This window comes from Ruditapes philippinarum, unplaced genomic scaffold (genome assembly GCF_026571515.1).
Source record: "Ruditapes philippinarum isolate M1 unplaced genomic scaffold, ASM2657151v2 ctg680_1_1_1_1, whole genome shotgun sequence".
Lineage (NCBI taxonomy): Eukaryota > Metazoa > Mollusca > Bivalvia > Venerida > Veneridae > Ruditapes > Ruditapes philippinarum.
Window position 1 is genome coordinate 18,799 of NW_026859861.1, and position 288,358 is coordinate 307,156.

General features: G+C 32.1%; 9 protein-coding genes across 25 annotated transcripts; 7 read left to right on the forward strand and 2 right to left on the reverse strand.

Moving 5' to 3' along the window:
- Window positions 1–1,710: 1,710 nt before the first annotated feature.
- On the forward strand, window positions 1,711–3,805 carry LOC132758136 (veficolin-1-like). The gene is made up of 4 exons (XM_060749650.1): window positions 1,711–1,737; window positions 1,956–2,052; window positions 2,942–3,091; window positions 3,726–3,805. Exons 1-4 carry the CDS (start codon window positions 1,711–1,713, stop codon window positions 3,803–3,805), a joined length of 354 nt encoding a protein of 117 aa, XP_060605633.1.
- An 11,390-nt stretch (window positions 3,806–15,195) lies between these two features.
- On the reverse strand, window positions 15,196–15,975 carry LOC132758141 (delta-like protein 4). The gene has a single exon (XM_060749672.1). It carries the CDS (start codon window positions 15,973–15,975, stop codon window positions 15,196–15,198), a length of 780 nt encoding a protein of 259 aa, XP_060605655.1.
- A 23,383-nt stretch (window positions 15,976–39,358) lies between these two features.
- On the forward strand, window positions 39,359–171,628 carry LOC132758137 (polypyrimidine tract-binding protein 1-like). 15 transcript variants are annotated; one of them, XM_060749664.1, is made up of 19 exons: window positions 39,359–39,474; window positions 50,386–50,430; window positions 123,048–123,143; window positions 134,139–134,288; window positions 136,647–136,793; window positions 139,708–139,848; window positions 141,730–141,781; window positions 143,386–143,444; window positions 144,959–145,130; window positions 151,749–151,847; window positions 153,601–153,624; window positions 155,197–155,262; window positions 157,700–157,887; window positions 161,843–161,873; window positions 163,668–163,760; window positions 165,638–165,854; window positions 166,327–166,401; window positions 167,661–167,724; window positions 170,366–171,628. In XM_060749664.1, the coding sequence occupies exons 2-19, from the start codon at window positions 50,392–50,394 to the stop codon at window positions 170,432–170,434; spliced, it is 1,782 nt and encodes a 593-aa protein (XP_060605647.1). In that variant the 5' UTR covers window positions 39,359–39,474; window positions 50,386–50,391; the 3' UTR covers window positions 170,435–171,628. The 15 variants fall into 15 exon arrangements, with proteins under 15 accessions (XP_060605647.1, XP_060605648.1, XP_060605636.1 ...); XM_060749665.1 differs by lacking the exon at window positions 39,359–39,474 and adding an exon at window positions 39,537–39,555; XM_060749653.1 differs by lacking the exons at window positions 39,359–39,474; window positions 50,386–50,430; window positions 151,749–151,847 and adding exons at window positions 78,696–79,706; window positions 147,520–147,612.
- An 11,027-nt stretch (window positions 171,629–182,655) lies between these two features.
- LOC132758138 (N(6)-adenine-specific methyltransferase METTL4-like) lies at window positions 182,656–202,611 on the reverse strand. 2 transcript variants are annotated; one of them, XM_060749668.1, is made up of 11 exons: window positions 202,571–202,611; window positions 200,150–200,275; window positions 198,832–198,965; window positions 198,599–198,658; window positions 197,646–197,976; window positions 195,834–195,989; window positions 194,312–194,381; window positions 193,234–193,408; window positions 189,408–189,696; window positions 187,065–187,156; window positions 182,656–183,306 (listed from the first exon to the last, which is right to left on the reverse strand). In XM_060749668.1, the coding sequence occupies exons 2-11, from the start codon at window positions 200,241–200,243 to the stop codon at window positions 183,262–183,264; spliced, it is 1,446 nt and encodes a 481-aa protein (XP_060605651.1). In that variant the 5' UTR covers window positions 200,244–200,275; window positions 202,571–202,611; the 3' UTR covers window positions 182,656–183,261. The 2 variants fall into 2 exon arrangements, with proteins under 2 accessions (XP_060605651.1, XP_060605650.1); XM_060749667.1 differs by having other exon boundaries at window positions 202,506–202,609.
- A 12-nt stretch (window positions 202,612–202,623) lies between these two features.
- On the forward strand, window positions 202,624–208,235 carry LOC132758139 (tRNA 2-selenouridine synthase-like). The gene is made up of 3 exons (XM_060749670.1): window positions 202,624–202,696; window positions 204,659–205,231; window positions 206,830–208,235. The coding sequence occupies exons 2-3, from the start codon at window positions 204,703–204,705 to the stop codon at window positions 207,435–207,437; spliced, it is 1,137 nt and encodes a 378-aa protein (XP_060605653.1). The 5' UTR covers window positions 202,624–202,696; window positions 204,659–204,702; the 3' UTR covers window positions 207,438–208,235.
- A 13,897-nt stretch (window positions 208,236–222,132) lies between these two features.
- Window positions 222,133–230,330, forward strand: LOC132758142 (uncharacterized). Its single transcript, XM_060749673.1, has 4 exons — window positions 222,133–222,447; window positions 228,487–228,598; window positions 229,776–229,811; window positions 230,048–230,330. The coding sequence occupies exons 2-4, from the start codon at window positions 228,500–228,502 to the stop codon at window positions 230,324–230,326; spliced, it is 414 nt and encodes a 137-aa protein (XP_060605656.1). The 5' UTR covers window positions 222,133–222,447; window positions 228,487–228,499; the 3' UTR covers window positions 230,327–230,330.
- An 11,028-nt stretch (window positions 230,331–241,358) lies between these two features.
- Window positions 241,359–249,320, forward strand: LOC132758143 (uncharacterized). Its single transcript, XM_060749674.1, has 4 exons — window positions 241,359–241,538; window positions 244,795–244,900; window positions 245,262–245,327; window positions 247,369–249,320. The coding sequence occupies exons 2-4, from the start codon at window positions 244,802–244,804 to the stop codon at window positions 249,079–249,081; spliced, it is 1,878 nt and encodes a 625-aa protein (XP_060605657.1). The 5' UTR covers window positions 241,359–241,538; window positions 244,795–244,801; the 3' UTR covers window positions 249,082–249,320.
- Window positions 249,321–252,318: 2,998 nt separating this feature from the next.
- LOC132758144 (uncharacterized) lies at window positions 252,319–255,306 on the forward strand. Of its 2 annotated transcripts, none has more exons than XM_060749675.1 (2): window positions 252,319–252,475; window positions 253,551–255,305. In XM_060749675.1, the coding sequence occupies exon 2, from the start codon at window positions 253,557–253,559 to the stop codon at window positions 254,550–254,552; it is 996 nt and encodes a 331-aa protein (XP_060605658.1). In that variant the 5' UTR covers window positions 252,319–252,475; window positions 253,551–253,556; the 3' UTR covers window positions 254,553–255,305. The 2 variants fall into 2 exon arrangements, with proteins under 2 accessions (XP_060605658.1, XP_060605659.1); XM_060749676.1 differs by having other exon boundaries at window positions 252,330–252,391; window positions 253,551–255,306.
- A 4,639-nt stretch (window positions 255,307–259,945) lies between these two features.
- On the forward strand, window positions 259,946–285,510 carry LOC132758140 (ankyrin repeat domain-containing protein 29-like). The gene is made up of 9 exons (XM_060749671.1): window positions 259,946–260,097; window positions 270,569–270,679; window positions 271,746–271,844; window positions 273,438–273,536; window positions 274,454–274,651; window positions 274,952–275,050; window positions 275,551–275,646; window positions 282,930–283,028; window positions 283,667–285,510. The coding sequence occupies exons 1-9, from the start codon at window positions 260,086–260,088 to the stop codon at window positions 283,775–283,777; spliced, it is 924 nt and encodes a 307-aa protein (XP_060605654.1). The 5' UTR covers window positions 259,946–260,085; the 3' UTR covers window positions 283,778–285,510.
- Window positions 285,511–288,358: the final 2,848 nt, after the last annotated feature.

Consider the following 288,358-nt stretch of genomic DNA (forward strand, 5'->3'; position numbering starts at 1 on the left):
TGACAAACTGGCCTTTAGCACGTGTTCATTGAATTTTGAAAAAACATCCATGGCTTTGCAAGATTAATGCCAGGTGGATACCACATTTACTAACTGACGACCAAAAGAGGTCCGTGTTGAAAAGGCTAAACTTTTGTTGAAAATATACCCGAAATACAGCAAAAAGGCTTTTGGCAATTTGGTCACAGGTGACGAAACATGGGTGTATTTTTTCGAACCCAAACGAAAATGATCTAATCAAATCTGGGACACCAAAACGCATGGTGCCCTACCATTGATAAAAGAATACGAATCGTGAGAAAGGTTTTTTATGTAATATTCTTTGATAACAAGGGTCCAGTCGTGCAAATTCCTGTGCCGAAAGGTAGAACTGTCACAGGCAAGTGTACTTCTCAAACTTATAAAACACTATAAACGCCGCCGCCTACAAACAGGTTTGAAGTACCTCAGACCTACATTGCCCCAGCTCACAAAGCAGGAATTGCAACGGAGTATTTGAAGCGAAAAAGGTCAATGTCCTCCCCCACCCCGCTTTTTCACCAGACCTAGCCACTGTGACTATTTCTTGTTCCACCTGTCAATACCTGTCTGGAAAAAAATACAAATCAAGACATGCTCTTTGCTCTGCCATTTACTATTATCTTACTCATTGAAGAGTTTAAAAACTGTTTCAAGAAAGTGGATTGATCGGCTGAAAAACGTGCTATAGGATAGGGGGGGGGGTACTTTGAAGGGCAGGGCAAGTTAAAATGATCTTAACGACTTATATCTAAAAGAGAACACGAAAGTAACATTAATTTTAGAACACCCCTCGTATCTTTAAAATATCCTAGGCAATTCTAGATTGCGAACATAAAACATGTTCCTCCTGTGGGTTGAGTTTATGCCAGACAAACTAACAAGCCATCATGTTTTGTGAGACGCTACAAAATTAACCATGTACGGGGACAGGGTTTAGCTTCGTCAGAAGATATTTTAAAAAATGCTAGCTATTTCAATATAATCATACTTTGTTTCGTATAACATGCATCTAACTTTATATGTATTACATTGCAAATTTCAACAGTTGTTAACATAACTGGACTCCTTTCTGCATTAATCTAACAAGTTGAATGTATATTTATTTATGAATGTATGAATAAATTTCAAAATTCATGTTCAAAAATTAGTGATTTGAAGTTATAAAATTTATATAGGTTGCATTTTGAATCAAGTGATAAAAAGTTTTGAAAGCAAGTCGTTTAGAAAAATCCATAACAAACTCTCACGAGAGATTTATTCTCCTGATCACGTGACTGGTGCAAGGAGCTTGAGATAGTAATAATAATAAAATGTGAACATCATTACAAGATTTTGTAAATTCCGGTTAAAGAATGCTTGAAAGTCCAGAAGCGGGATCTTATTCATTAGATGAGTTTTATTAATGATAATATCTTGCAATTAAAATATGAAATTTACTATACTTTACTCCACTTCATACATCTTTAGTTATTGACTAATATTTTATTCATTTTCATATTGCATTTAATACGAAACAAATAATATAAATTATGTAGTGAATGATAATTGATGTTTTCTCTATTTTTTCCGCTTATACAAGACTATCACATTAGCTGTACGGAAGTATTGGAAGAAAACAAACAAGCAAAAAGTGGAGTTTATATAATTACTCCAAACTTTGCTAAGAGCTCGGTAGATGCGTTCTGTGATATGACAACAGATGGAGGTGGCTGGACGGTATGTTAATTGACCTTCAATAAAAGACTTACTTTAATGTCGAATAGCTATAGTTAAACGAATACGATAAGGTGTTTAAGGTGTTTCATTCACTTTTTGCTTATTATTAGACTCTTCTTTAAACACCTTTATTATGAGCAACAATATTTGCGACACCTATTAATGTAATCAAAGGACTTTGAAGTTTTTTATAATTGATTATGTTCTCAATACTGAAGGTATTTCAAAACCGGTTTGATGGTTCTGTTGATTTTGTAAGAAATCTTATAGACTATGAGAATGGCTTTGGCAACTTGGAAGGTGAATTTTGGCTCGGTAAGCAAAATTGATCACATAAATAATGTAAATAATAAAAAAATGAAATATAAATAATTCTTGTTACCTTTATTTAATATATTTTACTTTAAAACGTTTATAGAGCATCATCGTTATGATTTTTTTTATTTCAATCCAGTACAAAACTTTTATTATCAGGATAATTCACTTATCTACATTTTCTTCTGTTTCCTGAAATTATATAACTGTAAATCATGAACTATCACAGTTTTAACAAACTAGTTCTGTATTATAGGACTAAACATTATCAGCTTAGATTGTCGAGAACTGGTGTAATAATTAGGCTATGAAGTAAATCATACAACCCGATTGGAAAACGACCGCGACACGAAGTATACTAAACTTTATCTTGACAAACTATAACATTTCTAGTTTTGCAGGAAAAAAGTAATAAAGCGTAACTGTCGAAATACGGTATGTGTTTGTATAACGTTATTTTATAAAATTATCAATCGAACAGTACTACAATGTTTTCATGAAAATGTACCATGTTACCAAACACACTGACGCAACGTTTCAAATCACTGGCAATACTAACGCATATATTGAAAGCGTGAAACATACTACCAGAAACAAAATTACTGTCATAGATATAGGGATAAAAAGGGGTCCTGAAAGCAGAAGTACAATATTTCCCATTATAAATAAAGCAGCACCTTTTTCTTCAGAATAAAAACGGTAAAGTAATTGAACAGCAAAACAACAACAACGTCGTAACGTATAACTCGTCAAGGATCACATTTGAAAATACGTCCGCGGTCAACTCACTTCTCCCAAGCTGTGTAGTTTAGTTTGAAATTAGAGTAGATAATGAATCATATATAATTGGTAGTTGGACTTACCTGCATTTAAAATTTTGAAATTACAGATTTAGACGAGACAGCAAATGTTCATCTTCTCTCAATCAGCGGTGTCCCATTTTTGATATTCGACCAAGACACATTCGAGAATTGTTCTGGGATCTATGGAGGTGGCTGGTGGTATAAGGATAAAGCATGTGGGGACATCAACTTGAACGGTAAATACGGACCCGGGGGAGGATTCTACCACAGAGGTTTAAAGGGCAACAAAATTATTAAAATCTTCGAAAATGATGATAAGAGGTTTTCCGCTAAAATATTGCAATAAAGTTTCTGAATTCCGATGAAATAATGTATCATTGCACATTATATGAAGCTTAAGACATCTAATTCAGATAAATAGTATGTTCATTGACTTTATTTTCAGAATCAAATGTTGAAATTATTTATTGAATTCGATGAAATTACATAGTTATTATTAACTATGTTTCCTTTTACAAAATATTTCAATTATTTTGTGAATTCTGAAGGGACTCCGCTGAGGTTTTTTGACATGAATGGGACTGAAAATATTTTTTCCAGATAAATGTGCCATTTAATGTAGGTTTAGATCACTAATTTTTGTGCAAAATTTCAGATCATTCGCGTACTTGTTTTTTTCCAAAATAATTATTCAAATTGTAAACGAATGACCCAAAATGAAAGGCGTTTAAACGCTTTTCACTCAAATCGGGCTAAAATAAGCATTAACATACGATTTTCAAATTATAGTTCTTCACGATCTTTGCATATATTTTTGTTTTAAGTGCCCCAGCTTATTTATGTAAGAAATTCAAATATTATGTTTTTAAGACTCTTCAGCCTCAGTGGAGTCCCTTGAAGAAATTGTGTGCAATGAAAGACTAAAAGATTCAGATATAGTGTATGTTTGAATGAAAGGCTCTGAAACTGTGCATCGTCTATCATTTTAATGATATAAAGTGAGCATTTCTTAGTCTCAATCCAACTCGCGTGTTCTTTAAAAAACGTATCATGTACGTATGTTTTACTGTTTATGCTTTGACCGGATTCTGTATTATTTTGTTCTACAAATATTGTTGATTAATAATCCCGTATTTACGACGTATTTCTCAACTTTCACCTTATTTAGAAATTTTGTAAAAGATAGAAATATTACTGCTAAATTACTTTAAACACACCAATTAAATAAAACGGGAAAGTATAAACATATTGAATGAACTGAAATATAACTTGTGTGAAACAATCGTTATAGAAGATGATTAACATATAACGATATCATATATGTCATGTAAATAGAATTTTAGGAATGCAGTATATTCCTAGATATTGGTAATACATGCCCAAGTCTGGCATAATTTATAGAACTTTTAAAATTCGGTTGTTATATGTAATAATATAGACTATCAATTTTCTGTATTTAAGCTTTTAAGCAAGGCAATGTTATCTTTATAAGCATTGTACTATATTATATGCAAATAATTGTATACTTGTAATGCCGATGAAGCGACATGTTAAAGTTAATTTTGCTGAATAAACTTCTGTTCTGTTCTGATTTTATTAACTTTGTGCAATTTGTAATTTTTTATGACTTCAAGTGAAATAAGTTATTGAGATGATATTTAAAGGTTCAGTTTTTAATAGCTGTGTGAAAGAACAAAAGGTTGCAATACTTTTTCAGTTCAAACGAAATAACGTTGTAATTTTAATGATTTTTTTCTATTAATATGTGTATGTGCGCAATGTTGCAATTATTATTGGAATACAGATGAAATTACTTGATATTATTGATTATGTTTTTAATTAATATATGTAATATCTAACCATTGCAATTATTATAGGAATTCAGATGAAAATACTTTATTCATTTGTCTATTTCTATAAAATGTGTGTCAGATATTCCTTTTTCAAGATTTTCAGGACTTCAGTTGAAATTAAGTCGTAAAAAATAACTCTATTTTCAATGAATATGTGAATAAAATAAATGTTACAATAATTGTATGAATTCAGATATAAACGAGAATATTAATGATTATTTTCTATAGCAATATGTCAGCACTTAATGTTGCAATATTTTTTTGGAATTCAGATGTCGTTATATAGACTGTTTTCTATAAATGTGTGTCAGAACTAACTATTGTAATTATTTTAGGAATTCAGATGAATTTATTTCGTAATTTATAACACGTTTTTACTAAAATATGACATTTTTTTCTAAAGATTTGTATGAGAACTAAATGTTGCAATCATTTTTTGGGAATTCAGATGAAATCATGTGTTACTCTGTTTTCTAGAAATGTGTGAAAGAAATAAATGTTGCAATTGTTTTATGAATGCTGATGTAATAATCTGATACATGAATTATGTTGTAATTTATGACTCTCTTTCCTGTCCATGTGCACGTATGAACTCAATGTTACAATTTTTTAAATGATTCAGATGAAGATGAAGAATGACTTAGTTTGCTATAAATAAGTTCAAGAACGTAATGTTGCAATTATTTTAGGAATTCAGATGAAATTACGTTGTAATTAATGACTCTGTTTTCTATACATGTGAGTAAGAAATAGCTGTTGCATTATTTTGTATGAACGTTTGGATACATGACTCTTTTTCTATAAATGTGCGTCAAGCAATTTTTGCAATTATTTTAGCAATTTTGATTAAAGTAATGTCTGACACATGACGCCTTTCTCGCTTAACGTGTCTCAGAATTGAATGTTGTAATTATTCTAAAAATTCAAATGAAATTACGTCAGTATTATTGTCACTGTTTCAAAGCTATATTTTGTAATTATTTTAGAAATTTTGATGAAATGACCTTGTTTTTAATGAAACTGGTTTCTGGCAATGTGTGTAAAAGCTCAATGTTACAATTATTTAAAAATATTCAGATGAAGAATGACTTAGTTTGCTATAAATGCGTACATGAATTATTTTAGGAATTCAGATGAAATTACGTTGTGATTAATGACTCTGTTTTCTATACATGTGAGTAAAAAAACTGTTGCATTATTTGTTATTTAGATGAAAAAACGTTGGGATAAATGACTCTTTTTCTATAAATGTGCGTCAAGCAATTTTTGCAATTATTTTAGCAATTTTGATTAAAATAATGTCTGACACATGACGCCTTTCTCGCTTAACGTGTCTCAGAATTGAATGTTGTTATTATTCTAAAAATTCAAATGAAGTTACGTCACTATTGTTGTCTCTGTTTCAAAGCTATCTTTTGTAATTGTTTTAGAAATTTCTTGATGAAATGACTTTGTTATTAATGAAACTGTTTCCTGGCAATGTGTGAAAAAGCTCAATATTACAATTATTTAAAAATATTCATATGAAGAATGACTTAGTTTACTATAAATGTGTACATGAATTTAATGTTGCAATTATTTTAGGAATTTAGATGAAATAACGTTGTAATTAATGACTCTGTTTTCTTTACATGTGAGTAAGAAATAACTGTTGCATTATTTTGAATGTTAAGATGAAAAAAAGTTGGGATATATAACATTTTTAAAATTGTGCGTCAAATCTCACTATTACAATTATTTAGCAATTCAATGGTTTTTTTTTAAACCGGTTGTACCATGTAATTATTCTATAGATTCTAAGATGAAGAAACATGTTTGTCAATAACTTAGTTTTCTATTAATTTTTACAAGAAATGAACTGTTTTAGGAATTCAGATGAAATTACGTGATAATTAATGACTCTGTTTTCTGAATGGTTGTTTTGTGTAGAAATATGTTTCAATAAACTTTAATATGAAAATGAGATTTTGTTTAAATAAAAGAATTTTCTTCAACTGTATACAATAACATTATTAAATCTGGTGAAATTAAAACATACATTGATATACTTCATACGTTCTATCTAGTTTGTCGTCATTTTATTCGATCAGCGTGACATTCCGCATTCATAGTTGTTCCTTGTCGCAAGTTGATGGTGTGAACCACTCTTTTGCCGTCCTTAAGCGGGGTGGATTTTCGATCTCTTCTCAACCAACCGAAGAATATTGGTGCTGTTAAAAATGACGACTGCAAGGGAAAAGGTATTATGCTGCAAACACTGCTGAACACCATCGGTATGGCGAAGGCCGAAGAATGTTCTTGTTGGAATCTGCGGTGATAGATGCACTGATGTCCTCGTTGTTATTTACTGAGGTATGCCAGGCGTTATCGAGAATATGCGATACCGAAGAAAAGCTTTAACCGGTTAACAAGTTATAGTTTCTTTTTGATGACGATAATGCTATGAACTATTTTCTATGGAAAGCCTTGACTGTCTTATCATTATAAACCTAAACGTTGTTATGTCCATATAGCAATATATTGAGTCAACCTTTCCTTATACAATGTGCACTCATTAATATATTATGTGGATCCATCTTTATATGTAGTCAACTGAACAATATATGATGTCAACGTGTCTTTATATGATGTCAATCTATCATTATACGTTGTGCATTTTTGAATATATTATGTGGAGCCATCCTTATATAGAGTCAAAATAACAATATATGATGTCAATCTGCCCTTATATGATGTGAGACTGTCATTATATGATGTGAAGTTATGAATATATTATGTGGAATAATTCTTCTATAGAGTCAACATTATATGATGTCAACGCGTCCTTATATGATGTCATTCTATCATTATACGATGTGCATTTTTCAGTATATTATGTGAAACCATCCTTATATAGAGTGAACTTAACAATATATGATGTCAACACGTCCTTATATGATGTCAATCTTTCATTATACGATGTGCATTTTTCAATATATTATGTGAAACCATCCTTATATAGAGTCAACTTAACAATATATGATGTGAATATGTCCTTATATGATGTCAGTCTTTCATTATATGATGTACTATTACGAATATACTATGTGGAACCATTCTTATATAGAGTCAAAACAACATTATATTATGTAGAACCGTCTTTATATAGAGTCAACTTAACATTATATGATGTCAACACGTCCTTATATGATGCCAATCTTTCATTATACGATGTGCATTAATGAATATATGATGTGAAACCTTCTTTATATAGAGTCAACTTAACATTATATGATGTCCACGTGTCCTTATATGATGTCAGTCTTTCATTATGTGATGTGCAATTACGAGTATATCATGTGGAACCATTCTTATATAGAGTCAAAACAACACTATAGTATGCAGAATTGTCTTTATATAGAGTCAGCTTAACACTATATGATATAGTTTACTTCGAGTTTTCCCGCTGTTGACACGAACGGTGCATCGTGAGATATAACCCGGTAAATTTAACCCCATCAGTATAATGACAGAAGCACACCATATAATGATGTTTGCACTTCATATAAAGCAGCGGTCGTATAATAATAGATGCACATCGTATAATGAAAGATTGACATAATATATTGATAAGTTGACTGTATATAATGATGCAACCACATAATATATTCATAAATGCACATCGTATAATAATAGATGCACATCGTTTAATGAAAGATTGACATAATATATTGATGAGTTGACTGTATATAAAGATTCTACCACATCATATATTCATAAATGCACATCGTATAATGATTGGTCGGCATCATATCAAGACACATTGACATCATATATTGTTCAGTTGAATTCATATAAGGATACATCCACATAATATATTCATGAGTGCACATTGTATAAAGAAAGATTGACACAACAACGTTCATTTTTACAATCATAAGACAGTCAAGGCTTTCCATAATTTTCTATTGTCCAAATAAATCGAAATGAAATCTGAAACATCGTGCAATTTAATCATTATTTTATTCGACATACTTGTATGATGCTAAAATACGTTCAATTAAAACTGAAATATTATCGCAATTAAATCTTGATTTTTATTTGCTAGCAATTTTCTTCAAATAAATGAATATACAAAGGTCTGGAACGATTCTAGCAAAAGTAATTCTCAAGAAAAAAAAAACAGATATGTGCCAGCTTTAGCTTTAAAGTCATTTTGCGTGACAACAATGACCTTGAAAGCAAAAACTAAATCTCTCGCCCTGGCGTTATCAGAAAAAAACCAAATATCAAGACTGGCATTCATATTTTGTCATGAAAAAAAAAATAATAACGAAATATCATTAAATTTCCAAAAGTAAACTATCGACATATATAAGTCCTGTTTAATGTAAAGATTTTTGAGTAAAATGCGGTGAAAAGATTTAGATAGACCAGTGACCAAATCACAATGACAAACTGTTAATTGATACAAGGCTTCCTGTTTAAAAAAGCGTATTCATGTTTATATAATTAAAAATCGTTTAATTATGTTTTTTTTTCAAAATCTTGATACAACAACAACAACAACAACAACAACACATCGTTTATTCACTCAAACATGCATACAACATGTAATATGAGGAAAATGTCAAAATATTTAACGAGGCATTTATACAAATTGAGATCAGAATATAATTACTAAACAATATCAACATATCTATTACATATTATTAAATTATATGCATATTTTGCTTAGGAAACATTTTTTTTTTTTTTTTTTTTTATCTTATTAAGAAAATGCAAACCTGAATTTTACAACATTTAAATACTGCTTGAACAGAATGTAAGATATTTATTACTAGGAGAATGTAGCTACATGTACTAGCTTCACAATGTCACACATCTAATTCTTTCGTCATAATACCATTTACTAAATAAACATTTTTTTCTGTTGTTCAAAATTCTGGAAACAAAGTGATCCATCGGAAGCATTAATCACAACAAAATAACATAAGAATTGCAGACTCGGTTTGATTGAGTCTGTACATGAGGGATAATGAATAAGTGCAACATCCCTCACGAAAAGCATGAAACGTAAACCTTGCCAAGTCATTTATAATATTTTCAGCTTGACAGTTCATTAAGATATTAAATTTATGAATATTTTCTTGGTAAATATGTTATTGTTAAATTGTCATAAGCACAGTGTATACCCTCACAAAATGATACTTTGTTTTTATGTAACCTACCATAATTTACATTTACGCTTAAATCTCTCTTCATAATGTAATATTTCAAATGACAAACTATCGCATAGTTAAAAATAGGTAAAAATAGTATAATATTAAAGAATATAAATGACAATTGCCAAGTGAAGTGGGTAACAAAAGTTCGGTATTTGCATGACTCAGATGGTTTTGTGAAAATATTCATGGACAAAAACTATTGGTTAGAAGATATTTTATATGTTAAGAAAGGGATATGTCATTTTTTAGAGCCGTTGTATATTGTCTTAATTTAAAAACGGGTAGTAATAACAATATACATAGAATTAAACGTATATGTAAAATATGGAAAAATTAATGTTTTAGAAGATGATCTCCACTTTTTTGTTTATGTGCCTATGTTAATGGACTTTACAAAATGCAATAGTCATATAAAATTTTGGCGTACATCGAATATACACAGCGTTTTCTACTATTGTCATGTAAAATGGAAAATTATAAATACAATTTTTAGCTCGTTACCTATTTTTGCAGTAATATGAGAAAAAAATGTTGTCAATATAAATGTAACATATGTTGTACGTGTATAACATATCCGCACTGTTTAACTGTATGATATTTATGCATATATTTACCATATAATTCTTTCCCTTTGCGGGACTTAACCTGATGTATTCAAAATGCTTTCAAAGTCAAAAATATGACTTACCAGAATTCCCCTCAAGAAACCTGGACTGCTTTTCATGGAGAGTCCTAAGTCTTAAGTCGGCCCCTGTCTTCTCGTATTACGACCGTTTTATCCCTATATTTTTGGTGGTTAAATGTGTCCCTTACAAAGCTCGATCCCAGAACTTTGTTGGGAAGGATAAACAACCCTTCTAGGTGTGTATGCAGCTGAAATTGTTGTTATGACTCGGCTTTTTCTCGGCTGTTCATGGGTTTTTTTCACCATTAGACGATCTGCTAAGCCTTAAGTTACTTGCCTACGACAACATCGACCCCGCGGCATTGTTAGTTACATCAGTGTTGTACCGAGTTTGAATGATATTAGCGAAAAAGTGCACGTTTTTGTGTTTTTTATAACGATCAATCTACTGGCCAATCGATTTGATACTGGATTCGGACAATATCTTAACATTTATGAAAACAACCTAGATGAAATATTTCTCAAAAAGATAAATTTTAATTAATTATAAATATTTTAAAGTTAATATATTTTATGAGTTTTTTTTTTTGGCTTTTCATTTTTTTTTCAATGACAGGGGCACGGGAGAGAAACAATAAATCTGTGACACCTGGTATGTTATGAAAATGACTTATATTGTAATGTAAACTTCAGGGTTGCAGTAAACACAGTTTTAGTGTCCTACGGTAAGTGTTATGCGGACTGTTATTCATGAGGACTTTAAAAATAGATTGCAATGCCGCCACTGTTGGGGTGTTCTGGTTGGCAAGCATGTCGCAGTCACCTGTCCGTCGAGTAATGGTCCCGTGTACAAAAACTACAGGACCTTCTTTTTCATTCTTTCATGGCTTTTATTGACGCCGATCATAAATGTCTTTGGATTGATGTCGGCTCTTATAGCTCCAAAAAGAAGACCTGTTTTTCCAATGTATCAAAACCGAAGAAATCTCCGACAGTTTCAACAACATACCTGTGTTTAATTTTATTATTTAAGATAAGCCTTGACGCTCATGCTCAATATTACATAGCTGGAGACAACAATCTGACTAAAATAACGCTCCGCTTTAAAATCTGACCGAGACCAAATAGAAGTCATTGGTGGTGACCTTTCACACAGCCAATCATCGGCGAGCTTTCATACTTTTGAAAGCGATACGGTTTGTAATTTTAACCCTGGGAAAACCAATACTGAGTAGGTAATCTTCACGATTTCTAGAACAAGCATGGCGTTGTCCATATAGCTAATAAGTTAACTGGCAAAACAATCTTGCCCCTTACAAATTGACTCTATTATTTCAAGTTAATTTGTTAAAAATTACTTCAAACCATTTTCTTTCTCACAAAAATCAACAATTTGTTTAACCTCCACTGATAACGGTATTTTGATACTTCTTATCATGCCTATCTTACCGATTTAATTGCATGGCTAAAAATAACTTCTAAAAGAAGGCGACACATATACGGTCGTCATCAGATCTACAGGAAAGAAATAAATGGATCTGAATTTGAGTTAGATTGCTGGAGACAATAAACCAAATTTTCAAAATATTTTATAACATCTAGACCAGTGTTTCTGGGGTCAACCAGAGTTCGCTTAATCCGTTTCCAAGTTTTTAACTACAGAACTTCCAGTCAGACACATACATATACATAAGAAAATGAATTTTTCATTGGCAGTAGCTATTTTTGTAGGTAAGCAATGATACCTTAGAGGACTAGTGCTGCCATCGAATTGTGTTTTGGTGTCTGAGTAACATTATGGAGTCATCATAACTTCTTCGGTTGTTGATTTCCAGGCCTCTTAAATAATAAACACGAATTCTCTTGTTTTTGTAATACAATATATGATACGATCCTTATCCATTTAAAATGCAGAAAATATAGTATTGTGTACTGAACAATTGCGTACTTAAACGCCACTTCAAAATGAGAAAATAGACTAAAATAGATTAACATAGAAGTAGTTATATTTGTTTTTGTGCGTCAGCATTACGTCTGTTCTGACACTGACATTTAAGAAAAGTGATTTTTTTTCTTTGATGTTACAAAACCAGCATTTGGCAACTTTCTGGTCCTTCCCATCATATACAAAGGACCTGAAACACAAATGGAAGGATACACCTATTGGAAGAAAATAGAATAGCAGATAACAAACACTCCGCAAAATTATTAATGTAAACTAGCAAGGGACTATTGAAGCACTTAATGTTTTCATGTCGTGTTGAAGTCAGATAAAATGATGTTATTTCAAAGATATAAAATAAAAAAAGTGCATTAATTGCTTCTGTTTACTGATTGAAATGATCCTACAAACCAATTAAAGAGGCTGAGAGGAGAGTGCTACATTTTTGACATGTGTTTTATGATTTATTTTGACCATATGTCAATGGAAATGAAACTTGATTTTGACTGTCAAGTATCTTTATAATTCATAATATTACCGATACACATGTTAAATAATTAGAAATAAATATAAATTTTAAGCAAGAGGTTATGGTCGCTGATTTAGAGTGACATTCTCTCAGCGTACCGCAATGGAGTTTTAGGTTGTAAGGAAGCAATCAACCTCTAGCTAACAGAGGGTGTGTATGTATTATCTACTCAGGTGCTCATCCGAGCCTGAAACGATGCACCGAGGAGCTTTTAGGAGAGGAGTGAGGAATTTCATAAAGTTAAAGACAAAACACACAAAAAAGTAAATATCTGCCATAATTATTGTTTTCTTTTAGACTATGTTGTTTTTGAATCTGCTTGTTGGATCTTCTATCCAACTCTTTTGTCAACAGGCTCATGTTAATTATGAGTAATCGGCGGTGTATTCCGAATGACACAATGTGTGAGATTTTCTGAAATGTTGTTTAAGATAAAGTAGTCCGTCTCTAGCCTCTTATGGATAATGTTTCATTTTGGTAGTGGCGCACAGTTACCTAGTGGCCTATATCTTGTATATATAAATTACAGTGTTCGCAGCGTAACCTAATTTCGTATAGTAACTTATAAATATCATCTGTAATGTATATAACCTATTTAATTATTTAATTTCAGTTATTTGTGCATTTTTCGTGATGGATGTAAGTGTAAAAGTATGTGTCATTATCACTTACATTTGCACTTTACATTATAATTTGTGTAGGCTACCGTTTTGCATGTATATTTTAGTATTTGTTATACCTTTTGAAATTTGAAGACGAAATAGCAAATATTTTAAAATTGTTAAATGTGGACCTATTATTAAGATCGTGATGTAAGGCATAGTTTAATATAATCGTCCGAACAAAGACAGCAGCATTTTCATATTATTGTTATAGGAAACGTTCTGAAATTTGATTCAGTCAAAGCAGTCTGAGGAACAAATTTTTTCTCAATATAAAGAAAAGAATGGTTGTTTCCTAACCTGACCCACGTGGGTCAGGTTAGAGCATTAAGATTTCAAGATAGTTATAACACGTGAAAGTAACTGTCAAATAAGCGACTTGGACTTGTTTCAATCTTACAATATCCACAATATCTGTTTTTTAACTTCCAGGGTTTGTTATTGTCAAATGACTTCTTTTTTAAACTACTCGTTGATTCTGTCTGTGACTTCATTTCGTTCAACATATGGAGATTTATTTACGTTTCAAACTCACATGATATAGTATTTACACGGAAAATAAAACATGCTGGGGACTTTTAAAAACTTCATTCTAGCTTGATTTGAGTTAATATGAGTTAACATGATAGATTTGATATTTTGTTATTCATTTGCCTTGGTTTCCCTTTAACATGAAATTCTGTTGAAAAAAATTCAGCATTAATTTACAGATAAAGGAACAGAAGGACTTTTTTCATATTTTCTTTTTCGACAGACTGTTTAAAATGAGTTGAACCAAGTTCAGTTAGGACTGGAGATAACATTTTTTTCGTCCAACGTAAACATATCCGTGTTGGTAGATTAATAGTGTGGCGAATGACAAAAAAAATAAGTCAAGACTTGTTAGTGAGAACAAATGGTTTATCACATAAAATATGTCATAGTAAAATGTAATAAATATTCTTATGAGGAAATAAATACCCTTTCTGACATACATAAATCTTTATACATAGTTCGTGAAGAAACGGACAAAATCTTTACTAAAACAATTGCGGAAATAATATAATTAATGTATTTGTGAGGGAAAGACATAAAATCATCAAAACATATTGTAAAAAAGCAACGTTATAATAGTGTATCTTTAGTTTTGGCTAACATAAGTTTAAGTAATATGAATTCATTCATCATTTCAGCAAGTGCACTCATAACATAAATTATAAGAATCAATTATTCAAACAACTGTATTACATAAGAAAAAACATCATACTAATCTATTACAGTAATATGAACAATTGATCGTTTTGTAAAGTTCACGGAAATATTAAACGCCTTGTTATTTCATTGTTTAACAGAAAAAAAAACAAATTACAACATTATAAGAAAAGTCAACATTCGCATAAATTTATTTAGTTGCATATACAATGAAATCATTGATAATAGTAGAAAAAATATCGAGGTAACAAAATATTTTTCATTTATGAAGCAAAATTAAGGATTAGAAAAATAATTTGGATTTCATAAAAGAGCAAAATTTTGTATCTTCTTACGCTGCTTTTTCGCAATAATGTCCAGTAAAATTGAATGGACAAGAACATAACTGGTGTCCATCATTTAACACAATGCAACTGCCACCATTTTTGCATTTTAATGTACAACGTTTCTCACAGAAAAGGCCTGTGTAATTTGGCTTGCAAAGACACTGAAATAAGCCATACGCCATAGATTCTCGGTCACAATGTCCATGATAACACTGGAACCCTGGCACGCAGACGTCAGGCTTTACGCTTTTGTCGATCTCTGCGTGTGAGTGGAATTCGGAAAATTTTACATGTTTTGGTGAAGCGGTATTCGCAAACCAATTCTTCCTTGCTGTCTTTATGGCGTTTGGTGTTTCGTAAACATTTGCTGAGCCGAGTAAAACGCTTCCAATGGCTTTCAACATTGATGATGATCCTACTTTTGGGGACGGTTTAGATTGGTTTTGTGCAAGAGAGTCGCATCTTGCCCCAAAGTATCCTTCGTTGCATTTACAATAAAGTATAGATCCTTTTCTAGCACATGTCCCATGAGTTCCGCAGTCATACGGACATTTCAGTTTATCACATAAGGTTCCTTCATATCCTGTGAAACATTCACAAACTATTCTATATTTTTTCAGTTCGCTTTCTTTACAAAACCCATTAACGCAGCCAACCGCTTTGCACAGTTTAGTGTTATCAAAAACAACATGTCTCTTGGCTCGAAGTTTTCTTGTAGCGATATTCACATTGTAGCTTTTATCAAGTCTTTTAGTTCCTTGGACAAACATACAGGTCATCGCCATTATCAGAGCTATTTGCAGCTGTTTTAAAAACTCCATATTTCATTTATTTGTAGTTTCTAAGAGAAGTTAGCAAAAGTTTCTCCTACCAGCGTTTCTTTCCTTTTTCTGTATGTGCAGTTTCGCATCTATTTTAGCATCAATTATATTAACTATTCTTGTAGATCAATTGTAATTAATTAACTCATACAAGTTAATGTTATTTTCGACTTAATTCAATCACTATTTATTTCTTTATAACAATTGTCGTCTGCTTTGGATATTTATCCAATTTGCCTTGTATTTCCGCGATCTGATCTCAGATGCAGTTTAAAAGCTGATGAAGACACGAAACTTCATTCGACTTATTATATAGTCATACACCTGTCATAGTTATTGTCGACGAATTACTCTTGTTAATTATTATGACGTTATTACGGGAAAATACGATGTAAACATGAGTTATCATATGAACTACTCGAACCGCCTCGTAGCTTGTTAATGAGATGTATCTGTCAGTTGGCTGATACGCTATGTATCACCTCCCACAACACAATAGGGAAGTGAAGCTGTAGCAAAGATCATAATCGCTTAGTAAGTGACAAACGTTTACAGTTTGCAATATTTCTGATTTAAGATTTTGAGATAATTTTGTTTAATATTCTATTTACCGTTGTACTCAGATTTTCATTTCCTCACGTTTTTTGATGAATTACTGACTTCATATTGATAAATTGTTAAACGACCACAATAAAAATTATTTAACAAAAATATTTCACTTTTTATTGACGTGTGGCTTTTCTATATAATATCCTATTTATTTCATGAGTGATTCGTAATAAAGCACAATACAGAGACTTTTAAAAATGAAATATAAATCTATATGAGTAAACAAGGATTTTTAAAAAATGAATTGTCTTTTCTAAACAGGGAATTGATTTAATTAAGACTAATGAGGCGATTTTTGTCTATTGTCCGTTTTTATGTTCGCTAGGACTTGGCAAAAATATATAGTCAAATTTCCACATTCCTAAGACATTGTCTGATTGCTTTATTGCTTTAATTTTTCTTTTTCTTTTTTCCTTTTTGTCCTTTTTTATTGTTTAAAAGATGATGACGGTTAATGTAAAAAAATCAATAATAAAAGACAAATACACATAATATTTTTTCTTATTCCAGCTGTCTTGCAAGATCAACTTTATACCAAACAGTCATAAAATTGCTTGTATTATAAATATCCTCAGTATTAAAGTAAGCATTAAAACAGCAAAATTACATAAAAATTGCAGACTCGGTTTGATTGAGTCTGTACATGAGGGATAATGAAAAGGTGCAATATCCCTCACGCCCTGCGCAGCCTCAATGCTCACCACTTAAAAGTGCTGGACTAAATGATATCGAAGGACCAGAAAATATAACAGACATAGAACGGTCATAGAACGCAACTGCATAAACAAACATCAAGATATACAGGACTACTAGAATGGCACCAAGTGGACACATGACAGGCACGGGGTAAAAAGGGAGGAAGAGTGGAGTGGGAGAGTGAATACAAAACAACAGAATTGAGATAATTGACAATAAGAAATTTACAAGATATAATGCAAATGATCAGAAATATAAAAAAGGCAACGGGTGTGCAAGAAAAGAAGAGAAAGAAAGGCAATACCAAGACAAGGTATCCAGCGAAACATCTAAGGACGCCATAATACAAAGATATAGCATGTTTTAACATGACAAAACATGCGTAAAGTAATCCGGACGGTAGTATAGTATTTAACAATATTTTGGATCTCAGACAAGTTAAAGATGTACGAATGTTTACGAAATTCTTCTTTAAACCTTCTTTAAAACGAGACAGTGAAAATTGATCTTACCTTTAAAAAGTGAAGACCGGAAACTTAAAGCCTTCCAATAAAACAGTTGAACATTTTATAGGCTTGGCTTTACTAAAATAGAGAAAAACAGAATCCCTAAAGAAAGCCCAACACGGCAATATTGAAAATGTTGCAGGCTCGGTTTGAGTCTGTTCATGGATGGTACTGGAAAGTGCAAGTTACCGTCCACGCCCCCTAGCACCGGCTTAAGCAGAATTCAACATTTAAACACGAAATGGTGAAATTATTAATTTAGAAACATCCACAGACGTGTTAATACGGCGGTTATGATGGAACCTTCGCTGTGACACGCTAGTGCCACACCATTTAAAGCGGCGTATGGTCCCCAAGTAAAAGAATGCGTGTGTCCTAAACGAGAATACAATGGGTGGAACTAAATAAAATGAAATTTTGAAAGGAGATCTGAGGTTATAAAGCTCATGTTCGTGTTAGGCACTAGTTATGCAAGCTAAAACCAACTCCTGACTTAGCAGACTTCAGCATTTAAAATTTAGAATAAAGGAGAATCTGCGGCTGTAATTCGTTCTTGCCGTTAAAAGACGGGCATTGTCCCCAGTAAAAGAATGAGTATTCTATTAAAAAAAGGAACTGAATAAAATGGAGTTTTGAGAGGGATTCGTAGGTTTTGAAGCCCTCGTATCTTAGAAAATTTTAAAAATGTTATATGCAGGAATATTCAATATTATTCAAAAACATTTACATACATGTTTAAAAAAATAGTGAGTATTGGCAGTAAGAAAAAAGGCAGATATTCTCATATGGTGGCGACATTGTAAAAAGAAAATAAATTAAAATATGACGTAAATTAATAACCCATATGGACCCGAAAAGGCAAGAAGAAGAGGGAAATAAAACCAATGCAGTAACTTGCATTGATGTTTGCTCTAATTTGAAAGAATAAACATGTTCTTAGTTACTTTTCTTGATTTTATATTTAAAAAATGCACCCAAACTTGCAATTGGTCCATAATGCAGATAATGCAGGCAGGGCTAAATATATCCTTGTAAAAGTTTTAACTCTGATTCTCATACTATAAAAAAGTGTTTGACAAATTGCTTCATAACTTTCAGAACATTATGATAAAGCTATCTTCAACAAAAGCTATGACTAAGTATGTAGATCAACTTATGCTTCGTAAATTTGAACATTATGTAACTTCCAATATAGCGTCGACATCGATTTATATTTTATCATGTCTATGTTTACAGTCAAACTATTAATCAGTTATTTAATGAGTTAAACACCAGTGAAAGGCAATAAGACATAAAACTATTTTCAGCAACACTAATAAAAATAGCACGTACACTTAGGCGATGTCAATGTGCAATCTTTCGATTTGATGCGTTCCTATTGGCTCTGTATATTTTATCACTTCGTGAGTCAGTCAACATTTCAGAAGTGCTTAGCTATTTGATTGGACACACATAGGCAGACAAGAGGCGTACAGGCTTCACTTAAGCTGTCACCACTCAATAATAATTTCAAAATTTATGCGAACATATTTAAGCCTATACACGTGAGGACTGATCATAAGAAAATGGAAATAAGCTTCAATAAATGCAATATTACATGACAGTGATCGGTTGCGACACTAGATATATTCCAAAAATGTTTTGTTTTTGTTTTGTTCGTTGGGCTTTTTTAAAGAAGAGTGTTATTTTCAGCATCTTATTCAGAATTTGCTAATATACCTTTTACGATAGTGTAGTTGATTCAAGTGCACGAAGGCATTTCCTTCGGACCTGCAAAAATGTTTTAAGCACATTAAACTGCTGTTTCTTTATAAAGTGAAATGAAATTATTCGGTTGCAAGTCAATTATTGCTTTAGATAATGTCTTGAAACATTATTCATTTCACTCTTCTCGACCTGAATATCTTTAATAGATTTGTCCGTACTTTAATCCGAGCAAAGCCGTTTATTATTTTGAAGGGACATTTTCATAATAAGTACTGTATAAATGGCGAACAGTGCATCCATAATCACACGACACGGACAATAGGCTATGCGTTAACTAACTAAAACATGCAAAAAGGCAATTATTCTTATACTTTGCAAACTATTTTAAGTAAATATAAATAAGGTTTCGGTTCAGCAATAGGTTTTTTTAAGAATTATGATTGATTTAAATGTCTCCTTAATTTTTTTTACAAAAATATACAATAATTCTAAATTTATTTTGCTACATACAAAGTTAAAAAAACGTAATGAGAGTCCCAACGAAAATAAATATAAATACAAGAGACTCGGATCTTTCAGGTTTTCGTTTCTAACCTTACGAATTTTCAACATACTATACCCTCGTCTATACAAGGGCCATAACATTATCAGTAGAAAATAAAATGTTGATTTTTATTCTGTAAAGATATGCCAATAGTTATAATAACTGCTTAAGAATATGATTCATTTAAAAACGAACAAAAAAGAGATACCATCCATGTTGTACAAACCTAGGACAATAAATATATGTATGACTGTCCTTTAAGCGCAGGTTCTTGTTGACACTTGTCTTTTTACACCTGCCATATTCTTAATGTCTGACAGATTTATTTGGTATCTTTCAAAACAGGACACGAACAAAATCGATAAACTAACATTTTTACCTAGAAATATTTTGATTGTATTTGGGTTCTGAATACCACCCACGGAAAATATAAATGTCGCTTGAAGGAAAAACAGAAAGAAATGGACAAAAAAAAGCCTGAGCACGGAATCAAAATGTATGGGACAGAATTTATGCAAGAATTTGATATTTAGTTTGGATAACAATTTGAATAACAAATTTATTTTAATACAACCAGGTAATATCGGAAACTGCCGACAGCTTACAAGGCTTGCATAGACATTAATTCCACTTAAAAAAGAAGACTGCACTTCATATCGTTAACGAAAAGGGTAAAGAATCATAAAAACAATAAGAAATGTAGGAAATAGAAAATCCCAGTTAAGTCATAAATTACTGACTATTTTCCGTTGTAGAAAAACAACGAAACATACTATGAAATAGATATATCCTGATATCATTTATTACGAAATAATCATTATTTTTATGGCAATAAAAAGGTTTATCACTGCAACTGACACGGAATCCTTCTTTTGCAGGCTTATAAACGAAACCGAAGATGTTTCAACATCTTTCGTAATATAAAGTGTGATATACATTCCAATATAACTTTGTACCCACTAAAATGTCAGACAACCCAATATAGCTTTGTACCCATTAAGGTGACAGGCATTTCAACATAATTTGGTACCCATTTAGACGATCTAACATTCAAATAAAGCTCTGTGACCATTCGGATGAGAAACATTTTCAATATAGCTTTGTACAACTGAATATTGTGCAGATAAGCCGAATATTTTACTATTTCCATATTTTCACGCCGCATCGGGCGACATTTACTACTTGATGGAAGTGTTCTATGTTTTCTTTAAAAGATCATGTATCGAGTGAACCTATAAAACGCATAAAAACAAATTCCTTCTTTAATTTTAAATACCACAAGCTTAATCATGTATGATACAATGTTAATTAAATCAGTGTGTAGAGTGCAGGACTTTCGTTTAACCTTTGGCATATTCCCCCTAGTGATGACACTGTTACGTACGTTTCAATACTCCAACACTGTCATTTACACTTCCTCATTATATAGTGCAAATTAAAATGAATTTTACCATCTTGTTGTTATACATTGAAAGCACTTGACACTCGAAAAAGACCTATCAGCTCTGTAGTTAAAAGGAAAACAGTCAAATGGTTGATGGAATCGTTTTAAACAAGTATTCGTTTAGGCATATGCATGTTCAAAATCGCAGTTATAATTGAGCTTTTTATTCATCGTTTGCTTAATTCATCTGTGCAAATGGTCAGTTTTCTATTTTGTCTGTCCGAAGATATATATTTATTTTAATTGATGTGAATATGCCATTATTTACATGCACCGTTTAGCTTATAACAATACTTTATTGACCCTTTCCACCCCTAAATATCTCGGTATGTCCATCTTTAAGCCATTCATCATTCTGACAGACTGGATAACAAACTGAGCATCAAGCATTGGACAAATTGATAAATTGAGTTGCCGCCGTTAGGCTTTGAGCATATAAGTAAGTAGTACCCCCATTTAGTTAAAAAAAAACACATGTCCTCGCCAAAATATAATTATTATTTGAGAAAGGACTTAATATAAGCATGACTGGCATAAGGATTGACATGCAAGGTTAAATAACATTCATCTTTTTTGATACATATACCCCATAACCTGACGTTGTCAAATGATTAAATTTTGACATTATGATTGTAATTTGTAAAACGTATGTTTCTGGTTGTTCTGACTGTATACTGCAGCTTGAAACTGATAATAAATAATAACCTTGTCCATTCTTTTATTTTGCAATCATGTAATGGCATACTGATCTCCTTATATATACATAGCAATATGGAAAACTGAACTTCTACAAGACTGGAACGAAGAGCATTGTAAATGGCTTTATTAACAGGGCTCGCAATTCCCTACAGCATAGCTTTTTATTTGAGTACAACAGGAACATGAATAGTTCCCTACATAAAATAACAGCTATTTCTCTCAAATGTCAAAATATCGTAAATTTATTTATATCCATACCACTGAATTAATAAAACATTAATTTGAAATACCCATCATTTTGTGTTTCCTAATAAAATTTGCTATTTAGACGAAACATACATCTCTTCGTAAATGCGTGTTTTATCATGTACCAAAACATTCCATATAAATTTCAAAAAAATACTATTGACCTTTACGTTTTTTGTTGTTGTTGTTGTTGTTGTTGATTTGGAGTTGTTTGGGTTTTTTTTGTATTTTTGTTGTCGTTGTTTGTTGATGTTTTTCATATTAGTACGGTCGTTTCTCAAACGAATTTTAGAATAGTGCTTCCGCTATTGGATATTATCGACTAAAGGTCAATTATATCTCAGGAATGCTTATATTTTTATTTCTAAAAAGCTTTGTATTATTTATTTTTTTCTTCATTATAGTGTCCAAAATAGCTGCCTGTAACATCTTTTTCTTATGTTGCATTTTGATAAATAGCACCATAATAGTGATTTAGACAGTATTTTGTATGGAAGTAAAAAAAATACTACTTTGTTTACATTTTGCTACTTTTATGACATATAATTTCACATTCAGATCATTTTTTTTTTGGGGGGGGGGGGTGCATCTAACATGCTCGAAGACCATTATTCAAACGTTTAGCCACTGTCTGTCTATTTTAAAATGACAAATGTATTCGTTCCTGAGGCATAATGTGCCTTTCCTTTAACATAATAGAATACTCCCTTAATTATATGTTTATGTTCCATTGCTGCGTCTTAGCGTGGTACCAAGTACGTGCCACTCGCTTTCACAAAATTAACGAGCATACACTTTGGAAACTAGCTACGTTTGTATGTGTCTCAATATTGTATAAACAATTATTTGTCGATAACAGATAGTTCAATACAGCTATATGTCCTTTTAAAATTTATTGCGTCCATTCCTTATTTTGTCACAAAAGTGAAATGACTTCAACAACTACAAAGATAGCTACACTGTTTACTATTGCCCGAAATGTACTACTGTCCGAAATGTACCAGTGTTCATATGACGTTTTCTTATGAATGGAAGTACGCTATTTTGACATTTTGTGAGATTTTGTGTTTAACTATGCATGATAAAAACATTCATAATTATTTTGTATTCATATCGCATTATTTTGTATGAAAGGATGTATAAAACAATGTCCATACAAAACAGAAATCTTCATTGAATAAATTTCTCTTCAATTTTCTGAAAATAGCAAAATGACAATGTACGTGTTGAGAAGCCTACATATTTTATGCTTTTACGCGTTTTCTATGAATAAAATAACACTTATAATAATTGCGTCATTAATGTTGGAAAACATACCGATAAATAAAGAGTACTATCAGTGAGCCATAACAAATATCGTTCATATTTTGATAACACTAAACGATTTGACTAATAAAATATAACAGTACAACAGAACTTAATAAATTTCCCTTAGACTCTACGATAACCATGTATTTCCTTGATGAACTTGGCAATAAATATATCGGTTTGTAAATAACGTCTGAAACAATTATACCGCCAAATGTGATAAGGCAACTTTAAAAATAAATACAAAAATAAAAATGATAGATGAATGCAACGACTCGTTTTAGTTGTTATTTTACTTCTAGAGTTATGCATAGTGGAAATATTTTGATATGTATTATTTCCAGTTGACCTATTTCATTATGACTGGTAGAATGGTAGAAATTGGTTTGTTCCTTGATATTTATATCATTAACAAATCACTGACGATGTAAACATAGTATTTCCACATATGATGATTGAATAGATTATGCTCGTTAATTAAATCTAGTTTGTTTCTTCCTCTCCTTTATGTTCTGTCAACACGTCTTGGCCAACAAGGAAGGATGGGTTGTATGAAACAATATCCCTATAAGTGACAGATCTGATGAAACCACAAAAAATGTCGGTCAGTCCGAGGTAGTGTCAATAAGTTCACGTGTTTAATAGTCTCGATCAGTACCATGCCATAAAAAAACAAATATGTCGGTAATTGCTTTTATAGGTGTCCCCGCTCGCACCTGGGATAATGCAAGGTAGAGGTTTATCTGAGGTTCTCTTCAACCTCCTTCCATATGACAGTGACAGTGTTGATGTTAATGAAGACCCAACCTAAATACGTGTAAATCATTTTCTATCACGTGTTGTAAGTATAGACAATCCTTTGATGTTAGAAACATCAATATTGTAAAGGTTGTTTACAACATGTCAATTTTATCTTATAAAATAGCACGTATATAGCCTTCGTTGTTTCCTCCATGTTGATGCCCTGATGGTTGAAACGAAGAAACCTTTATGTTGGCACCTTTGCGTTTTAACATGAGAATCGATTGATTCTTTAAAGTCAGAAATGAATAAATATCTACTTCTTTAGAACGGTCAAACATGAGTTTTATAACGTTTAAATAATGGTTTTAGAGCAAGTTTGATGCTTATTACCTGAAGAAAATAGGGCTAAATGTAAAACAATATGTCATAAAAGTAACAAAATGTAACCAAAATAGTATTTTGACTTCCATTTGACTTCCATACAGAATACTAAAACACTATAAGTAAATGTATCAATTGCCAAAAAAAGAATACAGTTCAAATAAATAGACAACTAACCCTCTAAGGTAAAGTAGCATAAGGGGAAAATCATTTACATGTTTTATTTCAAAGATGTATTTATATATATATTAATATGAATTGAAGTTCACGTTTTAAACCAATATTAAAAGCTTATTTATTTTCGTCTACACGTGCTTATTGTTCTCAAATGCATTTTACAGTCATTAGCAATAGCAATATTTTTGTCATTATTGTTAACACACGTTGTCCTATACACTAAATAACTTGATATTACCGGTATTCCAATATATCTACAAATAAAACTTAAAATGCATTAATTTTAATCAAAAAAATAACTAATTCATGACCGAGTGTCTTTTCATCTTTTTCCCAAATTAATTTATCATTTCACGTTTTCACATTTAGATGTTCTAAAACGTTTTAAAACGTTTGTCAAAAGTAATTTTGAAGCATGATTTTTTAACATTCCTACCATATTTCACGCAAAACTTGTAATAATTTCAAAGTGTCACAAAAAAGGATTTTTACATTGCTCGAGGCGTCAAACCAAACACATAATTTTATATAATACTTCCAAATCATCACGAAAAGCCTTTTCTACAAGCCACATATTTCTCATGCATGTTCTTTCGTGACCATAACTGTTTCCGGCACACCCATTCTCTCACCGTTCTTCGTATACCGTTCTCATTAGTAAAAGAACATTTTACAAAATTCATTTCTGTTATACCATTTGCTCATTCTTTATATTTCTTTGCTTTATTACTGAAACATCAAACAGTTTTTAGTAATCACAGCTCGACAATATCCATGCATTTTAAATTAGCAATGGTACTTTCATTGCAATATTCATTTAAAATATAACACTCCTTGTCTTAATTTAAGTGAAAGAAGAATAGATATTCCGAATTGTTTTTTCCATTATCATAGTTTTTGTTTATTTCTGTGCTTCTTATTTTATATTTTATACGTCATTCATTAAGTACGCATGTCAGGTGCAGCTAAAACGACCGAATACTTAAAATACCTAAAAGTCAGCTATTTCGAGTTATTATTATCAAAACCACACATTCTTGTCCAAATGTGTTTTATATACACAGCTGTAGGAGTAATATATACGACATTTGCTCTAACTTTAGTAAGAAGTAACTAAATTGAAAAAGGTTAACATGCATGGCATTGTTTATTGTATTTAATACAAATTTACAAAGCTATTGTTGTATATACAAAGACAGGGAAAGGTATGAGTTTCGATTTTGTGCTTTAAAAAATGGCACGACACTCGATTCCTGCTAAGACGACATTATCGCAATTCGGTATAATTCGAGATCATTTCTGTAAGAAGTATGGAGTTATCCATTAATTAATACTGTACTCAGTTTGTTTGTTTGTTTTTGTTGATTTTTTTTTTCAATTTAAAAGTAAGATAGTATCTTATGATATGCAAAAGTGTAAAACACTGGTAACATAATTTATTACGTCCGAAACAGACAAAAGCAAAACCAACAAAAATCATATTCGAAATACTGCAATTTGTGACATACTTACCTTCTTTGAAGGATTGGAATAATATTTTTTTTATCTTTGTACGACGGGATATAGTGGGCACATTATTGGGATAATGTGAGCATATTGATGGGACGTTGTCGGGATATTGTGGTCTTATTGCTTGGATATTGATTGACCATTGTGGGCATATTTATGGGATATTATTGGGATATAACGGGCATATAGCAGGAATGTTGTCAAATCACTGGGATACTTTTAGGAAAATTTTGGTGATATTGTTAGGATTTCACGGGCAAATTGTTGGTATATTTAAGAGATTGCTCTCCCAAAAAAAATTAAAGTTGCCCTTCCTTTAGGTTATATCTATTTCATGGTTCTCGTGTTAATTTTCAATATGATAATTATACGATATAAAAATGTAATGATTTTTATATAATTTCAGCAATCGTCACTTTAAAAATTGCATTTAAAGCACATATATTTTGATGTTAATATCATTTTGAAAGTAATGATTATAAAATGCCAACCGACAAACGCATACTTATTTTAATAAGATGATGGTTTGGAAATTAAATTACATAAAATTTCGTTTATTTATTGCCAATACCTCCAAATAATGCAAATGAATTTGTTAAAAAAATCAAACTTTTACGAAAAATATTTTATGTTTTTTGAACAGTAAAGATATTCAAAATTTTCAATTAAATTTCAATCATTTAAACAGTTGAAATTATAGGCTTATGTACAAACACGAGTTTATTATATTTCATTAGGGTTTTACAGGGCTTTATTTGGGTAGTTAAACAAAATAAATACAAAAAACATATACAAATGTAAATGGCATATGAAAGATGAGCGTTCCTGTCTAATTTGGCAAAGATACATACAAGGTAATAAAAAAGTCAATAGTTTAATGAAGGGTGATTTGTGATCATGATTCAAGGCATATTTTGCCTAAGACGTGAAAAAATTCATTTTGTTGAAAGAGGAAACATGCGTTTTATAATGTTGAAAAAATGGATTTAGAACATGGGAGAAGCTCATCACCTGAAGAAAATAACAAAACGTAAACAAAATTGTATTTTTGTCTTCTATACGAAATACTAAATCACTATAAATATACTACAAAATTTGCCAAAATGCAAAAGATGGTTCAGGTATATGGCAAATGAGTATTTTTTGAAACCGTAATAGAACACTAAACAAAAAAAAGCATTGGGGAAGGAAAAATATGTTGAGGCTTATAGGTCATCTTAGTATTTTCATGCTATATAGTTTCTTCTCAATGATGGCCTTCAAAATAACTCGATACAATGTTGTTTTTTTTTGACAAGTTTTCTTTTTCAGCGAAATAGTAGTATTTCTTTCATGACATACGTTCTTTAAAGGCACATTAATTACAATATTTTTATAAATTCAATTAATTTTCAATTGCACCAGCAACAAATAAAGTAAAATTCATAATAATTCCCCTTAATTATAATTTTACTTCTAGTTAATATCCTTCTTCCATAATTTGTAATCGCATATTGATGAATTGTGGGAAAACAAATAATTATTCGTATCGAAAGCGCAAAAATAAAACAAAAGCATTTATTTACTGCTATATTCTCTTTGAAGGAGTAGACTTAAACATTAGTACATAATCCGACACAAACATTGACTGTTTAGGTCAAAAGTTATCTTTAACCGTTCTTTTAAAAAACAAATATGTTGTTGGTTTGTTTTTTTACTTTTTTGTTTTGTTGTTGTTGGTGTTGTTTTTGTTATTTAAAGACTCCAGTGACTTTTTTACATGATAGGACTTGAAGGAATGTTTTTCGATATTTATGTACCATTTGAATGTAAGTCCCTGCCGTCCCAAACCTTTGCGCAAATTTTCAGATCAAATCGTTTGTTCCCTTTTTTCACGGGGAATTATTTGAGTCGTGAAAATGACCTTATAGTAAATAGCGTTTAAACGCTTTTGCTAAGTATCGCACAAAATACGATTTTCAGATTAATTAGTATACTTCTTAATCTTTCCGTTTTAAGTGTCCTAGTTAATCTATTAAATAAATTCAAAATTTATGTTAAGGCATTTAGGAATAAAACGGAGTTTCTTTAACAACCAATGGAATGCAAGCATTTAAAAATTTAAAATGCTTCAACCCGATTAGAAAATTTTCATTCTATTTCCCGGGCCTTTCGGCCCAAAAAGGGTGGGGGGGGTCAAACCCATAAAAGAAAAGAAAGATGAAAAAGAGATAAACCCTTAAACCCTACACAAATTTCAATTTAAAACATTGAGATTACAACTCCGTGACATTTTTTAACGGGAATTTAAATTTGGGGAAAATTTTGGGTTTAAAAATAAAAAATTAAACGCCCATGCAAAAATGCCCAAATTAAAAAAATTAAAAAAAACAAAGAATTACTTAAATTTCTATGGCTATTTAAAAAACATACAAATTAAATCATGAAAAGAGTATTAAATATTAGAGATTTTGTTATGTTTTTAAAGGCTATTTTCCAAAATACGTACATCCAAAATTTGTTAAATTTTTGGGCTTCATTGATTGGTTGCGTTTTTGGACTTCCCATATGTTTTGGGCCTTAGTCAACTTTCATAATTATTGTTTCGGAAATAACGATGTTTTATTTAATGTAAATGTTCTGAAAGCTCTTAAGCAAAGCAAATCAGCATGTTTTTACATATTGTTTTGTTTTCTCTCGTAAGACTTACAACATTTAATAACTTATTGATTAAAATACCAAAGTTTACTACTTAATTATTGTTAAGAATCATTCATCTGATGGTATTTAAATGTTAATTGCTTTAATTATGATAAATCGCACCAGAAAAAAAAGTCCAGTTTACAAACAAGAAACATCATAATAGCAAATATATGATGTGCAGGTGAAGTGTAAAATATCACACTCTGCAGCAACCTTTCTGTATCAATAGCATTTAAACAATCAATCAAACAAGATTGTAGAAACGGTTTAACTAGCTAAAGGTCGCCTAGACATTCATTTCTACGAAGATGTAAAATAAACATTTATTACCTACATAAGACTTCATTCGTATGCTAAAAATGACAAATCATAAAACACTTCATTTCATATCTAAATCGCATTTATAAAAGGTCATGGCATTTCACTTGGCCAATGACGGGCGACCGGATTGACGTCTTTATTGGAGAATTGAAAAGGCTATGTTTCATAAGGAAGTTATCCGTATACACAAATATGTTGCAACACCTCGGCTGAGTACTTTGTTATAAATTTATAAACAATTCTGTGATTTATAATTATATTTAATGATTATTGAGACATGAAAAAAGAACGCCCGTTAGATACAATATTCAGACACGAAAATATAAGGAAATACCGACACAACAAAAAAAAATACATTTTTGTTTTGTAACATTTTGAAGTATTGATATAAACATATTATTATATACTCTAATCTGCCAATGAACTGTATGTGCATAAGTACAAATTACAAAAATCTGTAATGGTAATCACATAACGCACGTTTTGTTTTTTCAGTATAAATATCAGAAGTCAAACTGAAATCTTCAAGTATATGTTAAAAGTGAATCAATATATGCTTCATATGGAAATTCTAAATAAAATTACAATTAAATGATAAATTGATAACAGAAATTCACGATTCATATGCCAAACATAACGTCAATCGTCTAGACAAATAGATTTTCCATGATCTGAGTAAGACATTGATATCGAATGTGTTTTCTTACAGATGACTGTGATCTTTAAATTGTACCTTTGAGTAAATGTCGAAAGTTATATATTTTTATGTGGATTATTAGGATTAATGCATTTGGAACGTGTATGAGCATTAATTATGCCGATTATATTTATATGTTGCATGTAGTAAGTTGTTGAAGATTGATCATCAACTAAATGTATGATACATATAAATTTCAGATAAATTGCCATTTCAAAAAAGATGTATTGGCTGAAGAAGATTACAAAGTCATAGTTCATGTATTATATAGTTCATATGTAAGTTGTATATGGAAAACAATTAGAGAAAAAGGAATCCATAAAGAGCGTCAAAAAAAGCAAAATTGAAAATATTCCACGCTCGGTTTGATTGATTTTTTGGACGGTATTGAAAAATGCAAGCCCCTAGCACCGGCTTAAGCAGAATTCAACATTTAACACGAAATGGTAAAATTATAAATTAAGAAACATCTGCAGAAAATGATTAACGGCGGTAATCATGGACCCTTCAAAGTGACACGTTAGTGCCAGTGTACGTTTGATGTTATATATTAATCATTACGTCAAAATTTGGGATGCACAAGAAAATAGATCCCTTCACAATGGACATCAACTTTTTTGTGGTTTAGCTATGAATTTAGTATATTTACGTCAGCTCTAAATTAGCATTGTCATAAATAAAACGGCATAATTAGAGATTTTCAGTGCATTTAGTTTTTTAACTATTTCTCCAACAGAGAGACAGCATCGAGAAATTTGGATTTATTACCAAAAAAAGACATATACATACATGTAAAGACAGTTACAATACAATGACACAACACATTTGGCAAAAGAGTTGACCCACAATTTCTCTCAACATTAGCAACGGCAATAAGTTACAAATACATATAAAATGACTATCGAAGTAACAAAACTCACACATATATAGTACTTGGCTTTCAAAAAAATAAAAGATTTTAGGTAAGAAAGAACAATAAAAATAAGTTGGATAATTTTGGATAATTTTGGATAATTTTAGAAATTTGGATGTAATTTTATGAAAAAGTATTACGCGTGCACGACATATTTTACAAAAACTTGTTGCTCACTAAATGCACATTTTTACTGAAAAAAAAACAACAACAAAAAAAACAAACAAAAAAACAACAGTTTTATGAATTATTATTACCTTGAGTCAACTTGACAATTTCAAAATCGTTTTATATTTGTTCTCTTTAGAATAATTCAATAATGCAAGGAAATTATTTATCTTTGTCATGGACACAACAACTTTACAGGTAATTGCTTTTGAAAATGAAATTTACAAGCATGTACTTTTTATATTGAACCAATATAATAAGTAATGTGTCATATATGTATGTCTCTGATGAAATAATTTACTTTGAGAACTTGATAAAGGTCAATTAAAATGCTGTGTCATGGTATATTAGTACCCTGAACAACACGATTAGATAATAAAATGACAAAGTTCAAACACTTGCGAGATGGATTGGCGATATTTTTGTCTTGGTATGTTAAGTTTAATCTAGTAACTGTATTTTTTGTGAATTCAAATGTTAAACAAACAAAAACAATACATATGGAATAGGTTGTTCTTTTATAAATAAATCATGTGTGATTTTAATTATGAAAAAAAATGATATCGTTTAATAAATGATATTGGTCTGAAGGGTGTATCGGCAATTCAAAACCGTTTTGAAGTTTTCATGCATAGTTGTAAATAGTTCTTCACCAAAGAACAAATAGGTTTTCTTGCGTAGAATTATGCCATTTCCTTAATTGGTAATGAATGGTAAAAGATTCTTCAAATAAAATTAGTATTGAGGTTTATTTTAGCATGAAATGAAAATGAAACTTAATAGGCTATAAAGCTGAGAGCTAATGTTTAGTTTATCGGTTTTATTGTATATACGCCTTTTTTTCTTTCATTCTTTCTTTTTTGTTTTTGCATATAGTGACAGAACAATAAGTCATATCAGAATTAGGTTAAAACAAGAGCTGTTACTGAAAAGTGACGTATGCCCTCGAAACTAAACTCTGACATAAAATCCGAAATATATGCCACAATAACGGTAATATACCCCGACAGACAATGATTAATATTATTCCCAAAATTTAACTGAAATTCCATGAAAAGTGCAGGAGAAATAGTCTAAACAAATTAAAAAAAAGATTGTCATCAAGGGCCCATAACTTGAACAAAATCATAGCATAATGCAAACAATTTTGTAAATGTTCTTTACACAAATAAAAAAAATAAAAGAAAGTGATAATTGCATACATGTTTTATAACATCTCCCGGCTAAAGATGTATTTCACCCCAAAATTATGTGAATCGATCATCCAGCAGTTGACATATATTGTGGTCATAATGAAAAATTAAGGCGGGTGATGTCAATAGCAACAAATGAGTGAAAGTCGTTTTATATGAGCCTGCTCATGATATAAAGTGAAATGCACACGAGCTGCGCCATGACAAAACTAACATAGTGCGTTTGCGACCAGCATGGATCCAGACCAGCCTGCGCATCCGCGCAGTCTGATCAGGATCCACGCTGTTCGCTATCAGTTTCTCTAGTTGTAATAGGGTTGGTAAGCGAACAGCATGGATCCTGATCAGACTGCACGGATGCACAGGCTGGTCTGGATTCATGCTGGTCGCAAACGCACTATGTTGGTTTTGTCATGGCGCAGCTCATATTTTGTGTTTCTTTGCATTGCAGTTAACAGTATATAATCGTCCATGCTTGTGTAATGGGATCAATGACCTAGTTACAAATGAACAGAAAGAACATAATAATATCTATATATGAATTTATATGAAGCTGTAAACAATATATAAATAATTACACCCATATATATTCATTCTTTTTGAGTATGCCTTATTTCAAATAATTAAATATATTGCAGTTTAAAATTATATCAGTTATATTTAAACTCACCTTATAAACATTTCGTAACTCGTTTTATGTTTTGCTACTGGTTTTCGTTTTTCAGAATCGTATATTTTAATATTTATAGGCAACTGTCAGAGATTAGGGTATGCATATGCCCGTATAGGGGTGTTCTTTCAAAGATTGTCATTTGAATTGTTTCTAATAAAGAAAGTATCAATCTAATCCAGTTTTCAATTTTAACTTTTGAATTTACACAGTTAAGTTTTGAAGCAACGAACATATCACATATTTATATAAGAAACTGACTTCGTTTTTAGTGCGATCGTCTATATATATATAGATACTAATTTCCAAATATTCTGAATATAAGTTGCCGCGTTACGTCATCTAATCGTCAAACACTACTCAGTCAAAAGATCTAACTTAAAATTGACAGGTAATTTAATTGACGAATATTTCTCATCGTTTGAGAATACAATCTTCGGCAGTCAAACACTCGTAAAATACCGACAGATAAGTCAAAGTAAATTAATTAGAACAGCTAATTTGCATACAAGATTGTCTTTTAATTCTTAAATTTGAATTGATTAATTAAAACATGTAACCTAATGGTTGTAAACTGCTGCTGTATGGGTCCATTTCGTTTATCCTTTACAAAGATTTCTGATATCTTTCATTGCAGAACTGTCAAACAACAGAACATGTTTATGTTCCCTTCAAGTTATATTAGTCTCAAGTTTACAATCTTTCATGCAAGCGCCTTCCCGTTTTTGATATTTTGACAATGCTTGTTTGCATAGAGTGCTGATTGGGGAGCTAGGATGTTGCTTAATATATGTTGTCCACAGCTAGAGTCCTTACAGGTGATTAAGATTTCATGAATTTCTCGAAAGATATCTGTAATTCCGTCTTTGCTAAAACATTTTAATGCAATACAGGGGAACTGATTATAATTGATACAAATAAAATGACACTCTTACTGTTACATTGTATCAGTATTTTAACGTAACTATTTTCGTTGACGAATAATAATTGTTTTATTATAAAGGGAGTTTAGTGTTTTGATATTGACAGTGATACTGGATAATGAATTTTTAACATAAGGAAGGATTTAAATTGTTTGAATGTAATATTCAAATTTATTTTATGCTTTCAAATTCATTGCATTAATTGCGTACTTTAAACACATTTTGTCGCAAAATTTACGTCCATTATTGAATTTCTGTTAGTGAATACACGTGCCATATGTTATTATTAACATACAGTTGTAATATTTCTTCTGTTTACCATAAAAGTCTGCACGAAATTGTTGAAATCTAATTGTTTAACAACATTGACATTTCTATTTATTGCATTGTTAGGTAAACTGACATTTGTCATAAAGTTATTTTATCATTTCTCATATCTGCAATTCTACTGTGAAAGGTCATTTCCCATTAAAAATAAACCTTGGTATGTATACATAATAATATATAAATTTACCCCCCTTAAAAGACATATGAAACTATGAATCAGAGATCTCTTTTTAAAACTTAAACAAACAAAAAATAGTTCATTAAACTTTCTCTTGTCAGATTTTGAGGAAAGACACGTCTAAGAGGAAGTTACCTTTTAATTAAAGACCGTAAATTGTACGAATTCATGAGAATTTTGAAAGCGTATGCTATAAAAAAATTGAGGTATCAAATTAACGTTGGAAAAGATTACGTTACAAAAAGAAAATAAAGGGATTGCAAAAGATGGCGCAACAAAACAAACAGAATGCTTGACTGTCTTGAATTTATTCTTGAAGAAGAAGCAGTTGTTATGCATGAATTGCCTTCGCTGTTTTAATTGGTATAATTTGTGTATGTATGTATGTAAAAAATTGTATTACCGCCGGGCAATGGTCATTATACTGATTTTTTCCATTCTTTGTTTCATGTACATATGCATAATCGAACGATCATTCCTTTTGCAGTATTGTCGATCAGTTCTTTTGATGTCGGTTTTAAAATTGTGCAAACAAAAACGTATCATACTGATATTGTACCGGAAAATTTTCATGTATTTTATTATTATTGTTATTTATTTTTTTCTTCTGCCGAACGCTTCAGGTAAGAAATAGACAAAAACACAGAGTTTTTTATGGTAGGAATAACTTACTTGAAACGTCAAAACAAGTACCAATATGTGACGATGTTTGAAAGTTACAATGATATACTGTTTAAGAAAAGTCTTTGTAACCCATATAAAAGAAATGTAATATTTTTGCATGCGATCTATATTTTAAAGGCACTCTGTCGAGCTTTTTTTAAATGACGGGACTTGTATACCATTTCATGCAGATCTGGACCAATAACTTGTGCAAAGCGGATCATTTTCTAACTCTTTTTTCCAGAATAATTAGCATATTTGAGCCGAGCAATGACAAAACCAACATAATGCGTTTGCGACCAGAGTGGATCCAGACCAGCCTGGCATCCGCGCAGTCTGATCAGAATTCATGCTGTTCGCTTACAAACCCAAACTGACAGCGAACAGCGTGGATCCTGATCAGACTGCGCGGGTCTGGATCCATGCTGGTCGCAAACCCATTATGGTGGTTTTGTCATGGCGCGGCTCAATTTTCTTATTGTCTTTTGCAGATTTTTTTCAATCTAAGTGTGTCACTTGATCTATGTTACTATTCCAAATGTTATGTTTTTAGATTTTTTGGCCTGAGTAAAGCTCCTTTAATATCATAAAACAATGTGTTTCGTTTGTCCACTTATGCACAGGAACTTGAAATTCTATCAAATACTCAATATATACGAAAATATCCATATTGTATAAATAAACACAAGAAATGTTTTATTTATACTATATAGGGGTTATTGTTTTGGATATTATCGTTAGTATTGGTTTTTTGATAGAATTTCAAGTTCCTGTGACTTGTGCAATGAATGGTTGGTTATCCAGTGTAAGTTCTCTGAAACGAAAATTGGTTAGTATTTTAATTTTTCTTACCTTTCTTACCAGCTGAACATTTTTTTGCATAAAAAATGCATTGTCAGAAATGTTCAGTGCTCAGTAAAATGCAAAATTATAAAAAAATTCTGTATGCGTATATGTCCCTAAAATCGCCGACGCATCTTTAATATAACTTAAATAAAACCAAATGAAAACGCTTGAATTATATGGAATGTTTAAATATATGCAAAAAAAGTGAATGAAACATAAATATTGTTGGCTTTAATTCATATTAAAAAAACAAAAATGAAAACATTTACAAGGGATTTATGAATAATATGAACTTTTAATGTGAATTTGATTACGAAAATAGATCCCAGTGTGTAATGCCAAAGGTATATCTTGTTACAAACGTCGTCGAAATTGTTGACGTTAAGTGGACATATTTCATGCCTGTTTGAAATTGCAATAAACAATACGTGAATTTAAAAATATAAAAAAACACTATAGCATGACCAGCGGATACATGGCTTTGTCCAAAAACAAAAGGAAATATTAACTTACCCCATTTATTCATCTTCAACATAAAAAAACTTTACACGGGGATGGAGGGGATACTTAAATATTTGCGAGGTTTTTCTTTAAAATTTTGGGGCTTTGCTCTTAAATGCTTAAACAGTGTTGTAACAACGAAATAGGACAATGTAAATAAGCAAAGAACATTTGATAATTTTACGGAATGCTCAAATCACGTGCTCTGGTTTCACGATGGTCAATCCAATTAAAATTATATCTGAAAAGTACTACCTTTCAAGAAAAATCCTTCTTGCAAGTAAATATTTAATTATTTACCTGAAGAAAAGCTTAGAGCATTTTTTCCTCACCTCCCAAAGTTCTTTGTGACAGAAAGAAAACTTAAAAGTAAAATGCCATCCTCGTGATATGCGATATGTATATGGACTGGAAGCTTTCAACTTTAAAAGTTTGGTTTCGAGAATGATAGTTTTGCTCAGTATTTCAGCAACCCCTTTCAACACCGTCTTTGGTAGAAACCAACATTGATCGAAATGTACCTTCAACTAGAAATCTACAAAAGTTCAAGAAAATAGATTATACGACTTACGTTTATATTTCTTACCAGGCCTAAGGGACATTTGTGGCATTTGATGTGATTTGTTTTTAATTATTGTAACATATGCACATTCTTTGTAAACATTCTGTATTCTGAGCGATATTTACTTATACAAAATTGAACAATCAATTAATGCAGTACAACAATAGCAGATTCAAAAATGTAAATAAGTTTTTTTTTTGATAAGTCAGCAGCTGAAGATTTCATTCACTTAAACAAAATGAAAGTATCATACATGCGGTGCGTGTATATTGTTGTATAATAATTACATATGTTCCTAAAATATTGTTTTCAGTATGTTAGTTTTTATAACCATGAAAATAGCGTCTACGTCTTTTTGACAAGATTTAAGAAATTGAATATAGACTTGATACCGTTTAGTACATGTATATCGACAATAGGTTACTTACATTTAGGTTCTCATTCACCGCCGTACAGTGACCTACTTTCGGCTCAAAATTCTTATCTTTGGCTACTTAATACTCCGTGGAAATTGCATGTCACTTTGTGCTTCAAAATTAACTCTTTAAGGACATGACTGGTGACATGCCCGGGGTCCGTACTCGACAGCGAAAGATTTTTTTATTTCGGCAAACGAAAACCAGTTACATAACTAAGAATCACGGCAAAGATAGAAGTTTTTAAAAAAAATATTGGAAAGTTCTTCCTGCCGTAGTGTAACTGCAATATAGAAAAGAAAAATGAAATACCGCTGACATAAAAAAATAGAGACACTTTATACTGCCACCAACTGCTCTTACGATAGATCTAAAAAAGGAGATAACTTTTGGAGAGACAGTGTTCAGTGAAAGTTTAGCACAACACGATTGATTAAAATTGAGCCGCGTCATGACAAAACCAACATAGTGGGTTTGCGACCAGCATGAATCCAGACCAGCCTGCGCATCCGCGCAGTCTGGTCAGGATCCATATGCTGTTCGCTTACAAACCCTATAACAAGTAGAGAAACTGATAGCGAACAGAATGGATCCTGATCAGACTGCGCGGATGCGCAGGCTGGTCTGGATCCATGCTGGTCGCAAACGCACTATGTTGGTTTTGTCATGACGCGGCTCAAATGTAGAGTAAATATCAACAAGGGAGGTCAAGGTTCACAGAACTCAGAGTTGAAACAACTGAACCACGACATTTGACGTATTGGAAGATATGTTCATATCCTGCTTTATGTATAAGAATACATAAAAAAAACCCCTAAAATATCGATATCATGCCAATTTGATTAAAATCTCCTTTTATATATGACACAAAATGATTTTTTCGACTTTCATTTTAGCTAGTTACCAATTTAGTAAGTTTTCTTAAAATTGCCATGTCAACTGAAAAGCAATGCTGATCACTTTTGATCTTCACTTTCATATTTTTTCTATAAAATAATCTTTAAATTGAGCATTGTCTACATAAAAATACAAAATACCTAATTTTACACCATTTGTCCTGAGATATTGTTATCATTATAAAATTGAATTACCCTTTTTTTTAATTAATGATTACATGTATATCTGATGTATATGAAGAGGTTGAAAAAATAAAATGAAACAATATCAACTATAAAATCAAGTTAACTGTCTAATTAAGTAATATGCGCATTTTTGGTTTTGCATATCAGATTTGGGAAAGAGTATGTGTGTGTAGTAACTGCATGTCCATTGAAAAAGAAGAAGAAGAAGAAGAAGAAGAAGAAGAAGAAGAAGAAGAAGAAGAAGAAGAAGAAGAAAATGCATTAAAATGAAAGAGTTAGGGTATGTTAATAGTGGCCTAGTGAAAATGTAATTAAATTTGTGGGAACTCGGTTGTGCTCTTTGGTCATGGAACGAACACATTAACTAATTAATTTTAAACAGATTAAAAAGATAGTAAATAATTGTTAATTATCAGCGACACAGCTATGAGTTTACCCTTTAAACATAATTTATACATTTTAAAGAGTCTTTTAAATGCCAAGAGCTTTAGTTGTTATAAAATTGCTACATGTGATGTATCAAGTGAATACCACCCCAAACGTACAGTTGTACGCATATGTACTTTTCAGCTACGCCTCTGCAATTTAGCCTCTGAACGGGTTAAAGTTTGCGTTAATTGTGTCGTTTATCGTTTGTTAAAAATAGAGACACAGTCTAAATATACTCGTGTATTTTGCCGCCATTTTGAATGAATGAAAACGAAAGAAACGGGAAGAATATTATTTTTTCATTGTTTACAAAGATTATCATGTAAGTTAGACTTTGAACTAGTAGACAAAACGATTTTTGTCAAGATTTATAACGGGTTACTTCTAATAAAGAACAATAAAGGTGCGTGTCATTTTCAAGAACAATGTTTATCTTCCTGGTACAAAAATTCGGATATCCGAATATAGAGCAATTTTTCAAATTTTTGTGAATAGGGAAGGTCCTGAGATTCTTTTGATAATTTAATGGAAGAATAAAATGAATATTGGTTGGACAAGCATCTTAATAAAATAAGTTTTCGTCCATCTAATGCATATACAGTAGTACTTAAAATTGTTTTGCGACATTATCGAATTCTCTTAACTTAACTTGAATCATTTTGTCATAAGCTGCCTTGCATGTCTCAAACAAAATGACATATGTAATAAGAGTAGAGGACAATGCTAAATCAGACCTAATTTGTGGCAATATCCTGGTTTAGGCCCTGGAGGGGTTTGTGTTTTACTGTTTTAGACAGTCTCATTCATTTTTTGTTACAGACATGGGATAATCCTTATTTTACATTTGATGTTGCTTGCCATAGGACTGATATTTTACCAGTGTCTATTCTATGATTCTAAAAACGGGGGATTTTTTATCGAAAAGTGAGAATTACATTTGTTGACCTTTTTCCTTCTTTCTCTATGTAAAATGTCCCCCCCTGCCTCTGAAAAAATAGGGGGCAATTCTCAAAAATATGAGTGAATTCCCCCATCCCCGCTCAACAGTTTTACCAGCCAAAAAGTTCTAGTGGCAGAACCAGACTGCAGACCAAGCTCAGCCCATACATTTACTAGCTGGGGTGGAATATTTTCAAGTCTGTTTCATGCATTAATGGGGGTTGCCCTTATCAAATTATTTAGTTGCTGCATCAGGGTTCTTTTTTTAAACTCTTGTAATAGATCTTTACCAATCACATGCTTGAGTTTACCAATCACATGCTTGAGTATCTTGAATGTCAAAACTGTATATTTGACTTATTACTATCCAACCTTAATGAAAATAACAGTCACTAATAATGGTGAATAGGTATGTCATGCAAATATTTTTTTACCATATTTATATTCCATTTTCTCAGCCAAAGGCCTAATTGAAAATTGTGATCTAAAGCAATTAAAAGAGGCAGCGACTTTTATAAAGATGATGTTGAATCAGTTGCATTTTTTAAAATTTTCATTTAAGTTCCCTTAGTATTGATTTGTTAAGAATTCTCTGAACATTTTAAAATCATTTGTATTGATTGAAAGATGAAATGATTGGTCACTGGGTTTTTAAGGGGGTTGCATTAATTTTTTAAAACCTTAATAATTTAAAATTGGGAATGTCCTTTTTAAAATTTTTTTTCTAAAATGAATTTATTTTTTGGTTTGAAACAAAACTTGCCCAAAAATTTTTCCTTGGGTTTTAAAATTTGTAACATTTCGCTTTTTTTCCCCCTACTTTGGGAAAGGGTGCAGGGGACCCAAAAAAATTGGGGGTTATTGTTTGGTTTATACATAATTTTTTTTTTAGAAAAAGGGCCCAAAAGAGAATTAAACCAAAATTTTTGGGAAATTAGAAATTTAAGGTTTGGGGGCATGTCCCATACTTTTTTACAAAACTATTGCTTAATTTTTAAATTACAAAAGTCTATGGGTTTAAAAAAAGTAGTTTTTTGACTTCCATCAAAACAATAACTAAAACTCTCTGTATAAATTTCCCAAAAAAATGATTGTTAAGATATTTGGCAAAATGGTAACTTTTTAAAAAAAAAAAGGAGTAAACCCCAAATATTAAAAGCTATTGGGGACATTTCTAAGGCATAGTGGGCCTTTTAATTTCAATTCATGTATCATTTATCTAGTTTTTAACAGCCAAAAAGTTTTTTTAAAAAGAATCCGTTTGAATAAAACTTCAAAAGGACAGATCAGTAAAAATATCATCACATAAAAATATTGCATTTTATTTTTATAAGTGAACTTATTGAAGTTCAATCTTTAAATTCTAACTCTTGTAACACTTCTAAGATTTCACCAGTAGTGAAAATATTGTTTTTGTTGTATATACATGCAGGAATGTTTCTCGCTTAATTGGAAAGAGGTCTTAGCCTGTGATTTTGGGAAGAATTATTGTTAAAATTGCTAATTTGGGACTTAAAAAAGCTGGTGTAAATTAAGATTGTTTAAAAAATTGCACAAATTTATAGAAAATTTTTTATTGAGAAGAAGCCTGTTATAGGCCTTTGTTGTACGTTTTTATATAATAAGAAAAATCACTGACATGTAGGTATTGTATGTTATTACTTTGTACACATTTATGTAACACTTCATTAACACTTTACCTTGATATATGTTAGATCATATGATTTTATTACCAGAATAAGTGCTAACAGAATTTGGGAATATAAAATTACTTCCTTACTACAATTGGAAACTAATTATCTACTTGAGCACACATGCCAACATGTTCTTATATTACCATCAAATAAGCCAGTCACTTCCATAAAAAAACAACTCTATCCAATATACTAATTAATATTATGTAGTTATGAAGTAAGTGCTTTGTTTTTGAGAAAGTATAAAGTGATTGTTGTTTTTTCTCAATATATTTAAAATATTTTTTCTGTGATCTATATATATATATATAAAAAAAGAAGTTCGATTCCTTGTGTGGATCTCATGTATAAAAAAAGTATGTTTTGGGAAATGCAGAGTACAAAGTTCTTCAATTTTTTATATGTTTATTTCTGTTAGCGCTTTCAAATGTTTCTACATATCTTCAGACAGTAACGTATAATATAAACATAACAAATATAACAATGAAGTAACGTTATAAAAGTGCGGGAAACGTAAAAATACGATGTTGCGCTGGAAATGAGATATTCTTTTACCTTCTGTATAAGAAGTATGAAATTGCTACAAAAATACATAGGGTAAATATTCTATAAAGGGAGGTAATAAATAAGTATTAAAATTCAAAACATTGACTAATTATAGAAGTAGATACAACATTTGCATTACCTATAAATACTTTTTAATATTAGTGAGCTAAACGAGTAAAAATATGTCAGAAAATGTATTACTTGAAACCATGTGGAAATGGAAAAATATTTACTTATATAAATTTTAAGATCTTGCATGAACCGTTATATAGACTAAATAAAGGGAGGTAATAAATATGCTTTAAAATGAAAAGCATTGACTTATCATATAGAAGTAAATGCAAAATTTGTATTACTAATAAGTACTTTTTTATATGAATTAGCTAAACGAGTAAAAAAATATCAGACAGAAAGTAACTTAAAACCATGTGGAAATGTAAAATAATTGTTATATATAAATACCCAAGTTTATTGTAAAAGGTTAATGTGAGCTGTTTAATTGTGGCTTCAATATGCTTATAAGAAATAATTCTTTTTCATCTCTGAAATGATCATCAATCTTCAGTACTTTATATAGGGGAAATATATTAAACTTTCCCCCTGAACACTCATGTAGATGTTTATTCACCTTAAGAAAACGAAGTGACTCTGTATTAGTTTGTTGTCTATGTAAATTCATTCGTAAGTTTAATCCATTTCTAGTTTGCCCAATATAAAATTGTTGACAATTTGGACAAATGATACTATATATTACATTTTTAGTTATACAGGTCATACTTATATATATACATACTTATAGTTATACATACTTATATATATACATACTTTTAGTTATACAGGTCATTCTTATATATATACATACTTATATATATATATATACATTTTGTGATAGAATATTTTTTAATCCACTTCCACAAAGCAGAAAGGGGATTATAGGAATGGCCTCCATCTTCAGTCTGTCCTACTGTTCGTAACACTTTTGTGTCCACTCCATAACTTTTAAACCGCTAAAAAAATTTTGAAATAACTTGCCACAAATGATCATCATAATGAGACAATATGCAGAGCACAATAATTGGTTTTCCACCCCTAAGGCCAAGGTCACACTTAAAGATCAAGTGTTGAAAGGTCTACCGTCTACATTTCATGTCCACTTAATAACTTTTAAACCGCTGAAAATTTTTTGAAATAATTTGGCACAAGTGATCACCATTATGAGACGATGTGCAGGGCACAATAATTGAGTTGCTACCCCCAAGGTCAAGGTCACACTTTAAGGTCAAATGTGAAAAGTCTACATTTTGTGTCCGCTCCATAACTTTTAAACTGTTGAAAAGTTCTTTAGATAACTCGGCATAAGTGATCACCATTTTGAGACAATGTGAAGAGCGCAATAATTGAATTGCTACTCCGAAGATTAAGGTCACACTGTTAGAAAGTCTACATTTTTGTGTTTGTCCATAACATTTAAACCGCTGCAATGTTTTTAAGATAACTTGGCAGTGTTTCTGCCAGCTCTGATTTTCTGAGGGTCTTTTATGACCCCCTGTATGATATTTTAGGGGTCATTTCAAATTTATAAGGGTCATGCCAATAAATTTAACAAAAATGTAAAAAAAAAAACAGGTAACACTTTATAAGTTTTATTTACAATATTTTGTATATTTTTCGTGAAGAAATTGGTCAATCTCTGCTATTTTGGATTATTTGTCATCCAATAATAACGCTGTATTTCTTAAAAATTATGTGTGTTAATTTTCATAGAAGAAAGAAAGTCGATACTATATTGAAATTCGTTCATAGTCGCCTTCTATTTTTCATAGTACCGCCTAGTGACGTAATCAAGGGCCAAATAAAGCTTGACACTAAATATGTTAGTGTTCATCCTTAGCTGTTTTACAGAAATTAGAAACATTCTCCTGTCGCTATCGCTCCCTTCGAAGTTTCTTATTTCTGTAGAACAGCACAGATGAACACTAACATATACGCAGACTGAATTTTCCAGCAGACAGTTATTCGTTCGCAGAATATGACGACAACAAAATAAATAACTTTGTCTGGGCGCTTTCAATATATGCAGTAACGTATAAATGCAAGCGTTTATTAACTAGTTGAAATTGGCTAAATGCCGGACCACGGACCCGGTAAATTTCATTTCTCATTAAAATTATAGTGGAGCCCACGGTAAACATTCCGTACATTTTTATACTGAATTGACGGTTTATAGTCTGTATATCTGACTTGTGTTGAAATCAGCGACGGTGAAATTCTTGCGTCACAAAATACGCACTAACTAAATTTCATTGCGTCATGGCTGAAAATAGTGCGCCAAAAACGCAAAAACGCGCTCTGGCAGAAACACTGGACTTGGCAGAAGTGATCACCATTATGACACCATTGGCAGAGCTGAATAATCAAGTCACAGCCCTAAAGATCAGGGTCACACTCAAAGGTCCAATGTAACTTATTGACAATTCAAAGGTTTTAAAATTACTTGGCACAAATTATCCCCACCATGACACAATCTGCAGAGCTCAACATCCAGGTTGTTACCACCAAGGTCAAGGTTATATGTTCTCCATAACTTTTTGACTTTATGGAAGATTTTAAAGGCACAAATAATCACCATCGTGAGACTGTGCACACGATATGCATGGCACAGCATCAAGGTCATGGTTGGTAAAAGGTGAAGAAGTTCACATTCATGTTTAATGAGGAAGGGGATTTAGCTGTCCTTTAGACTGCCTTGTTTTTTAGCTCGACTATTCGAAGAATATGAGAGCTATTGTAGTCGCCCCGGCGTCAGCGTCGGCGTCTGCGTTGGTTAAAGTTTTTTGTAAAGTCAAATATCTCAATTATTGCTTGAGATATTCAATTGAAACTTACAATACTTATTTATAGTAACAAGGTACATCACATTGACAAGTTGGATAACTCTGCCTACAATATTGACAGAATTATGCCCCTTTTTAACTTATTTTTGGTTAAAGTTTTTTGTAAAGTCAAATATCTTATTCATTGTTTGAGATATTCAATTGAAACTTACAATACTTATTTATAGTGACAAGGTACATAAGATTGACAAGTTGGATAACTCTGCCTACAATATTGACAGAATTATTTGCCCCTTTTTAACTTAGAAATTTTGGTTAAAGTTTTTTATAAAGTCAAATATCTCAATAATTGCTTGAGATATTCAACTGAAACTTAAAATACTTATTTATAGTAACAAGGTACATAAGATTGACAAGTTGGATAACTCTGCCTACAATATTGACAGAATTATGCCTCTTTGGAACTTAGAAATTTTGGTTAAAGTTTTTTTATAAAGTCAAATATCTCGATTATTGCTTGAGATATTCAATTGAAATTTAAAATACTTTTTTATGCTCCCCGAAAAATTTCGGGGGGAGCATTTTCGGCGCCTTGTCCGTCCGTCCGTCTGTCCGTCCGTTGTCTTGTCCGGAGCATAACTTGAAAACCCTTGGAGATAATTTGTTGAAACTTCATACAGTGGTAGAGGGCATCGAGGGGGAGTGCAGTGTCAAAGAACCATAACTCTATTTTGCCCGGTTTTTGAATTATCTCCCCTTATAGAAAAATCTTGTCCGGGGCATAACTCTAAAACTATAACAGATATCAACATGAAACTTTGTAGGTGAATAGATCTCAATGCGTAGATGTGCAGTGCATAAGAACAATAACTCTTTTCATCCTAATTTTGGAGTTATTGCCCTTTGTTAATTTTAATACTTTGAACTTTGTCCGGAACATAACTTGAAAACCCTTGGAGATAATTTGTTGAAACTTCATACAGTGGTAGAGGGCATCGAGGGGGAGTGCAGTGTCAAAGAACCATAACTCTATTTTGCCCGGTTTTTGAATTATCTCCCCTTATAGAAAAATCTTGTGCGGGGCATAACTCTAAAAGTATAACAGATATCAACATGAAACTTTGTAGGTGAATAGATCTCAATGGGTAGATGTGCAGTGCATAAGAACAATAACTCTTTTCATCCTAATTTTGGAGTTATTGCCCTTTGTTAATTTTAATACTTTGAACTTTGTCCGGAACATAACTTGAAAACCCTTGGAGATAATTTGTTGAAACTTCATACAGTGGTAGAGGGCATCGAGGGGGAGTGCAGTGTCAAAGAACCATAACTCTATTTTGCCCGGTTTTTGAATTATCTCCCCTTATAGAAAAATCTTGTCCGGGGCATAACTCTAAAACTATAACAGATATCAACATGGAACTTTGTAGGTGAATAGATCTCAATGCATAGATGTGCAGTGCATAAGAACAATAACTCTTTTTGTCCTAATTTTGGAGTTATTGCCCTTTGTTTATTTTAATACTTTGAACTTGAACTTTGTCCGGAACATAACTTGAAAACCCTTGGAGATAATTTGTTCAAACTTCATACAGTGGTAGAGGGCATTGAGGGGGAGTGCAGTGTCAAAGAACCATAACTCTATTTTGCCTGGTTTTTGAATTATCTCCCCTTATAGAAAAATCTTGTCCGGGGCATAACTCTAAAACTATAAGAGATATCAACATGAAACATTGTAGGTAGATAGATCTCATTGAGTAGAGATGCAGTGCAAAAGAACCATAACTCTGTTAAGCCTAATTTTTGAATAATCTCCCCTTTTAGAAAAATCTTGTCCAGGACATAGCTGTAAAACTATAAGAGACATCAACATGAAACTTTGTAGGTAGATAAATCTCAATGGGTAGATGTGCAGTGCACAAGAATCATAACTCTACCTTGCCTAATTCTGGAGTTATTGCCCTTTGTTTATTTTTACTTTTTGAATTGTCCAGGACATAACTTGGAAATCATAAGAGATATCATCAAGAAACTTTGTAGGTTGATAGATCACATTGATTAGAAGTGCAGTGCAAAGAACTGTAACTCTGCCTTGCCTAATTTTGGAATTATTGCACTTTGAACTTTTTCCACGGACATAACTCTGAAACTACAAGAGGTGTACTTTCCTGTGTCCAAAACCTATTCGGGGAGCATCACCCGGCTCAAACCGGGCTCTTGTTTATAGTAACAATGTTCATCAGTTTGCAAAATTGCATAACTTTGCCTGCAATATTTGCAGAATTATTTGCCCCTTTGAAACTTAGAAATTTTGGTTAAAGGTTAATGGTCTTCAAAGATATTTACTTGAAACTTTACACATGTACTTAGGGTCATAATTTGATGGTCATAATTGTATGTCACTGACCAAGTTCCATAACTCTATCTTGCATTAAGGCTGATTCATATCCCCTTTTCTACTTAGTCTCTTGGTTAATGTTTACATGCAAGTTTTACATATCTCAATAACTATTAAAGATATTTATTTAAAACTTCACATATGCATTTTGGGTCATAATTGTAGGTCACTGACAAAGATCCATAATTCTATCTTGCATTTAGGCTGATTTTTCTCCCCTTTTTAGCTCGACTATTCGATAAGAATAAGTAGAGCTATTGCAGTCACCCGAGCGTCGGCGTCGGCGTAACCACTTATGTTAAAGTTTTTGTAATAGTAGTTCAAATATTTTCAAAGTCCATAGACATATGGCTTTGAAACTTTGCACACTTGTTCACCATCATGACCCCAACCTGTAGACAGGAGAAGGTAACTCTATCAAGCATTTTGACAGAATTATGCCCCTTTTTCGACTTAGAATTTACGTTAAAGTTTTTGTAATAGTTCAAATATTTTCAAAGTCCATTGACATATGGCTTTGAAACTTTGCACACTTGTTCACCATCATGACCCCAACCTGTAGACAAGAGGAGGTAACTCTATCAAGCATTTTGACAGAATTATGCCCCTTTTTCGACTTAGAATTTACGTTAAAGTTTTTGTAATAGTTCAAATATTTTCAAAGTCCATTGACATATGGCTTTGAAACTTTGCACACTTGTTCACCATCATGACCCCAACCTGTAGACAAGAGGAGGTAACTCTATCAAGCATTTTGACAGAATTATGCCCCTTTTTCGACTTAGAATTTTACGTTAAAGTTTTTGTAATAGTTCAAATATTTTCAAAAGTCCATTGACATATGGCTTTGAAACTTTGCACACTTGTTCAACATCATGACCCCAACCTGTAACAGGAGGAGGTAACTCTATCAAGCTTTTTGACAGAATTATGCCCCTTTTTCGACTTAGAATTTACGTTAAAAGTTTTTGTAATAGTTCAAATATTTTCAAAGTCCATTGACATATGGCTTTTAAACTTTGCACACTTGTTCAACATCATGACCCCAACCTGTAAACAGGAGGAGGTAACTCTATCAAGCATTTTGACAGAATTATGCCCTTTTTTTTCGACTTAGAATTTACGTTAAAGTTTTTGTAATAGTTCAAATATTTTCAAAGTCCATTGACATATGGCTTTGAAACTTTGCACACTTGTTCACCATCATGACCCCAACCTGTAAACAGGAGGAGGTAACTGTATCAAGCATTTTTTTTACTATCAAGCACTAAGAATAGTCGAGCGTTGCTGTCCTACCGACAGCTCTTGTTAAACTTAGAAATTCATGGTAAAGTTTTGCTTGTAAGCTGTTATCTCCATAACTACGGAAGGGTTTGTGCCTTTTTGGGACAATTTTATGCATTCATAATAATAAAGCAGTGATTTACTTGATAAAACATCTTAATAACAAGTCTTAATACCTTTTCTTTCAAATTTATGTATTCATAGGTAATTAGTATTATTATACTCAATAAAACACCCTTGTGACATTACCTTCCAAATAGTCAAGCCAATACTGTATAATTACTCTCTCTAAGGCCTATAACATGAATTTATAAAAAAAATTAGCCCTTTTGTGAACTTAAAAAATTTAACATTATCAAGGCTCTTTTACTGTCAAGCACTTAGAATAGTCGAGCGTGCTGTCTTATCGACAGCTCTTGTTTAGATATGTATTTCATTAAGACATCCACTGAATTTGTTGGGGTCATGCTCACCAGCAAAGCTGGGAAGTTGCTGTTTGACTTTTTGTTTTAGGGAGTTAGTATGTCAGACTTTAACAAAAAATTGCTGATGATTAGTTTATTTGATCTAAGATTGTATACTTGATGCTAACAAAGCATGAGTAATTCACAGGTGTTATACTGTTTACCAACCAGAACTTTGGTGATGGAGGAGAAAATATAGAAACAGAAAAATAACGTTACCATGGGAATAGGTCACTATCATTGCAAATTAAAAGAAAGCATTGCTAAAAAAGTACATGTTCCTTGCTATAAAAATTGTATCCCTTGCTAATAAAAAAAGTATCCCTCTCTAAAAAAGAAGTATCCCTTGCTAAAAGAAGTATCCCTCACTAAAAGAAGTATCCCTCGCTAAAAAAGAGAAGTATCCCTCACTAAAAGAAGTATCCATTGCTAAAAAAGAAGTATCCCTCACTTTTACTTTCCATAAGTCAATTATAGCATTACTGTTCAGATTTTTTGAACTCCTTGAAGGAAAATGTATTCTTAAATTAAGAGAAAAGTATTTAAAATTTTAGAAAGGGGGAATGGGGCTGAATTTTTGCACAAAATTAGCCCTAATAATGTACTGATGTTATTGGTGTGCAACTGAAACACATGAACTGTTGATACAATAATAAAATATCATTAAAAGTTGAGAGAGAATTAGAGTCATCAAAAGACATGAAACGAAACATATTTTCTTTATATTTTTTCGTCACTATGAACAGTGGTGGTATCATGAGCGCCCCTGGAGAATATTGTGTAATAACTTTATAACTGGTAAGAAACTCGGTCATATGAAATGTAAATAAAGATGTAATATTAACTGCCTTTTTCTTTTGCCTTACATCTGTCTTTTGGGACATATGGTTTACTTGGTGTGTTTAACTTGCTGACAACATCTGGTTTGTTAGGTTAAAACGTCATTTTTGAATTGAAGATTTTTGTTACATGTTAAAAACAGATGTTTATATGTGTTTATTTGATTGTCTTAAAAAAAGCCATAAAAAGTAATGTGCTTTGGTAAAACAGTTGTTTTTCATTCTTATATTATAGACACTGATGCATCAAAGTGAAAGATACTATAATCCGGGGATGAAGGTGAGTACAATATGAAATTATAATTTAAATATTTTTCAATGTTTAATATGCTGAGATATTTTTAATGGATTTACCCAGGTTTGAATTTGGAACAGTCCATTCAAAATAAAGGGTTTTCAGTATAAAATTACAAAAATTGAGCTACCAGTTGTTTAGAGAGCCTGGTCAGACTGGATGGATGTGTAGGCTGGCCTGGCTCTATACTTGTGGTTGCAAAGCCTAATTACTCAGAACTAGCAGGTAAATGGTTAAAAATAATGTATCAAGGGATTTCTTATTTTTTGTGCTTCAACCCTGTTTTGTATATGTATTCTTAAGCTAGATTTTTAGGTATGGATTGCAGATGCATGTATAAAGGATATCAAAAATTTGTTCTTAGTCATCATAGAAATTAGAATAACATGTACAAGGTTTAGAAATTAAGAATTTTTAAACTTTTTTCGTTAAAAATTAAAAAAATTTAACCATTTTATTAATAAAAAGAAAAAAAAAGAGAATGTTAAACTTTTTTCATTGAAATGAAGAATTTTAAACATTTAAGTCAGAGAATTTTTAAACAATTTTTCATTCAAATAAACTATTTTAAATTTTCTTCATGAAAATGAAGATTTTCAGGTGTAGCTCATTTCAAGTACTAAATCAAATTTATAATGAAATTTAATAGTGCTAATTACAGATATAAAGAATATAGGTGTCGAGCAACGAAAAACAGAAATTTAGAATTTTTAGGTTTTTAGCTCGACTATACGAAGTATATGGAGAGCTGTCCTACTCGCCCCGGCGTCGGCGTCCGCGTCCGCGTCCAGATTTTAGATTAAAGTTTTGGTGCAGTAAAATATTTTTCACTGTAACTTTTCATTTCTTATGGTATCAACTTCAGACTTCAAATATATGTACCTTTTATCAACCACATCTTATGTGATAAGGTTCATAACTCTAGCACCAATATTTTCATATTTATCTCCTCTTGAACTTAGAATTTTCCTTAAAAAGTACTATTTTTAGCTGTTACTTCTTTATTTCTTAAGGGATCAACTTCATACTTCAAATATATGTACCTTATCATCATCCCCATCTTATGTGACAAGGTTCATAACTTTAGCACCAATATTTTCAGATTTATATCCCCTTGAACTTAGAATTTTCCTCAAAAAATGCTATTTCTTACTGTTTCTTCTTTATTTCTTAAGGGATCAACCTCATACTTCAAATATATTTACGTTATCATCATCCCCATCTTATGTGACAAGGTTCATAACTCTAGCACGAATATTTTCAGATTTATCTCCCTTTGAACTAAGAATTTTCCATAAAAAATATTATTTTTTACTGTTACTTATTTATTTCTAAAGGGATCAACTTCATACTTCAAATATATTTACGTTATCATCATCCACATCTTATGTGACAAGGTTCATAACTCTAGCACCAACATTGGAAGAATTATCTCCCCATAAACTTAGATTTTTTTACTAGAAAAATGTTATTTTTGATTATAACTTTTTTTATTTTTAAAGGTATCTACCTCAAACTTCAAATACTTATTCCTTATCATCAATTACATTTTATGTGACAATGTTCATAACTCTTGAAGCAATATTTACAGATTTTTCTCTCTTTGAACTTAGGATTTTCTTTAAGAAAAATAATAACTTTTACTTTTTAAGGTATCTACTTCAAACTTCAAATATATATTTCTTATCATTACACAAATGTTGTGTGACAAGGTCATAACTCTAGCATGAACTATTTCAAGAATTATTCCCCTTGATCTTGGAATTTATGTTAACAAAATGTTATTTTTTTACTATAACTTAATACATAATTATACATAATTGATTTTTCTTCGTATTTTTACTGCGTCCAGAAATTTTATAATAACTGTATTAATTGTAGAATAAAATATTTTACGAGTCAAATTAGGACATTTTTAAAGAAAATTCATAGGGTTCTTGGGCATGTCGGTTTTTTGGGGGAAACTAAACAGATAATTGGGTTTTTCGGGAAGAAAGGGCCTATCTACAACGTCCTAAACTGAAAGGGGAACAGACCTTTTAAATATGCTAAGACTTTGCAATTTTTTCTTATTTACAAAAAATTTTCAAAATGGGTTTTTGGTATTATTTTTTATTTAAACCCTTTAAAATTTTTGGTTTATCAGTTGATTCTGAAAAAGCTTCCCCTGTAAAAAGCCTTGCCTTAAATTTTTTTGTCTTTAAAAAATATTTGATTTTTAAATTGTTCTAAGTATAAATTTGTTCCCCTTGAGAGGTGGTTTTTGATGGCCCCTTTCATTTTTACCCCTTGGGGGCAGCAAAGGGTTTAAAAGTATAGGGGCTGGAAATTAGTAAAAGGGATTAAACCCGGGAAAGGGGAAAAATTTGTAGAGGGACTTGCCCCCTCTTTATTTTTGGGAAAAATTTAAAACCTCTTTCCCCGCTGAAAATTTTCCAAAGCAGCCCAAAACAAAAGTTAAAAATATGTCAAATAAAATAATTTTAGCAAGCAAAAGGAAAAGGGGCCAGTGAAACTGACTTTTAAGGGAAAGTCAGGGTTGCCGGGGTGTAAACTTCAATTTTAAGGGGACCAAATTAAAAGGTTCCTGCAGTTTAAAAGGAAAAAGGGATATAGGTTTGGGGCAGACTATTTAAGCACTAAAAAAAAATTAAAATTTTATAATTGTTTGGAAAAGGGAATTTTTTAAAAAAAGACCCTTTAACCCGGAAAACCTATTTAATTATTGTTTTAAATTTTCCCCATTTTAAAAAAAAAGGGGGAAATTCTTTTCACTTGCGGTCCTCGGGCCGTCGGTCCGTAACCAAATGGTTTCCGAGTGATAACTAAAGAACCCTTAGGCCTAGGAACTTCAAACTTGCCTACTGGTGATTGGTCATGACCAGTAGATGACCCCTATTGATTTTGGGGTCAAGGGGTCAAAGGTCAAGGTCACATTGACCTTGAAAGCAAAAAACGGTTTCCGATCAATAACTAAAGGAACCTTAAGGCCTAGGAACTCAAATTGGTATGGTGATTGGTCAATGACCAGTATAGATGACCCCTATTGATTTTTTGGGTCAAGGGTTCAAAGTCAAGGTCACATTGACCTTGAAAACAAAAACGGTTTCCGATCAATAACTAAGAACCTAAGGCCTAGAACTTAAAACTTGGGTATGGTGATTGTCATGACCAGTAGATGACCCTATTGATTTTGGGTCAAGGGGTCAAAGGTCAAGGTCACATTGACCTTGAAAGCAAAAACGGTTTCCGATCAATAACTAAGAACCTTTAAGGCCTAGGGAAATTCAAAAATTGGTATGGTATTGGGGCATCGACCATAGGGTACCCCCCATTGATTTTTGGGGTTCCCAAAGGGGGCCCAAAAGGGCAAGGGCCCGGGCCTTTGGGAAAAACAGTTTTCCGGGGTCAAATAACAAAGACCTTAAGGGCCCAGGGAAATTTTAAAAAATTGGGATGGTAAAAGTCATAAACCCGTAAAAATTAATTTTTGGGGCAAGGGGGCAAAGGTTTAAGGGGGCACATTGGGCCTTAAAACAAAAAACGGGTTTTCCCCATAACTAAAAGGGAAACCTTTAACCTAAAACTTTTAAAAATTTGGGAGGGGAAAGGGGCCCTGGGTAAATACCCCCATTGATTTTTTTGGGGGCAAGGGGGCAAAAAGGTTTAAAATAAAAATTGACCTTGTAGGTAAAAACGGTTTCCGATCAATACCTAAAGAACCTTAAAGCTTAGGAACATTAAACTTGGTATGGTGATTGGTCATGATCAGTAGATGACCCTATTGATTTTGGGGTCAAGGGGTCAAAGGTCAAGGTCACATTGACCTTGTAGGTAAAAAACGGTTTCCGATCAATAACTAAAGAACCTTAAGGCCTAGGAACTTTAAACTTGGTATGGTGATTGGTCATGATCAGTAGATGACCCGTATAGATTTTGGGGTCAAGGGGTCAAAGGTCAAGGTCACATTGACCTTTTCATTAAAAACGGTTTCTGATCAATAACAAAAGAACCCTTAGGCCTAGGAACTTCAAACTTGGTATGGTGATTGGTTTTTGACCCAAAAAATACCCATTTTATTTTGGCTTTTTTGGGGTCAAAGGTCAAGGGACATTTAAACCTTTTAGGGAAAAAAGGTTTTCCGGGTAAAAATTTAAAAACCGTTAAAGGGCCAGGGGGCTTTAAAAAAGGAAAAAGGGGTCATGATCAAATAGATGACCCCTTTTTGATTTTTGGGGGCTAGGGGCAAAGGGCAAGGTCCATTGACCGGGAGGGAAAAAACTTTTGGAAAACAAAAAATTTAAAAACCCCTTTTCCTAGGGAAAACCAAAAAATTGGTTGGAAGGGCATGACCAGCAAAAAACCTAAAGGGTTTTGGGGTCAAGGGGGCCAAAAAGGGCAAGGGCAAAAGTTGACCTTTTTAGGGGAAAAAAGGTTTCCCACAATTAACTAAAAAAGCTTAGGCCAGGAATCAAATTTTTTTTTTAAATTGGGTCATGAAAAACCAAAAAACCCTAGATTTTAAGGGGAAGGGGTCCAAAAGGGCAAGGGGCAAATTGACCTTTTTAAATAAAAACGGGTTTTTTGAAAAAATAACCAAGAAAACCTTTGGCCAATATTTAAAAATTGGGATGGGGGTATTTTCAACCCCCCAGTTACCCCTAGATTTTACAAAGGGGCAAAAACAAAATCACAAAACCTTGTAATAAAAAAATTTTTGATCAATAACTAAAAAACGCTTTGGCCCCAGAAACTTCAAATTGCATGGGGAAATTTTTCAACCCCAAATACCCCCTTTTAATTTTTGGGGGCAAAAAGGGCAAAGGCCCCATTTGGGCCTTTTTAAAAATTTTAAAAATTAAACCCTTTGGGCCAGGAAATTCAAACCGGGAAGGGGATTTAAACCCCAATTACCCATTGATTTTGGGATCAAGGGGTCAAAGGGTCAAGGTCACAATGACCTTGTAAATAAAAACGGTTTCTGATCAATAACTAAAGAACCTTAAGGCCTAGAAACTTCAAACTTGGCATGGTGATTGGTCATGACCAGCAGATGACCCCTATTGATTTTGGGGTCAAAGTCAAGGTCACATTGACCTTGTATGTGTAAACGGTTTCCGATCAATAATAGAGAACCCTTAGGCCTAAGAACTTCAAAACTTGGCAATGGTGATTGGTCATGACCAGCAGATGACCCTATTGATTTTGGGGTCAAGGGTCAAAGGTCAAGGTCACATTGACCTTGTAGGTAAAACGGTTTCTGATCAATTTACTAAAAACGCCTAGGCCTAGGAACTTCAAACTTTGTATGATGATTGGTCGTGACCAGCAGATGACCCCTATTGAGTTTTTGGGTCAAGGGGTCAAAGGTCAAGGTCATGACCAGTAGATACTTTATAACCCTTATTAATTGTTTGATTTACTGGGGGTCAACCGTCATCCCTTTTTTACTATATTGGCTGCGGGATGGGGGATACTTTTTTTATGTGTATGTATGGATATTATTTAATTATTGTATAGGTATGGACATTGTTTAATTATTGTATAGGTATGGACATTATTTAATTATTGTATAGGTATGGACATTATTTAATTATTGTATGGATAAGGACATTGTTTAATTATTGTATAGGTATGGACATTATTTAATTATTGTATAGGTATGGACATTATTTAATTATTGTTTAGATATGGACATTATTTAATTATGCCCCCATTTCGAAGAAAAGGGGGTATATTGCTTTGCACTTGTCGGTCCGTCGGTCCGTAGACCAAATGGTTTCCAAGTGATAACTAAAGAACCCTTAGGCCTAGGAACTTCAAACTTGGTATGGTGATTGGTCATGACCAGTAGATGACCCCTATTGATTTTGGGGTCAAAGGTCAAGGTCACATTGACCTTGAAAGCAAAAACGGTTTCCGATCAATAACTAGAGAACCTTAAGGCCTAGGAACTTCAAACTTGGTATGGTGATTGGTCATGACCAGTAGATGAACCCTATTGATTTTGGGGTCAAGGGGTAAAAGGTCAAGGTCACATTGACCTTGAAAGCAAAAACGGTTTCCGATCAATAACTAAAGAACCTTAAGGCCTAGGAACTTCAAACTTGGTATGGTGATTGGTCATGATCAGTAGATGACCCCTATTGATTTTGGGGTCAAGGGGTCAAAGGTCAAGGTCACATTGACCTTGTAAGCAAAAACCGTTTCCAATCAATAACTAAAGAACCTTAAGGCCTAGGAACTTCAAACTTGGTATGGTGATTGGTCATGATCAGTAGATGACCCCTATTGATTTTGGGGTCAAGGGGTCAAAGGTCAAGGTCACATTGACCTTGAAAGCAAAAACGGTTTCCGATCAATAACTAAAGAACCTTAAGGCCTAGGAACTTCAAACTTGGTATGGTGATTGGTCATGATCAGTAGATGACCCCTATTGATTTTGGGGTCAAGGGTCAAAGGTCAAGGTCACATTGACCTTGTAGGTAAAAACGGTTTCCAATCAATAACTAAAGAACCTTAAGGCCTAGGAACTTCAAACTTGGTATGGTGATTGGTTATGACCAATCAGATGACCCCTATTGATTTTGGGGTTAAGGGGTCAAAGGTCAAGGTCACATTGACCTTGTAGGTAAAAACGGTTTCCGATCAATAATGAAAGAACCCTTAGGCCTAGGGACTTCAAACTTGAGATGGTGATTGGTCATGATCAGTAGATGACCCCTATTGATTTTGGGGTCAAGGGGTCAAAGGTCAAGGTCACATTGACCTCTTAGGTAAAAACGGTTTCCGATCAATAACTAAAGAACCCTTAGGCCTAGGAACTTCAAACTTGGTATGGTGATTGGTCATGACCAGCAGATGACCCCTATTGATTTTGGGGTTAAGGGGTTAAAGGGCAAGGTCACATTGACCTTGAAGGTAAAAATGCTTTCCGATCAATAACTTAAGAAACCTTATGCCTAGGAACTTCAAACTTGGTATGGTGATTGGTCATGACCAGCAGATGACCTATTGATTTTGGGGTCAAGGGGTCAAAGGTCAAGGACACATTGACCTTGTAGGTAAAAACGGTTTCCGATCAAATTAACTAAAAAACGCTTAGGCCTAGGAACTTCAACCTTTGTGTGATGATTGGTCATGACCAGCAGATGACCCCTATTGAGTTTTAGGTGAAGGGGTCAAAGGTCAAGGTCACATTGACCTTAAATTTTAAGTAAAAACGGTTTCTGATCAATAACTCAAGAACTCTTAGGCCTAGGAACTTCAAACTTGGTATGGTGATTTGTCATGACCAGCAGATTACTCCTATTGATTTTGGGATTAAGGGGTCAAAGGTCAAGGTCACAATGACCTTGTAAGTAAAAACGGTTTCTGATCAATAACTAAAGAACGCTTCGGCCTAGGAACTTCAAACTTGGCATGGTGATTGGTCATGACCAGCAGATGACCCCTATTGATTTTGGGGTCAAAGGTCAAGGTCACATTGACCTTGTATGTTAAAACGGTTCCCGATCAATAATAAGAGAACCCTTAGGCCTAGGAACTTCAACCTAGGCATGGTGATTGGTCATGACCAGCAGATGACCCCTATTGATTTTGGGGTCAAGGGGTCAAAGGTCAAGGTCACATTGACCTTGTAGGTAAAAACGGTTTCTGATCAATTTACTAAAAACGCCTAGGCCTAGGAACTTCAAACTTTGTATGATGATTGGTCGTGACCAGCAGATGACCCTATTGAGTTTTGGTCAAGAGGTCAAAGGTTAAGGTCATGACCAGTAGATACTTTATAACCTTATTAATTGTTTGATCACTGGGTCAGAAGTCATGCATAATAACCTTATCACATGACTAATTGGCTGCTGATAGGGGGCATACATGTTTTACAAACATATCTTGTTTATTTTTAGAATGATTTTATTTGTATTGCCATCTTGATTTTCAGCAATTCATGATTAGCGACAGACAAATATATGGTGCTAGAATACTTATAAAAAAAAAAATTGTGTTGTTATAAATTGATTTTTACATGTATGAAATGGTACAGATGGTCCAGGATTGAACTGACTGGATATTCCCTAGTTAATTGATTTCTGTTAAGTATTAAACATTTTACTATCACAGCTTATTAAAATTGAAAATAATGAACACATATGTTGTTAAAATTTTCAGGGTAACAGATGTTTTATTTTATATTAAGTTTGTTATGAATTTAATGTAAGTAAACCCATTTTCTTGACATTGTTGTTCTAACATAGGACTCTACATGTTTGATATTGTATCTATACAAAAAAAGCAGTTGGTGAGAAAGAGCAATTTTTGTAGTATTAATATTGTAAATATTTTTGAATGAGAAAAAATGCATCGCAGATGCGTGCAATTGCAGCCATATTTTAGGTAGGTGGTGTAATGTGGAAGGTTTGACTACCTTGGATCTTGCATGTATCAGGACTAATATTAATTGGCACATTGGGCTTTCTTGCCCATTGACAGCTGGAAAGTCAATTATTATGATCTTACTGTATAAACAATAAAAACAACAGCAACAACAGACTAGGGCATATCAAATTTTGACAAAATATTTATATTTTAGGCAATGGATGCTATGAATGTCTAGTATTAAAAGAATACAACATTGATTATTGTTGCATTACATTGAGGCGAAGCATAGGACCTTTCTCAAGTGACAAAACTGTTAAAAATTCCAAATCCCAATCTGTCTAAAAAATGTGAAGATTTACTTGAGCCAGCTGAACTTTTAGACATAAATCGCTATCTACAGAAAACACCATATTTTATATCAAATTTTGACAAAATATTTATATTTTATACAATGGATACTATAAATATGTCTACAGCATTTATTATTGTTGTGTTACATAGGGACAACACATAGGCACTGTCCCAACTGACAAAGCTTTTAAAATTCCAATTTCTGTCTTTCTAAAAAATGTGAAAATTTACTTGAGCCAGATGAACTTTAAGACATATTATGGCTTTCCACTGAAAACACCATTTTCCGGTGAATTTATCATAGCCTGAAAAAATTGTTGTGAAAAGATTGTTGAATTTATCCAGTTTTCTTATTAATTTCCGTTTTCAGTCATTTAACTGACATTCTGATCATTCAAGCGTATAATTATGGTCAGTGAACTGGTTAAATCAAATTAATCAAATAAATAACTAAATTACCTCAAGATGACATAAAAAAATTAGCATAATGTCACTTCAAAATAAAGAAAATTAAAAAAAAAAAACAACAGAAAACATTGAAACCATAATAATGTGCTGTCCTATTACATGATTAAAAATAAAGAACCCCAATATATAATTTATGTACCTATAAATATAGATATATACATGTAATTGTTAAAGAAAAATCAACAGGAGAAAAAAATCAAAGTGATAAACAAGCAGTTATGTTCTAAATCTAGCACCAATGTAATATATAACATTACACCAGCAGATTATCTTAGAACAGATTGATAGGAAAACATGTTTCAGGTCGTATTTTGTAATGAATGTCCATCATTTTATTGACAATAGAAGTTGTCAGATATTGCATGATGTGCTGCAGTTTGTCTGTAACAACACAAACATTTAAAGACCAGGTAAAAATCTATTGATCTCCATTACACTAACTGTCTGGCTTTCATCTGGATTGTAATTAGTACAGCCCTGACATCTCATTGATTGAGATCAACAGTGATTTATGGGAGGTTTAATTTTGTATTGAATAACAAAACTGAATTTGTATCAGAAAACCTCCGGGAAGAGAGAGAGAGATAGTGGAAGTGAAGTGGAATGTAAATGATTGAACACAGTCCAGATTTTCTATTCATATAGGATAGAACAATCTTTGGGACAATACAAATGTACCTTCAAAAAGTTCAAACTGAATTTGACCTGACTTAAAAATTACCTTGACCTTGAAAGTCGGATATTTGAATTTAACTAGAATTGGAATAATCATTGTAATTTTTTGGATGCATTGTCCTCATTACTCTACAAAACGAGCCTTTAGAAAATACTTTGAAGAAGGTTTAAGAAAATGTGACTTTGACATATTGACCTTGACATTTAAGGTCAGATAATTGGATTTTGCTGAAAGTGGCCATAACTTGGTTATCAATAAATGGTTTTGATTCATACTATGCCAATATAAGAAAACCAACATGGTGAATAACTAAAGTATGGCATTGATCTTTGATTGATCATGCCAGTTGATGAAATTGTAAAATTTTGCTAAAATTGATTTCACTAAAATTGACCGTAACTTATTGATTTGTAGATTTGATTCATACCTTGACCAAACAATACTTAGACTAAACCAAGATCATCACCTTGACCTTAAAATAAGATCATCAAGGTCAGATTATTGAACATTGCTTTGCCATCACTTTGTTTAAAAGACAAATTTGATTCATGTTTGGAAAAAACAACACTATAAAAAACACTTTCATGTTGAATGATTTAAGAATGACTTTGATTTATAAATGACCTTTTCCGTCAATATCAAATATGAAATTTATTAACTTCTGTAAGAAGGATTTTGAAAACCTTTGTCTTTTGAAATAGGAAATAGTTGAGCATATGACAAGCTTGCAATGGTTCTTGTTCTGAAATTGTAACAAATGGCTGGTTACAGCTTAAAGAATTTTGCTAGGACAAGTTTCGTTACATTAGGAATCTGTCAAACTGACTGTTGATGGGTATAACAGTTTTTAGCTCGACTTTTCTATGAAAAGGGGAGCTATCCTACTCGCCCCGGCGTCGGCGTTAGCGTTAGCGTTGGCGTCACACCTTGGTTAAGTTTTTCGTACCACCCCACTTTATTTCAGAAGTATTACAAGTATGGCTTTGAAACTTACCATACTTGTTCACCATCATAACCTCCATCTACAGACAAGAGTACATAACTCTGTCAAGGTTTTTGACAGAATTATGGCCCTTTTTTGACTTAGAAAGTGTATTGAGCTTGGTTAAGTTTTTTGTACCACCTCACTTTATTTCAAAACCATTGGAGGTATTGCTTTGAAACTGACCATACTTGTTTACCATCACGACCTTCATCAACAGACAAGAGACATAACTCTGTCAAGGTTTTTGACAGAATTATGCCCCTTTTTGACTTAGAAAATACATTGAATATGGGTAAAATCCACTTATTGCCTTAACCCTTTGAGATATTGCTTTGAAACTTTTAATGCTATTTCACATCATTACCCCCATCTGTACGCAAGAGAAGGTAACTCTGTCAAGGATTTGTTTTAAAAATTAAGGCCTTTTATCGACTTAGAATCTTGGTTAAGTTTTTAGTACCAGTCCACTTTTTGACTGAACTGTTTGAGATATTAATTTGAAAGTTGGAATACTTGTTTACAATCATGATTCCCAAACATGTCCAGGAGAAGGTAATTCTGTCAAAGATTTTATTTGAATTATGGCCCTTAACTGTCAATGTTTTGTATTATAGGCAAGCACTAAAAAAGTCGAGCGCGCTGTCTTACGGACAGCTCTTGTTTATGTTGATGTTCTATGAAAAACCTTTTAAGAAATGCTGCTGCTCTGTGAAAAACTTTAAGAAATGCTGCTTTCTACTGCACTTTAGTTTTCTTACATCACCATAGCAAAACCTTGGAATAAAATTAATGATATAACTAACAATGTAAAACATGAAGGGGATTACTGAACAAATTTAAGGCATATTTCATTACACTGATTTTATTTATTGTAAAGGGGGATAACCTCTGAGCAAATAAGTTAATCAGATGATGTTTTACTGGAAGAGTTGTCTCTCTTATGCAAGAAATTTTGATTGACTTTAAGAGAATGCAGATAGTACCTTAAACATTAATTTTATTAATACATTTTCAAGTTGTCATGCATTGCAACAAATTTTTCAAGTGTATATATATTTATACTTCTGAGATAAATGATTTATTGAGATTTTGTAAAAAGCAATACTAGTAAAGTGGTTGTTTTTCAGCTCACTAGCATTTGTACAGTGTGGAGGTTATAGTCATGTGTTTTTGCAGGCAGCTTGTGTTCTCCTAGCTGCAGCAGTCTAATCCAGAACTCTTAATATTTCCTGCATTTTTATTCAAAGAACCTTTTGCAAATATTACAAACATATTTTGTTTGTGGGTTTTGTTTTCACATTTTCAGCAAAGAATATAACCATTTGAAAACTTTTGCCTGCAGTGAAGTCTGAGCCAGGTGGTCTCATTGTACAGGGTGTATAATTATGAGAATAATGTTTGAGTATTGTCATACCTGAACCTTTACCTTGCTGGAACCAAAAGTCCACTTTGCCACCAGTATAGAGTAAGGCCAGCCTGCTTGTTTGTGCAGAGTGACCAGGTTTTTGTATTGTTGGTCGCTAAAGTATCTTTTTAACTTTTGAGATTGAAATTCCTTAAACTTAGAATGGACAGTTCTAATTTCAAAACTTGGTAAGTCCATAGCAGAAAAATCTGCAGGTTAAAGGGTTAAATTCAAAATTTTATTAAATAGTCTTTGTTCTATATGGTACATAAACTAGAACAGAGCCATAGCAACCAGAATAAACACAATGGACTTGAAAAACTTCATGTTGGCGTGTAGTGTATAGATTGACAACATGTCCGGTAATCCATACAGCATCAATACTTGTGTTTGTTTTATAATAATGGGCATTTCAGTCGCACTACTAGTCTTTTTCTAGGTGCTAACTTGCCTAATGGAATCCTGGCAGTGTGCTAAAAGCTTTTTTTCTACCACGCTAGCATTGTCAAACATAACGTTACAGAGTAGCATGTCACAAGTTAGGGCGATATTTTAAGCTTTGTTTTTATGTAAGATCACATGTGTGATTTAACAAGTTTGTTCCCTCATTAACGTGTTCATGTCAGAACGTTGGAAAGTGGTTGAGTTTTTTTTCTATGGAAGTGACAACGTTATTAATTTGTCATATAACTTTTACTTGCAATTTCAGTATCAAAATTTCATGTTCAGAATTGATTCCCATTTAAATGTTTTTATTATCATGCTCATGTTGTTGGAGGTGATGATCGACTGTATTCTGCGAGTGTGGCTCTCAGCACCAGGATGGCGAGCATTGGCATAACACTTAACGCAGGGCTCTCGGAAACGCTTATTTCAGCGTATTTTTATGCATACTTTTTGCAAAAGGACGCTTTAAATATCCAATCCTAAGTCCCTTGTACGCATAAAAATTCCAAATCCACGTGTCATTCCGTTAATAACGGTTACATCATATCTTTTCATCCATTTGTCTGTAGAATCATAATTATAATTTAGTCTTTATCCAAGACAGGTATCTCTGACATGAAAGTTACTACCATATGGTAATCTACCCCCTACATGAACTTGCCTGCATGATAAAGCACAGAGAACATATCTTGTAATATTAATTCCATTTATTTCCAATTACTTTTTTTAGAAATTCAAAAACTCTTTTGAATCTTTATGTTCATGCTTTGTTCAGTAGCTTTCTAGTAAATGTACTTGAGCTACTCAGTATGACATGCATTGGTACACATAACACATGCTGAACTCCTTTCCTCCATCCGTCACACACACCCCTGTTCCTCTAACATACATGTATAATATTAACTTGTTAAATCAGTGTGAAATTATTTGTAAACAATTATATTTACATCGAAAAGTGTTGAGATAAAAAAACCAAAAAAAAACCAAACAGATATGAGATGAAAAAGTAATGGGAAAAAACTGTAATTATTGACTGAAGGTTGATGGAGATCATATTAAAGTTAAATTAGTGCTTGTTACTAGACATGAGTTGTCTTGTACAACGGTATCACATATCACCTATGGAGAAATAAATCATTCAAAAATTCTGATAAATTTTATATAGTTATATAATGTTTTTGATATGATATAGAAATGATTATACAGAGAAGTTCATTGCAGTGCATTCGGGAAAAAAATATTTTAAAAATGACAGGAAAATAAAAACTTGTATATCACAAAGAATGCTGTCCCCACAGAAAGATGGAGGTGTGATTAATGCTGAGTAAATTGTATTACACCAATCAAGTTCATTGTTGTAGCCACACTATATCTTGCATCGGGAATCCCAGTAAACACTAAAGAATATCTCTAATGGGTGACTCTCAATTATTCATTACCGGGTCTCTCAGCTGATGCATTTGCGAAATTGAAAATGGTTTTGAAAAAGGCCACATGAATAATTTATCACTAATGGAAATGAGTGGTTTTGGCAGGTCACGATTGATACATGATTGGCGCGGTGATGCGATCTGATTCGACCAATATCGTGTTTCTACGCCGGTTAGTGATATGTCCGTCATGGCGTATAGATGTTTTCCTGTTAGTTATATGATTGAATCACTTTTATGTATTGTAATTTTTGACGGGTTTTTTCCAATTTACTAGGAAAATATAAAACGGTATTGAAGTAATTGGATTTCGGTAATTTTAACGGTGCCGATAGTTCTATCCACAATGATATTTTATATTGCATCAAGAAAAAATTGATATTGACAAGGGTATGTTTTTATGGATTGTTTTATATGGCATCTGGGGAAAAAAGTCGGCTTGCAGAGGACACAAAATTAGATTTGTTCAGAGCTCATTTATTAAGCCGTCATCCATTATATTGTGTATCTGGTTCAATGGTTCAGTAACTGATATATAAAGATTTTATTAACGAACTTATAAAACTGTGCTTAAGTAACTGTTAAATTCTGCCCTTTATTAATAGTTATTGCTTAAAGCAAGCAAGAGTTCTTTCCCTTGTAACAGTGATGAAATCTTACTTTATTTTGAAAGCCGTTCTTGACAATGAATTATTACTGTATTTATCATATATGTATATACTTGTGTTCTTTGTAATTTGAGTATTTTAACATTTTGTTAATTATTGATTAATTTGTATAAAATAGCTTTAAAAAATGCCTTAGTTTCTAGAAACCTCAAGTCTGTTACTATGGTAATATTAAAAGTTAAATGCTATATGATTTATAAGATTAATAAAGTAAATCTATGTTTCTGTCACTTGGGGACTTTGATTTTATTAGATTTAAACACTAATGATTTTTCTTGCCTGTCTTCATTAAGTGCTTATGTTTGACGGCTATTTTAAAAAAAATGGGTATTGTCTTACTTTGATAGTAAGAAATTTTGATTAATCAAAATTAGCTAATTTTATTTATCATTTCATGGTAAATCAGTCTTGGTTTTAAATGGCAGTAGCTTAACAAAGTGGCATTACTTGAGTCTATGCATCTCTTAGCTCCAGTAGGTGTGCTTATTTTGACCACTGGTGTTTCTTTAAGTTTGTTACACCTAAGGCTAACCAAAATCATCTGTGGATGTTTCTAAATTTTAAATTTCACCATTTTACATGTTAAGATGTTGAATTCTGCTTCAAGCTGGTACTAGAGGGTGTGGACCAGTAACTTGCACTTTCCAGTACCATACATGAACAGGCTCAATCAACCGAGCCTGCAACATTTTTAATTTGGATGTTTTGGGCGTTTTTTAGAGATTCCATTTTCTTTTTTTTATTTTCCTGTTTTGGCACAAGATTGCTAGATGGCTTGTTTTAATTTGTCATCTCAGTAACCCCAAAGTTAACAATGAACTGGTTCAAAAATATTAGCTGGATAACTCTATTTAAGAGGCTAAAGGTTAAATATATTTGGATTTATGAAATCAGCTAATGCTCACAATGACTTAATGTAAGTAATTGAGAAAATGGTAAAAAATGTTGACACATGAACAATGCTTCATTCTTTTCAGGAAAATAATTATTATCATACAATAATGAAGGAAATTAAACATTTTTTAATCAACAGGAAATAAAAAAAGACAGCCAGTTTGATGTGGTTTAAGAATGACTGCAGCAAAACTGAAAATGTTCTATTTTATTGAGTTTAGAAAATTAATTTTCATAGTTATAACTGTGATTGATTTGTGGCCTTGTATCTTTGTTTGTTTTTAAGCTGTTGTTTTTATTGCCGGACCCGTTGCGAAACCACTTGGCCATGAAGACCCTTCATATATAAATTTACAAATTAGCCAGTATTTTTGCGTGCCATCCAGTAAGCTCAGTAGGTAAGAGCATTGGACTGTGAATAGGGCGACCCTGGTTTGATTCCCGGACGGGGCAGGTCACTTTCATTCTGATTGATTATGAAATTCTTTCTACGTTCATTCGCACTGTACCTATGCTCTGGTATGTACAGCAGTTATGAGTCCCTTTGGAAAGTGAAGGCACCTTGTACTGGTCATCTGCTTATCAGCCTGCCCAGGAATGATGTGGTGGATGAATTGTACTCTGGTAAATTTAATGTAGCTTACTGCCGTGATCCGGAGTGAAAACCACCTATACCACCATCAATCCATCCATCCGTTCGTCTGTACTTTTGTACAGTACAGTACATCCATGTAATGAACAGTACATCCATTAGTTGCGATATAACCAGCTTCCATTCCAGTCATTGATTCTTTTATGAAATAATAATGATTTTTATACGAATTCTAAATTCAGTCTTTTTTTCATTATTTACATGAAGTAATATAAAACATCATTCACTTTGTTATGAAGTATTGGATTTCAGCACATTTTGTGTTTGTTTGAAGTGAGGTTACGCCTTTATGAGGATTTGATGCGAGGACGACAGTAGGTATTGTGTATACCTGACATAGAATTGTGAATCAAGAAACGCGAGCCCATTCAATAGTGAATAAAGGTTTTGTTAACCGTTTTAATGGAGTTTTTTTATAATCATAAAAGAAGCCTGCGAACAATGATTTTTCACTGACCATTATTTAGGTTTTGAATTTTGAACATGTAGGAGTCAACATGCTTGATTTTTCCTTCAGTTGCATTCTGGTTACGATTGAAATTATAGAAGGAATAAGATATTGTCGTGGCAACAGTTTGCACATATACTATTTCTTTGAAATGTATTGTTCAGGCTTTATTGATATCAATAATTCGCCATATGTTGGTATTATCTAATGCAAACAGAGTTATTGGCCATGTTAGGTTACAATATTTACATACTAATCAGAATTTTTTGGGGTCGATTAGGCTATTTTACGTAAGGTCAGGATGAAACAAATATTTCATTAAAATCAATCAATATATCTGTAGACTGACAGATTATATCTGTATTGCCCTCGGTACAATGCTGGAATTTGAGATAACATTTTGAGCTCCTGTCAACATGGAAGTTAAATGTTTATTACTGAAGTATTGGGGGAAATATGAAATTCACTGATAACAAAAACGGTTGTGCACATTGTTTTTGTCTTGATAACTTATCAACGCGTTTAATATTTCGTAACAAATATTCACACACTGTGAAATGTAATAAATTACGTTCATGTTATAAATTACGTAATAGATTAATCTTCAATATCTCCTGGTAGACCTTCAAGGCATCGCTGGAACAGGGAATGTTGTCAGTTCTAAGTGAAATCACAGAATTCTCTAGTTGACAATTATAGAACATTTTATAAAGCATCAAAGGCTGGCCATAAGTTTTCTATTAGCTCTCAGTAGGCTCTATATATCAGATAGATTGTTCCAACATAAAATGAATATATGATTTCTCATGCTATATGTTAAGCTCGGTATAATGTGTTACTTCGAAGTTTTCATGTTCTTTGATGTCAGTTATCTTTTATACTTCCGAAGTAAAGTATATTACTTGCTTCCAATTAAAATTTCTACTGGTCAGTCTGTCTGTCCGTCTGTTTACAGACTATATTGTATGTTTTCTTGGCTTTTTAATTCTCCCCTCAATGCTGTTGAGGAATTCAGATTCTTTCATGTTTCATATCCAGCTTGTATTCTACTCGGGAAACAGAATAATGCACAAAGGGGCACCTGAGGTCTACCTACACCAATTAAGCAGGAAAGTCACTATATAAAACAAACTTTAAATTTTTGATCAGAAGATACAAAAATCTTGAATGAGAACAACAAAAAAGTGATGTGGCATAGACACCTATAGACTTCAGTCACATTTAAATATACATGTATTCACATCAGACTGATATGTTCTTAAACTTACTGTACCCACTACCTGTTGCATGCAACAGTTTAGAGGTTAAAAACATATTTAAGCAGTTAGGAGATGAAATTTTGTCAGAGGCAAAGATGTGTTCAGGCATTGATATGTCTAGAGATGCAAGGCATGTTTATAGAAAATACAGAAAGAGGTAAACTGTAAAGAAGACAGGATGTGTTTTGAGATGCTAGACATACTTAGAGATGAAGTTGAGTCACAGACAAGATGAAAATGACCAGGATGTGTTTAGAGATGAAAATGACCTGGATGTGTTAAGAGATAAGGATGTGTTTAGAGATAAGGATGTGTTTACAGCACAAGAAATATATATATTAAGATGTAGGTAAGAGACATAGACATGGCTGTATATACAATGGTTCACAGACATTAATGTGGATGCTAGCTCCCCAACTCTAAAAATCTACCATTGGACATTATTTAAAGTTGGCATAATTTTTTTCAAAAGAGTAAAAATTGTATGATGTCTTATGCATTTTAGAGAATTTCTTAATCATTAATCCAGGCAAATTATGAAATATCCACCTTTACATTTCAGTTTTGGCCCAAATAATACATTCTTAGGCGTTTGGGTTGTGGGGGTGTGTGTTGGTGTGTGTTGGGGGCAAAATCCCTGATTTTTTATGCAAACGTATAGTGTTGAAACATCATAATATACTGAATCGTCACCTTTATTTCAAAGTGTTTAGTTTGCTACCATGGTAACAAATATCACCTGAATGCAAGTTTAAAAAAACAAGTACATACATTGTTATAATTACTTTGCTTTCAGACGTTTTGAATTTTATCGTTATAATAATATCTAAATTATTAGCATAATCATTATTATAAGTCTTGCAAAAATTATACAGTTGTGTCATATTTGTCTAAGGTATACAAAAAAATAAATTACGCACGCTCAACTTTAATTGTTCACTTACTTATTTAAGGGTTGATTATTTTGAAATCCTTGACTGTTATCAAATAATCTGAATGGCAGAAAAATTAAATTGTCGTTAAAATTTTTTTCAGGTTTTTGAAATTTATTTAAGTGCGTTTCATCTCGGGAATGATTAATTTTGATTTATTTGAACTTTAGATTGGTTAAGAAATTTGAAAAGAGTTTCATGCTATGCTTGTGCAGAAGATTATGGTTTGAAGGACATTTCTTTTATGAAATTAATGGCCACATTATCTTCTGAAACATTCTTATATAGGCTTGTTTGTAACGAGTAAAGAATTGAAATAATTATAGGCAAGTTTGAAATTTATATATCAGAAGCCAGCTATAATGTTATTTATACACCTTAACATATTTAGTCATGTTTTACAATTTGATTTCTCCAATTTATCTAAATGTATTTTAACTATTTCATAATCATTAATATTTACATTTTGAGACATGGTTATACTTGATATACAGTTCAACCCTGATTATTCTAAGTACCAGGGACTAAAAAAATCTTTGATTATCATAAATATATGAACCCTTTTAACCGTCTCATTATTGATACAAAATCACTTGCAAACAAGTACATTTCGGTAATCAAAGAGCACGTGAAGCATACTGTAATTATCACAATTGTCTAAAATACAGGCATGTCTGTAAGAAAAATTTCACAAGTTGGGATGGTTAGCATGTTGATCAACCCCAATTAATCTGGCTTGGGATAAAAGGTGTGAAATTTTTTCATAAATGTATAATCTGGACCAAAATTTTACTTAAAAAAATAGAAGGTATTTGGATAATGCATTTCGAATTATACATTCCTATCTATATTAATTTATATAGAATAATAAACGGGACAGCCAAACTACTTTGGATAATACCGGGTATTTGAATACAGGGTTTGACTGTATTTTGACCCAAATTAACCTTTTCCTACCTACCTTGCTATATATTTTAAATGGATTTGTCTATTCTTCAATCTGGACAAAACCATTCTTCATTTTTAGGGGAAAATTTATAAATATGTACTGATGGAACAGGGAACTGTGCAGACCTTGGATCAGGATGATCATGGCCAGCACTGGTCGAGGGATAGATAAATTATGTTGCCTCAAGCAGGCTAAGTGTTAAGAACCTAAACAAAAGAAATATTTTTGAAAATGATAATTCAATGTCCAACTCCTTAATAGGAAGATATGTTTGCAATTTCATGTGCCTCAACGTGCTGAAATTGTGTTAATTGTGTTTTAATTGGTGCCAAGATAAGTTACATCTTGAAATAAAAATAGGACATTAATTTAAGATTTGGACTTTCTTTTTACATGTGTCAAAATATTGATAGTATCTGAAAACCCATCAATAACCTGACGGTAACAATTTTGAGAATTGTTACAGGAATTCAAATATTGTTATACCCCCAAAAACGAAGTTTGGGGGGGTATATAGGAGTCACCCGGTGGTTGGTCGGTCGGTCGGGCGGTCGGTCGGTCGGTCGGTCCAGACGTCCGTTGCATTTTCCTTGTCCGGAGCATAACTTGAAAACTAATTGTTGGAATTCAATATAACTACATACAATGGTCAAGCACATTGAGAGGAAGTGCAGTGCACAAGAACCATAACTCTATCTTGACTAATTACAGAGTTATTGCCCTTTGTTACTTTTCCTTGTCCGGGGCATAACTTGAAAACTACTGGTTGGAATTCAAAACAACTTCATACAATTGTCAAACACAATAAGGGGAAGTGCAGTGCACAAGAAACATAACTCTATCTAAAGTAATTACAGAGTTATTGCCCTTTGTTGCTTTTCCATTGCTTTTTTTTTTGTCCGTTGCATTTTCCTTGTCCGGAGCATAACTTGAAGACTAATGGTTGGAATTCAATATAACTACATACAATGGTCAAGCACATTGAGAGGAAGTGCAGTGCGTAAGAAACATAACTCTATCTGACTAATTACAGAGTTATTGCCCTTTGTTACTTTTCCTTGTCCGTGGCATAACTTGAAAACTACTGGTTGGAATTCAAAACAACTTCATACAATTGTCAAACACAATAAGGGGAAGTGCAGTGCACAAGAACCATAACTCTATCTAAAGTAATTACAGAGTTATTGCCCTTTGTTGCTTTTCCATTGCCTTCTTTTTTTTGTCCGGACCATAACTTGAAGACTAATGGTTGGAATTCAATATAACTACATACAATGGTCAAGCACATTGAGAGGAAGTGCAGTGCATAAGAACCATAACTCTATCTAAAGTAATAACAGAGTTATTGCCCTTTGTTACTTTTCCATTGCTTTCTTTTGTCCGGACCATAACTTGAAGACTAATTGTTGCAATTCATTATAACTTCATACAATGGTCCAGCACATTGAGAGGAAGTGCAGTGCACAAGAACCATAACTCCATTTTGACTTATTACAGAGTTACTGCCCTTTGTTTCTTTTCCTTGTCCAGAGCATGACTTTAAAACTACTGGTTGGAATTCAATGGCCAAGCACAATAAGGGGAAGTGCAGTGCACAAGAACCATAACTCCATCTTGACTAATTACAGAGTTATTGCCCTTTGTTACTTTTCTATTGCTTTCTTTTGTCCGGACCATAACTTGAAGACTTATAATAACTCCATCTTGACTAATTACAGAGTTATTGCCCTTTGTTACTTTTCCTTGTCCAGAGCATAACTTGAAAACTACTGTTTGGAATTCAGTACAACTTCATACAGTTGTCAAGGACATTAAAAGAAAGTGCAGTGCACAAGAGCCATAACTCCATTTTGACAAAATACAGAGTTACTGCCCTTTGATACTTTTCCTTGTCCGGAGCATAACTTAAAACGTACTGGTTGGAATTCAAAACAACTTCATACAATGGTCAAGCACAATAAGAGGAAGTGCAGTGCACAAGAACTATAACTCTATCTTCAGTATTTATAGAGTTATTGCCCTTTGTTCTTTTTCTCTGTCTTTCTGGACTTATTACAGAGTAATTCAATTAAACTTCATCAATGGCCAACCACATTGAAAGGAAATGCAACATACATGAACCACAATTATCTTTAATTGCCCACAACCATAACTCTATGTTTCAATTCTATTACAAGGTATTCTGTTTAGGGCTGGGTATTGATCAGACATTTCCGATACAATACGTATTGCGATACAGACCAACGATACACGATACGTATTGACGATACAGTACAATAATGCTTCATTGATAGGATGTATTTATTAGTAGTATATATCATAAATAATCTGGCCAAATATTGTTTTTTTCTTATTTCTGAAGATTTTAACTTTGTTACTGATGCTGTATAATATGTTAATATATATATATTTAATAAAAAGAAATGAAAAAATCAGATAATTCTTTTGTTTTATTAACTTTTTAAGTGATCAAGGTAATGTTTCAAAGTTTGAAAAAATACAAGATTTAGGTTACAGTTATAGCAATAGACTTTTAGTGTTTTTTTAGTTTGCTCAGTTTGCAATTACAAATGCCATTTACTATGGCATGGTCATATTTTTCTTAAGAAAAACTAAACTGTCCACAAGATCAGGTTTCAAGCATGACCTTGTTGCTGACACAATGTCACCACTTGTGCTAAAAACACGCTCAGAGGCAACAGATGTTGCTTGCACGCAGAAGTAGGTCTGAGCAAGAAGGCTAAGATCAGGATATTCAGGGTGTACTTCCAAAATTCTAATGGGTTAGCATTCATAGGTAGTTGCTTAGCCTTTCTGTAAGTATCTATCTGTTTTAATACTCTTTGTTGAAGTGATAATGCAGGCTCCTCCTTGATCACTTGGACATCATCATCAAATAAACACTCTAAGGCAGTCTTCTTATGTATCTCTGTCTTATCATCCATAGAGTTGATTTTTGGCCCCTCCTCACAGGTTGTAGTATCATCAGAAGGCAATTCTGGCAAAGGAGGTAGATTACTATCAGCTACAGGTAGACCTGGCTCTTGCTTAACAGTTACTTGTTTACCCACAACAGTTGTCAACAAAATAGTTTTTTCTAAAACTCTGTTCCATGTGTCATCATTTACACAAGCCTTATTCTTGGTTCTTGGATCCAATGCACTGGCCTCCTCCAGAAACACAAGCAAATGTGGATCAGTATATCTTGTTGCTAGATCAGTGCCAACTGCTGCCTTCAGGGATTTGGTGAATGGTTCATCATCAGAATTTACTGTAAAATGTTTACGAAGTCTTTCTAATAATGGAAGAATAAGACCAACAGTTGGTGACTTTTCTTCAGACAAGGCTAAAGTAGCAGTAACCATAACCTCCATGATCTTTACAAAAACTTCACAAATATTGATTTCAGAGTCTGAAAGGTTAGTAACAATGTTTGCCTTAGCACTCACGTTTTTTAATCGTTCATCCAACAATGTAGCAAGAATAGCAGGTCGTTGTTCAAGAAATCGTTGAAGCATATTATATGTGGAATTCCACCGAGTCTTACAATCCATAATCAGTTTATGATTTGGTAAGCCAAGACCAGACTGCTTCTGCTTCAAAAATTCTGTTCCAATACAACTTTTGTGAAAAAAGGTAACCACAGACCTTATTTTGCCTAAAACCTTTCCTAAAGCTGTTACATTAAGGGCTTTGTTGGAAGCAAGGTTTAATGTATGGGCGAAACATCCCAGCTTAAGATCAACGCCAGAAACCCTGATTGCTGCCGTCATATTGGATGCATTATCAACAGTGACAACTTTAACCTTATCCATAATATGCCACTTTAATAGAGCTGTTTTGAGTTCAAGACCAACATTTTCTCCAGTGTGGCTTCCATGAAAATGTTCAGTTTGCAGGACTTTTGACTGCAAATTCCAATCTTTAAGGTAGTGACAAGTGATGGTTAAGTACGAATCAGCAGACCTTGATGTCCATGCATCCGATGTCAAACCAACTGCAAGGGCTTGATCAAGTTCACTTTGAAGTGCTGATTTCTCTTTCTCCAACAGATTAGGTATCAGCTTCTCTGCCAATGTGTGCCGATTTGAAGGTTGGTACCTGGGCTCCAAGACAAATAACATTTTTCTAAATGGTTGGCTTTCGATGGTACTGAAAGGGCGTAGGTCCTGAATGAGATAATATACTACAGAGTTTGTAATCTCATTTTACTTTGCAAATGGAAGTTTTGCTTGTTGAGATATTGTCCATGGATTCGCTGATACTGATGAGGATGAGCAGCTGCTGCTTGCACTTGCAGTAACTGTATCAGAGACCTTTCCTGAAAAAAATATGGAAAAATTCATTAAGTTCTGTCACAAAAAAATTAAAGAATTTTGATGAAATTTATTATAAAAATAATTCATATCCTTCTCGTTCAAACATCTTTTGAGTCTATTATAGCATGGCAAAGGAACCTTTATTACTTTAATTGTGCAACTTTTCTGAAATAAACATGATGGCCTTTTTTGACGATATGAAACAAAACAATTATTTAAAAAAGGATTAGATATCATTATACAAATAATTTTCATGCAAACATTTATGCAAAATATCTTTATTTATTATGGCAGGTGCCTATGACTGTTTTAAGTTTATAGATTTTAATTATAAAATCAATTTTGTTAAATTTGAGATATATGGTAATAGAACGGTGACAATTCTCTAAAACATCATATTTCATTCTTAAACGGTAAAATAAAAATAGAAATATCACGTTTTAATTTTGTAGACTTCATTTGATGTAATTTCCGAGAGCTAAATCCGTAACTTCCTGGGAAACGGTGTTTAGCTAGGTCACAAAAGGTCAATATCTCGGTCACATTTATTTAGCTACTTTCATATTGGAAAATCAATAAATTTGTAAGATATATGTGTATACTATATACAATTCGTGTGTTGGATTAAATTACAAGTTACTGTTTGGTCTAATAAAAATACCGCAAACCTGAAGGTAACTTTTTCTCCAATGCATTAGATTGAATGGCTGGATCAATTTTGTGATGCCTCCTCAGATGAGTTGACATATTAGTTGTGCCGCCGGAACTTGCCACTTCGGCCTTGCAAATATTACAGAGGGCCTTTTTATCGTTGACTTTGGAGAAAAATGCCCACACTTTTGACTTTCTCGCTGACATTTTACTTGTTAAACAGACGATAATTTTAATGTAGAGTCATCATGATCGTTAGTTACGCATTTATTAGGTTGTCTCCCTTTGTATCGGTATAGCTAAAACCCGGTAACCGTACCGTATTGAAAAACGGAAAATCGATAAATACCGATTTACCGGTATATTAATCCAGCCCTAATTCTGTTACTAGTAACATCCTCATTTCCGAAGCAGACTTGTGGGGGTATTAATCAGCTTTAATGATAGTTCTAGTTATATTTGAGTTTTATTTTCTGTATTGAATTCACTGGGTAGACATTGTATTGGATATAGTATGAATTTCATACTAATTGAAGTGTCAAACCCGCTTTGTGCTTCATGTACCACCTCTTCCACAGATCTATTAATTTGTCACTGAACTTAAATATATTGTGCAAACATACAGAAATATACAGTAAGTCGTGAATGTTTGCTTAAACTTGTCCAGATGTCCTAATTGATTGGGAAAATTTACCATTTTCATTTTTTGAAGACTACTTAACATAGATAAAAAATATTTATAGTCCCCCCCTTCTGAAAATAATGCCTGTTTTTACATGTGTGATTATAAATAATAACTAGTGAAATTTTTATTGATTAGAGCAGAAGTGTTTTGTACGGCCAGACAGCATAACATACACTATTTTATCATTTGTCTGTACATGAACTTACTTTCATACTGATGTTGTTTGATATATTGCTCTATGTTTTTCAAGCTATGGAAACTTCTGATATTTCATCAGGCAAACCTGGGCGCTCATTTCACAAATTTTAGAAAGGAAATTCCTAAATATAAAAGACCTTTTCCCAAAAAGTTTATGTTTTTCTTTATCTTATTTTTAAAAAGTTTGTAAATTTTTTGTTAGCCTCTACCTGGCAATATCCTCTTGAAATAAAATTTAATATGCTTTAAGAATAATAAAATACAGAACGTTATAAAAAGCAACTTCAGAAGTATTGTCTCTTACTGAATGTATGTGTAGCAAAAATTGCATGAATTTTCCACTTACGAGAGAAAAATTAAATAAAAATGTCCCCTTCCTTCGCTGGTACAGGTAAGCTGTTCTCTCAAAACAGAGAGAGAGAGGGAGGCAGAGAGCTCTGATGGTCTTGTAAATTTTAGTTGCCCAGTGGCTCTATACTTGTTGGTAAAGGCCACACAATTTAAGTCCAATCATGTTTATGGGTTAAAGTATTTCAGGTTTTATTCAGCTTTCAATCTTAAGTCACTAATATTTTGCAATTTCTGGTGAATTATTGACAGAAATACTAATTTTTGTTGTAATCAGCAAACTTTACCAAAACAACAACAACAACATCAGCAACAACAAAACAACAAGTTCAACCTATAGGCACCATTGAAAAAAGAATTTTCATTAATGTTGACAATATAATCTTTCACTATAATGAAATGAAATGAAAAATTACTTAAAGTTTTATTATTTATTCAAAGCAGCACGCCTCCAGATTCATGTTAATTTTATGAAAATTTGGGAAATGTTTTATTTTTTAAGTAAAATATTGTAAGGTAAACATTTAAATAAAGTAATTTACATATTGCAATCGGCACTCACAATCCACGAAAATTAACAAAAAATGGTCAAAATATGCAAAAACAGCCCTTACTGTGTTAGTTAAACGTAGTAGGAATATGGTGATAAAATACTGCAGAATCAGTCTTATACCACATATAACATGTAAAATCTGGAAGTGTGCAGCTTTAAAGATACACTGTTTTTAAAGTTGTATTCTCAAGGAAAATAACTGCTTAAGATTTATATGTCTCTTGAGTTACTTCCCTTGAACTTTTCTTAAAAGCAAAAAAAAAACTAAAAAAAAAAATATTTTTTTACAAAAACTAAAACACTTACATAAATTAAAACAGATTTTAAGATAGCTGATTTCAGTACAAAATTATTTATGCCTAGATTTGTTGATTATATACAAGTATAGGATCTGCAATCTAAATGATATTTTTTAATTGGAAAGGATAATGCCCTGGGGTTATAGTGAGAAAAAAAATCAAATTAAAATTTTTATAAAAGGTGATTTAATTTTCTTTTGTGATCAGTATTTGAATAGTTGAATATTATTATTATTATATGAAAGAACAGTGTCTCAAGCTTGAGCAAATTTTTACAACTTTTTTAAAATATTATCATGTTATATAAATTCATATTATATTTTCATTAATTCATTAATATTCAAATAAATTTTTAATTTAAGTTCATTTTGTTTTTAAAAGTGTAAAAATGTACAATATGGGCTTCTTTAATCTGTGTACATGAAGAAGGCAGTTATTTTTTAAAGATAAAAGAAAATATTTTTAGATATTTTTATGTCATAACTTTTTATTATTTTGAAAATTTCCTGTTCAGATAATTATGTTTTATTAATTATTTTACATATTCTTAGACACACACACACTACTGGTATAAATCTTCCTGCAAACATGTACATGTGGTTTTCTCAGGTTTCCCTTTAATTACTATATTAAATTAAAATAACTGTCAGGCACTAACATTTTTTTTCCTAATTAAATGTACAAAAGAAACTATAGTGCAAGGCGGAAATAATAACTAATGTTTATATAAAAGAGGAAAGACAAAAGAAAACGAGAGAAACTTTAAAGATCTGCCTATTGTTTTCTTGCATTTAAATTCGAATGTTTTGACTGTTGAAACGGAACATTAACTACAGTTATTTAGATTATGACTAGAAACTCATAAAACAAGAGCTATTGACTTTACTGCGGCAATATTTCTATTTTAATCAATAGTGTCATTAAAAAAAAATCCCGATAGGTTCGAAATTTTCTGTAAATATTTGCATAGGACTCTTCCTGATACAAAAGCTTCCCTAATTTGCTGTAAATACGCAAGGTAAAGCTAATACCTGTACATAACTAAAGTTTAAAAAATAAATTTCATGTTAATAATTATGGTTTCAGCCTTGTATGGGACATATTAAATGTAAAATAAAACCTTTCTCTATTGTCACTTGAATGGGGTGTAATTTAGCTCCGATTTTATATAATGGTCACATGATCTCGTCGAGTCTTTGTCGTAAATTTTCTCTGTCAAAGGCGGCCAGTAAGAGTCAATATTTATTCAATCGGTAAAAGCTTTAATATAGACATTGCAAAATTTTGTTCTATCATATTGTAGTGATGGTAGTGTGAACTGAGGGGTATTTGATTATAAAGTGAAAATATTCCAAAGATCTTACGGCTTGGGGCAAAAATTTATATCTCTTGTGTACACTTGAATAGTTATTGTTTTTCCTAGTATCAGTGAAACAGGACATGTTTTAAGGGGGAGACTTGACTTACTGATGTTCAACAGGACAATATTATTTACTTTCAAGACTTTTTCTACCTTATTTGGAGAGTTTTAAGTGGTTTATGCGGAGCTCAAGTTAATTACTCAGGAAATCTGGACAATAAGTGATAGCTGAATAATTATTTAGTTAGTACAAATCGAAAGTGCATTATGCATCAGTTTATACGCTGACAGGAACTGATTATCTGATAATATTTTCGATGTATTGATCGGAGAGTTTTATAAAACGAGGACACACTTCCCAGTGTGGTTGATCAACTAAGCTGATATCATTTACAGAGTGTACATACCTCGTGTCACATCATATTTGTTTCCGTATCGTCTTTATGTCATGTTATTTTTTTTCTGCGGATAGATAATCGGGAGTTTACTATTTAATCATAATTTAATGTCCTGCTGACGTTTGGGTTTATTCAGTCGAGCTCCGTGTGATCCATCGCCAACACTGACTTGGAATCGAGTCATCACATCAGTGCTATTTTTAGAAACTCTACGAGAGGAAGTGTGAATACCAATACTTATTGCTCACAATATAATATGCTCAGTGATCGCCGTGCAGGTGTATAATGTACGTAGCTTACAGTTACCCTCTCGGACAGCCAGCTATCCCAGCTTTAGGAGCTCACACACCGATCGCCACAGAATTACCACCACACCAGTTTTTGACCGCTGTCACATCGCCGTCCATTGCTGACCCCTACCTGGTACCAGTCACAGCAGCGCCACAACCGCTACAAGCCACCGCTGCTGCATATCAACCTCTTACTTTAGCTGTTTGCCGAAAGGTAAGGTATTCTTTTGCAACTTAAAATACTTGCTGTTAAAATGCATAAATACTTTGCATACAGTGCACAGGTGATATACAATACAATTATGAGAATTCGTGATGTTCGTAAATTCAGAGTATTGCTTTTTCTATTTTATACTCTGATATATTAAATGATATAAACAAGTGGATGGTATATCATTGTGGTTGTCACAGCTTGCGTGTATTACCTGCTTTAAGGTATTGATGTCAATCCAGTTGCTGATGTTAAAAACAGATAGATTTGTCCATCCGCCTTTCAGATGTACGAGGAAGTTTTAAATTTCAGGATATTTCTATTATTTGAGGTGGTTTTGAAAGCTGTTTACCAAATGTTTATTTTTGTTTCACTATTGTTACACAAGATATGTGTAAAAATGCTGTCAATGTACATTTATTACAGTAGTAACTGATTGTGAAACACCACTTGAATGTGATTTTTAACAATAGAACAGGAAGCCCCTCATACCTTAAGTCACATATCTCCTTATTTTTAAGTGAAAACTTTCATTTGTGTAAGTAAATGAACTAAGTTTATATGAAATACAAACTTTTCAGATGGCTTTTTCAGTTATTAGGTTGTTTTTTTTTCATTGCCAAATTTGGTCCATTACTATACTTGGACTTGTAAGTTTCAGTTTTTAGAATGAATTGCCCATGGTTAACCTATTGGTTTGAGTTTGGTCATTTAATGTATAATAGATCTCTTTCCTTAGTTTTTCTGAAACTGAAGGCACCAAGGGTTTTGTTTGGGATAATTTTGACTGATTATAAGGTCAAAACCATTAGTAGAAAACAGAGCATCTTCTTGCATGTGACTGCATTAATATTTTATATTATATTCATGTAGTTTTCCACTTTTGTATAAAGTGTAGAAGAAAGTAACGTGACGGTGGAAGTTAAAGTAACTTGACAGGCTCTCGAGTAGTTGTTTGTAATAACTTCCGGATTTTTGTGTACATTCTAAAGTGCTGGAAAATAATGACTGATGGGGCACGAACAAAGTTAGCACTGTAATACAGTCAAGATCCAATTGAAATATTTAGAATTCCCATAATCATGATGTGCAAAAAAAAAAAAATGACAAAAAAATAAGAATCTTATGCTCTTGATTAAAACAAAGTAATGATTGCGCAGTCATTTAGTTTTCCAGAATCCTTCAGCGTTTATTAATTAAATTGACAAAACAGAAGACTTTTGTGCACTTAATGCTTTGGTATAACTTGATTGATATTTTACAACCTTATAACAAGAGGTTAGATAAAAAAAGTTAACAATTAATATTAAGTTATTTGTTATTATGCTAGGTAATATTTGAAAAATGCATTTTAAAAAAAATCCAAATTTATTTTGCGGGAACTACAGAAATGAGTTAAATATATGTACTAAGACATGTAATACAATTTCATTGGGATAAAAATTTATAGACCAAATATATTCATTATAAGTAAGACATTTGATTTCAAGTTTTTTTTGCCCTTATATTTTTGCCCTCACTGCCCTTGAGAAGAACTTTTACTTCTCTGGAATGTTTTCTAAGTTTATTCAATTATCCGGGCTAAATGAAACATTGAAGTAGCAAATGTGAAGGGTATGTAATTAAATGGTTACTGGATTTAAGTCTGTTAACAATTTTATTTTTCTGTCACTTAAGATCGAGCCACTGTACTCTACATTGTTTTTGAAAAATAGGAAGAAAAAAGTGTATATATATATATTACAGTCATGGTTTCACCATGGGGGTGGGGGGGGGACATTTTGCATGATTAGTTCTTGATAGTCTAAAGTACTGATTAGTACAAATGTTCATTTTAAAACTAAGAATTCTGGTTATAACATAATTATGGATAAAAAATAAAAAAAACCCCCAAAAACAATGAATATCAAAAACATGAATAATAACACACATTGTGGGAAATCCTGAAGAAAAAGTTGAACTGAAAACAATGATACATCATGTATCATGTGCAGATGAGAAATTGTTATAATACTAGTCATTATTGTTAATGAAAAAAATAGACAATAACTTTACTGTTGTTTTCAGCACGAAATGCACTATTCATGTTCATGACTTACAAGTGTATCATTTGTTCTGTAAATCTTAACCTGTTGGTCAGACCAGAACAGAACAGAACAGTGACCATACGCACAGTGCAGACCAAGATCAGCTGGCAAATCTGTGCTGTCTGATAGTGGTCTGCACTGTTTGCTATTCAGTCAATACATTTTTTGAAAATTTCCCTTAAAAAATTATGAATGGTTTTATTAGAGATTGAAAGATGGACAAGTTCATTTAAGTTGGTTTAAGGGTTTATAACAATATTATACTTTTTCATGATGATATATAAATAAATATGGACAAAACATAACATTAAATGTTTTAAGGACTTTGTACTATGTCCTCATTAATTCAAGTATAAACATCATCTACAGTGATCATGAAATTACAGTAGTACTTTTCACAATAAAAATCAAAACATAAAAAAAAAACCCAAAACATAATGATTTAAAAAAAAATTTGCACCAGAAATTGTGATGGGATTTGCATGTTTTAGATTAATGTTATGAAAAGTTCAAGTTGAGAAGACATTGAAATGTCTTTTGTCTAACTTGTATTTTGCTTTAATGATATCCTGTCTGCGACAATGATGTCCTAATTGGGTGATAATTACTGGGCTCAATACAAGAGACTACCGTTAAAAAAAACCACGCTGATAACTTAATTGTACCTTAAGTGTAAGTCAATCTATTGCTGTCATACTATGTAATTACAGAAAGAATTTGTTTTGACAGGAAATAGTTTTAATCTGAGGCCCCTTTTTGTAATGCGCTTGCCTTAAGGATATTTGTATGTTGTTTTCACTGTGAACAGCTTTGTTTAAAGATTACTATCTTCATTACAATGGTTACATCATCTTTGCTTACATTTATATCACAAAGAAAAACATGTGCAGGTTTCTATTGAAACAGATTTCTTTTTGTGATTATAGAAAAATAATGTGCAAATATCCAGGTGCATTGTTATACATTTTATCTGGTTTTTAAGGTGGTAAAATTTTTTTAATGCCAAGGTTTGTACACAAGCTTAGAATTCAATTAAAAAGTAAGGGATGTGTTAATTCACCAATAGAATAGTGTGGGAAATGAATTCCTTGTTAACAGGTCATAAAATTGTGGTGTAAACCTTTTCAAATGATTCTGTTATTGGCATGCTCAAACATTAAATTGAAAAACGTCTTTATCTATCCGCCATTATATTGTCATGCTGTTTTTGATGATAAAATTAAAGCTTATAATGGGTGTAAAATTTCACTGTTATAACGGTTTGAAAGTTATTAAAAGTGAGCACAAAGAAAACCGTGTAACTCAAGAAAATGTTTTTCCTTATTGCTATGCAAATCCTTTAGGTAAGGTAGAAAATGATAATGTAATAAATTAAAACAGTGTATGAAATAGTGTTATTTTTGGGGAGGGTTTTGCTATTAAAATTGCTATAGTATTAGTATAAACAACTTCCTATTATATGTAGTCACTACATCATGTTGGAAATATGATATAAGGTAACTGACTGAGGCAGCAATGAGGTTTGAGCATTCTTACCATTGCAACGCTGCTCATAGAACAGCAGACACTCTTCTTTGCCAAGTAGGCAAGAAGTTTACATACATTTTGATTAAACTGCATGAAAATGTTGTTTATTCCATGAATAACCTGGCCATTACAGTCACCTACTTTTGTTATGTTGGGTGGATTTTTTTTATGTGCACTAAAAATAGCTTCAGATATATCCTAACCTTCATTCAAAGGGTTTGGTGTTTAGAATAAGAGGACTTTACTATCTGGTTATAGGCAAAGGACTGAAAGTTTTACATGGGACTTTCTAAGGTTTTGAATTAGCATGGGACTTTCTAAGGTTCTGAAGTTGCAGTCAAGTTGGCTACTTTCTAATGATGATAGATTTATCTTTTATGCTTCAGAACTAATAGCTATAATTTATTAGTCTTTGCCACTAGCATAGAAAATAAGCCTTACCTGAACCAGTACATTCTTGCAGTCAGACTTGACTGAAGAATGCTGGCTGCATGAGCATTATTTAAGCATGTTGATACTGCATCAAATTGTCCAGTAAATTAATAATGAGCAAAAACTCCAACTTCAAAGTATAATGACAAAATACATTTTCAAATTTATCTGACTGGGCAAATGTTAAAGCAATAACAAATTAATATTCAGTAGCTATTAATGTATGAAATATGTGCCTTTGTAAGATATAAGATATGTTCATGTTAGATCATGACTATGGATGTTTTTGGGGCACGTTGATCACCCAGTAAACATTGACATTTGGCTTATCTTTGGGAAGGCTTCACAAGGGACTTCTATTTTTATTGATCTCTCTGTTTAATGTACTAGTTTTATCCTTCCTAGTATCAAAGATAAGGTTTGCAATTATCAAATTAATTTAGGCTGTTTGAAATATTTTTTTTTTTACTTTGCTATAAAATTAACCTTTTTTGGCATTTTGGAACAGTGCTGTATTGTAGATGAAATGTTCCGTGCTTGTGTCATTGAAGTTTTTCAGGTTAAGGTCCTTAAATGGAAGCTAGTCAAGTCCATTTGGTTAAATAAGGTTTAAGAAGCATTTTAGTGGATTGTTGGTGGTTCTGTCAACATTAAGTATTTTCACCTGGGTATTTTGCAGCTTCCTTCGTAAAAGCATTTCTTTATATTATAATGTCTTCAAAATTCAGCCTGATACAAATTTACATATTCATTTTTCCGATGACAAATGATTTATTCACCTTTTCTTGGAATTTCAAATTATTTTCAGACTTTTTTTCCCCCCAACAGATTTTTAAAGATACTGGAAATGAAATTTACAAATGTTTTAGTGTGACATCAATGTGTTACAGATGGTGTCATATATCAAAAATCACTTGCTTCTTATACCAAGCTTTGTCTCTGGTTACTAAAACCACTTCAAACATAAAAGAAAGCTAAATTTTACATATTAATTATTTAAAATTTCCTATTAGGTTATTAGGCAGAAAGTCTTTTGTTTTGGTATTAATGGTTAGAAGTGTTTGCCTTAGCATTTTGATGTTTAAGATTAGGAACAGTCTTTTAAGAGATTTGATTGTTTTTGCAGTTATTGACATGATCAAGATTATAGGTTGCTATGGTAGCCAATATACTAGCCATTGATGAATATTATTAAATATGTATGTTTTCTTCGCAAAAGTGGTTGTAAAGAATATTAGATATGTAAAACCTTGGAATTCGAGCTTGAAATAACTTTGTATTAAGTTTGCATTATTGCATCGTTTGATCGTGTTGAAATTTATTTTCGTTGGAGTTTGTTTGTTATTTTAATACATATCATTCTGGTAAATCAATTAGTATTAATTTATTGTACAGACTTTCAATACATTTCATGTTCTCTTCACATACTGAGCTCTTGTATAGTAATGCAATAAAGTGCACAAAAAAATCATTTATAATACACTGTTGCATAAATAAATATCTGTGATACACTATGGCATACATCATAAATCTGTGATACAGTATGGATCCAACCATAGGCCTGTTACACATTGTGGCATAAATAAGTATATTATGGTACTTATATAATACACAGTGGGGGCTGATTTCTCACAAATTATGATGAAAGCAATGTAGCTCTTTCCAAGCATCCAAAAACTTAAAATTCGCAAGAATACTGTCCTGGCCTTCTGGTTGAATTACAGTATAGCGACAGTTTTACAGTCTCGCAGGGATTATTTGACATTGAAGTGAGATATTAAGTGTCTCATACTGTTGTGTCACCATGAAAGTATCAATTTTTAAACTTCCCTACCTTATTGTGAAACAAAGTAGAACAATTGGTACACGGAAAGAAGTATAACCACAAGTGCAACATGGACTTTATGTTTAAGTTGACAGTCATATTTTATCATGGAAGTCCCGCAATGCTCGCTGATAAATTTGCAATTATGACCATTGATTGGCACGTACCTTTGTTAGTTACCGAACTATTGATAGGTTGAAATAATGCCGATAATGTTTGCTTTAGATTTTTGGTAAACATTGTCCTAATTTTCATTACTGTTAATCAATACTGAAAAACAACTTTTTCGTCGTAAAAGCTTAATATTGACGTATGTTTAAAATGAATTTGCAAAACGTCGAAAATAACGCTTATGGAGAAACATTTTCAGACAATAGATCTTTATTCGAGACGGTTTTCCTATGTTAATAAATTGTCATGATCGAAAAATCTTAATTGTTATGCTGATGCCGTGAGCTTAAAGTAATTACGGGCATTATGGTTACTGTTGAATGGAAATCGTTAATTGCAATTAAGCTGATGATTTTCTGCCTGAGGAGAGTAACTTCTCTGTAAAAAAAAAACCGAAATGATTGCTTAATATAGAACCATCCAGTAAAAAGTTTTAACATACCAATGACAAAGGGTGAAGATTGGTAGTAAAGTGAGTGCATTGTCATTAAGCGACTGAGCCCTGGACAATGTATGACAACTTGGGCGATTTTTTTCTCTCTCTTGGAAATTTCAATGTAAATTCTTCATTTCAAGTTTTTGTTAAAAACAGTTTTTTTTAATAAGATTAGTATATAAATATTTGTTAATGACCATATCATATTATCTGACCACGTGACATATAAACTTGGCTAAAACAGAAGATTTTAAATTGTAATGCATGCATATATTTTAAGCTTAACAACAATGAAAGTGTTCTTGGAATATTTTTTTCAGTGATATTACAAGGAAATCTGATGTAAATAATTGTTTTGATACAATAGTTGTTATTTCTGTCAGAATTCTTGTTGAGTTATACACCCCCTGGGATGAGTGTGGGCAGGTTTTCATCCATCTGTCAGGGATTTGTGGTCTTGTCTGTAGCATGCTTCCTTGATTTCTTTATTATTTGTCAGCTATAATTCAAGGATAGGTGGTTCCAGTCAGTATTCACATTTCTATTGTCTTTATACTATATTATATTGAAAGTACCCTCTGGGGGAAATAATCAAACTGATTTTGGTTGGAGATACCATATTGTTGGTTTATTGTAAGCTTTTGTAGTCATGGCCTCAAGGTCATGTAGATTTATAGTTGTATTCAGACTTGAGGCCAATTTCTGAATTAATATGCATGCTTTCTGTATTTGTGTAGATGTGAAGATGTGATTGTAAAGTTTATGACATTGTACATGCATAAAACATCATCGGGACCTGTGAAAAGTCTTAAACGTCACTAAGTGTTTTATTGACACTACACATAGTTTGGAGATATCCACTGTAATATTTGAAGTACAAATGGTTTTGAAATGAGGTTTACAAAAGTATGTTTGAGAAGTATTTTATCGCCATGGAAACAAGATTGTTGAAAACCCAGGTGTGTTGACAGTCCATGGCTAAATATTGACAAAGGCTACAACCACTAGGGCTTTTAGGGCAAATGTTGTGCTGCATGCTTTATTGGCAGTTAAACAAACATTTGATCCATAGATAAATATCATATGGCTGTTATATTTGGACAGTTTGGTAATTAGTACCATTGTCCAAGGCTTTTACTGTAGGTCAATAATTTAAAGTCAACAATGCCAGCTAAAATGTTTTTAAAAGCGATTAGCTTTTAGTCCCGGCCTGTCTATGATATATAGCTTATAATTGAAGGGAGGAGAGTGGAAAATCTGTGCAATTAAAAAAAAGAAAAGCCCTAAATGTTTGTGAAATGGATTTCATAATTGTATTCTTGTATAGACCTGACTTACCTTTGTTGTTGTCATGTATTGACACAGAATTGGAAGCCTGTAAAATATTTCAAAATTTCCAATGTGTCAGTCAGATGTACTTTAATGAATCATCGATTTCTACTCGTTTCAGATACTTAGTATTCTTACTTTTCATTCTTGGTGGTTGAATTTTTTAATGCCTTGAAAATATTGAATTCCTGTTGACCTGCTTTTGTGCTCTTCCTTTTAAGGTAGCTTGGTTGATGAAAGAAATCCAAACTTGAAATTCCTTGCAGGTTATTTAATATAACAAGTTGTAGTAATTATATGTATCTTGTGTAATTTGTGAAGCTACCTTGTAAAAAATAACTCCATATTATGTTCACCTGGTTGATATTTTATCCACCCATGTAAAAACAATTTAAAATTGGCATTTCATGGAAATTATTTTGTTAAGCTAATGTTAAGTTTATATTTCATCCACTTATTTACTGAATCAGTTAAATATTACAAAAAATTAAGTAATTTCATTCATTTCATGATAATTTAAGTTTTTTTTATAGATTTTATCCGCTATATAAAAAATTTCAGGTTACTTTAAGTTCTGTTGCCATTTTCAGCCCCAACTTCTCATTTAAGAGAAATATTAAATGAAAGGAAGTATGGTGCATGGATATTTTTATAACACAAGATACAATATTTAATCTTGATCATAGTTTAAAAAAAATCTCAATTTCCTTCTTCTTTTTTCATCCCCTTTGTTCTTCAATATCATTCAATTTGAAGCACCCTGATTAAGTATTGGTCATTATTATTTATAATTGTAGTGACAAAAGAAAACACAGTGCACAATATTCTATATCCTTAACTATTGCATTTATTTATTGCATGAAAACTTTGGCTGAAAATATGACAAGCATTTTGAAAGTTTTGAAGGCAGATAGTCGTATCTCTTTAATGCTTAAAGGATAACTTATGACAGTATTGCGTATGATGTAAGCTTAAGAGTATATGACATAGTTATAAAAGCATTCTTCAAAATAACTGATGTATTCATATTAAGGTATATATGTTTAGAGTTTTATCAATTGACCCTTTGCTGAAGAAAGCAATAAATTTTTCTTGATCAGATAAGTAAATTAAATAAAATTTGTCTATGTACAGGTGATTTATATTTTTTGTTGGTATTTTATGTCTTGCCAGAAAAATTATATTTGATGTTAAATTAAGTTTACTGTTTACATTGAAAGAAAGGTGTGTCAATTTAAATACTATGTGTTTTGTTAGTAACCTTCAAAAGAGCTTTTACTATAATTAAAAAGATATAAGCTTTTGCTGATGATTCGGCCAATTATTTGTTGTTAGCTTGTGATACATGTTTGCAAGCTTTTGATTCATAATTTTGTAAGCTTTTGAATCATATTTGTAAGCTTTTGATCCATAATTTTGTAAGCTTTTGAATAATATTTGTAAGCTTTTGATCCATATTTGTAAGCTTTTGATTCATACTTGTAAGCTTTTGATATATATTTGTAAGCTTTTGATCCATGTTTGTATAAACTTGTAATCCATATTTGTAAGGGTAGGCTTGTGAATCATGCTTGTATAAGCTTTTGATTCATATTTGTAAGCTTTTGATTCATATTTGTAAGCTTTTGATTAATATTTGTAAGCTTTTGATTCATATTTGTAAGCTTTTGATTCATATTTGTAAGCTTTTGAATCATATTTGTAAGCTTTTGAATCATATTTGTAAGCTTTTGATCCATATTTGTAAGCTTTTGATTCATGTTTGTAAGCTTTTGATCCATATTTGTAAGCTTTTGATTCATATTTGTAAACTTGTAATCCATATTTGTAAGCTTTTGATTTTTATTTGTAAGCTTTTGATATATATTTGTAAGCTTTTGATCCATGTTTGTAAACTTGTAATCCATATTTGTAAGGGTAGGCTTGTGAATCATGTTTGTGTAAGCTTTTGATTCATTTCATAAGCTTTTGATTCATTTTGTAAGCTTTTGATTCTTATTTGTAATTTTTGAGCTTTTGATTCATATGTGTAAGCTTTTGATCCATGTTCCATATTTGTTATTCAAGCTTGTGTCAATCATGTTAGTATAAGCTTTTGATTTTTGACTCCTATTTGATTCATATTTGTAAGCTTTTGATTCATATTTGTAAGCTTTTAATTTATATTTGTATAAGTTTGTCACTGATAAGACCATATTTGTAAGCCTATGATTTGTATTTGTAAGCTTGCAGAGCCTTTTTTAGGCTGTTTTTAGGCTGTGATTCATAGTTATGGCCTTGTAATTTAGATTTGTTGGTTTGACATAACAATATAAGTTACAAAATTTAATAAATGTTGAAATTTCTGGTTAACAAAGAGATATTTTTTTATCAATATATCAATTACACATGGGGGGAAACACAATTTACAGTGTAACTGAAGTTGTAGCTTTTTATATGAACAGATTTTGTTACAGGGAAAGTGATGTAACTAAATATGCCTAGAAATTAATTAAAAGTCATTTACAGGTATCTAGGAATGATGTATAGCATTTAAAGTATTGCATGAAATGTCAATTAAAACAACCGCAGCCTCTAAATGAGTGTAATTTATTCCTGTGATAGCTAGCATCTGCCTAATATTTTCTACTATTTGCTGTTATTGAGAAATATGTCTCCTCATTATACAAAATGGTTTCTATAGCAACATCAGGTATTTTCATTCACAATGACAATCAGAAAATTAGAAAATCTATTATTAGTTTAGTCTTTTGGAGATTGCTTTTTTTTAACCTGCAGTAATTATTTAATCTACACTTAGCAATGCTTAAAATCCTGCAATCTTGCCAAGCAAAGCACTCGCGATTATACCTGAGGCTTAGCAGCTCCGGATCGGAGAGACTCGTGAACATGTTCATGTGACGTAAATTAAAGTTGTGTACAGTAACAAAAACCATTTAAGATGTTGGCTTAGGGCTTTTTAGAAAATCTATTTTATTTGTGACATATTAATATAATTCCATTGATAAGAAGAGAAAATGGGGGTCTTGAATGTGCAACCCTCAGAAGTCTGCAGTCACAGGCATTTGCAGGGGCACTAGAATACCAAATGTTGTCATTTGGGTTGAGAAAAGTGTAATTTATGAAAGTAAAGGCAATACTTTTTTACTTTGTCAGAAGTGGTAATTTGTCACAATGGTAGAAGAAATGAACGCATCCGCGCAGTCTGATCAGGATCCATGCTGTTTGCTATCAGTTTCTCTACTTGCTATAGGGTTTGTAAGCGAACAGCATGGATCATGATCAGACTGCGCAGATGCGCAGGCTGGTCTGAATCCATGCTGGTCGCAAACCCATTATGTTGGTTTTGTCGTGACACGCCTCAAATGAGGTTTTCTAGCATGTTAAAGGTACTGTAGCTACTGATTGAGCGACAAAAATTGCACAGAAGATTAATTTAATGTCAGTTTGATGAACGTGTACAATTTAATTATTTACAGTAGCAGACAATTGTGATTGTTTGTTTCTATTTTAAACCTATATGACAGTCTCGCATCCATCTGGAAATTACATCAGGGAGTCTTGGACATGCGTGATCATCTTTGGTCAATAAAATATGAGTGTAAAAATTTGATTTGATATTGTTGATATGATGACAACCTATGAAAAAGCAAATTTTTTGTCTGAATTCATCAAGAGTAATATTGCTTACAAATTTATTATATTTCACAAAAACCCTTCTGCCCAGTACTGCCTTGTCTATGTCGGCATTGTTGTGGCCAGGACCCATGCAGCGTTAAGAAGGCTCGATTAACTTAAATTTTCATCAGATGTCGCCAAAATTGGTAATACACAACAACAGATATGAAAATGAAAACTGGATGTGTTGAAGAGATTCTGCAAGTTAAGGGACTAAAAATAACTATATTAAATGCAATTATATAAACATTTGATTATTAAATTATGTTATGACTTGAATAAAATTTATGAAGTTGATTTGACATTGACTGTGATTATACATTCTTAAATTATTATATGTCTTAGCTTGCTATATAGTATAAAATTACGTTCCCTTTCATTCCAATATTTATGATGAATTGAACCAATTATCATGAAATTTTATGGACAAAAATTGAAAAATGAATGGAAAGATCAGATATAAAGTTTGAATTGAATTAAGACCTTTTCCATTGTCACAGTATTTCTATATACCCCTCAGATCGAAAGATTCTTCTATCAAGTTTTATTTGATCAAGGTCGAAGATAAATATTGAAATAGAAAAAGCTTTCATGCTAAAAGAAAATGATATTGGTGATTATCGAAGAAAGTACAGAAAACGTATATGTACTGGTGTACTGTTACAAACCTAATTAAAAGTGAGAAAATACTAAAAATTAAGAATTTTTAGCTCGACTTTTCTATGAAAAGGGGAGCTATCCTACTCGCGTCGGCGTCGGCGTTGGCGTCACACCTTGGTTAAGTTTTTCGTACCACCCCACTTTATTTCAGAAGTATTACAAGTATGGCTTTGAAACTTACCATACTTGTTCACCATCATAACCTCCATCTACAGACAAGAGTACATAACTCTGTCAAGGTTTTTGACAGAATTATGGCCCTTTTTTGACTTAGAAAGTGTATTGAGCTTGGTTAAGTTTTTTGTACCACCTCACTTTATTTCAAAACCATTGGAGGTATTGCTTTGAAACTGACCATACTTGTTTACCATCACGACCTTCATCAACAGACAAGAGGACATAACTCTGTCAAGGTTTTTGACAGAATTATGCCCCTTTTTGACTTAGAAAATACATTGAATATGGGTAAAATCCACTTATTGCCTTAACCCTCTGAGATATTGCTTTGAAACTTTAAATGCTATTTCACATCATTACCCCCATCTGTACGCAAGAGAAGGTAACTCTGTCAAGGATTTGTTTTAAAAATTAAGGCCTTTTATCGACTTAGAATCTTGGTTAAGTTTTTACCAAGGTGTTCTGAGTGACGTAAAAATACCTTATTCTCTCAAAGTGGGTTTAATACTATTAAATTTATTTAAGGCTCAACTCAGTTTTTTTTTCTTTCTTACCAGCCCTCTTTTGACTTAAACATTTCAAACTTTGCTGCAGTGTTCAAGGGTATCACACAATTCAGTAAAATAATTCTTCACTAAATATCTTAATGCTCATGGCCATTGTTCACTTTAAAAATACAGAGATTCTTGTATTGCCTTTTACTGCAAAAACTTTTTTTATTGGCAAGCAATAAAAAAGTCGAGCGCGCTGTCTTACGGACAGCTCTTGTTGTGAAATTTACTCACTGAGGGAAGAAATTGTATAATGATTTGAAAAAAGATTTGTCATTTGAAAAATTGAAAAAAAGTGGATGTGTTTATGACCTACTCGATATGTTCAGGAGGAAAAAAAGTTGGTATCGATTTAACAAAGTTTGTTGAAAGAGAGAAGATGGTCTCATTTGTTTTTCTTGTTCAAGCAAGGTTTATAGGTCAGTTTACCATGTATGAAAGTATTGCATGTAGTTTAAATGCCCGAGTTGAAATTAAATAGTCATTGGAAGTACATGTTGGAAGTCGTGGTGTCGTTTACCAGATTTCTGCCGATAAGTTGACACTGATACGATTACGGTGTAGTACGCTTCGATGATTTTCTATGAAAGTTCGACACAAATAATGTCACAAAATCTTTAATTTTACTCTTTGTGTTGAATAGGTAATCATAAATGGTTAACTATTACCCCACATTAATTCCCACCCTCTAAAATGGTCTGTTGGGTCAAGAATGTTAAGTGAATAATTTGTCAAAATTCCAAACGCTTTTCAGCTGAGATTGAGGCCAGTTGAATTTGCAGCAATTTATTTGTCCAAGAGTCACTAATGATTCCTGATGGTTAAGGCAGAACAGAAAACGTTAAATTATAGCCATGTAGTTGAAGTAATATCTACAACAATTCATAATATTAATTTTTCAATGGTTTATAATTATATAAAAATGATTAGCCTTAAGTTGTTTGCCGCCTTAAAATTAATGATTTTATCTGCTCTCAAACAATTTAAAACAATGTACATGACGGGATGTGTGAGAAGAAAGAGAGATGTGTCGACGACAGTATACAGCAGGATATAGACAGGATATCCTGATGAGTGTTACAATACAAGGAGGTGGTCAAGTGGTCCCCCCCTCTCATCTCTCCTCTCTTGTCCCTTTATTTACACAGCAATAAAGATAGGCATGGTCTAATATGAGCTTGTCAAGTGTGAGATAGTCTCAAACAATGCCATGTCCTCTTTCTTCAAATTCACTGCAAGACAGAGGTAACTGGATGAATTTTCTAGAATATTTTGTAACAATGTTACGCCCACCACTCAAATCATAGTCTTTATTGTCTCTGTTAACTAATTGTCACTATACAATTAAAATCTTGTATAATTGTAGGAAATGGATTGTGGTCTCATAGTTATGATCCAGATTATAATGTTTGAGAACCTTGGTTTTTTGTTTTGTTTCAGTGTTTATATCCTTAAGTCTGGTATTGGTTAAAGGAACTGAATTAAGGTACTTCTGTAGTTAACAATAAAGGAAGTACTTTGTTGGTTTGACCTCGTAAAACGTTTTTTTGAATGCCAAAGAGCTCGATTGAACCTCTTGATTACTTATCCAGTGCTCTCCCTATTGAACTAAACCAGCAGAATTACGTGTCGGATGCTCCCTATTTAGCTAAGCAGACAGACTCGTACTCGAAATGTTACCTAAGAAAGGGCACAGTCATATGCATGATCAAGCTATTTTATACCAGAGTTAACCTAGAAGGAAGCTAAATGCCATGTCCAGTGTCAGTGCGACCTGCTTGTACTCTGTGTTAGTGTTGTCTTGATTAAATTGGTTGCCATGAAATAATGACAAGAGCTACATTAATTTCCAGGAGTCTGGATATTTCATGGTGTTTTTACATTTGCTACTTAATTGACTGCACTTAACGTCTTTTAAAAGAAAAAACAAAACAAAAAACAACAACACATGTTTGGGCAAACTTTTATGAATCCATCAATTTTCTGAAAGTCAAGCTGTTTAAATATGTTTTGTATTTTGTTGTATTAACTGGAAACTATCTTTTATTGTAACTTTAAGATCATATAGTATTTGTTGGATCATTTGATAATATTCTTAGAAATGTAGTGAGGTTGCTATGGCATCAAAGTTATGTCTATTTTAGGAGTTTTTATGCCATGGTATTCATTAATAATTTATTACATTATGTATGGATAAACTGTATGCTCTCCTCAAAGTTGATATGAAATTACTTTACAATGTTTGACAGCTGACCCTATTAGGGGTGTTGTTCTCTTTCTCTTCTGTGATCTATACCCACCTAAATTTGTGAAATGGACTCATCCTGTTTTGAATTTAGAACAGTCCATTGTTAATTTATGGGTGTGTTCAATATCAAATTATCAAAATTATTTAAAAAAATATAATAAAAAATGTTGCTGTCCATTGTGAATTGATGGGATTTTAATACGAAACTATCAAAAAAATATCAAAATTGTTAAGCTCAAGAATAGTCAATAGAAATTTTTGTTAAAGGTATCCAACATAGTGTTTGTTTGTTTGTTTCATTTTACACCTTTTCCCAACAGTATTTCAGTCATATAGGCGGGTAGTTTCCTAACCATTGTTCCTGGAGAGTTACACCAGTACTAGACTACCTTCCTCGGTGCTAAACTACCAAAGCATCTCCCGGGGATCGAACCCACGCCAGAGAGGTAACTGGATTAGAAGTCATCAACTCTAACTGGGAGGCGGTCCCAACATAGTGTCTAAGACTGAGTTTGCTTGGGACTGTTCAGTCTCATTGATATAGTAGGGGAGTCCAATTGCCCCACTCTCCCAAAAAGTATGGCATGCCAAGCAGAATTAATATTTATATTTGAAAATGGGGATGTAAGAAACAACAGTAAATGACAACTAATTGTACATAGAGTTTGGTTAGCTTAAGGATAAAGAGGTATGCAAGCTTACTTGGCTCTATACTGGTGAGTGGGACTGTCTTAAGGTGCATAGACGTTGAAATTGGAATCTTTGTGTTTGGAGTCCTTGACTTTGTAGAATTTCATCTGATTGATATAGACACAAATGTTTAATTTTATACTTGGCTAATGGCAAAATAAATTCATTTAACACAAAATCTATCAGGGGAAAAGACTGCCGACTTGCTTGTTTAATTTAATAAACAACTACATATGATGACACCATAATGTTGAAATCAAAGTATGTAAAATTGATGAAAAATAATGATATAAGCGTATATTTCCAGGGGGAAATATATGTAAATGTGTTTGTGTATATATATATGTGTAGTGATCAAATTGGGTAGGTTAAAATGTACATTTGGATCAATATATACAGTGAGCTAGATAGACAGTTGATATATGGCTGATCTACGACAATCTCAAGTACATTGTTTGCAAATAATTTAATTTCACAAAATCCATAAGTCTGTTTACCTTGCTTTTGTTATCTCAGTTTTTCCATTTAAGGTGATGCTCTTATGGCAGTCGTGATTTCTTCAATATCTGTCACTGTCGACTGTATGGAGTAACACTTGCTGTCGACAGGCTGTATGACTTTTCTACATTTCTTATTTAAAAAAAAAAATCTTAGTCTGAATTTTTAGGTATTTTTTATGTAAATTAGAGTACCATTGTTTGGCATCCGCAACTTAAAAAACTTTAAAAGTTAAATTTTAATAAGAAACATGCTCAGACTATTAAATAAACAGCACAATAGTTAATCTGTTGGTGCTGCCATGGCCAAATGGTTATCATGGTTGCTGACTTTGACCACTGGCCTCCTACAGCTGTCTTCCTGCCTGAGACTTTGAATTATTTCATGTCAGGATGCTATGTAGCTGGCCTAATTGTAAGGTTAGTGATTCTATACAGATGCTTGTTGATATTTAAAAAGATGTGTAGCATCTTAGGTCTTCTTCCATCAGGAGAGCTGGAAAAAACACTTCCATTCACACTTACCCACTGCCCCCACCCCCAAACCCAAACCCACAACCCCCACCCCAACTCCAACTTTCCTCTAGGAAATTAACCAGACTACACTTAGTTTCTAAACAATAATGATGCACAAATTTTGAACCAAAGTTATTCCTCAATTTTACTAGGTTTGACTTCTCTGATTTTATTTTGCCAAATCATTTATCCCCCTTGCCAATTATCAGTGAATGACCTTAAGTCAGTAAATCTGTATTGGGCATAAAATATTTAATAATGGGGTTTAGCAGGTTTCAGAACAAAAGCATTATTCAGTGAAGATCTTGTTGCAAGGAGTGATTTACTGGCTGACAGAACGTTATCTGATGATATAAATCATATTTTCATTACTGTTTCCCTACACTTTACATTACATTACATTCATTACAATGTGTTCCATCCAAATTTATATTTCACATTTTTATTCTGTGTGTGTGTTTTGGGAAGGACAAACCTTAGTACAGGACTCGTGTCGTTAAGTTCTTGACCTATTTAGGTTTTAGAAAAATCTTGTGATATTTCCGTCATTCAAGAGTCTGCTATTATTCTTCATTTCTAATAAATGATATTGTTTTACTGGATATCAAGTATTTATTACTTTTCCAATTCTAAGAAATGATGATGTTTTTGCCTATTTATTTGGTATTTATTTTCAAACTGTACAAATAAAAAGATGTTTCAACAGTAATCAGACATTTATAAAACACCAGCTGGTATTTTCCTGTCTTTAATACTGCCATTATATTGTGAAACTTTAACCCTTTTACCTTGCAAGAGTTTTGCTGCAATATATTTGTTTTGCTTTGATTTTGGATTTTTTTTTTGAATTTAGTCACACCACCACTGTAAAGGTCATTATGAATAGGGACTATCTAAGTTTACTGGTTGAGAAAGCCACCCTTCCGTGCATTATTTCAGGCACAAAGAGGCACCTGAGTATAACCACCCGCGGTATTCTAGCTGGGATAACTTCCTCACACGAGTTTGCAACTGTTAAACTGTTGATTATATAAGGAATTACTAACAAGCCAAATGGCGTAACACTGGCTTTATTCTTATGGCCTATTTTCACTACATATATTTAACACTCAGTATTATCTGCAAATGAAGTGTCTATTATATTTATTATATTATTTGACTCATACACCTGGAAATAGGAGTTTTTACTGTAATAACAATTCAGATCTAATGTTCGTCATAGTTTCAGATATGATTAATATTGACATTGTTTATGCGGTAGTTGGGATTTAGCCCACTATCCAATGGCTGACCAAACAATTATTTCTGTAATTATTGCAAAGTTAGTAAGCCTCTTGAATCAATAATACAGGTGATATGCTCTTTTATAATATCTGGTTTTAGATTGAAAATGGAAGGTATTTTGTTAAATGGTATATGGTCTTGACAGACTGTTTGATTATGTTTTTTAATTTTCCCAATAAAAAGGACTATGTACTGCCGTTGCGTGGCGCGGGTCACGCACTGTCGCCATGTTAACGTATAGAAAGGCAGCATATAATAAAGTTTTAGTTTTTTGACCAGCTCACTTTTTTCATAAGTATTTCAAGTATTTTTGAAATTAATACTTGTTTACCGATGTTAGAAACTCATCTAAAAAGACAAAACAAACTCTGTCAAATTTTTTAGACAGAAGTTATGGATTTTTGATTAGAAAGTTTATTGAGATTTTTGTTTTAATGTACCAATATTTATTAAAACCATTTAGAGTTATTTGGAAATGTCCATTAATTGTATTAACATCAAAGACCTTATTAACAATCAGAGGACAGTACCTTGTACAAAGGTTTTTGACAGAAAGCTTTTGATTAATAATACATTAATTGTTGCTAAAATCATTTTTAGCTTAAAGCTTTAGATATTGCTTTAAATTTTAAAGCCAATTTTCACACAACATAACATGCCGTCTGTAACAAGTAGAAGTTAACTCCTGTAAGGATTTGATTTTCAAAAACATTAAAATACGAAGATCTTTTAAGTATTATACCCAGTCCCTTTGACTAACTGTATGGATTTGAACTTGGAGTTGGAAAATTATTTAAAATTCAGGATTCCTGCAAAATTTCAAAAATTGAGTAAAATATATGTCTTCACCCTAAGATATGTTCATGCCGATTGACCATCTTGTCTACTTTAAAATTAGGTATTTGTTTGACTTTACGTTGAAAAAATTTTTTTATTCAACAATTTAACAAGTCTGGCGATGTTTACAGAAGCTGAGTTTAGTCCATTATACAGTTGTCTGGTTTGTCAGGGGGGTAACAAATAGTAGCAAAGCTTAAAAAACAAAATTTAGTTAGCTATTAAGCTATAGTATAACATAGTTGTCTATTTCTTTACCTTTATTTTTTCAGGGTTGACATATTGTTTTGTTCTATATTAAATAAAGTATTAATGTGTATTACTCTATTTTAATAATAGGATGTGAGATACTCTACATTTGATAATAAAAAAAGCAACAAACAAAATCCCGTTTTTGAATTTTATTTAGTAGATTCAGGATCCGGATTAAATTCGATAATTAAGCTAATTTGATATATTTTTTAGATATTTTTTTTTTGCAATGGAACAATATTTTATAAAGCAATTTCTAAATTAATTCGGAAATGGGTCCATTTAATTGTATTAATATCAATGAATTCCTGCTTATTTATTACATCCGAGTGACAGTCCCCGTTGAAAAGTATTGTATTTATAACAAAGTAATTATTATTACTAATTAATTTGTTGTCATGAAAATGTTTTATAGCTGAAAGCAATATATATCAATTAAATTAGCCAGATCTTTAAAAAAACAAAACAACAACAATAAAAACAGTGGTCGTTCTGATTAAAATCAGTTGGCAGTTATGCACATGTAAGATGTCAAGATAGTTAAAATACGAAAAATTCATTTTAGTAATTATAAGCCCTTTAGTCTTCTGAATTTACTGTAATGGATTTGCCCAGCCTTGAATTTGGAACAATTCATTTAAGATTAAAGGGATTCCAGTGTCAAAATACAAAATTTGAGCTACCAACAGTATAGTCTGCAAGCCCTGCATGGTAAGAGTGGATGAATTGTGTACATGCAGTTTGACAACATGCTATAGAATTTAGCTACTGTAAATTTAGGTTATTTGTTTAAAACTTTAAACAGTAATAAAAAATTATTTTTAACTTCATCAATTCGTTAACAGTTTTCTGCGATATTTTCAGAAAGGTGAGTTTAGTGCCATTTGTACAGTCTGTTGCATTTAATGTCAGGGTTGGTAATAGACGAAGTACAAAAGGCTGTAAAAAAGACATAACATTTATTGTTTGCTGTAGTTAGAGCTATCTATTGTATGAAATGATTTGTCTATTGTGCTTTACTGATGTATGATGTTGTCTGCGAGGTTTGTTACATATTGTTTCCTGTTCGTATGCCATTCACAACAACGCATTAATGTCCAGCCTTATTACTCTCAATATCCTTCAAATGAATAGAGATTGGACATCACTGCTACATTTGTCTATCAATAATAGATGAGCTACAATAGATAAAATGCGGCAGTTATGATGAATATCTCACATTGGTAATGTCCAGATATCAGCTGATCAACTGCGGCTTATATATTCGCAATTAATGTAATGACTGGGCGAGCTTTTGATGCAATGATTATAGAAGTGTGTCAAGGGATTTCGTATGCATCCTTTGAGAGGTGGCAAACAATCAACACGCTTTCCAGTAGATAATAGGGAAAAGCCCGAGGCTTTTACATAGTTTAATGACATTGCAAAGTCAATTGTCTGAAAATAGAGTGATTTTTCCATTAATTTTGTAATTTTGTTATGGCTGATAATTTCAATTTGTGTAAAATTGCATTATGTTTCTAAACATAATTCAGTTTGACGATATTTTGCAATTTATACAATGTTTAGTAAATATTTAGATTATTTTGTGATCAAGGGGAGTAAATCCTGAAAGCATACTTGAAAACTGCTGAATCCAAATATGCCTTTAAGAGTTGTCTACCTTTATATAATACTAAAGAGAAAAAGTTAAGTTTGTGTACTTTGAAGTATTGCATGTTATTTGTTTGTTTTGTTTTGTTTTGTTTCTTTTAATTATTTAAAATAATTTGGAAGTTATGAGATAAAGGATGGTACAATATAAATGAGATGAAGATGTATTTATGGAATTGGACATGATTTAGACAGCTGTTCCATCATTCAAATCAATCATTTAGATATTTAGGTTTCTGTGTCTGCCAGAACAACGGAAGTATATGGTTACCACGGAAATCAGCCAGAAAATAGATGGTGTCGGCCAGGCTTCAGTAGCTGTACACAGGTTATTTGAGAAAGAGAATTGGCGCAATAATAACGAAAGAACCAGCTCTTTTAAGAGTTTGGCACTGCTTTGCAAAACAAGAAAAAAGAATAATTGTTATAAGTAAAAGTAGAACAACATCTTGTATAAGAAATGTTTATGCAAGTAAGGCTCAAGAATATTATTTGGTCTTCATTAGCAAACATTTTCTTAATTAAGACTGGGCTGTATCTTGTTTGGTGGTAGTTCAGCAAGTTTTACTAATTGATAGTTATGAAGGTTAAAGTAAAATAATTCCAAGTTTTATGTCATTGCTTCATATGGGAGATGGATTGAATTTGGGGATCAGCATAAAACATGTGAAACTAATTCACTACTAAGAAGAACATTTATTTTTCTCATTCGTATTCGACATAACAGATATTAATAATGATTCCTGATAAAGATAATTCCCTTTTAAAATACACATCACCACACCCTTGTAAAAAACATCATGTCTTGTATATTTTTTTGTTATTACATATCTTATATTTTTCTCAGACAATATACTTTACAGTTATATATAATAGAATAAAGATTGAACAAAAATTAAACCACAAAAAAACATAACGGTGTTAGTGTCACACACAACTTAAACTACAGCTACAACAGGAAAAATACTTCTGGCTGTTATCACAGTTTTTCAGTTAGCTTAGAAATTAATGAAGTTTTATATTAAGCAGCTTTTGAAAGGTCTTTTTTCTGGTAGCATTTAGGCCTGCTGGCTGCAGTTTTGACTATAAGCTGTGTGTGATATGTCGCCAGCTGCTTTAACCTAACTGTTAAAAGTTTCATCTGGAGGACTTGTAGGTTAGAGAAGCAGCCAAGCAAGGGTTTTGTCCTAAACCTAAGTTTATAGGTTCAGATTGTTGAAATTTGAGTCTTTTGGCTCAGTTCAATAAGATGAGCATTGGAAATTGATATCCAAGGGTCGCTGGTTCAACCTCGGACTAGACGAACTTTCTCTCTGACATTGAGTCAAATGATAATTTTTCTCTCATCGTTTATTCAGAAATCATGTGGGATAAGTAGTCTACTTGCCGAGAAATCGGTAATTACTGGTTAGTTATCTTGGAAAGCAGAAAAGATAGACTGAACACCGAGATGCCAAAACTAAGTTGATAATTACTTGATTTTTGTCCAGGAAAAGCAGGTTAGGTGGACTGAACACCGAGATCTGACAAAAACTGTGTTAAAATTGACTTTAAAATCAAAACAAACAAATAAAGGAAAAGTTGCAGTCAAATTTTCTTTTAAATATAATCAGCCTTAATTGTTCAGAGCTGTAAAAATTTATGAGACAATGCGATAATAAACATTGTGATGATTGTACTGAATCATGATTGTTATTGAGATTCGGTTGTGATTGAGGTTAGTAAGTTTGAAGCAGTAAAAAAAGCAGAAACAGCTCATTACTCAATGTAGGGTGTTCATAGTAATTGTATGGAATATTTCTGATATTGCCTTCGAGTGCATCATTCCCGCTATGTCATCATTCCCGCTCGGTGATTCACAAGAGACCTACAACTAAGATAGAAGAGTTCTCATTTTTACAGCATGCAGGGTATACTCCTGTGTCACACAAATTGAGGTAAAATGATGCTATCGCAGCTTGATTTGAGACAACCAAGGGGATTCAAGCCTGATTTATAAGGGAAATGTAGGACTACATTAAGTTCAAAGCTGTCTCTTACTTTATGAGAGTTCTTATTCTAGATTGATTAGAAATGGTGGAAAATATTGAGTATGTAACAGTGGTAGAGAAAGGACCGTCCATTGTCAAGCTGATACATTTCCTTTATCATTGCTAAGTTATTGCATCAATTATCTGTAAAGTTATTGCTTTTATTGTATATTAAATGGAAACCTTAAAGAATAAGTCAATAAATTGTGTTAGTTATATAAACGGAGATTGTTGAATTGCTGAGGTCGGCATTTATGAAGTTTAGCACTTTTGTGGCTTAAATAATACACTTGTATATCTTCCCATTAGCATCACTGTCATATTTACCTGTGATATCATTTAAGTCTCGCGTATATTTACTATTTGATCGAGCCTTTTACATGTATATTTACTGACGATATGGCCAACATTGTCTACCATTATAATGTAACTACATTGTTCGTAACTCATCATCTAATTGAAAAACAGTTTTTCTATTGCGACAACAATAGCTTATGTCAAAGTAATTTGCTATAGTATATTTTCGTGTCTAGGTTGTCTATAGATGATTATTTTCTGTATTGAAACCTTTATCGTATTATGGAATGTCACCGGAAAATCATGTCTCTCGTTGTGGCAATCAATAATTTATCAATAGACGGTATCAAAGCTAAGGTAGGTTTTCATCTGAACATGAAAGTGCACGTGGGGAACAATTGGGTGAAAGCTACAAGATTATAGCTGTGTGCACGTAATTCCGTGCTCAATTCTAATCACTTGTATTTATCGAGAAAACTTCCTTTGTAAAATGGCCTGATAAAATATCTGCTTGACCTGTATTCATTGGTTTGTCAGTGTTAAGCGTTTTCCAAGCAGACCTACAGATATAAACGTGCAATAAATATTGTAATTTTTACATGTTTTTTAATACTTTAAGATAAACATTTAAGACCAACTTTTTATAGTTTATAAGCAATAAATGATAGATATAAGAATTTTTATTAAAAAGGATATAAATCGTGGTAACTGCAGGTGGAAATGCAACATTTTGCGATCGAATACTTACTTTTATTTCTATTCAAAATGCATTTTATACCAAGATATGAATCTTATTTTGTACATTTATATCATCCTGTTTAAGTTTTATAATTGAATTAACTGAACATTGGCCATTACAATGTTTTGATATTAAATTAAAAGGGTATAATTATGTACAGTGTGTGAATTGTTAATTTCTTTACTCCACCAACCATTTGGTCATGTGGTTTTTGTAGCTCATGTTGAGGGATATATGAGATATAATCCTCAAAAAGTCATATGAGCTGCGTCATGACAAAACCAACATAGTGTGTTTGCGACCAGCATGGATCCAGACCAGCCTGAGCATTCGCTCAGTCTGATCAGGATCCATGCTGCTCGCTATCACGTTCTCTACTTGATATAGTGTTTGTAAACAAACAGCATGGATCCTGATCAGACTGCGCAGATGCGCAGGCTGGTCTTGATCCATGCTGTTCGCAAACCCACTATGTTGGTTTTGTCGTGACAAGGCTCATATATACTTTCACCTTAAATGCGGAATGTGTGTTTATATGTATAATGAGTTTATATAGTAGGGGGAACTTAAGAAAAATTGTCAATGTGCTGTTGTTCCCAGTATGTCAAGCAGGGTGGTCTGTTGCAAATATATGGTATGGTACAGTATGAATAATTTCATGATATATTTATATTTTGTAAAATAAAGTAATAATTTTGACCATTTAGTTTCATTAAATGAAAGGACAAATCATAATCTTCTCTTGAAAATGTTTAGAAAAATTCAGACAGTGAGATTTTATTATTAAAAAGATGGACTGGTATCTTTTAACAAGTATGTCTGGTGTCAATAATCAAATTATGCATTTTCGTTGGTGACATTTCTGCTATTTACAGTCTGTAACTGTTGAACTATATTCATGATAAGAAACTATACATGACTTGCTGCTGTATGCTGTAACAGATGAACTATTAAGGATAAGAAACTATACATGACTTGCTTCTGTATATTGTAACTGATGAACTATTTAGGATAAGAAACTATACATGACTTGCTACTGTATATTGTAACTGATGAACTATTTAGGATAAGAAACTATACATGACTTGCTGCTGTATGCTGTAACTGATGAACTATTTAGGATAAGAAACTATACATGACTTGCTGCTGTATGCTGTAACTGATGAACTATTTAGGATAAGAAAGTATTCATGACTTACTGCTCCATACTGTAACTGATGAACTATTAATGATAAGAAACTATCCATGACTTACTGTTGTATACTGTAACTTATGAACTATTTATGATAAGAAACTACTATATATTTTAACTGATAATCTGTTGATGATGACTTACTACTATATATTTTAACTGATAAACTATTGATGATAAAAAACTCAAAATCCATGACTTACTACTATATATTTTAACTGATAAACTATTGATGATAAGAAACTCAAAATCCATGACTTACTACTATATATTTTAACTGATGTACTATTGATGAAAAGAAACTATCCATGACATTATTATTTTTATGGTCATTGTATCTTGGTTTCATATTTAATATGAAGACTATTATTGCAGCACCTGTGACTGTATTACATGTTGTTCTAATGTATCAAGAGATTGTTGCAAGAAGGCGGTAACTTGTTCTTTATGTTCTGAGAGTTACGACGGTGAATCATTGAACTCTGGGAGAGTATCAATATGTTTGTAAACTGAAGCTTGTCAATACTGCCTTTTACAGAGGAGTTATGTGTTTTCATTATCTTTTACTCAATAAATTTTTCGTTCATTACCATGGCAACAGCTTCGCTTGTAAAGTATATTACTATTACAAGTGTTAAACATAGGCTATGATTAAAGCACATAATCGAACATTTCACCCTTAACGTGAAAAGCTTTTGAAAATAAAAAATGGTTGGTTATTTGTATTAAACATGTAAAAATATCTCGTATACATTCACATAAATCGCTTTTGTCAACATTCCGTGTGTTCATTTTAAACGTTTATTTCAGAGTAAATCACGCTTGTTCAAAAGATTATAAACTTTATTATAAAAATGATCATGTATGCTTTACGATGTAGCCGTAAATTAATCCTGTTTTATTATGGCTCACATTTGGTGAAAAAAAACTACCATAGCTTTTTGCGATATAACGTACTTAACGTATTCTATAATCTTTACCTTGTGAACTTCATATTTAAACTCTTAATGTGACTTTGTAAGAAAAAATTTGAATTCTTCCTAAAAAAAACGTATATAATTCAATATAAAATTAACATGAAAATATACATTTAAAGATATAATTATTGCCAGAATAAAAGATGTATGATTTTTTAAAAAAAACCATAAAGTGCACACTTGTATTTTACAGTAATAGTTGAAGTTATCAATAAACATAATTGCATTAAAAGGGAGATAATCATTAAGCAAGCTGTGTGCTGTGACCATAAACTTCACCTTTTTTGGTTGCTTTCATTTTCATCATTTCCATAATGCATTAATGGTAGCCGATTCTGCTTTTACGAGCAATTTATTTTGTGTGATTACATTCATTGAGTGGAGCAATGATAACCCTAGATAAACTTCAGTCAGCTATCACATTTTCCGAGTAATTAATCCGTCATGTGTTTATTAAATTGTCATTTCGGCTGCTGCCGGGGATTAACGATTTTACTGCTGCGTATGGGACAGCCTAGCTTGAAGTACAGTAAATGTAACATATGTGACACTGATGCATGTTGAAGTATAAATATAATAAGTATGAATGGGCAATGGGTTCGAAAAGAAAAAAAAGGATATCGGTAATGGTTCTTTAATGAGTCTCCAGTTATTTTCGCTTTTGGTTTATGTTTTATATTGCTCGGCATGACTTCTGTTCACATTGACAATATGGTGTAGCCAGGTTTTCTTTTTTTACTGTTTTTCCAGCATTGTTTTTGTAGAAACTATATACACTGATGTCTATTAATACATTATATCTGGCTCAATTGGTTCGTATTCTTTGGTATTTATGTCATAATCCTGCTGAAATTCTTAAATGTCCAGCTTCCAATTTTGTATAAATTTTATATTAAAACTTTTGGGACATCAAGTTAAAAAAATATCTTCAATCATTAAAGTTTGATCAGAACATGCATTTGAAAAAAAGAAGAAAAAATGGGGGGGGGGCAGGTTTTAAGACTCCCAAAATGTTTAGTAAGTTAATATGCCTACCAGTATGTCAAAGTTTCCCTATTTTTGATGAGCAGTAAATGAGAAAGCAATAAATTGCTGTTATAAAGAGTAGATAATTTAAAGGTTGACAATACAAGCAACAGAGGGTTGTATTGATTTCACTGTTGCATGCTATCCAATAGTGAATCTGTTAAAAAAATGTAGGGAAAAAATATCCCTCGGCATTCAATCCTCCCATAAAACAGGATTTTGAGCATTAGCTAACAGTAGCATATTTCATTTTTATATTCAGTAAACTGCGGCCAACTAGTTATAATTACACTGGCGGGTGATATCTGATTTATTTTTATATAGTTTTGTGGGCTATACAGGTATATATATATTATATAGTGTAGGACATAGCTGAGTGATTCAGTGTACACTGTAAGGCTATAATCTTCCAATGGGAAAGTAAATCGTACTGTTCAACTGTGATACATACATATCGACTACTCTCAATACTTAGTCTACACGTTGGTAACTAAGGACAGTACAGCTTTATAGCTAATATCTCTTTCTCCTTTTTTTTTCCTTCCCTTTTTTTCTGTGTGTGCCTGTGTGTGTATTTTTCTGCGACTGTAACACTTCTTAAACTTCAGTTTAACAGGACTTTATTTCAATTCTGGATCATGTAAGTACACTGCTTTAATTTTAATTTTACGTAATTTTTTAAATATTTAAATCACCGATAGTATTTTATATCGTAGTATGAACATGTGCCCCTCCCATTCGATTCAATGTATGACAATTGTTATCGAGGGTATGCACACCCACCCACACTATTTCTGATTATACGTGATGATAATTTTGAAATATTTACCAGAGTCGTGATGATGTTGTTTAAATCTCTCCACAAATTGATGTATCAGTAACATGATTAGCACATGATGTTAAGTTAGAAAGATATTTAAACTAACAGGTATTTAATTTGTTACAAGATCACACAGTTTATAAAAGGAAAGATAGAAAATAAATATCGTTTTCTATGACACTGAGATAATACCGAGTGCATAAATGCGAAATGAGTCAGATATTGTGAGGGACTAATTTTTTTTGTAAAGAAAATATTCTGATTGATTTAAGTGTTTGTATTCATGAGCTTGGGAATTTTCTTAAGTTATATTTTTTTTTTTTATGCATAATATTTACGAAAAAATGTTCTTATTCTACTTTATTTTGTGTAGAAGTTAACGTTCCTCAGTGTGCTATACGTTAATATGAAATCAGATATAATTTCCTACAACTGTTTACAGCTGATAAGCCAAAGTCTGGCTTGTGTATGTTCTTGTGCATTAAAGCTTGCAGCTTTGTGAATCAGTTCTGACATTTTGTTGTTATTTGTTGAGATTAAGAAATCTACCGACTGCACTTATACTGTAGTGCACAGCTCTTTTGTAAATAATTTTATACAAGAGACAGGAATGTTATAATGCATGTTTTGAGGTTTAGCTTATGTAAAGTTTTGCATCTTTTTGTTGTAGTATTTTATATAAAAAAAAAATGGCATATTTAAAAGGCCTATATCTTTTTAAGAAATGATCGTTTTAAGTACACTACTTTTGTTGTAATTTTGATCATGATGAATAGTCAGTCAATAGTTGTCATTATATTTGACCTGTTCAAAATGTGTTTTATCTGTTTAAGAAAATGCTATTTCGATGTTGTTGTTTACCCAATCATGCGTTAACAAGATTTTCCAACTAATATATTTGTAGTGTCATGTAAGTTGAAAGAGCTAGTCAATCTGGGGACGGTGTTCATAAGTGTGCATAATGGCCGTAAAGTGTTTGATCAATTGTTCAAATTAATAAATGATGTCCTTCGGTCTCATTTAATGGGCAGAAACAAATAAAATAACCCTTAATGGAATGTGTCTGATTAAAAGGCCATTTTATAGCTGGTGGTACAGGCAACAAGTCATAAAAAATATATTTCTTACCAGGAAGAGCTCTGTGGGTGTCTGTTATACTGTGCATTTTTGATGATGATGATGATGATTGCTATGATGATTTTTGTTTTGTGTTTGGTGATAAATGTTATTTTTAAAACTATCCGGTCATGATGATAATGATTATGATGAAGAAAGATGATGCTTGTAGCAGCTGATAATGATGATGATAATGATGATGACAGTGATGATGGTTGTGGTGATGATGATGATGATGATGATGGTGATGATAATGATGATGATAATGATGATGATGATGGTTTTAAAATGATATATAAAGCATATAATATTATATTTCACCATCATTCGAAGCATTAAAATAAATGTTTACATTTCGTGTCAAGATTTAGTACATCTTAAAAAATATTTTTCTCATCATGAACATCTTGTTTTCTCACGAAAATGTGGTAATGCAAATTAGATTAAGTCGAGAAATAAATTAATTTAGCATTTTAAACAAGATAAAGAATATTTACTAAAAGTTTTATAAAAAGACGGTATGAATGTGATTAAATTATTGATTGAGGTAAATGAGAATTGGAGAAGAATGTAATGCGAAATCGGATTTCTCAATTTTAAATTAGAAAGAAACATTATAGCCAGTGGAATGACAAAGACAGTTTTATGCAATAAACCTGTAGTTAGCACTTGTGTCAGGAGAATTAATTTATTTCTTGGAAAACATATCCCTGAAAGAAAATCTACGAAAAAAAAGACAATCACTTCTTGATCATGTAGGAGAATTATATCGCTCTGTGATATTTTAAAAGACACTTGATTAAAAAGACTGGCATTAAAAAAAAAAATTATCTCGAGAGACGAAATTAATATTTTTAGAATGTTGTAATAATTTAGTAATAATATGGTCTTTTCTAAATTGCTTTGTGAAGTGTTGCATCATGTTTGTGATGATATACTTTACGAGAATAAAATATTCATGCTTTGTATCCCTGTAGAATAAGCGACATTCACGTGCCTTTAACATCAAAGAAAAAACGTTGCCACATATATTTCTATGTTAACGAGCTTTCTAGGAATGAAATATACGCTTTATTAAGTATTTCTTCAGAATGGACATCACCTTAATGAGGCTGACTGCAAAGTACCTGGTAGTTTTGCCTTTAATTAAGAGACTTTTGTCATTTATATGCTATGTAGCGATTTAAGCAAATGTTAATGAAGGCATTTCGATATTGATACTGAATGTATTACGCTATTGATGATTGGTGATGTAACATTGATATATGCTTTACAAGCAGGCGAGTTTAATCATCAAAAGGAATCGAACTGCCTCCATTAGGTCTTGTACAAGCATTTTATCGGGAACATAATTCAAAATTCTGTTTGAAGTTTTCAGGTGATATGCTTTAAATAATGGGCAGCATGTTTAAACAAAGCGTTATACTTTCGGTATATTTCTACGTAGGCATGTAATTTATTTGCGTGTGAAATTTTCAAATTCTGATTTATTTACAGTGTTATCTTTAGTTACAGTATTATAAATATTATTATATGATAATGATGTGCAGTCACACCGATAGAATCTTTATCTGACAAAATTAAAATACGGGGATTAAAAAAAGAAATAGTAAAAGCTTTAAAGCTGCCTCGAAATTTAATTAATTTTTTTGTTCACTCACTCAATCGATGATAAGACCCGAGTGACTTTAAAACTAGGACGTCATTAATTGTGAAATATCAATTTTGATGAACTAGGATGTAAAATTCCCCTATTGTTAAAGGAATGTGTTAAACTTTTAAGATATTTTCAAACTGTATAATGAGTCAGTCAGTCGGTGATGAGGTCTCAAACCACAAAATGCACGCATAATTCTTACAGATCCCGGATACTCCTAACCTCTGTAGCTGTAGGGTAATTTAGTGATTTATTGTGCAAAATCAAGGTTTTTAATATGATGATTTCATAATCCAGTGTATACAGTATAATAAACATTATGTCATAACTTTTATCAGTTGTCATTTCTGCTTCAGAAAATATATCTATGATTACTTTTGTCTAATGTAGTTTAATTTTTTGAAACACAGTCACTCAAATTATGGATGGCTGTTTTATCAACTTGATTAACATTTAAAGTTATTCTTTGTTGAGATAACTGTTAGGTTTTCCAAGTTTGAGATATTCATGTATATAAGAAGTAAAAAATAACACTGTCTGTCAATCAGTGCATCTGTCCAAGAAGTCTGCAGGCATTTTTAATCACAAACCTTGATGAGAATTCCCCAGTTTTAGAAATTTTGCATTTATCTTGGGAAGTTGTGGCCCTTGGATGATGTAAAGTATGCTTTTGATTCAAGATTGCTCTTAACTGGAATATTTTATTGGCAATCATTTGGTATTTATATAATAGCTTAGAACCAATAAAAGGAAAAGGTAAAAAAAAAAAAGAAAGGAAAAAAAACAACTAAAAAAAGTGCAGTTACAAATTCAAATTTGCATTATATGACATTTACTTAAACCAACATAAAAACAGTAATATATTTAAAGAAACACGAATTGGTATCTGTAAAACTTCACTGATCTTTTGTTTTAAGCAAATGTCATTAATAATTCATTGTAAACATTTACAGTTTTGCCCATTAGTGGGAATTGTTTCTGGTCATGAAGATAGTGCTGTTGTTTTTGTTGTTTTGCGAGTTATTTAGAAATTTTTTAGTGTGGTGTGTTGTTTCCACAAGAAAATGATCTACGAAATTTTCATGTTTACTGTTTAGCGAGATGCGTTTGGAAAAGAATTGAGTCATTCTCTGGCAATGTTTATAACTAATAAGAATCATTTCATCCTGTTTCTTGTAAATACATTAAGATACTATCCAAGAAATTGCCTCAGTTAAGAGTTAGCCTCGAGGCTTTCCAAGGCTCTCGGCTCTCGGTTTAAGTGAATAGTTGAGATACAGTCTGTGATAATGATGATAAGCTTCGTTTGAGCTCACTGATTTGAGCTTGTGCCCAGTCTACTGATGGATGTGTAATAGTTAATTATTTACGTTTTGCTAGATTAGAAATATTAGCAATTTGACTGCCACCAGTTGTTCCGAAGGCCAGCTGCCTTACCACCTGACTTATCACAAGGTCAGTCCGGTCAATTGGTCAAGCACTCAGCTGTTAGAAGATGCTTATATACTTATCATTGTGACTCGAGCTTTGAATCCTAAGTATTACAGATCATTTAAAGGTATGACAAAGGCTCATTTCCGCACTGCCTAAGCCTGTTAACTACCAGAACTGGTTTCATGGACACTTGTTACATACATTTCTAATTTTTCTGAAGAAAATGTAAGAAGTAAATGATGTTTTATTGTTGATTTTTTATCAAATGTTGAAAAGAAAACACTAGGTGTGTGCAGTAGGAAGCTTCTTGATGAAGACAGCTGTCAAGTGGGCAGTCTAGGAGAATAATCTGTTTACCTCCGATATAGGGCAGGTGTTAATTGATGCCGTACTTTTGATAGATGTTAAGAGTTTACCTATGTCAGGTTTCTGCCATGTTTTCTGTTTGTATAAAATCTTTTTTACCTTCCTTGATATCAAGTTAAGTGCTAGAAATATTTGAGGTATTTCTTTATGTTTGAAGAACCACTGACTCCCCATTATAACCTTTATAACTAAGTTACTTAATTAAGTAAGCAAAAGTACTAATGTCTTTGACACCAAGTAAATGTGTGTTATTAACAATTCAAGGCTCTTGAGAAAAGATTTGATGTATTCTTCGCTTGTTTTTACACCAATGGACACAATTCTTTTATTATTGTAATGTTTTTGTTAGAGATTTACTCAACATTGTTGTTTTAAGCTCTTTGTATTAACAAAATGTTTTACATTAGATTTTGAACGTGTCAGCTAGATCTCATTGTAATCATTTTTCCTTACATTATTGCCAGACAAGAGCTATTATATAATGTAAAATGGATATTAGCAAGAAAATTATTCTGGTCTATATAATGATTGGTCAGTATCACAAATTGCTACTTGAATAGTTAAGAAATACATCAGTGAGATGGCTTAATGGTTGAGTAAATCCCCAAATGTTCTTAGAAAGTAAAACTATGTCTTTAAAGTGCTGTTGGAAGGCAATTTTTGAATAAGCTTGACCCAATTGTTGGACATTCAAATACTGTCAAATTCAATAGCTATTTAATCTTGTATAACAACAATACAACAGTCTAAAGAAATTTAAGAAATTGTTCTTAGACTTAACAGACATTATATACAAGGTTTAATTTTCTTTATTTTTTTATGTAAAACGTTTCTAGTGACTAAAAGCTTGACAGAGGAAAACAGATATGCTAGACTGAAGAATGTGAGAAAGTCTTCCACGGAAAATTGGCATGGGACACAAAGTCCATTTCGGATATTGTGGCTTCTAGTCACTTTGAGATGGAAAATTCATCTCTAGGGTAAAACATATAAGGATTAAAAAGCATTTTGAAATGCGACCAGATTACTATTTCTGTCATATAGAATAAGGGAATTGGTTTTTAGCTGTAAGAGTAATGTCAACAGTAATACATCACAAGTGATTCTTATCACTAAATTTTCTCTACAATTTCTGCTCCCTCAAGTCAACATTTGGAGTGCTTTTGCGGAAAAACAATGGCGACAGAATTATTTTTTTTGTCAATGTGTGCATGTTCCAGCTAGTTTTGTTTGTGAATTTTTTTCTTCTTTTCATCAAATGCTTTCTTTAAATTCAGAGCAGGTTCATAGGAGATTTTTTTCATTGATTTGGTTCTTAGATTGTTAAAGATTGAAAATAATTTTGGCTCGCATTTGGATAAAAATGTTGGTAGGAGACGGACAGAATTAAATTTAGGTTTTCTCAATTTAGACTGGTACTTGCGTAACCCTTTTGCTGCCAGAAAAAATGTAGCTCCAAAAGAAAGGCAGTCCAGGTGCCTGTTTTGGAACAAATAAAAGCAAAATACAACCCAATCTTGATCCTTAAAGTGCGGAAATTCCTAAATGCATTTGCCCTATTTTGAAATTGGAATTGTGCAAAGTTTAAGGAATTTAAATGTCTAAATACAAATTTGAGTTGCCAACAATATAGAGCCTGGCCAGACTGCTTATTTGTGGCAAAAAGTTAGCAAAAAGATAACAAAAGCAGATCAATTTCGGTTTCAGCAGGTTAGGGGTTAATTAAAGTAATTAAACAATTTTTTTTAGCCACAATTGGTAACAGAATTGAGACTGCCACATAGCATGACAATCATTGGCTTCATGTTAAATAGTTATAACTGGTATCAAATTTAGAAAGAGATACAGCCATTATACAACATGCCCTTGAATTATTTAAGGTTAATATTGATTAGTTGAAGGCATCAGCTTAATGCAATTATGAATTATTGAAACAAGTTACGGTTTATGATTTTAGAGAATGCTGAAACATTTGTGTGACTGCATGCGTGGCCGGGGTCCACTGCACTATTGATCTTGTTGAAAGCTTGTTAACAAATTATTTTATGTGAATTGGGGCCTAGCTTGTTTTTACAAAAGAAAGGCAGAACAGAACTTAGTCTCAACATGTTGAGTTTCATAAAAATATTCATTTCCATATAAATGATAATGTTAACTACAGAAGTAAATTTTATCGGGAAGTTATTTCAGTTCAGCCTATTTTCTCAAATTGTACGACCTTGAATTTGGACCGAATGACTGAATTAGAATGATCCTTAGCTGATGTGACTTGACTGGCGAGTCTTAATTTATATGCCCGAAGTAAATTAGAGAGAGGAAATATAGCCGTTAAGTTGACATCGTTTTAAAAATACATATAAATGCTGATAAAGGTTCGATAGAAATGAAACCTCAACCAACTCTGGTGTTGACATGTTGTACTTCTCTGTTTTCCTCTTATTTTTAAAAATACTTAAGTTAAAATGTCAGTTTTTGAAGAACACATTTTGATAAAAAAAAAAAGAAAAAAGAAAGAAATAAAGTCGCTGACAACACCCAAGCAATTGAAAGTGACATATATTGTTATTTAAGCTACTTGGACTAAGCGGTTCGTGTTCTAATGTATCACAATGATTCTTTCTTAATGCAATTAGACGGGAGAAAAACTAATTTCGACTAGACCAAGAAATCGAGGATAGTAAAAAAGCTGATTAACTTTCATTATAGAATTGCATGTGATGGTATCATATTCACACAGAAGTTAGCTAGATTGCCTACTGATATTTGGCTCGATGGTAATACAGTACTGGGATAATTGTTCCAGATAACAGACCACTCTGTTCCTAATCACCAACGATAGCCCTTTAACTAGTCAATATAAATTCGCCCATGAACTCATTTAGATGGTTTACTTTGATTTAATAGCAAGTTTGACTATTAATAATGCATATTGTTGTGGATGCTGTAACAAATCGTCCAGTCTTATGTGAGTATTTTGTAAAACAGACTTATGTTTATAGGATGTACTACAGTAAAAACAATATGTCTTTATTTGTATGTAGGTTATGTCACAGTAACTCATTGATTGATATCGCTTTCTGTTTTGGTATTCATGGCCATTCATTCTCTGCGAGTATTTATATAGTGTAGTGGATACATTCTGTTTCTGTGGAAACTTGGTTAGTGTCATCCTCATTTTTATAGACATTAATGTACTGGTCAGATTCTGGTTTAGGTATGGGTGTTATATATGAATGGGGGAATTCTGCTATAGCCAATACCAGGGGACATGAGTGGTGAGATTACATTAACCAAATTACCATACCAACTATAAACTATATTTAACTATAAACCGTGATCAAGGTCAACGAAACTGGCTGCAACATTTTCAATTTTGCCATGGCTTTTAAAGATTTCGAACATCTTGACTTTTTCTCCGAGTTTTGCGTAATGTTGCATCTTCACTATTAGCTGAGCAGTAATTTGTTACTTAGATGACACTTTTTATTGGGACACTATCTAAGTTACATGATACATATGGAGTACAAAAAGCAAATAATGCACAAAAATGTGTTATAGTAAACATGGACAAACATTCTGAAAATCACCATAATAACTTTTCTTTGGGTAAAGTAACATTAAGTGAAACAAAGTACATGAAGTTAAACAACAGTTGAAGTTGAAAATGGCTGATAGATCAAACAATATATATCGATCGTTTCACTCACTCAGCTTACGTTATTATAACCGCTATTATAACCGGCATCAATTATTGTAAGATATCAGGCTATATCAAGCTGCTTACGTAATTATTTTTATTTCTGATTGTTAATGGTAGGCCTCTGTTATGTTTACCACTGACATCAGATTCTCTTTGACCAAATATTTTAAGATTCTTGGAAGCCTACCTTTCAAACAGAGCTACTTTCCTTTGACTTTCTACCTTTTCTGCTTTGATTGAAGTATGCTGTTGTTTACATGAAGTGTTTACAATACTGGTGTACTTTTGTTTACCGAGGCTGACATTGTTTATGTTTGCTACCGTTTCTTTTTCAACAGAGATGGTGTACATGCTGCTGAGATCTTATATATATATTATACAGTACAGAAACCGTTATAAATTTGCTTGGACTGGTTCCTCACTTGAATATAAACATTACTTTTCTAGAATGAAGTTGATGTTTTTATAAATGGTGTGTATGGAAGGCATCTGGGAGTGATGTTGAAAACAGAATGATACTGTTCTAAATTACAGGAGTTTTTGATTGAGGTTGGGCACCACAGATTACTGCTATCTGAAAAGATGATCAGTTGTGGCAATTTCTTTTTAAGAGAATTGAATAGGAAAAGCTATTGGTAGAAAAGCTTTTGATACAGCAATCAAAATTCAGGATTATTTTATATAACAGGAAATCTCAGTATTTTAGGAATGTTATTTTTTACAGTATTTTTCTTCCACCCCCCACCAAAAGAATTGTTTTTTTTTTCTCTTAACTTGCTTAATTTCTTTAATGAACTTGCCCAAATTTCATTTTTTGGGACTGTCCATTATCAATTTAAGGTATGTCAAGGTGAAAATTTTAAGTGATATATAATATGGTCTGTTAATTGATAGTATAGAAGCTGGTCAGGCTCCACAGATTTACAGCCTTGCTGTCTCCCTGATAATTGGTTGCAATTGCTAATCACTTTCTATTCACCAGCAGGGAAAGGGTGCTAATAATTATTTAATTTGAGCATACCTTGTTCTTTAAAGGGTGTTATTTAATTTGAGTGTCTGTACCATAATAATGATTATTAGATTTAATTATTTATTCAGTCTTTATAATTTAGTCTCTCTATTTTTGTTAGATCATTAGCCCTTGCCATCGATTTATCTAAGTCAGTCTAGCGGAAAATTAAGAGAAAGGAGCTACTTGATGTAAGCCCACGTTTATGACCAATTTAACAGGTTTCATAATTCCAATAAATTTTGTTCTCATATAATAACATTTATGATAGGAAAATTTGTGTTTTAGTATTGTCTGAAGTCAATCATTTTTACTTGATTTATATATTCAGTAACTTTTGTAATGTGAGAAAGTTTTAACAAAACTGTAATTGATCAGTCACCATAGATTTCATTTTGTTTCTGGTTGGGCAGCTTGTGTAAATGAGTATAACACTTTCTAATCCCCTGCTAGTGATTGAAAAATCAACAGAATGTGGAAATACTGATGTTAAATCAATAGTGAATAGTTTAACATCAATAGTGAATAGTAGTGAATAGTAGTAGTACTTTTATTTCCGTATTGGCTGGCATGTTAGTATTTTTTTCTTTACGCTGAAATCTAATGAGAATTGGTGAAAAATTAGAACTCAAGGTACATCAGTAGAGCATGTTAAACAGTGTACACTCGCTGGGATTGTATGTGCTGGTGTGAATAACAGAAGCTAAAATAGTCGGATTGAAGTTGTACCATGGAAATAATTATTGGCCTGGAATGTTAATAATTACAGTGTTATTGGCGGCATTTGATGTAGATTTTCTTCACAGACTTTTATCGAAAATACTGTTGCAACATTTTTACATAAAGTTCAGCGTGGCATTCCAGGATTTTTGTACATAGTAGGAATATTAATGAAAGAATTGCAAGTACTGAGAACGGATCTAAATTGCGAGGGAGATATATTGGGTAATTGTGAAAAAGGATTTATTAACTAATCTAAAGGTAAAACATTTTTTTTACCAGGAATAGTTGATGAGTTGTTGAGCTTGATGTAAATGATAAAATTATGACACTTAAAGTGATATATAATATGGTCTGTTAATTGATAGTATAGAAGCTGGTCAGGCTCCACAGATTTACAGCCTTGCTGTCTCCCTGATAATTGGTTGCAATTGCTAATCACTTTCGATTCACCAGCAGGGTTAGGGTGTTAATAATTATTTAATTTGAGCATACCTTGTTCTTTAAAGGGTGTTATTTAATTTGAGTGTCTGTACCACAATAATGATTATTAGATTTAATTATTCAGTCTTTATAATTTAGTTTCTCTATTTTTGTTAGATCATTAGCCCTTGCCATCGATTTATCTAAGTCAGTCTAGCGGAAAATTAAGAGAAAGGAGCTACTTGATGTTAGCCCACGTTTATGACCAATTTAACAGGTTTCATAATTCCAATAAATTTTGTTCTCGTACAATAACATTTATGATAGGAAAATTTGTATTTTAGTATTTTCTGAAGTCAATCATTTTTACTTGATTTATATATATAGTAACTTTTGTAATGTGAGAAAGTTTTAACAAAACTGTAATTGATCAATCACCATAGATTTCATTTTGTTTCTGGTTGGGCAGCTTGTGTAAATGAGTATAACACTTTCTAATCCCCAGCTAGTGATTGAAAAATCAACAGAATGTGGCAAAACTGATGTTAAATCAATAGTGAATAGTTTAACATCAATAGTGAATAGTAGTGAATAGTTGTACTTTTATTTCCGTATTGGCTGGCATGTTAGTATTTTTTTCTTTACGCTGAAATCTAATGAGAATTGGTGAAAAATTAGAACTCAAGGTACATCAGTAGAGCATGTTAAACAGTGTACACTCGCTAGGATTGTATGTGCTGGTGTGAATAACAGACGCTAAAATCGTTGGATTGAAGTTGTACCATGGAAATAATTATTGGCGTGGAATGTTAATAATTACAGTGTTATTGGCGGCATTTGATGTAGATTTTCTTCACAGACTTTTATCGAAAATACTGTTGCAACATTTTTACATAAAGTTCAGCGTGGCATTCCAGGATTTTTGTACATAGTAGGAATATTAATGAAAGAATTGCAAGTACTGAGAACGGATCTAAATTGCGAGGGAGATATATTGGGTAATTGTGAAAAAGGATTTATTACTAATCTAAAGGTAAAACATTTTTTTACCAGGAATAGTTGATGAGTTGTTAAGCTTGATGTAAATGATAAAATTATGACACTTAATATAATTTAATGAAATTAAGAACAAGTTGTTGTAGTAAAATTAGTATGGGGAAGATTGTGAATAGAAAAATATCTTTCTTAATTGAATAGAGTAATGATTACGTGAAAATGTTAAATGGAGGAAAAAACCCGCAATAAAATAATTTGTTATTATTTTTGTATGTTTGAGTATAGAAGAAAATTGTTGTTGAAGTTTTTGTTCGAAAATTCTGTTTTGGCTTCCATGTCATTGTTAATGGTGAAAAATGAAAGATTAGCACGGCCTTCCGCATCTTGTAGTTTAGTGATGTGATTAATCATTGTTCTTGTGAATCAGAATGTAGGTCTTATCATAGGGGGAGGTGAACTTGACAGAATTTATCTTCTTCCCTGTCAGCTATTATGTCTCAAACTTCTGCTAGTGCTGTTAGGTGAGGAAGTTACTGTGTTGTCTGCTTTTTTGTCCGTCTGCTCATGCACATGTCTGTTTTCATTCATTATCAGCATGATTAAAAGATAATTATTTAAAAAATCATTCAACATTAGCACATACATATAACATACATCTAATTTTGTCCTTCTGCTCAAATTTCCATCTTCCTACATGCCCGTCTGCTACTTGTATGTCTGTCTGCTGTAACTTATGCGTCTGCTCACTCTGCTGCATTATTTTCCATCTTCTTAAATGTCCGTTTGTCCATCTGCTGTTACTTTTTTGTCTGTTGTTTCTTGTATTGTCTGTCTGCTGTTTACATGTCTTTCTGTTATTTACATGTATTTCTGCTATTTACATTACTATTGTCTTTTTGCTGCTCACATTCATCTGCTGCTTACAAGTCCATCTGCTATTTACATGTCTTTATAATTCTTACTTGTCTGTCTGTCTGTAGCTTTCATATGCAATGTTTACATATACATATGTTTACATGTCCATCTATTCACAATCATGTCCATCTGCACTGTTTACATGTCCATCTGCACTGCACTTGTCTCGCTGTTTCCTTGACCATATTGCTTACATGTTCTTGTGTCCATTTTTTCATTTGTGTGTCCATCTGTACATTCTTTAAATGCTCTACAAATAATAAATCATAATGTTCTCATGATAAACTGTGTCTTAATTATACTGATGTTGTTACTTAAAGCTTCTGAAAGTTCAAAGTTTTTGCTATGAACAGGATGTTAAAGATTGTTCTCAGATGTATCAAATGTGCTTTTTGAAGGATTTGAAAAGATAAACAAAAACATAGGAATGATTTATCAGATGGGTAACTAAAAGTAGTTATAAAGCTAATTCTAGGGTATTTCATTTCATGTAGATTCTGTTTACAAATTTGGATGTTGATTAAATCTATATTATGATATTGAATATACATTTTCAGTGAAGAACCTTTTTAAAAATGATCTTAAACTTTGATTGTAATGTATAACAACAATTATTTCTTTCTATACTTTAATATTATATTCAACATTTATTTGTATGGATATTTTGTATAGAGATGTTTTTTTGATACGGATATTTTGTTCCGACATTTTCCTTATTCTCTTGAATACATTGATTATTCCGGTGCTTTGAGCAAATCTCCCTGATTGATGGCAGAAATGCAAATGCATTTGGTTGTAGGAAAGCATAGTTGATTATAGCTGTCTCAAACTGGATCACTTGTTGACTAGGACACAAATATTGGTCGATTTTTTTAATATCAAGTCTTTTATATTTATGTTGCTATACGACACGTAATAACTTCAATGAAATTTTAAGGAAACATTTTTGAATGAAAGATGGTAGAATTTCCAATATTGCTTTTTTATCCAATTATTTTGTCTTAAAAAGTGAAAGAATATGATGTATGTGTCTATTCTAATAAACTTGCATTTAAAAAAAAAAGAGAGGGAGAGAAAAAAAAACCGATGCTGTCAAATAGATATTTCTTAAGATGAATGTAGGGGAAAATATAAAGCACAAACTTTCTTCAGAAAGGTCACAGTTGAAAGGATTGGGGATATGGAGACTTGATTGCAATAGCAGAGTACAAGAACAGTAATTCTATTTATCTGACGCTTTTTAACCTTTAACCTGTGCTAGTGAAATGAATTCCAGAGCAAGGTCATTGAGGATACTTGTTTGAATTTCTGAAAATATGCCTGAATTTTATTTTTAAGAATTTTTCCTCAAAACTCATATAAAGCTTGAAATTGGAGAAATGAAAAGAAATTTGAAAAACGAGTTATTGCACTATTACTAACAAAGGTGAAAGTTGTAATTTTTCAATGTTTTATGGTTTTAGAAATATAAGTTGTGTTTTAGAAAGAATAAATCTTGGAATGTGGAGTAGAACTCTTTGTTTTTGTTCCTCAGTAGACAACATTACCATCATAAGACACCTTATCTTAACAATTTGCACTTCAACAGATGTGAATAGATCTGAGATTATACAGTAGTGCACTCTCAAACTTTCACTACATGCCAAAATACGAGTGTGTTTTCGGAGAAGAAAAATCTGCTGCTTTGAAAGAAAATATCTGCACTTTTATATATAGACAGCCTTTGTTGTTTGCCCGCGTGTAATCAATTAATGAACTTGATGTATGGTGTATTGTGTGGCGAAACATTTTTATTTCGAATAAATGGTACGTTTTTGTGGTGTGGTTAATAAGGCGCAGGTTCGGGACAAAAGCTCGGGTTGCAAGGGTCGTTCCGGTGCGAGGCCTTGAACACACTGTGAACATAAATAATCGCTTAATTATTCGTTCAATATTTGATAGGGATGAAATGGAAAATGGATTGTTTTTATCGATTTTGATATTTTAGAAATATAAATGACATGCATAAAAGGGCATTGTTTATTCTTACATGAGATTGTGGTTTCATTGTGATACTTTCCTTACAGTCTCTCGAGTGAAATTAATAAAGTTTCAGTATTCATTTTCTAGCCTAGATTAGATTTTCGTGTGCTAGTGTTTCTGTGTTTATTCAATAGTTAAAAAGGCAATATTTCAAAATGGTCCCAGGTGATGTTAAATAGAGTGTCAGGTTATAGTTAATTTGAGTCATAATTGTATAGTACGTTCTCACTGAGCCAGTATCTAATGATACATCTATATAATGGGAATGGGTGACTGGTATATACAAACAAATTTCTAGCTTTTTTGACTGATAAATTTGGATAAAATTGTTTACGATTTTGAAGTCATCATATTTTTCTATTTTTGTTTTGTTTTTGCTTTCAATGATAAGTGAAGCCTTGGGGAATAAGTGAACAATGTTGATTGAAACTTGAATAGGGGAGAAAAAGTATGAACAAAATGTTTTGTTTTGTTAGAAAATTAAGATCCATTAAAACGAGTTGGACAGTTATAGCTGATATTTTCGGCTATTTTAACAGTTAGAACTGTGTTGTATGATGAAACATACACTGTACCACATTGTCATCAACGTAACAGTAGTTCATGCATATAGTAATTATTATAATGTATTTTGTTGGTTATTTAACAATTAACCAGGTTATATTGTCGAAACATGTTGTTGGGAATGAGTAAATGTGTAGTCAACAATATATGTGTAGGTTTGTTAATAATAGCCTATATGAGCCATGTCACGACAAAACCAACATAGTGGGTTTGCGACCAGCATGGATCCAGACCAGCCTGCACGTCAGTGCAGTCTGATCAGGATCCATGCTGTTCGCTATCAGTTCTCTACTTGTAATAGAGTTGGTAAGCGAACAGCATGGATCCTGATCAGACTGAGCGGATGCGCAGTCTGGTCTGGATCCATGCTGGTCGCAAACGCACTATGTTGGTTTTGTTGTGACGCGGCTCATATGTGTTATGAACGATGATTTAATGTGTTCTATATGTGTTATGAATGATGATTTAATGTGTTTTATTTATATTTTCAGCGAGGCTCAGACGAACTCATGTCTCACAGTCCAATGGTTACGACAAATGGTACAGGGCTCAGTCCCTCACAGAATGAAGTCAATGATGCCAAAAAGGTAACACTATAGATACATTATTGCTTCATTGGGATGGAGGATATACATTGTAGGTCCTTCCATGTTATTTACGGTTATATATGTGTAGCCCTACTAACGTGTAACATTATTTATGTGTAGCGTTTAATCTACGTAATTTATGATAGTGGCTTCCCAGGCTGGCAGCAATGTTCATGCAATTTTGACTACATACTAAAATTGTTTGAGGCCCAGTTTTATTATTTTGATATTGAATGCCCTTAATCTCATATTGGGCAGTTCCAAAATGAAAAGTATGACAAGTCCATTTCACAAAATCAGGGTGGTCTTCTAAGTAATACAAAGTGGTTTTATGTTAAATGATGAATAAGAGCCTGGTGAATGGGATGTCACTATGTTACCCAGTAAAGCATTTTAGATGGCCTTCTTTGAAGCACCTATGCCAATTTGAAGAATCAGAATTTTTTTTGCTGAAAAACAAAGTTTGAAAAGTAAAAAATAAATCATCTTGCTTAGAAGCTGATTGTCATAAGGTTTTTGATACTGATACAGCAATGCCGACTTCATTAGTATTATAGGTGTGATAGGTTCAGTGCCAGGGAATGATGGCTCAGAATGTCAAGCATGCCTGTGGTTTGGGCTATAACACTGGTATAAACATTCTAAAACTAACAAAATGTCAAATAATATCAGTAGGAAGTTATGAAGAAATTAGCGGCATGTCATACTAGCTAAATATCGATGAGCGTAGTAATGATAGACGTAAATGTACAAATGTACGTGTTTAGTAGATAATGATAGTCAGTGTCCGAGGCGTTAACCGTACATTACATTGTTTCCTATCCTGTGAGAACCTTTATGTGCATTAAATGAACGCTGTTACTTGTCAACTTTACTTGTTACTGTGTGAACCTTTATGTGTCTTAAACGAGGCTTTTAAAGTACAAATGAAACATAGTTAAACCTCCCACCCGCCCCCCATAAAAACGCATTTACTTACCATTATGACAGTTTTGATAGATCATGGTTTTCATCTGACCGCAGAAATAACATGCAATGCACATTAAAGGTTCTAATCTCGGACAGGTTTTGCCCATCATGTTGAGAAATTTTTACTGACAGCTTCATTATTGCTAATGACTAGGTTTTTACAAAGTGATTACTTGCACTATTTTTTCTAGAGGTATGGAGATTTATTCAGGAAGTTAGAGATACAAAAAACTGATGGGCTTTGTTACTTAATTATCAGTTATTATTTAGGAGGAAAATTCCTTAATTTGAAGCAATACAGGAATGGTGATTGGTTGTTAGAATTAAATAATTGTTCTAAATCAAGGCAACAGAGGTCACGTTGAGATTTTTGTAAGAATTGTCAGCAATGTCTGTCAAATTTTCCAAATTATTTGAGTATATATCTTTTTTAGGGAGCTTTATTATAAATATTTTGAAGCTTTCAATTTCATACAATTTGAAGCATTTTTAATGATTTAGAAAAATGATGAATTATTCAAACTGCATGAATTCTCGTTAAGGATGAAAAAAAAAAGATCAGAAACTATTTCCATTATTCATACTTTGTATGAGCACCTTTTGTGTAATTCATTTCAATAAAGGAATACAATGGGAGATGATTTGATGAAAAAAGCACAGATCGATAATTGTATTCATTGGCAGTTATTTAAAATTGATGTGATTTTCCACATTGTATCGGCCAAGAAAATGCTAATAAAGCCAAGTTCATATAATTCAGATTAGAAATAGGTCTATTATTACGGTATAAATGCAAGATGACAATGACATCTATTTGTTACTAAAAAAAAAAATCAAGGCCACCCTTCACGTCCCATAAAGTCTGATCAGAGTTTAGTATTTGCTCGATTTTTTACCTCCATTCAATAAGAATGCCTAAATAAAAAAATAAAAAATTGAAATTAAGACAGTCTATTTTTTGGAAGTGGTTTTTTCTTTTTTTTTCAAGTAGAAATATTCATTTAAGTGTCCATCTATGAAAATTAGGTCATTCATAAAGTCAGAGGAATAGCTTCAGTTGGTCAAATATATTTACAAATAAAGTGTCAGACATTGCAATTAGCAGGAAGGTAACAAATCCACTTGTTTTCCTCTAAAACCACTAATGAAACAAATCAGCAAAAAGTTGTTGGTGCCCTCAAAAAGTACTTAAGAAACAAAAAGTACAAAAGTCCGAAAAGTCCACTTTGCCCTCAAAAATCGCTAAGGAAACAGAAAGAGAAGAATGTCTGTGATTATAATTATCACCATGTTTCCTTGTGTGTTGACTTCTACTTTATTTCCTGCAAATGTCTGTCAGCTGTCGGGGAATCAGTGACAAGATAAAAAGGGCCAAAAGCCCAATGTTGTCATTATTATTTCAGTAGATCCTGAATGTTTCCTAATTGTATCACGCAATTTCAAGTCAGAGGCATTGATCAGCCTTTCTGATAACACAGATAAAACATGCATACTAGGAAGTGTGTGCTGATTGATTAATAGGGAAGGTTTTAAGATTTTTATTGTATTTTATAGCACCTTTATACTTGGCAAAGTATCATCTCCTTATAATTGCATGTAATCAGGTCTCATCTTTAAACAATTTTGCACGTTTTTTCATGAGATCTTATTAATTTAAGCAGCAATTACCAAGAAGAAATTGGTTATCTGAATTTATTAATGGCATGTTTTTAAGTGTAATTCTGTTCTTTACTGAATTATTTGAAAGTTGGAAGTCTGTAGCCCTGTTTGGTTATGCCACTGGGATTATTTCAGTGTTGAAAAGGGAAATGATATGTCCTAATTTTATAAAAGATGGGTGGTCCAAAGTGAGAAATGGAATGGAATTTATAAGTAATTAGTGGGTTGTGTTGGCAGTTGGTAATTCAAGTGGCAGCCCATTTTAACAGGTATTGGGATGACAGGATGTTATAGGTGGAGTGGGTGGGTGGGTTATACACAGAGTTGATGGATTTGCAGTGTACAGATAGAGATTTGCAGTAGTGCAAACAGTGGTAACATTGATAAGAAATACACCAATTTATTCGTAGTAAATTGATTCAGTCATAATTGTTGATTTACTTAGAATAAAGTTATAAAGTTTTATCGTTCTCAGGAAAATACTGAGATAAAAAAACCCATAAAAGCATAAAATGTTCTTAGTAAATTTACCATCTCAAAGTATCTGTAGGAATAGAAATATTTAATTTGCTTCATAAGATGAAGATTTGATGTGGATTTCATGTCTAAAATATCTGAAGTTTCGTTTCATTAATTTTCTGAGATATTTTCTCATAACATTAGGTAGTTATGGATGATAAACCTCTGGCTGTGTTATAGTAATTACCAGGGTTAATGATTGACATTCTAGTGTGTGTAATTGTCTCCCTTTGCTATAAAATTAATTCTACCAAATAGATTTACCATAAGTATAGCATCTTATGTTACACATAGAGTGCAAGAGACCTGATGATGATAAAACTGGAATGAGTCAATCCCCAGTCCACCAGAATCTATGCTTCATTTGTAGAAACATGGAAAAGAAATTTTTCACCTGTTGAAATTGTGTATTGGATTTGGCCAGCTTTGATTTTGGAACAGCTCATTCAAAGTTCGAGGGATTTCCCAATATCAAAATACAATAATTGAGTTTCCAACAGTATACAAGGCCTGAAAAGACTGTACGGATGAGCAGACTGGCCTGGCTCTATACTGATGACAAAGGCTAAGTCATTTATGACCCGAGCAGGCTATAAGGGTTTGGTTGAATTCTATTAATAGCCACTCAAATATGGTAATGTTAAAAATTTGGGACATTCTTCAATTACGTCTTCTACAAACTTGAAAGTCATTGCTCTGTTCATTAATTATAACCCTCAAAAGTAATATCTTAATACCATTGTAATTATTATTTTATTTAAAAATACATCATCAGGTTCAAATCACACACAAAACAGCAGCAACAACAAAATATTCAAATCATGAAAAAGGGCATACAATTTCATTTAAAAGTCTGAAAACTTTGTAACCTGTAACAATTTAAAGCTTACAAAACATCAAAAATGTCCCCAATAAACTATGGTCATTCATTCTAAAAGTTGATTTTATTTTATGCAAGGGTACAGATCGGATGATTTATTTTATATAAAAACTCAAACATGTTCGTAAAAAAAGTATGTCTTAACAAATTGTAGTATTCTGTGCTATATAAAATTTGATAAAGGTTGAATATCCCTTTTAGTGTCATAAGAATATTAATATCGTCTGTCGTCACGTCTCGAGTGACCCGAATTAGATCTTTAATCTTTTAAACAATTTCAAAAACGTAAAATTAATCAAAATGATATTCTCTTGTTTGAACGAGGTCAAATTCAGTGCTGACAGATTAGACCCAATATACTGTATGCCGTATAAAAATAGGTTTTTACTTAGTAACAGGGAAAATATTTATGCGTAATTTAAAATCGCACAAGGTGTTTTTACTTCATTATCAGCATTATTACATGACTTAAATGAAGTTTATGTCAATGAAAAAATGTTGAAATTGAGTGGGCGAGGTTTTGAAAAGATTGTATGAACTGTATTGTCATGCTTTTTGAAATAAGAGCATGATTATTAAATTGTGGATTTTGAAATAAGTCTCATATATTTTTACTTGTCTCATTTTGTTAATTTTATTTATTGCTAATTTTTTTTTATTCAATTTTGATTGTATTTCTAGTGCAAAAAAAGGGGAAAATCCGATACCTATTATAGGTCAATACACAATCATGTAATGTCTTGCTTTGAATATAATTTTATACTTAAAGCTTAAAATTTTTATATTTGAGGATCGAAAAATTGAATGTTTAAACAGTAAATATGAACTAGTAACCTTGACCCTGAAGGCTTTAAATTGAAAAATATGTCCTTGGCTAGTACTTTTCTTGGACTGTGAAATGTTAATTTAATTCTTTAATAATTTTTAAAGCCCTGACAAGCATTTTGCATTTATTTAAAAAAAAGAAAGATAATTTATACAATGTCCTCTTTTCCATTGAAAATATGGCTGACTTTCTGCTTGTTTCAGACTTTTACATGATTTAATATAATACATGTATATTGATGCCACTGAAGTTGAGTTACCAAGTAAATTATTATACAAATAATTTCTATAATACCCTCACTCAGCCTTCTGGAACCGAGAATGATCAACCATTGCCACCTGAGTATTGAGCCAGGCCAGTCTGCACAGTAGTGCAGTCCGGACAGAATCTATACTGTTGGCTGACCAAATTTAGATTTTCATCTTGATATCCCTAAATTTGATAATGGACAGTTCCAAAAATAAAAGCTGGACGAATCCATTACATAAATTCAGCAGTTTCAGGGTTTAAAAAAAAGAGAAAAAGACAACTTGATATGATGATGAATCTCTGACTGTTTTTTCTTGAATTTCGATGATTTTTCTCCAGAACTTTGAGTTAAGAAAAAATATGGATGATATAGTTTTAGGTTACCCAGTCTGTACTTTGAGGGATTATTCAAGAACACATGACCGATGTACTACTGTCCAAGTATGAGCTTAAATGAGAGATGTTTTCACCTAAGCCATTGCTAGTGAAGACATGGCTATTCATCATAGGCTATTTGCCTGTCTTGAATGGATTCCCTAGCCATTATATCTCTGGGATATTTCACATATATGGCTACTAGTGAATATATCACACACATACAAAATACTTTTAGAAGATTGACAGCTCATTTTGTTCCCATTTTTCAGCGGATATTCATCATTTGTTTTCTTATGTATATTATCTAGAACCAGATTATTTCGGAGTATATTGTCACATGACGTGATAGTAACATATTGAAAAATGACAATAAATGACTTTCTTTTCTAATTCTACAAACTGGCCACATGTAGGGTAGGAAATGAGTTGAACTCAAAGAACCCTGTAAGAAACTGAGAAGTTTCCCTAAATATTTGTTGATTTTAGTTCTTTAGGTGGTTAAAATAGAATTTATTGTTCTATTCATAGAGCTTGTCACATGTGGTTGTGGGTTTGAATCCTGAAATGGACTGTTTTTTAGCTCGACTTTTCTATGAAAAGGGGAGCTATCCTACTCGCCCCGGCGTCGGCGTCGGCGTCACACCTTGGTTAAGTTTTTCGTACCACCCCACTTTATTTCAGAAGTATTACAAGTATGGCTTTGAAACTTACCATACTTGTTCACCATCATAACCTCCATCTACAGACAAGAGTACATAACTCTGTCAAGGTTTTTGACAGAATTATGGCCCTTTTTTGACTTAGAAAGTGTATTGAGCTTGGTTAAGTTTTTTGTACCACCTCACTTTATTTCAAAACCATTGGAGGTATTGCTTTGAAACTGACCATACTTGTTTACCATCACGACCTTCATCAACAGACAAGAGGACATAACTCTGTCAAGGTTTTTGACAGAATTATGCCCCTTTTTGACTTAGAAAATACATTGAATATGGGTAAAATCCACTTATTGCCTTAACCCTTTGAGATATTGCTTTGAAACTTTTAATGCTATTTCACATCATTACCCCCATCTGTACGCAAGAGAAGGTAACTCTGTCAAGGATTTGTTTTAAAAATTAAGGCCTTTTATCGACTTAGAATCTTGGTTAAGTTTTTAGTACCAGTCCACTTTTTGACTGAACTGTTTGAGATATTAATTTGAAAGTTGGAATACTTGTTTCCTTCATGATTCCCAAACATGTCCAGGAGAAGGTAATTCTGTCAAAGATTTTATTTGAATTATGGCCCTTAACTGTCAATGTTTTGTATTATAGGCAAGCACTAAAAAACTTAAAAAATCTAAAAAAATTCATTCCTATCCACTTGTTCACTTTACCATAAATTATGTCATAATAAAATAATTCTTCACTAAATATCTTAATGCTCATGGCCATTGTTCACTTTAAAAATACAGAGATTCTTGTATTGCCTTTTACTGCAAAAACTTTTTTTATTGGCAAGCAATAAAAAAGTCGAGCGCGCTGTCTTACGGACAGCTCTTGTTTATAAGGCTTGTACTAAATTAAATAAATATAAAAAGAGGCATTATACCTGTATTAAAGCGGTTATAATGTCACACCTTATAAGCCACCCCAACAAATCCTGAGACTCCTGCATACTAATATTGACCTTGCTTTAACATTTTTGACTCGATCACAAATTACAGCAAACATAGGTTAAATAATTTTACGAAAATGTATCAGCTAGACACTAGCTTCATAATTAAATGACTTAATAAGAAAAGAATGCAATATATTTTGTCAATCTATATTAATAAAAAAATATACTAATGTGAAATGTCTGACCTGTCATTGAATAAAAAAGTTAATGATGATAGGTTTAAGGAAATAGATCTTTCTTTTTATTAATTCCCTCACATTCACCTTAAACCTTTAATTAGCTTATGTTTTGTTGGTTGCTATGGCAACAAATGGCCATCATTTTATATAGTTGAAGTTGTGTTATGAATTTTGACTTGCTTGTCATAAATGCCCTTTTAAAGAGCTTTTATATCCCAAGTGCTTTGTTAATTTTAACAATGTTTGGACAGTTTTCACTTTACAAAAATCGCCTGGCAGATCGGTTAGGTAAATATTTACGCAACACTTTTAATCAGAAAGTATAGGAAAAGGTTGCAGTTTATCGAACATTAAAAGATTTGAATTGCAATCAATTTTAAATAGATTTTAGTAACAATTAAGGTAGATTTTTACAAAAGATAATTTAATTTTGATTTCGTTTCTTTCTGACAAGAGAACAAATGTGCCAGTCACTGTTGGACCATAAAAACGATTGTTGTAGATAACGAAAAATTTAATGTGCTTTGAAAAATGCACTTAATGTTAAATGTGATTTGTTATTATTATAAATGCCTTTAAATTTATTTTAAACCTTCAGTTTTTACTAATGTATTTTGATTATGGGTTCGCTCACATGTTTGCTTGTGTGATCAAGGTTAATTTTTACAGAACAAAAATCCCTATGGGACTTTCAGTCCGGAAATAAGTCATGATATTGTCTACCTGATATTTCCTTTATTCCAAGAGAAATCAATTTTTCTGTAATAAACATAGATTACATAGAAATATTTTGTAGAAATTTAAGAACATTTGCATGGGACTTGAATTTGAAAAAGACATTTCACAAGGAATTTAACTAAAAATCTCTGGGTTTTTAAAGGGGTCTGCTTGCCATCATTGCTATTTTACTATACACTACTCCAATCAAAAGCAGGTTTGTTTAAAGCCAATCACTTCCAGCCAATCAGAATACAGCTTTTATTGAGTCACAATCGACAATGAAGCCTATTTTTGGCATCATGCCTCCTACTTAACTCTCACTTAATCTTATCTGACTTAAAACAAAATGTGTGCAATATAATAACAGTAGTCATCATTTGTAGCATACCTTTTCCATATAATGCAAGTAAAGTTAAGTACATCATTAAAAAGAAATATGAAAAAACATATTCCGTTTGACTACATATTTTTCAAACAATCAAAGAAATATATTATTTTATTCTTCGGATAAATAATGATACGAATGATTGACTTTCATATTTTTACAACCTATTTTAATGGGTTAGCCAGCTGCATAGTTGTCATATTTGTCAGTATGTTAACAATAACATACTTTCATTACCTTTCTTATGGCGAAGGTCTATATCCTAAAAAGATGAAAACTTGAAGAAAGTAAGTCTTCAACAAGTTGTCTTACTGTAACACTTACATATCTTACACTTGCTACATATCTTAAGTACATATCTTACACTTGCTACATATCTTAAGTAGACTAGTCCATCTTTATCTGGACATAAATTTGTTCATTATTTTTAGGGAAAATTTCAAAATAAGTAACTCAGACTGCATAGTAAACAGTGTGGACCATAATCAGATGGTACAAATAAGCCAACTGTTGATGGTCTGCACTCAGATCGCATGGGTAGACTCTGTTGCTGCTAGTATGCTAAGGGTCAAAGCTACCACTCCATCTGTCGAGAAATAAAAATATATTCATGATCAAGATATAGGTTGATGTTATATAAAATAATGAAATAAGTGTCTGGCAAGACTATTCAATACCATTCATAAAATGTGACCAGACTTGAAGAATTCTTATTCAGCTCAAAATTGGAACATTTATTTTACAAGGATATGTATGTTTATTGTAAAGTTAGAAGACATAGATGTTAATAGTTATAAAATTAAGTATTAGGTATAATTATATATAATTATATATCCCTGCTAAACATTCACTGTCTGACACTTGAACAGCTCTTTAAGTCTGTCGATAGTTACTTGAAAGTCTATTAATAAGAATTATTTGTAACTGTAACATGTACATGTATTTAAGCCTAAAACTTATATGGCTGACTTAAATTGCCCTTTGATTTATAGCTGCCATATTAACAATAATATCAGAATGACAGTGCACTATCAATAAATTTTGTATTTTGCTTAATTTCCGTGTACAAGATAAAATATCGTGCCAGCTGTGACTATAGAGTAACAGGACCCCTTGATATATAATCCTGGTAATGCTACATGTAATATGAATGTAAATACACCTAATTTCAAATATTTGTACGATATAAGTTATAAATAATGATGTTACAATGGTAACATAAGTTAGGAATATAAATGATATTGCTCGTATAAGTGGCCGGATAAATAATTATTGATGTATCATATGTGTATTTATGTTATTCGCAACTTATATATTCGATGTTTTGTACCAATTTCTCATCGCATAAATTTTTGTAATATTTGGCAACCTCTTTTTGAAATGGGATTATGTTGTGTTGCCTGGCTATTGTAATTACGAGGCTCATTGTTAATTGTTTACATATATATATGTATAAAACAGCCATTGATTGTGTGAATTTGTGAAAAAGCTGTTGCCGCAACATGTCTTGTTTGTTTTTCCTTTTTCCACTGTTTTAATGTCTTGAGTCACCAGATTTTCCCATAGAATATTCACAGTGTTAAATGTAGCATTCAGATACATGTATCGTGCTACAAAATCACTGGATGGTGTATAGTGATTGCCCTCGATTATGATTTTCCTTTTAAATATATACTTTATTTAAAGAAAACGGCCTTCTTCTTGACGTTTGTTTTGGGAAGTGACAATGTAATTCTAGCAAGATTAAATTGTAATTAATTCTCCCAGCACTTGTCTCCTGATGTTAATGAATGTCTCGGAAAATTATATAGTTGATTTGACTGGAGAATAATTGATCGAAAGTTTTGGACATTTTCTATAATAAGGGATGACAATTCCATGATGGCCGCCAGTGGGACAGACTTGGCTTGTCTGTACGCGATCAATAATTGTTTTTCCGTTCAGGAAATGGAATTGTTAGCAAGCCTAGGCGAACATGGCCTTAATGAATGTAATGTGATAAAATTGTCATTTAATTTACAGTGCAATGAAGTTGGGGTAAATTCTGCGGTCATTTGTTACTGTCATTTTGGACATTCAAAATGAAATTGGTTAACAGTATATTGTTGCTTCAAGTGTTAGTTCAGGCGTCGTCTTTTATTACTGAAAGTTAAAAAAAAACATACTTGAGTGACAAGTTCTATCAATATAATATTGCTGTAAATAATGTAAATCTGATAGTAGACGTATCAGCATTGAGTCAGTCACAGCTCTGTGTTATATAACATACAGGTTTGGAGCAGACGGCAAATTTTCTAGAGGGGGAATATTAATACGAGCATAAAATGACAGGGACTCTTGAAATTTTCAAAAGATAAGAATAATATACTGTCTGCTGCAAAACGTTTATCTACAGCTAGATTGAAATGATTAAAAATTTTACATCTTTTCTGTGATAGCTGTCTATAAGAAAAGTTTACAAATAGCAGTTTACACAGCCAAGTTGGCATAAGATTTTAAAAGTTATGTATAAATTACCTTGTGGGTGTTTTATTACATTGTGTAAACGTTTGTGCGTTTATATTTGCAGGTGAAGCTTGAAAACACAACAAACACAACGCCGTCCAAGGTGATCCATTTACGGAGCTTACCTAATGATGTCACAGACTCCGAGGTCGTACAGCTGGGTATACCGTTCGGCAAAATGTCAAATGTCTTGTTACTTAAACAGAAAAATCAGGTACATCAGATGTTTGATACAAAATAAGCTATATAGAAACATAAAATGTTAGAACATTTTGATTAAATAATGCCTTGAAGATGAAATAGATTTGACCATGCCGATGTTAACTTCAATTATATTGTTGAATATTTTGCGGTGCTTTAAAGTTAAAAAATATTCATTGAAAGTGACGTCAGTAAGCTGTGATTTTAGCATAAGCACTCTGTAATACATACATAAGTTACTACAAATATACATCATAGCCGTGAAGTTTTTTTTGTAACAAAATCATGCCCAATCTTTTTCATATGCACAGATAATAGAAATCCCCTTTGCTAGAAATATCTTTATTCTATATTGCGAAGTGTGACATGTTTTTTGCCACAAGCATTATGCAAGGTATCATACTGCCCTGTAAGGCTTGAAATCGCTGAGTAATTGTACCAACTATTTTAATTTTACAATGTTGCAAGGAAAGTGCGCTGGTTATGTGCACTTGTTTTTCTGTGCGGAATTAATACTGGTTAACAGTGATAATTAACTCGCATAATTTATGTTTTGATCAAAAAGCAGCCGAAATGTTACTAGTTTTATACACTCTCTGTAACAGAATACAATGACTCTAATTGAAAAATATCATATACCGAGGGCATCATTTGATGTAGTTTCTGCTTTGTTGGATTGTTCTGGTAGAAAATCCATTTTCTAATGTGTCATTACTAATTGATAGTAAATATGATGAGCTCAATTAATAATTTCCCATAATTGTCATGTGAATGGTTATCCTATAGATACCTTGGGGAAATTAAATAAATATTGCTTAGTAACGAGCACTGATCATTTTACACGAACTTTTCTATTACCAACAGATCGTATTGCAAGAATGTCACTAGTGACTGGAAATAACGTTAGCCGTGGAAACTGCCGTAGCCATCTTTCATATTTATATAACGACTATATGACATTAATGACTAGCTGACATTCTTCGACAATTAGTCGAAATTATTTTCTGGTATTAATGTTTTGCCCATATAAGGTTAAAATATGTAATAAAAAAAAGTAGTTATTGGTTATTGTACTTTTAAGACAAGTCTACGCAATAACTGCAAAGAAACTTGTGGTGTGTTATAGATCTACGCAACACAGATTGTTTTATGTTATCATTACAACTTTTAATTTTGTTTTCTTACCAAATATCGAGACATTTTCATCACTTTAGTGCAGTAACGGTCCAAGTCTGTCTAAATTTTAATGGAAGTTAACTGGTTATTGCACTAAGATGACGTAAAAATTGTTTGTTTCAACAGTGATGTAATTTAGTTTTTCCTCGCTGTATTCCATGAGTAATATTGTAAGCGGGAGACTTTTAAAGTTAATATCTGATAATAAAATACTGTTTCCTGGCGTTGTCTGAAGGGCATAGACAGCGCATAGGAACCGAATAGGAATTTCTGAAGATGTCCCCAGGACTTGATTTATTGCAAATGAATTTACATTTATTTGCCAGCCGGGCTTGTAATAGAAGTAAATTGGTGCCGACTGATGATTGATAAATTTACCTTGTTGGTATCTCCACTGTTTTGTGCAATCTTTAATTCAATATGCATGCAGTTAATAATTTTGGATTCTGAAGATTACGTCAATTTTAGTAAGAATGTTTTTCAAGAATCCTAACAAGAAATTCCATTTTCATTCCAAAGATATTTTTTATTGCTATGTTAGAATCTGCTCTGAGAGAATAAATAAACATTTGCACTTGTATATTGCTGCTTTGCATATGATAAACATCAATTTACCTGTAAATGTATATGAAATTGTGTAAAAATAATATAACGTTATTAATTGAAATTAAAATGAAAAGAAAAAAAGCATGATATTTGGAGACAGTTTTAGCAAAAAGTCTCCAATATTCAGCACATAATTATGAATTATTTAAAAAAAGTGAACAAAATATAAATATTTTTTGTGCAAAATATTCGACTAGCATTTTGATAGGTTTTAGGTTTTGTGATGATTTTATGGATACTCCACCCACTTTTAATTGTGGTCGAGGGGTTAGAGTCGATGACTTCTAATCCAGTTACCTCTCTGGTGTAGGTTCGATCCATGGGAGATGCTTTGGTAGTTTAGCATGGAGGAAGGTAGTCTAGTACTGGTGTAACTCTCCAGGAACGATGGTAAGGAAACTACCCGCCTATACTGTTGGGAAAAGGCGTAAAATGAAACAAACGAACAAATAATCAGAAATCGTCCTTTTAGTTTTGGTACATTGGGGATGATTTTTATCAGGATACTACCATAATGTCCTACCCATAACCCACAAACCATTATCTTTATTTTTATAAGTATTATTTTATTCCAAATTTATATTTACAGGCTTTCTTAGAGTTTGAGGACGAGTCTGTGGCAACAACATTTGTAAATTACTACACAAAGATGCCGTGTCAAATACGTGGCAAACAGGTCTACGTTCAGTTCTCGCAACATAAAGAACTCAAAACAGATCAGGCACATTCATTTCAGGTGAGCATTTTGTTACCATGAGTTCTTATATCTGAACAAAGGCAGAATTGATACAACTCAACATGCAAGTGTGTAAAAATCAAAGTAACAAAATTAGATTTACATTGAAACATGTAGTGTAATCTTTCCTTTTGGTGTTGAAATTTATCAGCAATCGTTAGAAGTTCAAAGACTTCTGCAGAGAAAATGACATGTATAATGTAAAAAATAACAACAACAATAATACAAAAAAAAAACAACAACAAAAAAACAGTTGAATAATGGACTGATGTTTTTTTCCCACTATCCCTCCTAATTCTGGCCATGATAATGACTTGTCAGTACCCTTCAGTATGACAAGTAATGAGTCAAGTCAGCTTGCGCAACCGCACAGTCTGACTAAACATATTTCCTGTTGGTCGCTCATTTATCATTTTAGTGTTGAAATCCCTTGAAAATACAATCAACTTTTCCAACTTCAAAGGTGGGATAAGTCCATTTCAGTTATTCAGGAGGTATAGAAAGTTAACTATAAATACATAGAGGATATTTAATTTTTTATACTACAATTTTGACATAACATTTTGAAAGACTTCCCCTAAAATTTTGAGTATTAGCTGAATTTAGGAGTAAGTAGTCCAGCAAGATACAAGTGAATATTATGGAAAATATATTTCACTAAATTTTTACAGTGAAAATACGGAAAATGAATATATGCAATTTATTTCGTCAATATTTCTCAATATATCATTTATAAGTAAATAATAAACATAGAAATTTTTCGTCTGATTTCTCTCGTGAGACCCTGTATGACAAACTAGAAAGTACGTAGAAATAAATGAATATAAAGTACTGGCAAATATATCAGTAAAGTGAAAGGCACGCAAATGAATGGTTCTATAATAATGGAATTATTTATGACAAATATAAAAATCAATTTCATTTTCTTCCGATTTATTCTTGTCTTTAACCTGAAAAATTATTAAAACATTCATCAAAATATTTCTAAGAATGAATTATTTATGGTTTTGTTTTTAGGATGCTGTTTTGTTGAAATTATGATTTATTTCTTGCTGAAATTGAATAAATAAATATGTTTAATGATTCTGTGACAGCATTAATCAAATTCGTTGAATTATGGCTGAACGATTGTTTTTATTTCTGTAATAGACTTCCTTAGAATTTTTTTTTTTTTTTTTGGAAACGTTATTACTTCAGCAATTCAGTAGCATAAAGAAGTAAATGAAAAACTTTTACAGATTATATTTCAAAATGTTCACATTAATCATGTTACATTTGTATACAAACATTTTGAATCATAATATAATCATTTTAAAAGGGATGATTACATATTATTATATAGAATGTTCACATCTTGGTTTAGTTGATTTTCAATGTTTTTTTTGGGGTTTATTTTTTTTTTACTTTTTTTTTTTTTAACAATTTGCAATATGTATTTGTCTATAGTTGTTTCTAAAATCTAATATGTAACTTAGCATACAGACTTGACTGGTTAGTTCCCCTTCCACATTGACAATATCCTATTGCTAGTAAACTGCTTATTTCCATGGGTACAAGGTTTTCAGGCATATGCCTGAAATTTATGTTTGTTATACTCCTGAAAATCTCTTTAGTCTATATAAAACCAAATAAAAGTATGCTTAAATTCAGGCACCCGGGTTTTACTCACATTATATTTTGATATTTTGTAATTGAATACTCAACTTGCTTGAACTGAAAGTGATTAAGTCTTTACCGCCAGTATAGAGCCAGGCCAGCCTGCACATCCATGTAGTCTGACCAGGCACTAGACTGTTGGGTATTTTGACATTGAAATCCCTTAAACTTTGAATGGACTGTTCTAAATTAAAAACTTGGCAAGTCCAATATGAAAGTTTTAGGGGGTAAAGTTTAGTTTTTCTGCCCCATTATTCATCTGTTAAGTGAACACAAATTTATCTGCCATTATCAGTTTATAGAGCAATTACGAAGATGAGTTTTTAATAGCAGAATTTTCCCAGTGAATTGTTAGATAAGGTGCTGACACTGCATTAGGGAAATAACATTGGATTTTAAAGGTCTTTTAAGATTTATTAATGCTTTTCTGTAAATTATTTGTATGATTTTTGTATGGCTTCAAATTGAATCAAAGGTGATTGAAATCTCTGAGGAGTTAGTTGTATGGCACGAAATATTTCATTTGTTAATTATAAAACAAAACATCGTGTTTTCTTTCTGGAAGGAATTGTTTAGAGAAAATATTATATGTGAGCATTTTTGTTTGTTTTTGTGTGTGTGCTGTTGTTTTATACAGAAATATTCACGTAGGGAATGAATTCTACCAGCAGTCTCAAACCGTCATAATTCATACAAAACATGGTTAGCAGTATCAAATTTTAGCAAATGCAGACAATCATTTAAATACTGAAAGCTGTTATTTACTTAGTTATGCAGGAAAGAAATGTTTACTTTTTACTTTTTAGCAAATTAGTTTCTTTTATTTATTAAGAGAATATAAACTTGCTAAATGTATGTTTTTACATATAGAAATTCAGTTACGAATTGTGAAATTGCCAATTGGTTGTAAGAATGTTTTGAAATTTCTATTTTTAGAACCTGCCGATTGGTTGTAAGAATGTCTTGAAATTTCTATTTTTAGAACCTGCCGATTGGTTGTAAGAATGTCTTGAAATTTCTATTTTTAGAACCTGCCAATTGTTTGTAAGAATGTCTCGAACTTTCTATTTTTGGAACCTGCCGATTGGTTGTAAGAATGTCTTAAAATTTTTATTTTTAGAACCTGCCGATCAGTCGTAAGAATGTCTTGAAATTTCTATTTTTAGAACCTGCCAATTGGTTGTAAGAATGTCTCGAAATTTCTATTTTTAGAACCTGCCGATTGTTTGTAAGAATGTCTTGAAATTTCTATTTTTAGAACCAAGCATCACAGGCAGCTTTGCAGGCGGCACAGCAGGCTCTAATGGGAAACGGGGACAGTGACGGGGTCAAGAAAACTGTCCTTCGTGTTATAGTAGAGAATCTAGTCTATCCTGTCACTATAGAGGTTCTTCATCAGGTAACTGTAGTAACCAATATTTCCTGATCATCTTAAAAAATTTTTAAAATGTTCTTACATAAATATAGGAAATTTAAAATCTGAATATTTCGCCCCTCTATATTAGTGATAGAAGGATATTGTTGATTTCTTTCTGTGAATTAAGACATTGTTGCAACAAACACAATTTATACTTTAATAAGGACTATTTTATGACAAATATATGGCGAAATGCTGTCATTTGAAATTAGAATTAAATTTAGTGTTGTTGTACCTTTGTTGTGCATGTTTGATTTAAAACATGACAAATCAAACAATAACTGGAGAAACATGCGTTCTTAAAGAGATTCCACCATTGAAATGATCTAAATCCCAGCAATAAAATATAATTCCGCATGACTGTTAATGGGAGATTGTGAAATAAACTGAAATTAACGAGTGCATTAGAATAAAATTGAATTCAATGGAAATCCCCCACATCCCACTGTAATTTTGGTGTTAAAATTCTAAGAATTTGTAATTGATTAATTGCATGGTAGTTAATTTTAAGGGTGTATTTTTTTTTCTTCGTTTTCTGTGAAATTTATTGATAATGATAGTTTTGTTTAAGATAGTTTTAGGAAATAATTTACACGAATGTTAGTGGTCCCTCGAGAATAGCATGATGATAATTACGTTTTGTGGTGAATTGCAAATAAATATAAGGTTGAATTTAGCTTCAAAAGAATTTAGAATAGATAGAATGTTTATGAGAATAAATGGCTTGATAATATCAAACATTTACTTCATATTGATTGTATTGCTTTATCTATATGATAAATAATTTTGAATTTTCTAAGATAAACTCTTGCTCAGAAATCTTTGCACTTAACTCGTTTTGGCTCAACTGTTCAAAGAATAGTAAGAGATATAGAGAATAAGGAAATGACATCACACTTCGTTTAAGATTTACGGAGCAAATTAATAATCTCCAAACTCCAAAACTACAGAAGGGAATGAGTTGAAACTTTACACTCTTATTTGATAGTACAAAGGGTTACTGTCCATTGGCCCTTAACTCTTAATATGAATTTTGACTCAATCATGGCCCCTTTTTGAACTTCGGAAATTCTACACTGTCCAAGCTCTTGTGATACCATCAAGCTCTGAGAATAGTTAGAAACATTGTCCTCCCGACAGCTCTTAGGTTATATTATACTCTAAAATGTATAGAGAAAGTTAAGAAACTAAGAATGCTTAGGTTGGGGTGTTCTTCTTGGATACAATTTAAGGGTTTGAGAGGGAATTAGAAATTGAAATGTTTTCAGTTCTGTATTTCTGACTCATCTGTGAAGAAACTTGCTCGTTAACTCTTGAAATTTGCTCATAAACTTGGATAATTTTTTTCTCTCGATTGTTTTTGGGATGTGTTTCACGACTCGTTTTGCATGCCAAGCGTGATGTAATATCAACAATATAAAAGCAAAGTTCTGCTGCAATTTTGTCTGCTAGTGAAGTCATGAAACCCTCTTGAAATGTGAATAATTTCTGATTTAACTGTGCTGTCACAGGCTGCAAGTGATTGATTTAGAAATTCCGGAATTTGTTTGGGAATTATTGAATGCTGATATAAAAGAGCATTCTGTCTTGTAGATATAGTCGTGATTTATGGGTAATTAATGCGTCTCAAATTTGAACAATGTATTTTGGTTAAAGAAGTAAGTGTAGACACAATTACTTCAGGTCCATTTTTCCTCTCACAAACTTAATGAATATCTAAATTTTACATCGTGATAAATGTAGGAAGCTATACTAAGATACTGAGGTCTGCAGTTGTAGTAATATGCCCTTAATAGATTAATGAAAGAAAAATTATGTATAACTAGTTCAAATTTTGAAAATGTGCTATATTTTATTTTTCAGATCTTTAGCAAATTTGGTAAAGTGTTAAAAATGATCATCTTCACAAAAAACAGTAAGTATATTTGCCAAATTTTCACTTATTTTAAAGTCATTAGCTCTTTTGCGCTCTGGCTGCAATGATGAAAGTTAATCTAGTCTGTCAGTATAGTCCTAGACAGGGCTGCTCATCCTGTAGTCTTACCTGCCTCTTTATTATATGAATCAAACTCACTTCAGTGTTAGAGCAGAGTACCTCGAGACGCTTGCAAAAGTCATTTAGACCCGCTTTTTTATGCGGATCTTTACATTTTTCATTCATTTATATTTAAATCAATGTGAAGAGATGATTTAGACCTCTAAAAGTGCATTTTGGTTGTTGAAAAAGCAATAGATTTTAGAATTTAATCATCCATGCGCCTTCCTGTATATACTGGAATACGGTATTTAGTTTGGTGCTCCAATACATTGTCTAGACTCAGTCTTATTATATTCTTCTTAATTTGAGTATTTTAATATTGATATCACTTAAGTTAACAAAAGACAAGTACGACAACCCTGTATCATAAAACTATCATGGTAGATGTAGTGAATAGTAATATTCAGCTTTAAAATAGATTACGATTTAAAAAGATTGTTCGATTCTAAAGCCTGTCAATCGTTTGAATGTACGATGTCCTAAAATTTGTAGACAGAGAGATGGAATTTCATTTAAATGCATATTGGTTTTGTAAAACGTCGACAAGTTTTGCATATTGAGTAAGGCAATATCTCAGAATTGGTGTTGTTTAGAAATGGAAACCTGTCACAAGTTGTTATATCTGATACACTGAATGACGGCTGTTCTACGGAGAAATGTCAGTCAATTCTTACTCTTCGAGGCAGTCTTATGGCTTTATTTTCTCACTCGTAAAGATGTTGAATTGGGCATATATTTCAAGATTGTCAGTTATTATGTCATATTGTAGTGTAATAGGTAAAATAATTGTTTTGTAAATTCTACATTGTAAGTATTAACAGACCATCGCAATATTGGTGTACTATATCGCAAAATTGGTGTATCTGGTACATTAGATTTAATTTCTATTTTTATGCATTGAACTCTTATGAGATAATTCTAGTTTTAAAAATATAAAAGAGCCAAAGAAAAAGGTTTGAACATACTTCTTTTACTATAAGACAGTTATTGCATTGTATATGAGGTATTTTTGTGTACAATTTACTTCGTTATATACAATGACAGTATTGTTCACTATAAGAATATGCCTGTTGGGAATAGCATAAAAAAACTGTCTTTCAGTGTTTTCACACTTTCAATTTATAGTTTCCCATGGGGAGAAGATAAAAAGGTATAAAGTAAATTAATGAACTGTGTATCCAGACATATCTCTTTGATTTGTTTTTATATTTCACCCAGGCAGCTACAAAGAGGGATAAAAGCTAAGTTTGCATTGATGTTGCTGAAAAGAGAGATTGTTTTTTCATGTAATACATGAAAACAAATGAAAAAAAATGAGGAAGAAGGAGAGAAAAAGTTGTGAGAGAATTGCATTTTTTATGTATTTTTAATTTTGAACAAGTCATTATATCATGTGACGATGTTCCATCATGTGACGATAAATAAGTCATGTGATCTAAAAATATGTTATGAAGTTTTTAATGTACGTTTTTTTTTTTCAGACACATTCCAGGCGTTGATCCAGTTTGGCGATTCTGTGTCGGCCAATGCAGCGAAACTGGTAAATATCCTTTCTGTTTCTCTGTAGGGTAATCGTACTAATGTAATTGGTCAAAAGAAAGCTTGAATAATGTATTTGGTCATAAGAAAGCTTGAATAATGTATTTGGTCATAAAAAAGCTTGAATTTTGTATTTGGTCATAAGAAAGCTTGAATAATGTATTTGGTCATAAGAAAGCTTGAATAATGTATTCAGTCATAAGAAAGCTTGAATAATGTATTTGGTCATAAGAAAGCTTGAATAATGTATTTGGTCATAAAAAAGCTTGAATTTTGTATTTGGTCATAAGAAAGCTTGAATAATGTATTTGGTCATAAGAAAGCTTGAATAATGTATTCGGTCATAAGAAAGCTTGAATAATGTATTCGGTCATAAGAAAGCTTGAATTTTGTATTCGGTCATAAGAAAGCTTGAATAATGTATTTGGTCATAAGAAAGCTTGAATTTTGTATTCGGTCATAAGAAAGCTTGAATAATGTATTTGGTCATAAGAAAGCTTGAATAATGTATTCAGTCATAAGAAAGCTTGAATAAGAATTGCGGAAGCTTCCATTGGTATGTTTCAAATCTGGATATACCGGAATTCTCTGTTCTAATAGCATTGGGAGACGAGACCCTTATATTCGGATCAGTTTGAACTTGCATGTATGGTTATTTTTCTTGTTATTTGATTTCAAAACCATAAATCTCCAAGTAATTTGTAAATTAAGTTGTAAATTCAATCACAGTGAAACTGGAGTTCTTTTTCTTGAGTTTTTGAATGAAAGAGCTTAGAAATGTTAACCAAAACACTAGAGTGCCGACAGTTATTGATATATCGCTAACAATTGAATTTCCTATGCCGGATTCTGAAATATAAAAGCTAATGTGATACACGCTGCCTCAAAGGAATCCCTCGTGCCTTTGAGGATCATTTTATAGAATTAATGTTGAAGAAGCTCGAAATTTAATCCATCTTTGACTCGTGAATGAGGTGTAAAAGAGAAGGCGAATAATGCTGCAGACATTAAAGTGACAATCAAAATAATCCTTTATGGAAGCACCAGTTACTTCTTGTAAGGGATTACTGTTATATTTGAAACCAGTGCAGAACTTGAAATGTTATTTTATGTATTATTATATAACTTTAATCTTTTATAAAGATTGCTTTATTTGATCATATGGCTGCTGTCTTTCTGAGAATCTTTTAGAGGGATTAATTAATTGGTTACTTTGACGATTTTTGTGAATACGAAAAAATGACCTACGGTAGTGACAGTGATGAACATGTTTGATATCAGTTCAATATCTATAACTTGTATGGCACACTTCTTTGGGTCCCACTTAATTTTATTCTTCATATATATAAAGTAAGCAGTTGAGCAAGCTTTTACATTTACATTTTTTGTCCATGTGTGCTTGAAATTTTGTAACATAGGGCTTTCAGATGTTCTTTCATCAGGAAATATTTAAATCACTAGTATTTTGTTGTAATGTCTATGTTTATATTTATATCCTTACATTTACGTTTCCAGTCTTTGGATGGACAGAACATATATAATGGCTGCTGTACACTGCGTATAGATTACAGTAAACTTGGTCAACTAAATGTACGGTACAATAACGACAAGAGTCGAGATTTCACGAATCATAATTTACCGAGCGGCGATCCCGGTCTCGATCAGGCCATGGCTTACAATCCAGGAGGTAAGAACCATGCACGTTTATAATATCAATATATTCTTATTTGATTTGATGAAATCACATGTTACTTAAGTTGTATATGTTTTGCTTATATGGGGACTTTTGCCTCCTGATACATGCAGAAATTTGGCTACATTGTGAAATTGAAAGAGTGGGTTTGACTCGAAGCTTAAATTGTATGAAACTTTTGGGAAAGTTCTGACTTCAAACAGCATTTTACGGTGGAGGTGGGGGAGCAAAAACAAAGGGTTGGTCTAATTTGTTAAGCTGGCAGTATTGAAATGTTTATATTTTGTACACTGCAATATTAATAACTGTTCTAATACATATTAAAATTGTCATGTTTGTAAAATTTAAATGACTACTGGGATATAAATGTAATCGTGTAAAGTGTAGAAAATATCGGTGAACATAATGCATAAGCCAAGTAATAAATCTGATTATTTAGCATGAAAGTCAATTTGATCGGAACGACTAAATGTTCATCATTATACAAGGTGCTTAATGCTTCGCTTAATGGGATCATAAACTAAGTATAATTCTATAATCCTAATCTTGTAATCCAATGTGACCTCGTCTTATCTCGTCACGGAATGACACGACTTTCATTCATACAGATTTATTTAAGTTAAAGTAATCTTTTAATACAAGCCAACTTTCTAATAACTGAACAATAGATTATTATTATTAAGTGCTGAGTTAACTTGTCAATTCATTATAATATATTGGTCAATCATAATTCTTCAGTTTTAGCGAATTTTTAAGTATACACAACTACCTATAATATTATAAATTAAAATTTTTTTTAAGTCACTGACTATTACAACATAGAAACAGAGATGTCTATAGTGAATTCCCATTGTAATAAAGTATTCAATAAATTTCTTAATTTCCGTTGGAAGAAATTTGATTCGTAGGCTGACTTGATATATTGCAGTGTCTCCCTCTCAGTTTATAGTATGTAATTGTATACATAACTCTTACAGTCTTCCCTACAGCAGCTGTTCTAAAGTTTCTGTTGTGAAAAATGGGGAAATTTAAATTTCACCGAGTTGTAATAATGAGCAATAAATACACAAAAGATTTTATTAAATTTGATCTGTCAGAAAGCAATGTTAATATGATATTTAAGAAATTGTTATGAGAAATGGGATATATATTTATTATAAAATTTAATTTTGTTGATATTTAACGAGATTTAACCACGAGCCAAACATTTTATGTTACCCTCAAGGCTTCCAACTCCCAACCCCTCTTTAACTTTAACTTTTTTAGAAGATGTATAATAGCATGGGTAAATGAATATCTGAAAACAGTTTCCCTCAAACCGTTTCTAACAGTATCCCCTCAAATTGCGTCATACCATAGCAACATGACAATTTTTTTTTTCATATCAAAATCAACTATGAAAGATAATAAAGTTTCATATCAAAATTCATTTCGCAATAAAAAGAAACCAGTGTGCAGCCATAAATTGTAATTTCTACTCTTGGTTTTTTCTTCCTCTCTTAAAATTCCTCATTTTTTTAAAAAAAAAATTTCAAGACCAGCACTTATTTCATTCATTTGCAATTGGCTACTTTTAAAGAAGAAATCTGGTTATTTTTAGAATTGGAGAATAAACATGGGTAATTGTTTGTCCGTTGATTAAGGCAGGTACATTCATGATCTAATCCATTGGAAATGTGATTTTAGGACACAAAAATAATTGTAGCGAGAAGAACTGACCATTTGTGTCTCGTTTAATGCTCACTAATAACTAGTTGCTGTCACAGGATATTGGGGTCATTATGTCTGGCATTGAGAAAAAAAAAATAGACCGACCATTACGCGCAATTACACAAGCCGATGCAATCCTGAATTTACTCGTCTACTTGCGCGACAATCTTTATCTTGTGCGATTTACAAGAGCTGCTTCTTTATTGGATCGTGTATCACCAATCAATACTTGCCAATATTTGCTGAAGACAGTTTGTCCCAAATGTCACTTTAGGTCATTTGATTGAAATTTTCCTGAAATTGCTTTTTAGCTGTAAAGAATGCATAATTAGATAAAAAAAAAATGGCTGTTGAATTGAAAGAAGAAAAGAATTAAGGTTAGGGGGAAAAAAACATGCAGTTAATATTAAGAATTGCTTTTTTGCCAATTTATTTTGTTTTTACATAAGAAATAACAATCAGTTTACACGGAAGTTCATTTTGATAAAAGTTGTTAATAAAAAGGAATGTAATAGAGGATTATATATGCCTTCATTTTGATTTACAAGTAAAGGCTATAAACAGGTGGGGCTTGAAAAAAAATGGGTTAATCAGGTGTGAAAAAATCGTTTGTTTTTATTTTGTGAAAAATTTTAAAGAACATTTTTTAAAGCTATTAAGCTTCTTTATATAGTACATGTATATGGAGAGGAGGTACAGGATGTGGATAACACTGGCGACGCCTCGTCATGTAACAATTATGATTTTGGTTATTACGAGAACTCTGGTAATTTGTTGCTGTTCTGCAAAGTTATTTCTGTTCAAATGTTATATGCTGTTCAACAGTTAGATAAAAAGTTAATTGTTCCCATTTTATTCATACCTTTATTTATTTTTTTATGATTATGTTACTTGTTATAACTTCCTTATCCAGCGTTAAAAGATTTGCCAGAATTTAAATGCTTGATGTTTTATGTTTCTTGTAAATTTCTGAACCCGCTTGAACCAGGGTAATAAGCCTTTGTAACCCGGTATAGAGCCAGGTCTGGTTGAGCATCCATCCCGTCTGACGAGGCTCTATGCACTTTTGGCTTGCATTATAATTAAATCAAGGCAAGTCTGTAGTCTTAAGCTCCGAATTATTTCGTAGATATCTATCTGAACAGAGTCATAGCTCCTCCGGAATTATTTCCCCCTTATTGCTTTTTTTAGGGGAAAGTCTTTACAGAATTACGTGTCTTTTATTGCTTTTTTTAGGGGAAAGTCTTTACAGAATTACGTGTCTTTGATTCATTACATTTAACATGTGATTTCATAAGGGAATTGAAATTGTATATCAACATGTATAATTAATAGATTCATGCTGTTGCTGTATTATAGTGTATAAAAAATCATTGAATATCAAAATTTGATTGATTTTATTGCAGAGAAATGTTGGAACAAGTATTTGAAAGCATTTTGCGAAAAAATAATGGCATACAACGTTTTGTGCCGTTTGACAGGAGAATGTCTGCATTTTTATGAAAATGTTCATGAAACGCACACCTGTTGCCTCGGGTTGTTAGCTAATACTGTATGGAATAAACTTCAGAAAATTTTGGCAGGCCTTCACGATCTGTGAGAAATGATTGTTTTATCAGTACATAAAAAAGAAAGTACATAGATATAAGGGTTATTACGTGTAATCAAGGTTTTTTTTCATGTTTTATTTGTTTTATGATGAAGCCCATTTCATAAAACCACAGTAAATAGCAGGTCTCATAAAATGAACAGCTGAATGAACAAAAATCTCACATTGTATAAAAATCAGTCCATGTCTTATATACTTCATCCAGTAACAATAAACATCAATTGACCTGATTTTATTGTAAGTAAAGTCAAAGGGAAGAAAAAACACTTTGTAATGTATTTTATTGAAAGAGGTTATCATGTACTAAAAAAAACCCACTCCAGTAACTGTTTGAAAACTCGGCTTGTATTGGTATTTTGAGGCAGGTTTCATGGGGATCGCATTTGGCTAATGTTCAGACAAGGTGATGATGCAATAAGAGTGAACAGAAAACCTTCTGTTTCTTTGTAGTTTCATGAAATAGTTAACTGTTTTTCTCCCTCTACCATTCAAATATAAAGCATTCTTTGGCATTCACAGAGGTATGAAGGTATTTTAGTATTCCCCAGTTCTTAAAGCTTAAGGGTGTTTGTCTGCCCGGATAATTGCTAACATTATGCAATGGATGGGGTTTTAACTTTATGACAAAACAACCTGTGTCTACACAAATTACCATGCAATTTGTTTTCAAGTAAAAATGGGGAGTACAACAGAAACATACTTACATCAACTGTCTGATGATTTTGTTTGTAATTTTGTTTGAGGAAAAAGGGACTGATGGGTATTTGGCGCATAGAATAAATGATGGAAAGAATTTGTTGTAATGCCAAACATGGACAGAACTTGTGTGTTTCAAGTGGTTGAACCAGTCAGTCCTGCATTCCATATTAGAGGGATGGATATTTTCAAGTGTTTATTGTGTATTTTAGGGTAATATTTTATGTTCTGTGAAGAGGGATTGATTAGAATTTCTAACAGAATAATGTTCCCGACACAAGTCATAATTTTTACAATTTTCGTTTGATTCATGTTCTATCCCAAGATCTCTGCAGTTAAGAAGATAACAAGTTTGCTATGCAAGATATCCCTGTAAATTTTTAGAGAATTCCCTGTATTTGTCAAAAGGAGAGCAAAAAGTGGTGATGTAATGGTTAATTTCAGAACACTTCACAGACAGTTTTACATTCTTAGTGATGAAATATATATTCCAAGACTTTCAAAATATTTTGAAAGTATTTCAAATATTCTAGAATTGTTTGTTTTCAGAAGTTGTGGAATAACATTTTACTTTAATATACAATGCTGAATTTGTTTAAAATGTTATACAAAATGAGCAATATATAAGATATGAAACAACGAAATTCTGTCCTGAAATGGTGTTACTGATATTAACACATACAAGAGATGAATCCCAAGCAATACTGCCATTAATCAAGCAAGGAAGAAAAAACCAGGGGAATATGTTAACCTCTTGTCAGTAAACAGATTGTTAGAGCCCGTCTACTTCTTCATAAAATGCTTTAGATCATTGTTCCAACATTTCCAGATGATTTATTTGTTATATCATTCTTTTCTTATGTATTTTTCAGGATTGTGTAATTTGATATGTATATATAAATATATTTTATATTCCTTAAAGAAATTGGACTGATAATCAATGTTATTTTTAACAGTTTTTGTGTTATATAACTAACAACGATAAAACTTTGACTTTTTAGTAAGATTTACCAGTAAACTTAATAAAATTTTGATCTTTTCTGATGATAAACACTTTTCCAATGAAAAGTTTTCAAATGATAAACATTTTTCCAATGAAAAGTTTTCTCATGATAAACATTTTTCCAATGAAAAGTTTTCTCATGATAAACATTTTTCCATTTCTCATGATAAACATTTTTCCAATGATGAACAGTTCCAATGTCTTTAAGATTTTTTAAGATTTTTTTAAATATTTTCGTCAAACAATGTTTTATTGACTATTATATATGTACAATAAGACTGTTTCCTATATACCTATTATATACATAATGTATATTGAAATCTGTCTTTCTTATATACCATTTATTTTTCTAGCTGTCCTCTTATGGCTGAGTGTAGCTGTTATAATCTGTTTTTCTTTTTCCAATGTCTCGAATTTAGACCACAAGTATGGGCCGTCTCCAGCATTCATTATCTGTAATGGGTTTTACATCATCTTAATGGTAGTGCAGAAATATACTCCATGCACATACTGCAATAGATATTCAGTTTCGAATTAAAGATCAAAGAACTGCATAAAGAGATTTTATCACAAGAGCTTTTTTTTTAAAGTACTGTCAAATGTACTGTAAGTAGGAAATCGTTTTAAAGAATAAAATGATGTATGAGTGAACATGCAGACACTCAGATCTCTGTGAGACTGTATGGAAATAAATGTGGATGGCAGACTTATTTGAATGAAATAATGGTTATATTTACAAAACAAAACATGATTGTCATTGAAGAGCATTGTGATAATGGCAATATTAGTGGTCTTATGAATTTGATGGACATTATACTGGCTTTGTGAAATATAGATACTGTATCTATATTATATAAATAATGGCATACTAGCTATTGTAATGATGACATAATGGGCATTGTATTAATGAATAAGACAAATTTAGCATTGCATTAATGGCACTTAAAAGTCATGTTGAAAATGGCATGATGGCTATTGTAATGACATAATGGGCATTGTATAAATGAATAATGACATAATGGACATTGTTTTAATGAATAATGACATAATGGACATTGTTTTAATGAATAATGACATAATGGACATTGTTTTAATGAATAATGACATAATGGACATTGTTTTAATGAATAATGACATAATGGAATAATAACATAATGGACATTGTATTAACGAATAATGACATAAAGGACATTGCATTAATGAATAATGACATAATTGACATTGTATTAATTAATAATGACATATTGGGAATTATGACATGATCGCCATTTTAATGACATAATAGACATTGAAATGACAGTGTATCCATAATTATTTAAAGGCTTATCTGATAGTATATTGATCTATATGATGATGTAATAACTGAATTATTAATAAAATAACTTTTTTGTTTGAAAAAATTACCAATACAAGCAATTTATATTCATTTATATATAATTATTCACTCTGAAGTGGATTATATTGTGGATTTGTTTCCCCTTTAAATAGATGAAATGAAAATAGGCTAGGCAGCCCATATTTGTGGTCAACTGTTGATTAATAGCATGAGTTGTTTTATTTATGATAATGATAAATTTATTGTCCTGCACTAAAGGTCATCCGGGAATAATGGTTGCAACGATGCCGGGATATAGTCCGGCGCCACAACTAACCCTAGGAGCCGCAGGCCTTGGGAGCCAAGCACAGCTTTGTGGTACACAAGAAAATATCTCTTCTTAAAGACAAACTAACCTCCACATTTTGTCGGAGCTTCTCTGATTACTTCCCCTTTTTCTCTTTGAAAACATTTAATATTTTTATATTCACTTTTTAGCTTTTTACTTTGGTACCGTCTCGTGGGCAGCTACTCTTGTTGTGGCCTTGAAACCTTCTTTTTATACTTATTGGTGTACTATCTAGCATATAACTATTCTGTGCTTGCATGCATCAAAAACAATGACTAGATCTACTATTCATCTCTACTGAAACTTATATATTTATAGATTTGTTGCAATATGGTCATGAATTGTTCATAAATTTTATTAGCATGTACATGCCAGCTGATCAGCATGTACAGCCTGCACTGGTCGTGTGCGTAAAATCTGTTGCTACCAGCAGGCTAAATCTTAACCTCTTATTCTGACCATACAAACTGAAGTAAAACAAAATTACAAAGCTTTAGAAATGAGCTGTGTCACGACAAAACCAACATAATGAGTTTGCGACCAGCATGGATCCAGACCAGCCTGCGCATCCATGCTGGTAGCAAACCCATTATGTTGGTTTTGTCATGACGCGGCTCAATTATGTTTTTGGTGTTTTTTGATGCAAGTTAAGCTCACTCTTGTCTTCTCATGACTCCAATCATGAGATTCAAACTTTTTCTCATTTACATAACTCTGCTCTTTGACACTGGAACACAAGAGCAGACATTACTGTAGATGATTCTTACAAACTTTCTTTTCCATTGACTTGGTGAAATGATTTTGTTTTGTAAATTAATTGTATCACAAACAATATTGCAGAGTCTTATCACTTGCACTTAATTGTCAAAAGAAAAAAACAAACCTATTAATAGGTCCAAAGGAATTCCCCTGAATTAATAGATTTTTCACATTTTACCCAATTAATGGATTAACTCAATGCACCTTTCAAGATGGAACAGTCATCACCTTAGTCACTGGAAAAACCTCTTTTTATTCCACTCTTTCTAGCATGGTATGTAGATACAGTATTACAGTTTTCTCGGAAATTTCTCTCAAAAAATTTCCACACTCTGAAAGGCTTTTTGCATTATTTTCTTTTCTATGATATATATGTCTTGCATTGCATCTATGAATTCTTCCAGCCAGGGATTTATTTTCCTTACAAATTTAGAAATCATTTAACTTAGATGGCATCATGTTCATATGATTTCTATGATTTTTATGCCAGATGATGTCTATAATGATACGTTTTCGAATAAATTGTTTTGCCGATAACTGGCTGATCCCTGTGTTATGATGGGGAATACGAGGGGAGAAGTTATTAGAAGCAATGACAGGCATTAATCAAGGAAGAACTATATTTCTGTCTGCTATATTATTCAGATAAACACTTATATTGAGTGATGATTTAGATTTTCAGGATTTTTCTTGACATTTCTCTTCAGCTTGTAAACCAGTCTATTATAGCCGGACTGCTTCCCTAAAATTATGTTATTATAAGAAGAAATGAAGATAACAGGTTGTTTCAATGAGAATTATATTAGACAATAATATTTATACATCAGAAAAAGTGACATGCATAGTTTGTATATTATATATTTATACTGAAGGCTGTTACAACAATTCTGAGATTTTTACAAAGATTTTTATATAAAAAAAAGAAGCACAGTCACTAATAAATAGACAGGTTTACAGTCAAGATAAGATTTTTTTTTATAAATGTGTGTGATCTGATCTTTCTCATATTTCCTTGCCTTTTAGCCTCTGGCATGCCAGGTCTTGCAGGTAAGACTTCAACCTCTGACCTATTCTATGGAAGTCAATACTTTGAACTGAAATAACCCATATTTTATATTATTCCGATTAAAGTAGTTATTGTTAATTTTCTGGTGACTTTTCAAATGGTAATTTTAGTTTCATATAACTTAAGTTTGTACTCCTTTCTTTTAAAATTATTAACTAGTTATATAGGCAAAGCTCAAAGTATTGACTTCAGTACTCAGTCTTTCCTATGAAAAAAACAACAACAAACCATATAGTCTATGAATATGTAGCTCCTGGACTTCTTTAGTTAAATAAACTTACATTAATAATTATTTATTTATTTCATATTATTAATCTGAATTAAAAGCATAATTTTCTTAAACTTTAAAATTACATTCCTTTGTTCTATGGCATGGTACTATAATTGTATGCCCCTGTATTGAAAATGTATACCCTATACTCTTTGCCTGTTCTGGTTTTGGTAAATTTGCACGTGCATGTAAAATGACTGTCATCTCGTGTTTATATTTTGACTGAATACTATACAGGCCTGCATGATGGGATCCCATTCTGCTGTGTATTATTACTTGAACGAAAAAAAAAAATATGCACAACTTTTTCTCATTACTTGTATTCTTTATCCTACAACAATCTTCTTTCAACAAGAAATGACAACAACAAAAAATTGCATCCTGTTCTATAATATATACAGCTTGATCATTAAATTATTCTCTTATAGAAGCTTGTAAAAAAAGAGAAGGAATTAATGAGAGTTCATTAGAAACTTTGAAGGTTGCATTTGTCTTGCATTTTGTGAAAATAATTGAAGAATAGACTCTGAAGCTCTGGAAACCTTTAATTAAATGCTGCATTGATGATGTTTCTATCAATATCTTATAAGAGAGTATTATATCTTAAATAAAGTACACCATTACTGTCTTGATATAATAACCTCGCTGAATGTACCAAATTTCCAATCTCTTTTCATGGATGGCTTTTGTTCCCTATTGAATTAATTTGGCACTTAATTTTCATATGGATACCTTCTATGTAAATCAATGAAGTATACTTTTCCGTGCTATTGACTGCCCGATTCCTTTGTCTCGGAATTTTTCGGGATCTTTTCTCAGAAATGTACGATATATATTTCGGAATGGTACTATCTGACTTTGTTGGAATGGTATGACTCGGAATTGTCTGATCTCGTCCGGTCTCTTGCATTCTGATCTGCCAACTTACTGCTAACATCTTTATTTTCAAGCAGTAGATAGAACAATTCTCGTCTTAATTTTAATGTAATAAACTAATTTACTGATCGAACTCATTAAAAAATTTAATGTCTTTTACATTGCAGTTAATAATTTTTAACGCACAAAACAAAAATATTTTGTTACAAATTAAGTAATTTCAAGAAAATACAAGATGTTTTGTAAAGTTCTTCAATTAAAATAAATTAGAGAAGTAAATAAGATTTTCTAATTATAGTGTTGAAGAGAATCCCAGATAATGTTGATAATTAAAAGTAATGGTAGATTGAAAAAAAAAAACAATCCTTAAAAAAAGTAGTGCATATTTTTATTTACTGAAATTTAGCAGATGCTATGGTGATGTCATCTACAGGCCAGTTAGTGCCAGTCATGGACACCTTACTCACACCAAGTATAGTTGTTTTCTATTGCCTCCCTTTATTCATGTAAATATAAGTGAAAAAGCAGTCATTATTACCTCCCTTTTTAATGTTAAAAAAAAAATTGAAATGTTTCAATTTTAAGACTGTGTATCAGTGTAGCTTTTAGACAGAAAAACAATGTGATCCAAACAGTTAGATAAATTTGAAACATTTTGTTGTTCAGAATAGTGCTGTATCGATTTAAATGGGGTGGGTGGGGGTAAAGTTTGGGCAAAAGATTAACACAGTAAAATTTTACTTTGATTTTTAAGTTACAAGATCTTACTAAAAAGGGTAATTTCTATGAATTTTTCAAAGAATTACTTCAGTAAAATTAACCAATGAATCTTTTCTGTAAATTTTCCAAAGAATTATTTCGATAAATTTTCCAAAGAATAAATTAAGCATTTTATGTTCAAAACAGTGTCTGTTTGAATATGTCATAAAAAGCTACACTTTGTACAGTCTATGCTCTTACATGTATGCCCTTTTCTCATACATATATGTATAATATAGAAAATACAGCAACATAAATTGACCAGAAATAAGCCTATATACACGTGTTTAAAGCTGCATAATCATCCAGATGAGCCAAAAAAAAAAATTTCAAGAAAAACAACCAAGAAAAATGTACTTGGACTTTAAGAAAAGTTAGAATAGTTTCAATTAAAGTAATAATTTACTTATTGCATGCAATGAATGACTAATTTTACAGTTCTTATCACCATAATTTTACTGTGTGACTTATGCAGTATGCGCTAGGTTTGCATATTTTGATTTCATTTTGATTATTTACGTGGCTTGTAAGTCCTGATTTCAATTCATAAATTACTTTTAAGCTCGACTATTCGATAAGAATAAGTTGAGCTATTGCAGTCACCCGAGCGTCGGCGTTTGCGTAACCACTTATGTTAAAGTTTTTGTAATAGTTCAAATATTTTCAAAGTCCATGGACATATGGCTTTGAAACTTTGCACACTTGTTCACCATCATGACCCCAACCTGTAAACAGGAGGAGGTAACTCTATCAAGCATTTTGACAGAATTATGCCCCTTTTTCGACTTAGATTTTACGTTAAAGTTTTTGTAATAGTTCAAATATTTTCAAAGTCCATTGACATATGGCTTTGAAACTTTGCACACTTGTTCAACATCATGACCCCAATTTGTAAACAGGAGGAGGTAACTCTATCAAGCATTTTGACAGAATTATGCCCCTTTTTCGACTTAGAATTTACGTTAAAGTTTTTGTAACACCTCAAATATTTTCAAAGTCCATTGACATATGGCTTTGAAACTTCACACACTTGTTCACCATCATGACCCCAACCTGGAAACAGGAGGAGGTAACTGTATCAAGCATTTTGACAGAATTATGCCCCTTTTTCGACTTAGAATTTACGTTAAATTTTTTGTAATAGTTCAAATATTTTCAAAGTCCATTGACATATGGCTTTGAAACTTTGCACATTTGTTCACCATCATGACCCCAACCTGTAAACAGGAGGAGGTAACTCTATCAAGCTTTTTTTTTACTATCAAGCACTAAGAATAGTCGAGCGTTGCTGTCCTACCGACAGCTCTTGTTTAATAGCACAATATATACCGGTATATAATTTTTAAATATTTTAAGATTTTCATGACAATTAGCACAAATCTTGAGATATGCTGCTTTAACATAACAAAAATAAAAAACAACCCCCAACCTATTCTTATGCAGACATGTTAAAAAGTAAATAAGAGCGGAAAGTACGGAGACTTTGTGTAAAAATTGCACTTCAGAGAAATGGAGGCAGAAAATCAGTAATGATGCCATATCTAGTGATACTCATAAAAGTTAATAGAAAAATAAATGGAGAAGTGATATGACAGGGTTATACTAGAGGTGATTTTTAGACAAGAGAATGGTTTTGGCTCCCAGAATGTGTATTGAATCATCCCTCCCTCGAGTATTCTGGTCAATTTTGTTGAGTATTTTTTAAAATCCAATAAAGTTACTGCTGTATTAGTAAAAAGAATCTGCTTAAATTTGGTGTGAAGATTTTTTTATTGGTATTTAGTACATGTTGTGGTGCATGGTTGATTGGTTTTACCATTTTTTTTTCCATGAATATTAGAATTATTTCTGCTATTAGGCAAAACAATTATATTTTCATTTTTAAATTTGAATTGGCTTGAAAAGAAATTTTGGTAGTGCTTTATTATAACATAAAGGACAATAGCGTATATAGTTTATGATATAAAGTTGAAAAATGCATGCTTAATACATTTACATAAATAGTTAGATATTTACTAACTTGCATTGAAATGTTTTGGCTTTTTCAAAGTGAAATGGAGAAAAAAAAAGAAGACAAAAAAAAAAGTTGAGTGATTGAAAAATAACTGATTTAAGACTGATTTCAAGAAATTTATTGTTGATTTTCTCAGGTCCAGGACCCCAAGGGATGGGTAACATGGGCGGCATGGGAGGTATGGGTATGTCTGGAGGAATGATGGGAATGCAGGGATTGAACTTCGGACTCCAGAACACAATGGCAGGGAGACTTGGTATTCCCGGCATGCAGCAGCAACAGATGGGCAGCAGCGTGATCCTCGTCTCAAATCTCGATGAACAGGTATAGTCTGTTACCATAGTAACTGTAATTTCTTTATTATTTTTTTTCATTAACAAATCTTTCAATTTTCATTAGTTCTCGAAAAAAATGTCATGCTACCCGTATTTTTGTAAGGAAATTAGTGTTCAAATGAAGAACTGGAAGAACTATATTGTATTTAATTTATTGCTTTAGATTAAAAAAAAAATCATGCTTTTTTTCTGTACGAGTTTTGAGATGGTGGAAACTGTTATTTTGGAAAATTAACTTTTACTTCCTGCTATGAAATCAGTTTTATCGGTTATATATCTTTATAGTTGTGTATCAAACATCTGTTTTGTTGCACTTGCTTTCAGGAAGCAGACGACTCGTTTTTGATTTTTTTTTAATTTTTGATTTTTAAAGACCTATTTTAATTATATTTGCATTTTGTTGAAATTTCTTGTATATGCATGTAATGTTTCTTTGAATGACGTTGCTATAACTGATTATGAATGACGATTGATTAATGAAATATTTCGACACTACAGCCATTGCCAATATCTTTGTCTGTCCATATTATGGTCTGCCCAATATTATATTAATATTTTTCTTCATTATAGAACAGAAGTATATATCTGCACTTTGTCCTTATCTGAGGTCAATGAAATATTTCAGAGTAAAAGCATGTCTGGCAATTCTGAAATCTGATTGGTTAATTTTAAAAATGAATAATTTAAATTTTCCAATGGCAGAGTTGCTAGTTTGTCTGGTTTAATGTTTTGCTAAGATCAACTAAAACAGACTGTAATGATTTATAAAGTAATATCATTCTTTTCCACTCAGACTGCATGGACAAGTCAAAGTTACATTGTTCATAATACTTTTATATTTATCAAATCAACATGAATGCTTAAATTTTTGCACAAGGTTTTACATATTATGGGTTAACCCTTTCCATGAAAAAAATTTGAATTGGACTTGTCCATCTTTCAATCTGAACAAAACCATTCATCTTTTTAGGGACAATTTCAAAATAAATACTAACTGAATAGCACACTGTGCAAACCATGACTGGATGGCAAGCTGACCTTGGTCTGTACTGGTCACATGGGTAGAATGGGTAAAATCCCAGCATAAGGGCAAGGTTATTTGATAAATACTCTGTTTCTATAGTGAAGAACTTGTAATCGTAAAATCCAGAGTTCTGACAATATAGTGTGTACAAAATGTTAAAATGCATGACACTATCTCCACATGGTTTTAAAATCTTACCTGAATTTCTTATAACCTGATTCTACCTTGTATAGTCTCCTGACGGGTTGTGTCTAAAACCCGGATCTGGCTGTATGGTGACGAGAATGTAGAATGCTGTCTGAGTCACTCTACCTGTATATTTTTTGCAATATTTAATATAATTATCTGTTCTCTATAATTTGCATGGATCTTGGCACGGGTTTAAATCTTTATACCTATATCAACTATTCTAGAATACTATGGTCTTTTTTCTTTATTTTGAGAAAAAAACAACAACAACAACAACAACATAAAATGACAACAACAACAAAACATAAAAAAGAATAAATAATTAAAAAAAAACAACAAATACAACAAAAAAACAAAACAAAAAAAACAACAATAAATGAGAATCTGTTTAAACCAGTTACAACAAAACATCATGTTTTTACTGGAAAACATTGCTACAGTTTATTCTAATTGAATTTATTAGTATACCAAATGCCTTTGCCTGCAAATAGAATAACAATCATGGCATGCTTTACAAATGTATATTAAGCAAAATTTTGAAGCATTTAAAAAAAATAAAATCGAGAGACTGGTATGACTGGATTGATGGTTAAGATGTTTGAGTAAAAGACTGGGGGGAAAAAAACAACAATAAGTCAATTTGTATAGAGGGAAGAGAGAGTAACGAGAAGATTGCATGTTTTGTCATCAAAACATTATTTTATCTGCATGTATGGTTTTAATGGATACAGCATCTTTGCATGATAAGACTTTTTCCGTTGGAAATCCAAAATGTTGTTGCATAATATTACTCGATGCATCATTTTTACATGACTGAAATGTACCGGCACTGAAATCTATAGTGTTATAAATTATCCTGTTTTCAATATCTTATTTTTTTTTTCCATCATTCATTCTGGACAAAACCATTCATCATTTGTTAAGGAAAATTTCTAACTAAGTTCTGACAGACTAGCGAACAGTGCAGACCATGATCAAAAGGCAGAGATATGCTGCTTTAGATATTGGCTTGTTTTGGTGGCACGGGTAATATTAGGTGCCACCCGCAGCATCAACTGTTGAAACAACTCTTTTTAGTGACACTAATATTATATGCATTGCTTTAATGTAATAAGAAGCTTATTCGTGATGCTTTCATATAGGCTTCTTTAGAGTTCCTTGCAGTTTTCAAGGTCAAGGTCATCTTGTTCATTCACTACTAAAGTAACAAGCTAAGTATCTGCTTATTCATTGACTTGTAAAGTTGAGCCCTTCACATTATTCTTTGGATGGCAAGGTCACTGCCATATCATTACTTATAGACCAATTAAGCCAAGGTCATTTCATTGTTTGACCAGCAAGGTTAAGGTCATCTTATAGTTTTCCTGCATTAATCTAGGTCAAGGTCAACAACCATTTGCCAGAGCATGTTTTGGGGGTCATTATTATAAATTTATGACATACTAGCTTTCATTTGTTGCAAGGAAAAATTGAATTTGTTTTATTCTCTATCAGTTCAAGTTTATTTTATAAAATTGAATGAAGGTTTATGGTGATTTCTTAATAGATGATATCAGATAGTTTATTCCATGATTCAGCAGAAAATAGGAGACAAAAATTACGTAAAATCTCTCAATCATTCTTCAAAGCAACAATCCTTTTAGAAATGAAGACGGCATGACTTTGCAAAATTGTCAACTTAATTAAGCAATGGTTTAGAGCTAAATCGTGCATGCAATATATACCATGTTAGATATTTTATGGTAACACTCTACCTATGTTCTCCTTTGTTCCCTTAGTTCTGGTGTTTTTTTTCTCCAAAGAATCAATGTTTTAATAGTGTCAAGATTGTAATGAAAATATCTGTCATTTTGAAAAAAGTTAAATTCTGATTATTATAAAAATACGGTACTTGCTTTATCACCTAAGTTGATGTCTGGAGGAAGAAAAAGGGGAGATTTTACAAATTGTATAATATACTTGAGTTGTGCTTTGAAATAGTTGGCAAAAACAAAATCACTATCTTGCATAACATTTACAAATTTACTGCTTAGATATAACTTTTTGTTTTTCCTTTATTTTGTATTTTTATAGCATTCTGGGATAATCTGTCTTTATAATGTTTCAAACTTTACTTTCAGCGACACCTACTTATGATGAATTATACGCAGAAAAAGTAGTTTCCACCAGTTCAAAACTCTACCTAACTTGTCTTTTGCTTTGTATATCGGGATTAATTTTTTGGAAAATCGAGTGCAAGTTACAATTGTCCATGTTGTTGAATAGGCCTGTGGTTGGATTCCATTAAAAAACAAAATTCTGTAAATCATTAATGTCTGAATTTTGAAATCTGATACTAGTATTTGTTGATCAATTTTCTATTATGTACAAAAGCCCAGCTATACAAAGCAAAAGCATTTTAGATTTTATATGATTTTCAAAGTATTTTGCCATGCGTCATTATTCTTTACCAGTAGAGTCCGTCCAGCTTATTATGATTTATTTAAAAAAAAAAGAAGAAAAATCGAAACAAAAATTGGAGAGAGAAAAAAAATTATTTGCTATAACTAGATGATTGATATGGACAGCACCCCTAATGTATTTTTCCATGTTATTTTCTATTTCCCGTTGTTTTCCCCCACTCTGCTGGTGTAACTACTATGACCGTGGCGTCACTGGGACTTGTACTTGATACCCCCTGTCATTTCTACCACTGCTGTGCTCTATCTGACTGTGGCTGTACATTCTGCAGGTCACGCCCGAGGCTCTTTTTACCCTCTTTGGTACGTGTGTAAGCACTTTTATTCTTTTATTTACTTTATTGATGTCTATTTGTTTGTTTTTTTTTCCATAAAAAAACAAAAACGACAAAAAATATCAACATTTGCTTAGATACTTTGAGAGAGATAGACAAAATGTTTTGAATTTCTTGAGTTAAATTGGGGACTTGAGGCGGGGATTATTCTTTTTTGGGGGGGTCAGAGAGAAAGCATTGTTATTTTGATTAAGGGTGTCAAAAAATGGGGGGGGGGGAGGGAGGGGGTGTGTATTATTGTTTGTCACTAGCGGGCTGATGTCAGTAAAATTGTCTCACTAACAATGTTGTCTATTTCCCTCTATGTGCTATCATTAGAGTTTATCTATAATCGGATGCACACTGAATTTAGATAGAGCCGTCTTTTTGGTAACTTTTCTACTTTAAAGAATTCACTACAGCCTTTTTACTTGTTAACTTCTTCTAACTTTAAAAATCATCCAAATTAATGAAAAAAATTCTTTGCTTTTAAAGTTATTCTCTAATTCTCTAAACAGGAGGAGGAGAAAAAAAATTACAGAAACAACAACAAACCAAAAACGATAATTAAAAAAATAAAATAAAAGAAAATTCAAACAAAACTATCTTGGCAAGATTTTTCTTTTGAGAAATCTTACTGAGATAGCGTCTCAATGTAGATTTTTTGTTTGAAAAAAATGTTCGTTTTTTTTTCTTTCTTTTTGATGAATTTGTTAGTAATAAGAAGGCTGTGGTGGATTAATAGTAAACAGTACAGTAACAGACATTATTTCTTCTGTTTAGTATTTTCTCTAAAAACTGCTTAAAGTAATGTATATATATATATAAACATGTATATATCAGCAAAATTTACAATCCTGGCAATGGCTTTATTTCTAGGAAAGTTGTCATTTGAACACATTAATCAGTTTGCATTGTTTTGTTTGCGCAGCCGCATGTTAAGTTGTTCACTTAAATCTGGTTGTTATTTTCCGTGAAAGTCTGTGTTTTACTAGGCTCCCTTTTTCCGATTTTTTTTTATATTCCTTTTTGAAAAACTGTTTTTAATGATTATTTTATCAACATGTTGAAGAAATTTTTTTATTGTCAGACGGATAGGTTATAATGTGATATGATATTACTTTGTTCACTGTTAAAGTTGACGTTAATTTGATAGTCCGTCATAGGCGAGGTATATTATGTTATCTAAAAATGGCATGAAGAGTGACAATTTGTATAAGAAAGAGGAGCGTACAGTGCCAACATTGAGGGATCGGTTATTATCTTGAACAGCTGATAAAATTTCAAACTTATTGAAATAATAGTTCCTTTTCCTTATCAAACAGCAAGTTATGAAATCAGTACCAAAAAAATTATGATACTTTACTTGTGACGGACAAACAGAATAGGTACATTTATTTGTACAAGTGCCACTGGTGGCATAATTCTAGTCTCGGTTGTTAAAACCGATGGTTATTCTGTTATAATTGACTGATATTGACATCTCGTGCACATGTACGAAGATTTTAAGTGCTGCTATTTCTAGGATTTCAATTATTAATGAGCTATTTAGGAAATTAATTGCAAGACCCAGACTGTGCTTAATATTTTTAATGTATTTGGTAGGAGGGATGGTTTGAAAAACGATTGTCGTGTTCCGTTTATATGATGAATATCAATGAATTACTTACGTCATGTGGCATTTCCGACCTTGTTGCTTAATATCAGATGTCTGTTTTTGTATATATAACAAAACAGAATATTTTTATAACAAATATTAACATGTATATTGGTGTTGCTATAGGTGTTTATGGGGATGTACACCGGGTGAAGATTTTGTTCAACAAGAAAGACAATGCCTTAATACAGATGGCCGACCCCCACCAAGCTCAATTAGGTAAGATAAGATAAAGTGTGTCTATGATTTACACACACCTGATGTAACGAGACACATCTGTGTGTAAATAGGTTGCTAATTTACAAAGAGTCACTATGAACAGTTTGTAACTAAATATAATTACAGTTAGTAATATTTTAAATAATTTGATACCTACGCACTTATTTTTTTGTTGTTCAGGACCATACTTATGGGTCCTCAGTTGTTGATTTTGTATCTTTACCCTTCATTGGTGTTGGTTCAAATCCCACAAATGACCTTGGACTCTTTTTTCATGTGAGGAAGCTATTTAGCTAGCGCACAGGATGATGGTTATAATCTACACCGGTACCTTCATAAATGCATGAACGGGTGGGACCCTTAGATCCTCCTTCCCGAAGCACCATGTGACCTTTACAATGTTGCTTGACTTATACCACTTCCGCTAAAAATTTATAGTAGCATTGATTGTGATCTATGCCTAGAAAACGAACTTTAAATCGAACATGTGGAAATGTTTTGAGCTACAAATAGCTTTAAACAAGTGCCAATATGCTTGCCTTTCACAGAGTTGGCATCTTAAATAACTGATTAATATAACAACTTTGTTGCAACATGATAAGATTTTAAGTGTCGTACAAATAATGTTGCGTGTCCCACAGTGTTTCTCGTAAATAAAGCACCTAGAAACTCTGAATTTAGCTTTAAATTCAGGAGAGAGAAAAAAAATCAAGTGGGTAAATCAAATATGAAAGATTGGGAGCATTGTTAACATAGGGGATTGTATCTCTTACAAGAATTCTGTTTCCCAAATTTATCTCCCAATGTAAAACATTTATCGAAATTGTCATTCATGCATTTTCTATGACAATTCTATATTGATTAATTTATGTTCAGAATAAAACCATCGTAAAAGAATTATTGTATAATAACAAGTTAAGACAATGTCTATAAAACTTAAAACTGATATAAATCTTAAAATTGACGAGTCTGTAAGTTTAAGGAATGACACGGGAAAATGTATGTTACAATTGCGGACTCTGTCTGGTGCTAAAAGCCGAGCAAAATTTGTACATGTTTTGTTCCGACACAGATGTCATTTTGTAACGATTTTCTTGAATCTTTGTCTCCTCTATGTTTGTTAATATTAAAACTGAAAAGCTGTACTTAGGTGTCTGAGGTTTGATGTTTTTGTCACCAGTAAGTGTTTTATTTTGTTATCTTTGTCCACTGAGTTTTTGGTATATTAGGATTGGGTAAGTGAAACTTTGCCAGGTGTTATTTTCACGATATTAATGAAGACTCTATGGGGTTACAGATCTGTTTTATATATTTCTTTGTTTCGAGGAAAATAAGAAAATGTGTCTGTTTCTTTTCTCCTGATTGAATTATGTAGAAAAAATATATAATGTTGCAAAGTATTCTGTCTACCAAATGGTGAATTTGACACATTAGCGAAACAAACACTGAAGAATACTTCCTATATAAAAGTAGATTTGACACATTATCGAAAGCTTTAGAGAAATTTGCTAATGGCATTTCCTGGAAAGAAAATTCTATTAAATAATGAAGTTTGATTTTGGAGGGCTTTTTTTTATTGAACAATAGACAACTGATATTGTTTATTATGTACAATACAGGAAGTAAGTTTTCGTATGGCAGATTGTGGCACGATTTGAAATAATGAAAGCTCTATGATGAAAAAGAGCTTTTAGTATAATTGGCATGGCAGTGCGTATTATTGCAGTTTTATATGAAGTTCAAAGTATTTAGTGGCAATTAACATGAATGGCATGATAATTATGCCTGGTAAGGCAATGCAGGCATTAAGTTTGTAAATAATTAATGTCGTAATTTATTAGTATAATACCCAATATGAGGATTGATTGACATTTCAGCGATAGCACATCTAGATAAACAGAAAGTGTGGGGAAAACAGATACGAGTCACTCAGTCCAAACATTCATTAGTGCAAATGCCCAAGGATGGGCAGCCAGACGCAGGATTGACCAAAGATTTTACCCAATCACCTTTACATAGATTTAAGCGACCAGGGTCCAAAAACTGTCAGAATATATTCCCTCCATCCGCTGTACTTCACCTCTCAAACATTCCGTAAGTTTGATTTTCCTCGTAAATTTATTTCGAATGCAGATTATTTCCTTGAAAATATTCCATTTACTAGTATATTTGCATTTCTTTAACAGTATGCAAGTTTGATTTTCTCAGCTTGAACATTGTGTGAGCTTAATTTTCTCATCTTTATAATTGAGTGTATGTTAAATAATTTTTATGTCTCCACCTTGAAATTATTTTTATACCATCTCATAAGCATTGTAGGACTTATACTTACTCATATTTAAGATTTATATGAATTTTAACTCCAACTGAAATATATTCTCAACATTTTGGCAATGATTGAACATTTTGTCAAGGAATTTTCTCAGATTGACTTTGCGTTTCAACAATTTATTTAAGGGCAGTTTCTATTTAACAGTTTATTTAAGGGCAAAGTAAGTGTTATGGTTTATATGAGGGCATGTAAGTCTTGTGTATTTCTTTGAAAATTAAGTTATTGTTATTTTAGGCCAACTGTAACAGAAGAAGAGCTTACTGAAAGTTTCTCACAGCACGGGGAAGTTAAAGCATTCAAATTTTTCCAGTAAGTACAACTTGAGTTTCATTTCATTTCTTTTGGTTCTTAATAGACATTTTTGAGAAGTTTATCTTGCACTCTTATATAGTGATGGTGCTATAGTAATGGTGATAATACCAAGATGCCTGTTTATGTTCTATTTATAGCACAGGGCGGGCATCATTTATTGCACATGTGGGTGTCTGGGTCCGTATGACCGAATGTTGTGTGTGTAACTTAATAAGGGTCTATAGAAATGAGACTTATATATTCAGCATCGTAGTAATATATGTATATTGAATTTATGTACATTTTGTACTGTACATAGCTAGTAGTACCATCCTATATTCCACTGCACATTGACATTTCATAGTTTATTCCATTGACGACAATACAGCTGCACCGTTTTGCTATGATATAATTGACTGCATAAAGTATTCATTGGTTCCTGATGTAACATTGTCTCTAGAATAGATCTCCCTCGAGACGTCGCAAAACAGACGTTTGCGATATTTTTGTAATGTATGTTGTAAATCAGGTATATAGTGACGTTGGAACTGATAATAGATGTTACAGCTTTCATTGTAAATATTGTATTATTGTATGTGTTCTTTGTTGTACTGTGTACTCATCTGTCATGTTGTATATGATTTTTTGTATACTTTATATATGTATCAATTGTTATCTGTATTATTTACTAAGCCTGGGGACAAACTAAATAGCACTCTAACTGCGCGGATGCGCAGGCTGGTCTGGATCCATACTGGTCGCAAATCCATTATGTTGGTTTTATCATGACAAGGCTCATATGTATCATTTGTTATCTGTATTATTTACTAAGCATTGGGACAAACTAAATAGCTCTCTTTTCAAAGAATGGTTTGAATGCAATACATGTAAAAGAGAAGGTACGAATGGAAGTGGTTGTCGAGGACCTTAATGACATGTCTGTGTCTAAACCAATTTAGATCCCTCACAACCGGAACACCAGTGCAATCTGACCAGACTCTAATATCATTGGGCACTAGATTTTTTTTGTTTTTTTGTTGTTTTTTTTTAATAAATTTGGAGGTGACATCCCTTTAAAATACTTCTTTTGGACTGTCAACAAATTAGAAGCAGTAGTTTAGACCGTCCAGTTTAAAAAGTTAACGGGTAACAGTTAAGTTGTTTTGTGTTCAGTGACTAACACTATCCCCAAAATAATAAAACATAATTTGAAGTGTACAATTTAATAAAATGTTATAAGAAAAATGTTCACATTATTTTCACCTTTTTATTTTCAGAAAAGACAGACGCATGGCTTTAATAGAAATGCAGACCGTAGAAGAAGCTATAGTAGCGCTCATTGTAAGTTTTTGACTGGTTTACAAGTTTTTATCTGGTTTACAAGTCTTTGCCTGGTTTACAAGTTTTTGTCTGGTTTACAAGTTTTTGTCTGGTTTACTCTCTAAACACAAGACACATGTCCTCAGTCTCAAATATTAGTAAAGTCTGTTCACACTGGCTGCTTGTGTTTTAAAACTTTCAAATCCCTAGCATTAGCATTTCCAAACTGAAAACCGAGTCAAGGCATAATTATAACACGATAGTGTTTCATTGTTAAATGTAACTTGTTTTGTTTCCCATGATGCCGAATTTAAATACTTAACACAAATATTGATTGATAAATTTCTAATTCATTTTTAATTTCATTTATAAATTCATATATGAATTGGCATTCATAGGATGCAAAAGTCAAGTGAAACATTGACTTGTATGCACCAGACTATTTTTACCCTGAGGCCCCCACCCCAGAGGATTGATAAGGATAGAGGAGAAATAAGCCAAATGTTTACCTGCCAAGTCAGTATGGTAACAAAATTAAGGAAAGTGTTTGAATTGGGGGCATTAATCATGTGCCTGTCCCCTTAACAGGGATTTTGAAAATTCAGGAGTCATAAGTCCCTGCTATACAAAAGAACAGTCAGCTCAACAGTTTTTATTACCTAAAGAATTTGAATGTCAAGTTTTTGCAAATGTTCTACATAATCTGTCTGAAATGTCAAGTAATTCAATTAAATTTATGTTGTTGTTTTTTTGTTCTTTCATAACAGTTTTCAGGAATTAAAAAAATAAAATAAAATGATATGATCATAATAACCTACAAAAAAAATTAAAAAAAATTTAGATATAGATTTTGTTTGTGGAACATAAAATCATTGTAATATGATATGCGACTGTGTCACATTGCTTCTGTAATATTTATTCAGCAAATCCGGGAAAAATGAGAACCAGACATTTCTGACTCCCTTTCCATTATAACGAGATAAATCGATGAAAAACGAATGAATTAATAATGTGGTTTTTGCTAAATGGATAGAACTTGTTATAATTTGTTATTCTTGTTTTTTTATTCACTAGTTGATATTTTAAAGCCTGATAATTGCACAATAAATGATAAATGTCACTTTTGGTCAGGTTGCTATGTTTTGCATATTGCATAACAATGACCTAGTTGTCTTGCTTTAATTTGTAACATTGAAATTTTCATCGTTAAAGTTGTTGCACACAAAAAAATGCCGGACCAAGACAGTGTGATGTTTTAATGAAAATTCTGAATTAATTGAAAAAGTGAAGTGTTTTCAATGAACTTTCAATTGAATATAAAATCTTGTTAAGATTCGAAGGGGGATAAAAATGCTGTAAACTGATCAGTACATGAGGTTTAGAAAAAGGGACTCTGAATTTGCATGATGCTTTTGTTAAAACAAATCCATTAGATAAGACTTGAATTTCATCCGTTTGTCAGTTTGTAGTTAAAAGAAACATGTTAATATTCTATCATTTTAACTTTATTTCTCTTAAGTTTTTTTGTCAAATCTATGGAAAAAAAGAAAGATTTAGTTCCTTTAGACTTTGAAATGATGAGGAATTGTATTGATAGGGTCTTTCGTGTGTGGATATGTGTGTTCATGTTTATTTTCCATATTTAGCCGCGCCATGACAAAACCAACATAATGCGTTTGCGACCAGCATGGATCTAAACCAGTCTGATCAGGATCCATGCTGTTCGCTTACAAACCCTATTACAAGTAGAGAAACTGATAGTGAACAGCATGGATCCTGATCAGACTGCGCAGATGCGCAGGCTGGTCTGGATCCATGCTGGTCGGAAATGCATTATGTTGTTTTTGTCATGGCCCAGCTCAATTTTAATTACTTTCTCAAAGAGTAAACTGCAAATTGCAATTTGTATGCAGGGAGATTAGATACTGGGTTGATAGGTAATTTGTTAGTTTATTATCAGGAAAATGTGATTAGTAGACTGTGTGAAAGTGGAGCATTTTGCAGCACTAATTTCTGTCTTACCCATATTTAGATGCATTATTCTTGACTTTACAATAATTAACAATAGGTTTGTCTGGGTGAAAAAAAAATCATAAAAAAAAACAACAATTTGAACAAACGCGGGGAATAAGCAGGCATAACTGATTTAAATACTGGAATATTTGATGAATGCATCTACTGTAAGAAAGTTTTGTTTTGCTTACACTTAAAAAATTGGTCTGTCTACTTTCATCCATTTGTACATACATACATCCTGTTATCATTATCTGATCAATAGATTGAAAAGGCAGTTGACCCTAGTTGGTTATGAGGATATTAGGTCAGAGGTCAAGGTCATAGTGATGTGAAATCCTTGTCTGAACAATAACTTGACCATGGTTTATGTGCCTTGGTAGGGACATTGCCCATGGTCAATTGATGACCCTTATTTCAGGTCATTAGGTCAAAGGTCATAATCACACAGATAGTATTGATTAACCCTTGTTCCATTTATCACTAGAGTTTTCTCAGTCATAGGTTTGAGAAATTTGATATAAAACATGCTGGACTTTTATGAAATATGCATAAGGATATAAAAAAATTGATTTTTGGATTTTATAAACTATAAACTTTTAACTTGAAGGTTAATTTCATGCTTTGATTTTTCTTCTTCTTTTTTCAGGCTATGCATAACTACCCACTGAGTGACTCCAATCATTTGAGAGTATCATTCTCAAAGTCCACCATTTAGCTGAGCTTACATAATAACACATCATTGTTAGTACAGACCAAGTCATGAATCATCATAATACATGGATAGTTACACCTCTTACATGGCCTCAACTTATATCTTTATCATGAAATACAAGCATGAAAAAAAATCCATGCGGAAAATGCTCACAGAGAGGAAAAGCCGTGAACAAGTACTTACACGAGAAAAAAAAGCTGGGAAGAAGTACTAACAGGGGAAAATTGGTGATTGTATTAAATGAAAAAACAATCTACAAACATTAGAAAACTTATAGTGAAATTGTTATAATATGGACTAATTCAATTATTTTTAATGTATTTTTAATGCATACATGTACAAATTATAGTTATGAATTCATCTACATAGAAGTTATCATTTCCTTGGACTGGATTTTTTTAATGGTCTTTGTGAGATTGCAATTGTACAGGAATATTTTGGTATATTGAACTATTTAACCCTTAACCTATTGGAACTTGAAATAATTTGCCTTGGCCGCCAGTATAGAGCCGGGCCAGTCTGCACATCGGTGAATTCTGACCAGTACTCCATACTAATAGCTGCTTAACTTCTAAATTTCATCTGGATATCCCTAAAATTGATAATGGACAGTTCCAGAAATGGAAAACCAGTCAAGTCTATTTTTAGAACTTCCAGTCAAATCTATTTTTAGAACTTCAGCAGGTTAAGGGTTAAGGATGCTATATTTGTTTTTGAGTCGGTAGATGATTTGTTAAGTTATTTTATGATAAAGATGTAGAAAACATGATGGGAGACTACTCATGTATCATTATATAAAATTTTTGGCTACTAAGTGCCTTCCAAGTTTCATAGTTACAATTTTTTATGTTGTCATTTTTGTGTTGACACGTTGCAGAGTTCTATCAAAGTTGTTGTTAATGTATATTAATTAAGTTTCGTGTTATATTTTTTCTTTTTTTTTGTGGATATAAAGAAATACAAAGGGACTTGGAGCTACGGGTTGACTGCAATTTACAAAATGAAAATCAAATGCAATATTGTTATATTTTACATGTAGGTGTCATTCTGTACTTCCCTAACTTTAGCTACAGTCTGTAGATGCCTAACTGATGTTCATTCTTATTGCCTAACTTGAGTCAATTCTTTGCATACTTCTGTAGTCATTTTAAATTATATGAATAATAACTGTCCAAGTAATATTCAAATTCGAAGAAACAAACAGCAGTCCTTAGGAATTAATCTGAAATCAATATTTAAGAGCATCGTAAATTTTGCACCATGTCTAGGGGTTTGATTTTTCATCGGGTTACAAGACCTTTGTAAGAGTTTAATTTACTAAATTTTATAGGAAAGGATAGAGCATTAACATGAAAATAGTACAAAAGTTACTTACAGGCAAAGTAGTGAAACGTAAGTCATTTTTGTGAAGTCATGTATCATTGCATGTGTCCCATAATTTATTGCAATTTTAACATAGAAATCCAGTACAAGTATTGAAAAATATAGCGGGTGAAACCATCTAGTTCTTTAAATCAAATCATCATATTTGATTGATGTTTTTATTGTATTAAACAATTCATGACTTTGAGAAAAAGGTATTATTACAATTTCATTAAAGATATAAGGTGTTTTTGGTGGGTTTTTTTGGGTTTTTTTTCAGAAATGAACGTTTATTTATTCAATATTTCAAATAATTTAAAACAGAATGCATGTTCAATTTCATTGCTTTAAAACAATCTCAATGTGCGGATATCAAAGTGCCATTTTCAAGTTTTATTTATGTAAATTTAATGTAAAGCTAACTTAATCATTTCAATATATCTATATATATTTACTATCATAATAGATTAATTTTTGTTACTTACCAATTTGGGGAAAAAGAAAGTCTATTAATATGGAGATTTATATTTTTCATATATGTATGTTGTCGAAAACACTAAAATAGCTTGTATCTTGTTATGTGTGTCTAATATTTGTCATTTGAACAATTTATTGTGATAATTTCATAAAAAAAAAAAGGTTAAAACAATGTGTTTTACTCGAGACAGACATTTGTCATTATGCAGCCTGTTTTTGGAGTTATGGCAGATAACGAAACTTAATAAAAAAAACAAAAATTGATTTTATAGATAAATATATATGTTAGCATGTACGAAAATTTTATTTCGTATATTAAAGAAAATTTACATCCTCACTTTAAAACCTGAGATGATTGAAGCTGGTATAAAAAGTCATCAGGATTCTTCATGTGATAGGATTTAAAAAAAAAGAAGAAGATAATTTGTAAGATTGCGTGGCTTCAGGTTTTCACGGGCTATAAAATGGAGAGATATCTCTTTATGCCATCTCCTATGCTCAATCCTAGTACAGCTCTAAGCCGAGGCAAGCTGTACTTTTAGATTTATAACTAATCAGATTTCTGTTAGAAAGCTTAAAAAGGAAAACAAAAAGAAGATAAATTATTGAAAGTATTTGCAAGTCTTGTGCACATATGCTAATAGAATTAAAATATTGTAAAAAAAAAAAAACAACAAAAAAAAACATCAATACACTGCTTGTTTGGGAAAAAGAAAGAAGAAGAAAATGCCACGAAAATGGCAAGCTTGTGTGGAAAACTTAATGAAAAATTTATTAGATTGTGGATGATGAATGTGAGAAAATTAAGACCGTTTTTTTTTTTTTAGTTTTTTTCGCTACATTTAATATTGGATTAATTCTGTTATTTTTTACGGGGGTTTGATATTTTTTGGTATTAGAAAGAGTGAAGTATTCAGTTCCTTAAATCTTATGGAAAAAAAAGCAAAATTACATTTTTTTAATTAAAATAACAGATGATGATCTTGAAGGTATTAAAAATGTTTTTATCTTAATATAATAAATGAATTGTTTTTGGGAACATATGAAAAGATAAACACAATATGCATTTCAAATACTTTCAATAATTTATGTGCATATTTTGGCTAGTTTTAAAGTTTGCTGTTTAAATTCACTGTTTTTATTTTGTTTTCACATTTATTGTATAGAAAAAAAATGACACATCCAAGAAGTTTTGGTTTTTATGTTGAATGTTTTCCAGGGGAAATCAAGGTATCTATCTATTCAAACCATTGACATGATTATTCAGTAAGATTCATTGTATATTTTTCATATATTATTAGAATTTTTTTGGTGTAAATGTGTTGTATACAGTATTTTTTGGATCTGCCAACGGTGGTTTAAATAGAAACTATATGTATATGTAGGGGTTTTTTATTATGATTTGGCAAGCACATATTGTACTAAATTGTTTTTGTAATTATTATTATTATTTTTTTTGCATATCTGGAACTGGTTTTCTAGATATCGTGTATTATTGATTTGATATCAAGTTTTGTTTCATTTGTCATTAGAGAATTACAGATAACAAGCAATTTGACAAAGCTTCTTGGTGATGCTGATTAGTGCATTCTGTTGACACGGATCAGATCTGTATCAACAAATGCTCGGAGAACTTAAGCAGATAAAATTTAGTAGCTTTAATCGTACAAAAGTAAGGTGTTTAAAAAGAAGTGCAATATTTCAAATCATTGTGTTTACACATATGTTATTTTGTACTCAGTAACATAACTATTAAGAGCGAGTATCTTTAACTCACATAAAAAGATGTTAATTTTAGATTTGATTTATATGCTTAGATTTGGTCGTTCAGTGTTCCAAAGATTAGAATCTTAGGAGTGTGCGTAGATTAATTCCATTAACTAAAGAATCCGTATTCTGTTTTTAGAATACAAAAAAACAAAAAACAAATGTTAGGAAGAAAATTAGTTAAATGATTTTTTCTATAGAACACTTAAAAATGGCCATTGATGAGGTATTGTTTGATAAAAAGTTGATAAATTTTTATGTAAGAAAAGTTGAAATGTTTGTAAAGATACATTAAACTTACATGTAGGGTGACTTGGCTACCACAATTCTTGCATTTTTCAACAAATTGTGATAGTAAAAAAGACTCTCTCTGTTGCATAGTTAATTTAAAGAACATATTATGGCTATCAAAGGTTCATGATAAAAGGTAATATTTTGGTTAATTTGCCATGTTTGTAGGTGGTGCTGTATTTAGCAACAAGTACCCTGACCAGAAAACTTCGGTTCCGTGGAATAAACACAGTTCTGTGGTGATGTGGTTGCACGGTTGAGTACTATAAATATTGTTTTATTTATGATTTTCTTGTAGCAACTTTAACTTTACATTGAGTCACAGGTACTTGTGTAATAGAAAATTGTTGTCTTTGTCCAAATTGCCTGTTGTCTGGGAATTTCCTTTTACACACATGACAAGATTTATCATTTTTATTTTATGTTCATTGAAATCCATGCACTAGAATTAGGGGAGTGCATATAATCAGTTAGCAGTTAGAAACTGCCTCACATGTGCAATCAACTGCTTATTGAAATTTTGTTTTTTTTAACCAATCAAAAATGATTATGCAAATACTCTAGAAAAACTCCGCCCAAAACAGTGCATACTAATGAGCTATTTTTCAATTTCAACTCCCATTGTTTTAATTATTTTGCTTTTGTTATTCAGAAATGCATAGTTTGTAAAAAAAAAAAATATATCTGAAGAAAAAAAAACAACAACAACAGAAAATTAGATTTTAGAAGCCATGTTTTAGAAGCTTGGTCATAGTTCACTCTTAAGTCTGTAATGTGTTCACATATAAACAAGTAAATGTTTGAATGCTGATTTTTCACCCATGCATAGATAAAGAGTTATATAAAACTTTAAACAAATTGTTTTTATAATTATGTGAAATACTTCCAAAGAAACATTCGGACAACAAAAAAATGTTGTATAGCATTCTATGCCTTAAAGTAAATAGAAAGTAACAGCTCTGTATTTCTTACACACATTTCTTCAAAATGAATTATAAGTTATAATTATTGAACCATAAAGTAAAGACCAAATGATAATATTTTGTATAGCATATCTGTCAAAGTCAGTCATGGGTGAGAATAGGGACTATTTCAGGATAATGCATAATGTATTTTTTGTTTATTTAATTTAATCAGTTTTTATTAAAGTAACGTAGACCGAGTCATTATGACAATCATTGGACGATAATTGAAAACAAACATTTTTAGATTACATTATAGAAGGTTTCTCGCCCTTTATACGTAATATATGTACAAGTAGGGATTTTAATTTGATTTTATGTTGCAATTATTTTTATATGATGTAATAAATAATTTTTTTTTTTTTTTGCATGATGAAGTTATTTGATGTACATGTATTTTTGTACAAATTAAGAAAATGAAATTTGGTCCGCAAAGAAGGTTAAGAAATCACGCAATGTGCCTCCGTGTACCATGCACAGTTATTTTATATAAATTATAATTTGACAAATATTTGTCAGAAATCAATGTGCCTAGGGGAACAATACTTTATAAAGTGATTTTTTTTTGTAGCTTTTTACCAAATTTGTATTTTTTCCCTCTCTTTTGTTTTTATTTATTAATTGTTAAAATTTCCCTTTTTATAAGGGTATACATGACAAGTTTAATTATTGTTTATGGATTTTTGATTGTGTATTATTAACCCGATATATATTATTGAAAAAAAAAAAGATCTTGTATTTGCAACAGTTGAAATATTAAAAAAACCATTTTGTATGAACCATGTGTTATGTTGAGAAAATTAACCCGGATTCTCAAATTTTCCCCTGTCACTTTATACTGTTTTTCTGGTTCTTTTCTGAAAAGTTCTTCAAATTTCATTTTCACTGTTTGTTTTTTTTCCTTATGTTTTTTTTTTTACAATGCCAATCATGACTAACTATTTTTTCTGGTAAATTTCTCATTTTAACGATGAATATTTCATTAAACATTGTTGTCTCCTGTTCTTCAGTAAATGTTTCTCAATTAAACAGGGTCGCTATGGGAACATATAGTACACATCTGAAATGGTCAGTGACTTTTTATCTAAAAACAAAAGACACGTGATTACATTCGTTTTAAAAACTTGCGTCTGCTAATTTATTCGCCAAAATCGCAAGCACTAGAAGTTGGTTCTGATATTGTTAGAATCAGAAATTTTCTAATTTTACTTTTTTGATGTGAAAATATTTTTTTAATCCAATCTTGACCATTTCAGAGTAAATCTTGACCAAAGAGTGGAAGGAAACAAAGGGAGAGAAGTCATTCTTGTAGTTAATAAAAGATCCTGACTTTGTTGTTGTATAATGTTCTATATATGTTATGTATATTACTCTTATGTCTATATATATATATAAAACTAACAGCTCGTAGCTCCCAACTGTTTTTTCTCTTATACTGTAAATATAGCTTTAACTAAGTTTCTTTTGTTTGTTTTGTCTATTGATTCATAGTCTTTTGTCTATTTCAACATACAGTGAGTGCTGTTTATTTTTTTTTTCTCTTGACTGATTCTGTTAGTTTTTCTTGTTCTTTCATGTTCATATAAGACTTTCTTAGCCATTGTTTACAGTCAATGGGGTGGGTGGGGGGGGGGGGCAAATCTTTCTCTGAGTATAGATAACTAAATATGACAGACTGAACTGTCTTGTAGAGCCTATGTAAGGACATTTCAATTTGATACAGTACAATAACCATTCAATACAGAAAATGGGCAAAATGTTTTAGTTAAGATCATATTCTTCTTAATTTATTACTGAAAAATTTATAACCTTTAACTATAAACTTCAATTTACAGCAGCTATGCTGCATTTCTCTTGTTATAGATAAATTTGCTAAAAACCATTACACATAATAATAGCTGCAAAATGAAATATTTAGTTTAGTTTGTATTTGACACAGACTGTCTGGAGAGTACATAATTTATTATTTTAAAATTATATTTTTGAAACTGTAAACATCGGATTCTATAAAAGTAATTTATTTTCTTATAGAAATCAATGAAGGCTTTACAACATTATAAACATTAGGCATTGGTTTTGAAAGGAGAAAGCAAAAACCAAAAACATAAAAAAATGGCAACTATTGTGAAATGCACTCGACAACTTGCTAAGAAAGTCTATAACGTTTCAGTAACAAGTTGAGACTGTTATACTTGTTTTCTATTCTATGTAGTAAAATCATTTATGTACATCTTCTGATCATATTAAACTTCTGGATGTGGGAAACATTTTCTTATCTATCTTTATCCCAATTCAAATGAAGTAGTAATCTTCTCCCAGATGTCAGGTACTATTAACTCCTCACATATAAAATATATTAAATCTCTCCTAGTCCCAAAATTTAAGCAAAGGTTTTGGACAAAAAAAAAAAATTTAGGGGGGAAAAAAATTTTATTTTTTATTTTTTTTTTAACCGGGGCAAAATTTTACTTTTTAATTTTTAAAAGGTCAAAAAGGTGTTTAAATACTTTTAAAATATCTTTTTTCCCCCAAAAAAGGGGTTTTTAAATTTTTTGGGGGGCCCTTTTTTTTAGTGTCCGTCCCTATCCCCCCCAAAATTTTTCCCTTTTTTAAAATCCCCAACTTTGGGGAATTTTCCGGTGTCGGTCGGTCGGCCTTTTTCGCTCCCGGGTTTTTCAAGCTTTGTTTTTTGTTCCCAAAATTAAAACCCCCCGGGGGGGTTGCCCAATAAATTTCAGCCAAAACCCCCTGCAAAAAAACAAATGGGGTTTTTTCGGTAAACCCCCGGGGTTTTTGTCCCGGGGCATTAATTTTTAACCCCGGGATCAAAAAATTTCCTTTTAAAAAAAGAAAAACGGGGGCCTAATTAAAAAAAAAAACAAAAATTTTCAAAGTTTTTTTGTAAAAATTTTTTGGGGGGGAGCAATTATAAATTTGGGGTTTTTAAAAAATAAGCATTAAAAATTAAAAATTTTTTGCGGGGGAAAAAATTTAAAAAATTAATTTTGTAAGCCCCTTTTTTTCCCTTTCGTGGAGGTAAATAAGGGGTTCTTTGGGTTTTTGGGTTTTCCACATTTTAAAAATAGTCCAAGGGGGAAAACTGGAGAGTTCAAACAAAAGATTTTTTCTTTTTTAAGTAAATAAAAAACTTTTTTGGGTTCCCGTTCACCCCCTTTTTTTTTTGTCACAAAATGAAGATTTTTTGACTTTTTTAAAATTTTTAAAAAAAAAAATTAAAATTTCAAACATAAAATTTTTTTAAAGTAATTAAAAAGGATTTTTTTTTATTTCAAATTTTTCTTCAATTTAAAAACAAGACAATGGTCCCTTTTAAATTTCTTTTTATTTTTGCAAATTGAAAAAAAAAACATTTTTATTTTTAAAATTTTTTAACGTCGCTTTCCTTTTAAAAAACCTGCTTAAAAATACTTGTTTTAAATTAAACCGGCATTAGGGATGTTTTTAAGGGGTTTTAACAGGAAATATTTCCGGGGGGTGTTTTTCCCTTTTTCTTGTCTTTTCAAAAAATTGATTAAAAAAATTTTAAACCCTTTCATTTGGCCCGAAATTTCAGAATGGAAAAAGGGGGAAAAAAAAAAATTTAAAATTCCCGGGAATTTTTTTTTTTTCCCATTTTAAAAAATTTTTTAAAAGAAAAATTTTTAATAAATTTTTTTTTCCAAAAAAAAAAGACTTCCATTTTACAATAGAAAAATTTAAAAAGGTCCCGCATTTAAAAAAACATTTTCATTGCACCGGGAAACAAACCTCCCTTTAGTTTGGTTTTTTTTTCTTTTAACCTAATTTTTTTAAAAAGTGAATTTTTATTTAATTTTCGTAAAAACAATTCAAACTTAAAAAAGCTTAATCATTTTTTTCCAACCAATATAGGTTCGCTTTTGAAAAAACCCTCGGGGTTTTAAATAAAATAATGAATTTTATTTTAAAACAAAATAAAAGTAAGGTTCGCAAGAAAAATGATTAAGGGAAATTTTTAAAAAAAAATGAGAAAATGGGGTAGGTTTTTTTTCTTTGGGTTTTTTTTAAAAAGAAATATTTACAACTATAAAATGAATGTCTTAAACATGAATTAAAAAATTAGGAAACACCATGTCAAACATCAGCTTGGTTCACCTTGTAAACTAGTTTACTCAAGGATCTACCGGTTTCAGTATTTTAAGACTTTCATTATGACTTTAAAATGTACATGTTAAATTATACATTTATTAATCACATAACGACAATACAGATAATTCATTTTAAATAATATTCACATATATGAATATTGTTTTGCCTGTCACAAAATCTACATAAGCACAGTTTACTGTATTCAACATAGAGTCGGGGGTGGGGGGGGATTAAATACCTCCGCTAAAGTTCTTTGAATTTAACTGTAAAATTTATATCATTATAAATGATATTATTTTCAATGAATGTGTTGATAACCGGGAGATTTATGTTAATGATTTTGATATCAAAATCCATGTCGTTTATAAATGAACAGTTCCAAACTCAAAGATGGACAGGGCCCCATGACACATATTTAGGGAAATTGTGTTTCTATTAGAAAAAAAGTTAATTTTGTTCTATCCTTCCTTCTAATATTTGAAAATAATGGAACACCATGGAGAATTTTTTTTTGCCTACAGCTGTAATGCTAGCATACAACAATGACTCTGTTTGAATCAGGCTTGTGAATATAAATGAGACCTTGATTTAATTGATTTTGTCAACCTTCCACAAAGCTGCCTAACATGGCAGATCAATATAATTTCATGATTTATCTAAAACAGGAAAAAAAAATCCGGAGCATAATATTTCAGCTAGATAATTTCCATTTGATTTGGTTTTATGTAACATAAATGACATAGATACTGGTAGACATATGGTGACTTTCCCGGACTTATTTCAAACCCATTGAATACTTGGCAGAAAGAATGAGATAACTATTGAATGTCATCAGTATAGATTCAAGTCAGTCTGCATTTTACAAACTTTTGTTGGCGACTTAAATTTTATATTATGTCAAAACCATTTAAACAACAATGGAGAGGTCCAAAATAACAATGGTGAAGATAGAAAAAAGACTCAAATAACATTAAAGAGGTCCAAAATAACAAAAATGAGGTAAATATCAATAAGAAGGTCAAAAATAACAATAATGAGGTCTAAAATAACATTAATGAGGTCTAAAATAACAATGGGGAGATCCAATTATCAAAAAAGAGGCCTAAAATAACAATGAAGATGCTAAAAACAACAATGAAGAGGACCAAGATAACAATAGTAAGGTCCAGAATAACAATGAAGAGGCCAAAAATAACAATCATGATGTCCAAAATAACAATGAGGTCCAAAATAACAATGATGATGTCCAAAATAACTGATGAGGTCCAAAATGACAATGATGAGGTCCAAAGTAACTGATGAGGTCCAAAATAACTGATGAGGTCCAAAATGACAATGATGAGGTCCAAAGTAACTGATGAGGTCCAAAATTACAATGAAGAAGTTCAAAATAACAATGAAGAAGTTCAAAATAACAATGATGTCTAAAATATCAATGGAGAGGTCCAGAATTACAAAAAAGGCCCTAAATAACTATGTTGAGGTCCAACATAACAATGATGAGGTCAAAAATAACAATGAAGAAGTCCAAAATAACATTGAAGAAGTACAAAAAACAATTTTTGAAGTCCAAAATAACAATGATGCTGCCCTCTTCATATGGAAGTAGGGAAAGTTACTTGAAGAAAAGCAGGTTTGTACAAATACAGTACCCAGATATCTTTTATTTTTAGATACATGTAGCTGCATGCTAGTACTTTAATATTGAAGTTCAGTTCATTTCTTGTATTTAAATACCCATTGCCTCTTGTAAATCAATACATATTTTATACAGAAAATTGGTACAAAATTTAACTTTCAAATGAATGTTTCTTGACAGTATATTCAACAGCACTTAAACAATGTTAATCAAACTAGAAGTCTGTTGTTGTATTTAATGTGATCTATAAATTGATGTAAGAAATTTGAAATGCTAATTTTTCTGACAACACAACTAGACATTTAGTGATTTCGACATGAATTGTTGCCATTTACATATTAACTGAATTCAAATGAAATGCATTGAAAAATCAACAATAAAATAAGATATTAGGCTTGAGTAGGCTTTTTCCTTTTATTCTGGTGGGAAAGAAATCAGGTGTACAAATTCTGACCACAAAAATTCTGACATATTATACCCACCAAACTTCAGTTGGCAGCTGAAATTTAGAAATTTGAAATTTAATTTCCTAGGATTAACAAATAGCAGATTCAAATTAAAAGCACAATAAAGTGTCATCCATAAATTTAGATGTAAAATTTAGCCCTATATAACACAGATTTAGCAGCGAAATGGTTACATAAAATTTAGCTTTATTACACATTATGTTATATAAAATTCAGTTCTATTATGCAAGTTTAGCAATATAATTGCTATATAAAATTATGCCCTTGTAGTATAATGTTTAAATGACATAAAAGTTAATCAGCATCCGCGCAGTCTGATCAGGATCCATGCTGTTTGCTTTCAGTTTCTCTACTTGTTATAGGGTCTGTTAGCGAACAGCATGGATCCTGATCAGACTGCGCGGATGTGCAGGCTGGTCTGGATCCATGCTGGTCGCAAACCCATTATGTTGGTTTTGTCATGACGCGGCTCATTTCTAGAGGTATTGATGATGTCTGGCATGTCTTGTTACCAGTCTCAATAATTGTTTAAGTGTTTTTCATATCTTTTCAATTGTTAAATTACATTTTTATTAAACAATTATCGTCATGTTCAAGATTAAATCATTATTTTTGTCTGTTATAATCATAAAACTGCCTACAACAAATTCCTGGTTTTAATTAGCTATAAAAACCATCAGTTTATAACTTTATATCTAATTTTTACTACCTCTGTCTGAGTGGTTTAGGTCCCTGAATAAACAACTTGCCCCTGACAACTGTGGGTTTAGAATCGAGCCAGGGACTTTGGATTCTTTCATGTGAGACAGCTATTTAGCTAACTTTACAGAAGGTTGATGGTTGCTAATGACTGAAGTAATGCATGATGAAACTGAGGACTTTCTCCACCACAAAAGCTAGAATGTTACAATATGACTATAATAGCAGCTGTATAACTAAAAACCAAACTAAAACAAAAAATATGATAGAAATAAGAAAAACAAAGAATAGTAATATAATAATATTCCCCCATTTATCTATAGAGAATTCAATTATTTTTTTACAAAATTATTTAGTATCACTTGTGTACAAAAGAAAGGACTAAAGTATATGACAGGGAGCAAACATTGTAAAAACACAAATAACAAAATATTCAAAGTTTTTCAGTTTCTTTCTTCAATTTTCACCATTATACATGAACATATACTTCTCAAAACCAGATTTTCTGTTTCATCTCAATAACAATATGATTATCTTGTCATTAAGTTTGAAACATTATAAAACTAGGGTATAAGAAGAAACGGTGCTAGCAAAGTACATGTAATTTCATAAATGCTTTTAGACCACGATTTTGGACTAATTCATCTGCAAGCAAGTTAGCAAACATCTCAGGTTACTGTACCTTTTTACTGTATACCATACTAGAAGATATTATAAAGTCAATACTTAGACTTTTAATAATTATTTCAACAGTTCCACTGCACATACAGTATAGGGTAACTCAATAGTTTCTTCACTTCTTACTTCTTTAAGCCAATAAAAATATTCAAATTAACTTTTAAGTTTTCTGGCACATGTTACTTGCAGTCATACAAATACAGAAAATTCTAACACCTCCAAGTATTTTTATCCTGCCTTGCTTATACACTGCTCAACACTCTCAGGTTTCCATCACAACTATTGTGTGTGTGTGGTTTTTAGGACCATGGTCAGGTAAACATTACGATGTTTCCATGCCAACATGTATGTAGCTGTGCGTCATATGACTTCTTCAAAGAAACTCTCATGTTGATGTAGCAACACCTGAAAACATGAAACAATAAATTAATTTAAAGTTAAAAATAGCATGTTTTGATTTCATATCTACCAGTCATAACATATACTAAATGAGCCGCGTCACGACAAAACCAACATAATGAGTTTGCGACCAGCAGGCTAATCAGGATTCATGCTGTTCGCTTACCAACTCTATTACAAGTAGAGAAACTGATAGCGAACAGCATGGATCCTGATCAGACTGCGCGGATGCGCAGGCTGGTCTGGATCCATACTGGTCGCAAACCCATTATGTTGGTTTTGTCGTGACGCAGCTCAAATGTTATTCACTGACAATGACAAAACATTTATTATTGAATTATATTGGGGGAGATTTCGATAGAAAACAAAACATCAGAAAACAAAGTGACGAGCAAAAAGTGTGTGTCTTAAGATTGAGCCAGCATCTTGCACAGTGTGACAAAAACTGTTATAGGTTTCTCTTATAATTCATCTTATGAAAGGCAATATACTTCTTATATATTGTTTATACATGTACTACTATTGGTATGCTTGTTTAGTTGTATGTACAATGATGAAACTGAAATAAGAATAACCTTTCAAGTTCCCAAGAAAGGTACAGTGATCGGGAGTAGCAGTAAGTCTGTTGCTTGTAAGCTCAAAGCATGGTAAATATGAATAGGCTTGAAAGACACAGTCATGTGATTTTGCTTTTCGACTGTGCAATAAAATTTTTATGAACAGTGCAACAACATAATATACATGTACTTATATTAGGAAATTGGTAAGGGGTCATAGTCATATTTCAAGTCAATATAATGTAATTCTTGTCTACAGGTATGTTGTGTTTATTTATCAAGACTTTATCACACGGAAATGAAGATTTTATGGCCCAAGTTTAAGTTGTCTACATAAAGATATAAGACAGAATCAATGGACAAGGGGACATAAAAATTACAAATTAACAATATCAACATTTTGTTCTTATCTTTTATAGTCTGTCTCAAAAATTCCAGACAGCAGTGCACAACAACTATTTGTAGAGGCATAACTATTATTTGTAGAGGCCAAACAAATATTTGTAGAGGCAGAACAACTATTTTTAGAGGCAGAACAACTATTTATAGAGGCACAACAACTATTTGTAGAGGCACAACCACTATTTGTAGAGGCACAGCAACTCTTTGCAGAGACACAACAACTACTTGTAGAGGCACAGCAACTATTTGTAGAGGCACAACAACTGTTTGTAGAGGCACAACAACTATTTGTAGAGGCACAACAACTATTTGTAGAGGCACAACAACTATTTGTAGAGGAACAACATCTATCTGTAGAGTCAAAACAACTATTTGTAGAGGCACAACTACTATTTGTAGAGGCAAAACAACTTTTGGTAGAGACACAACAACTATTTGCAGAGACACAACAACTATTTTTAGAGGCACAACAACTATGTGTAGAGATACAACAACTATTTGTAGAGGCACAACAACTATTTGTAGAGGCACAACAGCTATTGGTAAAGGCACAACAACTATTTGTAGAGGCACAACAGCTATTTGTAGAGGCACAACAACTATTTGTAGAGACACAACAACTATTTGTAGAGGCATAACAACTATTTGTAGAGACACAACAACTACATGTATAGGCACAACAGCTATTTTAGAGGCAGAACAACTATTTGTAGAGGCACAACAGCTACTTGTAGAGGCAGGACAACAACTATTTTGTAGAGGCACAACAGCTATTGGTAAAGGCACAACAACTACAGTGTACATGTATTTGTAGAGGCATAACAGCTATTTGTTAAGGCACAACAACTATTTGTAGAGGCACAACCACTACTTGTAGAGGCACAGCAACTATTTGTAGAGGCACAACAACTGTATGTAGAGGCACAACAACTATTTGTAGAGGCACAACAACTATTTGTAGAGGAACAACATCTATTTGTAGAGTCAAAACAACTATTTGTAGAGGCACAACTACTATTTGTAGAGGCAAAACAACTTTTCGTAGAGACACAACAACTATTTGCAGAGACACAACAACTATTTTTAGAGGCACAACAACTATGTGTAGAGATACAACAACTATTTGTAGAGGCACAACAACTATTTGTAGAGGCACAACAGCTATTGGTAAAGGCACAACAACTATTTGTAGAGGCACAACAGCTATTTGTAGAGGCACAACAGCTATTGGTTAAGGCACAACAACTATTTGTAGAGGCATAACAGCTATTTGTAGAGACACAACAACTACTTGTAGAGTCACAACAGCTATTTTAGAGGCAGAACAACTATTTGTAGAGGCACAACAGCTACTTGTAGAGGCAGGACAACAACTATTTTGTAGAGGCACAACAACTATGTGTAGAGGCACAACAACTATTTGTAGAGGCATAACAATTATTTGTAGAGACACAACAACTACTTGTAGAGGCACAACAGCTATTTTAGAGGCAGAACAACTATTTGTAGAGGCACAACAGCTACTTGTAGAGGCATGTAGAGGCAAAACAACAACTATTTTGTAGAGGCACAACAGCTATTGGTAAAGGCACAACAACTACATGTATTTGTAGAGGCATAACAGCTATTTGTTAAGGCACAACAACTATTTGTAGAGGCAGAACAACTATTTGTAAAGGCACAACAAAAGCATGATACACACTGGTAAACATTTGTGTTTGTTTAAGTGACTTTCTTTTTTTTCCACTAGAATTGTTTCTTAAAGACCATCTTATTTTCTTATAATCCTATCAGTAAGAAACATGTCCTCCCTTTTGACAATTGCAGCAGCAACAACAAAAAGAGTTACAGACCAGATAGCAAATTCCATTAGTACACAATCAATTTTAATGCAATTATTTAAGCCATGAATCTATTAATCAAGAATTAATCTGAAATTCATTTGCAACACAACATAAATAATTCCAGATATCTATTTCCCTGATGACTCGAGTACCTTTAAAACTGTTCTATGTCATCATCTTTTAGATTAAACTGTTTTCAGTAAACATTGGTGAATTGACTTCTGTTCCCTTTTAGGGAAATGGATCAAAAGAGTATCTCTCCCCAAAAGAATTGTAAATTTCCAGTGCATTTCACCTAAAACATTTACCTGAAAAATTACTACAGTAAATGCTAAGCTCAATTCAAACCACTCCATATGAAATAATGAACTTCCATCACAAAAGACTAACTAACTAAATTAGGTTAAATTCATTTGTGAAACAAGTTCCTGCAACTTATATTAACCACTCTCGATTCCACTTCCTAGAACTTAAAACCAGTACTGGTGTAATGTGAAGAAACAAGGTCATGACCTAAGTTGAGCTTGAACCAACAATCCCCTTGGGTTCACAGACAGACGCCTTTACCAATAATTAGTCACAGCAACACTATTTCCTATCATAAATTGATAATGCCAAAATCAAGAGTTCTACATATCGTGATAGTGATCATCTTTTCAGTTCAACAACCATCAAAAACTAATTTTGACAAAAATTCTAAATTTAAAAGGGGCATTACTCCAAAAATTTATCTTTAAGAATAATGCCACTTATTTTACAACTGCAAATTGTCATGATAATGATTAGCAGGTATTTCAAGTTTCATGTTGATACCTTTAAAAATACTGTTTACATAATAATGCCAATGAGCTACATTAATTTTTTTGCATGATGATGTCCTGAACTACTATGATAATTAGCAGCCATCATAATAGATTGACTTTTTCTTCGAAACAGACAAGCTTAAAATCATATAACAAACCTCATTCCCCCACGATGTCCAGCCAGGTAGCAAGTTTCTAGCAAACAGTTCCATACATTTGGGATCATTAGGTAAGTAAGGCCTCAAAACTTCTAAAAAAGAAAAATAATAACAGTCAATAATAACATTAGTACGTTAACAGGAATGTCAGTTAAAGCTGCATGCCTCAAGATAAACCAAAATATTTCAATAAAATAAAAATTGAGAAAAAAAAGTACAAAGATTTGAAGAAAAGTATAATGATTCAAGATAACTGTAAAAATTTCCAAATTATGTGCGATTTATTAACAATTTTGTGGTATTTTTATTTTTCACCAGATTTATACAACATTACTATTAATGCAGTAAGGGCTATTTTTTGCATATTTTGACGTCTTTTTTTGGTAATCAAGATGGGATGTAAATGCTGTTTGCAATGTTAAAATTATTTTCTTTTTTCACTTCACAATATTTTACTTTTTTTATATATTTTCAAAATTTTCATGAAAATCAGCATGAATCTGGAGGTGTGCTGCTTTAAGCTGTGTATTCAGGGATTTTTTTTGGTTTATTTTATAGCCGTTATTGGGTCATATTCCCAACTGAAAATAGTATATTATTTTCCCAATCCACAGGAAAAAATTCCCAATTGAAAGTTACAATATAAAAATATTGAATAAAAATTCTAAAATCTTTGCAAATAAGGGCTTCTTCACTGTAACAGTGCTTAAATGTTTGAAGATGCCATCTTACACAGTAATTGTTTGCATTCATTTAATCACTGTAAAATTTCAGTGATGCATTTTTTCCCAATTTCTAACAAAACACCGCTGAAATTCTCAATTCCGTGGGTATGGGTCGTACTCCCAAAATCCTGGAAAAAATCCCTGGTATTGTGGCAGATTAAGGCAGTTTCTTTGTAAAGGGCTTCCCACTCAGTTTACCAGTAGTAACATTCAGTTTTGCTTACTTCTTCACATAAAATATTTTATTCAACAGTTGATGAATAATAACAAATTTAAACATATTGTTGTCTACTAAACTGTCAAAGAAATACATGTGCTGCTTCTTGGGCTCAAACATGCAAATCCAAGTCTGTATTTTTAATGCTCTCCCAAGATAATGCGGCAGGCATATCACCAACTAGCAGAGTGTATATGAATTATTTAAGGCATTTACCAATGAAATCATAGGGTTTACCATTCTTCTCTAATGGCTTAATTGTTTTATTGGTATGCTATTGTATTTACAATAATTGTAGGAAAAAGAATAAGAAAATGCGACTTGTAATCATTATATATTCACAAACCAAATGAATGTTTCCTCTACAATAGTGCCGCAGCTTTGTGTATCTATTCTTGGAACAATTTTTTTGTTTATCTATTCTTAGATCAACTTTGTTTATCTATTCTTAGAACTTAGAACAACTTTCTTTATCTATTCTTAGAACAACTTTGTTTATCTATTCTAAGACCAACTTTGTTTATCTATTCTTGGAACAACTGTGTTCAAATATTCTTGGATCAATTCTTGGATTAACTTTCTCTATCTTTTCTTATAACAACTGTGTTTATCTATTCTTAGAACAACTGTGTTTTACTATCCTTGGATCAACTTTCTTTATCAATTCTTGGATCAACTTTCTCTATCTATTCTTAGAACAACTTTGTCTATCTATTCTTAGAACAACTTTGTTTATCTATTCTTAGAACAACTGTGTTTATCTATTTTTGGAACAACTTTCTCTATCTATTGTTAGAACAACTTTGTTTAACTATTCTTGGAACAACTATGTTTATCTTTTCTTAGAACAACTTTGTTTATCTATTCTTAGAACTTAGAACAACTTTCTTCATCTTTTCATAAAACAACTTTGTTTATCTATTCTTAGACCAACTTTGTTTATCTATTCTTGGAACAAACTTTGTTTATCTATTCTTGGAACAACTGTGTTTAAATATTCTTGGATCAACTTTCTTTATCAATTCTTGGATTAACTTTCTCTATCTTTTCTTAGAACAACTGTGTTTATCTATTCTTAGAACAACTGTGTTTAACTATCCTTGGATCAACTTTCTATATCTACTCTTGGATCAACTTTCCATATCTATTATTAGAGCAACTGTGTTTATCTATTTTAACTATTCTAAGAACAACTTTCTTCATCTATTCTTAGATCAACTTTCTTTATCTATTCTAAGAAAAGGGTTTTAAGTTTTGTTTGAATGTCAAAATGCAAAATTTATACAATTAAATTCTAGCATTAGAACCAGAACTAAACATTTTGTAAATCAAAACTGTTCTTGAATAATTAGACCAACAAACCATCTATAAAATAGTACAAGGATGGTAATTAAAATATACCTGTCAATGGAGGTTTCTTTGAATGAAGACTGCATGGTACACTTATAATAACCTTGTTGTCAGTGATACAACCTCTACTGTCTTGGTTATCTTTTGAACTTGCCCAATCGTTTTCAGGTGCATCTATTTTTAGATTACTTGCCTGACTTGAATCACGTGCATTATCAAGGTCACATGTTGCATTCTGTGTTTCCATGGAAACTGGATGATACTTCCCGATAATTAAAGTCTCATAGGGTCTCTTATGAGGAGATTCAAGATCATATACACACTGTCCTGTCTTTGTTACCTGAAAAATAACTTCTGATTTATGACAAAATAACGATAATGAAAAATAACAATAATGATAAATAACAACAGGGCAAAATAACTTCAATTTGTTTGTTTTGTTTGGTTTTACAGTGCACAAACACAGTATAGGTCATATGGTGCCGAAACAGTAAAGATGATTTTGGCTCACCTTAGGTGTTTCAAACTTTAAGCAACACCAGGGGTCAAAACCACCACACCTGCTGGAGCTATGAGATGCATAGACTCTGATAATTTGAACCCATTTAGTTGCCACTTATGATCACACAGGGTTAAATGGTGGCTGCAATTCTGATGCATCAACAGGTAAAGGCAACCCCTCAGCCACTAGGGAAAACTTTAATTAAAATCTGCTAAAATTTCAAATATAATCAAATGCGAACATTGGATAAATATAACTTGGACATGCAGCCTGGCCTGGCTCTATACTGGTTACAAAGGCTAATCACTCTAGGTTCCAGCAGAGTAAGGTTAACAATACTTTAAAAAAAAAAACATTATTTACAATAAAATACATCCTTTACTAATTCATAAAGCCATAAAAAAATTTAAGCCTTCGTGGTCAATTCCTATGCATCAAAACTCGTAACCAGTGTTACATAGCAGATAAACACAGCTGAAACCAATATTATTTTTTAAATTTTGTACTGTATACAAATTGTTCAGAATAATAACATTATTCTTTCAAACAATTAAGTTCAAGAACATTAACCAGTTCAATGAGTACAATGATCTAACAGAACTATTATGACCTTTAAACATCTTAAATGGCTTATATTAAATGGCACTAAATATGTCCACATTATCCCCTTTAACAATTGGCAATTTTCTCTCAGAATCTAGCTTCACTAACTGCTATACAAACATCAAAGAATGTTTTCTCAAGTAAGATAAAACATTAAGCTTTCAAAATGATAAAGTAAACGTCTCTTTAATGTAGAAATATAACTAATTTGTTCTGGACTATAGAACTAAACTAATGTCTAGAAAATAAATGTAAAGGGTTCAATGAACACAAGTGTATCAATCACACGATATATTACATGAAAAAGGAAACATCCAATTATAAATTGTTTGTTTGCTGTTAGTATAACAGTATTAAATACCAATTAAACAGAACTAAAACATTTCATGCTAATCATGCATACAACCACGGTTCTACCATTACAATAATTAGCTAATATTCTGAAAAACTACCTGCCTTTGATAACATGACATGTAAAGAATATAATTGTTAATCACACAGAACATGAATGGAACAAAACAAGTTGTAAAAGATGAATGAAATGGTAGCAGCTGAGGAAGAGGAATGGAATTGAAACCATTGTAAAAGAAATGTTGGAGAAGAGGAATGGAATTAAAACAGTTGTAAAGGGAATGGAATTGAAACAGTTGGAGAAGAGGAAATTCCGAATGGAATCATAACAGTTAGAGAAGAGGAATGGAATTGAGACAGTTGTAAAAGAAATGGAATTGAAATAGTTGTGGAAGATAAATGAAATTGTAGCACCTGAGGAAGATGAATGGAATTGAAACCATTGTAAAGGAGGAATTGAATTGAAACCATTGTAAAGGAGAAATATAACTGAAACCATTGTAAAGGAGGAATATAACTAAAACCATTGTAAAGGAGGAATATAACTGAAACCATTGTAAAGGAGGAATATTACTGAAACCATTGTAAAGGAAGAATGAAATTGAAACCATTGTAAAGGAAGAATGGAATTGAAACCACTGTAAAAGAGGAATGGAATTAAAACTCATGTAAAAGAGGAATGGAACTGAAACAGTTGTAAAAGAGAAATAGAACTAAAACAGTTGTGGAAGAAGAAATGGAAGCGAAACAGTTGTATAAGTGGAATGGAACTGAAACAGTTGTCTAAGTTGAATGTCTTTTAATCAGATTAATTTCTTGAATAGACTTGTTCAGGTTCTTTTTTTGGAAAAGATCATTACAACATAAAGAATATCAACATGAAAAGTTAGTCAGCCAACAGAATAGGGTCTGATATTATAAAATGACTGCCATATTCTTCTCAAGAATTGAATGTAAAGTATACATTTTGAAAGATATATAGAAATTTTTGTTGGTCATGTGGATTATTATTATTGATTCATAGTAAATTCTAAAAACTGAACACAACTAGACCTATCACTGAAAGTGATTTATATCCCCACCAGCAACTTTGACCAAACGGGGTCTCTACATAAGGTTGCTCTATACCAAGTTTGATTACAATATCTCATTTCAAACTCTAGTTATTGTCCGAAAACCATTTTTCAATTTTTAGTAACAGTGACCTTGACACCCGGGGGTCCATTTAATGCAATACCTACCAGGGTCTCCTCTTAAGGTTGCTATATACCAAGTTTGATTACAATACCTCATTCCAAACTCTTATTTATCGTCCAGAAACCATGATGTGGACCAACAGAAGGATGATCCGACCGACAAGCTGACTCCAATATACACCCCCTAAACTTGTAGGGGTATTATTAAGGCAAAATGTCAAGTAATTTTAATTTTTACTGATATTTATTCTTGGATATGCATGGTGTCACTTTTAACACTTAAAATCAGCTGATCTAATGACCTTCACTTCAACATACATATTCAGGACATGAAATAATGTGGTGATATATAAAAGAACATTCAGCACCAAAATTTGATTGTAAAACTAACAAGAGGGCCATGATGGCCCTGGATCACTCCCATGACCCATCAACCGCATCCAAGCAATGTCTTAGACAAGATCCTGGCCAAGTTTGATGACAATTGAGTCAAAAATGCGACCTCTTTTGTGTTAAAAAGGTTTTCCATATTTGGGCAATGTGACCTAATTTTTGACTGGAGACGACCCATATTCAAACTCGACCTAGAAATCATCATAACAACCTTCCTGACAAATTTCCAGGATATTTGGATCAAAACTGCAGACACTAGTGTTAAAAAGATTTTTCTATTTTTAGCTTCTGTGACCTAGTTTTTGACCGGAGACGACCCATCTTGGAACTTGACCTAGAAATCATCAAAACAACCTTCCTGACAAATTTCCAGAATATTTGTATCAAAACTGCAGCCACTGGAGTGTTAACAAGCTTTTTCTTTTTTTAGCTCAAGTGACCTAGTTTTTAACCGGATATGACCCATCTTCAAACTTGACCTAGAAATCATCAAAACAACCTTCCTGACAAATTTCCAGAATATTTGAACCAAAACTGCAGCCAGTAGAGTGTTAAAAAGCTTTTCTATTTTTAGCTCCTGTGACCTAGTTTTTGACTCGAGATAACCCATCTTCAAACTCGATCTGTATTTCATTGAGACAAACATTCTGACAAAGTTTGACAATGATCCAATCAAAACTGTGACTGCTAGACTGTTAACAACCCAATTGTTGACGACAAACGACACACGATGACGGACGCCGGACATAGCCCCATCACTATACCTCATCTTGACCACTTTGTGGTCAGGTGAGCTAAAAAGGTAAGATATATATTACATAATTGACCTTACCTTCAACCAGTACCATCTTGCTGTGAATCTAATGTTTTTAGAAGGAAAGAGTTCTTCTGTGACAAAGTGTATATGATTCTGTTTATTTGTAACCCAGACAACAACAACACATCCAGGGTTCATGAGGTCACATAAAGGTAGACCTAACAACATGTCATTATCTATTGTATGGTATCTGTAAACAAAATGTTACATTGTTTTCATCATTTTCCAACAGAACTATAAAACAGTAATCACAGCAATTCTCAACTACACTAACTTACCAAAATTTATAGAGCCTGGTCAGACAGCATGTGTAGGTCGGCCTGGTTCTTTACTTGTGGCTTAAACGCTTATCACTTTCTGTTTAAACATGTTATGGTACCAGTGACAAAGTGTATATGATTCTGTTTGTTTATAATATAAACTATTTCATTAAATGTCCACAAAATTACTGGAGTGGTTTTCTTGTTACTGTTTTCTAAGTTCAAGCTGTCTGTTAAAACAACAGTATGCCTTTTTAAGGGGAGCAGTGGTCTTGTGGTTAAGGTGTCTGCCTCTCAACCCAGGAATCATGGGTTCAAGTCCAAATCGAGTGACCATGTTTTTTATGATACTGGTACTGGTTGGTTCCAGGAAGCAACTCAAAAGTGATTTATATATGTTGCAAGAAATTATTAAATTTAAAAAAAAAAATTTAAATTGAACATAATCTTATGAAAACAGCATAATTTTTCCACTTTCAAATTTTATAAAAATATTTCATTAGATGTCACCTTTATAGATTTATATCATTTATATAAAAAAATTTCATAAAAATTTAACATAAATCTGAAGGCATGTCCCTTTAATGTAGATGACAACATTGTAACACAGGATTTGTCTAGACTAAATCAGTGAGTACATGTAGGTGTGAAATGTGATCTGCCAGCTACCGGTAGATATTACGTTTCATTTTTTTAATTATTATACAAAATCACTTTTAGCAAAACAAATCATATAACTACAGGTTCAGCATGTTTTACATCAATAATTTCACACATTATAAAATTACTTGAGTAGATTCAACAAGTTTATTCGGTGAAATATGAATACTTACTTTTTCTTGCGTTTCACGGATTTATTTGTCCAAGGTGGATCCATTACAAGGAGATCAAATTTTCCAAGAGCTGTTGAAAAATGACAAAAGTATGAGAAATTACCATGAGGTTAAGTTAAAACATATGAGCCATGCCATGACAAAACCAACTTAATAGGTTTGCGACCAGCATGGATCCAGACCAGCTTGCGCATCCGTGCAGTCTGATCAGGATCCATGCTGTTCGCTTACCAACCCTATTACAAGTAGAGAAACTGATAGCGAACAGCATGGATCCTGATCAGACTGCATGGATGCGCAGGCTGGTCTGGATCCATGCTGGTTGCAAACCTATTATGTTGGTTTTGTCATGGCACGGCTCATATGTTTAAACTTAACCGTAATTTTGTTGCATAATAATACACACTTTCGATTCTTCTATAATCAATAGGGAAAAATGCAGGATGTGCTAGAATTGTTTATAATATGAACTATTTCATTACATGTCCACAAAATTACTCAAGTGGTTTTCTTGTAACAGTTTTCTTACTTCCAGCTGTCTGTTAAAACAACGGTATGCCTTTTTAAAGGGAGCATTGGGCTAGTGGTTAAGGGGTCTGCCTCTCAACCCAGGGATCATGCGTGTAAGCCCAAATTGAGTCACGACCATGTTTCTTCATGACACCGATACTGGTTGTTTGGAAATTGTTTTAGGAGAATAATTATATACATATATAAAATTCCACTTAAGTGTTGTTACATCCTTAATTACAGTAAACAGGATCTTTAAACTTTATATCTCTTAATTTGCATAGTTGATTTGTCCTGATTTGAATTTTAGTTTAACCATATTTAGTATTACTTATTTGTGATGAAATCTTATCAGAATCACAGTAAAGACAGATTCCGGAAACTATCCAGGATCTGAGGTTATACAGTTAAAAATAAGATCCCAAGTATTTGATTGGTCAGAATACGACACAGAATGTACACTGACCAATGAAAATCCTTGAATTTGAGACAAGACTCAGAAAAATGTTTTTATAACCTTAAGGCCAGTCCTAGTGCCACATGATAAAACATGATTGTGATTCTAAAAGAGCTTGAACCCATGACCCGTGGGTTGAGAAGCTTATACATTCACCACTAGGCCACTGGTCCTCTAAATTCTGCTTATTTTCTTAATAAACGTTCTTTTACTTATAAGACCATGTGAATGGTGAAGAAAAAACTACAGTGAACAATGAACAGATACTGAAAGAATAATGATCAAAATATTGATAGGCAAACACGCTGAACATTCAAAGCAACTTTTTAAATCCTTATTTGAAAATACTTAACACAAAGTTTATGTTTGTCTGAAAGTTTTCTAATGTTGCGAGACTGTGTTAAATTTTATTACTTAATTAAAGGGAATTAACTTATATATGATTTTTAATCAGTATATGCAATAATAATTTCCCTTGAAATTTTGAAAATTGTATGCTACATTAATAATATAATATTGAACAATTCTCACAAATAAAAACATAATTTAATATACCTTTGCCTAGTTTGTTAAACTCGGATATATCTGACATAAGGAAGGTACAGTTTTCTGGAATTATGTAGTTTTCTCCCTTACATTTAACCAGCCTGCCTGACTGATCCCAGTTCTGCCAGATCACGTTGATTGTACCAAACAATGACAGATCTTTCACTGTAATTGATAAAAACAACTGATTAAAATTTCAGCACCATTAAGATTTAATTATTTAAAATGTTTATAAAAGTTTTCAGTGAACCAGTTTGAAAACCTTCTCTCAACTTTAGGCCTTTCATATTATATTTCTCAATGTAAGACCACAGACAAATTGTATGCAAAATTTTGTTAATTATTTGTTGCATAGAAACTAGAAGGAACAACAAAAACAAGAGCTGTCAGTAGGACAGCACGCTCGAGTATTCTTAGTGCTTGATAGTAAAAGAGCCTTGATAATGTTAAATTTTCTAAGTTCACCAAAGGGCTAATCTTTTTTTATAAATTCATGTTATAGGCCTTAGAGAGAGTCTAATTATACAGTATTTGCTTGACTATTTGGAAGGTAATGTCATTAGGGTGTTTTATTGAGTATAATAATACTAATTACCTATGGATACATAAATTTGACAGAAAAGGTACAAAGGCTTGTTATTAAGATGTTTTATCAAGTAAATCACTGCTTTATTATTATGAAGGCATAAAATTGTCCCAAAAAAGACACAAACCCTTCAGTAGTTATGGAGATAACAGCTTACAAGCAAAACTTTATCATGAATTTCTAAGTTGAAAAGGGGAAGAAAAATCAGCCTAAATGCAAGATAGAATTATGGATCTTTGTCAGTGACCTACAATTCTGACCCTAAATGCATATGTGAAGTTTTAAATAAATATCTTTAATAGTTATTGAGATATGTAAAACTTGCATGTAAACATTAACCAAGAGACTAAGTAGAAAAGGGGATATGAATCAGCCTTAATGCAAGATAGAGTTATGGAACTTGGTCAGTGACATACAATTATGACCCTCAAATTATGACCCTAAGTACATGTGTAAAGTTTCAAGTAAATATCTTTGAAGACCTTTAACCTTTAACCAAAATTTCTAAGTTTCAAAGGGGCAAATAATTCTGCAAATATTGCAATTTTGCAAAATGATGTACATTGTTACTATAAAAAAGTGTTGTAAATTTCAATTGAATATCTCAAGCAATAATTGAGATATTTGACTTAACAAAAAACTTTAACCAAAATTTCTTAGTTAAAAAGGGGCATAATTCTGTCAATATTGTAGGCAGAATTATCCAACTTGTCAATCTGATGTACCTTATTACTATAAATAAGTATTGTAAGTTTCAATTGAATATCTCAAACAATAATTGAGATATTTGACTTTACAAAAAACTTTAACCAAAATTTCTAAGTTAAAAAGGGGCATAATTCTGTCAATATTGTAGGTAGAGTTATCCAACTTGTCAATCTGATGTACCTTGTTACTATAAATAAGTATTGTAAGTTTCAATTGAATATCTCAAACAATAATTGAGATATTTGACTTTACAAAAAACTTTAACCAAAATTTCTAAGTTAAAAAGGGGCATAATTCTGTCAATATTGTAGGTAGAGTTATCCAACTTGTCAATCTGATGTACCTTGTTACTATAAATAAGTATTGTAAGTTTCAATTGAATATCTCAAGCAATAATTGAGATATTTGACTTTACAAAAAACTTTAACCAACGCAGACGACGACGCTGACGCCGACGCCGACGCCGGGGCGACTACAATAGCTCTCATATTCTTCGAATAGTCGAGCTAAAAAACATGATCATTTACCTTCAGAAACTTGTATAGTAGGTACACAATTGCTCAATCTATCATGTTCTTCTTGCTGACATTCCTGGTTCCAGGCTTGTTGTGTCCCTACACAATTTAGAGAGCAAGAAGAGGCACCAGTATAGCAACCAGCCAGGCATTCCTGGTTCCTGTCATGATCTGACTGCTCGCACATGTCTATAAATGAATGCAGGGTACCATCCAATAAAGCTGCCTTCCTAGCAGCTACATTATTATCTCTGAGGTCAATGTTGCTCTGGGTCATGAAGTAGCTCATCTTTTGACCAAGTTCAAGGAGACTTTTATATGCTGTCTCTATATATCCTTTGACCTAATAAACAATGAGACAAACAGAGCTTAATGAAAAATGTCACACTTTTATCTTTTTCTTTCAAAAAATTTTGTACTGAAGAATTATATTTGTCTCCAATAGTACCGCATGAACGATATCATTGTAATAGACTTACTTTGGTATTAAGAATATTTTGGGTTTTTCAAGCTAATAAAGTAGGTACATACAAACTTTTACAGTAACAGTTTTGAAAATAAGTGAAACAGGTTAACTAATTTATTGTGAAGGGTAATGCACCATTAAGTTGTAACAGTAAAAAATAGTTTGTACCTACAGATAAGCTGGGAAAACCCCACTTTGACGAGTTCTGGATACTGTCTATTAATCATGAGAACCACATGTGGTGTTAATGCTTGTCTGTTAAAAATTTTAAGTTAGAAAGGAGCCATAACTTCAAAAATACTGCTTTCAATGTATTTGAAAGCAGGTTACTATATGTCTTTGAAATAAAACTGAAGTAGAAAAAAATATGGCGTCATTTTGTTTTTATGCTATGATTTAGTTAACCATTTTAAACTAAAAACATTTGGTTAAATTTAGGATGACTTGCTATTAGAACTTCACCTACAATGGTATCATTAAGTAATTACTATATTTGTACCTCATTATGGAAATCAACAGCCATTTTTTCCCCAACATTCAATGGTTCTCGTCTTTTACGCTGAAAAAAGTAAACATTCTATATCAGCAAGGTATCCATACTGAAAACTTGGCTATATACAAGTTCCAACATATACAGTAATGAAATATAATATGGTAGCCACAATTGACATGATGCCACATAATCAAATATTTAAAATTAAAAAAAAAATCTTCCAATTTCCAAGTACCAACCTTTCTTTTATTCTTTCGGCCATCCTCATTTTTATCTGCTGATTGTAATTTTACAAACTGACTATCCATTCTATAAGGTTCAACAATTTCAAACAGGTCAGACTTAAGTTTATATTGATGACCATGCCTATCATCTGAAATACATGTAAATGAAATGTATTAATGCAAAATAAGCTTTTCCAATGTGAGTTAAACTTGGTAACAAATACATTGTTATGTATAGTGATTGAAAATAATACATTCATTCATATTTGTCCAGTGATTTTTTTTAAATTTTCAAAACCAATCTGAAGGGGAAAATACAGCATGATAAATCAGAAAAGGGGAAAATCAAATTCCAACAACTGAGAATGTAAGTTTGAATATAGAAATCAAACCAGTTTCAATTTAAAAATGTAATTATTTTATTTGAAAAATATACAACGTTTCGACTCAAAAGTCTTCATCAGGTATACTTTGTTTATAGGAAATGACATCAACAACTGAGAATGGAATTTACCCGCACATTTTATAAAATTTTCAATTTCAATTCAATTTAACATGCATGGTACATGGCAGAGGCTATCTTCAGGGACAGCTTTCTGCATAAGTCAGCTGCTGTTAAGTCATGATTCTAGTGAAGAATGTGCACAGGGCATTTTAGGGGAAAATAGTAGCATTTTTAGGGGGAAATATACCTATTTAAAGTTAGGGGAAACAGCCTTTATTTGGCTGTAAAATACATGTTTAGCATGTGCAGCATTATACCAATTGAGAGCATTTATCCATTTATTAAACACTTAATATATTTTTCAGTAGAGCTTTATAATACAATCATAAAATTCTCTGATTTTTCTAATGTCTTTATTTGATAATTAGGAGTAATTTTGCTTTTAGTCGCTAAAACAAATAGATGAGCTATAGAATGTTCAAAATAGGAATATACAGCTCATTAAATGTGTTTTTTTTTCAATATTGAAATCCCTTTAAATCTTAAAGGACTGTTCTAAATTAAAAACTGGGCATATCCGATTTACACGCTCAGTAGTTTAAGGCTTGAAAGCAATGTGTTCATATTGTTTTTTATTTACCTCATGACTAAACTTTTTATTATACAGCCTAATGTGACATCATAGTCAAACACATTCAATCTATCATTCTGGAAATAAGTATCATCCGTACAATATTTTTTTGCAATATTCCCCAGGGGTGAGCAATCTATATAGACTTAAGAAAACATGTTTTAGTTCTATCCTCTTTTAAAGATTTTATAATGTTCTTTACAATCCTATACATGTACAACATAGAGATATGAGAATTGCAAAAGTACATGTATTACCTCTACCAACATTATGTGGTGTTTCTATTGTTACTATAGATGCTTTATGGTGATCTATGATACATCCATTTCCATTTTCTACAATAACTGACATTGCTGTAACTCTTCACATCATCACCTCACCATCTACAAAAAAAATAATTATACATTGATACTAATAAACAATAAATTAATAACAATGACTCATAACTTTTACAGCATAATCCATTCAACTATAACATAATAAACAATCATGACTTCATTAACTTGCATGTTAAACACATTGGTAATAGTATTAGTTTTCTACATACATTGTATTATACAGATTTGTACTTTTACTCGCAATTTTCTTTAAAGCAAACAAAAACATTTACAATAGATGATATCATGCCTTATACAATGCATCGTCTATCATCTACAATGTTCTACATATTACCCAATGGGGATGGGATGGAATAGAGAGATAAGCAGATTGATTGATACATGTATGTAGTTCTGTACCATTATTCTATGTTTAATGAGGGTCCATCTGCCCAAAAGGGTACAGACCCCTTACATGTCACCAATCATCCCCTTTAAGAGTAAATTTTGAAGGGAAACAGGACGTTTCGGCCCCAAACCAAATCGGCCCCAGTCGAAAAATCGGCCCCTGGACGTTTCGGCCCTTTTCCGAGAGACGTTTCGGCCCCACTATAGTATATTGCTTGATTGATTAACAACAATTAATTTAATAACAATTAAACAATTATGACACTTTAATTCTTTAAATAATTATTTATTATCTTTTGATCTCTTGAACCATTTAGATGTACGTTAATGTTTTTTAGATGTACGTTAATGTTTTAAAGGTGTAACAAACAATAAAGGCAGGTTACTTAATTTATAAAACAAACCACTAAAACTTCTGGATAAAGAAAGTTAATTACAATTATTACTTAGAAAACATTATCTTTTGATCTTAATTAAACTATACGTAATTTTTTTTTCAAGGTGTAACTAATTAACTGTTTATAGCTTTATGCTAATTGGCGGTAAGTAATATCAGAGAAAACTTCAAAAGATATGAAAAAAACAGTTTGCTACAATCTCATGATAATATTTTTAATTATTATTGCTATTAGATAATGATAGATGCTAGATGTTATAAAACTGATTGAAAAACTGAAACCAAATTATAAATGCTATGTACCTGCTATAGATAAGTTATAACATTCGAAAATAAAGTGTTTGTGCGTATAATTGTTGGAATAATTTCATTATATATAAAATTAAATTAGATACATTATTTGCTGGAAATTAACTGTGATTTAATACTTACAATCGGATTTTAAGTGTAAAAATTGTGACTGATAAACGGACAGAAATGTTTTCAAATAAAGTTTATGTTCTGTATTTGTATTGATTACTTTTTCCCTACTACTAATATAATCTAGTTTTTATACAAAATGATTAAATATATATATTAATTGATTCATTTAATCATTGAAATGCTATTAATATATCGGTTTAAAATACAGTACATATCATGGGGCCGATTTGGTAAAGGGCCGAAACGTCCGGGGCCGAAACGTCTTGGGTAGTTTGGGGCCGATACGTCTTGGGGCCGAAACGTCTCGAAATCATTTTGAAGCACAAAGTGATGATAATTTTACCTCCACGCTATTTCCAGAGAGTATTAGCCAAAGAAATTTATTTTGAGCCAAACGTAGGTCCCTGTCTTCGGCCAATGAGAACCTAAATGTACAGTACCCAGCTGAGAAAAAAAAGGAGGAAGCCGTTAAAAAGGCTGTGGTGGTGGTGCTAAGCAAAGGGTATGTCTCTCTTTAAAGCCGTCATTTGTACTAGGGGCTGGTCATTTATTGCTGGCCCATTTACTTGTCTTCAAATCTTCTGCCGATGCCCGGTCTATTCTTAGCAACATGAATGCTCAGAGAGGAAGTGAGAAGAGGGCTTAATAATTATTACTTGTCTTTAAATAAAGTCTTGAACACTGTGATAAATTAGACCAAGACAATCTGATTGGATTTCAGAATACAGATACATGTACATGTGTCACCTCTACCAGTAGGATACCTGTAGGATGTTTCTGGGCTCTGGTGGAAGGGCTAGATGATTGTTCATTTGATCTGACATTATAAATAAATATCCAGCCATTATGACAGCCATCTTGACAGAAATTGCTGTCAAGACCTCATAAATGTAAAATCATGTGAACTAATTTACCACAGTATCTAGGTAGGATGATTTGCACGAGGTATTATTCAAGATAAACCTAATTAAGGTCCAATTCGGCATGTGACTAAAAACCAAAATGACAGCAATTATTTTCATGATCAAAGTCAATAACACTTAAATTGCAAAGATAAAATATACATACAGGTGACAAATAATCTTTGCTGGAGTAATGAAAATAAAAATTATAAATTAAAACATCATGTTTACATTTGCACCGGATTTTCGGATTACCTTGGCTATCACTGCAGAACTTTACGGTCATGAATGAAATGGAACCAAAGGCATGACACTAAATAAAATTTCAAGATATTTCTTATCTAAACCCCATTTTAGGTAAGGCGGCATATAACACAGTTTTGATTGATAAGTAGATTCAACATTTAAATCTGATAGTAAATACTGTACGTGACTTGCAAGGTTGTTCCAACTGAAGTGGATTAAGTAAGGGAAGATTCGCCCCAATGACAATTCGCTCCATCAGTTCATGTTGATCATATATTTTCCGTTGACACAAATTTTGATCTTAGTACCCTACTTAATAAAGTTGTCAATTCTTTTAATATAAAACAATATCAAATGATAAGTGCATTCACCATATAAACTGATAAATGCATTATCTCTTCTCCATAATTATCATTGATCATAGCCACAAAATTGTGTATATCTTTTTGCAGATTGCCATTTTAATGAAGTCAATGCACAACTTGGGCCAAGTAGCTCATCTGACTATCTTTTAAACTTAATTAATCATATCTTGACTTCATCATATCTTGAAACTGAAAGCTTCTGCACTCGCAGTAGTGACTTACCGGTATATGAAAAAGGCAAAGCCTCAAAATGAGCTCCATATACTTAGTCTTTTACTGTGAAATAGTACAGTGTTTTTTTCTCTACTTTTAGAATGGTGCCGGTACCAGACTGATTGGGAAAAAATGCGTTATTTTCACTTAAATTGGGATTTTTTTCATGCATTTTTTCAGCTACAAATAAGATTAGTCATCAGGAATAAAGATAGCTAACAGCTTCCATTGTCCAGGTAGAACTATTGAGTGGTGCTTTATATGAATATATTGGATTTAAATGATTTCAGAGAAATCACTTGACCTTGTGGGAATTTTGAACAGCCATTTTTGGGAATTTAAACAATGGAAATTGGGAATTTTAATATCTCTTTTCTATTAGGAACAGTACCATTTTAGGGTAGTAGTTATATAAAGAAAAAAAACATGGTCGTATAATATAATTGTTCATTTTTATTTAACATTTTCATTCGATATTTAATTTTTACACACTGCTTCCGTTTATTCTGGTTCCCTGTCCTATTATGGTTCCTATAAAAGTACACAGGACATCAGTCTACTCATCTGTTTTCAATCATAATTCCTCGGCTTTTATCGTTAACTTGTAATTTGAAAATTTGTAATGTGTCAATTCAGTACTTCCAACGAAAATTTTTAAACCATCACTATCTAGCAGGTACTGGCGTTACTGTAAAGCTTGCTTTGCCAGCAAGCCCTGCAGGCCAGCTCTTCAAGCTCGCTATAATACATACTAAATTGCATGTATCAGCCAACTGGGTCATCTCGCGTGTGTATTGATGGTTTGATCTGCGCAGACTTTACTTAGTATTCATCACTGTTTTATTTTTTCTATTTCTGTTGTTGAGCAGACGATAGCTGTCAAAAATGCCTAAACAAAAAATAAATGAATTCTTTTCGGTACATCATATTGTTAGGTAAATGCATGTACCCCACTTTTTTTCCAAATCCCCCACATTTTTTAGTTGAGTGGGGGACAATCCCCCATAATTTTGAAATTCTAGATGCAACACCGAATTATATAACACCACAAAAAAGTTTGCAAAATCAGAAAGTACTAGTATTACAGTTAAATGTTATAACCTGTTTATAACACTAGTAGGGATCTTTAGAAAATTGAATGAGAATTTTGTTAAGAATGAACAGGTTAAAATGTATACCGATGCGATATCTCATGGATAGATGGTGGGAAATGAGCATTTTTTATGGATTCAAAAATTGTATCATAATTCATTTATATTTGTTTTATATCTTTTAAATACGTGATCATGAGAATTCAAAATGAGTTGGTGCAACAAAATTTCTGAAATCCTTCTGTTCTGTTGAACAAGGAATATCTCATTATTAAATTTTATAATTTTGTCCATGTAGACCATATCCCTTGGGGAACAATTTAGGGCCATCATGGCTGTCTTGTTTCATAAGTTATCATACTTAATAAATGAATTGCTTATTTGTTGTGTTTTGTACATTTCAGGGTCATTTCTTAGAAATGATAATCTAAGGATCGAAGAGGGCAAAATGATAATGACACTTAAAATCTTGCAACAGCATCGTCGTTTCCTCCATTTACTTCTACAAAGGTACTTTACTGCAGTTGCAAATGCTTCCAAAAGCAGTGTACCAAAGGTACTGACTTGTCACAGGGATGACTGTGTGTCAGAAATTATTGATGTTAGAACTCCAGCTGAATATGAGGAAGATCATATCCCAGGGGCAATAAATCTACCTGTCCTTTCAAATGATGAAAGGATAACTATTGGGACAATGTACTCCCATAGCAAGTTCGAGGCACGTAAGGCAGGAGCTGCTTTGATTTCAAGAAATATTGCAAATCATATTGAGGTGTATTTTCAATCAAAGGGCACTGATTATAGTCCTCTTATATATTGCTGGAGAGGAGGTCAAAGGTCATACAGTATGGCTCTCATTCTGGCTCAAATTGGTTTTGAGTCGTTTGTGTTAGAAAAAGGATATAAACAGTATAGGGCAGGAATAAGACGGGAGTTTGAGACCTTGCCACAGATGTTTCAGTACAGAGTTATATCAGGTTAGTGTTCTTGTTTTCTTTTAAGTGTGAAGAGTTTTGAACTTTTCATATAGAATCCAACTCATGCTTTAACCTTAGCCTACTAGGGGCAACCGATTCTACCCATGCAAACAGTGCTAACCAAGATGATGTGGCACATTTTTGCAGTCTGATTATGGTCTGCATTGCTGGTTAGATAATATAAGATAATCATCATGGTAAAAGTTCAACGGTTTTTGGCATGATAGGCTAATCATTGTAGAAATTATGTTCTACAAGCAAATTAGGTCCATCTTGCTATGTTTTTTGTGGAATATTTTATTTCTTGAGCTATGCTCCCAAAGAAACAAATTATCATTTGTTACATGTAGATTCATTAAAACTCATTCTTTTGTGATCGCTTTTCGTCCGGCATCCGTCCGTCCGCCGTCCGTAAACTTTTACTTTAAATGACATCTCCTCATAAACCACTAAGCCCATTTCATCCAAACTTCACAGGAATGTTCCTTTGAAAATCATCAAAGAATTTAATTCCATGCAGAACTGTGGTTGCCATGGCAACCAAAAGAAAAAAACTTTAAATATCTTTTTCTAAAAAACCCAAAGAGCTAGAGCTTAGATATTTGGTATGAAACATCTTATAGTGAGTGTCTACCAAGTTTGTTAAAAAAAAAGCCCTGGGGTCAAAATTGGCCCCGCCCCAGGGGGTCATTGTTGCATATAGTAAAAACTTAAAAAACTTCTTTCAAAGAACCCAAAGAGCTAGATATGTGTATAGCAAAATCTTTAAAATCTTCTTTGAAAAAACCCGAATAGCTTAGAGTTTAGATATAAAGCATGAGACAATTTATAGTAAGTGTCTACAAAGATTGTTCAAATAAAAGCCCTGGGGTCAAAACTGGCCCTGCCCCAGGTGTGTCATTGTTTTTAACTATATGTGTAAAGAAAAAAGTTGAAAAAATCTTCTTTTAAAAAACCCAATGAGCTAGACCTTAGATGTTTAGCATGAAACATCTTCTAATGGGTGTCTACCAAGTTTGTTCAAATAAAAGTCCTGGTGTTTAAACTGGCCCCGCTCCAGGGGCCTATATACAGGTGAGCGACTTCAGGGCCATCATGGCCCTCTTGTTCAGCTCATCCGGTGTCTTATTGTGATTTATCACATTAACAGCGACACAGGAGTATAATAAAGCTAGCTTTATACCTTAGGCACATCAATGAAAAATGACGAGTTAACAGTTAACCGTTCTTATTTTAAATATGTGATAAATAGTATATTATATTTGTGTAGATTCAATACTAAATTTATTGAACTCGTTGAATAAAACAATATTTTGCTCGCCAGAGGCTCACATAATATGATTTTATGCAACTTGTTCGATAAATTTGGTATAAAACCTACACTTATTCAATATCCCCTAAGAATGCATTATATAAAAATTAACATTTTAAAGATTTTAATCCTCTTCAGCATATGCATTTTATTAAAGTTAACGCTTTTAAAGGTTTACTTCCACTTTTGCATAAGTGGTTGATGTTAAATTAGTTTTCTATGCTTGTTAGTAAGTATAATTATATATGCATGAGTTATTTCTAACACTGATGCTGAAACATTTCAGGTCCCACAGGAAGTGGAAAGACCAGGATACTACAAGCATTGTCAGCACAAGGTCACCAAGTCCTTGACCTTGAAGGTCTAGCTAAACATAAGGGCTCAGTTTTAGGACTTTGGCATGGTGAGACACAGCCTTCACAGAAATACTTTGACTCGTTATTATGTGATAAGTTACACTCTTTTACAACTTCCAAACCAGTGTGGCTAGAATCGGAGAGTGTTCGCATTGGTTCAATATGTATTCATCAAAAATTCTTCCAACATTTAAAAACAGCTCCTAGATTTCATGTGCATCTACCTTTAGAAGAAAGGGTAAAGCATATAATCAGAGACTATCCGAATTGGATTGAAAATAAAGAAGAATTGAAAACAATTATTCTAAAACTAGTGAATACAGCTGGTCATGAACGTGTAAACGAATGGTTGACCTTGATCAATCAGGGTGACTGGGAGGCTTTTGTGAGAAGAATGCTTCTGGAGCACTATGATCCATGTTATATGCTATCTCAGAAGAAGAATGACTTATCTATAGTCGAATCAAAACATTTACATTTAGACAACCTTGATAATGATACTTTAACTAATCTTGTAAATAAAATTGAAAGTATTTAGTTGAAAGTTGAATACTTTTGTGTTAATTCATAGAAAACATACGTTCAGTGAAGCACAAGCATAAAACTAATTAAATGCTTTATGATGTACTATAAATTTCTAAGAAGAAAAAGAAACTTAAAATTTTGTCTTACTGTCAAAAATTATATCTGTCTAAAAGAAGTAATATCATATCATATGATTTCTGAGATTTTTAAAATTTCTTTGCAGTGAATAATAATATTTTATACATGTAGGAATGTAATATCCAAGGGATAAGTTTGACTTTTGATTGAATGGAAAACAGTAAAATTTATTTTCATGTTTTTATACATTTAGCTGTTATTATATTAGATTATTTATTTCATTGTTACAGTTGCTGGTATTAATTAATGAATTATATTTGAGAAATGTTCCTCAAACAGTATTTAATAAAGTATTATAGCAAGTATTAAATTTAATCTGAATTTTATTGTTGGTAACAGGTTATTGGCACTGATAGAGTATGAGTAAGACTAAAATAAGACTGGAGCACCACACTAAATACAGTATTCCAGTATACCGGACAAGGGGCTTGAATGATTAAATCTTGACTTTTCACTCAACGGAATGAACTTTAAAAGGTCTTGTTCATCTTTTCACAACAATTTATGTATGATAATGAATGAAAAATGCAAGCATTGGTGAAAAAAACAATATTTGTCTATTTATTGATCATGATTTCTGCAAGCTCCAGTCCTATATTGAGTTAAATTCATAGCATATGACACTTTTTGAAAGGGAGTTAAATCTTATTAGAAATAATTGCTGAAAATCTTGTTTAATATAAATTGTTTTGTTATCTTTGAAAATAAATTGAAATACTGTTTATATTGAGTCAAAGCAGAATTTTCACATCTTAAATTTTAGTCTGTTCAAACTTCAATGTGTCTGAATCAGCTAAACCCTTTCTCCTACAAAATGTTGAATACATTTATACTTGTCCAATAAATTAACAAGTTGAAAGTGAAAATTTCAGATCAAATTCAGAGGAATTTGTTAGAATGATGTACATGTATATTTCCAAACATCTGCTTTTAAATTTTAGACATGTTCATATTATTTTATAAAAAATTCTGCAACAAGATTTATTATCAAGCAGGCATGTACACTGTCCTGTTAAATTATTGCTTAAAAAGAACATATTTCTTTATGTGACACCTGACTAGTATTTTGCCCTTCACTGCTTTTGGCGCTATTCCCCGTCAGAATATGGATGCTTTTATGTTAGGAAGTGTTACAGCTAGCTTTCGAAACATTTGTGATCCTACTCAGGTGCAGGCTCATTTCTGAAGTAATGCACAAACCGAGCAACAGAGGTCTTCTCCTACCAGTTGAGCTGGAAAGACACCGTATGACCTTTACTGTGTTGATGTGAAATTAAAATCCAACAACACAAACAAACAATCTTGATGAATAGGGATCAAATAGTAAATGACTGTGTATTGATTTACACAAAATAATATAAAGATTAGTGATTTACTACAATGTATATTGATTTACTATAATAATGTTTACATTTCAAGATCTCTTGTGTCACTTGTATATTGTTACTTTACAAAAATAGGAAGTGCATAATTATATAATCAACAAGTTTAAGATGGTCATATATCTACAACAATATAAGAATTAATCTTTAATATATACTGTCATGATACAATATTTAATCTCTAATGCAAAGTGTGCAGAGTTAATATATTATATTGACTTTTATTGCCACTGAGATTGGACAAGTCATAAAATTGTTAAAATGTCTGCAAGGTGTAATATAATTATATTCAACAGATGTTATTACTAAGGCTACCGAAATTATGACTCGCATATTAAATACCATTGTAGTATTACAAATAAGCAAATCAAAAAGAGTGTAAGGGACCACCTCATGATTGATATTAATTATAGATATTAATTATTTTTTGAAGAATTTTAATGTGTTAAATTGACATTTTTAGCTCACCAGAGCACAACGTGCTTATAGGGAAAATACAGTGTTAAAAATATAAAAACAGCAAAATTACACAGATTTGCATTTTCTAAAGTAGCCTATTCTATAAATATATGAGATGATGCCAAACTCATGTTATTGCTGTACTGATGTGGGATAAAAAAGAACACTTGTTATGTGGAAGCCTTTATACTATATTGAATTTTCCAAAACATCAACAGGCACAGAGCTATATTTAAGTCTGTAATAAAAGACTAAGTAACAACTAAACAATAAGAATACTATCGAAAACCATATAATGTTGAGGAACAATACGTGGGTGCACTGCTTGTTGATACATGTATATATGTGTACAAAATATTTACAATATCAAAATATTGTGCACTTACTACCATAGTAATATTGGTACATTTGTAGGTAGGTGCACTTTAAGATAATTATATTTATTTAAGATATTAGGAAGTTTATCAAATCTCAAATTTCCTGCCAGCGTGATATGGTGGCTATAATGTCTTTACTGAAAGATTACAGTGCCATAAAAATTCAATATAAAAATTGGGTCAGTGTTTCATGAAAGTTTTTTGCCCCATGTGTCCTATTTTGATCTGTTCTAGAATATTAAGAGTACATCAAGAAGTGTTACGAAATATTACAAAAAAAACAAAAAACAAGATTTAATAATGATTTGCAGACGCCATGGGTTTGCGTATAGAGGACAACTAACCACGTTTATTGTGTTTAAACAATAATAATAATGTCATACTTTTTACATTTTTTTTCGTTGGTTTTACAAATGTATTTTCTCAGAGCAATAGATTAAACCTGCACGCCTTCAGATGAGCGGACCATTTTCAAGAAAATCAAATTTGAGAGAAATGGGCCAAGACTTTTAGAAAAGTAAGAATTTTCACAGCTGAATGGAAAACTTTAATATTAAATGTGGCATTGGCCGCTTGTTTGTCTCTGCTTTAACCATAGCATCCACTCTTGAACCTTCCATGTTCGGCAATGCCACACCTCCGGAAAACCTTTAAAATTTAGGAACTATGACTTAGCTATTACACACCGCACAACAATGTTTCATCAAACCATTGGAGATATCAACACAGAAAATCAATAGATGTAGGAAATGTGAATCCCCCAAAAGCACCAAAAAAAACCCCTTTGCATATTTTGGAGTTTCCTTTAAAAAGGAAATCACACATTTTGTCCCGAAATAAAAGGGAAAAAATTTTAATAAGTCCAATAAAAAAATTTTAAACAAATCAAATTTCTTTTACTATCTTTAACAAAATATTTGATTAGTTTGCTTTTTATTTAATATTTGATTTTTTTTATGGAAAGGTTTTTAAAAATAAATCGAAGAAAATTTTATACCCTTTTTGACAGGCGCAAAGTGCAGAGGGGTTGGGTCTTTGGGCCCTTAAACCATTTGGGCCCACTCCCAAAAATTGAATTCAAATCCCCCAAGGGGGGCCCTTAAGATTTTCTTTTTCTTCTGGGGTCCCGTTTTGTGCCGGGTTTAAAGGGCAAAAATTGGGAGCATAAAGATCTTCCCTACCGTAAAACCTGAAAAAACCCTCATTTTCACCCTGTACATTCGTGCCCTTTGTGTGATAAACAAATTTAAAAAGGGAAAAAATAAAAATTTTCTAATATTACTTCAAAAAGGATAAAGATTTATTTTTCTGCATTTAACAATAGTTTGTCTGTATATCCTGAAATAAGGAGACCATTAAGTCCCGGTCTTTTGAAAGTGAAACGTCTTATTGTAAATTGACTTAGAAATGAAACGTCTGCCACACTTCTTTAGAACTAATCAAGAATACCAGTAAAATTGACTGTTTCAACAATTTTTAATGTAATCATTTGCATGTCATATCTATAAATTTCTATTTTCGGACACTTTATTATTGCCAACCGGAATGGTGAAAGTGTTCATTTTTACATATGTTTAGCATGTGTACATGTATACACATTTTATGAAATATAAAATATAACCAATATTACCATCGTAACCTACAGAAAAATTCTTTTTCATGTTCACAGTACTCTCATTGCATTTTTCATAAATATTAAAGATAAAGTAAAGCATGTGATCGGATTTTAGAGGGGTACTGTTTAAATTATTAAAGTATCTGTTATAAAAATTAAGGAAAAAAAGTTATCATTTTTTTTGTTATTCAAAATATTACATTTTATGAGTGAAAAGTTTAAAAGTTTAATATCCTTGTTATGAATGTTAAAACCAAGTTCACAAATAATTTCATTGACAATGAACAATAGAGCTAATTTGTTTAAAATTCATATCAAAAATTTTAGATTTAGCGATATTGAACTTTTGAAAACAAAGTTCAATATAAGGTTATGACCTTTTTACGACCTTTATATTTAAAAAAAGAAAGAACCGTATATACTGTACATGTAAATGAACCGATGTTTTTAGTAATAACCCTAGTTGCTAGACAATTAGCTTGTTTTTAGTCATAGAAAGGAAGGGACATCAAGTGCTTACAAAAGTTCGGTATCTTCAAAACATTTTTGAAACAGATTTTGGACTATGAATAATAATTTATATACAAAAACATGTTTATTTACAAGTCAACGTTATTTGATGACAAAGTATATATTTGCTATGTTAAAACAAAGAAGTAAGGCAAATTCTTTAAGGGCTTAAATTTTAAGTACATGTACATCAATCACGTACCTCTTGAATTCATTGCAACTATATTATAAGTGATGACATTTATATCAACGTTTACGCCAGGCTAAATACATCAACTTGTCCATCTTTCCTAATTTTCGACTAAACTCGTTCATCTTTAAAACAGCAAGCTTTTCTTTTTTTAGGAAAAACTTTCGAAATAAATGTATTGAAACAGTTGCCAGCTTGTGAGAGAATGACGGTCTAAAAGTTTAATAAATTTTTAAGCTACTTCATTCGCCTTTAATTTAGTTTTAACCTGCTTAAAACGCTTTTATATTCCAATTAAAATAATTACCGGTTTTCCTAATCAAAAGAGCCAAACCAGAGCTCGTGCATCAGCAGACGATCTCTTTTTTACTCGTACATGCGTCTGATAGATTATTCATGATTATTAGTGGTCGATGGATTAATGTTTTGAAATTGGATATTTAAATCATTAAAAGATGGTCCAGTAAGATAAATATCCCCATTATGGTTGTTATACCATTATTTACAGCCAGGAGATTGACACCAATAAATAATTTACCAATTATCAACAAAGATTAGTGAGGAGGGTACAAAAGTATTTCTGAAAATAACAAATGTGAATGCGCTTTTATGTGGCAGTACTCGTATTTTGGCTCGCTGAAATAGAACCGCCCCTCGGTTTTCTGTTATTAGTTTTGAAACTAAAGGAGTAAGCGGCATGAGTAAAAAAAAATAGGGTTCATAGTGCGGTTAACTCGGCAAATATTTTTTTTCTTGTTATCGATATGCTCATATAACGTTACAACAATCATGAACGCTACCTTTGTATTGGAATAAAGTGCCCCTTTCCTACTGGTTAAACAGTTGTGAAGGCAACTTTCGCCGCGATTAACCTCTCTGATCGAGAATGATTTGTTGTTTGCCTGTTTTTGGGATATGAGACTAATCAGTTTGATATAACTTTAATAATGTTTTTACCAACGTCTCCCAAGATCATGTATTAAACTCTTGTCGTCTGCTCTAATTCAAAACGGTTTTGCAAAAAATAGAAAGACTACATGTACATTCAGTCATCATACTTTCACTTAAAATTACCTTTTAAATTGTCAGTTGGCAGTGACGTGTAAGGGTGAAAAAAGTTTCAAGGTCTCTGCTCAACTTATATAAAAACTCGCGACATTATTACTTTCTGCCATTTACTCGCGCCAGGATCGTGCTCAGTCGGAGGTGTAGCTGTTCCGGATTGAACAAACTTTGCCATCTGTTCATATTTCATTTTGTTTCGTAACACGTAAAAAATAATTAATTTGCGTCGGTAAATGACGGTACCGCGAACAGGAAATTAAAGTTTCAACGGCCAGCTACCTTTATAAATAAGATAAAAATTAAACACCATCGCACAATTATGTCACAGAAATTGAAAGTTTCTGTCGCAGTTGACAAAATAGGCGCAAGTCCGGAAAACGCTATGGTAAACGAGAAGGAAGAAGACAAAGTGCAACGTCTATCACCAAACGTTAAGTACAATGAGGAATTAAATGGATATCATTTTCATTTCTTTAATCAAACATTCATATGTCGTGAGGAATTACCTCAAGGTTCAGAAACATTTCAAAAAGTTCTTGATGAAATCACAGACAGTTTTGATGCGACGCAAATTTCCGAAAAGCCGACGAGAATTTCCGAAGCATGCAGCAGACGAAAATCAGTTGCCACAATGGCGCGAAAAATGGACAATTTTGCGTTTGGTGGCAAATCAACGAAGAAAAGACGCGTGAGCTGGGGAAAGCAACCGGAATCAATAAACTTTAGTTCAACATCATCATATAGAGCGTCGCCCTCATCATCATCTTCATCATCATCATCAACATCATTTAGTCGACCACGAGTGTGCTCGGATGGAGCAGTGTTAGTAAGAAGAAAATCGTTGAAAGGTCGGATTTGAAACAACAATAACAACACTTTTTTCTGGGTTATAGAGTGGCATCTTATCACCATAAAATGCTTCACAATTCTGTGATTAAAAAATATGTAATATTTATGTTTACATTTTGTTACTAAAATATAGATTGTATACTTAAGATGTAAATAGAAAAATGAATGTGCAGTTTTTGAAGACTTATAGAAAACAGTAATGTTTGTTTTTAAAGAAATTGTTATGATATTTTATTAATGGTACTGCATTTATATACATGTATATTAAAAAGACAGTTTCTACATGTAAATGTACACCTTTGTTGCTATAGTTCTTATTTTATTCGACGTAAATTCATTTATTGTTCTAGGATTAAAAACTATGTAATATTTATGTTTACATTTTTTTACTAAAATATAGATTGTATACTTAAGATGTAAATAGAAAAATGAATGTGCAGTTTTTGAAGACATTAAGAAAATAGAAAATGGTAATGTTTGTTTTTTTTTAAAGAAATTGTTATGATATTTTATTAATGATACTGCATTTATATATATTAAGACATTTTCTACATTTTCATGTACACCTTTGTTTCTATAAAAACTATTCTTATTTTATTGGACATAAATTTATTTACTATTGCAAATGTAATTTTTATGTTAGTAGATATTAATATAATGTATAGCAAAGAAAAACTATACTGTCATGCTGAAACATTTATGTTCTGTGAAATGTAATTCATTTTATTTTTAATTAATATATTCAGTTTTTTAAAAAAATAAATATTGCGATTAATATTTGTCATTATAGAAAATACATAGACTTATTTGCACTAAATTGAAAATACTCGTAAGGAAAACTGTTATTAAAAACGAAACAGAAATGTTTTTATGAAATGCTTCATCTTTAGATGGACATCTGGTTTTTAAGAAATTTGACCCCTTTTGACAAGTCAGTAGCATTATATGATACCCTAGGGAAGATTCTCTCCCTTTTTTATTTGATCCCTTAGACTGCTGAAACCGGAAACGATTTGCTTTTGGCACCATCATAGACTCAGGTCAACCTGAACTTCTGTGTAGTTTTACCAGGCTCTGTAGCTCATCTTTGTATTTTGACTTAGCATATCTTAAACGTTGAATGGACTGTTCTAAATTCAAAGCTGCGTGGCAAATGCATTTACGCAAAAAGTCAGCAGGTTAGGAGAAAGTCTGGATTACCTGCCCCCGTTACTATACGTTATCGCAGAATAGTAGGCATGGAACTAGACGAGTTAGGAGTTAGAATACCCGCATACTGCAATATTATTAAACGAACATTGATATTTTCTATCACGATGATCTTCTTTGTTTTGATAAAGGGCCAGAGTCTTGGCCCAAAAATTGAAAGGGTACGGCCCAATTGTAGATAGATTTTAATCGTCCCCCTTTTATCTTGAAGAGACTTTAGAAAAATATTGTATATCTCTTTATTATAATATTCTTATTTAATTTTTTTCCACGATCGGGGCTTTTTTTTTAAAACAAATTTCAAAAACTTTAAATAAGATCTTCCCGGGGTTTTTTTTTTTTAAAACCTTTCTGGTGGAAGGGTTTTTGAATAAGGTTTCAAAAGAAGGTTTGGGAGGGTTTTCCATAAAGATGTATTTTAAAATAAAAGTACGTAGAGGAAAAAAAGTAAAATTCTTTTAAATTTTTTTTCAGGGAGAAGGATCCCTTTTTAAAAGCGTTTAAAATAGATGTAATTTACACGATTTTGTTATAAAAAAAAAACATCAAACTATGGGGATGAGTGTGCCAAAATTTGGGGGGCTGTCTTTTTAAAAATTTATTATGTTTTCGCCTTTTGCCCCGGGGCCCCAAGTATGACAAAAAGTTTTTACTTCGTCGTAAATTTTTTTTTGTGTTTTTCATCCGGCGCCCCCGGGGGGAAAAATACACATGGCACAAAACAGTCATCATATTTAAGGGAGTCCAATGGAAAAAATTTGGGAAAAAAATTAAAAAAGTTATTAAATTTATTTTAGATTCATTACTTAAAAAATTTTTTGAGAAATACAGAATATCAATGTTTGTCTTATAAACCCAAAACATTTTTTTGCAAAAAAATCCTTAAAATTCGCATGAATTAGCAAAATGCCAAATTTTCAAAGTCTCAATTTACGTTTTTAAATTTTTTAGGAATGCTAGCCAAAGAAATTTAACCCCCCCCGATGTGCCTGTGTGGCATATGACCTTGGGCTTTAAACCAGTTAGGGCATATTGTTCCCTGTCTATATAACTCAAGAGTTTTTTCGTTAAAAGCCACAAATTTCAGAAAAAGCTATCATTGACTTACCCTTTGTCCCAATTTCTTACAAATTGACCAATGCAAGAGCATGGCATTACCACCTGCATATGATTCTAACTTAAAAAACATTTGGCCGCAAGATGTGTCGTTCATAGACTTTTTTTTGAAATCTTTTCATTTCCATAAAAAGTTTATATGAAAATAAATAAATTATGGATTGAGAGGGATAGCTGTAAATTGTTGTTATTTTTAACTCTAACGTATCTTATGTTTAGGTTAATAATAAATATTAAATCTGTATGACTGTGTGCATAAAAGCTTGCAAAAAAGAGTTTTATTTACTTGGTCTTCAGAAATATAGCTTTATTCATTCAATGTAAAATATTCTTTTTCTTTTTGATTTTCAGTTTTATGATTTTAGTCCCGAAAAATATTACTGGAACAGGACCGCCCTATTGCGACCCCAAAACTTCTTCCCGTAACCCGCTTTACATATTTTTTGGGGCCGACCTTTGAAAATATTTTAATAATTTTTCCGGGGTGGGGGTTTTTTATTTAAAATTTTATTCCCAAAAAATTGCAGTTTAAAAATTTGTCAAATTTTTATAGTTAATTTTCCAATTTTTTTAAAATAATTGTGTTTAATTGATAATATATTTTTTTTATAAAAAAATTTTAATTTTTGGGGGTTTAAAATTTAGTATTTACTTGAAGGGTTTTAAAGGCCCAAAAAAACAACAGGGGGGTGTTTGATAGTTTTCCCCCCGAAACAGGGCAAAAAGCCCCCAAATTTAATTTTCCCGACACGTTCTGTCAAAAAATAATCCGGGCAGGCCTGTTCATGCAGAAAACAATTTGCCTTTCACATTTTGCAGGGGAACTGATTACTTCTGACATGCAAGAGAAGAGGTACAGTGCGAATGACCGTAGAAAGGATTTCATGATTCAATCACAACGAAAGTTCCTGCGCCGCCAAAATTGGGAATAATACGAATAAATGCAAGCACCCAACCAAGAAAAAAATCGGCTGGGGTTTGGGCGAAAATTGTAAGTCTAAATGTATTTATAATAGCGGTGATTCATGCCGCCAATTGTTTCATTGGTTAAGGTACAACATGCATTCTTTAATTGGGATCATAAGCCATTTTTTCGCTTAGAAAGCCACATGCGTGTCACATTTGAATATTCGAGTGAACACCGGAGTATAAAGACATGGCCGATGTTTTCTAAATTTAAAAAAAACAACACACCCAAAAAAAAACAACATCAACAAAAAAAAACAAACAACAACAACAAAAAAACAAGAAGTATCTTTAAAAAATCTGGGGGAAAGTTTAAAATTGTTTTTCTTGCATGGGGGGTTAAGCTACCCCCAAAAAATGCTAACCCCAAACAAACATTTTTTCCCCCCTCAAAAAGTTTTATTTTACTTTATTTTTTTCCCCCAAAAATTTTCCCCTTTAATTTTTATCATAATTTAAAAAATAAAATCACATTATTTGATTTTTAAAAAAAATGGGAATTTTTAATTTGGGAAAAGGGGTTTTTTTTTTAAAAACATTTTCCCTAGATTTTTACACTAAAATTTAAAAGAGAATTTTGAAATGTAAATTAGTGAAAGTTGTTTTAATCGTTTATTTGGGGGGTTTTGAGAAAAAAGAAAAATAATGATAAAAAACATCTTAGAAGAAAACCCAACCAAGAAAAGTATAAAAACGAAACTTTATATTTTAAATTTTATATTTATTTAAATCCCCTTTTTGAAAACATCTAGAAAAATTATCAATATATGTGCTTTTAATTTGTTCTGACTTATATCTTCTTCCAATCGAGCCCAATCAAAAATATGGGGGGGCCTCCGTGGCCGAAATGGTGTAAAGGTCGGGCTCACTTGAGAATCACAGCCTCCCTCATCGTGCTTAAAGTTACGATCCTCACTCGGGTCAAAATCTTTCATTGCAGGAACCATCCACCTGGCTTCGGAATGTCGGTGTTCTACCCATGTCCCCTCAGTGCTGAAATTAATGCCCGGAGGGCACCTGGGGTTCTTCCGTCCACCAATAAAGCTGGAAAAAAATCGACGAAAAAAAAACCGGGCGGAATTGCGCTAGGATGGCCCGGACTTGACGTGTCCGCGGTCGCCCATATGAGCTTTACCGGCGGGCGAACCTTTATAAACGCATAAAAAAAGCAATCAAACAGTTTGAAAAAAAACTCTACTATAACGGGAAGCTCGGACAGGCTATTGCGTGTTAAAATGACCAATGAGAAATTCTGCCTATATTAATTTCTTTACTGTTAATTTTAGCGGAAATGTCAATTGTGAAATCAGACGGCCTTTTGCCGAAAAAAAAAAACACACCATCGTCCGTGTTTGAATGCTGCCATCTTGCTTTAGCGGTTCATTGAGCGATCGTGAACGGAGCGTTTTTACTTAATCTATTACTTAAATCTATCGTCCATTTAAAGGGGCTCGGTCAAGCCGAGCTGTAAACATTTTCAATGTTTCCGTTTTGGGCGTTTTTTAGGGTTTAACTTTTTATATAAAAAGATACGATGGTTGCCCTTCGTTATTCAATTATTTGTATTTCATTTTGTTTTTCCCAAAGTTTAAGATTGGTCAATCCCCACTTACAAAGAATGCTCAACTTATTTTTTTCTTGATATCTTTCTTATTATTATCAAAACATCCATTCTATTTTCAATAGAGGAAATTATTAGAAATTGTTAAGTTTTCTGCTATTGTTTTATTTAAAATCATCCTATTTATTTTAAATTTTAGTATTGTAATGTAAAAACTTCTTTAATTTAAAAAAACGTTTATAGAAAAAAAATTAAATAAGAATTTCCAAAAAATGACATTCAAATTATAATTTACATGAAAATTTTAATTTACAGGAAAAATCTCTTATATTGGTCCCACGTAACTGATAAAAAAGGGCCCCGTCACACCAAAAAAAACATAATGGTTTCACCACATGGTTCAGCCCGCCTGCGCCTTTCCCCCGTCCCTCGGGAAAGTTTCGCTACCCGTTTTGTACTTTACTAGGGTTTTTAAACGAACAGATGGGGTCTGATCAGATGGGGATGTGCAGGTGCTCGGATCCCCTTTCTGGGCGCAAACGCACTATGTTGATTTTTCATGAGCGCTCAAATGTTTTTGATTCGCCCAAGATGAGTTCTAAAAAACTCTGCACAAAAGACAAAGTGATTTTTTTTAAAAATTTTTAAAGTTTTTAAATTTTTATTTTTGATATGTTGTATATATTTTATTACATTAACGAAACTATAATAAAGAAAAAAAAGTTAAATACAGTAAAAATAAATAATACTCTCGATTAGGTAAAAGAAACCATAACTCATGACTACATTTGCGATTAATGGTTATTTCGATTATTTCCCCTCTTCGAAACATTTGAAACTACAGGAAAAAACGAGTAACTTTACATACTTTCTCTTAAATGCTATTCATTTTGTAAGCTTAATTTGTGGTTACTTTTCTTAAATGTGGTTAAAGGAACAATAGGGAGAGCAACGAAGTAACCAAATAAGTACTGTCACATTAATAGAGATTCCTTTAATTTTCTCCTTCCACTCGGTTTTTGAAGGTCGCAATTTGTCTGATAAATTAGATTTAAACTATTTTAGTAAGAAATCTTATTTTATTTTATGCCATTTTTTTTTCATAAATATTTTTTTGTCTTTGGTATAACCCAAGGAGAAATCGAGATATCAACTTCTCATTTAAGGATTAATTGTGTTCGGTTCATGATTTAACAAACCTAGTTAAAGGTTATGTTTTTATAATTTAACCAATAAACGTTTTACACTTAGCCCACTTAAATCTGAACTTTAAAAAATGGGTTAGGTTCTTTTTGTGTAAAAGAAATATGCGGTTTGCTTATTTAACAACACTTCAGTTGAAAGGATCATTTTAAAACAAATTACATATGGCAATGAAAAGTTGAAAACCTTTTGTGTATATCACATTGAAGACTACTGTTGATTGTTTGTCCTTTTTTGTATTAACACGAAAGTCTGACAATATTACGGTAAGGACTTGCATTTCATGATTATTCAACAGTTAAAACCTTCTAAAAAATGGTAAATATGATAGATTATTGAGTTAAGGTAATGGTTTAAGAGCATGTTAGATGCATACCACCTGGAGAAGTGCTGAATGCGAAGTAGTTGGTTACAAAACAGAGTATTATTTTGACTGTCGTACAAAATGAGCCGGGTCACAACAAAACCAACATAATGGGTTTGCGACCATGCTGTTTGCTATCAGTTCATCATCTTGTTATAGAGTTGGTAAGCGACCAGCATTGATCCTGATCAGATTGCGCTTACGCGCAGGCTGGTCTGGATCCATGCTGGTCGCAAACCCATTATGTTGGTTTTGTCGTGACGCGGCTCAAATACTTTTTAGTATACATAACCGGACAACAAAAATAGAAAAGTTTTTAAAATTAATATTCAATCATTTCTGAGGTATAATGGACCTTTAAACTTGAAGAGCCCATCAAGTTAACAATGATAGTTATACATGTATAATTATGCTGTTTGACTTTATAATCATACTACAATCAACTAACAATTTATTATTATGATTTAACGGATCATAATAGCTTACCTCCAATCTTATAGGTAAATTTGTTAACTATACCCTTATTAACTTATTATTCTTACATGTAGAAAGGCTTCGTCACCAAATCAAAGGGTTTTGGGCTTCATAAATATACTATCGCATGCAGCATTTTGTGAAAAGTATGCTGTAAAATGACAATGGCAATGACAAAAGATTTTATTAGAATAAAACTTTGTACAAATGAGCCGCGTCACGACAAAACCAACATAATGGGTTTGCGACCAGCATGGATCCAACCCAGCCTGCGCATCCGCGCAGTCTGATCAGGATCCATGCTGTTCGCTATCAGTTATATATACTTGTTATAGGGTCTGTAAGCGAACAGCATGGAACAGCATGGATCTTGATCAGATTCCTGGTTATGTTGACAAAAGTACTGTCACATAATATCCCCTGACACGTATCCTGCTTACGTCGTCCTCTGTCCAAAACGAAGGCCGTTGCTCTAAACGTATGTTTTAGGCGGTACTAGGCGGGGCTGATGGTAGCACGCATTTACCACTACCACAGGCACAATCAATCCGAGCCTGCAACATTTTCAATTTTGACGTTCTGAGTGTTTTTTTTTTTTCTCTCAGAGACTCAGATTTTTCTCCATTTTACATTTTGACGTCAGATGTGAAGTCAATAAACCAACTGACGTAAACATATTTAGACCATTCTTTTTTATGCAGATTACATCACTATACTGAATGGTGTAATAGCTAGTACTGTAACCGGGTTCACAGGAAAAATATGTTGTTTGGACGAATCTGCTGTTATGCAGTTTCTATGGAGACCATAATTAATAAACAAATATAGATAGCGATACGTAAATTTGGGCATAAATACAAAATAAATTGCTCTTCATTAATGATTTGCTCTCTTGATATTGTCATAAACTTAATAAAATTACAACACTTTTCCGCTTGCTTTGTTGGTCACCTCTTGTAATTTCTAGTAATTCTTTAAACTATTGTTCTGGCACTACAACAGGTCTTTATTTCATTAACAGACAATTGAAATTTTCTTTTTTTGGACAGTTTGTTACACTTTCTATTGTGTGTATTTTCTTTAAAGCAGATAAGTATATGTAAAAAATATATTGAATATATACCATAAGCGGATAAGTACCATAAAAATTATATCAATAATACAACACGTTATTGTTAGGCATTCGGAATACAACATGATAAAACATGGACAGAACAAGCTTAACAAAAAGCTTGAAATTAATTTAACTTAAGCAGAATAAACTTTTGACTTACCGGCAAAAACAATCGTAAATGCACATAACAAAACAAATTTGTGGCGATTGCACGATTATGCACTTGTAAATCGATATTCAATTTATTTTATTAAGTATGCGAATAGGCGCAAGTATCGTCGTTATTAGGTCAAAAAGATAGGTATTTGAAATTATTATGTAGCGTAGTCTTATTAAGTTATATTCAATGAAAGAATTTAAAACGTTAGTTTAAAGAGGATTGTTAAGGTTAGTCAGTGCCCGAGTGGATTGTTAAATCTCGCATTTATTAGGTAAGTCCAGTTTTCCATGTACTGTTTATGTATATGCAGTTTAGTAACAACGTGTTACACTATTCCAGTTCTTTGGCTGGGTTTTACGTGGTAATAAATACGGTAAAATAGATAAAAATTGAATTTTATAGAACGTCCAAGAACGACATAATTGAAAATGTTGTAAATGTCCAGTGAAGGGCTTATGTGCCCTGTCGGGTATTACTTTAGGTATAAACGGGTAGAATGAGTAGAACAACCAACATTCCGTAAGTTACCTGGATAGATTCTTAAGAAAAGAAAAAAAACATTTATGGGAAATATGTTATTTTATTTCTTTGAATATAATTGCATTGTCATGTTAATATTTTGGTCTAAAATTATTTATTACTCAGAAAATGAAACATATTAAAGTATATCAATTTTTACCAGTATTACCAACATAAGAACAAACTTTAATTTTCTTTCAAATTTAGTGAATATCTCACAGGGCAGTATTGATTATAACCAATTTTCCTTTTTACATGCTATTTAAAATATAAGTACGATTTAAACAGGAAGTATAAATCTATCTGGGATATGGTAAATATTATCTTGCTTTCGGTGTAATATATCCCAAACATGCATCCGTTTCCGAAGCCGATGCGTGGACACTAGAATGTTATCACAGTTTTAAGTTTGGTCAAAGTTATATGTAGAATCTAACTCTGAATGGTCTGTATAAAATCATGCTTCAAGCTTAAAGTGATTCATTTTTATCAATTAATCATCTATTTTATCTCTGCAACAACAACACTTTAGCTCAGTTACATTCTTGATATTATTCTAATAACGAAAATATTAAAAGGAAAGGAATTTACATAAGTCACATTTGACTTGTTTTCCAATCCACGAAATATATCAGTGTGTTTATATATGCTTACTGTACATATATATGTTGTAAAAATAGAAATAAAATATTGTTTAAACTAATAACGAAAATACATTTTTAGTGATAACTGATAATGAAAATGAACATATTCTGAAAATAATGATACTCATCTTCAAAATCACTTATATAGTTATATTGCATCATGTACAATAATTTTGTTGTTAGAAGAGGAAAGCAGTTTTTTATTCTCGAGAAATTCGTGTATAAGGTTTTACCAAACAATTTGTTCACCCGGAAGTTGAAGAACTGACAACATTAATTTTCGATTACTCCGCAATATAAAGTATGTCTATGGGACTATGTTCAATTTTTTAAGCCTTTAAAAATCAACTGAGTATTCGAAATGAAAAATGTTCTATATAATTATTTTTATGATGAAAACCCAGCGCTTACTTAATTCTGAATTTTCAAAAGTTCTATTTTTTTCAACCTTACCGACGGAGAATACTCAATTTATCAAATTAATGCACAGGATTAAAAGCAAAGTGACAAGAGTTAATTTAAAAAAAAAATAAACATGTACGTACGATTATGCTTAACAGTTTTATTGTTTAAACATCTATAAACAACGGTTCGGAGAAGAACTTTATAGGATTTCATATCTTTCGTTCCAATCCATTTCAAGTCTGTATATATTGAAATCAAATATACCATGTACTGTGTATCATTATGAATAAAATATGTTTAAATTAAACAGTCATTAATAATTAATTATTTAATGCTTTATAAATGGAGAGAATGCATACATATCTCGCGGATGAATACTCAAGTGTATTTGCAAATAGTTTCAATTTAACAACTCAGTGACATCAACGATTTTTTTTTAATTGAATCTAGCTATTATTAATTAACTGAAAATCGACAGAATAAAGCAGAAGTCATGTGCTAAAGTTATTGCAAAAAATATAATTGTAAAACCAAGTAATCTAGATATTGAAGATCGATGTTGTCACGTGATTTTTCTTGCTGGTTGCCCACTTGGTTCAATGGAGCGAAACGGTTGCAAACTTTAACAAGATGGCTACAGAATGGCTATTTATAACTCGGTTCTAGGTTTCAGCTTCTCTGATTTGACGAAGTTATTGAAGATATAAACAGTTACTAGTCATGTACATATTTTGAGATTTTACGAGTGACTTTTTCAGGTTTGCGTTCTTCTTATTTATTTACATCTTTAAGTTTTGAATTTCATCAAACAAGACAAAGTATGTTTCTATCAATATTATATGACTGTTTTAATTTGCATGTTCCAAAAAAAGTAACAATACGCAAACATATATCTTGTTCAAGCGCAGTTTGGTTGCAAATTTATACTTCAAGCCATTTTGGTTACAAACGTATTCCTATTATTTTTTTAATCAAATATAAAAATGTAATAAAGATTCAACGATGATCATAGTTATATTAGTCGCAAGTATTTTCTTGAAAATTTCATACAGTTGTGTTATTCTGTTATTCATCTAACAAATGTAGCTCTAATTAAGCTAGTTGTGGTACAATTGACGTTTGTATTGTTTTCTCACGTTGTTTTGAGTTAAGGTTTACTCAAAAAAATATACTCATTTCCCATAAACAAAAATATCTTTAGTTCTGTTGGCAATTAGTAATACTATAATGAAATAGTATTTTATTTGAAAATCAAAATACTAATTTGTTTACATTTTGCTACCTTTACGACACATAGCATTTTCTGCGCTACTTTTTTCTGGTGTAAAACATCTAACATGCGCTTAATCCATTTTTTTAAATATTATTAAACGCATGTTTGACATTTCTAAAGAATTGAAAATATATCTATTTCTGAGGCATTTTGATATAACCAACCAACTATAATTGTTTCGGCCACGTGATGTGTCAGTCAAAATCATTATTAGATACAATCTTATTAATTTAGCCTCGTTTTTTTTTTCGTTTTTTTATTTACAGAGGAAAAAAATCAAATCATACTGGCTCATTTTCAATTTAGAAGTCCAAAACAATTTAAATGGATATCATACGCCATCTAGCCTTGTTTTTTTAATTATTTCCCTTTTGGAATGGGGTGGGGGGTCCTTAAGTCTAAATCAAATTCTTATTGTACTTGAAGTAACAAAATTCTGTCAATATGTAAAAAGAATATTGGTGTGAAATAAAGAGATCACTATACATTGTTGAGAGTAATACTTATGTTGTTGGAAATCGTACACAGCTGCAAAACCTACATTATTGGTTTGACAGCTGTGTATTCACTAATCAACATATAAAAAACTCGTTATATATGAACATACGCGTTTGATAAAAAGTGTATTTGTCTCTCTGAATTATAATAAAAACGAAATGGATGTTTTACTTTACTATAAAACAAGCAAAATAAGATAGGAAACATTCAAACTGTTCATGTTTAAAAGGACTTAGTATTCACACGCACACGTTCGCACGCACGCATACACACACTTAGTAGTTTTGGTTTAGACTTTGTAATTGCGCGCGAAACATATCCGTACACAGTGTGCATTGTTTGATCTAGTTTTGTCTTACTTTGTGACACAGATATAGCGTCTATTTAAGGTGATAAAATCTTTGTACGTGTCCAAACACATCTGATTATAATTTTGGCAAAGTATATTATGCATTACCATTTGCTTAATAACAATTCACTAAAATGTGCAAGAGTGAACAAGACAATATTATTCCATTGATCAGGATCCATGCTGTTCGCTTACAAACCCTATTACAAGAAGAGAAACTGATAGCAAACAGCATGGATCCTGATCAGCCTGCGCGGAAGAGAAGGCTGGTCTGGATCCATGCTGGTCGCAAACGCACTATGTTGGTTTTGTCGTGACGCGGCTCATTTTGATTTTTTTTAGTATACCTATTCCTTATGGCAATGTTTTTGGCACACTCGGTTCTAGGTTTCAGAGCTTCCTAGCTTCTGATTTGACAAAGTAATTGAAGACATAAACAGTTACTGGTCGTGTATATATTTTGAGATTTCACAAGTGACTTTTTTGCTACCAATTTATTCACATCTTTAATTAAGTTTTGAAGTTCATCAAACAAGACAATGTATGTTTTATCATAATATTGTATGACTGTTTTAATTTGCATGTCCCAAATAAAGTTCCAATACCCAAAAATACCTTGTTTAAGCGCATTTGTCAGTAAAAATCATTATTGGATACAATCTTATAAAAACATCGTTATAATTGAATATACGCGTTTGATTAATCTATAAAAAAAACAACAAAAACATGTGTTTATTTTGGATGATTTACAATTACAATTTTTCCTTTATGTATCAACTGACAAAGCTAATGAAGCGAAACATGTATTGATAGTTAAATTTGTGTTGATTTTTGATCTAATTGGCCTAATTACAATATTTAACAGAAATAGAATGGATTTTTTCAATTTACTACCCCCAAAAACATTCAAACTGTTCAAATGTAAAAGGAATTAGAGTTCCCACCAAAAATAGTTTAGACTTTGTCATTATGTGTCATTATGTGAGAAACATATCCTGTAATCCTTAAGAACACAGTGTTCATTATTTGATCCTGTTTTGTCTATGTAACAAAGATATAGAATCTAGCGTCTATTCAATGTTTTAACAAATTTGAACGTGTCCAAACACATGTGATTATAATTATGGCAAAGTATTACATGAATTGATAACAATTTATTAAAATGTTCAAGAGTGAACAAGACAATATTGTAATTTAACGGATTTATCTTACATCAGTGGTGACAAAAACCATTGGAATTGTTTTTTTTAAAACAAGTCAGTTTTAATTGAATTGAGTTGTGAACATATTTTAGCACAAATAATGAACACCTAAAAATGTATTTACAGTGTACATGTGTTTGTCGGCACAACATTTCTTTATGTACTTATGGTAATGATAAAGAAAAGAAATAGTTTACAAAAGATATTTAGCAACAGATAATATGTCAGACGTTTATATTCAAAAATAAGGAGCTGGAACTTCAATAATCTCCCATTCATTTGATACAATTGCAAGCTTCATCTCATTTGCTGAAAAGTTTGCAAACATAATGAAAGAAGTCTCATAGATGTCACTATAGTATAAGTTCTCCATCTTCACCATTTAGATACGATTCCTAACCATTGTAATTTTAATATTTTGAACATTGTTCAATTATATTATTGTAAATACATAATGTTAAATATTACACATAAGATAATTTCATAGTACTAGTAAATTTGTCAACAAACTTTTCATCACCATTACCTTAGTTACGAATAAAAAAAATCTTCTCCGTTTCAAATTTCACAAGAGGTTCTTCCAAAAAACTAAGGCATTAATCGGTTTAAATATAAAACCGCTGGAAAGGCAGTAATGTTGGTTGAAAAATGTGCTACATTAAACATGGATTACTGCAGTCAGATTAAATTAAGACCACAAAAACATTTTACTTTTGAATTTACGGTCGCCGCCCTTAGCCGTGACTGACAATTTCTAAAAACATTACCACGTGGTTATTCACCCTGTTTGTATCAATATATAGTTCATTCTTATAATACCTTTCAATGGAATTAATATTTATGTTATCTTATGTACTTTAAATATATTTGAAAATGCTTTATAGAAGTTTATATTTTCTTTAAACATTTGTGAAAATTAAATTACATGACCATGAAAGGGGAGATTAAGTACATATTTATGTATTTGTACTTTTATCCAAATGTATTGTTAGGAGGTCAAAACTTTTTACAATAAATGAAAATATTTAGATAAAAGTATTTGTATTTTCAGTTAATTTAATCCACATGTATTTATTTAAGGGGAAACCCTTTGTAACAAATAGATGTCTAGATTATAAGCCAAAAGCTATGTAAACCTTAATATTGAAATAAAAGTTAACATAGTTTTCACTCTATTAGATCTATGTACTGTTTTATTTTGTACTTCTGTGTGATAAATTCATAGTGATTACATTCTACCAAAGCTCACAAAGGTAGTTTGTTTTCCTAAATTATGCTTTAGAAATCAGCTTTTTTATTTTTCATAACCGAAAAGGAATAGATTGCCTCAATAAAAGGAAAGTTTACGTTCAATGATGAAATATCCGAACTTAGTAGATACACAATAAAATCATTCAATATTTTGATATACTTTTTACAGATAGGAAATAAAGATGTCATGGTGTGAACATAAATGGAGGGTTTTATTTGCCTCATTGTTGGCATGTAGTGTCTTAATCACATCTACAGTTTACAGATCATATTCCAGCCAGGTATGTCTAAAATGTTTGACAGTATTAATGCTTATGAGACAATATTGCATCTATGCATTAAACAGTCAATAAGTCGATTATCTTCTTGTTGTTATAAACTTCTCAATAATAATAATAATAATAATAATAATAATAATAATAATAATAATAATAATAATAATAAAAATAATAATAATAATAATAATAATAATAATAATGATGATGATGATGATGATGATGATGATGATGATAAGATGATGATGATGATGATGTTGATGATGATAATGATGATGATGATAATAACGATGATGATGATGATGATAATGATGATGCTAATGATAATGATGGCGATGATGATAATAATAATAATAATAATGATAACAATGATGATTCTGATTATGATGATGATAACAATGATGATAATGATAATTATGATAATGATTATGATGATAATAATGATGATGATTGTGGTGATGATGATAATGATGATGATGATATTGAAGATGGTAATGATGATGATGATGAGGATGATGATAATAACGATGATGAAGATACTGATTATGATGATGCTAATAATAATGATGGTGATGATGATAATAATAACAATAATGATGGTGATGATGATTCTGATTATGATTATGATAACAATGATGATAATGATAATAATGATGATGATCATGATCATGATAATAATAATGATGATAAAAATGATGATGATGATGATAATGATGATGATGATGATGATGATGATGATGATGATGATGAAATCCTAAGCTGCGTTGTGATTATAATAATACGCTTATAAATTTAGAGACGAGTGGATATGTGTCGACAAATTTATTTCCAAACTGAACTGATATTTTAGTAAATAATTTCACGTGCAAACATTCTTGATCATTTTCAAGTTTTCACTTCTTCATTGTTATCAATTCTTTACACTTAGATATTCACAATGATAAATGCATATCTACCAGCTACTGACATTTTTCATTTTTAACAATACTGATGGTTAAACCTTCTATTGTCTAATAGTTAAGCAATTCAATCGGTCTATTCATTAAGTTTTTGTTTTATTTCAGACAATAAAGTTCAACTGTCGTCCATTTTCTGCTTTCTCTAAGTGATGAATTGTTTAATACCTGGTATGCAGGAAAATGAGCCAATTTTGTTATAATGTATATTTTTTCTAATATTTCAGTCCATTGAAATAGCAGTTAGGCAAGATAATAAACAGGTATTTAATTTTTTTTTTATTTGTATCATGTAATAGAATATAGCAATGGTAGAACGTTGTCCTCATGATGGACTGTTATTCAAATATCAATCAACTTTTGCTGTATTTGCTCTTTTCTTTTCATAAATCAACTTTTACAGTAATGTCGTTGCTAACTTAAATTACTTAACATCAAGCTTTTGCTATCAAACCTTTGTGTCTCTTTTAAAACTCCATTTCTCTTATGTCATTTACAGCCAATAGTATATCAGCCGGATACTGATAACGTTACAAAACATCTAACGCAAGAAATAGATCCCACAATATTTTCTGATCCAAAAACCAAGGACAAGGTAACTTCACTCGCAAAAATTATTTATAGCGCCAAAAAGCACGTGCGAGGATCAAAGACATCAGACTACCTGAAGCAAGCCATTCTTGTCATGGATAGTATACTGAAAGACTTGAAAGTTAACACTGCAGATCTTTATGAAAGACAAAGTGTAAAATTTTACAAAGTTTGCGCAGAAACTTAAAAGGGAGGCAAAACTAGGGGTTCCCCCCAAAGTTTTTACAAAGGGGTTTCGGAAAAGGGGGTGGGGAAATTCTGTGGAAAGTTGTCAAAAACTTATTTTAGGGGGTTTTTAAAAAAATTTTTTTGAACGAAAACCAAAAAATGGAGGAAATTAAACCTTTAAAACAATGTTGGAAAAAATTGCATTTATCTGTACTTGACATAGTTCCAAAAGCCCAATTAATAAATTTGGGTAGATTCGGGGACGTTCCCGGGGGAAGTTAGGGAAAAGAAACCCTAAGCAAGTAAGGGGCCCCTACCAGATTAAATTCCAGTCCCGATCCGGGGCCAACTCAAAAATCTTATAAAAGCAGTTAAAACACCATATGTTTTAGTGGCAAGAACTTTAGACATATTTACTATTGATTCTAGACTAGAAAGGCTGATTAGAGAAATCGAAAGTTTGAACGTGGTTGCAGCTGGAGGCGCATTTCGGGAACAAAATGGGCATTGGAAGAAAGGCTGTTATCAGTCAGTTTATAGAAACTACACCTTAAGGTACACGGAGGGCTATGATGAGTCATTTCATGAATGTCTGTTCTGTGATTATATTGAAGGACCTTTTGTCACAACTGCTGAATTCTTTAAACAAAATACATTTGAAACTCTTGACGAGCATAATGGATTATTCGAGGACTGGTTTCTACGAACTGTTAAAAAGGGTCGGGAATCAGTCGTGTGTCCAGATTCTATGTTTCACGTGAATAATCAAGCTGTTTCTGACGTAAAGCCTAACTGGGGCAGATTTTCACAAATTTGGAATTTGGTTAAAATACAAACCCCCAAAGGGCAAACAATAACAAACACATGTGCAGGTAATAAACCACCTTCTAGCAGAGCTTCGTATGCTTTGTCGCCTTGTACTCTACAGGTCAATCATGCAGCTATTAAAAATTTTATGAAAGTATGCGAGTCCACCGGTAATATTTGTGAATTAGACGGGGGCAGCACTGTAGGTGCCGTAAAATTAGGAAAAGCTTTGCCGTGGGAATTCGACTGGGATGTCAGAGTTTTGATTACAAATGTTACCACGTGCAAATTGATAGGACCAGCTTTGAGAAAAGCTGGTTTTGGGGTTCAAAGTTTTGAAACAGAGTGTGGTAAAACAAAATTAAAAGACGGCATGTTTCATAGGTCAATAAGTTATCGAGGTTACTTGGGTGATTTGCACGGAACTTTAACAATGGACAGCGGTATACTTATAAAATCTGGTTCTGCCCCAACCAAAGTGCTGATGGACGGACAATGGGTGAATGTCCCTAGAAATCCAGGTATGAATGTCAGAAATAGATATGGCAGAGAAATTTATCAGCCATGCTGAAACATTGGGAGAATTATATACAAACGTTGAAATAAGGCCCTTAAACATTCTCAAAACTAGATATAAAAAACTAACAAAGTATTTCTGCCATGTAAAAAAAGTAAGGTAATTTATTTGACTGTTTTAACAGATATTTTTGGGGAAAGGAAACCTGCCATTTTTTGGTATTTCCGCCTTTAATTTTTTTGGGGAAATTTAAAAAAATCTTAAAATTTAAATGTTTACTTGCCTTATAACTTATAAATATTAAAATAATGTTAATATCAAAAACCAAATTTCGCCTTATGAAATTTAGAGAAGCATTCGTTATTTTTTTGATGAAATGTATTTTTTGTTGTATATGAAAGCAGGTACTTTTTTAAGTGTAATTCAGTTTTATACGTTGTGGCTGATCTAAATCTTACTATTTTGGGCACGAGTTGAGTTTGCTGGCCCACTAGTCTCTTAATCAGGACCCACATATTCAATTATTAAAACAGATGACCAATTTTAAATTTTCTAAACTATTTCTTTCGTCTATTTTGAAAAACTATGGTCTTTCGTTTGTTTTTCTTCTTTTCACCTCTCGAGACATTTATTTTTGGAAATTTATGGGGATTAAAGGTAATTTAAGGCATTTTTAAGACAGACATGACCAGCTTCATATTTACGCTTTTCTTTTCAAAGTTCATCTTGATACTAACTGATATTTATCTATTATCGTCTCGTAAAAGATGTACGAAGAAATCAAAATACAAACTTTCATTTAAGATTTCAGCCTGACTGTAATTTAGTGCAATGTGATAAGTGCCAATGTGATAATTATATTCACTAATCAAAAAATTTTTAAAACCCAAAACGAAAATCGAGATTGGTTGACATTTTAACATACAAAAATGTGCTTATTCAAAAACCGGGTTCCGTCTTGAGAGTTGCAATAACATATTTTATTTCAACCTGTTGTTTAGTGAATTAAGGGTCTGTGTTTTACTAATCACCTAACGATCAATAGATTTATTAAATTCATCTTTTTTAAAATGCCGTAACAAAAAACACAGCGTTTGTTTCTATAACATATTTTATTACAACAAATTTGTATTTGTTATGCTTTCATAAATAATACAGATGTATTTTTTTATAAGCATTGGAAATTATGAATACTGGGTAAATTTCTCATAAAATTTGAATTTTAAACGATTTGAAAAATTGATATTTAAAAATTTTTAGCGTGTACTATCCGTTCCATATGATTTGATATCACCAATGGATTCGGAATTTAATGATGTAATACAAATATATGCTTTGTTTTGTCCATAAAAACCTGTATAATTAAATAATTCATTTCTTGGAAATATAATCATTGACATAGCCACTCACGGTTAGCCGGCTGGTGAACATTCGACCGCTTGCGGGGCCAGGAGAGTAATTTAGGTTTTTGTTTGCTATGAAAAAATATATGGATTAATCCATTTGGAAATACCTGACATTCAAGCTTTCTGTGAAAAACTTTGCCACAAAACATGGCGATCAATGTTTTACTTCTACAACTTTTGGTTAGATCAAAATTTTCTAAATTTGAATTCATATTTTTAACATGTAAAGTAACTGAAATGACTACTGGTTTATCACTTAATCTTTAAAAGACCCGCCTCCGTGGTCGAGGGGTTAGAGTCGATGACTTCTTATCTAGTTACCTCTCTGGCGTGGGTTCGATCCCCGGGAGATGCTTTGGTAGTTTAGCGCGGAGGAAGTTAGTCTAGTACTGGTGTAACTCTCCAGGAACGATGGTTAGGAAACTACCCGCCTGTATGATTGAAATACTGTTGGGAAAAGGCGTAAAATGAAACAAACAAACAAACAAATCTTTAATATGATCACGGTCATATCTCTTCGGTTTAAATGAAGTACTTTGAGTGAAGGGCTTTCTGTTCAAATGATGTTGAAATTCTTTGAGTACAAAGTGATGGCGATGTTCGAATTTATCCCCAGTTTTATTCGTTTGGTTGGCTAATTACAATTTGATCCATTGTTTTAATTAACTAGTTTCCAATATCGAAGTTAATACAACCGATCACTTCTATTTTAAATCATGATTCAGCAACATAATTTGCAGGAAGGGTGTTAATATGAACTGCCATTATAAAATAATATAGAGCCTTTATAATTTAAATAAAAATTGACGTTGTTCTGAAATCTGAATGACATACAAGGAACTATATAATAAGATGGGACATTTCAAATATAGTTGATGGTCTTATATTTAAGCTGTAATGATATACTCAGTTGTAACAGAAAGTATGCAATTGGTTGCTCGGAAATTATGATTTTTATCAGTTAGTGAAGAACTTTCATCAAATAAAAAAAAATTGTATCAATTAATAAGCTCAACATATTTTTGTTCTCACATTTTCCATTTATTTTAGAAGAATGTACACCTTTCATTGACTCCGTTGTTTTTAGCTAATTGAATAATTTTCCCGTTTTTTTATTTACACATTTTATAGAAATATGATAGTCTTAGCAAAGACAAAGGTATAAATCCTCGGGAATTCTAAATAAGACATTTCAGTAAAAAATGTGCCTGATAAAATGTTGAAAGGGCCATTTATTTAGCTTATCTAAATGTGACATTTAAGAAACTTGACTAGGTGTAGATGCGACCTTAAGTAGTAGTCCGTACAGGCAGCAAAACTATTTTAGTAAATAGTCACACATGAAGAGCGAAACTTCATATGTAAAGTTCTCATTGTGGGGTCTAGGGGGTGGGGGTGGTGGTGGGGTGTCGATCGGCCCGAGATTATAAAAATAACGTTTTAAAGGCACATTATGCTTTTATTTGTATTTCTTAAAAGCTTTTTAATTTTGGTGTACTTTTATAGTATCCAAAAAGTTACTCATTGGCCAATGTTTTTCATCTGTTACTTTTTGGAAAGGAGTACACATGTATCGCTACTTTATTCAGGTAACAAACAACCTACATTTCTCTGATACTATTATTTGAACATTACAAAATTCATGTTTTCCCTTTCTAAAGAAGTATGTAAGATTTCCCATTAAAAAGCCTCTGGCGAACGGTTGTTACGGAGCTTACAAAAAATCTTAAATTTGTTGATAAGCTTAATAATGTATTGGTAAAAAACGCTATTTATAGTCCGATCGAGAAACTTGATATTTCACCAGAACATTGCAATAGAGTATATTTATAGTTCCTTGGAAAATATATAAACTGCATTTTATTTAAATGCATCATATTTAAATAATATCAAGGTATAAAATATACGCAAAACATGTGCTCTGAATAATTGTAGAATCGATAGGGATTTCAAATGATCTTGATCAGTTAACGAAGAACTTTCATATTTAAAATAGGGCTCAATATGGCACAAACTGTCATCAAGTAAATGACTGACAGAATATGATATTTTTCGCAGCATCTTTTAATTCTAGGAATACATTCACAATTTATGTACTAGAGTACTTTGTTATATGGACACAATTTTCAGATATTTCAAGTGGTAATATTTTGAAACTTTTATCACTTAAGCATCGAACAAAGTATCGACCGTCATCTTGAACTCCACCTCAAATATTTCAATGTTGCAGATCGAAAATAAGTCAGTACCAAGTATTTAAACAGAACTCAGTTGACACCTTCAGAACTCTGGAACACAAAGTGCGTTGATATGTAGCATATTAACGCACTTTGGATTTTGATCCCAAAGTGCGTTGGACCCCAAAGTGCGGTGTTACAGTACACCAAAATAAGTTATAGTTTGGAAATTGTCAGTGTACATGACAAATATCAATGATAATCAGAGGAAACCTGTAACTTATATAGTATATTATGTTTGACCACATCTCTCAACATTATTAACATCGGGCATTTAAAATAAAGGAGGCTTTTTGTTTGTTTTGAGTAAATTGCTATCGCTCAGAAGTGAGGAATTGTAGGTCTTTTTCTCACTTGATAAAAAAAAGACCCGTGAGAAGATTTTTAAATTAAAAACGGGATGAACGCTGCCCAAAAAAAAACATTTCTTTCCAAGGGTAGTTTCGTCCGCACGATCATGGGGCATGAGCACGACCCTTTTACGGGAAAAAAAGTTGCCCAAAAATTGTAATGTTTTGACACCTTCCCGTAAAGTGATTGATGATTGTTTTAAAAAATTTTGTTTTTATCCAGTCGACCGACCGACAGACCGACAGACCGATCGGCCACCAACCCACTCAACCAACTAACCATCCAATCAAACAATGTTTTTCAAAAAATGTATCTTACATTAATTCTATATACACAAATTATCGCTTTTTATATTCCATAATGTAGAACTGAGAAAATAACTACAGGATTGTGCAAAATGTTATTCAAACATTTTGCAAATCTCTTGACAGAAACGATTTAAAACCATAAAAACCAATAGTAAGTAATAGTAACCGTACGAGGAATAGGTCTGCATAGTATTTACAGACCCGGGTGGCGATTTGAAGACCGAGAGAGCGTAGCGATCGAGGTTTTTAAAAGGCCACCGGGTCTGTACATACTATGCAGACCTATTCCGAGTGCGGTAACTATCTTACCTACATGCTCTTGTGTTTTTCTATCCAAACATCAGTTTATAACTCAATATTTATCAATATAAATCACAAGAAACCTTTCATTTATGTACTTTATCATGTATTTACACACCTTCTCTATATTTTTCGGATATACCTGTTTAAACAAAAGAAAGTCCGTTATGAGGTCTTTCTTTTGCACGTGCACATGTCTGTTCTAGTCATGAAATACACGTGAAAAAATAGACCTGCCTATGCGCAGACAAAGAAAACATAAAATGCAATCACAAATTAAAACCCTTTTAACTAAGCAATTATTCCAGCATCCCTATATTAAATCTTTCAATAAAAATAATGGATAGCATGTCAAAGTTAGGACACGTTTAACATTTATTTAATCGCGTCATTTTTTAAAGTAATAGTAATTCTGTCATTAAGTTCAAAATATAACAAAATGGACGCCTGAAGTTCATATCTATGAAACTATATAGCAGAAATCAAAGCATACTCATTACGATTTTAAAATGTTAATAAAGTTATTGGTGATTTAGTTTAAAACATTTAATGATGAACGATCATATTTTATTCTAGAGCACTTTATAATCTGCTATATAAAATATAGTTTCGGTTCATATATTTCACACTTGCCAACAATATTTATATGTAAGTCTTTTGTTGTCTGCTGGGTATCCACACATTGCCCTTTGGACAGTTGCGCCCTCGGAAGTTTGCCTCCTTTTTGCAATGGCGGTCATTTGCCCCCTCATATCTTAGGAAGGGGCGGACATTTGTCCCCCCACTCCCTGTTTTAAAAAATATTTATTGTTGAATTGTTTGCTACCATAATTCATCGCCTATTGTCGAAATTTCATTGTGCTTAAATACACAAAAACTCTCGCGCAAATTTGTGAAAGTCAAAATAGCATCCATAAATAAATAAAACTAAATTGTTTCCATTGACATACATAAAATCTATACACGAGATGACAAGTCACAACGGCAAAAAAGGGGACATACGTCCGGGGTGCAACTGTCCGGGGGCAAATGTCCTAGAATCTGCATTGTCTGATACGAAATACTATGAACATAATTATTCTTTCTTTAACATACCTTCTTTTACAGATCTATTCACTTTATTATTGACAAATTGCACATTAAGCTTTTTTGATTTTTTATTTTAAAGGGGAAAGCACAGTATATATTGTATTTAAGCAGAACGTCGATAAAAGCTTACCTGTATATGCGTTAATTTGTTAAAAATAATATTTGTGCATTTCATTAAATGCTTCTCAATCCAATATAGTTTTAACGGTGTGTAAGTTGGATATCGGCCTCGTACATCGATCTTTCTGTTAAGGAAAGACCTCGTACTCGGTCGATATCCTATACAAGAATGCATTCCGAAGCCATTCAAATATACCGACCGCTACGCTCTTGTAATTCATTAGTGCACAAATCAGGTGTTATTTGAATATTCTCGTTTTTTTTCGTGGGGTTTCATTCTGTAATAAGGCCAGGTAAATGTACCTGTTGAGAGTTTCAAGTCATTATTATTATTATTATATACCACATTTCTATAGCACTCTTTTCATAAATAATAAATGTCCAAGAGTGCTTTACATAAATCTGATAAAACATAATCATATATATAAGACATAAGGTACAATATTAATTAAGTAAACCTATTAAACAATAATGATAATCTAAAACCAGTAAAGGATGGTAAGAAATACAGACACATTTAGTTTAAAATCATGTCTCAATTAAAAAGAAATCCTATAAAAGATTTGAACGAAATAAGATTGTTAAAAAAGTAACAAACAAAAGTTAAAAAGAAACCAATTATAAAGTAAAACCCTAAGACATAAAATCAAACACACAATTTACACTGATAATATAGCAAAAGTAGTACATGTATGTTTTTTATGAAACTAACGTCCATAAAACTTTATGAAATAATGTGTTTTGAGAGTTCTCTTAAAACTTGGCAAGGTATTACAGTCTCTCATGCCAGGTGGTAACGCATTCCATAATTTCGCTGCGGCTGTCTTGAACCACCTGTCACCATATCGTACTGTCCGAGATTTAGGCACAACTAATGTCATTGAGTTATTCTGGGACCTCAGTTTCCTGACTGGGATGTACACGTCTATCATGTCTTTTATATAGGCTGGTGATTGATCGATGAGGGATTTATATGTATAAGTCAAAATTTTACATTCGACCCAATACTCTACCGGAAGCCAGTGAAGTTCACGTAAGATAGGTGTTATGTGGCCATATTTGAGTGTTTTGGTCACAATTCTAGCTGCTGTATTTTGAACATGTTGTAACTTGGTCATTGACTGCTTAGAGACTCCATATAACAGTGCATTACAGTAGTCTAACCTAGAGGTAACAAGTGAATTTACTAGAGATTTGGTTGCTTTAACAGTAAGATAGGGTCTGATGTGACCAATTTGTCTTAATTGTGCATAACAGTTCCTACAGACATTATTTACATATTGTTCCATCCTCATGTTCGAGTCAAGAAATGCACCAAGATTGCGCACACTAGATGATTGGCTAATTTTCGAACCGTCGACTGTTACTGTAACATCTGAAACAGGTTGTGCGTTATGTTCTGATGAGAAGATGATCAATTCTGTTTTGTCGCCGTTTAGCTTCAGCATTCATCCAACTTACAATATAATCAAGACATCTTTCAATACGGTTTATATTCTCTTGAATTGAAATACTAGTCACTGGTTTGAAGGATAGATAGAGTTGTGAGTCATCTGCGAAGAAATGGTTGTTTAGCTCATGTTTACGGCAGATTTCTCCGACAGGTTTCGTATACATCACATAGCTCTTGGGTCCAAGGGCAGACCCTTGAGGTACACTGTATTCCATGTGGATTGGCTGTGATAGTTTGTTGTTTATGCATACAGTCTGGTATCGGTCGGTCAGGTATAACTTCACCCATGCGAGTGGCTTGCCTGTAATTCCAAAGTGTCGTTCAATGCGGCGAAGGAGCGTTCCGTGATCAATTGTATCAAAAGCAGCAGACAAATCAAGCATCACGAGAATAGTCACATTGTTATTATCCAAAGACTGTAGAATGTCATTTTGAACTTTTAACAATGCAGTCTCGGGCGTATGGAACTTGCGGTAAGCAGATTGGTTGACCTCGTGTAGATTGTTTGTCTTCAGATGGCTCTCAATTCGTACGTCAACGACCTTTTCCAAGATTTTAGACAGGAATGGCAAGTTAGACACAGGCCTATAGTTTTTCAGTTCGTTATGATCTAGATTTGGTTTCTTTAGAAGTGGTCTTATTCGTGAGTGTTTGAACATTTTTGGTACATAAGCGGCATCCAAGGACACGTTTAGGAAACTGATTACCACTGCTGTTAGTTCATCTAGGCATTCTTTTAACAGCCATGTTGGAATGGGATCTAACTCAATGGATTTGGTGGCTGATTTTTTAATCAATGCTTTCACTTCTTGGTCTGTGGTTGGAGCAAACACAGTATATTTGACACACGTATATTCAGATTCCATATCTACATTATCAGGTACCGATTTTGTTTGAGAACGTATGTTATTCCTTATTGTTTCAATCTTTCCGATAAAGAAGTCACTGAATTTCTGGGCAGGCGCTCTGAAGATGAATCAGATGGTAGAATCACTTCATTTGTATCTCCAAGTAGACCTTGGTAATCTTAGATAGACTTTTATGATCATTGCCACAAGACTCTATTTTATTTGTATAGTATTCTTTAACATCTTGTTCACACTAGAACATTGTGTTCTGTAGATCTGGTGGTCTATTGTAAATTTAGTTTCACGCCATTTCCGTTCCAGTTTACGTTTTTCATGCTTGGCTTCGTGGAGTAGCTCTGTATACCACGGACAAGCAGGTCTCAATGAAATAGTTTTGTTAATCATCGGAGCATGTTTATCCAAAATAGAGGTTAGACTGTCTGAATACTCCATCATAAAACCATCTATGTCAGAAGGGATACACTCTTTGTTGAAGAATTCCGTTTTCCGTATGTCATCTCGAAAAGAATCAATGTCAATTGCGCGCAGTTTTCTGTAAGAAACCAATTTCCGTACCGGTGCAGGTTTTGAGGCTTTAACAGCAAATGTAACAGCAAAATGGTCACGTAAGATTAGATATTTTCACTAGAATCAGAGAGTCCAGGGTCTATGACCTCTATGTTTGATACAATGTTGTCTGTTTCCCTTGATATCACTACGTCCAATGTATGACCTGCAACATGGGTTGGTTCTTGTACACGCTGATGCATACGACATGTATCAAGGTTACTTGTAAATTTTCTCGTATCGTTGTTGTCTGGTATATCTAGATGAAAGTTCAGATCGCCTAGTATGATTGCAGAATTGTCAACTGTAGCGTTCTTAGTTAAGAAAAGGGGCAACTCATGATCAAGGAAAGTGTTTGTATTCAAGCCGTTCTGTTTAGAAGGAAATGGTCTGTATATTACCGCTAGCCTCATAGAGTACCGCCCAACTACATTACAGTCCATGAACTCAAATTGTGAGAATTCCTTGCTTTGACATGACGACTCAGTGGTGACTTGTATAGAAGCTTTATGGATGATAGCTACACCCCCACCTCGCCTACCAACACGCGGGACATGTTTCATTTTGTAGCAGGAGGTACAAGTTCACTGATACACACCTTATCAACAGAACTACCTAGCCATGTTTCAGTTATGGCACATATATCAAACTCATTGGAGAGAAAAAAATCACATATGGATAGGGTTTTGTTTTTCACTGAGCGTGCGTTCATTAAACATATTTTTATGTTTGTTTGGCCTTTTACTGTTGTATTGTGTTCAAGATTTACCCGGATTAAGTTTTTCACATTGCACATGCTGAGTGATTTTTCTATACGTCTTCTCTGATTAACTTTTATTATTTCTTGGGGAAGTAACTGTAAATTGTCAACATTCACACTATGGTTAGTATCCCAGGCTCGTCTAATCCCATATTGCCCACCTCTGTTCCCTCTGTATTGCATTAACTTAAGTCCTTTCAAAGTGTTGATAATTATAGGATTAAGTCCTTTTTGTGTAATTGCCCGATATTATACAGGTCTGACCGTGTATATATAATCCTCGTCGAGTTTCGCTCACTAAAACACATTATTGCTGTATGCTTTAAAAAAATTAAAATCTATAGAAGCATCAAAGTTTTAAATTCCAAATATCTTTAAAACCACAAGAGTAATTCACATGCAATTTATATCACTGTGATTACAAAATGAAACTACGTAATATATCAAATTGATATAAAGAGGGTAAAGGTAAGATTATTATTTTATAATATGTATATATAATATAATAATAATAATATACAAAATATATTGAAATAGAATACTTAATCTTGATATATAATGAATTTCATGGTAAATATATGATCCGCCTATTTTAGATATAAAATTTACGATTATGTTCAAAGGAAAGTAAGTTGACAGGCTTTTGTGAATATAAATAAATACTCATAATACACGTAGTTAACTGTCTTGTAAGTTTGGTTGTTAAGGTTTTTTTGTTGTTATTATTTTTTTCATGTAGGCGTTTTATAGATGGCGGATTTTAAATATGCTTAGTATTTCTTCATGTTCGGAAGAATTTTCTTTCGGTGTATTCTCTATAAGAATCATTCCCCCTTCTTCATATGTTTGATAAGATCGTTTCTATCCCATAATGCAGAATTGTTAAAATAACGCAGGATTGTGCAACAAAATCTGACAGAATTGTGGAAATAAATGCCGAAAACTAGTATTATATGAAGCTAAATAGTTCGGTAAAATGTGTTTATACCGAAAAGCAAACTATAAAGAAGGTCTTTATGCGCGTTAATTATATCAGCAAAACACAAACTTATACTCAAGAACGGTAGTCAGGTCGGTTATCTTAAAGCAAAAACTATCATATGAGAGCTAGAATATGATGTCCTACCAGCCGTATGCGCTGATTCATTTCTTTTAATTTGATGAACATGTACTTTAATTTTTATATATCGGTCCTATTCCCCCATCCATAAATGCACAATTCAGAGTTATTTTTTGCATGATTCCTGCATTATTTCAACATTTCAGTGTCATTGGATATACGTATACGGGGATTATTATGTAATGTTTAATCTTAAATGCACGAGTTTCACATATTTTCTTTTGTATATAGAACAATAGAACAATAACAGGTCGGTATCTATTTGCAGACCTGTTAAGCGGTCGGTAAGTGATTTACTAGACCGCTTTTAACAAAGGAGCCGGTAGGTAAACAGATTTACATTTATAGTCTATCAAATTGAAAGACATGTACAAGCCCATACGGTTTTTGACCCTATCAACAAATATTACTAAGAAACTATTTGCTTATCATGATCATTTGTATATGGCGAACTATCTATCAAACTGAAACTATGCTTGATGTGTTGGCACACTCAAATATCGCCCTTAATTCTATTGTAAATCAGTCATATTTCAGGATTAATTTTTTTGGATTCCAAAATCCCTGCTGAAAAAAATGCTGTCTTTAACTGTTTAAATTTTATGTTATATGTGCACTTGGCCAATATGGCCAATCAAACTACTAACGGCTTTAATTGGGGCATTTCAAAACTTTATAAAACTATTTTCAAGATTACTACGTGTTGGGACGACACCTTGGTCGGCAAAACACGTAATTCTACCTAGCCAAATCGTTTTTTCTCTCTCTTAAATAAGTAAAATATCAAAGACTTTCAATGAAATATTCGTCATGAGGGTTAAAATTGTAATGTCATAGCAGCCGTATGCGTTAATTTATTTCTTTCAATTTGATTAACATACATTTACTCATTGATTATATTGATCCTTTCACAAAATGAAGAGGTAATTTACCCATTAACCCGTAAAATTGCTCAGCTTTGGCATGGTTTTTGCACAAATTTAACGTCCTTTCAGGGAAAAACTAAGAGCCATATGTACGTGTCTAAACACAGTCTATACTTTTTTATGCTTTATCGCCGCTTTGTCCGTTCGTCCGCATGTCTTGCCGTCCGTCAGCAGTTCGGGCAAAGACTAAGCTAGGGAAGCATAAAAAGATAATTGTAAGCAGTCTAACAAAAGAAAATATACAAATTTAATGATTATAATTACAATGAATGCAATGAAAAAGTACATTAGTATTTCATTCGAAAATTAAGTTGGATTACACTAAGACGCTCTATTTGACCTTAGTGAGGCTTAAGTTAAATAAATTTTGAACGAGAAGTGTATATGTTGCAATATAATAATATCAATTATATTTAGGTAAATTTTTGATGCTTTAACGTTACTTTTAAGTGGATTTATTACGTAATAAAGGAGTAAGTGTGCAATATTAAGTTGTTTTTGTCTTTAAAAAATAAATGATAAATTTATTTTTTATTTTACGATACATGTATTTACAGAAAGTGCTGTATCATTAATGTATTAATTCCGGTGTGTATATGTATATGTTAACTTTTTAAAGGCATACTATGCCTCAGAAACAAATATATTTTTACTTCTTTAGAAACAGCAAACATGAATTTTATGATTAAATTATGGTTTTAGAGAATGTTAGGTATTTGTTATCTTACTAAAGTACGCAAAATGTAAACAAAGTAGTATTTTGACTTCCATATAAATTACTAATTCACTGTTATTGTTCTTATCGCCAAAAAGTAACATATGAAAATGATGGTTCAGGTAACTGGCCAATGAGAAACTTTTTGAAGAGTTACTTTAAAAGAACACCAAAATTAAAAAGCTTCTGAGACGTAAAAATAATAGCATTTCTTAGGCATAATGAGCCTTTTAAACAATCGCGCTCTTTTTGTGGACCAATCCATCGTAGTGATATATAACTGGTTACCGGTGATTTCATTATGTTTTCCAATTATCTTAAAACAATAACAGTTTTTTGCCTTTGACCTGCTGGGACCAAACGTGATGGATGACCTTTGACAACAGTATAAGAACCATGCCAGTCTACACGTCAGTCTCTATCTATATTGTTGGTTGGTCAATGTTCGTATTTTGATATTAAAATCCCTAAAACTTTAAATGAACTGTTCTCAAGCTGGATACATTCAGTGAGGTGTCCTAAAGACATGTCCATACCATCGTGCATTGCTTTATAATATATATAGTTCCACAGGCAAACCCAATTTGTGAATGTACATTTTTCAGTTTTACTTGAAATTGAACGTTAAGTGGAAAATGTTATTTAAAATGATGATCAATGTAACTTTTATATTATAAGCTATTGATTTTAGACCATCCATTGGATCATATTTTAACAAAGATATCATGCATTGTCGTTATAGTTATTATTATTAATATTGTTATTGTTTTTGTTGTTGTATGTTTACGTCTCGAACGTTACGAAACATTTCTTATCCATTCCTAATGATTGTCAAAAAATGTCATCAAAGCAAAGGCAACGATGAAATAACAAAAACTTCTATTTGTTGCATTTGTCAAAATAACTGTATCATTTTTCCACGCCAAACGACGCTTTTTATGAATCATCTTTTCTTATTTTCAGGTTCAAAATGCATTGTCCGGAAACTAAGTGGAAATTGGCGTTTTTCTTCCTGCTGGCATGTTTTGTTATTCTAATACAAATGACATCCAGGCCTTTGTTTAAAGATGTATGAAAACAATTATTATCTAATGAATATAAATAAAAAAAAATCATTACTACATTAAAAAATAAGCCTTGAATTTAAAATAATACAGTGTAAAAATCAACACATTTAATTGTTTTATTTGTGAATGATGCAACCGATAATTCATGTAAAATAAATCAATTTATCGATGAATGTAAAATATAACAAAACCTACTTTTTAATTAAGCAAGTGTTTTAAGTTTTGAAGCTAGAACGGGCGTACTTAAGATTTTAAATTCCACGACTGTTGCCAACACGCTACTGAAATTAAGTTAAAGTGCGATAACTCATTCTAAAATACCATTGATATTTCTATTGTTAAAAACATTTCATTCTTTTTCAGCTTTCCTTTATAAGAGTTGAACCTAGGCCAAAACAGATTGACAATAAAAGATCTTCTGTAAACCAGGTAACAAGCACTATGCATTTATGAAGGAAATTTAGTCTCAAAATCAAAATCAAGTACCTAAAGATGGCCTAGAATTTATCTGTTATTTATAACTATTCGAATGGTACATAGCTAGCTCACAAATAATGTAAATGTTAACACAATTTATAACATTAAGATGTTCTGACTTTGTCTTGCCTTAGAAATTCAAATTTCTTTAATTTATAGAAGTGTCAAACGCGTGTTTAATAGTGTTTTAATAATGGAGTTAGACCTTATTACATGTTAAACAAGTGTAGAAAGAAGCTCTAAAATGTAGTAATGACATAAAAAGATAGCAAAATATGAAGACATTATTTTGACTCCCATACAAAATACCAATTCACTACAATTATACCATCTACCAACAGAGCTAAAGAGAAAATATATTTCACCCATATCCCCAATGAGTAATTTTGGAAACTTTTATAAGATACAAAAATTGAAAAGGTGTTGAGAAATAATGGGTCTTTACTGTACAAAGCTAATATTACACATTTCAGTATCGAACATAAACAACGGAAGGCAAGTTCTAATTACAGGGTCAAATGACATTTCGGGCATCGCTTTGAAGGAAGAGGAAAAACTTTTATATATAAACGAAAGCCTTTACATTATCATTTTTTGTCTTATTCATAGTTGGTTTATAAGAATTTATTTTAGTTCGATTGTGTAGGAAGCTATTAGCTAATAAACACACTTTCCAATCCGTTCCTGGAACCAACCAGTACTAAGCAACGAATGTAAAGTTTCTTGCTCAAGGAAACAACAACTTACCCCTGTCAGGGTTTGAACCCTTGCGGCTAGCAATCATAAGATTACTAGTCCGAAGCGTCAACCACTCGGCTATGCCGCCACGATTATTCATGGTTAAAGTTACTGTTAGACACTAACTGTGTTGCGTTGCCTTAGGAAATATAACCAATACAAGACCCTTTCCGAAATGATTCTTTAAACACATTTCATCGAAATATTATTCTTGATTTTTTAGGCTTCTTCTGCAGTATTCCAAAGAAAGTTCCCAAACGATAAAGAGATAAACGACCTGTTAAAAGCCGGGACTAGAGAAAAAGTTACATCTCTGGCGAAATATCTTCGGAAAGCACAGAACCATGTAAAGGAGGATTTAAAACTTCACACTACTTACAGAAATCTATTTCAATCATGAACGCTATATTAAAAGAGATGGATATTGATGTGGGCAAGCTTTATGAAAGGTCAAACGTCAACTCAACAAGTGTTTGTTCAGAAACGTTCATGGGAAAGCGGGTTTGGTTATCCCTGGTATCGTGAAGGATTCAAGAAAAATGACTGTGATTACAGCGTTCCAATGTCTAACCTTGTTACTGTGGTTAAAATATATAAAGGTTAATTCGAGCGATATAGAGTCTTCGATTGTCAAATTAAAAACTATAATTTCTACTTATAATGAGGTTATTGCTAACGGTAATATTTTGATTAGCTGTAGATTCCACAATTTTGAAAATTGATTTTGCCTCAAAATACAAACACTTGAAACTATTACAATCTAAATACAAGTCCGAAGGATCTGCTTTAAACAAGTTGATAGAAGAGGTGAAAACACCTTATGTCTTGGTTGCTAGGGACGTGAATAATTTTACAAGTGACATCAGACTTCAAAGATTAGTTGGCGAAATAGAAAGTTTGAACGTGGTCGCTGCAGGTGGGGCATTCCGTGAACCGAACGGACATTGGAGAAAAGGTTGTTTCCAATCAATTTATCAAAATTATACATTAAAGTACATGGAGGGTTATGATGAATCATTTCACGAGTGTTTATTCTGTGATTATATCCAGGGTCCGTTTGTCACAACTACTGAATATTTGAGGTAATAATTTATTTCATGATTTGGACGAAAATAAACGGATTATACGAAGATTGGTTTCTGCGCGTTTCACTAAAAATGGACAAGTTGCCTTCTAAAAAAAAACCATAACCTTTTCCGAAATGCTTGTGGTTCTATAAACACATTTCATCGAAATATTATTCTTGATTTTTTAGGCTTCTTTCGCAGTATTCCAAAGAAAGTTCCCAAACGATGAAGACATAAACGACCTGTTAAAAGCCGGGACTAGGGAAAAAGTTACATCTCTGGCGAAATATCTTCGGAAAGCACAGAACCATGTAAGAGGATTTAAGACTTCACACTACTTACAGAAATCTATTTCAATCATGAACGCTATATTAAAAGAGATGGATATTGATGTGGGCAAGCTTTATGAAAGGTCAAACGTCAACTCAACAAGTGTTTGTTCAGAAACGTTCATGGGAAGCGGGTTTGGTTATCCCTGGTATCGTGAAGGATTCAAGAAAAATGACTGTGATTACAGCGTTCCAATGTCTAACCTTGTTACTGTGGTTAAATATATAAAGGTTAATTCGAGCGATATAGAGTCTTCGATTGTCAAATTAAAAACTATAATTTCTACTTATAATGAGGTTATTGCTAACGGTAATATTTTGATAGCTGTAGATTCCACAATTTTGAAAACTGATTTTGCCCCAAAATACAAACACTTGAAACTATTACAATCTAAATACAAGTCCGAAGGATCTGCTTTAAACAAGTTGATTGAAGAGGTGAAAACACCTTATGTCTTGGTTGCGAGGGACGTGAATAATTTTACAAGTGACATCAGACTACAAAGACTAGTTGGGGAAATAGAAAGTTTGACCGTGGTCGCTGCAGGCGGGGCATTCCGTGAACCGAACGGACATTGGAGGAAAGGTTGTTTCCAATCAATCTATCAAAATTATACATTAAAGTACATGGAGGGTTATGACGAATCATTTCACGAGTGCTTATTCTGTGATTATATCCAGGGACCATTTGTCACAACCACTGAATATTTGAGCAAGAATTTATTTCATGATTTGGACGAAAATAACGGATTATACGAAGATTGGTTTCTGCGAGTTTCACTAAATGGACAAGAAACCATAACATGTCCAGATTCTATGTTTCATGTAGATATGCAAAATAAGTCTTCGGTTTCGAATTTGGTAAAATTTGCCCAGAAATGGGACGTGTTTGAAATTTATACACCCACGGGTATCACATATAGAAGAAGCTGCGGCATTTCGAAACCATCCAGCAGGCCCTCTCGAGCATTATCTCCATGTACGCTAAAGGTCAACAATGAAGCTGCTAAAGTATTTATGAGAGTTTGTGAGTCCACTCGAAGTATTTGTGAATTACAAGCCAGCTCTACTCTTGGTGCCGTCAAGCTTGGAAAAGCTTTGCCATGGGAGTACGACTGGGACGTAAGAGTTTTAGCCACAAATATAACACAATGCAAAGTTATTATACCAGCCTTACAAAAGGCAGGGTTTCGTTTTAAAAGTTTTGAGAAAGAATGTGGTAAATCTGATCTGGATAGGGGTGTGTTTCATCGATCTATATCATATAGAGGCTACAATGGTGATTTACACGGTATTCTTTTAATGAGCAGTGCTGAGCTTATAAAATCTGGTTTAGCCCCTACCAAAGTACTGCTGGATGGACAATGGGTGAATGTTCCGGGAAATCCCGGAATGTCTCTTAGACATCAATATGGCCAAGAATTGTATCAACACGCTGAACACTGGAGATACACGAAAAATAACATATATGAAACAAATAAATTTTTGCCATGTACCAGAAAAGGTTCTCAAGACTGTTTAGATAATTTCAATGCCGACGGCGACTTGCAATTCGCCGGAATGCTTCCTTGATACCTGTTAAATGACCGATTTGCAAGCATGATTAGTAATGTTTGGTATATAAAGTTTTTCCCAGAATTTATATTGTTTTGTTAAAGCAGCAAGCCTCAACATTCATGCGAATTTTCATTTTGAATTATTTTTATAAAAGTAAAATTTTGTGAAGGGAACAAAACAAGTTACTTATATATTGCAAACGGCACATACAATACACGTAATTTACTAAAGGGAGATAGAAATTTGTTAAAAAAGAAAAAAAAATGAAATAAAATAAAATAAAATAAAATAAAATAAAATAAATTAAATAAATAAATAAATAAATAAATAAATAAATAATTAAATAAATAAATAATAACCCTTACTGCATTAGTCATGCCGTAGATTTATGGTGATGAATTGTAAAATCAGTCATTACTCGCACATAACATTTAAATTATTACTTTCAGGATTCTTGAACATTTTTCTTCTTTTCTTAAAATCTATGGACATTTTGTTTACGTTTGATTTTTTTTCCAAATATTTTGACTCATCTTTTAAAGACAAATATTTCAAAAGTTAAGCCTTTGAAAACCCATGTTGCAAATAAATACCTAAATTTGATTTAGTAAAGTACGAGTATTTTGATGGAAATTTCAATCACAAAACGAAGTCTGATTTTGTGCAAGACATTATATTTGTCTGTAAAACTTTTTATGATAATTGACATTAACTAGACCTCATAAAGCATGCCAAAGAAACATTTTAAATTTTCAACGAAATCCTAACACCGGTATGAAATTATATTGGTAAGCACTTTATCTGAATAACATAACTCTAATTTGGTTCTAAACTTAGACAAGCTGTTTTCAGTCAATGTGTGTCTTTAGTGGTTAAAATTATGTTTTATTCAATAAAACCGTTCCATTTTTCAGGCTTTGATATTTTTTATAATCTAAAATTACTGACTACAGATGTGACACAAACAGAATTGCCATGTCGCATTACAAGTCTTACTAATCTTGTTTGTATTGGAATGACTTTCCTTATCAGGTAGGCATCCGTGAAAGCATATTTTTTTTAATTTAATATCTGTCCCCTCTCTCATGGACAAAGCATACGATAATTAAGTATAATGCTGCAAATTCAAATGATTTACAAGACATACGGAATAATGTTCAATAAAATTAACTAAATCTTAATAGGCAATGACCTGTGAGTAGGAATTATTTGGTAAGGTATCTGTAATGAGCGCATTTTTTTTGCGCGGAGCTTCTCAATAAAAAAATTATTGTTGTATATTGCAGCAACATTTGTACTTGTAGTACTATAGTATACAGTTCCTCTCAGGAAATGGGACAAAAATATAAGTTAATAGTATCAAGCTACCAAATAGGAAGCAATTAAACGCTGTTTTCATTTCCTACAGTTTGTTTTCGTTCAAGATTTTCGGAGTACTAATGAGCAATAATTAATTCCGTCTCAAATCCTATGAAAAAATCTAAGCCTTAATATGTTAAAAGTGGATAACCTAAGTTGTATATAAAGAGCCAGTTACACAGACGTTCGGTCCCCAATCGGTCATTTCATTTTAAATTTACTCGCTGTTATGATCGGTTGTCATGCGTGATTTTATTTCTGGTTTTCTGTGTAAACGGCAATCAGTGACAGAAAACAAACTCAAACGGGGTTGGATCGGTGATAAAAATGCTGAAATACTATCGGTTTTTATCGTTTGTAAATCGGAGCTAAATCGGGCGTAACGCTGATTAATCGGTGTTTGATAGCTAGTCATCAGTCGTTAAACATTTTCCGTCAGATATGGCCGGTGATTCATATTTGGTTATCTTTGTCCGATCGGCAATATCGGTGATTAAGAGCTTGCATATCTCGTGATATAGGTTGCTGTCGGTTATTTGTAAAATATTTTCACCGATCGAGAATTTTAAACATGTTTAAAAATCCCAATCGGTAATTTTTCACCGATGAAACTTATCTTTCCCCAATAGCAGTTGATAGGTGGAGAACAGGTGACCAATAGGTGATATCGGTGTTAAATACGTTGTCATCGGTTCACTCCATAATTTGGCTAAAAATACTACCGATCAATCACCGATGGCTCTGTGTAACTGGGGTGTAACACTGACGCAAGATGAACATCTCGGCTTTTATCAATAATACAATTTAACGCCTTCAGAAGATATCTCATATCGCATATGAAAAATTTGTATTAATTAATGTTCATGTATAAAGAGGGGGGAAATTACACCGATATCTATTGAGTGCAGGGAAATCGATTTGCTGTTTCTCTTAATATGAGTGTAAATTCAGTATAGAAATTTATTGAACGAGTTAATAAAATTATATTATGCGAGCCTCTGGCTAGCATTCACCGAGTTAAATAACTTCATGGAATACTCCATTTATCACATACCCAAAATAAAGAAAAGAAACATTTTTCATTGACGCGCCTATACAGTAGTGTAGCGCTCTTTACGGAATTTTTGTATAGAGCAATTGACGTCACGTAAAAATTATTTTATATGCACGACCGTGCAATACCACTTTTTGTCACACACCCGTGCCGATTTTGCGACTCCGTAAATATGGTATTGCACGGCTGTGCATATATTTTGACGTGACGTCATTAGCGTTATACAAACATAGTGTAAAGACGCGTTAGATGTTAGCGTTATACTATAGGCGCGTCGATGAAAAATTACTCTTAGTTCACTTTAACATTCTTTATTTTGGGTATGTGATAAATAGAATATTAAATTCGTGTAAGTTCATTACTGAATTTATTGCACTCGTTGAATAAAATAATATTATGCTCGCCAGAGGCTCGCATAATATAATTTTATTCAACTCGTGCAATAAATTAGAGGCTCGCATAATATAATTTTATTCAACGAGTGCAATAAATTCAGTATTGAACTTATACTCATTCAATATCCTCTATTTAAGGAGTCGCAAAAGCTGCACGGATACTAGTATGTCATTAGATTTTAAGCGAAACAACACAACAAATAATTGGTTCACATAATGGAGTAAATGTCACTTCAGTAATATAGAAATTGCTTAATAAAAAACGAAACACAGGTTTCAGTCTCTGTACAATATATATCATACATGTTCTATAATATAAAACGTGTTTTGAGTATTCCTGTCGCCATTTTTAACTACATGTATATATGTTAGAGTGAGTACCTTTAGATTTCGTTGTACTTATACTTTAAGTGGGCTTCTAAAAATCATAGAGTCTTATAGGCAAACAGTCTAGTGCTCTGATATTTCAAGTACTTACAAGTATGTCATGCTATGATAAGTGGCAATCAGAATCCAAGTTAGTAAACATAGTATATGAGGAATTAATTTTAATCGTGCAGATTAAATAATCAAAATTAATAAAAGTGAATATTACAAACATGTAAGTACAAATAATTACTATGTCTTTATTTTTTTCACAAACATGACTTTATCTTACTTTTAAACTCCTTAACTTTACTTTAATTTGAGTGAATTTTCTTACGTATACTTTTTTGATGCATTATGTAATATATTCAATATGAATGCATTATTTAAGATATTCCAGCATGGGTGCATTATTTCATTTATTCAAAGGTACATTAGTTCATGGATGCTTTATTTGAATTATTCATTGATGCATTTTTTAAAGTATGCAGGTATGATTACATCATTTAAAATGGATATTTTTATTTAAAATATTGTTAGTGATAAATTTTGAATGCTTATTCTGTATTTTCTTAACTAAAGAATCTGGTGAAGAGCTTCAATTCGTTAACACGTTGAACAATTGTAGCCATTGTGTAGGGATGATTAAGTACCAAATAACTTACTGCAAGAAATAAATATATGACTAAATTTTCGGTTTCCGTTGAAAAATATTAAAATGAAAGTAAGATATTTTATTCAAGTTGCTTAAACCGTAACTGATAAGCCTTTGTCACCAGTATAGAGCCAGACCAGCCTGCACATCCGTGTAGTCTGCCTAGGCTTTACACTGTTGCTCATTTGTTTTTGTATTTTGATATTGAAATCCCTTTAACAGTGAATAAATCGATCCGAATGCAAAACTTGGTTAATCCATTTCATTAAATATAGCAGGATAAAGGTCCGTGGCAATGTAGAGAAGTATTTGAATAGCTACTTTATTGTAAATCATGCTCTGCTCCAAAATTTTAGTCTCACGTCACACATGACGAATGACATGTACGTTGAGTTTAAAACTTATGACAATATTATAATAGGATAAAAGTGTCAAAACTTTGATTTGCAGATCTTTATAAGATCAGGACATGTATTGATAATATCTTCTCTCATTCTGCGGTGTAATTTTGCGGGAAACCGTGGGAGAGTAGCTTAACGAAGGCTGTTTTCCGGCCATTTATCATTCCCTTGAGTCGAATTAAAACAGAAAGAAAAATAAAATTAGAAAAAAAATAATTGTTATAAAATGTTGTATTTACTTCTTTTATTTTCAGAACATAATGACGACCTCAATGTACATGTACAATGACACTGCATACGAACACTATTACTATACCTACGAGGTAGAATCCTTCGTTAACTTGATACCGGAAAAAAAATTACTGGAAATATTGAACAAATGCTTCGTTGCTGCTACGATTCTGGTCACTTTCGCTGACTTCCTTTTGCTGGTAACCATCTTCTCTGCGCAAGTTCGACAACAATCAGCAGGCTGGTACATGGCTCATTTAAATTTCTTGACCATTCTTCGTGTTTTGTCTCTGCTCCCAAAACTCGAGGGTACATTCCATACATCATACGGGACATGTATGTTTTACACTTACTTAGACTGGGCATTTTCTTTACTCTACGTCACAAACCTCATTTTAATGGATGTTGAAATAATTGCAACGGTGTTTACTACAAGTCCGAGATGGAAAGCTTGTTCGAAAAAAAGATTTTTCATCTCCATGACAATTCTTTGGAATGCCTCCCTTTTAACATCAGCCGTCATATCGTTCTTTGGCTACGAAGAACACATAGCTATTCCAATTTGCTTCAACCAAAACAAAGCAGCCCATATCCTCGGCGCTGTATTTAAGGAAAGGATGCCGTTTGCAATTTCAATTATATTCTCAATAACGGGCACTGTATTCTTCATTCGGACAAAAAGAAAACCGGAAAACTACAATCACGTGACTGAGAACAGTAACAGTGTACAGACAATTAACGAATGGTTCGCGTGTTTTATGGCCTGGAATACATTTACATTCTCAACATCAGCCGTGGTCTTTGTCTTGCATTCTCACATGCATACCTTAGGTTTCGCTTGGATTATAGCACTCCAAATGGTTCTCGGTGTAATATATGTTTCACTTCCTTTGACATGCATATTCCTGGAACCGGTGCGAACAGTTTTTAGAGAATGGCCGGCTTCATGCATTCGATCTATGTCTGCATCTAGACGTGTAGAGGCAGACACTCAACATTTGCCGATCGAAATGGAAACCTGCTAATGACTTGATAGATCAAATATGATATTTGTATGAGAACAATGAATCGTTGTAGTGACAATTGATATAATGTTGTAATATCTTACAATGTGTCAATTTATTTTATGCTGAAGTAACCACCAAGTTTCAATTCACATGCACAAATTATTGGTCAATCAAGTGTTATGCATGTTTTTCTTAAAAACTTTCAAAGAAGGAAAAGAAAGTGTTTTTTTTTAACTCTTTCATGGTGTATATTTTATACATCAAAAAGCTCTGTCATTTTACAATTGTCAGCTCTGTCATTTTACAATTGTCAGCTCTGTCATTTTACAGTTGTCTATGCATTATCGGATAACTGACTTTCTTCTGGTCTTGTATATACATTGTATTTCACATATTATGCACACGTAGATGAACTCCAGATCTTTGTTTGTTTGTTTTTGGTTAGTTGGTTGGGCTGCAACAACACTGCACATGTCAAATGACGACTTTCCTTTCCAGCTTTACTGATTGAGGAAGCCCTCAAGTGCCCATCTGTGCATTATTTCAGGCACGAACGTGCACATGAGAAGGCGTCACGTAAGAAAATAATTAAAAGTCCCTGGCGGAGATATTCAAACACACAACAGTAAGAGGGTCTAGTAGTTTTAAGTCAACAACCTTAACCACTCGTCTACGGACTCTCCTAATTTCAGATGGTGACAGGAGGAACTTACCTTGGTTTGGTTTGGTTTGGTTGAAAGAATGTTACACAAAAAAGAGAATACATATGTACATGTATATTATTTAACTTCCTAGTACAGAATATAATTGTTTTTTTTGTTGTTGTTTTTTTGTAAGACGTACGTTTTTGTCGTCTGAGCTTTTGAAAACAGCAAGATGGGTAGCACGAATTGAAAATGTCCGTAATCGTTAATTATAGAAATGTTTTATAGTTCAATACATACATGTATATTAAGATTTACTTAGCGCGACTCGGAAAAATGGCCAAATCACTTTTTGTGTCCTGAGCTTTTATTGTTTACACAACACAAGAAATGATGATTATACAATTCATTTCAATTTTTATTTATGACTTGAACGCATCTAAACTCAAACTTTCACCATTTTTCATGTTTTGATGTTGCACACTGCTTGGGCCGGTGCTGTGGTGTGGACAATGGCTTGCATTTACTAGTGCCACTTCCGTCCATGACGGGCTCAATCAGACGTAGTCTATCACATTTTTAAATTCGTCGTTTTCATTGTTTTGGACGCACTGTAGGGATTCTGTTGTTTTTTCCTTTCTTTCTTTTGTAAAAAAATATGAGAAAAAAGGCTCAACCAAAATGTAAAATATGTAAAGCACTAGGACGATCAAGTAAATAATGTTCCTTTAAAAAGAGAAACCAACGACCATTAAAGTAGTTTAGTAATCAATGCCTTTAAGGAAGACACGGCCCGACGAAGAAGACAGAAGATGAAAGACAATTCAGTCCAAAAGGGCATTACGAACTGTTCAAAATAGTCTCCCACTTGGTCCTTCAAATTAAATCAAAAGTGTAAACCAAATTTTAAGTGTCCAACAGTTACTGTAAAGCGGTTGAACATCAATTATGCGGTATGCTTTAAAGCAGTATGGCCATAACTTATTTTAATAAAACTTTTGATAATTTTAGATACTTTTAGAAAAGACTGCAGAAAAAATACCATGACCCAACATCTTACGAAATTTGTAGATCACTTTCCATAGGATTACTCATTTTTTGAAGTTAGACAAATCGTCAAAACTTTGAAAAGCTCAAGAAAACCGTTTGTTTTCATTATATTATGTAATTGTAATAAGCAAATGAAGCAGTCCTGAACGATCCGATCCACGGTGGGAAATTCTTTGGGCTGTTTTTGGTCTTATTTAAAACTAGTTTTCACTGTTAAATAAGAAAATAAACTAAGCAAACGCGTTTAAAGACTTGTAATTTATCTGCGTGAATTTGTTTCATTTACAAATTACGTAGAGAAACGGGATCATACCTGACAACGCTTTTCCATTCCTAGCCGCCAACTTGGATCACAGAAAATCTATGCCATACGCGTTATCAAGAGTGAAAATGACAATCTAGGTATTTGATCACTCACCTTACAAAAATGGCAATAATCCTGATGAAAATCAGAATTTAAGCTTGTTTAAAGCTCATATCTATATTTGTTAACACTAGCTGTCTGTGAGTTCGTGCAACTGATAAAATAAGATAAATATCCCTCATGTTCATCATTATCAGCAGACTGAAACTACATTGTATTTTATTTACTTTTGTAAGGATTCATACAAATAAATATAGAACTTACATTGGTAATAGAGAAAAACAAAATCCCTAAAGAAAACCCAACACGGCAAAATTGTAAAATGTTGCAGGCTCGGTTTGATTGAGCCTGTTCATGAACGGTACTGTAAAGAGCGTTACCGTCCAAGTCCCCTTGCATCGGCTTAAGCAGAATTCAACATTTAAGCACAACAAGAGCTAACACGCAAGTGACGAATGTCCCCTAAAAGGTTTTTTAAGCATGCAGGTATTATGAAAAGAAAAGAGAATGAAAGTAACTAATTGCTGAATATTGTTCTTTGTATTATTGTACCTGTTATCTCTAATTGTGATAGTATGAACCTTCAAAATATAAGTGACCTTGACTTTTGGAGAAGGGACGTGGTTCCTGGACGCGACACAATGTTGTTATGAGATGGACATTTGTGCCAAATTATTTCAAAATCCCTCAATGCATGACAAAGTGACAGTCTGGAAATGATTGTTGTGTTAGTGGGGACACACGGACAGACGGACATGAGCCTTAGCGACACATTGTCTTGATGTGGTAGACATTTGTGCCAAGTTATTTTAAAATCCTTCCATGCATGACAAAGTTACAGTCCGGACATGAATGTGTATCTTCAAACTCTTCTCGAGAGAATTATTGAGTACCTTCAATCTATAAGTGGGACCTTGACCAGGATGGGACATGGGTCTTTCTCGCGACATGTCGTCTTGGTGTGGTATACATTTATGCCTAGTTATTTTAAAATCATTAGATGCATGATAAAGTTACAGCCCGGACACGAATATGTGTACCTATAAACTCTAATTGTGATAAAGTGAACTACAAAATGGTAGTGTGACCTTCACCTTTGAGGTAGGGACGTGATAGTTGGACGCGACACATCGTCTTGATGTTGAAGACATTTATGCCAAGTTATTCTAAAATCCTTCTATGATGGACAAAGTTACAGTCAGGACACGATATTGTATGTACCTATTAATTCTAAGTGTGATAATGTGAAGCTTCAAAATGTTAATGTGACCTTGAACTTTGAGGTAGAGAGTAATTTTTGGACGCGACACATCGTCTTGATGTGATAGACATTTATGCCTGGTTATTTTAAAATCATTCGATGCATGACAAAGTTACAGTCCGGACACGAATGTGTGTACCTATTTACTCTAATTGCGATAATTTGAAACTTCAAAATGATAGTGTGACCTTGACCTTTGAGGTAGGGACGTGGTTCTTGGACGCGACACATCGTCTTGATGTGGTAGACATTTGTGCCAAGTTATTTTAAAATCCCTCAATGTATGACAAAGTTACAGTCCGGACACGAATGAAGTGGGGACGCACAGGCGGACACACGGACAGACAGACGGTGCGATTATATTATGCCACCCTTCGGGGGCATAAAAATGGTGTAATTTTGAAGTTAGAAACATCCGCAGATGTGTACATACGGCGGTTATCATGGAACCTTCAATGTGACACAGCAGTATATCATTCCATGAAAAGCGGCGTATGGTCCCCAAGTAAAAGAATGCGTGTGCCCTAAACAAGAAAACAATAGGCGGAACTAAATAAAATGGAATTTTGAAAGGGGATCTGAGGTTATGAAGCCTGCATATCACAGACAAGACGTCAAAAGACAACTTTAAAAAGCAGGCAACATATCGCAAGGGTGATTAGACAATATTTAAGTAAGAATACTGGAACCACCCAAGTTGAAAAAGGCCAAATACAAGAAACTAAAAATACCATCTAAAATGTATACACAAAATAATGTCATGCTGAACGATCTTCAAGGATCGTAAATATAGCATCATTGATTAAATGTACGGGAAGAAATTTTACAGCCGCCACACGGCACAAGTAACAACCCATGCGTACTCGTTATGTTTACACTTTCCACTTTATATATGTAGTTCAACGGAATTTGAACTAGTGGGTACCTACGATGATCTGCATCGGATATATTGTCACGGGGAGGAACTGTTACACGAAGGATGGAGTTTTTATGATAACTTGTTTGGAGTTCTTATGATAATTGTTACGACGTTCCTGGAATGAGCAAGTAATTTGGAAATTTTACTCAAAACTACCCGGATTCTTTTAAAAATGCGATGAAAAATGGATCAAAAGGTTTTTCTGAACCATAGTACAATATGTAGGGCAAGCTTAATTATCAAAGTTTAATTTAGCTCCTCAAACTCCCCATTTAAAGGTAAAACTGACCATTTTTCACGTGAGTTCTGTAAGTATATAGAAAAGTTTTCCACAGAAATCCACGGGTAACGTTTTCAAGGAACTCCGTGACAGTTATCATAAGAACTCCAAACAAGTTATCATAAGAACTCCATCGTTCGTGTAACAGTTCCTCACCCGTAATTGTATTAATTAAATTTAATATCGTCCAGATCCTATTAGATTTTATCAAAATATTTACAGCAGTTAAAAGCGGTGATATACATTTATGTCTATTTTATGGCAGCATTTGAAGAGATCATAATAATGTTCTTTTTAGGCTAGCCCCAATTATTTTTTATTGAAGGACATTTGCGGGTTTAATGGAATTGCAAGAAAATGTCCCCATTGAAGGTTTTCCCTGTGTTTCAGCCGTGTAAAAAAAATTGATCGGGGAATTAATTTCTAAATTTTAAGTTTCCCCCATTGGGGACCAAAAAAAAATGAAAAAATTTTTTGCCCGTTTAAAAACCGTGCTAAAGGGGTGTGGACGGGAAACCCCTTTTATTTACAGTACTAAATACCCTTTAAAAAAACAGCTTTTGAAACCCAAACAAAAATTAGTCCCGAAAAATTTTTTAATTTTAGGGCTTTTTTTTCCCCTTTTTTAAATTAAAAAACAAACCAAGAGGTTCATCAGTATGAAAACATTTATAAAAAATATCATTAAAAAACTATAACCAAACTATGCAAGCCAAAAAAAAAACAATGTCACATTTGAGCATCATTTCTAATGCTAGAAATGTAAATATCCATTTTGTAAAAGAATAGGTAGATCTACAGTTGGCTATGAAATACAAAATTCTCGGTATATCGGTAGTTAGCTCCTTTGGGTTAGTAAAAATCTTTGGAATAATAATTTGACAGCGAAGGGAAATAACTGTTCATTTCCGGGAGAAATATGTGTCCCTAATTTGGAAGAAAGTCAGCAAAATAGTAAAATTGTCCCGCAATATCATAGACTGCTTCTTTAGAATTTGTCGGAAAATTTTGAAAATTTCATTTTGCGGCCGACATGTCGTTAAAGGTAAATAGATGTTGCATAAAATGCATATATTTTATCTCGTAAACAGGCTGGTGAAATTGCAAGATCGGGCTTAAAATGAAAATTGCACATTTCTTGGAAAGTATCAAAGTTATTTTTACCTTTTTAAAGCATATTATTTCCTACCTAATTTGTGATGTATAAGAACTAAAATTAAATGAATTTTAGTTATTACACAAGAATATTTTGCCTTTGTTGGATTTTAAGCAGCTAAAATTTTCAAAGTCCAAGAACATGACTTTTTAAAATGAATTCCAATTGAATTTTGAGTTTTATATGATCAGATATATTCATTTGAATGCGCCATCATGTAAATTATGGCAGTTCTAATCTGTGTAATTTTTTTTTAGAAAAAACATGTAACCCCTGTGGGTGAGTGTGGTCAACAATTGTTATGCAATTAAAAATACAGCATACAATACAGAAATTTAAGGTGCTGGCGCATTAGAAGAGATACCCAAGATGCAAAATAATCCAGATTTGAGGAAAAAGGCAAATGCAAAAGATGTGTTTATGGACTTAAAAAAATTGGACCATATAAAAATGAAAAAAGTGATGTGAAATTCGTATTTCTCATAATAAAAAATGTAACATTTGTTTAAGTCTATCTAATTATAATGCCTAAGATATATCACAAGTTTAAAAGCAATATCTTTGACTGTTTTTGAGAAATTACATTTTTTCATTTTAAGCCCGATCTGGCAATTTCACCAGCCTGGTAAATAATCCATAAATTTTTGCAAAATTTATACATGTGTTGACTACAGTAGGCTGTAAGTGTTAGGAAATCATTATGGCAAAATAGTAAATTCCTGTCATATAAGATCATCTTGATACCCAGTCTGTGAACAGGACAATGATTTTGTCAGTCTTAATACACTTATTTGTATGCGAATAAGTTAAAGAAGATAATCATGACCATGGCATGGTAGGGGGTTCATGTCATTTTGCAGTTTACTGTTACATGTATAAATATAACATTAATGTATTGTGTGATACCTATAGATATTACAATAAGCTTGAAAATGTGGCCCAGTTCAGGCTCTCTGTGTTGATGTTGCTAAGTCCTGTATCATACGCTATACTAACAAAGTTTGCACTCTTAGTCTTACCCTATGCTACGACCGGATGTAAACAATACGTTCGCACAGGTAATGAGCGGTGGTTAAATCCCACCCATTTTATTCGATTAAATTTTTGAACAACCACTACTTTCGGTTTCAATTTTGCTGACAGGATCAACGTAAGTGTTAATTTTAAGATAATGTCCAAAACTTTGCACTACACGGTGTAATCTTCATTACATATCCGGTATTATCACCGTCATGGTAGTTTTTATTCCAGTCGGTCAAAATGACGGTACACATTTTCATGTAAACAAACAGATTTAACTTCTCAGACAATTTAAATAAGGAATGGACACACAGTAAACTCGGTTGCAACGTAAAGTATATTCATAAACCTGTTTGAGTAAAATTGTCTCCGTGTTCAAATAAATTTCAAAAACGGGAAAAAAGGCAGTCTTTTACCGATACCCTGCAACAGAACCTTATTATTCTGACAATTAAATTGACTTTATAACGCTGGTATACAATTATTTATTGATCGATTTTCATTATATTTATTTTGTAATACCTGTCATTCAATATGCAATCAAACAAAACCAAGTTTTCCTACATTAAAATAAATAAAGGAAACTGTAAGTTAGGACGAGCTTTCAAAACAAACAGGTAGCGATTTTCAACATGCTTACCGAAACTCCAACATGGTGGCTCAACCTGACTCATTTGCATAATTTATTCATAAAAGCAGGAGCATAGAACTTTGTTAGTGCGCTATAAATTAAACTTTAAGTGATGTTGCTTTTAAATATCTTTACTTCTTGGCAAATCAACGTGATTTTGTAATTGCTCATAAACTCATGTTCCCCAAAGCTTTCTTGTGAAAGGTTAAAACACGTTAGTTAGCATTTAAATACATTAATTTTTACCTATTCATAGGGAAAAATAAAAAAATAAATTTATGCCTTTTAATGACATAATTAAACTGTCACATCAGAAAAATCATTATTAAATCCTTTTATTTAATTAAATGTAAATCCTTTATGCAGCAGATAAACAAATGGCTGTGACACAGTGTGCAAAATCTAATTGGCTAATTGAATCCAGGCATTTAAATGGGCTAAAAGTCAGCATGTACAAATATATTTTTCTGTTTAAAAATTTAGAATCAATCTGTAAAGTGCTTTAGTTAACCAGTATCAAGCGGATACTAAAGAAAAAATAGATTGTTGTTTGTATTTTATTTTAAAGTCATAATTACTTTGTTTGAGAGTTTTTGTTATTATGATTGAGCATGAAATAAAAAGTAAATTGGATTAAAGCTTGAAAGGCATGACAATACATTGTAGACTTTTTTGAATTTTTATGTTTCTAAGTGTTTTAATATGAGCAAAAGCTATAGAGTAAGACATGGGTCTTCACCTTTTTAAACTATAACTGTAGCATCTAATATGTATATTTTTGAGCCCCCACTTTAGGGTGTTATTTAGATTTACCCTTGTCCGTCCGTCTGTTCGCTTTTGTGTCGCACGTAGCCCAAAAAGTATTTGACCTAGAGTCATGAAACTTTATAGAAATGTTGCTCAGCATGTGAAGTTGTGCACATGGGTATATTCGTGTGAATATATTTAGTATTTTTAGAGTTATTGCCCTTGACTTCATAAAAATTTATAATTTTCAACTTGTGTCACACGTAACTCAAAAAGCATTTGACCTAGTGTCATGCAACTTTATAGAAATGTTGCTCAGGATGTGAAGTTGTGCACCTGGGGTTTCACTTGTGGATTTATTCTGTTTTGTCAGATTTATTGCCCTTGACTTAGTGAAAACCGTTCCATTATGTTGTGTTATTTGTTCCTTGAGTGCTTGAGTTAGAATCAACCAACTTTACAGGAATAATGATCAACATCACTGAAGCTATACACCTAGGGTTTTGCATGTGTTTTTTTTTCAGTTTTGTTAGAGTTATTGCCCTTGACTTAGTATAAATTTGTTTGATAAATTAGTATAACTAAAAAAATATTTGACCTGTAGGTCTGAAAGGTTACAAGAATGTTGGTCAGCCTTATTCTTATGCACCTTAGGGTTTGCTTGTGGATTTATTCAGTATTTGTAAAGCTCTTGCCATTGACTTAGTAAACGATTTTTAGTTTTCAACTTGTGGCACAATCATGTAGCCTAAAAAAATATTTTACCTAAAGTCATAAGATTGACAAAGCAGTGGAGTGTGGGGGCACCCGTGTCCTATGGACACATTTCTAGTTATTATATCATTTGGTGGTCATATAATGATGTATCAATTAAAAATCATGTAAACTATCACATACTTATTGATTTATTTAAGTCTGTATCTGATTATCTACTTAAATCAAATTTCACATAAGAGAAAATAAAATAAAGATAGATATAATTTTTCTCTCTTTTTGACATTACACTTTGAAAAAAAATCTGGAAACAAAGTGATCCCTCTGAACCATTAATCACAACAAAATTACATGAAAATTGCAGACTTGGTTTGATTTAGTCTGTACATGAGGGATAATGAAAAGTGCAACATCCCTCACGACCCCTATCAACGGCTTGAGTGGTACTCAATTCTCAACACTTTATGATCTGGCATCAGTGATCCCAAAGGACCAGAAAAATACAACAACACGGAAGTTTAGTAGGGCAACTTTTTACAGATGCCATATGGCACTTGACACCTGCTGTTGTGTCTTGTGAAGTATAAAAATCTGGAAACAAAATGATCCCTCAAAAGCATTAATCACAACAAAATTACATGAAAATTGCAGACTCCATTTGATTAAGTCTGTACATGAGGGATAATGAAAAAGTGGAACATCCCTCATGCCCCCTAGCATCGGCTTGAGCACTAACCAATTCTCAACACTTAAAAGTGCTGGCATCAATGATCCCTTAGGACCAGAAAAATATGCTTCCCCTTAATTTAATGTATTGCCTGAATTCAGAAGAATGTAGTTCGACAAGACACCAGTGAAATTATGGAAAATATGTTTCACTGCAGTGAAAAATAAATTTTTATAGTGATAACTATATAGAGGATATTCAAATTTTCTATAAATACATGATTTATTTTCATCGAGTGGTATGAAAATAAATATTTCATGAGTGGCGGTAGCCACGAGTGAAATATGGTAATTTTCATGCCACAAGATGAAAATAAATCATGTATTTATAAAAAATACTTGAATTTTCTGTTTATTATATACATTTTTCTCTTTTTTGACATTAAAATTTAAAAGACTTTCTCTTAAATTTTGTGTACTGGCAGAATTTAAAAGAAAGTAGTCCGGCAAAGACAATAGTGAAAATACGGAAAATATGACTGCAGTGAAAAATAAATGGTTACAGTGAAAATACGAAAATGAAAATACGCATTTTATTTCATCAATATTTCTCAATATTTCATTTATAAGTATATAATATAATAAATTAATATATCAATATCAATACTTGTCATCCAATATCAATATATTGTCATTTTTCTTTGGGCTGAATCAATGAACTTTCAGATCTCTGGCAATTATCTTTATTAACAGCAGTAAAATTTAGTAACGATAAAATAATGATATAAATGCATTACATGTAGGTGTTTTCCTTGGGGCATTTTCATTATTGACATGCCAACATTATATACTAATGTAACATTAGTTATACATTTGTATTACATAATATACATAATTATTTCCTGCACCAATGTATACTTTAATACTTCATGTTTTGGAAAAATGACAAAAAAAAAGTATCTTATGAAAGGTATAAAACTGTATAATAGGCATTTGGCACAGACTGACAGAATAATATTTTACATGTATGTCTACGAGAGAAAATTGTATATACAGTAGTTATTGGTTAAGACCTATTTCAAATGATACATATGTACATAAATCTGGAAAAAATATTTCCAGTCCCATTAGTGGAGTCCCTTTAAGATAAATATAATTATAAATCATTCTGACATGTATATACCAGCTTTAAGATTTTCTATGTGCAAAGTGATGTACTATTTCTTGCAGACTTGTAAAAAGCAAATTCAAAACTTTTTTGTGACAGATTATTCCCTGATGTCACTTGGATGAATAATATCTAGTTTTATGTAAAAATGAATACAAAACTTCTGCTGTTGTTTCTTAAGAATTCTGCCTCTTGTGGCTAGGAAAATAAAAAGTGTAGGGGAGAAAATATAGATGTTAAAGGCCAGCTCCACAGAAGACAAAAAAAGCCTAATAACATAAAAACTTAGGTTTTGCTCCAAGTATTGCTCCAAGTACCATTTTCAAAGATTATTTGAGCCGAGCCATGACAAAACCAACATAATGCGTTTGCAACCAGCATGGATCCAGACCAGCCTGCTCCTCCGCGCAGTCTGATCAGGGTCCATGCTGTCTGCTAACAAACCCTATAACAAGTAGAGAAACTGATAGCCAACAGCATGGATCCTGATCAGACTGTGTGGATACGCAGACTGGTCTGGATCCATGCTGGTCGCAAACCCATTATGACCATTTTCTCATGGCACGGCTCATTTATATGGTACAACACAAGATTTGGACATACAAATGTATATCTTGATGTACAAAATGTAATGTACATATCAAATGTCTTGAAATACCTTTATTTTGTCAAAATCAAGTTCAAAACTGCTTGCAAAAAAGCTAATATGTATATATATTGATCTTAAAATTGTTTTTGAATTTAAAGTTGTTCAGTGGCATTCTTGAGTCACTTACAGGAGAGGTAATGCTATAATTTTTGGTCAGAGATTATAAACATTTAAAGATTATTATAACTGCCTTATATAGGAATGGGGCGGATACAATTTTTTTCATTGCTAAGCTGTCAATATGTATTTTTGTTATGTATTAACCTGGCTTCATTTAGCTTCATTTATTTAAATACCCTATGTTTTGTTTTGGTTTTATGTACAATACAAGTTACATGTATATAAATATTACAGCTAATATTGCAATCCAAAGTTAAAGTTTGATATCACATGTTAAGTTAAATATAAAGGTTCCTACATGTATGTTTAATGAAAAACACTACATTGATTTATGTAAGTTTAAGTAGTATTTTTAGCTCACCTGAGCAATGCTCAGGGTGAGCTATTGTGATCGCCCTGTGTCCGTCGTCCGTCGTCGTGCGTCGTCAACTTTTCACATAAACAACATCTCCTCTGAAACCAATGACTGCACATCAACCAAACTTTACAGAAATGATCCTTGGGTGGTCCCCTTTCAAAGTTGTTCAAATGGTTCCGGTCTGTTGCATATATGTAGGTCACAGGGCCAGAAAAGGATTTCATAAAACACAAAATTAAAAAATCTTCTTGTCTGAAAGTACATGGGCCAGAGCTTTGATTTTTGGTATATGGTATCATCTATGGGTCCTCTACCAAAGTTGTTCAAATTTTGTCCCTAGTGTCAAAATTGGCTCCCCCCCAGGGGGTCATAGGTTTTTCCTAATATGTCTATAGGTAAATCTAAAAAAATCTTCTTCTCTGATTTGGCAAAGGCTACAGATTAGATATTTGGCATGAAACATTGTGTAGTAAACCTCTATCAAGATTGTTCAAATAATGGCCCTAGGGTCAAAATTGGCCCCGCCCTGGGGGGTCATTGATTTTCATTACATACATATAGTGAAAACTTGAAAAATCTTCTGGTCTGAAACTAAATGGCCTAGAGCTTTGATTTTTGGTATATGGTATCATCTATGGGTCCTCTACCAAAGTTGTTCAAATTTTGTCCCTAGTGTCAAAATTGGCCCCGCCCCGGGGGGTCATAGGTTTTTCCTTATATGTATATAGTAAAATCTAAAAAAATCTTCTTCTCTGAATTGGCAAAGGCTACAGATTTGATATTTGGCATGAAACATTGTGTAGTAGACCTCTATCAAGATTGTTCAAATAATGGCCCTAGGGTCAAAATTGGCCCCGCCCCGGGGGGTCATTGATTTTCATTACATACATATAGTGAAAACTTGAAAAATCTTCTGGTCTGAAAGTAAATGGCCTAGAGCTTTGATATTTGGTCTATGGTATCATCTGAAGGTCCAATACCAAAGTTGTACAAATTTTGTCCCTAGTGTCAAAATTGGCCCCGCCCCGGGGGGTCATAGGTTTTTCTAATATGTATATAGTAAAACATAAAAAAATCTTCTCTGAATTGGCAAAGGCTACAGGTAAGATATTTGGCATGAAACATTGTGTGGTAGACCTCTACCAAGATTGTTCAAATAATGGCCCTCGGGTCAAAATTGGCCCCGCCCTCGGGGGTCATTGATTTTCATTATATACATATAGTGAAAACTTGAAAAATCTTCTGGTCTGAAAGTAAATGGCTTAGAGCTTTGATATTTGGTCTATGGTATCATCTATAGGTCCAAAACCAAATTTGTTCAAATTTCGTTCCTAGAATTAAAATCGGCCCCGCCCTGGGGGTCATTGATTTTCCCTATATGTATATAGTAAAAACTTAAAAAATCTTCTTTGAAAGAACCCAAAGAGCTAGAGCTAAGATATTTAGCATGAAACATCTTCTAATGGGTGTCTACCAAGTTTGTTCAAATAAAAGCCCTTGGGTCAAAATTGGCCCCGCCCCAGGGGGTCATTGATTTTCCCTATTTAATACACTTGTTACTATATATAGTAACAAAATTGCCTATGATTTCAACTGATTATGAGTGTCAAGTGACCTATTATGAGTTTGCGGCCCGGGGCCGAGAACTAGTTATTAGCCCGCAGAACATGTGCATGTGCACAAACTGAAACAATGACGTCATTTTTTACGTCATGAAACAGTTAACTGTAAAAGTGAAAGTAGGTTGACAGCACATCGTATTTAGTACAAACACAGTTTTGTTACTGTTGGAATTTGAAGAAATAATACGACAAATTCAATCCGAAAAAAAAAATGAAAATAAAACTTGCTTCTTTGAACACACAAACAGTAAACGTACAGAACACAAGAACTTCAAAGTAGATTTCTATTTGTTGTTTTGTTTTTTTTTTTATTCTTTTTTTAAAAATGCTACTATTAGATCTACCAAGTGTATTAAAGACATTAATACACGTCAGAGTAGGGCCGGAAGGTGATAATCGGCCCTGAATGAATAATGGCCCTCGGGCTAAAGCCCTCAGGTCCATTATTCATTTTGCGGGCCGATTATCACCTTCCGGCCCTCTCTTGCCGTGTATTAACCTCTTAATGCATATAGTAAAAACTTAAAAAAATTTCTTTTAAAGAATGCAAGGAGCTAGAGCTAAGATATTTAGCACGAAACATGTTCTAATGGATGTCTACCATGTTTGTTCAAATAAGAGCCCTGGGGTCAAAATTGGCCCCGCCCCGGGGTTCATTCATTAGCTCGACTTTTTTTTTAGATATATACATATTATATATATACATACATATATATATATACTTATATAATCTTGTTTTAAAAAACCCAATAAGCTAAACCTTAGATGTTTAGCATGAAACATCTTCTAATGGGTGTCAACCAAGTTTGTTCAAATAAAAGCGCTGGGGTTTAAACTGGCCCCGCTCCGGGGGCCTATATACAGGTGAGCGACTTTGGGCCATCATGGCCCTCTTGTTTATGTTTATGTAAGAAAAGCTTATCAATATAGATCAACTCTTATTACTAATGGATTTCTCCAGTTTTGTTTTTGAAACAGTCCATTATCAATTTTAATTTAATGACAGGCCTCACAGGTACTACATTAATGGCAAATGTTTTACAGTTTCAGTTCCAGCATTGTCAGGCTTACAATGTATAATCTTGATTTTATATTTATTTGAGTTGAAGTTGATGATTTACTTTTCTGTTTTAACACAGTCATATACAATGTAGGTATGCAGGTTTTTCTCTAGATTTTTTCCTCCCAAGATCTTGCATAATTGACCTTAATTTCCATGAATATTGTCAACAATTTATCCTAAATTCATAATTCGGCTGTTGCAAAGATATATTATTTAGCTACATTGTAGTTTACTGTGGCGAAATTTCCCATTTTATAGATTTTTGTTGAGGCCTTATGTTTTCCATGATTTTGTGTTTTTGCCTTTTTCAAAGATTATTAGGGTGATGGTTTGTATAATGTAAGGACTTATGGTGATTTATCACTCTTTGCTGACAGGAATATATGAGTCGCGTCATGACAAAACCAACATAGTGCGTTTGCGACCAGCATGGATCCAGACCAGCCTGCACTTCCGTGCAGTCTGATCAGGATCTGTGCTGTTCGTTATCAGTTTCTCTACTTGTTATAGGATTTGTAAGCGAACAGCATGGATCTTGATCAGACTGTGTGGATGCGCAGACTGGTCTGGATCCATGCTGGTCGCAAACGCATTACGTTGGTTTTGTCATGACGCGGCTCATATACATAGTGCATATACATTGTACACATGTTTGTACATGTATATGCACTATGCTGTCATGTGTGCAACATGAATATTCATTACTAAGCGATCCAAAAAAATTGAACTTTGTTGCCCAAGGTTTATTTGCAAAATTCTTCTGCAGATCTTTTCCAACAGTTTTTTGCAAAGAACATTAATCAGATTATGTTTCTTGATAATGAACATGATAAAATGAATAAATAATTGTGGAGTCTGCATGCTTGTGGCAACTGAGTTGTTATGTTTTTGTCTTTAATATTATCTTTAACCCCAAACTTGTGTTGGTTGGAATCACACAATATGACACAAAGGAAGTATCAGTCCTCAATGATACAAAGCTATCCAGCTACATTATGAAAGGTTTATTTGTCTACAAAAGTGTCTGCTTGTTTAAGAAATGATATGCAAGGTACATGCAAATGCATGATTTTCTGCCACAAGTATTATTTGCTGAATGACCTTTAAACCTTAGCAGTATCTGTGTGACATACAACACAACCATGCCTTATCAAACTTTTATGGAAAACAGGATACTTGTTTGAAGCCTTGGTTTGGAGCAAAATATTGACAGCAAGTTCATATACTAAGTACATGTATATCAATCAAAGAGTACTTTGACAGCATGCATGTATTTTGTTTATCAAAATGTTTTATTTCCTTCACTATTAGTTTGATAAAGGATAACTGTGATACATATAAAAATAAGTAGGCTATAATTATTAAAAAAGAAATTTAATTATGCAGTTAATATTTTTTCCTGTGAATGTTTCATTTACATTAATGTCATTAACTTATTACATAATTGTATGCTTTTTATTTCTGTGAGAAAAACTATCAACAATGAATTAAAGTATGAAACAATCACTTCATACATCAAAGCATCACTTTGTCATAGAAAGTTATGTTGTAGAAATTTATTTGATATTGGTATCAATACTTTAATCTGTTTTAAAATTACAGAAAGAAACTCCCTCAGATCAGCAGCTTCATTTAGCAGCCTTACAAGGCAACTTCGAACAGCTGAAAAAAGTCCTTGACTCTGGAAAAGTTCATGTTGATTGCAAAGATAAAGTAAGTATATTTGTGCTTCCAAGTTTTTGTACTTGAAATATTGCTTGAACTTGTTTTTTTTTAGACCATTGAGTTTTGAGTAATGTTGCATTTAAATCTTGGTTTTGACTGGAAGTAAAACTTGAGTTATTTAAGAACATGTAGTATTTAGTATTTCTTTGTTGTAGCTTCTGTGGCCAAGTAATTTAAGTCACTGTGTGATTTAAAAAAAAACAACATTCCCCTCATGACTGGTGGTTTGAATCTTGACAGTGATTTTGGATATTTTTTGATATGAGGGAGATACATGTACATGTATCAATTTATTCAATTTATTGAAATTTAGTGCTTCTTAATTTCTGGTGCCTGCATGCCTAAGATAATGAATGAATGGGCATCTGAGGTCTTTATCCAGAGAAAGATGCCTTACATGTAGAACAATTTTTTCGGTGTCCGTGTGCCTTGACATACAACCCAAGAAAGTTCAATTGCTTAAAACTAAAGTTAACTCTCATACAATATTTATTATAGATTCTTTAGGTTTCAGTCTTTCTCAAGCCTTCATCAGGATATGAAATGAGCCGCATCACGACAAAGCCAACATAGTGGGTTTGCGACAAGCATGGATCCAGACCAGCCTGCGCATCCGCACAGTCTGATCAGGACCCGTGCTGTTCGCTTACCAACTGTTTTACAAGTAGAGAAACTGATAGCGAACAGCATGGATCCTGATCAGACTGCGGGGATGTGCAGGCTGGTCTGGATCCATGCTGGTCGCAAACCCACTATGTTTGTTTTGTCATGACGCGGCTCAAATGTTGTTTCAGATAATGATGTATATTACCAAAAATAAAAAATTGACTTGACAGTTGGGGGCAATTTGCCAAGTTCTTAATTGTTAAATTACATATGTAAACACCAGTTCAATGTTATAACAACTCTTTATCAATAATGGATGAGTATGCCATGTTTCTATACAACTCTCTTAACTGTCTAGAGAATTTTACAGCAATAAATGCTTGTTTTGACAAAATATTGCGACATCATTTCATACATGTAATAACCCTTTTTTTTTTTGGTCATTCAGGAAGGTACGACACCATTGATTCTTGCTGCGGCCAATAATCATATAGAATGTGTGAAGGAGTTACTGAAAAATGGTGCTGATGGTGCTGCAAGGAGATTGGTAATATATTTTTTTTTAAATTTTCTTTAATTAAAAAAAAACAACGCAGGGACTCGGCACAGTGTTAGGATATTTTAGATAGTAATTCTGGAAAAAATATATACTTTATATACAGTTTTTTTTGTTCTAGAATTTTTTTCTTACACTATCCAAACACTGTGCCGAGTCCCTGTGAAGAAAACGTATGGTTCAGATTTGGAATAGGCCCTTATATTGGGTTCTGAGAAAGTCCTATGTATGAAGTCAGTATTAAGACTTATAAAAAGACAATTTTGTGTTTCAAAGAAAATGTCCTTACTAACGACTTCAATGTCTACTAATGACTCTCTTAAGGTCTGAATAGTAAAGCTGATAGGCATTTACACACTGTGAATAAAATGGTTGGTCTTTGTTTTTTCTTATATTTTCTCAGGAGAATGAATTTATCTATAGTTTACGGTACTTCACTTTAGATAGAATATATTTATTGAAACTGTCTTAAGTTACATGTAGTTCTTAAGTTGGTTTTATATCCTAGGACTTAGGATACACTTAGGACTTTATATGAAATGCAGGGTGAAAATGCCCTGAATATACTTTCCTGGATACATTTTATGGAGATATATAACACATGTTAAATGTTATTATCAAGAACTCTATAGAATGTTTGATTGATTTTGTATTCTTTAAAGAATAAATTATTTATTTAGTTTCTTTGTTCGATAATTGTAGCTGTTTAATAATTAAATATGCAAGTGTTTACCATTCTGATTATTCTAGAAATGTCAGCTTCAAAGTTTCTACAGTTGTTTATTTTTCATAATAGATGATAGTGTACATTAAGAAAAAAAACACCATCAATGTAATGGCGGCATATTTTTTCTATCATTATAAAAGTACATTTTGCTTATTTAGAATGAAGACAATTATTTAAGCTTGATTTTGGCAAACATTTTGAAGCTTGATTGAACTCACTACCTAGTTTACTGAATGGAATAGACTTACACCGGAATTAAGAATACTTTGGTGATGGTGGTACAAACAATCTTTTACAGTTATGAATTCAAAAATAAGCACAATACGTTGACTTATTTATTGTTACTATCGGTGTTATATGAGAAAACTAGAGCAAATGATCCCTCAGGGGCCGTCCGTGGCCAAGTGGTTAAGGTCGTTGACTTCAAACCACTTGCCCCTCACCGCTGTGGGTTCGAATCCCTACAGGGACTTTGGATTCTTTCTTGTGAGGAAGCTATCCAGCTAGCTTATGGAACGCCGGTGGTTCTACTCAGGTGCCCGTTCATGCCTGAAATAATGCAAGGAATGGCATCTGAGGTCTTCCTCCACCAGTAAAGCTGGAACGTCACCTATACTGTGTTGGTGTGTGGTAAAGTCCAATCAAACAAACAAACAAAACAAATGATCCCTCAGTTTAGAGACCAACACCAATACTAATTGCTGAAGTTAAGTTTTTAAATTGGTCTGACTCATTGTTCAGCTTACTTTCCTCAGATTGACCATCATGTGTCCATAAGTTTAAGTCTTACTGTTATGATATATATATGTTTATGTAATTTAATAACTACATATACATGTATACTATTATCATTTCAGACTGGGACCTGTGCATTATTTTTTGCCGCCCAGGGAGGATTTCAGGACATTGTTAAATTACTGTTAGACAATAACGTACCAGTGGATATACCTAGTTATGTAAGTTATTTATATGTTTATTGGTCAATTTGACTGGTTTTAAGAAAGGTACTAAATGCATTAATTACCCTCTAATTCTCTTATATTTAGAGTTAATATTGTATTAAGGCAAAGTCAAAATATTCCTGGCTGTTTCTTAATTAGATTGGTTTGACAACTTTGTAAACTTTTATTTATTATATGCAGTTATTATTGATAATGGAGAGGCATTTTGACTTCATCAAGAACAAAGGATTTTTTGTCTCAGTAGGTCACTAACAAACGTCTGATAAAAATATGAAATCAGGCTTCACTGTATATGTAGCCGCCTCCGTGGTCGAGGGGTTAGAGTCGATGACTTCTAATCCAGTTACCTCTCTGGCGTGGGTTCGATCCCCGGGAGATGCTTTGGTAGTTTAGCGCGGAGGAAGGTAGTCTAGTACTGGTGTAACTCTCCAGGAAGGATGGTTAGGAAACTACCCGCCTATATGACTGAAATTCTGTTGGAAAAAGGCGTAAAATGAAACAAACAAACAAACAAACACTGTATATGTAGAAACTGAAACATGTAGTTGTAAGTGAATATAAGTATTTGAAATAAACAAAAAATAAAGTTTATCCAATTTTATATTAACTTATCAATGTATTATTATATGTTGTATTACATCAAAATATTGGTGTGGTTGAAGGTTCTATGGTTACATGTACATCAATGCATATGCTGAGCAAGAAGTTGAATATCATGTGAATTTCTTAGTTAGTAATGAGTTAAAACATATAAGTATATGTTCTAAAATGTATTTATTTTTCAAACTGAACTTTTTCATTATGAAAATGCATACAATGATACTCTTTGAAAATGATATTATTTCTTTGTTGAAATTAAATAACTTGAATAGAACCATGGTTACACAGTATATTGAATGTCTTGTTTGTAGGATGGTGGCACACCGCTGTTTGTAGCATGTCAGTGTAATCATTTAGATGTAGTAAAAGAACTGCTTGACCGTGGGGCAGACATACACGCCCAAATGGTAGATGGAGCTACGCCCTTGTTTATTACAGCACAGAATGGACATAACCACCTTCTTTCCTTCCTTATCAAACATGGAGCTGAAGTTGACGTGAAAAGAAAGGTTTGATATAAAAATCTTATAAAATGAGTCTCATAAACAGATTTATAAATCATGTCTTCTGGCATAAATTGTTTTGATTCCTTATTAAAGTTTTGGGTCTATTTTTTGTAGATTCTGAACATGAAGAATGGCACAGTTCATCTTGCGTTATTATTTAATACACTTAAAAATAATAAAGTGAAATGAAAAGGGATTTTTTACATATCTAAATCACTGTATAGTAATTTAGTTCTTCAACTAAAGGAATTGATTTCATATTTTTTAACACAATTTGATGCAAAAGTATTTTATTTTTTCCAGGACAATGCAACTCCACTTTGGATAGCTTCACAGATGGGACATTTGAATATTGTTAGAGAATTACTGAACAATGGTGCTAAAGTTGATACAGAAAGGGAGGTAAGTGAGCTGTTACAATGTGAAATAAAATAATAATATTTGTCTCCCTTTAGTTAAATTATAGTTACTTGAGCTTGTGATGAAAACTTTTAACCACTCATGAGTCTAGTTTCTTGCACTTACCAGTACTTGTGCCATATTATGAAGTATGGTCTTGTCCATAAGTCAGACTTGTACCCTTGAGTGGCAGACACCTGAACTGCTTGGTCAGCATTCCCTTTTTCTCCTGTTATTTCATGAAGGCATAATAAATTGTGGCTATGAAACCTTAAATAATTTTGACTTTAACAAATGTAACTGTAGATTTAAGTGCTGCACATGCCTTATGCTATTATGAAGGAAACTGTCTCGCTAGAAAACAGTAAGGGGTGCTACCAAGGTCACAATACATACCTAAAACAAGTCTCCAGCCATCAGTAAATCTGAAAACATTAGACTTTATTTATGCTAGACTTGGACAATATATAAAAAATAACATTACAAAATACTGTATTTTATAGGATGGTGCTACCCCACTGTTCAAGGCTTGTCATAAAGGGCATTTAGAAGTTGCTGAAGAATTACTCAAACATGGATCTTCGGTAGGATTATTAAAGGTATGACAATTATTTTGTCTGTATTCCCAAGATCAACAGGTAGATAAGCAGTTCTAGCAGGTTACAAAAGTTTGTAGACACAGTTACTTTTATACGCCCCCAAAATTATTTTTGCGTATGATTTTATGCAGCCGGTTGTCTGTCCCCATGATCAAATGGGGATAAGGGTCCATCTCACTGTAAACAAGACAAAAGAGAACCAAATGGTTCATTATGTAACAACAGAGTAAGTGGCCATTGGCCCTCTATTGATCAAAAGAAAATAACAGAAGAAATGGCGCTCTATTCCATTTGGCGGGATGTACGTCCGTACATCTGTTAGCAGGTTTCGGTCTGTATCTTTTGAACCAGTGGAAAGGAATTGAAATTACTTAGCAGAAATGTTAACCATAGAGACGATTTGCAATGTGCAGGTTTGACCATCCTCAGGTCAAGGTCACACTAGATCATTTTGTATCAATTTCAAAATTTTGTGTCCACTCTGTATCTTTAGAACCTATATGCAGAACATAGCTTTGGGCTTCCTGAGATCAAAATTGAGCTATTGATCTTCACAAAACTGATAAGGATTTAGCCCTTGTCTCAGTATTGGCCCCACCCCAGGGCTCACTTGATCTACATGTATATAGACTTATATAGGGAAAACTCATCTGATACTTCTTAACTTTACAATAATAATATTTTGGCTCTGCCCCAGGAGTCACTTATACAGTTTTGTATGGGAAAACACATTTAAGTCTTATTTTGGTGAAACTATAAACCTATAGTTTAGATATTTGACATTTAGCATTGCCTTGTGGGCCTTTAAAAATCTGATATTAATCACGCCCTTTCCGTCAATATTACTCCTGCCCATGGGGTCATTATTTGATTTAGTCTATAGGAGAAAACACATTCCAGTCTTACTTTATTAATCTACAATGCCAAGAGCTAAAGTATTTAGCATGAAGCCTTACCTTGTGACCCTCTGCAAAGCTGATAAAAGCATGCCCTGGGTTCAATATTGGCCCACCCTGGGGTCACATGATTTATATAAACTTATATAGGAAAACACATTTAAGTATTATTGTTTGAGACTTCATTTATAAAGCCCGGAACTTGAATATTTGGCTTTTTGTAGATTTTCACATAAGTTTTATTAATCATTATCCACAGGTCAAAATGTGCCCTGTCCCGGGTTTCACTTGCTTTATGTAGAAAAATGTACAGGAAAACACATCTTTTGTAGATAAATACTATCCCTCTATATATGGCATATAGCATTGCCTAGTGGACCTCTCTAAAAGTTTTTGAATCATGCACCAAAGGTAAAAATTGCCCCCACCTTAGAGCTCATATAGTATCATAAGGATAGTTAAGATAAAACATTTTTTCAGACTAGTTTCATTATAGAGTCCCTACTCTTAATTAGCTCAAATTAACATTTGGGTGTATATTTTGATTGCTTTTGCGATGCTCTTGATAAACCTTAAATTGTTGTGTGCAACATACGCAGTTACCTTCTCTCTAACATGCAATATATTTGTAATGAAATATATATAAAACAGAATGATATGTCTTTAAGATATGTTTTCAGTTTTATAATATCAGTTAATAATGATGTTGGTCAAAATGATGTTTAATTTTGAAACATATTGAATTTGTATGTTCAATGTCTGTGAATGATTAAGTTTGCATTATTGCCTATAGAATGCCACAAAAGTATTATTTCTCAATATTGGTCTATCCTCTTGAGGTACCCACTTTTAATTATGTTGAAATTTCAACGTAAAACTTTGTACATGTATTTGAAAATGCGGTTTATTTTCATACTCTCAGTCATATGTTGAGGCCACACTTCAACACTTGTTAGTGTCCAGCTTTATTTGTCATCCAGTGAAAACGCTGTATATCATAAAAATTGTGTGTGTTAATTTTTAAGAAGAACAAAAGTTGATACTTTATCAAACCCCGTTCATAATCACCTTCTATTTTTCATAGTACTTCAAAGAACCGTGTAGTGACGTTATTAAGTGAATAATAATAAGGCGAAATAAAGCTTGACACTAAGTATGTTAGTATTCATCCGTAGCTATTCTTTAGCTTCCGTCGAAGTTTCTTATTTCTGTAGAACAGCACGGATTAACACTAATGTATACTTAATTGGCAACTTTTAATTTTTTGTTAAAATTTATATTGATATGTAATTTTGGAAAGCATTAAAGCCTTCTTAGCTCTAATTTGTCCTTTTCTTCTGCCTCCTGCATTATACCTGAGAACTATAATACACATACACAATATAATTTTAATGCAATTTAAATTGCAGGTTTGTTCCAGGAATGGATTCTAGGGTGTTTCTATAAGCTAAAAAAAGTCTAAACTAAGTGAAGCTGAAAATGAAATGCAAAGGATAATAAAGAAATATGCTCAGAACTAAATTAAAATTAATTTTTAGTGCGATTCTTAGCCCAATTTGAGTGAAATGTGTTAGAACGCTTTTCAGTTATGTGTCATTTTGCACAAGTAAAAATGATAATTCTGAAAGGAGAGGGTATGATCTGAAAATATGCTAAAAAATTATTGGTCTAGGCATACATCAAAATCAATGGTACATAAATATTGTAAAAATATTTCCAGTCCCGGTATGTTACATAATCTTAAGTATAGTCCCTTTAAGCAGTTGTCAATGTTTGTCATATGATTCCAGATATTTGACTTTCTGGTTTTGTTGAAGTTACAATGTAGGAGATAAATTAATGACATTAATAAGGTATTTGAAGGGTTTTGATGAATACAAAATACAGTTTAACTCCTGTATAGCAACACCCTTAGCTGGTTGTTGCTAAGAGGGGTAGCAGTTGCTATACAGGTGAGAGAGGTTACTTGAGGGGTTAAACTTCTTATGAAATCTTATTATGGGAAGACTTTATATGTGTAGTCTTTATTTGATTTGTTATGCTTGATATTCTAAACACTATAGATATAAACTGTAGAATGCATGGAATCATTAGAAATTAGGTTTGTCTTTTTATGAAAGGACCAACTTAAGAGGATCTGTAATAGTGGATACAGCCTCCCATATTTACTGGGTGCCTATTATAGTCATATTAGACATATTCAGGAAGAATTCCTAGATTTCAAAGAATTCTGCAATACAATTATGTTATTCTAAGATGGGTGCCTCTGTGGCCAAGTGGTTTATAATGATTGCTGACTTGCAACCATTTGCCCCTTATCACTATGGGTTTGAATCCCACCAGGAAGTTTGGATTCTTTTATGTTAGGTAGATATTCAGCTAGCTCAATGAAGGTCGGTGGTTCTACGTGGGTGCCTGCTTGTGCCTGAAATAATGCTGAGAGGGGTACCTGTCGTTTTTCTCCAACTCATATGCTGAAGAAATCACCATTTGACCATAACAAAGTGTTGATTGTGACATAGAACCAGACCAAAGAAAAATAACATTGAACATCTGATTACTTGTAAATAAATGTGCACAAATATTTTATACTTGTTATGAACAGATAATGTGGCCCTGTGTAAATAAATGTGCGCAAATATTTTATATTTGTTATCAACAGATACTGTGTCCCTGTGTAAATAAATGTGCGCAAATATTTTATATTTGTTATCAGCAGATACTGTGGCCCTGTGTAAATAAATGTGCGCTAATATTTTATATTTGTTATCATCAGATACTGTGGCCCTGTGTAAATAAATGTGCGCTAATATTTTTATATTTGTTATCAGCAGATACTGTGGCCCTGTGTAAATAAATGTGCGCAAATATTTTATATTTGTTATCAGCAGATACTGTGGCCCTGTATAAATAAATGTGCGCAAATATTTTATATTGTTATCAGCAGATACTGTGGCCCTGTGTAAATAAATGTGTGCAAATATTTTATATTTGTTATCAGCAGATACTGTGGCCCTGTGTAATAAATAAATGTGCGCAAATATTTTTATATTTGTTATCAGCAGATACTGTGGCCCTGTGTAAATAAATGTGCGCAAATATTTTATATTTGTTATCAGCAGATACTGTGGCCCTGTGTAAATAAATGTGCGCAAATATTTTATATTTGTTATCAGCAGATACTGTGGCCCTGTATGAATAAATGTGCGCAAATATTTTATATTTGTTATCAGCAGATACTGTGGCCCTGTGTAAATAAATGTGCGCAAATATTTTATATTTGTTATCAGCAGATACTGTGGCCCTGTGTAAATAAATGTGCGCAAATATTTTATATTTGTTATCATCAGATACTGTGGCCCTGTGTAAATAAATGTGCGCAAATATTTTATATTTGTTATCAGCAGATACTGTGGCCCTGTGTAAATAAATGTGCGCAAATATTTTATATTTGTTATCAGCAGATACTGTGGCCCTGTGTAAATAAATGTGCGCAAATATTTTATATTTGTTATCAACAGAAACTGTGGCCCTTAATTGTGTTTTATCAATACAAAAACATTTTTCACAAATTTTCCTCCTACATGTTTTCAAAAGGAAGTTCTTCACTTATTAGCTTGTTTGTGGTTTGAATTTTTGAATGCCTCCTATTTTTATATAATTCTTTGTTTACCATTTGAAAACGCTTAACTAATGAAGGCGAAATAATGATATAATATTTAATATTAGAGATAAATTCAAATGAAATGAATTTCATGTTTTATATTTGATGCTATTTTCAAATTATTTCCATGAATTATTGTCCAAGAATTCCCTGAGTTTCATTATTATGATTTTGCAAAACTATAAAACAAGAATTGCAGTTTTAACTATGACATTCACAACGCAATATAATAATGTCTTGGTTAGTGTTTCTATTACAAAAATGAGTACTTTGTCTTCTTATGGATACCAAGGTTCAATTATCTAGAGTTTCAGGAAACTGTACTGTTGTCAGAAATTTTAACAGTTCTGTTGCTCTATCATGTTTTTCTATTTTGTAAGCTATAACCTGCTTAATTTATGTAGCGGCTTTGCTTAGGTTTGAGTTTGGAACTGTTGATACAATGTTAGGGTTCAGAACTGTTCACTTTTTATTAGAGATAATGTGTAAGCTGTTGGATAGCTCAGTCGGTAGAGCTGAGGAACGGTATTTCGAAGGTTTGAGTTCCTGTCAGGCTGCACATTTTCCTAACCCTGTGACATAAAGTATAAGGGATTTGAAGTAGCAAATACAATAAGTGAGCTACCAACAAATTTCAATATTAAAGCTTTTTTCAACTGCATGGATGAGCAGGTTGTCTTGGCTTTATTATATTAACAATCGTATATTTTTAAAAAGATTTGGGCAGATTTTTTAGCTCACCAGAACCGAAGGTTTAGGGTGAGCTATTAGTATCAAATGGGGATACTCCGGCGTCCGTCATCATGCGTCAACAATCATCTTCTTCTCTGAAACTGATGGGCAGAATTACCTGAAATTTGGTCTGTAGCATACTTGTGGCAGTCACACTTAAATTTTCTAATGCCATTTCAATTGGCCCCTTTAAGGGGTCAACAGAGCTAAAAATAGAAAAACCTTTAAACATCTTCTACTAAATTAAATGATGATCACTAAAATTTGTCTGTAGCATTCTTAGGTAGTCTTGTATCAAATTTGCTCATTTTAATTTGATTAGCCCCTTTTAGGGGCCTCTAGAGCTAAAAATAGAAAAACCTTTGAACATCATGTCCTACTTAAATAATCGATGGATAATCACCAAACTTTGTCTGTAGCATTCTTAGGTTGTCTTTTATCAAATTTGCTCATATTGATTTGATTAGCCCCTTTTAGGGGCCGCTACAGCTAAAAATAGAAATACCTTTAAACATCTGCTTCTACAGAACTAATTGATGGATGATCACCAAACTTTGTATGTAGCATTCTTAGGTAGTGTTTAATCATGTTTGCTCATATTAATTTGATTGTCGACTTTTAGGGGCTGCTAAAGCTAAAAATGGAAAATCTTTGAACATCATCTCCTACAGAACTAATTGATAGATGATCACCAAATTTTGTTTGTAGCATTCTTAGGTTTTGCTTAATCAAGTTTGCTCATATTAATTTGATTGGCCCCTTTTAGGGGCAGCTTAAACTAAAAATAGAAATACCTATAACAATCTGATTGTACAGAACTAATTGATGGATGATCACCAAAATTTGTCTGTAGCATTCTTAGGTAGTGTAATCATGTTTGCTCATATAAATTTGATTGGCCACTTGTAGCTAGAAATAAAAAAATCTGTGAACATCATCTCATACTGAAATGATTGATGGATTATTACCAAACTTTGTCTGTAGCATTCTCGGGTAGTCTTTTATCCAGTTTGCTCATATTAATTTGATTGGTCCCATTTAAGGGCTGCTAAAGCTAAAAATAGAAATACCTGTGAACATCATCTCCTGCTGAAATAATTGACGGATGATCACCAAATTTTGTCTGTAGCATTCTTAGGTAGCCTTTTATCAAGTTTGCTCATATTAATTTGATTAGCCCCTTTTAGGGGACGCTACAGCTAAAAATAGAAATACCTTTAAACATCTTCTACTAAATTAAATGATGGATGATCAGCAAAATTTGTCTGTAGCATTCTTGGGTAGTCTTTTATCAAGTTTGCTCATATTAATTTGGCGCCTTTAAGGGGCAGCTAAAGCTAAAATAGTAAAACCTTAGAACAGCATCTCCTACTAATATTATTAATGAACAATCATCAAACTTTGTCTGTAGCATTCTTAGTGGCCCTATTGTTTATTAGGAAGAAAAAGAAAAAAAACAAGCAGTGTTTTGAAAGTATATTTCTAGAGGGGCAAGTTAAAGTTGAGCTGAACTTGCCGAAAGAGCTGGACTTGCCTTTCAGCAAGTTCATTTGAAAAATAATTTCCAACACTGAAAAGCATTTGTTTCTGGTGAGCGACTCAGGACTATCATGACCCTCTTGTGTAATTAACTTTTTAGTTTTTAGTTGTTTTTTTTTGTCCATAAACTTAAACCTTGATCATAACATTTTTAGTTCTGGATGTATTGTCTTAATGCCTGGCCAAAAGAACCCTTTGGACAAGACATTAAGTAGACCAGACTAAACTTGACCTTTATACATAAATGATTTTGACCTTCATGGTCAGATGTCTAAATTTTGTGTGATTTTTACTATAAGTGGCTATAACTTTGTTATGAAAGGGCAACTGAGGTCTTCCCTCACCAGTAAAGCTTGAAACTCACCATTTGACTTATACTGTTTTGGGCGACGTAAATTCCAACCAAAAAAAAGGGAAATACATGTATATGGCTAAGTTTGTGTATTTTACAGAATGGAGAGACACCACTACATGCAGCCTCGTTATTTGGTCATATGAAGATAAGTAGATTATTGATGGCATATGGGGCTGATAAACATATGAAAAATAAGGTATGTTGATTTGTTATACTTCTCTGTACTGTACATTTGACAACTTTGAAAACGCATCAGACATATTTTCACTAAATATGATAAATGTTTCATGACATTTGGAACAATTAATTATCAATTTCATGGACATTATCTGTAAGAATTTTATTTTATAGATATTAACAATTTACATATATTTTGACACATTATCATAAGGTGTAAATTATGAGTTAACAAAAGTCAGATATGTTTGATTTTGAAAATAGGGAAAAAGTGGAGCATGGCCCAAGCTTGTCGGTGGCTGTAGATTCTATTTCTTATTGCATATTTTGTGTTTCAGATGCAATGTCATGGATTTATTTATTTACTATTGTGACAATGTATAGTTTTGGAAGTCAAATGCTCTTTTGGTTTATACAGAATTTATTTAAATCAATTGTGTATGAAGCTTTAAGCTTATGGCACACTTTCGAATCTGTTCCTTGAACCAACCAGTACTGAGCAATGAGTGTAAAGTGTCTTGCACAAGGAAACAACGACTTGCCTCTGACGTGGTTTGGACCCATGCGGCTAGCGATCATTAGATTACTAGTCCATTGCTTTAACCACTCGGCCATGTGGCCACTTCAAAGTTCATTTGTTTTATTTTATGTATACAGGAAGGACAGACACCTTCTGAGTTGGCTCGAGAAGCTGGGTACGATTACATTGCAAAATACATAGAAGGTTACACTCCGATGACAAACGGCAAGGCAGATCCTAATTCATGATAGATAACTCTTCCTTATCTCTCCGATGATTCCTGAAAATGCAAAGAGATTATCATGCTGGATATAAAAAAAGATTGTGTTCCAAGTAAAACATATTTATACCGATTAATTGTTGAAATTTCATCACATGGACATTTTTTTCTTTAATGGACTCTTTTAATTTTGTTACCTCAGTGTGGTACTATTTTATACAAATTAAGATAAAGGTGTTCGTTCTTGTATAAAATTTAAATTACGGTAAGTACAGTTCATACATGGTTGATACCTGTAAGCTGTTTTAAGATCTGTGATAATGTTTGGCCAGTTAGTCAGTTAAAATATATGGTACTGAATCATTCTTTAATGTATAAGGCTGAAACTTGAAAAAAATATAAATACATTTGTATAATAAAAGACATCCAAGTGACAAAATATTATAAAAATGTATTTGGCATGTTTTTTTTTTAGATAGTTTTGGACTTTAAAGAAAAGCACTTCTATTATATCTAAAAATGTGATTTTTTCCTATATTACATCTTACCTTTTTTAAGTATATGTAAAAGAAAAAGTTTTTTTTTCCTACAAAGTATGATATTTTTCCCTGTGTTCTTTAGAAACATGGAATAAAATTTGTGTTGCAAAAAGCATTGTAACATAGAGAAAAGGGAAATTTTTTTTTAGTTTTTGTTCATTTTATCATTGTAAGAATAAAGTCATTTATAGATATACTTCATATTTAGTGATATGCACCAGAAAACCATTTGCACAGGTCTGTTCAGTTTGTTAAATGAGCTATTGTTATTGATAATTGAATTTTTAACCTGCCTTCTGAAGGCAACATCATTAAATATTTCATTTTCAAACACATCATTTCATTTGACTCTTTCCTGCGTAAAATCTAAAAAGCTTTGAAATTGTATTTGGAATAGGATATTTAAAATTCATAAAATGGGTCAAAATGACAGTTGAAGAATTGTTAATAATTAATTAAAAATTATGTTTGAAATTTGTTCCAGCCTTGATATTTTCCAATGTACAATTAAGTACTGTTGTTTTTCACTGGATTATTTTAATATGATATTATTAATAACATTTTGCTAGCTTGAAGATGTGCTAGTGGCTAGTGATTTGTTTGTTATAATGTGCCAATATTGTATTTTTTAAAAAGCTACGCAATGAGTGAGAGAGACTTAAAGTATCCCCAAAACCGGTTATGAACTATTATCCTTTTTGCTTGTATTTGCTTGATTGATATACACGTAATTGCATTTAAATTAGTCTGTTAAAGGGACTCTATTTAGGTTTCTTTTATAAACCAACTGGTACACTTAAAATGGAAATCTATGTACTCCTTAGTATATAAATATGTTTAGTATTAAATTGATAATCAATTTTTTAATGGCAATTTTGGGCTGATTTCAGTGAAAAGCATTTCAACACTTTCCAATTTCTGGTCAATTTGCACAATGAAATTTATTATCCCTGGGAAATAGAGTGAAGGAATGATCTGAAATTTTGTACACAAGTTACTGGTCAAGATCTACATCCAGTTATACAAAAATCTTGAAAAAAAATGTTTATAGTCCCTTCATGTTTAAAAGTCTTAGTGGAGTCCCTTTAATTATCTGTCTTAAGCATTAATGATGAACAGAATAAATACGGGGTCCTTTTTCATTCTTGTTTAGTTTTTGACCATAATTGTTAAAAATTGAAAGTGAAAAAATGAATCGGGTTCTTAAATATACAAAAAATATTTTTTTTTTTAAATAAAATTTAGAAATGATAAATTCTAGGTTTTAAAAGATACAAAATTCTAGGTTTTAAAAGATACAGAAATTTTATATTTGGTTTATTAAAATTAAAGAAATAATTGATTTGGTAAATATGAATACAGAAAATTTCAATTTGGTTAATAAAAATACAAAGATCTTAAACATTGAATATTGAAAGTTTTGAAATTTAGTATTTTTTGTTTGAGAAGTAATAAACTTAAGTCCTAGTTGACTTTGTTGTAACCACATTACACCTTTTGATATTGTGTTAATGCCAGTGTCAGTGTAAATGTGGACTAGTGAAATAAAAATAAGTGTTAAAGACTGAGGCTATTGAAGGTAGAACACACTGTTGTTATACAGTGAAACTTTTGGAGAAAAAAAAGTATTGATGTTGTTACATGAAATTCTTAATTATTCTAGAGTGATATTAGCTGCTTGATATTTGTGTAGCAAATAATTAAGCCGCGTCACGACAAAACCAATATAATGTATTTGCGACCAGCATGGATCCAGACCAGCCTGCGCATCCAAGCAGTCTGATCAGGATCCATGCAGTTCGCTTACAAACTCTATAACAAGTAGAGAAACTGATAGCGAACAGCATGGATCCTGATCAGACTGCGCGGATGCGCAGGCTGGTCTGGATCCATGCAGGTCGCACACCCATTATGTTGGTTTTGTGTAGCAAATATGTTCTTCCAGAAAATCAAAAAAAGCATTTTTATTTGTTTTTGAAGTGGCTTAAGAATTTTATTTTGATACTTTCTTGCCATTTTAAATGTTTGTTTTTGTTGGATTTGTTTTAAAAAAAATCCAAAGTGTTGTGATATGTCATTTATTTTGTTTTTTTTTAAGAAAAAAAGCTTTTTATTATGTAGATAGAAGTTATTGTTGTTTGTTATTTTTTCCATCACCATCCCATTTCTTTTAGTTGATTTTTAATTTTTTTTTTTCATAACTATTCATTTTAGTTTGGTTTTTCCTATTTTGTTATTTTATAGAATTAGTAACTTGTTTAACAATGCGGGTATGGTCTTTGATTTTATATGTTTTTTTAAATGTGGTGACATGATGATAGATCAGATTATATTCCTTATTAAAGTGTATAAAGCTATATATCTGCCGCAAATATTTTTATTTAAATTTGAAAAGAATACTTCCAAGATACCAGTATGAAAGAAATATGTTGTATACTTCCAAAAGAGCAAATAGCTCATGCACAAAATCATTGCTAATCAGTTAAAACCCTGCTTAAAATAGAAGCAAAATATCTTGTTCCAGAACTTTTTATTCTGTTTATATAATAATATGTATGTGTTAAATAAAAGAGCCATTCAATTTTATAACTCTTTCAACAATCAACCATACATTATGGAACAACATTATTTCACTGTTTAAAGATTTAATGAAATATTTTCATTCGATTATAGCTTTGTACCCTTTTAATGTAACATTGTGTTCTTGATAAAGGAAGTGTATTGCACTTTTTGGATTGTTACTTTCAAAAAAAGAATGTGCTGAACTACTCCTTAGACATAATCATGTGAAAAGTAGTTATTGATACACCTTATTAAAATAATATTATTTTTTGTCAGATTTTTGTTCAGCTTTTCTAAATTGATTTTGCATGTTTGTTATTAATTATGTTCCCCAAATTATTTGTTGAATTTTAATAATAAAATAGTAAATGGTTAGAATAATAGGAACTTTTTAGGTTTAATAAAACTCAAAAGCGTTTAACCCCCCCCCCCCCCCCACGCCACACACACACCCAAAGTCCCCATTTTCTTATGTAGAAATAAAAAAAATGTCAGAACATTCAAAACTAATGAAATGTGTCTGTTTAACTTTCTTTTTTTCAATAAAATAAATGTAATTGATCTTTTCTAACATATAATAATTGCAGACTTTAGAAAAAGGGAAAATTGTGATAAAATTGAGTCGATCTTGATAAAAAAAGTATGAATTCTAGACAAAGTAATATTAGAATTTGAATAATTTTTTCTCTCTGTCCTAAAATCATACCTAGAATGAACATGAATTGAGAAAATGATGAACTTCCATTTTAAAAAGTATAAAATATTTTCAAGAAGGCATGAAAATTTAATCATTTTAAAGCACTCATTACTTTATTTCCAATTATTTACTATCTATCATAATTATAGATATATATCATATAAGTATAACTATCTCACACCACAGAAGTATTCTAGCCAGCATAATTTAATTGTTTACTGATACATCTCAAATAAACTTCATCCTAACCCTGATGTATCTATATAACAAACTGGTTTTGTTTTGAAATCTGGAAGAAGGGTGGTCACTGGGAAGCATAGGGTGATCCCTCTGAAGCATTTATCACAATAATAAGTTCAAGACTAATTTTTAAGATTTTTCAGCTCAGCCCTCTTATTTTAAAATGTAAAGGAGCTGATATTTGTATATATCTGTGATAATTTGATAATAAAGAAAGCTTCAGAAGCAGTAATTTGTATTGTAGCTCTGTTTTTTTCCTCATGTTTTGCCTTGATCTGCCTCTGATGATATTTTGCTAGATCTTTATTAAGTCCCAAGTAAATAATATTTGCTTTGCTTTTCAATATTTATTTCGAAATTTTCGTAAACTTCTTTGTGAATTTAGAAACAGATTTTATGATTTTGCTGAAAATCAGTTTTGTTTATCTTACAATATTAATCATGCTAAAACTTTTTTTTATTTAAGATAATGTATTTAAGCTTATTGATTCCCAGTCTTCCTTTAGCAGTAAAGGAGGAAAGTTGTGATATCACCTAATTACTTGACATAATTATGAAGTATATCTTCAGT

Excerpts from the sequence above, each read along its gene's own strand:
- LOC132758138 (XM_060749668.1), bottom strand. The coding sequence starts at position 200,243 with ATGTCAGTTATTGTAGAAAATGGAAATGGATGTATCATAGATCACCAT. Across the intron at positions 195,990-197,645 it reads TACTATACAAGTTTCTGAAG|TGAAAGATCTGTCATTGTTT; the intron begins GTAAATGATCAT and ends TATCAATTACAG. Across the intron at positions 193,409-194,311 it reads TCCGTGAAACGCAAGAAAAA|ATACCATACAATAGATAATG; the intron begins GTAAGTATTCAT and ends TTTTGTTTACAG.
- LOC132758140 (XM_060749671.1), top strand. Across the intron at positions 271,845-273,437 it reads ATGGTGCTGCAAGGAGATTG|ACTGGGACCTGTGCATTATT; the intron begins GTAATATATTTT and ends TTATCATTTCAG. Across the intron at positions 273,537-274,453 it reads CAGTGGATATACCTAGTTAT|GATGGTGGCACACCGCTGTT; the intron begins GTAAGTTATTTA and ends TCTTGTTTGTAG.
- LOC132758141 (XM_060749672.1), bottom strand. The coding sequence starts at position 15,975 with ATGGCGATGACCTGTATGTTTGTCCAAGGAACTAAAAGACTTGATAAA.
- LOC132758136 (XM_060749650.1), top strand. The coding sequence starts at position 1,711 with ATGACAACAGATGGAGGTGGCTGGACG. Across the intron at positions 2,053-2,941 it reads GGAAGGTGAATTTTGGCTCG|ATTTAGACGAGACAGCAAAT; the intron begins GTAAGCAAAATT and ends TTGAAATTACAG. Across the intron at positions 3,092-3,725 it reads TGGGGACATCAACTTGAACG|ACTCTTCAGCCTCAGTGGAG; the intron begins GTAAATACGGAC and ends TATGTTTTTAAG.
- LOC132758139 (XM_060749670.1), top strand. The coding sequence starts at position 204,703 with ATGATAATGACACTTAAAATCTTGCAACAGCATCGTCGTTTCCTCCAT. Across the intron at positions 205,232-206,829 it reads TCAGTACAGAGTTATATCAG|GTCCCACAGGAAGTGGAAAG; the intron begins GTTAGTGTTCTT and ends GAAACATTTCAG.
- LOC132758137 (XM_060749651.1), top strand. The coding sequence starts at position 79,488 with ATGTACGTAGCTTACAGTTACCCTCTCGGACAGCCAGCTATCCCAGCT. Across the intron at positions 79,707-123,047 it reads CTTTAGCTGTTTGCCGAAAG|CGAGGCTCAGACGAACTCAT; the intron begins GTAAGGTATTCT and ends TTATATTTTCAG. Across the intron at positions 123,144-134,138 it reads AAGTCAATGATGCCAAAAAG|GTGAAGCTTGAAAACACAAC; the intron begins GTAACACTATAG and ends TTATATTTGCAG.
- LOC132758144 (XM_060749675.1), top strand. The coding sequence starts at position 253,557 with ATGACGACCTCAATGTACATGTACAATGACACTGCATACGAACACTAT.
- LOC132758143 (XM_060749674.1), top strand. The coding sequence starts at position 244,802 with ATGCATTGTCCGGAAACTAAGTGGAAATTGGCGTTTTTCTTCCTGCTG. Across the intron at positions 244,901-245,261 it reads CCAGGCCTTTGTTTAAAGAT|CTTTCCTTTATAAGAGTTGA; the intron begins GTATGAAAACAA and ends ATTCTTTTTCAG. Across the intron at positions 245,328-247,368 it reads AAAGATCTTCTGTAAACCAG|GCTTCTTTCGCAGTATTCCA; the intron begins GTAACAAGCACT and ends TTGATTTTTTAG.
- LOC132758142 (XM_060749673.1), top strand. The coding sequence starts at position 228,500 with ATGTCATGGTGTGAACATAAATGGAGGGTTTTATTTGCCTCATTGTTG. Across the intron at positions 228,599-229,775 it reads ACAGATCATATTCCAGCCAG|TCCATTGAAATAGCAGTTAG; the intron begins GTATGTCTAAAA and ends CTAATATTTCAG. Across the intron at positions 229,812-230,047 it reads TTAGGCAAGATAATAAACAG|CCAATAGTATATCAGCCGGA; the intron begins GTATTTAATTTT and ends TGTCATTTACAG.